General features: G+C 42.5%; 3 protein-coding genes across 7 annotated transcripts; 2 read left to right on the plus strand and 1 right to left on the minus strand.

Moving 5' to 3' along the window:
* The first annotated feature begins 47,390 nt into the window (after positions 1-47,390).
* ZNF507 (zinc finger protein 507) lies at positions 47,391-86,703 on the plus strand. 4 transcript variants are annotated; one of them, XM_002761977.6, is made up of 7 exons: positions 47,391-47,555; positions 48,993-49,086; positions 54,485-56,616; positions 58,047-58,164; positions 62,250-62,364; positions 83,241-83,375; positions 83,490-86,703. In XM_002761977.6, the coding sequence occupies exons 3-7, from the start codon at positions 54,487-54,489 to the stop codon at positions 83,854-83,856; spliced, it is 2,865 nt and encodes a 954-aa protein (XP_002762023.1). In that variant the 5' UTR covers positions 47,391-47,555; positions 48,993-49,086; positions 54,485-54,486; the 3' UTR covers positions 83,857-86,703. The 4 variants fall into 4 exon arrangements, with proteins under 4 accessions (XP_002762023.1, XP_002762022.1, XP_008985920.1 ...); XM_002761976.6 differs by lacking the exon at positions 48,993-49,086; XM_008987672.5 differs by lacking the exons at positions 83,241-83,375; positions 83,490-86,703 and adding an exon at positions 77,044-78,232.
* LOC144580765 (uncharacterized) lies at positions 85,916-102,640 on the minus strand. The gene is made up of 7 exons (XM_078359602.1): positions 102,583-102,640; positions 101,635-101,754; positions 99,434-100,045; positions 96,201-96,284; positions 93,109-93,252; positions 92,424-92,509; positions 85,916-86,847 (listed from the first exon to the last, which is right to left on the minus strand). Exons 1-5 carry the CDS (start codon positions 102,638-102,640, stop codon positions 93,110-93,112), a joined length of 1,017 nt encoding a protein of 338 aa, XP_078215728.1. The 3' UTR covers positions 85,916-86,847; positions 92,424-92,509; position 93,109.
* Positions 99,832-174,571, plus strand: DPY19L3 (dpy-19 like C-mannosyltransferase 3). Of its 2 annotated transcripts, none has more exons than XM_002761978.8 (19): positions 99,832-100,361; positions 102,618-102,757; positions 105,594-105,727; positions 121,284-121,374; positions 127,941-128,062; positions 128,684-128,829; positions 130,745-130,868; positions 131,412-131,546; positions 142,716-142,847; positions 144,516-144,617; positions 146,148-146,221; positions 146,399-146,557; positions 151,187-151,309; positions 151,680-151,791; positions 152,546-152,602; positions 157,273-157,355; positions 166,020-166,152; positions 168,821-168,979; positions 170,815-174,571. In XM_002761978.8, the coding sequence occupies exons 2-19, from the start codon at positions 102,655-102,657 to the stop codon at positions 170,974-170,976; spliced, it is 2,151 nt and encodes a 716-aa protein (XP_002762024.1). In that variant the 5' UTR covers positions 99,832-100,361; positions 102,618-102,654; the 3' UTR covers positions 170,977-174,571. The 2 variants fall into 2 exon arrangements, with proteins under 2 accessions (XP_002762024.1, XP_008985921.1); XM_008987673.5 differs by having other exon boundaries at positions 99,832-99,978.
* The last annotated feature ends 60,418 nt before the right edge of the window (positions 174,572-234,989 follow it).

The following is a 234,989-nucleotide window of genomic DNA, read 5'->3' on the forward strand; positions in this document are numbered from 1 at the left end:
TCAAGGGACAACAAGATGGATATACATGGAAGGCCAGGCCCCCCAGGACCTCCCAGGACCCCCCAGGACACCCAGGACCCCCAAGGCACCCCCAGGCACCCACAGGCTCCCCCCAGGCCCCCCCAGGTTCCCCCAGGAAGAGAAGAGGCTCCAGTGCAGAAACATCAGGAATGGTGCTTACCCACCTTCCACAGGGTCCCAGACAGGAGTGCCAATAGCTCTCCTAGGAGCTCTGAGAACAGAGGCACTGGCGTGGGCTGGTGGAGCACTGGGGATGGGCCATGAAGGGTGCCAGCCAGGACGTGGAGCAGTGGGGACCATCCTTTTGTGTTAAGAGCCTGGTGGTCCCATTAGACAAGCTCCAAGATAGGCCCTTCAAAGGCCTCTTGCCTGGAGTGCCCAGTGAGGCTCCTGCCCTGCATCCTCATGTGCAGCGACTTTGCAAGAGGTCTCAAAGATTGGCAGCAAACCTTCCAGCAGATGTGATCCTGGGTAAGTAACCTATCGCTGGTTAAATTGACTGAGCCTCTATCACCTCATCTGAAAGCTCATAGAGTGGTTGTGAGACCTAAATGAAATTATGCGTGTTAATATTTAGCTCAGTGCCTGGCCTTAGATAGGCCCTGACACAGCATTCACTATTGCTCTCTAACCTGCTAGCTCCACCTCAGCAAGAATTCTGTTTTGAGCCGGGTGCGGTGGCTCATGCCAGTAATCCCAGCAGTTTGGGAGGCCAAGGTGGGTGCATCACGAGATTAGGAGTTTGAGACCAGCCTAGCCAACATGGTGAAATCCCGTCTCTATTAAAAATGCAAAAATTATCCGGGCGTGGTGGTGGGCGCCTATAATCCCAGCTACTCAAGAGGCTGAGGCAGGAGAATTGCTTGAACCTGGGAGGTGGAGGTGGGCGTGAGCTGAGACCGCACCATTGCACTCCAGCCTGGGCGACAGAGCAAGAGTCTGTCTCAAAAAAAAAGAGAATTCTGTTTTGCTCACCACTATATCCCTGGGAACTAGCATAGTGCCCGACACTTAGTAGGTACATACTAACTATCAGCAAATTTTCTAATCTTCACATTTTAAGCCACAGAAAAAAAAAGGGAGGCATAGGCGAATTTACAAAACAACGTGTGTTATCTCTCAGCAAAAACTCACCCTGCTATGCATACCTCTAGCACTGGGCCTGGATGCCTGCAAACTGTGTTTTCCATATTCTTTTGCTAGCTGGTTGACTTTGGGCCAGGTCTCCCTAATGCAAAGCACTGGGGATAAAAATGAAAAGCATAAGAAAAGGTTCAACTACCTTCTAGAGGCTTCTGTGGCAGAAGTAGCAGTAGCAGCAGTGGAGGAGGGTCCGCAGGGAAGGAGACAGTGGTCAAGGTAGGAACAGTTGTGACAGCAGCAGTGGGCCCGAAAATGCAGGCTCCAGTTCCTGCTCAGGCAGCTTATCCTTAGCAGCTGGTGGTAGCAGCTTCCACAGCTGTTACTCATTGAGTAAATTCACTGCACCCGCTTCTCCTCCGCTCACTTTTCTAACCCCTTTGTAACCAACTCCTTAGATGAAAGGCCCTGTTTTGAAAGACCTGGGGGTGTTTGGCTGATGGGACTTCAACTGATACAGTTAATTTATTCTTAGAGCAAGTGTCTAGGGAAGTCAGGGCAGCCCTTCTCCCAGGGTCATTCTAGTGATGGTGCCACCGCTTCATCTCTGCACAGCCGAAGCTGTTATGAAGAAGCCCCAGCCGGGCACAGTGGCTCACTCCTGGAATCCCAGCACTTTGGGAAACCAAGGTGGGTGGATCATCTGAGGTCAGGAATTCGATACCAGCCTGGCCAACATGGTGAAACCCCATCTCTACTAAAAATATAAAAATTAGCCAGACATGTTGGCACACACCTGTAATCCCACCTGCTCGGGAGGTTGAGGCATGAGAATTGCTTGAACCTGGGAGGCGGAGGTTGCAGTGAGCTGAGATCGTGCCGTTGCACTCCAGCCTGGGCGGCAGAGCAAGTTTCCGTCTCAAAAAAAAAAAAAGAAGAAAAAGAAGCCCCACGGTCTTCCAGGCCCCACCTAAGACACAGGCCACTTCACATGGTTGTGCTGGTTGTTCATTGCACAAAAATGCCCTGCTAAGGGTACACACACAGCTGAGACCTGCTCTCCAAGCCCTGTGCCCAGACTATGGCACTCACCTTGAAGGTGGGGAAGGCCTTTCCCTAAGATATACATAGGCAGATGACAACCCCACTGAGACAGGTGGGGCCAGCACTTTTCCAAAAAGCTCAAATCCCCTAGCACCCTCCCATGTACCTCCAGGACCATTTTTCTGGGCTGACTTGGACATTTCAGAGGAAAAGCATTTTGGTCAGGACTGATGAACAGTTCTACTTAGGTAGAGGCCAGGCCAAACCTAGGCAGATTCCAGACCCAGCAAAGCTTTTGGCACAGCCCCAAACCTGGCTCTCCACTGCTCAAAACATCTCCAGGCCTCCCTCCTATTGTGTGTGAGTTTCCACTGGGAAACTGACCTATTCCTGCCCTCATGGAGCTCCTCGGCAGTTGGACCTGCAGCAGCCAGAAATCTTTCTCCAGGTTTCCTCTCACTAAATGAAGAACCCAGAAGACTGTATCAAGCCCTCCCCAGATCACCAGCTCCCCAGGCTGGGCCTTGGTGGCACCCGCTGTTTTCCAGGCATCTGTGTCCACACTAAATTTTCGAAGGATTTCAGATGCCTCTGACAAAATGCAATCAAATGAAACACGCCACCCATCTTTGAGCTCCCTAACCCTTGCAGAACTCAACATTTCTTTTCCTGTTGATGGGGAGAAGCAACACCACCCACTGAGTTCATTGAAACTGAGGCTTCAATATTCCCGCAGGAGAGTGCACGTATGCTTAAAACCCTCGCCATATGTGTCGATTTAAATGGAAACCAAATGGGGAAGAATTCTGACGACAGTCTGTCACTGACTGGAGCGCTACTTCCTCCAGTTAATTTATGTCTTCCGTAATCACATTGAGGCTTTTTAAAAGGCTCTACCTGTGACGGCATTTTTTTTTTTCCCTCATGCACTCACATTCAAAGGTCCCTGGCCCATGCGCTAATAGTCATTTTAAGACACGATACGCTCCTAGCACTTGATCTTCCCAGCTCTTTACCTGTATTCATTAATTAGTGCTATAAATAGAACCAGCACATGACTATTCTGGAGCTAATCAGTCACTGACATGGCTCAGAACCTGGAGGAAAATTAGGAAAATTGAATCTTTCCAAAGTTGGGTCTATGCAAGGTAACTTAGTCAATCGTGTCCTGAGGGTCAGTGGGGACCAACTGATTTACGCTCCACCTGGGTAGAAAAGCAATTTCCCAAACAGCAAGCCAGCAACCCTGGTTAAAGTGATTCTGACCAACTGTAAGTAAAGCATGAATTCTGTTTTCCTGCTGGTTGGGTATAGGAGCACTTACTGAGGGCCTGGTGCTGCACAGCCCTCATCTGGGCTATATAAGGAATCTCAGAAGACAGGGTCAGGCCTTTCCCACTAAACTGTTATGGCGGCATTAAAGAGAGCCAGCATACATTCCAGGGTCTGAAACATCAATCCCAAAAATTGAGCAAGGGAAATCAGGGGACTTGGGGTTGATGTAAAATATTATACATTCACTGAGTCATTCAAAAAAAATATTGAACATCTGCAATTTGTTGCATGCCAAAGACACTAAGATATTGGATATCTAGTCTTTCTTTTATTTATTTATTTGAGACAGGGTCTCACCCTGTAGCCCAGGCTAGAGTGCAGTGATGCAACCGGCTCACTGTAGCCTCGACCTCTTGGGCTCAGGTGATCCTCCCACATCAGCCTCCTGGGTAACTGGAACTACAGGTGCAGGCCACCATGCCTGGCTAATTTTAGTATTTTTTAGTAGAGATGGGGTTTTGCCATGTCTCCCAGGCTGGCCTCAAACTCCTGGGCTCAAGGGATCCTCCTACCTTGGCCTCCCAAAGTGCTTGGGATTACCAGCCTGAGCCATGTCACCTGGCCTTGATACATATATAGACACAGATATATGTAGATTTAGATTTAGAGAATCAGCCTTGTCTGTAATGTTTTTTTTTTTTTTTTTGAGACAGAGTTTCGCTCTTGTTTCCCAGGCTGGAGTGCAATGGCACGATCTCGGCTCACCGCAACCTCCGCCTCCTGGGTTCAGGCAATTCTCCTGCCTCAGCCTCCCGAGTAGCTGGGATTACAGGTACGCGCCACCGTGCCCAGCTAATTTTTTGTATCTTTAGTAGAGACGGGGTTTCACCATGTTGACCAGGATGGTCTCGATCTCCTGACCTCGCGATCCACCCGCCTCGGCCTCCCAAAGTGCTGGGATTACAGGCTTGAGCCACGTCTGTAATGTTTTTAAATTGTCTCTGTTTTTATTATTTGCCTGATCTGTTAAGTATTCTGAGAGGAGAAAGCCACATTATTGTCATGTAGCTTACGGTATTGTTGCTATTGTTGTTGTTTTGAGAAGGAGTCTTACTCTGTCTCCCAGGCTGGAGTGCATGGCACAATCTTGCCTCACTGCAACCTCCACCTCCCAGGTTCAAGCGATTCTCCTGCCTCAGCCTCCTGAGTGGCTGGCACTATAGGCAGACACCACCATACCTGGCTAATTTTTGTATTTTTAGGAGACACGGGCTTTCACCATGTTGGCTGGGATGGTCTCAATCTCTTGACCTCGTGATCCACCTGCCTCAGCCTCCCGAAGTGCTGGGATTACAGGCCCGAGCCACCATACCTGGCCTTCTTCAGTATTTCTTATAAGGCAGGTCTAGCAGTGATGAACTCCTTCAGCATTTGTGTGACTGGGAAAGTCTTTTTTTTTTTTTTGAGACGGAGTTTCACTCTTGTTACCCAGGCTGGAGTGCAATGGCACAATCTCAACTCACCGCAACCTCCATCTCCTGGGTTCAGGCAATTCTCCTGCCTCAGCCTCCCAAGTAGCTGGGATTACAGGCATGCACCACCATGCCCAGCTAATTTTTTGTATTTTTAGTAGAGACAGGGTTTCACCATCTTGACCAGGATTGTCTCAATCTCTTGACCTCGTGATCCACCTGCCTCGGCCTCCCAAAGTGCTGGGATTACAGGCTTGAGCCACCGCGCACAGCCCCAACTGGGAAAGTCTTTATCTCTCCTTCATTTCTGAAGGATAGATAGCTTTTCCAAGTAAAGTATCCTTAGTTGGTAGTTTTTTCTTTTAGCACATTGAGTACAATATATTTCATTATGTCCTACTCTCTCCTGGTCTGCAAAGTTTTTGCTGAGAAATCCACGAATAACCTTATGGGGGTTTCCTTGTATGTGACCTATCTATTTTCTCTTGCCTCTTTCTAAATTCTCTTTGTCTTTGATTTTTGACAATTTGATTATAATGTTCCCCACTGAAGTATTCTTTAGATTAAACCTATTTGGGGACTTTTGATCACCATGTATGTGGCTGTCCATAACTCTCCCACTATTTAAAAAGTTCTTAGTCATTATTTCTCTAAATAAGCTTTTGCCCCTTTCTCTCTCTCTCTTTTCCTTCTAAGATTTCCATAGTGTGAAAATTTTATTTCTCTTGGTGATGTCTCATTAATTCTGTATGTTTTCTTCATTCTTTTTCATTCTTTTTTCTCCTCTCACTGGATAATTTCAAATGACCTGCCTTCAAATTCACATATTCCTTCTTCTGCTTGATCAAGCCTGATGCTGAAGCTCTCTATTGCATTTTTTCATTACATTCATTGTTTTCTTCATCTGCATAATTTCTATTTGGTACTTTTTGTGATTTCTTTCTCTTTGTTGAACTTCTTGTTCTATTGATGTATTATTCTTCTGATTTTGTTGGGTTGTCTATCTGTATTCTCTTATAGCTAGGTAAGCTTTTGTAAAACAATCATTTTGAATTATTTGTCAGGCAGTTTTTATAGATCTTCATTTCTTTGGGGTCAGTTACTAGAAAATTACTATGTTCCTTTGATGGTGGTGTATTTCCCTAGTTTTACAGGTTCCTTTAAGTCTTACACTGATGTCTCTCCACTTGAAGAAGCAGTCACCCCTCTGACTTGCTTTGAGAGATAAATGCCTTCACCAGTAAGAAATCTGAAGCCCTGTCAGACATTTTTAATGAAAGCATCCATTCTACCCTTTTTGTTTCCTCTTAGGATGGAATTCTTAAGATTGTATGCCTTTACAAAGCCATGCTGGGTGTTGAGAACCTCCCTCTGAAATGCTCAAATTTGTGTGCCTTCTCCCAATTCTCCAGAGTCAAGCTGGCTGACTATACATGCTTGCTAGCCATCTGCAAAGGTTAGCACTCACTTTCCAGGGGTACACACATGGAGCCAGCGATGGGTGGAGAGATAGGTGAGGTGTTTGCAGCATTCGGGTGTCCATGGGTCAATCAGGAGTCTGCAGGTAAGGCATCCAAACAGCTTGTGGGCAGGCTTCCTGATGGATTCTGCAAAACAGTTAGTAGGATTGTGGCTCCTTGTTGAGTCCCATTCCCTAGCTACTGTGAGTCTCCACCTCTTTTTCCTACTCCCAACTTCTCCCAGCTACTCAGCATACTTATCTCCTCAGTATTCTAGACAGGGTGAGGAAAAGGCGAGTCTCTGGGACAGCATTCCACACAGCTATGGAACCTGGGCACTCACTCATTGCTCTCATTTTTTCCCGTGGGAGGAATTGCAGGCTGAGGGAGTTTCTTCTGTCATTTAGCTGTGACCCCATGGTGGAGGGAAGATGCTGGTAAAGTGAAAGTAATCTTACCCTCTTGAAAGCATCTATTCTCAGATTTTATGATTCAGCTGTGTGCTGGAACTTCTCCCACTGGATTCTCAGATTCCCACAGAGGTACTCATCTTCGGGTGACTGTCAAAATCGGTGCACTATAGGTAAATGATGATACAAAATTCCTATTCCACCACCTTGCCAATAACATCATTTTCTTTCATTCCTTTTCTATACTAAAGTCTCCTATGCTATCTAGGGCCACTTCTCAAGGTCACCTACCCACCTCATTGGTGCCTTCTCTCAGTTGCCCATGGTTTCTGCGAGATCACCCATGAAACTGCATTGTAGTCCAGCTTTTATGGTCTCAGAACAAGAAACCTAGAAGAATAATAAAAATAACAGATTTAAGCCCAGAATCCAGTTCAGCAGCATTCAGATCTTCCAAATGAAGAAAGCTAATTATCTGCACCCACTCTTCCCTAAAACAGCAACATTCAAAAATAAGTGAGCAGCTCCTCTCCAAAGATGTGTAAGCAGAGGCACAGGAACTATCTGTTCTCAGCCAAAGATATTCTAGCCCTGTGCTACTACCAATGGAGCCCGTGGACCAGCTGCATCAGCATCACCTGGGACACATCAGAAATGCAGAATCTTATTAGAAATGCTCCTCCACTCCACATCTACTGAATTAGAGTCTGTACTTTATCAAGATCCTTGGATGATGCATGTGCACATTAAGGTTGAGATGTGTTGGTGTCCAGCCACAGCTGCACCTTAGAATCACCTGGGCAAGGCTGGGCGCAGTGGCTCACGCCTATAATCCCAGCACTTTGAGAGGCCAAGGTGGGTGGATCACGAGGTAAAGAGATCAAGACCATCCTGGTCAACAAGGTGAAACCCCATCTCTACTAAAAATACAAAAATTAGCTGGGCATGGTGGTGTGCACCTGTAGTCCCAGCTACTCAGGAGGCTGGGGCAGGAGAATTCCCTGAACCCAGGAGGCAGAGGTTGCAGTGAGCCGAGATCGCCATTGCACTCCAGTCTGGGTAACAAGAGCGAAACTCCGTCTCAAAAAAAAAAAAAAGAATCACCTGGGCAATTATAGTTTTTAAATATCAACACCCAGGCCCCATCCAGAACCAAGTAAATCAGACTCTGTGAGTGGGGCTCAGACATCTGTATTTTAAAATGTTCCCAGTGGGTTTCTAATGTGGACTGAGTTAGAACTTCCCATGAAGATTCCTATGCTTCATAGCCAGCTAGACTTGAGAAATTGTCCTTCTCTTCCTTGTTCCTTTTACATAGGTAATATGTGCACATAACTTTTAAAATCAAAGAATATAGGTCAGGCATGGCAGCTCATGCCCATAATTCCAGCACTTTGTGAAGTCAAGGAGGGCAAATTACCTGAGGTCAGGAGTTTGAGACCAGCCTGACTAAAATGGTGAAACGCTGTGTCTACTAAAAATACAAAAAAAAAAAATAGCCTGGTGTGTGGTGGCACATGCCTATAATCCCAGCTATCTGGGAGGCTGAAGTGGGAGAATCACTTGATCCTGGGAGGCAGAGGTTGCAGTGAGCCAAGATCTCACCACTGCACCCCAGCCTAGGTGACAGAGCAATTTGTCTCAAACTAAATAAACGAACAAACAAAAGCAATGAGCCAAGACCTCACCACTACACTCCAGCCTGAGTGACAGAGCAAGAGTCTGTCTCAAAATAAGTAAGCAAACAAATAAATAAGTAAATAAATGAAAGCAAAGAATGTAAACTAGCATACAGTAAAAAGCAAGTCTCTCTCCATCTCTAACCTTCAGTGCCCCAATTTCCTCTCCAAAAGCAACCACTGTTACCAGTTTTTTGTGCCCTTCTAGTGCTTTTCTTTTTCTTTCTTTCTTTTTTTTTTTTTTTTTTTTTTTGACAGAGTCTTGCTCTGTCTCCCAGGCTGGAGTGCAGTGACGCAATCTCGGCCCACTGCAACCTTCACCTCCCAGGTTCAAGCAAGTCTTCTGCCTCAGCCTTCCAAATAGCTGGGACTACAGGTGCAAGCACCATGCCAGGCTAATTTTTGTTGTTGTTGTATGTTTAGTAGAGACAGATTTTCACCATATTGGCCAGACTAGTCTCGAACTCCTGATCCTGTGATCCACCAGCCTTGGCCTCCCAAAGTGCTGGGATTACAGGCATAAGCCACTGCACCCGGCCCTTCCAGAGCTTTGCTATGCATGATCAAACACATCTGAGTGCAGACACCCTTCTTCTTTATATAGGTAGTAGTATCACACTATACACGTTGTTCTGTATCCTGCTATTTTCACTTCACACTATATCTTAGACACTGTCCCACAGCAGCAATTATGTCTCAGTTCTTTTTGACAGCTACATACTATTCTATTTTATCAATGTAACAATTTATTCATCAATCTCCAGTTGATATATATTCAGGATATTTCCAATTTTTTGTTACTACAACCTGCAATGAATAATACATAAAATGCCACAACTTCAGTTACTCTTTCCCTTTTTTCCGGCTTTTCTTCAAAGTGCTCATCAACACCACCTCAGGGTAACTATATCATTTATCATACAGACTGGGACACCTTTTTTTTTGTTTTGTTTTGAGATGGAGCCTTGCTCTGCCTCCCAGGCTGGAGTGCAGTGGCGCGACCTCAGCTCACCACAACCTCCACCTCCCAGGTTCAGGTAATTCTCCTGCCTCAGCCTCCCGAGTAGCTGGGACTGGAGGTGCCCACAATAATGCTGGGCTAATTTTTACATTTTTAGTAGAGATGGAGTTTCACCATTTAGCCAGGCTGGCCTCAAACTCCTGACCTCAAGTGATCGGCCCTCCTCAGCCTCCCAGAGTACTGGGATTACAGGTGTGAGCCACTGTGCCCGGCCCAGACTGGACACTTCTGAGAGCAGAAGTGGGCACTAACAGTTGTACTAGAACATATCTATGACTATCCCAGGCAACTGGGATACACGGCCATCCTACATGATCTATCATGCATTCCTTATTTATTTGTTTATTGTCTGCTTCTCCCACTAGAATATAAGCTTCTGGAGGGTAAAGACTAGTCTGTCTTCTTCATGACTGTTTCTCCAGGCCCTGAACAGTGCCTGGAATGCAGCAGTACCTCATTAAATGTTTGATGAATGACTAAATGGATTAAAATTAAATATCTCTGAATAGCGTCATTAACACATGTGTAAGAATATATTTAAGATAAATTCCTAAAAATCGAATGATTGCATCAAAAGATACATGCATTTTTTTTTTTTTTTGAGATGAAATCTCGCTATGTTGCCAAAGCTGGATTGGATCCAAACTCCTGGGCTTAAGCGATCCTCCTGCGTCAGCCTCCCAAGTAGCTGGTAGTATATGCATCTTATAATTTAGTAGACATGCCTGTATTGTACTCCATGGAGTATGTACTAATTAGCACTCCCACCTTCAATGAGAGTGGGATCTGCCTGCCTCAATCCACATGGCCTGCATGTGTGCATGTGTGTGCAAATGTGCATGTGCACACACATCACACTCAATGTGCTCCACACACAGGTATACACAGAGACCTGCTGTCACAGCGCTGCCAGGACAAGCACTGAATCTTCTGACTTCCCAGGGACACATGTTCTGGTGCTGGGACAGGAGGAGGCCCCTCACACACTCCATCAAGGGTGTTTGTTCATCCTCTCTTCTCCCCATACCACTCCCAGACAGAATCAACATTTGCAAATTACCTTCCAGGTCCCCCACTATGAGACACAGCATGGCAGCACCGACTGCAGGCCTGGCTCAATAAATGTTTAATTAATTAATCAATCAGGCCAAATCAAAGATTAGGTTGATTATCCAGATATTTTTATCTATATGGTACTAGGCAACTGGTTAATTGCTTTTTCTCTTTTTTTAAATTTTGTACTGAAATGATAATAATATGTTTGGAAATTATGCAGATATAGCCTCAAAAGTCAAAAGCCTGATAAGTATGAAATATTCTCAGGGTGTCCTCAGGGGCGGACTGCTGCAAAAGCAATCGTCGTTATCCTAGGAGTCAATGCCTGGGTGTTGCCATGATGAGGAGGTAGAAACTACTCTGGCTTATGATGGGAAACCTAAAATCCACAAATATGGTCTGTTACAGGACGGGGTCCTGATCCAGACCTCAAGAAATTGTTCTTGGATCTCACACAAGAAGGAATTCAGGGAAAGTCCACAGTGCAAAGCGAAAGCAAGTTTATTAAGAAAGTAAAAGAATCAGCTGGGCGCGGTGGCTCAAGCCTGTAATCCCAGCATTTTGGGAGGCTGAGGCGGGTGGATCACGAGGTCAAGAGATCAAGACCATCCTGGTCAACATGGTGAAACCCCATCTCTACTAAAAATACAAAAAATTAGCTGGGCATGGTGGTGTGTGCCTGTAATCCCAGCTACTCAGGAGGCTGAGGCAGGAGAATTGCCTGAACCCAGGAGACGGAGGTTATGGTGAGTTGAGATTGCGCCATTGTACTCCAGCCTGGGTAACAAGAGCAAAACTCCATCTCAAAAAAAAAAGAAAGAAAGTAAAGGAATCAAGAATGTCTACTCCATAGACAGAGCAGCCCCGAGGGCTGCTGGGTGCCCATTGTTATGGTTATTTCTTGATGATATGCTAAACAAGGGGTGGATTATTCATGCCTCCGCTTTTTAGACCATATAGGGTAACTTCCAGATGTTGCCATGGCATTTGTAAACTGTCATGGCCCTGGTGGGAGTGCAGCAGTGAGGAGGACCAGAGGTCATTCTCAGCATCTTGGTTTTGGTGGGTTTTAGCCAGCTTCTTGCCTGCAACCTGTTTTTATCAGGAAGGTCTTTATGACCTGTATCTTTTTTTTTTTTTTGAGACGGAGTTTCCCTCTTGTTACCCAGGCTGGAGTGCAATGGCACGATCTCGGTTCACTGCAACCTCCGCCTCCTGGGTTCAGGCAATTCTGCCTCAGCCTCCTGAGTAGCTGGGATTACAGGCATGCGCCACCATGTCCAGCTATTTTTTTTTTTTGTATTTTTAGTAGAGACGGGGTTTCACCATGTTGACCAGGATGGTCTCGATCTCTTGACCTCGTGATCCACCTGCCTCAGCCTCCCAAAGTGCTGGGATTACAGGTGTGAGCCACCGCACCCGGCCCTATGACCTGTATCTTGTGCTGACCTTCTAACTTATCCTGTGACTTAGAATGGCTTAACCATCTGGGAACGCAGCCCAGTAGGTTTCAGCCTCATTTTACCCAGCCCCTACTCAAGATGGGGTCGCTCTGTTTCACATGCCTCTGACAGTTCTGCAAAAATAAAAGACCGAACTCAGAGAACCTACATCAGCGTGAATTTCCCCATTGTGGCTGTCCATACATATGTTGATTTTGAGGACAAAGGAATGAGTTATTGCATAAGATTCTTAACCATGCCTCTCCCTGTGGGATTCCAGCAGAATCTGGGCATGCCACAGCTCTCTGGGAAAAGATTAGGTTGAGGCCAGGTGCAGTGGTTCACACCTGTAACCCCAGCGCTTTGGGAGGCAGAGGCAGGTGGATCACTTGAGGCCAGGAGTTTAACACCAGCCTGGCCAACAGGGCGACATCCCATCTCTACTAAAAATACAAAAATTAGCCAGGTGTAGTGGCGTGTGTCTGTAGTTACAGATACTCAGGAGGCTGAGACAGGGGAATCGTTTGAACCCAGGAGGCAGAGGTTGCAGTAAGTCGAAATTGTGCCACTGCACTCTAGCCTGGTGACAGAGCAAGGACTCCATCTCAAAAAAAAGAGAAAATATTATGTTGGGTAAAATATAGGAAAGTAAAAATCTGGCCATCAAATAACCAAAATGAGGAGAGATGCCATGTGATTCCTGTGCTTCATAAATTTTCCATGGAGAGTGACGATTTCCAGGAAACCCCATCCAAGAGCCCTGGGGGGATCCCGTGTTCTGTCCCCTAAGTTCCTCATGTCATCACTTAAGAGTCATGAATTATCTGTCTTACTTTCGTTTCCAGATCAGAAGATGCTGAGATTTTTTTGTGCTGTGTGTTTAGCTATAGCTATTAGACTAGGGCTTTCTGGGTATTAATCTGGTTGAAATTGTGCTCTTGGTGGATTTGGGATGGAATAAAGTAACAGCATCCCAAGAGCCTTCTCTGCATAATCCACAACCAGGCGCCCAGGGCGGGTGCATCCAGAACCTGCCACTCCCCTGTCCCTGGCGGCAGCTCAGTGTAAACCAGCCCGGGACCTCCAGACGGTGCAATCTACAGATCAGGAAGCCCTAGCAGGTCAATGCAACTGGAGATTTTTGGGGTAACTTCCAGAAGCTGGAAAAAAATAATTCACAAAAGCATGTTCCCCTTACTTTCTAAAGATTTGCCTTTGATTTTTAAAATGCTCTTTCGGGTTGAGTTGGAGCACTCACTCACACATTCGTCTGGGTGACGGTGATCTGGCAGCCGCCCATGCCTCAGAGGCTGCCAGGAGGACTCCAGCGGCTTGTTGAGGCCTCCGATTCCTTGCAGTCTGAGCCGGAGCACAGAAATGCGTGCTCCCGACCATAAGTGCTGCCTTCACAGGCTGTCGGGGAGTGTGAACTGGGGACAGCAGAGCTGGCTGGCAGCCCCACAGTAGCCACTTCCTCCTCCACCCGCACGATGCAAACACTCAGAAAGATCAATAGCTGTTGCTTCAGAATCTCCCTCTGCTCAACGTTGTCAACACATGTTCAGCCACACTCAGTGTATGTATAAGTCCACAAATACCCAAGCCAACAAACACATTCATCACACATCGATCTTCACGGTCGACTCAACACCTTTCAATGGTGCAACACATCACAGCGGAGGGCAAACTTGGGCCCGGCTAAAGATAGATGCCCACAGGCTCTCAAGGGGTCCAAGTCTAATCAAGATTTACTAAGGCTTTGGGGACGCTAATCTGGGGACCTTGCAACCAGGCAGGGACATTTGTGCCATCTTCAGGCCCGGATCGCATGTGAGGGAACGTGCCTCCAGGGTCTTGATAACAGATCATGTCTCAGAAAGCACAGGCACTGTGGCTCACACCTAATCCCAGCAATTTGGGAGGTCGAGACGGGTGGATCACTTGAGGCCAGGAGTTCGAGACCAGCCTGGGCAACATGGTGAAACCCCATTTCTACTAAAAATACAAAAATTAGCCAGGTGTGGTGGCAGGTGCCTGTAATCCCAGCTACCTGGGAGGCTAAGGCAGGAGACTGGCTTGAACCCAGGAGATGGAGGTTACAGTGTGCCAAGATCACATATACTCTGGCCTTGGCAACAGAGTGAGGCTCTGTCTCAAAAAGAAAAGAAAGGAAGCACAGAAGTAGTGTCTGGAGAGGCAGTGCCTGGAGGCATGGGCTTTAGAAGGGGCACACCCCTTCTGGAGGACTCATGTTTTCAGCCACAACGCATCTTCCATCAAGTGCCACAGGATGACCTTTTTACAGGTGGCAGCTCTGGAACAACTCACTTCCAAATTGCCTATGTCTGTTTTAAAAAGAAGAGTCAGCGCTATCTTTCCCAGGGACTCTAACCAACAGCCTCACTAGCACCATGGAAGGAATCCAACTTTGGCAACACATAGGCTTGGGGTCCAGCTCTGGCTGTGCCATAGATAGCTGGGTGGCCTTGATCAGGTCAGAACCTTTCAAACCTTCGATTTCTTAATCTCTAAAACGGGAACGATAGCATCCACTTCTCAAGTTTGTTGTGGGGATAAAAGTCGATGCGTGTAAAACATTTAGGACCCAACAGGAGAGTTGCACATAGAGGGACAGAAAAGGGCAACAGTCAGCCCACTGAGCAGGGCAACTCAGCCTTCCGTGGTCTTTCCTCCTGCAGGGCAACCTTCCCCACGGCCCTCTGGAAAGCAGAGGTCAGACCAACGTGCTTCTGTAAAGGATCATAGACCGTGAACATGAGAGTGCAACATGGATACCTGCAGTGAGCTTGGGGATAAGGTACTGCCTGGGCAGCAGGCAGAGGAGGCTTGAGTAGGGAGGAGTAAGAGGCAAACCTTGTGCTAAGTGCACCTGTCCCACACTTACAGCTCAAAGACAGAGGAACTGATGGGTGACCTTCTCAAGGATGCTATCGTGGTGATACGAATCTCACTGGAGGGTCCTCACCAGCAGACACTCCTGCCCCTGAAATCCACGCCTACATTATGGACCTTCCACAGCAGATCCCACATGCACACCAGGCATCAGCAGGGTGAGGACTGGCCCCTGTGCAGGTTACCAGCCAGCTCCCCTTATCCCTGCAGTGTCTTCTTTTTTTTTTTTTTTTTTTTGAGACAGAGTCTTGCTCTGTCACTTAGGCTGAAGTGCAACACCACGCCCAACTAATTTTTGTGTTTTTAGAAGAGACAGGGTTTCACCATGTTGGCCAAGCTGGGCTCGAACTCCTGACCACAGGTGATCCTCCCGCCTTGGCCTAGAGGACAGTTGGGAATGACCAAGAGTGGCCATTGGTAGCCAGGAATTTTCACTGAGGATGCTACAAAGTCTTTGAGCTGTGACCCTAAAGACAAAACTTAACTCACAACATTTCTGACACAAAATGTGTGCATTTCCACATCAAGTCATTTTCCAGTTTTCTACAGACACACTGGAGATCCAGTGATTCGTTTCAATTCTGACCTTAGCTACCCAGAGACAGCATCAGACCCCACAAGCCTGCCTCCCATCTCACACACCAATTGCAAGTAGGGGCCTCCAGGTTGCCCACACTTCTTTCCGTCTGACTTGGCTACATATCAGGGGTTCCCAGAGCCCACTTGTCAAGTTCAATAATTTGCTATAACAGCTCACAGAACTCAGGGAAACACGTCACTTACTGTAACCAGTTAATTATAAAGCATATAAATAAACAGGCAGATGACTAAGTATGTAGGGAAAGGTGTGGAAGGGCAGGAGGTCCATAGGTGCTTCTGTCCCCATGGAGCTAGCTGGGGTCTGCCACCCTCCTGGCACATGGATGTGTTCACCAACTCGGAGGCTTGTCAGCTCCCATTGTTCAAGGGTTTTCAGAGCTTATCTCCAGTCCCCTTCCCAGAGGTCAGTGTGTGGGACTGAAAGTTCCAATCCTCAAATCACTTGGTCCTACTGGTGACCAAAAGGCTGATCTTTCTGTGACCCAACCTAAGGCTGTCTAGGAGCCCCAGACTAAGCCACGTCATTAGCTAAAATTCAAGGGGTCAAAGAGACTGATTATGATTAACAAAAGACTCTCCTATCACTCAGGAAATTCCAAGCATTTTAGGATCTCTGTGCCAAGAACTGGGAACAAAGACCAACTATATTTGTTTTCTTTTCTTTTTTTTTGAGATGGAGTTTTGCTCTTGTTGCCGAGGCTGGAGTACAATGGTGCAATCTCAGCTCACTGCAAACTCCACCTCACAGGTTCAAGCCATTCTCCTGCCTCAGCCTCCTGAGTAGCTGGGGTTACAGGCGCCCTGCCACCACACCTAGCTAATTTTTTGTATTTTTAGTAGTGATAGGATTTCACCATGTTGGCCAGGATGGTCTTGAACTCCTGACCTCAGGTGATCCACCCACCTCAGCCTCCCAACATGCTGGGATTACAAGCTTGAGCCACCGCACCCGGCAAAACCAACTATATTTCTTATACTATAGCCTTCTCTGCCATCCAGGGATCATTCACACTTTTGTGGGTAAGGATTTTTGGAGCACATGGGAACAATGTCTAGGTTGACATGTGAGCAAAACATATACCACATGCCTTGACACAGTAATCGGGGGATGAAGGCAGAGCTGCTGTATATGCTGTAGTGGAAGCCAGAGGCTGGGGTACAGACCCAGCTCTGCAGGTAATGATTTCCCTAAGCAGCCAAGATAACACCACTGCACTCCAGCCTGGGCAGCAGAGTGAGAATCCATCTCAAATAAATAAATAATAAAAATAAAGGGCTGGGTATGGTGGCTTGTGCCTGTAATCCCAGCACTTTGGGAGGCCAAGGCAGGTGAATCACGAGGTCAAGAGAGCCAGACCACCCTGGCCAACATGGTGAAACTCTGTCTCTACTAAAGACAGAAAAAATTAGCTGGTGGTACATGCCTGTAGTCCCAGCTACTTGGGATGCTGAGGCAGGAGGGTTGATTGAACTCGGGAGGCAGAGGTTGCAGTGAGCCAAGATCACGCCACTGCACTCCAGCCTGGCGACAGACAGAGACTTTGTCTCAAAAACCAAAAATTCAATTAAAAAATCAGTGAAAATAAAGATGTCCTTCAATTTTCCATCAAAAAATCAATGTGCCTTCTAAAGGGAATCCTGTTAACTGGAGCAGAGGGGTGCTTTGTTTCATTGGATTTGGGTTTGTGCATTTGAGGCTAGGACTGTGGGAACAGCTGAACAGTTGGGCATAGAGAGGAGAAAGGTTTTGTACCCTGGCGTGATGAAGAGCCAGGTGATCGGGCACTGTCTAGAGGACAGTTGGGAATGAACGAGAGGCTCTGGAAAAGCCCCTTCCCCTCTCTGCATTTTATTTACTCAACCCTAAAATGGGCTCACGCGTGTCCAACGGTAACATTCTAGGACTCTGACTTTAGTTCAGCACTCTCCACAGTGCAAGGTGGGGTGATGGCATTTATTAACAGAGCATTTGTGTATTTACATAGAATGTTCTTGCTGCATCCCCATATGATGGATTTTCCCACAAGTTACCTATGCTAAGAACTGCTCAGATTAAACTGTAAGATCACATCAGATGCACTATTGATTTTCATTATTTTTGTTTTCTCCATCCCTGAGTTTTCTGCAGTTACCCCCTAGTTTGAGTTTACCCAGCAGAACAATCTGCCTCCTCTTTCTAGTGATCCATTCATAAAAATTCAGAACTTGGGAGTCTGAGGAACTAGGCTAGTTTGGATACAGTGTCTGTCCTTCTGCAGGGATGCTGCTTGTGGACCTCCTGGAGCCAGTAGGCATTCCTCTGGCTAGAGCAGTAGACGTCTTTCAATGGCAACGTGAATCAACAGCCGTGCCTCCATACACACTCTTCTTATGAAATAAGGAAGGCTGAGCACTGTGGCTCATGCCCATAGTGACAGCACTTTGGGAGGCCGAGGGTGGAGGATGGTTTGAGTGCAGAAGTCTGAGACCGGCCCAGTCAACATGGTGAAACCCCACCTCTACAAAAAAATACAAAAATTCACCAGGCATGGTGGCATGCACCGGCAGTCCCAGCTACCTGGGGGACTGAGGTGGGAGGATTACTTCAGCCTCGGAGGTCAAGGCTGCAGTGGACCAAGATCGCGCCTTTGTACTCCAACCTGGTCAGCAGAGCAAGAACAGGACTCAAAAAATAATAATAAAAGAAAAGAAAGAAATCAAATTCTGTCATGAAAAAACACCCTGCGAATGCACAGATGCTTTATCCCCTATTATAGCTGTCCGATGGGGAACACTAGCAGCCCTTCTCCACAGACGCTCTCTACGGGTGCCCACTTTCCCACCCATTTTGCCCTTTTCACCCTGTTTCACACTTGCAGTGACTGGGCTGTACAGTTTCCAGGCAGCCCCAGTTCCCCTGAAAGGGCAAGCAAGGTAATCTTCCAGCAACGGAGGCCCCTCCTGACTTTGCAAGGGCCATGTAGGAAGCTGAGATCCCTCGGGTGTCCTTTTCAGAATCTCTCCTCTGATTCATTGTCATCCCAGAAGAGATTAGCTCCGCATACGAACAGCAACTTATTAAAATTGGACACCGCTCTGCCTCTGATATTGGGAGACAGTTGCAGATAGCTTTGTACAGAACGACTTCTATGACACAGCAACAAGATGTACAACTCCAAGGCTATTAAAACAAGGCAAGATGAAAAGCAAAACCAGAAGGGCTGCTCACCCAAAAACTTTCAGGGGAACAGCAGATAAGTCAAGGGATTCTTCATGAGAAAAAGACCACAAATAGAGAAACACTCAGTGGCTTAAAGCTTGAGCCTTGGGGACTCGCAATTGAGGGACTATGTTAACTTCTCTTCCCAGGTCCACAAGGGGCGTGGTTTTAAAGGCAAGAACTTCCCAGCGCCATGCCTCCATCGGCCTCCCCATCCGGGACCCTAAAGTCTTTTGTCTAACTTTCCCCTGCACACGGTAGGTAAAATTCCAGGTGGGCTTCCTTTGTTCAGAAAGCTCGCCAAAAGCCTTAGAAGGAGGGACTCTGCTGTGGGCCCAAGCAACCAATCCGGAATCAAAGTCAAAGATCAATTACTCCAGAGGAAGTTTGACAGAACTGTCATTGGACGAGAACATGAATGGGGCGAGAATAACTTCAAAGTTAAAACCCCACTGCCCCTTACCTGTGCGGACTCCTTCTCCGATCCCCTCCCATGGCAACGTGGGAGCTGCCTCTCCCTCTCTACCTGTGTGGATGTCCCTCTCTGAGATCCCCTCCCAAGACAGCGTGGGAGCTCTCGCTACTCCCCTCTCTTTCTCTTTCTGCCTAATAAATTGCTCTCTGCTAAACTCTTTGGGTCCCACATTTACTTAACCGGTAAACTCACCGCGCCGCCAGGGCCTCTGGCCGATTCCTGGGGCGAGGGAGCCCAAGAACCTCGGGCACATCAAATCGAGGGGGTGGGAGAGGGCGGAGATGAGCCCCGTCTGTCCCGCTACCCGGTTACACAATGATCTCTTTCATCATTCATTTACCTGTACAAAGGGCCGAGCGCTGTCCTAAGTGCTGGATCCCCCACAACTGAACATAACCAACAAGATCCTAACTCTTCTGACATGTAAATACCTGTAGGGGGCCAGGCTCACGCATATAATCCCAGCACTTTCCTGAGTCCGGGAGCTCAAGACTAGCTTGGGAAACCCTGTCTCTACCAAAAATACAAAAACAAACAAATAAACAAATTGTTGGACGTAATGGCATGCACCTGTAGTCCCAGCTATTCCGGAGGCTGAGGTAGGAGAATTACTTGAGCCCAGGAGGCAGAGGTTGCTGTGAAGCCAGATGAAGCCACTGCACTCCCTCCAGCCTGAGTGATAGAGTGAGACCCTGTCTCAAAAAAAAGAAAAACAGTAAGGGGAGACCAACAATTACGTTGTAGACATCGTAGACGAGATGACTTCAGGTTGATCGTGGTGGACACACCTATAATCCCAACATTTTGGGAGATCAAGGCAGGCGGGTCACTTGAGGCCAGGAGTTTGAGACTAGCGAGACTCTGTCTCTACACAAAAATAATTTTTTTAAAATTAGGTTTTTAAAAAAAAGACAACTTCAGAAAGTTGTAAATTCTATGACGAGAACACAATAGAATAGAGTGATTGACAGACATGGTCACAGAGGCCACTCCTATACCCTGGATGGTCGGGAAAAGCCTCTCAGGATGTGACATTTAAGTGGGGTGCAGAGAAGCAAAGAAAAAACTCAGGGTAATTCCTGGAGGCTTTTGGCTTGAGCAACTCTGGTGAAAATGAATTATCAGTGTGTCAGAATGAATGATAAACCCTTTCCATCATTCTTGGGAGGGACACAAGGTATTCTTTTGTTTTTGTTTTGTCCGGAGTTTAGGAGCCAACTCATTAGAAATACAAGCAGTGGCAACATTCCACTCTGCGACCTGAGAAATACTTGAGCTCTTCTTTGCATATGATGATTTTTAACCTATTTCTTCAGAAAAACAAATGCCAAGCAGAGGTTAGAAACAAATGCTGGCATAAGTGTAAACATCCGCTTTGTGAAGACTCAAAGGTAGCCCCTTTCTCTGCCAGAAATGTTTCTCATCTGCAAAGGGCAGGAGAGGCCTTCACCCCACTGTTTGGCTGAGGATGCAGACTTCGGACTTAACCCAGTGGGTCTGGAGCCAGCTTAATAGAGAATGCAGTGTCTTTGTTGGAAACTCTAGTGCGTTTTGTGGAGGGGAGCGGGCAAAAGCCAGCTGAATATGCAAGGGAGGGATGAGATTTTTAGAAGAGGCAAAATATCAAGGAAGAGAAACTGCAAACAGATTCGTGAGACTCAATTGGCTGCATAGCAGCAAATATCATTTCTGTGATTCCTGTAAAGGAATCACACGACGACTTCCAAGTGCATCTGCTTGCTGTGTGGATGGCCTCTAATGAGACGCGGTTTCTAGCCAATTGGGTTTCACACCACTCAGTGCCAGCTTGGCGATTTGTTTTGCATTAAACACTGCAGCCTGTTAACCTGGCGAGTAACTGTTCTGGATGGGCAGCCAGAATCCCTCATTGCACTGCCCTTTTTTCCTAAGAAAGAGAAAAACATAGTGGTGATGATGGTGGTGGTAGTGGTGATGATGACGATGATGAAAATGCAATCAATCAAGTTACCATCTTGAAAACGTGAACTCTTTGAGCTAAAATGACCCAGATAATGGGCCTTTTAAAAATATGCTCTGGGCTGGCATGACGGCTCATACCTGTAATCCCAGCACTTTGGGAGGCTGAGGCAGGTGGATCACTTGAGTTCTGAGACCAGCCTGGCTAACATGGTGAAACCTGTCTCTACTAAAAATACAAAAATTAGCCAGGTGTGGTGGCACGTGCCTGTAGTCCCAGCTACTTGGGAGGCTGAGTTAGGAGAACGGCTTGAACCGAGAGGCAGAGGTTGCAGTAAGCCAAAATTGTGCCACTGCACTCCAGCCTGGGCAACAGAGCAAGACTCCATCTCAAAAAAGAAAAAAATTCTGGAACATTCCAGGGAAGCGCTCAATCTATTTTTCAGCCTTTCTGTGCCCTCTGCTCCTGCTGGAAGAACTAGACCTCTCTGTCTTAAGATAATTCAGAGTTCTGGAGTGCACAAGACACTTGGGAATTCGATCTGGAGGTGACGGAGCTGGCGGCCGGGGGCAGTGGAGAGGAGCAGTTTAGGAACAAAAACATCAGACTTCATTAATCTCCATTGTAAATGTAAAAGTCTTCCTGTGTCTGCCACCAGCAGGATTGCAGGATTTTTCTTCTTTAGGGGACAAAAATGAACCATTCCTAGCAGAAGCAGTCTGTCCATGGTCTCTTTCTCATGAGTCCAAATAAACTTAAAACCTTAGGCTGGGCCAAGAGTCTGGGTGTCCCTAAGCACACCCACTGAGGCTCCATTAGAGCCCCCCCCATTTTCCCTGAAAATACTGTGGTCACCCTCCCCACATTCCTCCTAACTCTTTCCATGACAGAAGGGAGAGGGATGTGCCAGCTGTGATACCACAAAGCCACCAATGTGTGGTGTCACCGTTCCTTCCACAATGGGATGCTTGCTGGGTAAAGTAGCTCATTCTCAAACCTTTTTCTCTCAAGGCCAGGGCAGAGCAATGGTGGGGACCAGTCTTTGCAGAAGAAGAATCTTGATTTTCTGGATTTCAGCTGCAACTTCTGCTTCAACAAGAACTGCGAAGAACAAACCGGAACCATTAGGCTGCTGAAAGGAGGTGATGAAAGCTATGCCCCATCCACGTATGAAACTTACAGGGTGATAATAGAAGGTTTCCGTGGCAATGACTACACATGCTTCGTTTGTTTGATGTTCGTTTTTCGAGGCACTTCCACCAGGGGATACAAGGAATGTTCTTGACTTACAATGGAAAAAAAATGCTTCTTAGCTTGCAGAAGTCAGGAAAGACCGTGTGCACATGCACATGTGTTTGTAGGTGTTGTTTGCATAGTGGAGGTGAGTGTGAGGTGTGTGTGTGTGTGTGTGTATGTGTCACTTTCAAAGTACCGGAAACCAAACTGTCTGTTGATTTTCTGACACGCTACATGGTCCTTTTCAACTACCACAAATAGAACAATGACCATAAGCAGATGAATATTGTCAGGAAGCGCACACCAGACAGGCCTGAGCATTTGATTCAGCTGACACTGGTAATTGCTCACAGTGCGTTCCTGCTCCCATCATGGTCAAGACAACCCTCCAAGCACTGTGGCACCTTAGGACAAGCCCAGAGCTGGTGGGGCTCAGTGGTTTGACACCAACATGTGCTGATTAAAACGCTGCACCATGGAGAGCCATGAATTGTTTTAAGCATTTTGTGAGCTAGCAACTTTTTTTTCTTTTTTTTTTTTTGAGACGGAGTTTCGCTCTTGTTACCCAGGCTGGAGTGCAATGGCGCAATCTCGGCTCACTGCAACCTCCGCCTCCCGGGTTCAGGCAATTCTCCTGCCTCAGCCGCCTGAGTAGCTGGGATTACAGGCATGCACCACCATGCCCAGCTAATTTTTTGTATTTTTAGTAGAGATGGGGTTTCACCATGTTGACCAGGATGGTCTCGATCACTTGACCTCGTGATCCACCCGCCTCAGCCTCCCAAAGTGCTGGGATTACAGGCGTGAGCCACCGCGCCCGGCCCTAATATCTTTTTTTCTTTTTGAGACAGGGTGTCACTCTGTTGCCCAGGCTGGAGTGCAGTGTCTTGATCGATGGCTTACTGCAGCCTCGGTTCCCTGAGTTCAAGCATTCCTCCTACTTCATCCTCCCGAGTAGCTGGGAATACAGGCATGCACCACCATGCCCAGTCAGGTTTTCAGTTTGGGGTGGATTTTCTTTTTGTTTTTGTTTTTGTAGAGACAGGGTCTTGCTATGTTGCTGAGGCTAGTCTTAAACTCCTGGGCTCAAGCAGTCCTCCCTCCTCCACCTCTCAAAGTGCAGGGATTACAGGCATCAGTCACCACACCCCGCCTGTGATCTAACATCTTAAGATTTCAGGCAAATACGATTACTTTCCAAAAGAGAATATTTCCCCAGTGCCTCTCTCAGAGAACCCAGGACAAGCAAGCCATCTGAGACTTGTTTGGTGAAGTGTTTGTGAGATGGTTCCATAACATATAAAAGAAACTTAATCAAGGAAATATGAGGCTTTGTGAAAATTAACAGACGAATAACAGGGGCTCAAGAGTGCAAAGCAGAGGACTGGGCTGTGGCCAGACTACCGACTGCAAGAGGGTGATACAAATCGGGACACAGAGAAGCGGCCGGCAGGCAGGTCACGTCTGAAATACATAAGCCTGTGCTGTCGGGAGTGCGATTCAAAGAACTCGTCTTGCTAGACCGTTTTACATAAATATTTCCCAACATATTCAATCAGCCCCCTCTAATTGACACTGTCACCAAAATCAAATCAATACTTCTTGGGAGGGATGGAATAAGCATCTTATCTAATAATCAACTTATTTGAGATCTGCAATCCTGACTGCTGTTACCAAAAGACATTTCTCAATTATTTACGTTTAACTATACATTACTTTGATTTTTGTCTCAACTGCATTCAGATAAAATGTGAGCTTCTAATTTAATTTTCATGTGGATTTCCTGTGACATGTCTATTTATGCCAATTTCCCAGGAGGAAATGGACATCAGTAATAAAGATAGTTACAGAAAACACTTACAAAGCACTTTTAGCACGCCAGACTCTGGGCTCAAGCCACCATCAAGGTTGTCTACTTCAGTCTTCAGGCAAGTCTATGAGGAGGCAATGGATTGAGATCCCTCTTTTATGGATGATGTACTGGAGCTGCGAATAAGTGTCTGACCCCTGAGATTTGACCCCCGCAGTCTGACTCTAGAGCCCTGCCCCTGGCGGACGTGGTGACTTGCACCTGAAATCTCAGAGCTCTGGGAGGCCAAGGGAGACAGATCGTTGGAGCCCAGGTGTTCAAGACCAGCCTGAGCAACAATGCAAGACCCTGTCTCTAAAAAGGAATTTAAAAATTATCCAGGTGTATTGGTGCGTGCCCATCATTCCAGCTACTTGAGAGGCGAAGGATGAAGGATGACTCGAGCCCGGGAGTTAAAAGCTGCAGTAAGCTTTCTGTCTTTTCTTTTTTTTTGAGACAGGGTCTAACTCTACCACCCAGGCTGGAGTGCAGTGGCACAATTTCAGCTCACTGCAACCTCTGTCTCCCAGGTTCAAGTGATCCTAGTGCCTCAGTGTCCCAAGTAGCTGGGATTACAGGCGTGTACCACCATGCCCGGCTATTTTTTGTATTTTTAGTAGAGATGGATATTCACCATGTTGGCCAGGTTGGTCTTGAACTCTGAGCTTCAAGTGATCCACCATCTCAGCCTCCCGAAGTGTTGGTATTACAGGCATGAGCCACCGCACCCAGCCCTGCAGGGAGCTTTGGTCATACCACTGGGCAACAGAGTGAGACCCTGTCACAAAAATAAATAAAATAAAATAAAAATAGAGCCCTGCTTCTAACCACTGCACGGCCCCACTTCCCAGTAGCAGCATGGGAATTCCAAGCAGAGATTTCCATAAGATTTTCTGCTCTGAGTCAACGGATAATCAGAGGGTCATAACGTTAGCACCAGAATGGACCTAAAAGATGACCCCATCCCTGAAGAAGGTCAAAGCCACTTCTGGTTGCTGTTCTGCTCTGCCGTTTGATTTCCTTCTAAGACGTATGCCCTTCTCTGGGAGTTTTGTGCAAGACTTGGAGCCTCTGTCTATTGCATTCTTTAGACAAAGGAGACTTTGTGAATAGGACTAAAAGCAAAGGAGAGGAACATATGGATGCGGTGTGACATGTCAATGAAGGCTGCCTGCATCAAAGCTCCAGTTCATCATCTATTAATGCTGTGTCCCTGTGGAAGGGTGAAGTCTTCATACCTCAGCGTCTTCATCTGTCAGGAATTCTAAACCAGCATGGTCAACATGGTAAAACCCTGTCTCTACTAAAAATCCAAAATAGCTGGGTGTGGTGGTGCACGTCTGTAGTCCCAGCTATTTGGAAGGCTGAAGCAGGAGAATCGCTTGAACCAGGAGGCGGAGGTAGCAGTGAGCCAAGATCACGCCACTGTACTCTAGCCTAGGCAACAGAATGACACTCTGTCTCAAAAAGAAGAAAAGAAAGAAAGAAGAAAGGAAAGAAGGAGGGAAGGAAGGAATGGAGGGAGGGAGGGAGGGAGGAAGGAAGGAAGGAAGGAAGGAAGGAAGGAAGGAAGGAAGGAAGGAACATGTAAAGAGCTCACCATGCTCCTGGCACAGAGTAACTGCTCTGTTCTTGGTTATGAGTCGCAGTCACCCCCGGGAACTCTCCCCACACCACACCCAGCATGACACCTGCTTTGGGTTGTTGTTATACACCCTCTTTCTCCACTGTGCTGTGAGTCGCTCACTGGCCTGGGTTGTGCCTCATTCAGGAACCCCAGCCGCAACCTCCTGGGCTCAAGTGATCCTCTCATCTCAGCCTTCCAAGTAGCTGGGACCACAGGCATGGAATTTTATTTTTTATAGAGATAGGGTCACCCTATGTCGCCCAGGCTGGTCTCACACTCCTGGGCTCAAAGAGATCATCCCACTGAGGCCTCTCAAAATTCTGGGTTTACAGGCCTGAGCCACTGCACCTGGATTGCAATTTTCTTTAAAATGTTTTTTTGGGGTTTTTTTGTTTATTTTGAGACAGTCTCGCTCTGTCACTCAGGCTGGAGTGTGGTAGCTGGATCTCAGCTCACTGCAGCCTCTGCCTCCTGGGTTCAAGCGATTCACCTGCCTCAGCCTCCCTAGTAGCTGGGATTACAGGTGCCCGCCACCATACCTGGCTAATTTTTGTATTTTTAGTAGAGACGGGGTTTCACCATGTTAGCCAGGCTGATCTCGAACTTCTGACCTCAGGTGATCCACCTGCCTTGGCCCCCCAAAGTGCTGGGATTACAGGCATGAGCCACCACACCTGGCCTAAAATGATTTTATCACAGACCAAGATCAAAGGGAAAACCAGAACATAATTAATATCAAACTAGGGACACATTTACAATCTATTTTTTCTAATTTCCATAATTTACATGTCAGCAATCCATCACAAAATGGAAAAAAAAATTTGCAAAAATATAGGCCTAAACATTTTTGGCGTCTTGCATCTTAAATAATTCCACAGTAATACTATGAAAATCTAATAGCAATTGACAAGATAAAAATGCATAGTAATCATGTATTGTACCTAATATAAGCAATATTACATCACCTACTATCCTGCCTTTTACGTGCCTATTTCATTCCTTGGAAGCTCCCTGGTAATGAAGATGCTATTAAGCAGGGCTTTTTAATTTGCATGTTTCCCTTATAGTGATTCATCAATAAATTTTTCTGATTTCCTTCATAAATAAGTTTCATTATTTCTCATTATTTAAAAAAACAACCGCATTCTCCTGTCCTGAAAGGATGTCATATATTAGATGACCTTCCTATATAAAATCACAAATGAGAGAAGACCAGACAACCTGTAAGAAAATAAGTAATCAGACAAGCAGGCATTAAATACAGCTGGAAAGACAGTAAGCATTATGGTATAGTCTGTAAAAAAGGCCAGGCACAATGGTTCACACCTGTAATCCCAGCAGTCTGGGAGGCGGAGGTGGGTGGATCACTTGAGGTCAGGAGTTCAAGACCAGCCTCGTCAACATGGTGAAACACTGTCTCTACTAAAAATACAAAAATTAGCCAGGCGTGGTGGCAGGTGCATGTAGTCCCAGCTACTTGGGAGGCTGAGGTATGAGAATTGCTTGACCTGGGGAGGTAGAGGTTGCAGTGAGCCAAGATCCCGCCACTGCACTCCAGCCTGGGCAAAAGAGTGAGACACCGTCTCAAAAAATAAAAAATAGAAGTCTACAAAAAAAAATTTCTTTACGAAGTAAAAACCAAAAGAGCATTTAGTTTTACTACAATGAGTTAAGTCTCAGCTTTTGCACAATTTGTCCATGATTTCTTCATTTTGTTGTTTTAAGCATGCTTTTAAGACATACTGATAACTAGTAAAAATTGTATACAATTTCAAATGACATTTCAGATAAGTTTTATTGACTTAATGCTCTGATAATAAAATTATAACAATCAGTATTATTCTGATTTATTGCCATCTTTACTTTCACTTTGTAATAGACTTGGTACATCCCAGAATTGAATGTAATGTTGCTGCCATCTCAAGGTCACTCACTGAAAATGAGATGGCTCACTCCAGCCTCGTGCTCTAAAGCACGTAAGTAACCGAGGGCTTTATGGATGAAAATACCACTTTGTGATCACGTCGCAGTAAATCTGAACTTTTATTTGCAATGAAACAATGGGTTTTACACACAATTTTCAATGAAAACATACTCCAGTAATGCTACAATGGCGACGTGAGTACTGGATCTGTGAGAGGAAAGGCTTTTATATCACAGTCCAGGGGAAGAAATGTCAGTGCGTCAAACTGAAGAACCATCTGTGCCACTGGCATATTGACACGGCGTCATCCAGAGACAGTGGTTTCTTTAGAAAGAGACATCGTCCTTGAGTTTATTTTTCTCTCGTAAAGCACACTTGGCCATTTTCCCTCCCTCTTCAATCTTTCCCAGTCGGTGACCTGCATGACCCTGACGCTCTTCCGTCTGGATTTATCAAGACTACCCTTAACCTGAACAAACAGTTCACGGGAAAGGAAATGCCAACAAGCCGATTCAAGGAGATACATGTTTTGCCTAACAGATTGTCAAAGATCAACTTTCGATCACACTGGTTTGGCAAGGTAGTACTGTAAATTAGAAAACAGGGAAATGTGGTGATAGTTTCCAAATTTTAACACGCGTATACCTTCTGACCAGCAATCCCATTTCTAAAAATTTATCTGTCAGATCTATACATACGTGTGCACACAGAGACGTATGCACAAAGAAACTTATCACAGCAACAGACTGGAAACAAACTAAATGTCCATCAACAGAAGAAGTGTTGATTATGGTAAATCCGTAAAATGGAATACTGTACAGCCTTTGAAATCAACAAGGCAGCTCTATATGTACCAATATGGCACCATTTCCAAGATCATATGGTTAAGTGGGGGGGAAAAAAAAGCAATGTGCTAAATGGTGTGTATAGTGTGCTTAGGGTGTATGTATTTGCATAGAATCTCTGTGGAAAAACACAATCAACCACTAACAATGGTTCATTGGTAGGAAGAACTAAGTAACAGGGTGGGAGAGACTTAAAATTCACTATCTACCCATTTCTGTCTTGAATTATATACCGTACATATGTATTAACTACTTGAAATGTATAAATAAAAATAAAACATTTCAAAAACTGCTTTGGATTGTAATTCAAATAAAAAGTCAACACTGAAAAAAATCAACAAAGAAAACACTAACCAGGCTTAGTGGCTTACATTTATAATCCTAACATGTTGGCAGCCTGAGGCAGGAGGATCACTTGAGCCCAAGAGTTCGCTATCAGCCTGGACAACAAAGTGTGGCCCCGTCTCTACAAAAAATATAAAAATTAGCTGAGCTGGTGGTGTGCACCAGTAGTCCTAGCTACTGAGGAGGCTGAGGCAGGAGGATCGCTTCAGCACAGGAGGTTGAGGCTGCAGGGAGCTATGATCGTGCCACTGCACTCCAGCCTGGGCAACAGAGCAAGATTCTGTCTCAGAAAAAATAATAATAAAGAAAGAAGGAAGGGAGGGAGGGAGGGAGACAAGGAAGCGCGGAGGAGAGGACAGAAGTAGAAGAGAGGGGTCTGCCACTGGGGACCAGGGTTTGTCTCCCTTCACCATCCTTCTTACATGCCCCCTTGGCAGTTTCTCTGTTCTAATCCAGCCTGAATTTGTGTGTCTTTTGTTTGTTTGTTTTGTTTTGTTTCTTGGGGTTTTTCCTTCTTTTCTCTCTCTCTGTCTCTCTTTTTTTTTTTGAGATGGAGTCTCACTCTGTCACCCAGGCTGGAGTGCAGTGGCACAATTTCTGCTCACTGCAACCTCTGCCTCCCAGGTTCAAGCAATTGTCCTGCCTCAGCCTCCTGAGTAGCTGCAATTACAGGCACGTGTCACCACACCCAGCTGATTTTTGTATTTTGAGTAGAGATGTGGTTTCACCATGTTGGCCAGGCTGGTCTCAAACTCCTGACCTCAGGTGATCTGTCTACCTCGGCCTCCCAAAGTGCTGGGATTGATTACAGGCATGAGCCAACCTGCCCGGCCTGAATTTGCATTTCTTCCCCGATCTCCTTTCTTCCATTCTCCTCTCACTTCCCATTCACTCTCCTCTGCGTTTCCATTCACTATCCTAGTGGTCAATTCTCATTTCAGTTTCTCTGGTTTCTCGCGTTCTGCCTGTCTCTGAGGACTCTCCCCAGCCTCCTCCATGGGGAGGACCAGAGCCAGCCCTCCTCTGTAAGTGCCAGTATACGACCAGGCTTGCCAGGTACACGCTGTGTGCACCCGGGACAACCAAATAGTGTGCACAAGCCGTGTTGCAGTTAACAGCCCCATCTGTCATCTGCCCTCTTCTGGAACTCAAAGTGTTCAGCAGAGAATTGCGTATATAGCTTCTTCTCTAAGTTTAGATATCACAGTGATTAACAACATATCTGCCCCTTGGACAGCACTGGCCAATATGTAGAAGAAATGCATCCAGAATGGGGTCTAGAAATATGGAGATATTTCACGTGTTTGGGGTGGGGAGTCCACCCACAGTCTCTCAGATAGGGACCCAGGAACACCCAGTACTAGCTGAATGTCTGTGCTGAATATGTCAGCAGAGGGGTTAAGAGAACTCCAGGCACAGAGGAGAAAACGGAGTTGAAAGAAGGAGGTGAGTACCTCTGCATCATGCATTTACTGCATTTAACTTGCCTTTCCCTTTTCCTCCTTTATTAAAGCAAATCTCCTGCTATTTTTATAACTCCTTTTAACGATACGTCATTAACGGTGTAGTTGAAATTCTATTTAACATTGCTCAATAATTCAAATTCCATCAAACATCCATCAAAATACTTTTATAAGCCACTGATATGAAAGATTTCAAAAAGGTGCACATTTCATCTCTCCAAATCCACACAGAAACTGCCTGGTTTTCTTTTGATATTAATTTGAAGTGCTAGAGTTCAAAAGATTAGTATTCCTGCACCAACTCAGTTAGTTTTCCAACTTGATCCACCTTGAAAACAGACACACTGTTTTTGTTATATTTGAAGGTTATTGAAAAAGTTAGAAGCAAACCAATAAACAGTTTATTTCGTCTGTTTAAAGAGATGCCCTGGTAGATTTCTGGTATATGGAAGTCCTTCTCCATTCTTCTCACAGAGACCCTCCAAGGGAAGGTGAACATGCTAAGTCATGCCACACCATGTTATAGAGATTCTCCAGATAGGAAAATAGTGCAGAAACTGGGCCCTTGGTAGGATAGTTGAATCCAGGCCTCCCCTCCTTGGGCCCCCAGCTGCCTCACCTCTCTGCTTTTCCCATCCCCGAGATCCATCCAGCTCTAAAATTCTACAACATTAACTCTGAAATAAACAACACAAGAAGAGCAGGACAGCAAAAATGGAAAGCAATGAAAAGTATGGCCAGGCACGTGGCTCACACCTGCAATCCCAGCACTTTGGGAGGTGGAGGCAGGAGGATCACTTGAGCCCAGGAGTTCAAGACCAGCCTGGTCAACATAGTGAGCTCCTGTCTCTACAAAAATTTTTTTAAATAGGCAGGCGCGGTGGTATGTGCCAATCGTCCAGCCACCTGGGAGGCTGAGGCAGGAAGATCACTTGAGCCCAGGAGCTTGAGACCAGCCTGGGCAACATAGTGAGATCCATATCTCTACAAAAAAAATTAAAAATTGGCCAGACATGGTGGCACATGCATGTAATCCCAGCTACTCAGGATGCTGAGGCAGGAGGATCACTTGAGCCCAGTAGCTGGAAGCTGCAGTGAGCTACGATCATACCACTGCACTCCAACCTGGACGACAAAGCAAGACCCCAACTCTAAAAAAAGAAAACAAGAGTATAGAATGCATGTGGGGCTTAAACCTAGATGGCAGTTGATAGGTACAGCAAGCTACCATGGCATATGTATACCTATGTAACAAACCAGCACATTCTGTGTATGTATTCTGGAACTTAAAGTAAAAGGAATAAAAATTTTAAAAAGGAACTCGCTAGAATAAAAGGGACTTGAGGGACTGAAAAACTAGAAAAAAAATTAAAAAGCTTAAATCGCCAGGCGTGGTGGCTCACGCCTATAATCCCAGCGCTTTGGGAGGCCGAGGCAGGTGGATCACAAGGTCAAGAGATCGAGACCATCCTGGTCAACATGGTGAAACCCCATCTCTACTAAAAATACAAAAATCAGCTGGGCATGGTGGTGCGTGCCTGTAATCCCAGCTACTATGGAGGCTGAGGCAGGAGAATTGCCTGAATGCAGGAGGTGGAGGTGGAGGTGAGCCGAGATTGCACCATTGCACTCCAGCCTGGGTAACAAGAGCAAAACTCCGTCTCAAAAAAAAAGCTTAAATCAAGCCTGGGTTCCAATCAGAGACAGGAAATGGGTTTCCACTGTCTTCCATTTCTTTTAGGGATTTTGCACAGATAAGAATTAGAAGAGACTATTTTTACTTTGCCTCCAGGTCCCCTCTTCCCCCTTCTGTGTGATCATCTGCAATCATCTCAAGCATATAAATAGACACTTTTAAAAGCACCCCCACCTCCTCAGGAGGTGTCCAAACTGGGTTTTGAGATGGCACTCTAGAAATCCCAGATCTCCTGAGGGCACAAGGGATGTCAGGAAACAAGGATGCAATAGGCAGATGTGATCTCTGAGCAACAGCTGGGGCTTCAGAGAGCTGACCCCTGAACCGAACGAGCAAGCATGGTGGCTGCAGAACTATGCTCCATGAAAGCGCAAAAGGGTTGGATTAGGAGACAGATGGACTCCTGGTTGGGGGCAGTGGTTCACGCCTATAATCCCAACACTTTAGGAGGCTGCAGTGGGAGGATCCCTTGAGCTCAGGAGTCCAAGACCAGCCTGGACAATACAGTGAGAGACCCCCATCTCCACAAAAAATAAAAATAAAAATCCTCAGGGCACAGTGACACATTCCTATAGCCCCAGCTACTCCGGAGGCTGAGGCAAGAGAATCACTTGAGCCCAGGAATTTAAGGCTGCAGTGAGCCATAATTGCCCCACTGCACTGCACTCCAGCCTGGACAACAGAGCAAGAACCTGCTCCAAACTGGGTTTTGAGATGGCACTCCAGAAATCCAAGAAATTTTTTTGGTGGGGAGAGATAGATGGACTCCTAAAGACAGTACTTGGGAGCTGAGAAGGAATTATCTGGAAGGGAAGAATTTAAGAGAACGAATCCATGGTAAGGTACTGACCTCATCGACCAAGGGTCTGAGATGAGGCCTGCCGTGAATGACATGGTGACGACCAATCTGATGCGGGGTCTCCCTGTTGACTCTATCCCAGCTTGTACAGAAGTGGATTGCACAGAATTACGGCAACCACCAGCGTTACAGGGTTTCGAAGACTTTTATTCTGCATTTAAGAGATTTATAGGAAATCTCCAGGCAGTTAAGCTGAGGGGCTGAGCATGCCTCTCAGCTGGCTGGAAGCCAGCCATTCAGAGGGTCGTTCTAATTCCTGGGATATGCAGTCATACAGTCAGGAAGCAGCCCTGACCCTGCTAAGGTCAGTGTCGTGGCCAACTACCCTGAGCTCAATTTAGAGACATAACTATGGCAACGACTGTGCCCAATCAGTTATTAGAGGAGATTTATTGACTGATATGCTTGAATAGCAGAGCCATTAATTGCAATTACCAGACAAGACACCTTGTTCATCCCGGGGAACTGAATGCCAAAATGCCCTAACAACTTTAAAATCCGATTTGCTCTTGGGCGCTCTGCTGGTGTCACTACACCTGCCCAGCTTCCCAATCCTGAGAAGGAGAGAATAAGGGGCTGAGCCTGACATGACACTAGCTGGAGAAATCCACAATCCTGGGTCCTAAAGTACCAGGCAGAGGAAACTTCAAGGCCCTTCACAGAGGTGAGGGAAGCATGAGCCATCCCGCTCCACCCAATGCCACTTTTCAAGGTCTGTTCTCACACTGCTATAAAGGCATACCTGAGACTGGGTAATTTACAAAGAAAATAGGTTTCATTCATTGGCTTATGGCTCTGCAGGCTGTTCAGGATTCTGCTTCTTGGGAAGCCTCAGGAAACTTACAATCGTGGTGGAAGATGAAAGGGAAGCAGCCATGTCTTACATAGCAGGAGCAGAAGGAAGAGAGCGGGCCAGGTGCAATGGCTCACGACTATAATCCCAGCACTTTGAGAGGTTGAGGCGGGCAGATCACTTGAGGCTAGGAGCTCAAGACCAGCCTGGCAAAAATGGCGAAACCCCGTCTCTACTAAAGAAGAAGAAAGAAGATGAAGAAAAGGAAGAAGAAGAAGAAAGTGAATGGGAAAGTGCCACACACTTTTTTTTTTTTTTTTTTTTTTTTTTTTTTGAGATGGAGTATTGCTCTGTTGCCCAGGCTGGAGTGTGTAATGGTGCGATCTTGGCTCACTGCAACCTTCACCTCCCAGGTTAAAGCGATTCTCCTGCCTAGCCTCTTGAGTAGCTGAGATTAGAGGCATGCACCACCGCACCTGGCTAAATTTTTTGTATTTTTAGTAGAGATGGGGTTTCACCATGTTGGCTGACCTCAGGTTATCTTCCCACCTCACCCTCCCAAAGTGCTGGGATTATAGGCGTGAGTCACTGCACCCAGCACAAAGTGCCACACACTTTTAAACAAGGAGACAGCACTGGGGGATGGTGCTAAACCATTAGGTACCACCCCCATGATCCAATCACCTCCCACCAGGCCCTGCTTCCGACACTGAGGATTACAATTGAACATGAGATGTGGGTGAGCACACAGAGCCAAACCATATCAGGTCTCACCAACAGCACTGAAATACCTTCTGCCTTTGCTCTGCCAATCCACACCTGTCATTTCCTTTGAGATGCTCTGGGTCCCTGTGTGGCTTTTTGCTGTGTTTGGTGATGTTCGCCCCAGGCTTCAATCACTCTGTGGTCTCCTGAGCCTGGAACGGTCAATCCCTGGACACCAGCCTTCTGGTCTTCCTCAGGGCACCCTCCTCTGAACACCCCATTTCTCTAAAACAGGAACTTCTACCTCCCTCATGTATCTTCTATTGCTTCACTCTGCTCTAATTTCTTCCAACACTGAAATTCCACTTTACATTGGTCTGCCTGTTTATTTCTGTCTCTTTCACTAGATTCTATGGTCTAGGAGAGCAGAAATTTGATCTGTTCCTTCCATCACTGTATCCTTGGCGCCAAGTACAGCATCTGGCACACTGCTGCTACTCAAAAAATATTTGTTTGGTTTCATTTTTCTCTGTTGTGTTCTTGTTTTTGAGACAGGATCTCATTCTATCACCCAGGCTAGAATGCAGTAACATGATCATAACTCACTGCAGCCTTGAACTCCTGGACTCACGCAATCCTCCCACCTCTACCTCCAAAAGTCTGGGATTAGAGGCACAAGCCATGGCACCTCAAGAGAAATATTTGTTGCATGAATGAATGGACTTGGTACACTGTGAAGTTGTGCTTACCTTCTCTATCCAACTAGATCATGGCTTCTGTGAAAGCAGGGATTCTCTCCCTGCTCATCCCTTCTTCCTCAGCACCGTGCACACCTTACATGCTTTAAAACTTAAGCAAGTAGGGCCAAATGTGGTGGCTCACGCCTGGAATATCAGCACTTTGGGAGGCCAAGGCAGGCGGATCACCTGAAATCAAAAGTTTGAGATCAGCCTCGCCAACATGGTGAAACACTGTCTCTACTAAAAATACAAAAAAACTGGCCAGGTGTGGTGATGCACACCTATAATCCCAGCTACTCAGGGGGCTGAGGCAGGAGAATCGCTTGAACCTGTGAGGCGGAGGTTGCAGTGAGCAGAGATGGTGCCACTGCACTCCAGCCTGGGCAAGAGAGTGAGACTCCATCTCAAAAAAAGAAAAAAACAAACAAACAACAAACAAAAATGTAAGCAAGTGAATGACATTGTGAACCACAAACCCTATCCACACATCAGAATAAGAAAAAGCACACATTCCACCTCTATTCTAAGGAATAATAAGAGCTAACACTTAAAGAATGCTTTCTCTAGGGAGAGTTGTAAGTACTCTGAGGTACTCATTCTTAAAATTCACAGGACAATGCTGAAAGGCAGGGAACAGAATTCTCTGCTGGTGAAAGGTGAGGACTTGGGGTTACACAGTTAGCAAGTGACAGTGATGGACATAGGTGCAGGCACTCCAGACAGAATCTGTACCCTTAACCCTGTGCTAGGCTTTCTCTTTCTCCTGACTTTGAAAACTAGGATAAATTCAAAAACAATTAGAAAAACATCCCAAGAGAGGGCTTTGGGTGCTAACCCTATGCTCCCTTGAGTTTACTTTTTATTATTTCTTTCTAAGTAGATTGCAAGTTACAAATCCCTGCTCCAAATTAAAATGTCCATAATAATCTCTCCCTTACAGGTAAAACTTCAAGATTATGCTTAACCTGCAGTTAGTGAGGTTCGTGAGGGTCTTTCCAAGAGAGACTTGAATGCAGCTCTTCCCAGAGCTGTAAGAACACAATTCCAGATTAAATTGGCAGAGCAAAGGCGGGAGCAGGCAGTGACAGCTTGGACTCTCTGCCAAGGGTGTAGAGTACAAGAATTTTCAGTTAACATAGATGAACTTCACTGATGCAAAACTGGCCCCACCAGGTGTTCCTGTGATTTACATCATTTCAGTGTTAACCTGCAGGGGGGCCTTTGCTAAATGAGACCCCCTAAGTAACTGGAATTTTCTATACTTAACACTGATGCCCACTAATGTTAATTAAGTATTCATTGAAATCAAAATTTCTGGTTGGGCGTGGTGGCTCATGCTTGTAATACCAGCATTTGGGGAGGCTGAGGCAGGCAGATCACTTGAGCCCAGGAGTTCAAGACCAGCCTGGGCAACATGACAAAACCCCACTGTACTAAAAATACAAAAATTTAATCAGGCGTGATGATGCACACTTATGATCCCAGCTACTTGGGAGGCTGAGGTGGGAGGATTGCTTGAGCCTGGGAGGTAGAGGTCACAGTGAGCCGAGATCGCACCACTGAACTCCAGCCTGGGCAACAGAGTGAGACCCTATCTCAAAAAAAAAGAAATCAAGATTTCCTCAGTGGATCCTACAACCCACATAAACATAACCCTTGATAATCCATGGTGTCTGCCATCCAGTTCTCTATTTTACACAGTTAAATGGAGCAATGTGCTATTGGGTAGATGGACTAGAAGCACTACAAGAATCTCAGTCCTTTGAGACAAACTCCATTATATTCCTCATTCATTCATTTATTCCTGTTTGATCTTTATTGTCATTTACTAATACCATGCAAGATGCTGATGCGACATTGTGGATGACCCCACAGGATCCAGTCTATAGAAGGAGGCTGCCATTCATCCCCTCACTACACAGATAAACTGCAACTATAGCAAGGGGCACTTGGTGTTAAGAGAGGGTAAAGAGATTTTAATCTGGTCACAGAGGTCAATGAAAGTGTCCTTGAGAAAACAGCTCTTTTGTTAAGAGCTGAAGGAAGAGTAAGAGAATGAATGGGGAGGTGGGGCGTGGTGGCTCACACCTGTAATCCCAGCACTTTGGGAGGCTGAGGTGGGGGGATCATGAGCTCAGGAGTTCAAGATCAGCCTAGCCAACATGGTGAAACTCTGTCTCTACTAAAGATACAAAAAATTAGCCAGGTGTGGTGGTGGGTGCCTGTAATTCCAGCTACTTGGGAGGCTGAGGCAGGAGAATCCCTTGAACCCAGGAGGCAGAGTTTGCAGTGAGCCAAGATCCCACCATTACACTCCAGCCTGGGTGACAGGGCAAGCCTTCTCTCCAAAAGAGAGAGAGAGAGAGAGAGAGAGAGAGAGAAGAAACGGGGAGTAGGGACAGATGGGGAGGACATGGAGCTTGGTGCAGCTGGAAAACCAAAGAGTACATTGGTGAGGATGGGCAGGTGTGATGGGGCTAAGGCTGAGACAGTGCCCAGGGACATCAGGCTGGACCTCAAAGACCAGCTAAAGGCCTGGATCTTTAGGAGCAGTCACTAGGGACATTTAGGCTCCTTCAGAAAGGGAAAGATTTGAGGACTATGTAGAAGGTGAAACTGACAACCTGCTATGCATCCGTTCTGCACACTCTACTTGCTGAGGTAGAAGACTGGACAAACACACTAAAGCCAGAAAAAGAAAAGTCAACAGCAAGGGCTGAAATGAAAGGGACTTCCTAGCCATCTTAAGGTCAACAGAAAAGTAAACACTGAGGGCACACATCTCCAGAATGGTACGGTCAGTCCAAGTTTCGCTACTCTCAGCTAACTGAAAATGTACACTTCTGCAAATGGCCCAGAAATGAACCTCAGAGCTTATAACAATGAGAGTCAGCGCATCTGCAACCATGGAGATGGGTTCTATTTTGCACTGCTCTCACTAAAACAAAACAGAAATCTAGGCAGGGCATGGTGGTGGTTCACGTCTGTAAACCTAGCACTTTGGGAGGCCAACGTGAGCAGATCACTTAAGGTCAGGAGTTCAAGGCCAGCCTGGCAAACATGGTGAAACCCCATCTGTACTAAAACACACACACACACACACAAAATGAGCCAGGCATGGCACATGCCTGTAATCCCAGCTACTCCAGAGGCTGAGGCAGGAGAATTGATTGAACCCGGGAGGCGAAGGTTGCAGTGAGCTGAGGTCGTGACACTGCCCTCCAGCCTGGATGACAGAGTGAGACTCAGTCTCAAAACACAAAACAAAACAAAACAAAAAATCTATAATGTAGCTATTATTCTTGTGGTGACATCAACATTATTATGCAACCGTAGAGCAGGATACTGGTTTTAATCTGCACAAAAATCACAGAATGTCCATGCTGGGAGGAACCTTAAACATCACCTGAATACGTGTGCACTTTTCCAGTATGCTCACAGATGTTTTTACTTCGAGTTTATCTTCTGGTAACGTATAATTTGGTGTCCTCTGATTAAACTGTGTGTTTTTCATGTGGGCTAACCCATGTACACTGCCTTTCAAGTTACCCTTATTCCCATCTAAGCACCAGCGGGACCCACACACACACACACACAACTGTACTCAGAGGAACTTAATCAACACTGTTAGTGGATTGACTTACTGACAACACACCAAAGGCTGCCTCTGAGACTGATGCTCAAAGCCATAAAGCCAAGAGATTTATTTAGTCTCCATTTAAAAGAATCTGATTCAGCTGAGCTTGGTGGCTCACGCCTATAATCACGACACTTTGGAAGGTGGAAGTGGGCGAATCACCTGAGGTTAGGAGTTCAAGACCAGCCTGGCCAACATGGCAAAACCCTGACTCCACTAAAAATACAAAAATTAGCCGGCATGGTAGCAGGCACCTGTAATAACAGCTACTCAGGAGGCTGAGGCAGAAGAATCGCTTGAACCCAGGAGGCAGAGGTTGCAGTGAACTGAGATCACACCACTGCATTCCAGCCTGGGCAACAGGGTGGATTCTGTCTCAAAAAAATAAAAATAAAAATGAAAGAATCTGATAAAAAAAAATATAAGGGAACCAGGCACAGTGGCTCACGCCTGTAATCCCAGAACTCTAGGAGGCCGAGGCAGAAGGATTGCTTGAAATCAGGAGTTTGAGACCAGCATGGGCAACATAGGGAGACCCCCATCTCAATTAAAAAAAAAAAAGCCAAGTGCAGCGGGGTGCACCTGTAGTCCTGGCTACTATGGAGGCTGAGGTGGGAGGGTCACTTGAGCCCAGGAGTTGGAGGCTGCAGTAGCTAGGATCATGCCATTGCATTTCAGCCTGGGCCACAGAGAGAGAGAGACCTTGTGTCAAAAAAAAAAAAAAAACTAACAGCAATAGGGGATAGACGAAATGAACGGCCAAAGACTTGCTCCACCGGCTCTTCAAAGGATGGGGAAAACCAAAAGGAGTTAGAGTCTGAGGCCCCAGCCCCTCTCCGTGCAGGATAGTTGGTTCTGTCATTCGTGGGAAGAGTGGACCTAGATTAAACAGGAAAGCTGAGAAGAATGGCACATCCCTGGTTAAAAGGTCAGGGGGAAAATGAGTATATCAAGCAAACTGAGAGGTGTTGCAATTTCAGAAGGAAAGTAATTTTCTTAGATGACAGCAGAAGCCACTTTCAGCTTTTTCTTTTCTTTGATCCATCAGCGTTGCCCTGGCCACCAACCAAGTTCACACAGTCCAAGCAGCCATTCTGGATTGCATCAACATGTTAGCACTCTTCGTTTTCAAAATGTAGACCATATATAGCTAAGATTAAACCTGTAGCAAGCAGCCCCTAGATGTCATTGTTGCTGCTGAAATATCAACTCTTGAGTCTTGGAATTTTTACATCTGAAGAGATAGCAGTGTTCATCTGAATAAGCCCCTTAAATAATGCAAATTCAATTCACTTTCGGTTTTTCAAAGCCAAGTCCAAAGTCTTCTGGACTTCTTAACCAAAATGCAACTAAATCTTAGGGTGTTAGCACGCATTCAGTTGCCAACAGAATCCGCATTCAGGAAAAATAGGCTGAAAAACCCACGTAGTCGTATGTGACATTCCTAACGTGCTCACATCAAATTCCACGACATAAGCTGATTATAGAGTCGCTGGGCGATTCTGCCCTTCTTCTTTTCGTGTGTTGTCTGACTTCTGTGCCTGCCTCTGTCAACGGTGTCTGGAGCTCAAAGCCGTCTGTGCCTTACAAACAGCAGCTTCCAATCAAGGGCGAATGGAAGAGCAGAAGAACCCGCCCTGCTTCCAACAAGCCATCGAATGCGACATATTCTTTGTTCACAGTGTCCTTCAACTCCATGTCTTCCTTCCATTTCTTATCATTCCAGTCCCAGTCTTTGCAATAACAACATTTTTTATGGGTTTATGGATTGCTTTCTATGAGTCAGGCATACATTCGGTTCTTTAAACTTTTCAACAGTCCTGTAAGGAAGGCAGGAAGTAACCCAGACACAGAGAAGTACAGTAACTTGCCCAGGACACACAGCTAGTGAGTGCTAACAGGTTTTGAAGCACAGGTTAAATGAAAACCAGTCCACAGAATGGATTCTTAGGACCTCTCTGTGACCAACTCCCTCGTCTCTAACTGGATGCCACGTTTATTCTCTTTCCAAGCCTCTGGCCCATGATCTCACGCCCTATCTTCCCAAAAGATGCTTTCAAGTAGCTCGTCCAATAAACTTTATGCCTGAGGGCGTGTCTGCTAAATGAAATCACTTTTTTCTTTGATCATTCAGTGTTTACTGAATGTAGCTACATTTTAGGCCTTGTTCTAGGTCAGGAAGGCAGGAAAGATATTAATGAACAAAACTGACAAGTTCCCCTGGGCTCCTGAAGCTCATTTCCCACCAGGGTAGACAGACGTTGAGGCGGTGATTACACACATAATTCATGGCAAGAGAGTAAAGTCCGCAAAGACGCGGGAAATCACACAAGCAGAGCCCCTAACATGGGCCCTTCATTAGAAGGCCCTCAACAGAGGCCTGCTGCCTGTCTCTGCCCGGCCCAGCCAGGTCCCAGCCCGGTCGCATCCCCAACCTGCCTCTCTAGCCAGAGCCCTTCCTCCTCTCCACACTGAGTCCTCCAAGCCAGGTAGAGGGGTCTCCACAATCCAGATAGATCCCCTGTGTCCGTGTCCACTTCATTCCTTCATTCAGGTTGCTCCATTTTCTTCCATGTACCAAGGTGACCATTCTGGAACTTAGCTAGCTTAGGTTTTGATTTCCATTACCTGGTCCTAGGGATGTCTCTGCAAGTGGTCTAGAGGTATGAGCTGAAAGAGGAGGCCTGATGCCAAGAGCGATGGATGGCATGGGAGCCTGGCCACCTCCTCGTGAAGCCTCACGCACCCCACAGCTCCACACATGCCTAATTCTGGATGCGTCACTTACAGCTGGTGACAGATTTCAGTTGGGCCCTCCTGCCTGTGGCTTCGTGCAGCTGACGATGAGGCCAGAAGGGGCATGCAATTTGCTATTGGCAGTGTGGATGCTATGGTTTGGCTCGGTGTCCCCACCCAAACCTCATCGCAAATTGCAATCCCCACGTGTCAGAGAGGGTCCTGGTGGGGGTGACTGAATCATGAGGGCAGACTTCCCCCTTGCTGTTCTCATGATAGTGAGTGAGTTCTCACAAGATCTGGTTGTTTTCGAGTGTGTGGCACTTCCCCTCCCCTCACTCCCTCTCTCTCTCCTGCTCCAACCATGGTAAGATGTGCTTGTTGTCCCCGTCACCTTCTGCCATGATTGTAAGTCTCCAGAGGCCTTTCAGTCATGCTTCCTGTTAAGCCTGCAGAACTGTGAGTCAATTAAACCTCCTTTTTTCATAAATTACCTAGTCTCAGGTAGCTCTTTAGAGCAACAAGAGAACGGACTAATATATGAACTTTCTCTGAGTACGATATGTATTTTTTCCTTTCCTTTCTCACTCATGTCTCTCTCAGTAAAAGAAACATCCCAGGCTTGCCACGGTGGCTCATGCCTGTAATCCCAGCACTTTGGGAGGCCAAGATGGGTTGATCACTTGAGGTCAGGAGTTCAAGACAAGCCTGGGCAATGTGGTAAAACCCTGTCTTTACTAAAAACACAAAAATTAGCCAGGCGTGGTAGCACATGCCTGTAATCCCAGCTACCTGGGAGGCTGAGGCAGGAGAATCATTGGAACCCGTGAGGCAGAGCTTGCAGTGAGCCGAGATTGGACCACTGCACTCCAGCCTGGGCGACATAGCAAGAGTCAGTGTCAATCAATAAATAAATAAGAAACCTCCCAGAAGGTCAAACACTATACCATGTTCCCTCTGCTTGGTCTTCCCCAGTATAGGAGGAGCTCAAGCTGCGAACCTTAGAAGATAGACTCCTTGCCATCTACAGTTATCCATTTACCGACGTCTTAAAGAAGCAAGAAGTGGAACTCGCAGCCAGTCAGTGATGATGCCAGCAGCTCCTCCTAGTCTATCACCTCAAGAGGAACTGTCAAAATAACAAATGACATATTTTTAAGTTGCAGGATTACCCCTTAGCTGGGCTCTCTTGGTTTGATTAGCAGTTACTTTTTCCTTTCAGTGTCTTTCTTCATCTTCTCCTCCTTCTTCTTTTCATTTTCTTCCTCTGCTCCCCTCATCCATAAAGGCCACTGCTTTCAGGAAACGGCTTCTCTAGGAAGAATTCAGCGGTATCCTATTACAGTCACATTGTCTTCTTGACAGGTATTACCTGTCAACAGGGGTTTGGGACAGAGCAGGTAGCTCCTACCCAGCTCGGCGGAGCCACTCCCTGGCTCCTGGGTAGAGAAAAATGGCCAAAGGAGAGAGCTCTTTGGAGGCCTCAAAATCTCATTTTCATTCCCCTTGCAGAGAAGAGACTGACTTTATTGACAAAGACGACTGAAAATTGCTTGAGCGTTCCAATAACCAGTCTGCGTTGAGGCAGAAAGACAGTCTGGCGGAGGCAAGCTCCCTGCTCCACCGCTAGCTCCGCCGAGCCACACTTTCCTGCAGCACCAGTCTGTGGCATATGCAGACTAGACAGAGAGGAGCCTCCTGTCGGCCTCAAAAGCAGCCCCCCTCCACCTCCACTCCCAGCCTGCTGGTGCGTTTCCTGGATCCCAATCACAAATCAACATGAATGCGGGGAATCTCTGCCAGACACCAAACTCTCAGGCTGATTCAGGAGCTCGGGGTCAGGCCTATGTCGGCTTGGACCAGGCACAGGTCCCACTTTCCACTGCAGTGTCCTGTGGCTTGGCTGCACGTTGCACGTGGGCCACTAGATGTCACCATTATTGATTCTTGTCCTTATACCAAGGTCCTGAGTCTAAGACAGGGTCCCAGGGCTAGGGGAACTCTGGAGAGAATTCCATCACAGCATTGACTGCAGGGCTGCTATGTCCACTGAGTTCCTCGGTGGGCCTTTTCTAAATCAATTAGCATCTCAGACCCAAAACAACTGAGCTGCAAATTAAGCAAAGACCAGTGTTAGTTAACCAGAGCCAACCCTGGCTTTCACAATCATGTCCCCCGCCCTTTCTCCTCCTCTTCGTTGTCATGGTTGGTCATTATGTACCCTTATCCTTCTGGTTTACTTGGGCCCCAATAAGAAATACATTAATATGTATGCCTCATAGCACCAGGGATTTTACATGTCAATGTGCTGTTGGAAAAACGTAGGTCTGTGGCTTTTAGCAGAGAATGAATGACAGGTGGATAATTTATGATGGTCCTCGAGACCTGAACTATAATTACGAAGTATTTCTAGGTGTATATTCAGGATGCAAAGTGTAAGGAACCCAGAGCTAATGTTAATTTATTACTGACAGCTGTATATAATAATATATCACGTCTTTTCATCTTACATTCCTTCTGACTTACATCAAGCAATCTTTTCATTCATTAATAAAATCAAGTCTTGCCATTATTCTTAATGACGAAGTCCCATCCTGAACCCAGAGGACTCCTATCATTAAACTCCGTGCTTCCATATACCAGTCATCTGAAGCTCAATAAAAGGATAAATTGAACTTCTTGTTTTACAAGCAAAGTGAAAACATCGGAAAGATGGAACCCACTTTCTCACAGTCCCACGAGCACTAAGTAGCAAAGTCAGGGGCAATTTTGGGGTTTATTTTTCTCAGCTCGCACTACCACATCCTTTTTTTCCTTTTAGTTCTCTTGCCTCCTCTCACCCTTCCACAATCTTTCCTTTTTTGAGGCAGTATGTTTTTTAAAGGTCATGATAAAAATTACAGCTTGAAGAAATACGGGCCACACGTCTCGTCCAATTTTCTGTGCGGTGCCAAAGACTTACATGATTAATCCCTTCAAAAGAAATCTAATCTAATCTTATCACATCAAAGACGAGGCGTCCTTCGTAAGTATTGTGGCTGGAAAGAAGTAGGTCTTCCTCCAGTTTCAACTGGTTCGATGTCTCATTCGGTTTGCAACCAGTCATCACCTTGGCAACTTACTCGAGGCACTGTCTGTAGCGTTCCCAAAATGTAAGCAGTGCTCCAGTTCAACTTATAAAGCACTATGCATCATCAGGCTCCCTGGTCACTTTAGGAGATACAGAGACTCATGATACTTGTAGAAGAAGCAAAACCTTTAACCTCATCGACTAATTAATGGCCCCAAAGTAAAATAACAAGGTGTGTGGAGGGATTCAGTTACTGGGTCATCTCTCATCTGGAGGCGGAATCAGATTCCACTGAATAGGCACTAGATAACTGAGTAAGCGGTTTTCCTATCTACAACACTACATCTTACTAGGATTGTTTAATTAAATCATGATAAATAACACTGTGGCAGGTGAGAGGTGCTGAGAAGAGTTTAGGTGAGATGTCCACAAGTTCAATGGAACTACATCTGAATGCCTTTGCATTCTTCTGACTTAAAAAGTTGACTGTAATTTCCTGGAGAGTTCTTTTCTAAGAAACAGAAATACTGAGGTTCTGTGTTCCAGGCTTTTTAAAGTTTCCTTGGTTTTCCTATCAGATTCTGCATTGTATACCTTCTCAGTCTTCAGGAATGAAGGTCTCGATTTTTTCATCATCATTTGTTTCTGCCTATAATGATTTCTTCCTAATGGCTCTGGCTGTTCCAGGTATATCAGAGTAGGGAGGGGGTATCAGTGGCTGTGTCATCCTGCAGTAACAAACAGATTTCTCAGAGAACTAAAATTAGAACTACCATTCCACCCAACAATCCCACTCCTGGGTGTATACCCAAAGGAAGATAAATCATTCTAGCAAAAAGACACCTGCACTCATATTTACTGAAGCACTATTGACAATTGCAAAGACATGTAATCAACCAAAGTGCCTAACAACCGTAAAATGGATAAAGAAAATGCACTACATAGCCAGGTGCAGTGGCTCACACCTGTAATCCCAGCACTTTGGGAGGCCAAGGCAGGTGAATCACTTGAGGTCAGGAGTTCGAGACCAGCCTAACCAACATTAGAAACCTAACCAACATAGAGAAAAGAATTAGCTGGGCATGGTGGTAAATGCCTGTAATCCCAAGTACTCAAGAGGCTGAGGCAGGAGAATTGCTTGAATCTGGGAGGTGGAGGTTGCAGTGAGCCGAGATCGATCATGCCATTGCACTCCAGCCTGGGCAACAAGACTGAAATTCTGGCTCAAAAAAAAAAAAGAAAGAAAGAAAAGGGAAGGGGAAGGGAGGAAGGGAGAAGGGGAGAGGAGGGGAGGGGAGGGGAAGCTAGGATTGTTTGTGCCAATAGCCCATATTTCTTGTTTGTTCTCCCTTTGAACACTTTGTATTTCTGATTTTCCTTGATTGTTTTTCCTTCCATCCTTCTAAGTTAGCCTCCTGCTCAATCTCTCACCTTTCATTGAAACAAAATTACTCAACATTTTATTTTTACTTCTTCATAGCTATTTGGTATAATTGGAATAGCAGAATTATAACTTTGCTGCTGGGCATGGTGGCTAACGCCTGTAATCCCAGCACTCTGGGAGGCCAAGGTGGGCAGATCACTTGAGGTCAGGAGTTCGAGACCAGTCTGGCCAATGTGGTGAAACCCTGTCTCTACTACAAATACAAAAATTAGCCGGACATGGTGGCGTATCCCTGTAATCCCAGCTCCTGGGGAGGCTGAGGCAGGAGAATAGCTTGAACCCAAAAGGTGGAGATTGCAATGAGCCAAGATGGTCCCTCTGCACCCCAGCCTGGGTGACAGAGTGAGGCTCCAACTCAAAAAAAAATCTAATTTTGCTGGTTTCCTAAATTCAGATGAATTCGTACCCTAATATACAGTAACAGGAATTATCAGCCTGTCTGATTCTAAATTTTGTTGGATCTTCCTCCCAGGACAGTGGACAGCCCAGCCAGCTGTAGAAGCCTCTCAAAGATCTGGAGTAGAGGTGTCTCACCACATTCCATTACAATGACCAGAACCTTCAGTTTTACTCCCTTGCTCATCTCTGCAGCCCACCCGCTGAGTCCAGACCAGAGCACCATGCTGCATAGCTCCTAATATAGCAAAACTATTCAGCATTTTTGGTGAACTTGGCTGTAATGGTTCACCTAGTCCCTTTTTCACTGTTAGCCGGCAAAACACCCTGGAATCTTTCTTTCATAAAACAGATCCCAATGACAAACACTGTCGTGCCCTCGGAGGTTTGAGGTTGTGTAACTGGGTCTGATCCTACTAACCTGCAAATTCTGAATCTCTCAAGCAACAAGATTTCCCAGAGTCAACTCTGGCCCTTAACAGGAACCACTTAAAGCCAAGCCGTGAGCCTGGCTAGGACCGCTACATTTTAGCCAAGAACACCTCAAAATGTACAGCCCTACCAAAAGAACTAATACAAATTCAGAAGCCAGGCTAAAGAAAGAAAGGAAAAAAAAAGTCAATGTCCTTTGTTAAAAGCCAATTGCGGAGTGGGGTGATGAAGCTAGCCCACAGCGGATTTAGGTGACGTGGGAGATGCCAAAGTGAATACACGGTGACTTCTAAACCTAGACGTCTGAAAGGGGCCGTGAGGGCCAGGCAACTGGGCCCAAACCCCGCCGGGAGCCGGGGTTTGCAAGAGGATAAACCCGCTAGAGAGCCCCACTCCCGCAGGTCCGGCCCAGCCGGCCCGGAATGCCCGTGGGCGGAGCCTGAGCCTCGCCCCGCCCCTGCTGCCCGCCATTCGGGTCACCTGACCCACTCGCGGCTCACGTGATCTGTCCCCAGCGCCGCCATTTTGGAGCTCCGGATGAGGAGGGGGAAAGCGGGGGAAAAGAGGGAAAAGAGCCGGGAGAGAGGTGGGCAAGAACAAGGGCGAGGGCACGGCCGGGTCCTGGCTGGCCAAAGGAGGCTCGCGGAAGCAGCAGCCACCGCCTGACCGCAGGTACCGCGTCCCGGGGCCGCCCCTCCGCCCGCTGTTAGCGCCGCCGCCAGCCATGTGCATCCTCCCCTCAGGCCTCTGCCGGCGCTCGCTTCCTCCTCTGCTGGCCGACCCCCGCCCGGTGCTAGCCACATGCCCCAAGTTCCGTGTCCCAATTCTGTCGTCTGTGCAGCAAGGCCTGCGGAGACCCCGGGCTTGCCCTGCAGCTGGGGGTGGGGGAACCTGCTGCTCCGCGCATACTGTCACCAGCCCCGTGCGCCCGCAGGCCCGCCCGCAGGCGTTGCTTCCTTCTTCCGACTTGAGATCGCTTAGACCGGCGGGGCTGGAGTCAGCCACGCTGTTCTCACAGTATCTTTTGATTTATTTTCCAAGCCCCCTCATTCCCCATCATCTTAGTCCTTTAGCCAATGCGTGGTATAGAAAAAGCTAATAGAGAAACGCAGTGCTGGTCTTCTGCATTTACTACCATCCTCTTCAATAGAATCTCCAGAGATCAAGGAGACCACTGGGGAAAGTTCCCACCTCTTAAGACCTGGGGGCACCGAATGAATGGTTTGTTAGAAGGCTGGGGTGATTAATAAGGTGGAGGCTACTTTCCCAGCCCCAAGGCGGTCTTTTTAAGTTTTTGCAGTGGGCTGTAATTTGCTGTCAGTCTGCATCGCTCTTATCAGGCAGTTATTGGATTTATCACCTCTTTTGAGTTTGCACTTTCTCCAGTACTCCGCTGTCACTCAGTGTATGGGTTGCGTTATCGATTAAAAGAAAGCCTGGCCCTTCATTCCTTTACCTCACTAACTCGTTAAAATTAACTTCAGGGGAGGCCTAAAGATGTTTTTTCTGCCCTGACGGTGAACTATTTTATTTAACCGTGATCGATAAGATAGTTGCATTCTAGGTGAAACGAATAAGCATTTTTTATCTTTTAGATTTATTCTAGGCAGTGTAAGAAACAGTGGCAAAGAAATGTAGGACCAGAGTAGGAAACTGCATTAGAAGATATATAGGTCACACCACCGGGTCATGTCTTTTTATGCTGCTCTTCTGCCTACTGTGCTTGCAAAATTTGCAGAATCACTCGTTAGATTTTATATTTAGTTTAGATTAAAATAGCTATGTACAATTATTGTTGCATTCTCATTAGAAAATGATGTCAGTAAAACCAATAGTGTTGGGTCCAGTACGTAAATTCTGAGGTAAAACAAAATATACAATTATTGGGAGAAGTTTCCAGAGCTAATTTTTCCTAACTTCTGCAAAATCCTCAAGTCTGCTTGTTAAATTATTTAAATTTGCATTATGTAATGAGATTGCATGAACATTCCTCTGAATTTCTTTTTATATGGAATACTGAGAAATTTTTCGCTGCCAAAGAAATTCATTACTTTGTTTCACCAAGAAAGAGAAATGTTTGATACTATATACTTTCGTTCTTGGTCACAGCTGGATTTTGAAGATTGATCCAAGGGACTGTATTAATTTCAGGAATTGATTTGAAAGACACTGGCTCTGCCACTTAACAGCCATGTAACCTTGGGTAAGTCACTTAAACCACACCGAGTGTTTCCTTATTTATGAGACTGTATAACACCCACGTAGCCTGTCCCAAAGAGTTATGAGGATCAGATACCACTAACATGTTTGATACAGCCTAGCTGTAAGGAGCTGTTATTCTTTTCAGTATTGATACTTTATACCTTTTTGTTCTCATTGAGAATGCAAAGGAGAATTGGTACTTTAGAGAAAGCATGGTTTTAGAATCAGATTGGCCTGGATTCCTGTTCTTAAACCAGTTACCACTTTATGAGTCTCAGGTTCCTCATCTGCAAAAAAAACAAACCAAAAAAAACCACACCATCATTTGAATATTACACAAACTCTACATAGGCATTACTCCCTAGACTTGCACCTCATGGGCGAGGATTTCCTCAGTCATTTTTGTAGTCTCCAGCACCCTGGTTGGCACATTATAGGTGCTCAATAAATGATAGTAAATCTGAATATTGGTTAATGTTAGTTAGACCTTATGTCTTCATTGCAGCTGCCAAATTAGAATGTTCTTTCAGGCTATGTGCCAATTAAGAAACTCCAGACTATGAAACTCATATACTTGTGATATTTATACTCATTTTTTTCTTAGTGGTAATTAATAATTACCTTGAACTCAGAAGATTTTAAATCAAATTAACTATAGCCAATATAGTGAGGTAAATCTTTAAATAATGTGCAAGCAGCTTCCATGTAACTTTATAGACAGTTTATAATTCAGGGACCTGAAAGTTCATCTAGCTTCACTGGCTTGTTTTACATCTAAGCAATCTAAAATTCAGAGACAGTGACTTGCCTAAGGTCACACAGCTAATTGAGGGCACTTTAGGGGAGGGACCCTTGAGCTTTTATCACCTGCCTTTTGGCTGGAGCAAAATAAATGTGTCATATTTTAGAATTACGATAATCTGGAAGAATGGGGAATTTAGTGGCCATTACTTCTATAGCACATTTTTTTTTTCCAGTTTTGGTATAGCACAAAATTTTGGAAAAAAACAAATTCTTATTCTGAAAGAGAAGGTTCTTTTGTATCATATGGTACTGTCTTTATATATACACAGAAAATTATAGCCTTTTCTCCAGGCCCACATGAATTGTTCAACTTGATTTTCCTCATGATAACCATACTGCTGTAACTGTAAGGAACTAATTAGATACCCAGATAAACCAAATAGCAAATTATAAGGAAATAAAGACAACTGAAATAATTTGGCTCTTAACTTTTGGTGACAAAGATATTAATTAGAAGCGTTTGTCTGTGGAACACTGTTGTCAAGGAAAGATTTGAGAGACTTGGTAGAAAGGGTTATGGAACTTTTCTGGTTTGGGATACAACTTTTGTTTATTATTTGTAACAGTTTAATATATTTACCGTAACATTGTTATGTCTAAGAATTCCAAACAGGAAATCTCCTGTTTTGCTAATGCCTGTAGTCTTCTTTCCTCCTAGCGAACTTTCCTATTCAGCCATATTGATCTTTTCACTCACCCCTAGATAGCATGCTTATTCTCACTTCTAAAAATATAGTAATGTCATGGCTGCTTTTCTTGTCACTGCTACCCTTGTGGCAACTTCTATCAGCAGTATTCCAAGGAAGCAAATGGCATGCTGAAATGAGGATAATTCAAGGAAAGTGTATTTACAAATATCTTAATAATAAAGGTGTTGGACTTAAATAAGCAAACCACAGCAGAATGCAGCTATCTGGAGCTAGCCGCATCAGGAGAGGGAGAGGTATCAGAATCAGAAGAAGGCTCTTGTAGAGCAACCTGCCTGGAGAGAAATAACCTTCTGTTGAGAAACACGGCCAATCCACGGTGACCTAGAGATTGTGAACCAGGACAATGAATATTCTGATCTCACTCTGCTATCTCCCTCTGATCTGTCTTCATTGGCTGACCTCAACCAGAAACCAGAGGGCAGGGGAGCCTAGTGATGTAATCCCTCCTGAGACAAAGCAGAATGGAGAGGAGGATACAGTGAGCCTAGAGGGCAAACAGATGATGTCTGGCCTGCTGCCCATCCTTTGGGAACCAGTAGACATCTTACCTCTCCATGAAGCTTTTGCTTACCTTGCTAGCCCAAAGGAGCTCTTCAGTCTCAGGATTTGGTCATTGACTGTTGCCTTTTCTTTTACCTTGTGTACCATTGCATTGTTAAAAGCTTTTACTTTTTAACCTCTGAATGTTTGCCTTATCCATTCAACTCAGTTTTAAACTACAAGTATTAAGAATTTAAAATTTTTCTGTTTGTCTTGACACTTTGCCTTGTGCCTCGTACGTAACGATTTTTACACACACACACATATTTGTATTTCTGCATTAGTAGTCTAAGTAAAATTTCTGTGCATGTACATAAGTAGAAAGAACAATGAGTTCCTAGGTACTTATCATTCAACTTCAGTCACATAATTAGTCATTCTTACTTGATTCTCATTCTGTCCACCCCACCCCTGCACTATCACCATGGTAGTTGTTTTAAAGCTGTGTTTATGTTGATCTCTTGGAGGCCAGGGAGGGTATGCAAATTGTCACAGTTTATGTTGTCATTCATTATTGAGCCACTGACATTGTAGGTATACTCCTTATTTCGTCTCTTGTTCAGATTTATTTCACTTGCCATGCAGTCCCATATATATGTATTTCGGCATTAGTAGTCTAAGTAAAATTTTTGTGAAAATTTCAAGAGCTGGCCTTACAGTAACTTCCCCTCTGTGTATACTTTATTATCAGCTGTTTATCTAGCTTTTTTTTAAACAGATACTCGTTTTTATTAGATTAACCTGTGCATTGATTTTGCATGTGGACCCAAACTGGTTTTTCAGGTGTTTCTTGATGTATTTTATGTTGTCATATCTGTTTTATAGCTTCCATTACTGTATTTATCCCCAAATGTATGCAGCCTTTAAAATGAGATACTTACATAAATGTTCAGGGAAAATTGGAGCATCTGCTGCAAATTTCCATTAGCTCTTAATGCCTGAGCAGACACAGCTTTAAAAATCTGAATGTTTTGTCAGATTCTTTTGTATTAGTCTTTTTCTTGAGTTAAGATGAACTCCTCCTTCTCTTCACTTCACTTTCTTTTTAAGGTACACACTGAAATATCCACAGGGAGCAATTTGCACTGGTCTCTGTCACTTCTCTTATATCATTAAGTAGAAGAGAGATAACGTGAGTCACCTTTGTAACCCTGTGGGTGTGCAGGGTCTCTTGAACAAACAGTCGCTTGTTAACCTCCAGATGATTAGTCAGCCTACATGGGTGTTACATTTCATGGGGAAAGAGACCTTAGATCTACAGTAGAGAGCCATATTGTGTCCAGAAAATTGAATGTTTGAGGATTCCTATTATTAAACTTACTGTTTAACCAATTTGCATTTAACCATTGAACTGAAAGAAATAAAGCCTTAAGTTAATCACCTTAAAGGGAAATCAGTAGTCACATGAAGAGCCACAGCTCCCCTTGGCCTAAAAATGCAGAATTCTAAGACAATAAAGTGACTTAAGTCACAAAAGGGTTTTTCTAAGGAAAGAAATTGTTCCCCCATTGGTCTCTTCTTTAATGACTCACAGCTGTGTATAGAGATCTAAAAAACTTTCGTTCCTTCTACCTGAGAAAGATAGAACTAGTCTTTTGAGAGATTGTTTAAGGGAGAGTGGCTGAAGGACCACGGGCCTTTGGGAGCCAGGGTAGGTGTCACTGTTGAAATGGTCACGGAATGCCTATTCTGCTGTGAGGGCAGCTAGAGACAGTTAGTGGCAAAGAGAGAAATGCTGATCCCATAGGGCAGAGTAGTACTAGGAAGAAGGGAAGAAGTAGTACTGAAGAAGCCAAGAGGAAAGTGTTTGCATTTTTGCCTGATGTGGACCTAGATCTAGAAAGCTGGCTTGCCAGAAGGAGTAGAAAATGCGGAAGAAAGCTGCTGCCCAGAGTTGTGGGCGACCTGGCGCTGAAGCTGGCCAGAGCACTGTGTGGGGGAGAGGGGAGGGCGGGGCCTGGCAGGACATTAGGTGTCATCTTGGCAGGGGCTGAATTGATTCAGCCATGCAGGGAAGAACAGCCATGATTCACCACCTAAAATAAGAATTCAGAGCCTGGGACTGAAGTTTAAGAATAGTGTGGTCTTTGGTCTATAGCTGGTGCCACTAAAAATTTTGTTGGCATTTATTGAATGTTGTGAGTAAGATTCCAGAATGCACCTAAAATGTGGAAAAACAAAACTTGTTGCTGGAAAAAAGCCTAAACTTAAAAATGTGATCCAAGTCAACAAATTAATCTCACTTTAAGCCAAAGGAAATGTTTGAAATGAAAGTACTGCCAGGAAATATAAAGAGTATTCTAGACTTAGGCAGAAAGATTTATGGGTATTTTATGTTTAGTGACTTCCTCTGCCATAATGCATTATTAGAGCAAACAGATAACCCTTTCTAAGGACTCTGTCATAATCTGGACCTAAAACAACTGGGATATCAGATTTTTCCTTCTCTGATGTCCCTTACCCTTTCAGGAAAAAAAAAAAAATGTATATATATGTGGATATGAGTAATAGTTGACCACTAATATGATCTCCAGAAAAAAACCACAGCATAATTTGTGGTTTATCTTCAGGAAGATAAAGGAAGTAAAAGTAGGAACTAGATAATTGCTTTTATTTAGTTTCGTATGTATAGTACTTTCCCAAATTTACTATGCCCTGTACAGACTACATGACTATAGTTTCACAATTCTAGAGATTTGGGGAGAAAAAAATAAATTTGTGATTTTAGTAATAAAACTGCAGCTGTATTTGGTATAAGAAATAGTCTCTCAAGAATTCTATCAGTCACTGGCTTTACACAGTGATGTTTCACAGTAGCTGGAGGGGGTTTCACATGCCTTGAGAATGGCCCTGCTCCTTTAATCAAGAAATAGGAGCCTCTCTTTCTATCTATCTTTCCTTCCTTCCTTCCTTCCTTCCCTCCCTCCTTCCTTCCTTCCTTCCTTCCTTCTTTCCTTCTTTCTTTCCTTTCTTTTCTTTTCTTTCTTTCCTTTTCTTTTCTTTTCTTTATTTTCTTCTTGGCATTGTGCAAAAGGGAGGGAATACTTCTGGTCTTGCCAGATGCTGAGGGCAAAGAAAGTGCAGAAAAATGGAGAAAAAGATCATCATTTCCAAAGAAAAAAGTGATGGAGGGGAGTATCTTCATCATTAGTCTGGATAGAAGATTGCATTCTAAAGAGAAATTCTAGCCAATTTAAATCTATACTAGGGATAGCCAGGTGTACAGATGTGGAGCTTCCAGTTTAGAAAATACTTAGACACTAAAATTTGCTTATATTTCCTAAATTACATGCCTATAATTATCCTGTAACCTGGTATTTTTTTGTTTTACATTATCCTTTTTAGATATGGAAGAAAGTAGCAGTGTTGCCATGTTGGTGCCAGATATTGGGGAACAGGAAGCTATATTGACTGCTGAAAGTATCATCAGTCCTTCACTGGAAATTGATGAACAAAGAAAAACTAAACCAGATCCATTAATCCATGTTATCCAGAAGTTAAGCAAGATAGTGGAACATGAAAAGTCACAAAAATGTCTTTTAATTGGAAAGAAACGCCCACGTTCAAGTGCTACAGCACACTCTCTTGAAACCCAAGAGCTTTGTGAGATTCCAGCTAAAGTAACCCAGTCACCTGCTGCTGATACTAGAAGAGCTGAGATGTCACAAACAAATTTTACCCCTGACACTCTTGCCCAGAATGAAGGGAAGGCTATGTCTTATCAGTGTAGCCTCTGTAAGTTTTTATCATCATCTTTTTCTGTGTTAAAAGATCATATTAAGCAGCATGGTCAGCAGAACGAAGTGATCCTAATGTGCTCGGAGTGCCATATTACATCTAGAAGCCAGGAAGAACTTGAAGCTCACGTGGTGAATGACCATGAAAATGATGCCAATAGCCACACCCAATCCAAAGACCAACAGTGCATAAGCCCCTCCAACTCTTCATGTCAGAAAACCACAGAAAGAGATAATGAAACCATTCCAGACATCCCAGTAAGTGTGGACAATCTGCAGACTCAGACTGTCCAAACTGCATCTGTGGCAGAAATGGGTAGGAGGAAATGGTATGCATACGAACAGTACGGCATGTATCGATGCTTGTTTTGTAGTTATACTTGTGGCCAGCAGAGAATGTTGAAAACACATGCTTGGAAACACGCTGGGGAGGTTGATTGCTCCTATCCAATCTTTGAAAATGAAAATGAGCCCCTAGGCCTGCTGGATTCTTCAGCAGCCTCTGCGCCTGGTGGGGTCGATGCAGTGGTCATTGCTATTGGAGACAGTGAACTGAGTATCCACAATGGGCCATCAGTGCAGGTGCAGATTTGCAGCTCAGAACAGTTATCATCTTCATCTCCTTTAGAACAGAGTGCAGAAAGGGGAGTACACCTAAGTCAGTCAATTACCCTGGACCCCAGTGAGGAAGAAATGCTGGAAGTGATTTCTGATGCAGAGGAGAATTTGCTTGCTGATAGCCTCCTTTCATCGGCACAAAAAATCATCAGCAGCAGCCCTAATAAAAAAGGTCATGTTAACGTGATAGTGGAGCGATTGCCAAGTGCTGAAGAAACCCTTTCACAGAAGCGCTTCCTCATGAACACTGAAATGGAAGAGGGGAAGGACCTAAGCCCAGCAGAAGCCCAGATTGGGCATGAAGGAACAGATGATGTTTATCATGCTGATAAATGTACTGTTGATATTGGGGGTTTGATCATAGGCTGGAGCAGTTCAGAGAAGAAAGATGAGTTAATGAATAAAGGCCTGGCTACTGATGAGAATGCCCCACCAGGCCGGAGAAGGACAAATTCTGAGTCTCTCCGACTGCATTCATTAGCTGCAGAAGCCCTCGTCACAATGCCTATAAGAGCTGCAGAGTTGACAAGAGCCAACCTGGGGCACTATGGGGATATAAACCTTTTAGATCCAGATCCTAGTCAAAGGCAAGTAGATAGTACATTGGCAGCATATTCAAAAATGATGTCGCCACTTAAAAACTCTTCCGATGGACTAACTAGTCTTAACCAAAGTAGCTCCACCTTGGTAGCACTCCCAGAGGGTAGGCAGGAATTGTCAGATGGGCAGGTTAAGACAGGCATCAGCATGTCCTTACTCACTGTCATTGAAAAATTGAGAGAAAGGACAGACCAAAACGCTTCAGATGACGACATTTTGAAAGAGTTGCAGGACAACGCCCAGTGCCAACCCAACAGCGATACGAGTTTGTCCGGAAACAACGTGGTGGAATACATCCCGAATGCCGAACGACCCTACCGTTGCCGCCTGTGTCACTACGCAAGTGGCAACAAGGGCTACATCAAGCAGCACTTACGAGTCCATCGACAGAGACAGCCTTATCAGTGTCCTATCTGCGAGCACATAGCTGACAACAGCAAAGATTTGGAAAGCCACATGATCCATCACTGTAAGACAAGAATATACCAGTGCAAGCAGTGTGAAGAATCCTTCCATTATAAGGTAAGCATTGGTTCAGGAAGTCTTTAGAGGACCTTAGCATCTTAGAGTGAGAAGGGAACTTTGTAGATCTAGTCCAACCACCTCGTTTTATTGATAAGGAAACTGGGTCCCAGAAAAGTTTGATAATTTGTCCAACGGGGTCCCAACTTAATCTGTATTAAAGTTGGGACTGAAATCTAGGTCTTCTGAATTTCTGCTGTAGAATCCTTTTCCCTGCCTGCTGCCTTCTTAACAGCCTGCATGTTTTAGTGCGTATAGTTTATTGAAAGTGTTGATTTTCTGTTGCATGAGAACTACCAGGGAGTGTACAGTAGAGTCACATCATATACATATTTGACTTACATGAATTTAACTGTACATCATCATGGCAAAAAAATAAATAATCGTATTTTTCATCTTACACGGCCCCAAAATGCCAGGCATTTATTTACTTTGGCTTCTACATAGTCAATAGTGATTTGTATCATTGCAGACGGAAAATTGGGCTACCCTGGACCTATGGCTGTGTTATGGAAATAGAGCCATGTGTGTCATGTTTTATGGGCAGGGTAAAGGACTTTCAAGAGTTCTTTTGATTGTCTGATTTTCATCTTAAGTGCTGACCTTACTGAAACCAATATCCTATATGACATGCTATTTTTTTATAAAGGAAACTTGGATTCATCGAATTATTGGTTAAGAACTTTTCTTCTTCAATGGGCCAGGTGAATCTGAAAATGTTTTACAAATGTTATCCCAAGAGCTAACTAGGATGTGGACTTTTTTTCCCTTAGATTAATGAGAGTTGGGGTCTAGCTGTGGTGAAAGTTAATCAGGAATAAGAAAGTTCTGGAGTCTGAGGTTCACTGCTTCTCAGATTACACTCATGAAATTCCAAATAGCACATCCACATAGGCTTCAAAGGCTAGAAGTCTCCAGGAGCTTCTTTTGCTGCTGAGCTCTTGATTTATGGCAATGGAAGTAGAAGAGACAGGACATCCTTGGAGGAGCACTTCTAATTAGGTCTTTCATACATTTTTATATTTAAGTGAAAAATTAGGAGTCCGGTGATTACTGATTGGATTTACTTTTGTGAAGTTGCATTATTCTGAACACTGCTCGTTCCTCTCCTGGGCATGCCAGTGGTTCAGTAAACATGGACACACCATGCATAATCACCTAGAAAGCAGTGACTTCCTTTCGGAGAATATAAGAGAGGAACTGCCCTTTGCATGAGATTATGATTTGCTAATGTACTTCTTTCTATAAATTGTCAAATCTGTCAAATGATCTTTTAACAGACTTAATTTTAAAATATGGTCATGCGTATTTAAAATACAGTAGTGTTGTAGGTACTAGGCCATGAAAGCAATGAACCCATTCTTCTACAGCCTCCTAAGATTTGGACATGTATATTTACTGAAAATTACATATTTCTTTTCATTTTTCAGAGTCAATTGAGGAATCACGAGAGAGAACAGCACAGTCTTCCAGATACCTTGTCAATAGCAACTTCTAATGAGCCAAGAATTTCCAGTGATATAGCAGATGGAAAATGTGTCCAGGAAGGTATCTATGTATTTTGTTATGCAGGCTGCAGTGACTCACACATGAAGTAAAAGTGCCCTTAGTTGTCACGATTAGTTATTTTCAGGGCATGAGCCTATATTCTCCTGTGTTTGTACCATGGCCTCAAGTGAATCTGATCTCTGATTGTAAGGAAATGCCACATACTGAATGAAGCAGATGATGACTAGGTCCTAGGTGAGAAGCCATAGATAGCAAGGATTCCTCTTCAGCTGTGTAGGTAGATATTGCAGTTGAAACTTAAGAGCCTCTTCGAAGGTGATGTACCAGCAAGCCAGAAAAGCTGCAACATGGAAGCAGGCCTCCCCACCCTCTCTCAGCACCAGTTGACCTACTGAGAACAGAGCTTTTGCAGATGGTGGGCCCCTACCCCAACCTTTAACTGGGCTTCCTGCTGTGAATCTTATTCTTACCCGAGTATGACTGCCAGATTTCATCTGCATTATTTTAAAAACACACACACACAGACACACAAGATCTTTTTATGTACTAGTTAGGTAGCAGTCGACCGAGTTTCTGGTAATAGGAATATTAGAATTAAAAGATTTAATTAGAGTTCCATGAAAAGGCGGATGCCACATCCAGAGAATTAAGGATAAAGCGTACTAAGCTGTGCCGCTTTGCTTCAGCTCACTTAAATTGATAAACTTTAAATGTTTCCAGTGTGGCACATAATGTTTATGGGAGATAAAACATATTGGGGTGACTTTCCTTTTTAGATTTGCTAAGAATTAAAGTTAGAAATGGCTACAGAGTGAAATGTTTTACCATAATGTTTCATTGAATTATACCCCAGAAAGCATAACTGATTCTCGAATGTTTCTGAAAGAACTGATTTTGACACCACTGTGGCACCAAAATTCTCATGTCAAACAGATGTCATCCCCGTAAAACTCTCCAAAACAAAAGGAGTTTATGACATAGCATCTGTTTCTGCAGTAGATGGCTGAGCTAAAACAGTTTTGTTTCCTTTTTACAGAATATCCCTAAATGCCTCCTTTTATTTTAATTCATTATGTTTCCGTATCCCCTTTAAAGGAGGCATTAAAACGTTTGATATGATTGGACCATAAATCCCTAATGAAGGGATGAAGGAAATACTACTCAGTAGCACCACCTGCAGTTAGGATCAGTGATGGAGATGTCTGTTTTAGCACTGTCCTAAAAAGCAAGCATTTCAAACTGTCCAAATGACTTAACAGATTAAAATTCATAATTTTAATAAAAAGATTAAAGTGTCAGCTCAAAATTAAAATAACCACTTCAGATTTTGCAGTATGAGTGTATGTTTACTAATTTTGTGTTGCAGCATCTTTGTGGCTCATGCCTTTTTCTTAGGGTGAAATGTATGGATTTTTGAATTGCCTGCCCTGCCTCTTTTCTCCCACCTGGCTGGCTCTGTTTGCTTTTTTTCTCTCAGTACTATAGCAGTGCAGATGGCTGCATACTTAACCTGGATAGGTACTTTATTAATTCAGTATTAGATATTTTGAAATTTGGTTGTCAGGCCAAAGAATAAATTTTTAGCTCACAGAGAAAGTAATAATAATTCATGCTTTGTTAGAACTTCTTTAACCATTTAGTAAACTTTTTTTTTTTGTTTTGAGACGGAGTTTCGCTCTTGTTACCCAGGCTGGAGTGCAGTGGTGTGATCTCGGCTCACCGTAACCTCCACCTCCTGGGTTCAGGCAATTCTCCTGCCTCAGCCTCCTGAGTAGCTGGGATTACAGGCATGCGCCACCGTGCCCAGCTAATTTTTTGTGTTTTGAGTAGAGATGGGGTTCACCATGTTGACCAGGATGGTCTCAATCTCTTGACCTCATGATCCACCTGCCTCGGCCTCCCAAAGTGCTGGGATTACTAAATGAGCCACCGCGCCCAGCCTCATTTAGTAAATTTATTAAACAAGAAGAGAGATATGTGCCTCTGTGATCCCCAGTCTCTGCCATTATGATAGCACAGATACCTTAGGGCATGTTTCAGCTTGGCATTTCCTTCACCAAAAGGCATGGCCTGCCTGTCTTGAGCTAGATACTGTGTTAGGTGCTGGGAGTACGGTAAAATGTATCAATGCCCTTTAGGAACCCACCTCAGTAAAGAAGATAGAATGAGGCTGATGGGTATGTCAGCCAATACCACAGGAGCTCAAATAAAGCCGCAAGCAAAGCCATTTCGTATGGAGTTACTCCATGAAACCTAATTAAATTGTTTTTTTTATTGGAAACCTATAATTTGCCAAGCCCTGGGATTCAGTCTAAACAAAACAGGCAGATTCTTATCCTCGGGGAGTAGACAGCTTTCGTGACAGGGCAGAGATTTTACCCAGACATGCAGGTAAAGTACAGACTTTGCTAAAGGAAAAATACAGGACTTACTAAACTATGCTGTGAGGTTCTAGCATTTCCAGTTTGTAGATGAGAAAACTGAGACTTCAAGAGGCAAAATAATTTACCCATGATCATACTGGTAGAAAGTGGCAGAGCGAGGACTAAGCCCAAATGTTTGAACTTTAAATCCAACATTCTTTCCATTGGAAACAGTTGCTTGAAGTAGCACAGGCTCTCATTCTGTGCTATATTAAGTTTTTCCATCTGTCAGTTTTATTAGTTGTCATTGATCTGTAATATTTCTCACACAAAACCATTATCCAATATTTCACACTTCATTTTTTAGGGTTTTTTTAAAAAACTGTATTTGAAACAGTGCCATTTATAATCAAGTCCAAGATTTTAACCTACCAATTAAGAGCAGTACTTAGATTATAATTATGATTAGTGTGTATATTAATGCTATAGATTTATACCACGAAATTAGGACATTTTGTTCTGCCTGGCAGTAGTTATTAGCAAAAGAAAATTTTAATTTTAAGAAGTGTAAATTTAACTTAAGGATTTTCTTTGTTGGAATTTCAATGTGGGTTTTCCTTTTGTATAATACCACAAATTTTACTTTTATGCAGCGTATACAGGTGTTCTGCCTAAGCTTTCTTCCTGCCAAGAGACACAGAGTTCCTCCTGCTCTGCCTTTTTCTTGAGCTTCCATGCTTGCTCTGTTTCTGAATATAAAGCAGTCAGAGTGTGAATAGCCTGTGGACTGTATGCTGACAGACAGACAAGTACATGGAGCATTGACTGTCTTCAGGAAATCGTTTTATATGAACAAGCCACTCAACTCGTGTTGACATAAGCTTACCCCAACTTGAATTACTCAGCCCTGTTGTTGCAGAGTGAGTTTAGTAACATGGCTTCTTTTCATTGGATGGGATCCATGTTTCCTGTGTTCCAGAGAGCTGCATATTCATGTCAGTCATAACCTTTGTCCCTGTCACCTGTCAGTTAACTAGATAGAATTATACATTGCATAGCACTTAATAATTTGCGGCTGCTTTTCCTTTCATGTTGCACTGGTAGCCGACATTTAGTGGTAAACAAAGAAAATGCACTGGGTGAAAAGGCCTTAGGCTTTTTTGGGGGTGGAATGAGGTGGGGAGGGATTTCATGCTCTGTTGCCCAGTCTGGTCTCCAGCTCCTGGCCTCAAGTGATCCTCCCACCTCGGCCTCCCAGAGTGCTAGCATGAGCCACCACACCCAGCCAGGCTTTTTATCTTGAGTTTGTTATATATGCTTCATAGCTATACTTCATTATATTGGATTATAGTATTATGGCTTGTTGGTAAATCAGTGTTTCTTTAAGATGGTGTATCCAATATTGATTAGAGTAACACCTATTTAGTAATACAGATGAACAGGGTATCTCTGATTAATTTAGCTCCTACACATTCAGCCTGAAGCAAGTTCGTTAGGATTTCTTTACTGTACACGGTTATGCAGAAATCATCCCAACCTATCTGTGTTTATAGGTCATAAGATATTCAGTTTATATCTGCTGATAGTGTATATGCAGGAAAACCTATAAAACCACTTCAGACTTGTTAAAACAGCGAGAAAGCTGTGATTGAAATATTAATACAACTGTGTGGTATAAATTTTCATTTACAATGGAATATAAATGCTGTCATTTGAATCTTGTCAAAGTCTGCCACTAAAACTCTGAAATACCTTGTCTAGGAAATAAGTCTTCAGTCCAGAAACAATATAGATGTGATGTGTGTGATTATACAAGTACAACTTACGTTGGTGTCAGAAACCACAGGCGAATCCATAACTCTGATAAGCCATACAGGTAAGTGTTATGATTCTAGAATTTTAATGCTTGTATTAAAATGTTTTATAGTAAAGAAATAAAATGAAATAATTTAAAATTTATACTGCTTATTGAAACTCAGGTTAAGAATGAAGAAATTTTCACTAACTGGTTTTATTTTTCTGTTTTTTTATATATTTATTTATTTTTTGAGCTGGGGTCTTGCTGTATTGCCCAGGCTGGAGTGCACTGGTGTGATCATAGCCCATTGCAGCCTTGAACTCCTGGCCTCAAAGGATCCTCCACACTGGCCTCCCAAAGTGCTGGGATTGCAGGTGTGAGCCACTGCACCTTGCTAGTTTTATAAGTCTTGTTTGGTTTGTTAAGGAGTGCGAACTTTAAGCTTGAATCTTAGGACAGTAGGCATTTTGTCTAGTTGATACATAGGAAGTTGTCTTTATCTGTCAGTTTTATGTTTTTATTTCATATGGGTATAAATTTCATAGCAATTTTCAGTGCCTTATAGTTCATTTGAGTAATTTGGCAGTAACGTACTCAGTATTCCAGCAAAAGATCCTTAAAACTTAAAAGCAGTAAAATTTCCTATGAAAGAGTCCATTTTTCAAAATTAAGCTCGTATGTATAGAATAAGTCATTTAATTTTGTTACTTGATTTTTCCCAAAAGCAAATTCAAATATGTATTTCAGAAAATACAGGCATTCTCAGTCAATTCAGATGAGCAGATAAATAAAAATCATTCTTTCTTAGATAAACTTTGCCTCTTGAGAGTAAACTGCTTGTTGTTTATGTAGAGCCAAGGTGCAGATGTTTTGCAGAGTTTGTCCAGCTGTCACTGAACAGTTTGTTCTGTTTGCAGCCACAATGGAACATCAGGTTCCAACATCAGAGCTAACCTTGTTACTGTGACTTGATAGTGCTAGCCATCGGCATGAACTCTTTCACCCCTTGTCAAAACTTTTCAGGTTTTAACTCTCTCCCCAGATTTATAGATATGATACAAGTTAGTATCAAAGGTTATTCTGTTAATCTTATTGAATACCTGACAGACTCTCATAAAAGGTCATTGTTTAATCCCATAGTGTGGTGATCTGTGTATGATTTTCATAGCAATTTCATAGTTAATATGTGCTTAATTTTCTAACCAGCAGACTTACGTAGAATCACTCTTTAGACAGTACATCTGTTTGTAGAGTTTTTTTTTTCTTGAGATAGATTTTCATTCTTGTTCCCCATGCTGGAGTGCGATGGCACAATCTCGTCTCACTGCAAACTCTACCATCTGGTTTCAAGTGATTCTTCTGACTCAGCCTTCTGAGTAGCTGGGATTACAGGCACCCGCCATCATACCTGGCTAATTTTTGTATTTTTAGTAGAGACAGGGTTTCATCCTGTTGGCCAGGCTGGTCTCTGACTCCTGACCTCATGATCTGCCTGTAAGGCCGGTTGCCTCGCCGGGAGGTTGGACACGTCCACCTCTGCACCCAGCACCAGGCTCTGCACTTTGCACCTAGCTCTGACACATGGCTCCCCTGGAAGGCTCTCCCACTGGAAAACCCGCCCAACAACCCACTAACCAATAGCAGCCTGCCCGGTCTCAATCCCACTCCCCTGGAGTTAATCAGAGCACCCAGCTGTTGCTCGTTCCTTCTAGCCATAAAAACCCCACACCCCAGGAAGTTGGCGCGACTTCCCTGGCCCCTTTCCCTGGGACCATGGAACCCTGCCCGGGAGCTGAATAAATTGGATTTTCATTTTCTTATACTGGCCTCAGTTTCCTCATTTTAAACTCGGCAATAAACCTTACACTGCCCACCTTGGCCTCCCAGAGTGCTGGGATTACAGGCATGAACCACTGCGCCTGGCCTGTAGAGTCTGAGTCTTAAAACTCTGTGGAAGGCATCTGACCCCTCAGTACTCAGTGTCTCTATTTATTTTTTTATTTTCATTTATTATTATTTTTTTTGAGACAGAGTCTCGCTCTTTCGCCCAGGCTGGAGTGTAGTGGTATGATCTCACTTCACAGCAACCTCCACCTCCCAGGTTCAAGTGATTCTCATGCCTCAGCCTACCAAGTAGCTGGGACCACAGGCATGTGCCATGACTAGCTAACTAGAGTCAGGGTTTCACCAGGTGTTGAACTCCTGGCTTCAAGTGTCTGCCCGCCTCAGCCTCCCAAAGTGCTGAGATTACAGATATGAGCCATCATGTCCAACCAATCTGTTTTTATTTCAAATATTTTCAAAACTAGAATCCCTAAGAAATTTTTTTCACAGAGCATAATGAAGGCCATTATTAGCCATAACTCAGTGCCATAAATTGCTACATAAGGAATAATAAGTAGAACTGAGTATATATCCATTCGTGATTTACACTGGGAAATGTTTAGGAGAATGTGATGGAAACAGGGAACACTAGTTTACCTAAGAGGAGGAGGAAGCTTTGCTTTTATATTTTTGGTGTCCTTGAATTTAGGCATGCTGTGCCAGTTTCATGTGATATAGGTAACAAGAAAATAGCATTGCTCTGGGTCCAGAATTAGATTGTTCTTTCATTCATGGATAAATATTTATTGAGCAAATATTATGCTTCAGGGGCCATGCTAGGTTCTTGGACTATAGTCACAACAAAACAGACTTGGAACTTGTAGACAAGCAGTAAGCAAGTAAACCCTCAAATACTTAGAATAAATGTATTAAAAAGGTTAGTGATTCTGGTTTTGTAGAGGAACGTTTTACATCTGCTTTATTAGATCTGTCTTGCAGCTTAAAGATTCATTTTGATAGCTGTCAGTGTCTCAGGGATGTTTTCTCACGTTCTTAAAATATTCAGACTCATAGGATTTGTTGCAGTTGTCCTAGGGTCTTCCTACCAATGGGCAGCATCCTATGAGAATCCTCTTTGTGTAACATCAAAGAAGTCTCAGTCTGTTATTTTCCAAATTTATTCACACTTCACTTTGTCACTGGGTTTGGTGTGTTTACGCCTTAGAAAAAAATATCGTCATACATCCCTCTTTGTACTTATTATCAGTTTTTCTTCATATGTCTTATTTTCTAATCTCGTGGCTCTCCTTTTAACCTTCTTTAAATACTCACCATCCTTTGTCTTCATGGGATTTGTGGTCATGGAGCATTATGGATTAACGTGTTCTATGCCAGGATGTTTCAAGGACGTTCTCCTCATTGTCCTGTACCGTGTGCCTGAAGCTGAGCCAGTGAGCATAGGCTTCATAATGTCTGACTTAATCCAAGGATCACAGGAGTCTTTCTGGCTCATTTCATGTCTGCTTCACTTAGTTTCGTTACCTAGTGCACTTACGGTCAGAGTTTGGACTTGGTTTCTCAGAGTTCCTGCCATACCCTATGCATTTCTGATTCCCTACATTTCCTTATGAAACATGCTTACAAGCAGTGAATTGAATTCTTACAGAGCTAGAAGGCCTTTTTGCACAACTTCTAAACTTTGTACAAGGGCACAAAAGGTTTATTTTACTGTGGCTGTTACATCATAGGTTTTCTGTAGTGGTGAAACCTGTTTCTTTCTCATGCCTTTGCTTTTTATGCTGTCAGTCCAGTCCTTCAGTAACCCCATCTCTGTGGTCTGAGCAGTACAGCTTCATGGATCCCTGGTTCTGGGGGAAGATAGTCCTGGGGTTGAATCTGAGCTCTCTCACTTGTGGGATTTGTGACCTTGGGCAAAGTGTTTCACCTCTCTGTGCTTGGTTTTGTCATCAACAGAATGAGGATATTAAGGTTGTGAGGATGAAATGAAATACCATAGAAGGTACCAGCACAGAATAAACAGCCAGTAAGTGGTGGCTGTCTGGTAGTTACTGGACCCAGCTTTTACCTTCTCAATAATTCATTATCTAACCAAAGAAAAGTGCTAAAAGGCTATGACCTCTAAACACTAGGGAAACAAAGAATTAATTCTGTCCTAGGGTAGGCAGGCAGAGCTCGTTTTACAGGAAAGATGCAGGGCCCAGGCAGAATGCTGTCACTGCTGAGGTCCCTGTGCTATGTCTGGCTGCTTTGGAGTCAGTCTAGTGCCTTGGGAGCATCCCAGGCCTGGACCACACATCTCTTGTGCCCCACTGGTGACCTTGGGAATGTTATGCCACACTAAGTCTCTTTTCCCATATGAAACTAGGTGAATACTTCCCCACACATAAGGCTTTGTGAAGATTAAGTGAGATTATATTTATGAAGCACCCAGCATGTTACTAGGTGCATGGAAGGGGCTTGTTCCCTTTTTCTGCTCATGAAGTTGTCAGGTCATCTCAGAAACCCTGTTCTTACCCCGAAGGAAAAGAGCCATTTTCCATTCCTATGGAAGGACAAGGAAGGATTAAAATGACATCATTTCCGTCCCAGTCCCTACCACTGCAGCTATTAATAACTTTGTTTTGATTCTCTGTAAACCATACACCAATTATAGTTATACCTGACATTTCTTTTTTTTTTTTTTTCTTTTTTAAATTTTGTTTTTCCATAAGTTATTGAGGTATACAGGTGGTGGTGTTTGGTTACATGGGTAAGTTCTTAAGTGGTGATTTGTGAGAACCTGGTGCACCCATGACCTGACCAGTATATATTGCACCTTATTTGTTGTATTTTATCCCTTGTCCACCTCCCACTCTTCCCCCAAGTCCCCAAAGTCCATTGTATCATTCTTATGCCTTTGCATCCTCATAACTTAGCTCCCATGTATCAGTGAGAACATACAATGTTTGGTTTTCCATTCCTGAGTTCCTTCTCTTAGGTTAATAGTCTCTAATCTCATCCAGGTTGCTGTGAATGCTGTTAATTCATTCCTTTTTATGGCTGAGTAGTATAACGGGGGTGTGTGTGTGTGTGTGTGTGTGTGTGTGTGTATACACACACACACACACACACCCGAGTTTCTGTATCCTCTCATTGATTGATGAGCATTTGAGTGGATCCCACGATTTTGCTGTTGTGAATTGTGCTGCTGTAAACATGCATGTACAAGTATCTTTTTCAAATAATTACTTCTTTTCCTCCGGGTATATCCCCAGGAGTGGGATTGCTGGATCAAACGGTAGTTCTACTTTTAGTTCTTTAAGTACTCTCCACACTGTTTTCCACAGTGGCTGTGGTAGTTTACATTCCCCAGCAGTGTGGAGGTGTTGCCTGATCACCGCATCCACACCAACATCTACTGTTGTTTGATTCTTTGATTATGACCATTCTTACAGGAGTAAGGTATCACACTGTGATTTTGATTTGCATTTCCCTGATTATTAGTGATGTGGCATTTGATTTGCATTTCCCTCATCATTTAGTGATTTTTTTCATATGTTTGTTGGCCATTTGTATATCTCCTTTTGAGAATTGTCAGTTCATGTCCTTAGCCCACTTTTTGATGGGATTGTTTTTTTTCCTGCTGGTTTGTTTGAGTTTGTTGTAGATTCTGGATATTAGTCATTTGTCAGATGTACAAATTGTGAAGATTTTCTCCCATTATGTGGGTTGTCTGTTTACTCTGACTGTTCTTTTGCCATGCAAAAGCTCTTTAGTTTAATTAGGTACCAGCTATTTATCTTTGGTTTTATTGCAATTGCTTTTGGGTTTTTGGTCATGAAATCCTTGCCTAACCCATGTCTAGAAGGTTTTTCCAATCTTATCTTCTAGAATTTTTTTGAAATGGAGTCTCACTCTGTCGCCCAGGCTGGAGTGCAGTGGTGCGATCTCAGCTCATTGCAACTTCCACCTCGCAGGTTCAAGTAATTCCCCTGCCTCAGCCCCCTGAGTAGCTGGGATTACAGGTGCACACAACCACGCCTGGCTAATTTCTGTATTTTTAGTAGAGATGGAGTTTCACCATTTTGGTCATGCTGGTCTCAAACTTCTGATCTTGTGATCCACCCACCTCGGCCTTCCAAAGTGCCGAGATTACAGACATGAGCCACCATGCCAGGCCGTCTTGTAGAATTTTCATAGTTTCAGGTCTTAAGTTTAAGTCCTTAATCCATCTTGTGTTGATTTTTGTATAAGGTGAGAGATTATACCTGACATTTATAACATTGACCTCAAAGTTTTACTGAAAATTTTTCGTATTATTAGATGGTCCTTGGTTTAGTTGAATGTTGCAGTGCTGGACCGGCCCTGACTCACATCTCCCACTACCACTTTTGTAGAGAACAAGATGGGAGAATAAAGCATTGTCCTGAGGGAATCAGTTTCTTTCTAACCATGTGGCATGGAACCCATTTTCCCTTTTAGAAGTACAACTGTACTGTGCTTAGGTTCTGAAACTACACCGTGGCAGGGGTCAGCATGATGTCAAGGGAAGTAAATGGGATTTGGGGTAAAGTACTCCACACGCTGCCTGGCACATAGTAGGTGCTTAGTAAATGTCGACTGATAGTTGGCCACATCCCTCAGTTTTTCCCGTCTATAAAATGGATCTGATTCTATAAGTTTTTTATGTAAGTTTTATTCTTGAAAATAAATGTGTAGTGGTATTACTATGCTTTTTCTTCCTTAAATAGAATAGGTGCCCAAACAATGTTAAGTTGAAATTTTTTAATGCCCAGTCCGAAAACACCCATTTTCCCCTAATTGTTGCAAAATATACTTTTAGAGGTAGCTTTTTCATATCAAGAACCAAACAAGGTCCAGCCACTCTATTAAGAGAGTCTCTTAAGTCTCTCTCGCTCCCTCCCTCCCCCTAAATTTTTCAAATAGATTTTATAATTGATGTTAGCCAGCTCCTGAAAATTGCGTAAATCACAAAGGTACAGCTGATGAATAATCACGAATTAAACTTCTGCTTGTACCACAAACCATTATCAGCCCTTCAGCAGCACCCCTTCTTGGGTCTTCCTATCGTTAACCACCCCCCTCCCCTTTCTGATAACCACTGTATTGACTTCTAACATGATCAATCAATTTTTCCTGGTTTTGAACTTAATAAAAATGGAATTAACAGGACATATTCTACTTTATGTTTAGATTTTTTCACTCTGTGTGTGTGTGTGTGTGTGTGTGTGTGTGTGTAATTCAACACAGCACAAATGCATTTCATTGCTGTATAGCATTCTACTCTAAGACTACCACAATCTATTTATTCTGCTGTGGATAGACAGTAGGGTTATTGCAAGGTTTTCCTCCCTGATGTGAATTGATACCATTTTGAACATACTTTTACATGTTTTTAGACGCATATATGAAATGAGTCCATTTCCATTGGGTTTATACCTAGGAGTGGAATTTCTTGGTAATTGGACCTAAAATATGTTCAGCTTTGGTGGACGGTGTCAACAGTTTTCCCAAGTGGTTGTACCCATTCATATCCTCACCAGGACTTTGTGTTGTCAGTCTTTAATCTCTATCAGTTTGGAAGATGTATAGTAGTGTATTATTGTGGTTTTGTTTGTGATTTCCTTGCTAATTTATGAGGTTGAGCATCTTTGCATTTGTTTATGGGCTATTGCCTACTTTTTGGATTGTCTGATTTATTAGTTTAGCATTATTATAAGGGAATACTTGAGGCTGGGTAATTTATAAAGAAGAGGTTTATTTGCTCATGGTTCTGCAAGCTGTCCTCTGCTTCTGGTGAGGGCCTCAAGAGGCTTCCAGTCATGACAGAGGTGAAGTGGGAACAGATGTGTCACATTGTGAGACACGGAGCAAGAGAGAGGGAAGGAGGTACCAGGCTCTTGTTAACAGTCATATCTTGCCAGGCACGGTGGCTCACACCTGTAATCCCAGCACTTTGGGAGGCCGAGGTGGGTGGATCACTAGGTCAAGAGATCGAGACCATCCTCGTCAACATTGTAAAACCCCGTCTCTACTAAAAACACAAAAAAGTTAGCTGGGCACGGTGGCGCGTGCCTGTAATCCCGGCTACTCAAGAGGCTGAGGCAGGAGAATTGCCTGAACCCAGGAGGTGGAGGTTGCAGTGAGCCGAGATCGCACCATTGCACTCCAGCTTGGGTAACGAGTGAAACTCCGTCTCAAAAAAAAAAAAAACGAAAAACAGTCATATCTTGCAGTAACAGAGAAAGATCTCATTATTCATGAATGGCTACACCAAGCCATTCATAAGGGATCTGTCCCTATTACCCAGTCACCTCTCCCCAGGCTTTACCTCCAACATTGGGGATCAAATGAGGACATGAGATTTGGAAGGACAACTATCATCTGCTGTTTTCTGACTGAATTATGTATTCTTAGTAAAGGCTTTTGTGAGCATATTGCCAATGTCATCTAAACTATGGCTTGCTTTTCTATTTTCTTAATGATGTCTTTTAATGAACAGACATTTCTAGTTTAATATAGTCAAATGTATTAATCTTTTTCTTTGTGTTTAGGACTTTTGTGTCTTTATATTCTGAAACTGGTTTTAATTTTTTGAAATAGTCTGTTGAGTAAGGTAGACGAAGATACAGAAATAAGAACGTGTGCTGGGATGGCACATCAACTATGTGTGCTTAGGTATTACTGAGCCTGGTTTACTAATAGGGCACTAAAGCTAAAAAACATCTAACAGAAAGCATTCCAGAAAGGCTTTTGGCAATAGGAATGACAGTTCACAATGGAAATGGTCAGGTTGCCTCTCAGTGTGGTCAGTCATTGTATGGGATTTGTATAAATGTAAGTATATTAGAAATGATGATAATAGCTGATATTTTTGAGAAGATTGTTTGTGAGCCAGGTGGTGTGCTAAGCGTTCAATATGTGTCAGCTCAGTCCTCACAGCAGCCCTGTACTTAGGAGTCTTACTACCCCAGTTTTGTAGATGTGGAAACAGAGGCTGGGCTAGCTCAAATAAGTTTTCCCATGTCTCACAAGTGGCAGAGCTGGGGCTTGAACACTTGCTCCTAAAACTGTGCCATGCTGCCTGCCTGTGCTATGCCAGGAAGATCTCTTTATGAAGTGTACTGCTGCTGCATCCCAGCCCACCTCACATCAGCAGCAATTTCATTATGCTCAGAGATTCTGTGCGTCAGTCAGGAATTTGGAAAGGACATAGTAGAGATGGCTTGTCTCTGTCGATACAGTCTGGGGTCTCATCAGGGAAGGCTTGAAGGCTGGGGGTGACCCAGACAGCTGGGGGCTGCAGTCTCTGAAGGCTACCTCATCATAGGCTGGTGGTTGTGCTAGCTGTTGGTTGGGCCTCAGCTGGAACATATACATGATTTCCCCTCGTGGACTTTGCAGGTCTGCTAGTTCCTGAAATGAGCGTGTTAGGTAAGAAGTAGGCAAAAGCTGTGTTGCCTTTTATGTCCTAATCTTGGAAGCCCATCACTTCCACAAGAGTTACAGACTTCAGTCTTCTTTCATCTGTAGGCATCTTGAGTCTTTAACCAGTGTGTTGCCTTGAGGAAAAACTTAAGTCTTTAAAAAGCTTGAATTTGTTTAAGGAAAATAGTGAAGGAGATAGTTTCATCAGGGGAAAAAAATATATATTTTGTTTTGAAGAGATGAACTGAAAGAATTTTTCCCAATGGCATAAAGATCTATCAGGTTCATCACAAAATTTGAAGTAGCTGTTTGGTGGGGGTGGCCTTAGTTATTTCTTTAAAAGCATAGAAAATGAATGCCGTAAGAAAAGCTCTATTGTAAAATTTCTGTTCAAGTCATTGTGTATGTGTTCAAACCAGACTCAGGTCACACCGAATCTTGTAGACATCTGGCTGCTTTCTTTCATCTAAGCCCTCAAAGCAGTTGACCTAGAAACTAACCAAGTGAAGTCCCAGGCCAGGGAAGTGGGTGTTTATAAACCAGCATCCTTATCTCTGTGGGTTCTGAGACTGAGGTAACTGACTTACTAGCAGTAGGAGAAAGTCTGTAGAAAAATTCAGTCTCAGGCTTTTTAGCTGAGTTGTAAGAAGCCTTAGGTTTCTACCTTGGCTTTCTTTGGGTTGCCAAAGTAGCTTCCTTGCATTGGGAAGAAATCATTTTTTATACAAATATGGGTAAGGTTTTATTGGTTAACACAGAAATTGTGCTTCTTTGGGCATTCCAAAGCCTGGGTCCAGCATTGGCCATATTTATAGGCCACTCTAGGAGTCCAGCGGTCGCACTGTTAGGGTGTTCACTTCTTTCCCCATGTCATGTGTATGACTTGGCCTTGATAGACTTGAATAACTGAGTCCCAAATGGCTGTGTCATCAGGAGCAGCCAGCAGTTCCACCAAGGAAGCAAAGCAGAATCGTGACAGGTGTTGTGATAAATGCACTCATGCTGTGGTAGTTCTTTTGTCAGTGTGGTTTCGTTTTGGTGTAGACTTTTTTTGCCCAGTGGATAGGACAGGATGGGAAGGAGCAGTTTATCCTAAGTGGAATATTGCCGTTGCTGGTCTGTTGTTGAGGTGGTTAGAAATGATTTGTTAGACATAGTCTCTGTTTCAAAACATTTTTTTTTACATTTTTGTTTTGTTTTTTAATAAATTCTATTGTTTGTATTGGAGGTTAATAATATGATGTAATAGGATACAGATAGTAAAATGGTTACTATAGTGAAGCAAATTAGCATATCTATCATATATACTTTTTTTGTGGCAAAAGCAGCTAAAATCTACTTACTTAACAAAAATTCCTAATGCAGCGCAATTTGATTATAGTCCTCGTGCTGTGCGTTAGATTTCTAGACAAGTTCATCCTAAATACCTGCTGCTTTGTATTCTAGAATCTTTCTCTCCTTCCCCAGCCCCTCGTAACCATTCTTTCATATTCTCTCTCTCTCTCTCTCTCTCTCTCTCTGTATTTGACTTTTAAGTAAGATTGAGCAATACTTGTCTTTCTGTGTCTGGCTTATTTCACTTAGTATGAGGCCTCCAGGCCCATACATGTTGTGGCAAAAGGCAGGATCTCCTTTTTTAAGGTGGAGTGAGTGTGAGTGTGTGTGTGTGTGTGTGTGTGTGTGTGTGAGAGTGTGAGTGTGTGAGTGTGTATGCACGCATGCACGCCACATTTTCTTTACCCATTTATCCATCAGTGGACACTTAGGTTGTTTCCATACCTTGGTTTTTGTGAGGAATGCTGCACTGAGCATGGGAATACAGATACCTTCGTGAGCTGGCGATTTCATCTCCTATGCAGAAGAGGGACTTCTGCGTCATGTAGTAGTTGCATTTTTAGTTTCTTTAGGAAGCTCCATACTATTTTTCATGGCCGTACCAACCAACACCATAGTGTGATTTCCTTTTCCCTACACCCTTGCCAACATTTATTCTCTCTTTTGTCTTTGATAATAGTCATCCTAACAGGTTATCATTTCATAGTGGTTTTAATTTGTATTTCCCTGATGATTAGTGATGTTGAGTACGTTTTCATATCGCTGTTACGGTTTTTATGTCTTTGAAGAAATAATCTGTTCAGGTCCTTTGCCAGTTTTTTAAATGGGGTGATTTGTCCTTCTGCTATTGAGTTTTAAGTGTTCTTTATAAATTTTGGATATTAACCCCTCATCAGATATGTGATTTGCAAATATTTTTTCACAGTCCTTAGGTTGCCCTTTCATTTTGTTGATTGTCTCGTTTGCTGTGTCGTTTTTTACTTTGATGTTGTACGTTTATTGTGCTTGTGTAGCCTGAGCTTTTGGTGTCAGATCCAAAAAAATCATTGCCACAGCAGCGAGGTTTTTCCCTGTATCCTCTTCTAGGAATTGGGTGGTTTCTGGTATTCCATTCAGGTGTTTTATCCATTTTGAGTTGATTTTTGTGGATGGTCCAATTTAATTCTTTTGCATGTGGATATCCAGTATTTCCAGCACCATTTATGGAAGAGACTGTTCTCTCTCCATTATGTCCTCTTGGTGCCCTTGTCAAATATTGATTGACTATGTATGTTTAGATTTATTTCTGGGCCCTTTATCCTGTTCTGTGGATCTGCGTTTCTGTTTTTATGCCCTTACCATACTGTCAAAACATACTTTCTATCATTTCTCCTTTTTCTTCATGCTACATATACAGATCACAGCCTTAAAAATGGCTGTGCCCCACAGCCCAGGAACGTTCTTACCTCTGGAAAGGAAGAGAAGGCAGTCAAGGTCAGGCACACAGGGAGTCTTAAAAGGTGTATCGGTCATGTTCTGTGTCCCAGCTAGGAGTGTTCATTCTTAATTATTCTTAAGGAGTCTTAGGGGAAAATGAACTCTATCCTGAAGAATAATCTGCAGTGCATTTACATTAATGTACAATTTGTTATAGTATTGTTTATGATGTCAAAAAGATAAAAAACATTCTGGCTCTATACTACTTACTAGAGTGGTTAAATTATGATATTTTCATAGGATGGAACATTATACCCCATTGAAAATGCATAATTTTTAACTTGAGAAAATACTCATGGAACATTGTCAAAAGTAGGATTAAAAATCTATAGTATGATTCTACTTTTGCTTCAGATCTACATATGTACATTAAAAAAGACCAGGAAGCTATGCAAGTAATTTTTTAGAATTTGTCTTTATACTTGCCTATATTCCATTTTTGTTCAAGGAATATAGATTACATAATCAGAAAAGGGTTTAAATAAAGAGATAGCATTTGCTGACCAGTTAAATGGACAGGAATTGGCTCAGTAATTCAGACTAACAATCCACAAGCAAGGGGTTCTGATAGCATAGCAAACCAGATAACCCACAAGACTCCAAATGAAGAAAAGGCGTTTATTCAGCTGTCAGTTCTGCAGACCAGAAAGTTTGAGGGCCTAGCCCTGGCTTCTGGTGAGAGTTTTTATGCTGCGTCACATGGCAGAGAAGGTCAAAAAAGGGGGGAGACTAATGCGAAGAAGGGAAGAACTGAGGGGTGATCCTGGCTTCATAACACCGCACTCTCAGGAGAACTAATTCATTCTGAGGACCAGTCCAGTCTTGGAAGAGCAGGAACTAACTCACTCACCACCAAGACAACAGCACCAACATCCCATTCATGAAGGATCTCCACCCCCAAACAGAAACCTACCACAAGGCCTCATCTTCCAGTACAGCCACATTGGGGATCAAATTTCAACATTAGTTTTGATGATGACAGACCACATTCAAACTGTGGTACTGTGTCTTAGTCCATTCAGGCTGCTATAACAAAATGCCTTAGACTGGGTAATTTATGAATAACAGAAATGTGTTGCTCATGATTCTGGAGACTTCCTTCAGGAACTACATACCTCCTCATTAAATTCACTTTCACTAAGATCCTCTGGCTGCATATCCCAAATTTTCTTCAGTGGCAGCAGTATCAACATTCCTGTGGCCAACTATTTATTTGTTCTAGAATTGATTCACATTTGTGTCTAATTTTGCTTCCAGCATTAGCACTTTTTGGGTTTTTGCTGCACTTTGATTTTATTGGCCAGTTCAGCTCCTGTGACTATCGATTTTTGTAACATGTCCTGCAGGTTTAACGTTGGGAGATAAGGAGGCAGCGTAGCTACGTGTTTTGCTGTCTGGGAGTGAACTGCATAGCACAGTGACCAGTCACCAGCTTTGAAAGGCTTGCTTAGTCACTGGGCATGGTGCATCTGTGTTTACGTAGTAGACTGAAGAGCTGCCAGTGAAGTTTGTTCTCCTCAGTTACTCACAGTTCGTATTCTCATAGTAGTTAATAACTGAAATTTGAACCACACTGTCGGGGGACTGATAATGTTTAAGCCATAGTAACTGAAATTCATACAGCTCAGAACCATGCAAAGCAAGGACTACATGCATGCATGTGGGTGCGTGCATGCGCAGACACACACACGCATTCATCCATAGGCTTGTTTTTTAATATTTTTTCCATTGCTATTATAAATTGTGTTTTTTCCTTCTTGCTAGCATTTATCTAGCATTTTAATATTATTTCCATATAGGAACATTGTTGATCTGTATGGAATGTTAGTTTTGTGGCTTTATTGAGTTATTATTTGTAACAGTTTTAAATTTTAATAACAATTAGATTGTTAAAGCATATCATTAAATTATCTGCAAATCATTTTCTCATATTTCCTTTCTATTTATACCTCTTCTTTCTTCTTTTTTTTTTTTTTTGAGATAGAGTCTTGTGCTGTCACCCAGGCTGGAGTGCAGTGTGGTACAGTGGTGTGATCTCAGCCTACTGCAACCTCTGCCTCCTGGGTTCAAGAGATTCTCGGGCCTCAGCCTCCTAGGTAGCTGGGATAATAGGTGCCTGCTACCACGCATAGCTAATTATTGTATTTTTAGTAGAGACAGTGTTTCACCACGTTGGCCAGGCTGGTCTCGAACTCATGACCTCAAGTGATCTGCCCACCTCAGCCTCCCAAAGTGCTGGGATTACAGGCATGAGCCACCAACCTGGCCTATACCTCTTCTTTCTTTCTCTTGTCTGATTATCCTAGCTGGTACCTCTGAAATACTGCATAATAGTGGGGATAAGTAAATGCCCTTGTTCTGTTCTTGAGCTTAATGGAAATGCTTCTGGTGTTTCCTAATTAAGCTTGATACTAGTTTTGGAGTTGAGAACGTTGTATTTTTATGATATTGAAGAATTATCCATCTACCCTATTTTGTAGAGAAGTTTTATTAAGAATGTATATTGGGTTAGGTGTTGTTGGTTTGATTTAAGTTCCTCCTGAGTATGGCAATAGGAAATACCCAGCAATACCCATGGTATATACTTGAAAAAAAAAAAATGAAATCTGACCTTGAATCTAATGAAACCTGTAGATCATTGGTTCCGAACTAAGGGTGCTTTTGCCCCCTCAGAGGACATTTGGCCATTTGACAACGTCTGGAGACATTACTGTGTTTGTCACAACTGAGTCGGAGAGAGTGCTACTGGCATTTAGTGAGTAGAGGCCAGGGATGCTGTTGGACAACCTGCAGTGCCTCAGACAAGCCCCCACAGTGAAGAATTGCCCCAAATGTCAAGAGTGCAGAGGCCAAGAAACTCTTTTCTAGATCTCCCACTTCACAAGAAACATGAAGGACATAGGGACATGATAAACTACATCACCAGAAAGTCCTCTGTGTAGTCCATGCTGTGAGAGATTCTGCAAGGCAGATGGCCTGGTATCTTCAACAGATAAATGCATGATGGGCGACGGGAAAGAAAGAAGAAATATTGTAGATTAAAAGAGACTTAAGAGACTTAGCGACCAAATATGAAATGTACATCTCATTTGGATTCTAATTTGAGTAAGACATGTCTGCAAAACTCAAGCAAGTTTAAGTTAGGAGAATACATGAAACAAGACTGGCAAGATGCCAACAATCAGTTATTGAAACTGGATGGTACAGATTCATCACATTTTTATTTATAATTTTGTCTTTGTTTAACGACTTCCATAATCAGAAATTTTAAAATGAATATTGATTTTTTTTTAGATGTAGTCGCAGCAACACCAATAAAAATATGCCTTTTTTCTTTCGATCCTTTGAAATGGTGACTCATAATAATGACTCTCCTAATACTGAACTGTCTGTATTCCTAGAATAAGCCTCTCTTAAAAGAATGAGCACATGCTGGTGCCCAATTTAGGTTTATAGAGTGTGTGCTCAAAAGCTTTAAGTGCCTAAAATGTTTATACAAAGATGATTATCAATAGTCAGAATTATATTTTCGGTATAAACAATAGAGAATTCAGTGGAATTCCACTAATTCCAACCAATGTGAAATGCTAGGCAGTCTTTAAATATTTTATTATAGTCATTTAATAGAAAGGTTAAATTATATCAACAGTAGACTTCCATGATTCCAATTTTATAAAAATAATATCTGTATTTTTAAATACTGGAAAACAAACATCAAAATAATAATAATGGTTATACCTAGTGATAAGGCTGTGATTGATTTTTTGTTTTGTTTTTTTCCCTGTATATTTCTAATTTTCTGTAGTAAATTTTTGAAATCAGGAAAAAAGTTATTTACAAAATTAAAGCATTTCACCTATCACCCAAGTCTTGGTTTCTGATACCTTTCTCTAATTAAAATAACTAGAGAAATTATCACTCTAGTCTAGGACTGGGGTGGGGAATATGCAGGGTGATCCTGGAGGGACTCATAGGGCTGGCAAGTAAAGAAGTGCTCAAGAAATGAAACTTGGGGTGTGGCAGCAGGACATGGGAGCCCACCACAGAGGCCCGGGGGGAAGGCCAGGAGAGTTTGAGCAACAAAATAAATAGTGCAGTGCAGAATTATATCCCAAAGTATAAAATACCCATGTGTCCACACTGATATACATAAACCGTTGAATAAACAGGTGGGTGGGAATAGACACAGCCTGGGCAGAAGAATTCCCTGTAATTGACGTAGATGCCCCTCCGTCGAGGAGGCAGGTGGTCATTCCAGCTCTTAAGTGTGAGCTGCATGCAGTGACTCCCTTCCCAGTTGTACACTATGGAAACAGGGTTGAGAAAGAGGAGCTTGACCATGGAGAAACCTGACTGCAGCCAGGTGAGGAGGGTCAGGGCGAATCCTCCTGAGACTGGGATGTGGGGAGGACAGTGCTTTTCCTCTGTGGCCTTTCTCCCAAGAACCCATCAGCTCAGTCTAACTGCAGACAGCCCCAACTTGAGGGGTATTTTACAAAATATCTGACCCATATTCCTCAGATTTGTCAAGCGCATTAAAAACAAGGCAAGTTGTCTGGACTTGGTGGCTCAACGCCTGTAATCCCAGCAGTTTGGGAGGCCGAGGTGAGCAGATCACCTGAGGTCAGGAGTTCCATACCAGCCTGGCCAACATGGTGAAACCCCGTATCTATTGAAAACACAAAAATTAGCCAGGCATGGTGGCGCACACCTATAATCCCAGCTACTCAGGAGGCTGAGGCAGGAGAATCGCTTGAACCTGGGCGGTGGAAGTTGCAGTGAGACTTTACCAGTGCACTCCAACTGAGCACCAGAGTGAAACTGTTTCAAAAAAACAAGCCAAGTAGGAGAAACAGTTGCAGTCTAGAGGATCCTAAGGAGAAGTGAGGACTAAAAGACATGGGGTGTCCTGGATGGGTTTGTGGAACAGAAACAGGACGTTAAGTACCAACCAGGGAAATCCAGATAAAGTGTGGACTTCAGTTCATAATGAGGGAAGGAACATTGGCTCCTGAGCTGTGGCAGATGTACCCCAGGAATGTAAAGGGAGATAACTTTTCTGTCTTATCTGTAACTACATCTGTAACTATGCTTAAACTAGAATTTTTTTTTTAAGGAAAACAGTAAACAACAGTTCATCACTCTTATTTTTAAAAGGTTGGAATAATATTAGAGATGTTCTATAGGATAAATTTGTAATTTCTGGTGTTTACTTTCTGACCCAGTTTTCTCTGAAGTATGAAATTCTTGTTGCATAAGCCTGACTTGTCACTGGGGGATCATTCCGGATAAAGAATTTTCTGGTGAGGACTCAGGACCACAGTCTGATTATAAGTGAGGAGGCGAGTGTCTAAAAAGCTAGCATTTCGTGTCTGTTTCCCCTTTGCATAACAAAAATTAACATATGAAAGCCCGACATATGTAAAGGCACCTTGGTGGAGGCACTAGGTGGAAGGGAGTGGACATCTCTTGCGTGGCATCAAGCTGGGTGCCCAGCCACCATAGTGGAGGGCAGTTGCCCTTTTCGAGCAACTGTTCCAGAAACATTTGAGTAGAGGACTGTAACTATACCACACTACACACCACCATCATGTGACCAGTACAGTCACAGATGCAGACACTTGAGTTTAACTGCTTGGGGGTGGAGAAGTTGCCAGCTGCCCACCCTCTGATAAAGGTGTTAGTGAAAATACTATAGATTTATTGAGGTTTCTCAGAAAATTGCTGCATCTAAGATACAAATGGGCAAAATAAAATGAATTAAGGTTAGTTGTTTTGTAGTTAATCAAGAATGAAACGTAGTGATTGTTTTATCATGCCAGCTGTAATAAAGTCTTAAGGAGAATACAGGCTATAAAAGCTTAAAGAAAATAGGGAAGCAAATTTTTAAATATTTAAATAATGAAACATCAAATATTTTACCACATTTTGAAGAAATAAAACATTGTAAATATAGCTAAAGTCTCACCTTCTTACTTCACCCCGTCTTCCTGAGAGGCAACCCATTGTCTTGATAGCGATGTGTATCACTTCAGGCATTCGTGAATAACTTTTCTATGTACATAACATATATGTGTGCATATATACATATATATGGATGTGTTAAGCAATACATACTGTCGGTTTTGGTGTTTTAACAATTTATTTAAATTATGTACCTAACAGATCTTTTTATTTTTCTTTTCACTGATCGTTATTGACATTTGTTCCTGGTGCTAAGTGTAGATCTCGTGGGGTTTTTTTTGTGTGATTTTTGTTGTTGTTGTTGTTGTTGTTGTTGTTTCCACTTTATAACATTCTGCTATATGAACATAAACCAATTTGTTTCCATATCCTTGTGGAAAAATAGTGGCTGTGGTTTGTATCCTTTTTTGCGGTTCATGGCTTGGATGATTCTTGTATGTGTGTCCTTGTGGACACCAGATTTGTGGGGCTACAGGCTTGTGCCACTTCAGCCTTAATAGATACTGCCAGATTGCTCTTCAGAGTGCCATACATACAATTTGTACATTTCCATTTTTCCACATCTGTGAAAAATCTTACCAGATTTATCAGATTCCACATCTTTTCAGATTTACTTATCTCTGCCACTCTGACGGGTGTGATACATTTCCCTGATTGTTAGTGAGATTGAACAGCTTTTCATATAGTTGAATTTATTAGAAATTCTATCAAGAATTGCCTATTTAGGCTGGGTATGGTAGCTCATGACTGTAATTGTAGCACTGTGGGAGTATGAGCTCCAGGAAGTCAAGGCTGCAGTGAGCTATGATCACACCGCTGCAGTGAGCTATGATCGCACCACTGCACTCCAGCCTGAGCAACAGAGCAAGGCCCTGTCTAAAAAAAAAAAAAAACTGCCTATGTATTGCCTGTAAGTGGGCTGCTGTTTCTTGAGATCAGAGATCCTTGGCCTTGGACCTGATTCCTCAGGGTGTGTAATAAAAAAATACTCCTGCATGCTATCAAAAAGTTAAATTGGAGGTGGGCAGAATAACAGTTTAGTCTCTGCCCGTATTTAATTGCTTTGTTTACTCCTATGCCGTTTGATTTTCTTTGTGCCTCGTTATTGCTGACTGTGTCTCTTACTGGTGTAGGAAGGAGTTCATTTAAGTTACCTGATTTGTTAGGTTTGTAATTAAGTATTTATCAAAAATGTCTTTGGAAAAGTGCATTTGCAATTTCCTAAAAAGATGACAGTTTTACAATACAGCCCAGCAATTATGCTGCTAGGTATTTGCCCAAACGATGACAGCTTTTATCCTTACAAAAACCTGTGCTTGCTGGGAAGCTGAGGCAGGAGGATTGCTCGAGTCCAGGAGTTTGAGACTGCAGTGAGCTATGGTCATGCCACTGCACTCCAGCCTGGGCGACAGAGTGTAAGACCCAGTCTCAAAAACAAAGCAAAACAACTTTCCACATCAGTGTTCATATCAGCAATTATTCGTAATTGCACAAAACTGGAAGCAACCAAGATACTGTTCAGCAGGTGAGTGAACAAACAATGATATGTCCACACAATGGAATATTGCTCAGTGATAAGACTGATCAAGCCCTGAAAGACATGGAAAAACTGTACATGCATATTGCTATTATTCCAATTATGTGATGTTCTGGGAAAGGCAAAACTATAGTCAATAGAAACATCAATGGTTGCCAGGGATTCAGGGCAGGAAGGAAGGATAAAAAGCTGAAGGACAGGGCATTTTCAGGGCAGTGAAACTATTCATGTGACACTGGAATGGCGGACCTTTGTCAAAACACAGAATTGGCTGGGCATGGTGGTGTGTGCCTGTAATCCCAGCACTCTGGGAGCCGGGTGGATCACTTGAGACCAGGAGTTTGAGACCAGCCTAGTCAACATGGTGAAACCCCATCTCTACCAAAAATACAAACATTAGTCCGGCGTGGTAGTGCATGCCTTTAATCCCAGCTACTTAGAGGGCTGAGGCACAAGAATAACTTGAACCCAGGAGGCAGAGGTTGCAGTGAAACAAGAACACGGCAAAGCAAGACTGCACTCCAGCCTGGGCAACAGAGCAAGACCCTGTCTCAAAAAACAGAATCGTACAACACAATAATGAACCCTAATGTAAACTATGGACTTTCATTAATAAAAAAGTATCAGTATAGCTTCATCATTTATAACAAGTAGAGTACACCAGTGTTAATAATGGGAGGAACTGGGTACAGGGGAAGAGGAGGCATATGAGGACTCAGTACTATCTGACCAGTTTTTTCTGTAAACCTAAAGCCATCTAAAAACTAAAGGCTATTAATTTTTCTAAAAATCCTTCTTTGTTAAATTCAGATTTTACCAAGTGTACCCAGCTATATGGAACAATTATGTTTTTTAATAGAAACATTTTAAGACTATTGTTTTATTTATGAAATCTAAATTGTTGAAGGTTTTTCAAGACAACTGCTTCCGTTTTTTGGGAGTCTATAAAGAGTGCAGAGTTCATGTTGAAAGTCATTTCATTTCTTTTTGCTTTCTCGGTTAAGCAGTAGAGTGGTATAAGGTATTAATTTTGTAATTTTTATGTGATTAAATAATTTAGAGCAAAGATTTTGCATATTACTGTATCAGAAATCTTTCCAAATATTGCAATACTTAAAATAATCTGGAATGCCTGTCTTGATTCTTACTAATTCTTTATAACATAAAACACCTTCTTTCATTGATTCTAGGACATCCATTCTGAAATCAGTGTACCTCTTAGAATCAGTAACATCTTAGATTCAGTGCAATATGATACATATAATAAGGGTTCAGAAGAAGGGATATAATAATTGTTACAGAATCATGAGAATTTTTCAGCGATGTTATGGGACCGTTCTGATTTTCCCTGTGCCTGCCTGTCTTTCAGATGCTCTCTGTGTGGGTATGTGTGTAGCCATCCTCCTTCTTTGAAGTCTCATATGTGGAAACATGCGAGTGACCAAAATTATAACTACGAACAAGTAAATAAGGCTATTAACGACGCTATTTCACAAAGTGGCAGGTAATTCATCTACCACCTCCCTTTATTGCTATGTGTAAATTAAAGCCAGGATTAAATCTGCTAGTCCTACATTATAGCCTCCTCATTGTGTGGTGTGTTTGTTTTGTTTTTAAGAGTTCTAGGGAAATCCCCTGGAAAGACTCAATTAAAGAACAGTGAAGAGAGCACAGATCCCATCACTGGAAGTTCAGAAAATGCATTGTCATCTTCAGAACTGATTTCCCAGACTCCCAGTGAAGTTCTGGGTTCCAACGAGAATGAGAAACTGAGCCCTACAAGTAATACCTCATATAGTTTAGAAAAAATCTCCAGTCTGGCCCCTCCTGGTATGGAGTACTGTGTTTTACTATTCTGCTGTTGTATTTGTGGTTTTGAATCAACCAGCAAAGAAAACCTCTTGGATCATATGAAAGAGCATGAGGGTGAAATTGTGAACATCATCCTGAATAAGGACCACAACGCAGCTCTAAATACAAATTAGATGGAATAATGACTCGAACAGGAAAGCAGAAGAGGATTCCTTCACCAGTTTCATCTTTGCGCTTCAAACAACCTAGCCACAGAAGAAATCGTTGATGTGATTTTTGAGGAAGTGACAGCTGTGACTTTGGAACCAAACCTGTAATAAAAGGAATTCCAAATGGACGAGCAGTAATGATATTTAAGTATTTTGAGTGAGGGGGAGTGGGTCGAAGAGGAAGCAGAGGTATAATACAATATTAACCCTTTTTACCCCTTCTTAGTGTTGAGTGTATTTATTAATAAAAGCTTATATAGTATAGAAATGCAAGCAAAAGAGTTAAGCAAGAGCTTTTCAGGAACTATTCTAAAAGTCATAAAGTGTCACAGTCTTAAGCAGAACTTAGTTTTCTTCTCACTTCTGACATGCAGACTCCAGTGAGAAATGGGAGACAGTTCTGGGAGGGGTTTTTTTCAGTGTCACCAACAAAGTCAACAATGAAACATAATTAGAGGGCTTTGAAATGATCTACTGAAATCCCTAAATTGGTAGAAATTTACTTAATCTAGGATATGTTCCTTTACTCCTTACTAAAGAAAGAAAAGCAGACAGACCTCTAAATTCAAAACTAGATTGTAAATAGGCATTTAAGAAGTAAAGTATTGTCTTAAACTTACTGTGACTTTTTGCGGGCAAATGAGGAAACAGGTGAATTCCCACCAGACTCAAACCAGATCTCAATTTATAGTAATGCTAAATTGTCTTGAGTGTTCTCAGAGGCTCTTTTCAGTGTCTGTCAGAACTTTGCATACTTTCTCAGTAGTACATAGACCTTCTAATACTCTCTGGTAAATGAGACCATGCTTGTTATCTGAAAGTGTGTGAAACAATGTATGAAAATTTACATTTAATCATTGGATATTGGAAATAGTTTGAACTATTTCCAAAAATCCCTTAAGGGATGAGGGGTGAAATTTAGAAGCTTCTGAAAATAAGTACTGCTGTGTTGAGCTTTTCCTTCCTGGGATATATTAATTTACTTATATTTAGCAGAAGTGGAATATATCCAAATGTGACTAAAATATAGCAAAAATTCAGGTTTGTAAAAATTTTAATAACAGCATTTGGCAAGTCTATAGGATTCCTCCTATCTGGAAAATTCTTATTTTGTTAGAGTGTGATCGGACATACGGAAAACCAATGCAAAGTGCTTTAGCATTAAAACTCACCATCAAATAGATGTAGTCTTACTAATTACACATTTTATATTTTAATTATTTCCAAGAGTGAAGAAAACAGGGTGTTTTTGTTTTTGTAGTTCTGATTACTTATTTATGCATTGTTTTGAAAGTAAATTCTGCTTACAGGTGAAAAGGCCGGTGCACTCTTCTGTGCACCATCCTCACGGTGCTATTTCCGAATATCTGAATATTGATTTCTAACACCTGAGACGAGGCTGTGACCGATCAGCTTTGAACACTGAAAACAGGTTTTCGAATGGGATACTCTGTAGGCATGTTTTAGGGAAGAATTCTGTTCCTAAAGTCCAGGTATGATTGGATTAATATGTAAGTGGGGCCAGGCATCTTGAAACATTGTCTGATTTGTTGGGTTTTTTTTTTTTTTTCTCATCTCATTTTGGTGATATTTAAACAAACATAAATGATTGTAGCTTTGCAGCTTTTTTATTTAGATAGCTTTAATTTATTTATGAAAGTTAATCCATTTCTGGTATGTGGTTTTTAAAAATATGAAATGGATTTATATATACTAAATTATATTCCCCAAATCCACTGTATGTGGACTTATATTCATTTTCTCCTTTTTCAGAATTGAAACATTTTAATTTTAAATTCAAATAAAACATTTAAAATAGTTCCATTATTATTACTGTTGCCACTCATTGTAAGTCAGTTTTATCATTGCTGGTACAATGACTCAGTATTTTGTTATAAAAATCTGTTATTCTGAAATTAACAACCTTAGAAGAATTTTGTTTTATAAAATTTCCTTGGCTTTAGTTTTGTATAATATTTGGAAAATATTAATACTGAAAAGAATCCCCAAAATTTCAATGACGTAAATTTTTAAATTACTTTATTTCTTTAAACTAATTGCATTGATTGTTACTTAGATTTTCCACTTGGAATCATGGATTTAAAATTTCCCCACCTCATGGGGAAAAATAACCCAGAAGTTCAGAGCCTTTCAAGTTTCATCTGATTCTGGCCTTAGAATCGTCCTTTAAAGCACTGTCCTGGCCAATAAGAGAAAGCGTGTATCAAGGTTCTGTACATTCCCATTAACATTCTGTGGCAAGCCTTAAGTTAACAATGTGTCTACTAAGAATAATTGAGTTTTCTAAAAGTAATAATGAAGATTATGCAATTATAACTGTAAAAGAGATAGCTATTAAAATAATCAGTAGTAGCCTGGGCATCACACCTGTAAATCACAACACTTTAGAAGGCCAAGGCTGGAGCACTGCTTGAGTCCAGAAGTTTTAAGACCAGCCTGGGCAGGCCATGCATGGTGGCTCACGTCTGTAATCCCAGTACTTTGGGAGGCCAAGGTGGGTGGATTCCGGTCAGGAGTTCAGGACCAGCCTGGCCAACGTGGTGAAACCTCGTTTCTACTAAAAAATACAAAAATTAGCTGGGCGTGTTCGCAGGCACCTGTAATCCCACCTACTCAGGAGGCTGAGACAGGAGAATTGCTTGAACCTGGGAGGTGGAGGTTGCAGTGAGCCGAGATCACACCATTGCACTACAGCCTGGGCCACAAGAGCGAAACTCTGTCTCAAACAAACAAGAAAAAAGACCAGCCTAGGCAACATGGGGAGACCCCATCTCTACAAGAAATCAAAAATTAGCCAGGCATTGGTGACACGTGCCTGTAGTCCCAGCTACTTGGGAGGTTAAGGTGGGAGGATCACTTGAGCCTGGGAGGTGGAAGCTTGCAGTGAGCCGTAATAGCACCATTGCACTCAAATCAGGGTGACAGAATGAGGTCCTGTTTCCAAAAAAAAAAAAAATTCAATAAGAATTACTTCATAGGAATAACATTTATTGGTATTAGACACCTTATTAGACAAAGCTGATAGTATTTGTTTTCTGCTCTGAACACTTAGATGTGACAGTGAAAATAGCTTTGAAAAGAAACTGTATATGACAAAGGTGGGGAGGGGGAAGATGATGCATTCTGATCATTATAAAGAATACTTTTCAGGGCTCTATCATTTTCTCCCTTTCTCTAATCATCCAGAATACGGTAGGTGTCCCAGTGTTCCAACAGTATCACGCTAATATTCTATGTGATTGGTAGTCCAAGTTCGTTGGCCAGATAGTGCAATGTCGTGACACCGACCCAAGCCTTTGCTCTGGATCTTTCTTCCTGTTGAAGGTGGCTGCTGGTGGCTTCGTAATTATTTTCTGATTTTTTTCTCACAAAGCAAATGGTGGGCATCCATGTTTACATTGCACCTTTCCGTGCTGTAATTGGCTTGACAAAGGCAAGCAGGCTTTTCTGTTGAGACTTACTGTATTTTTAGTTTTCATAGACACTTATTTAATCTTTTTAAATTGTACAGCAAGGTGCTCTAAGTAATATTCGATAAAATATATTTAATAGAAATGTGTGTTTGATATTCACGGACATGAATACATGTATTTTTTTAAGAAATAAGTATTGTGTAACACTATGGCATTGCTTCTATAGCCAAAGTATAAAAATTTCTGGAATACTGACATGTAAAGACTACAGTTAATTCTGACACTGTATCTTATTAAAATAGGATGATTTGCATTTTGTAAAATTATCCTGCACATTGAGCTGCATGCCTTAAAGCTGAAACTCTAGGATTGTGTTCATGGTAGAACAGTTCATCTGTTCAGAACAGTGAGGCAAGGTCTGTAGTGCTTCTTTAACTACCTTTGGAAATACTGTACAATGTTAGAATAATTTATTTTGCTTTACAGGAGTTTGTCATGTATTGACTTTAATATTGTATTTTGGTAATAAATTTTTTGTTAAAAAAATTGCCTCTAACTTTTATTAACCACAAGTTGTGTCCATTCTTTTCCTGGAAATGATGACTTTATTGCTTAGAAAGTCGCATTTAAATAATTAAAAGCTTCCCAAGGATTAAACGAAGGCTGTCTTGATATCTGTTGCTGACTAGCATTAGATTAGACGAAGATAAATTGAAAAGGCATTTAGCTTTTTAAGTCATTTTAAAAATTCAGCATAATTTCAAAGGTTTTTTCCTTGCTAACCAGTTCAGTTTCTCTTCCAAATGTGACACGCTTATATGCTTTCAATTCTTGATGTAGTCAGAGTGCTAAAGACTAGTTCTGCTATTGACAATTAGCATTCTTTAGTGAAGGCCAAAAACTACAGTGATGTGTTCACACCTTGATAATTTTGTAGTCTATACAGATAGCTGTTGATGTCACATCTGTTGCACTGACAATTGAGGCTAACATCATCTGACTGTATTGTGGGTCTGGTTATCAATTTGTGCCCTAGGATCCTGGGGCACTTCAGTTGAAAGTGACCAAGGCCAAAATATTTCATCCCATGCTTCCCAGGGACACATTAATCATATCCCCTGTCTTTCAAGAACCCAATCTGAAATGTGTCACTAACCTCCAAATTAGAGAAATCCTAGCATGGAAGCTCTAGAACATACGGTCTAGTGTGGTAGCCACTATAATATGCTCTAAGTGTAAAATACATAGCAGTTACAAAGACTTAATACAAAAAGGAATTGTATTAATAGTTTTTTTTATATCGATTACATGTTGAAATTAGTTTTACTTGTTTTTTTAATGTATCTACCAGACCATTTTAATTGACATGTGGCTTACATTGTTGTTGTTGTTGTTTTTTTTTGAGATGGAGTTTTACTCTTGTTGACCAGGCTGGAGTGCAATGGCATGATCTTAGCTCACTGCAGCCTCCAACTCCCAGTTTCAAGAGATTCTGCTGCCTCAACCTCCCGAGTAGCTGAGATTACAGGCATGTGCCACCATGCCAGGCTAATTTTATATTTTTAGTAGAGACAGGGTTTCTCCATGTTAGTCAGGCTAGTCTCGAACGCCCAACCTCAGGTAATCCGCTGGCCTCGTCCTCCCAAAGTACTCAGATTACAGGCGTGAGCCACCGAGCCCACCCTACAATGTATTTCTACTGGACAGCACTGGCACAGAAGAGAGATTAGCAAACTAAGGCCCTCTCTTCAAAGCCAGCCTGCCACCCGTTTTGGCAAATAAACTTTATTAGCACACAGCCAAGCCCGTGTGTATACATTTCATGTATGGCTGTTTTCAAGGGACAACAGCAGTGCTGAGTAATTGCGACAGAGATTGTATGGCCCACAAAGCCTGATTTACCACCTATTTGATAGAAAACATTTGCTGACTAGACCTCTGAACTAGAACCACGATATAATTTGTGATCTAGAGCTACCAGAAAGCAAACGGCTTTTTACAAAGAAAGCTTTTTATAGTAGTGCTTTATAACTAAAGTAGTTTGTTTCTTCCTTTGTAATTTTTATAGTCTACCTGTCTACAGATCTTAGCCATATTTTATGACTTTAACCTATTTCATCTCTGATATTTAAAACCAAACACAATTTGTTTAAAATAGCAATGCATAATTAAATAATAAGTCAAAATGCAGCTATAAAGTCTCATTTGTCTCCTGACAACTTTACGATGTCAATGTTGGCCCCACGGCTTCACCCTTTCAGTACTGTGGGACTATAGCACACGGCCTGCAAGTGTAACCGTGGTGCAAGGTAACCCCAGTGACTAATCCACTCGGCTGGGGTGACAATTGACTTGAATAATCCCGGATATAAAGAAAAGAGTCTTCAATGCGCCTCTTTATCATGAATAGCATGTGCGACTCCAAAGCGAACTTCAAAGGTAGGGAGGAGGTGGTAGTTGGCTTTGGTTTAGAGCTGTTGATTAAACTGGCAGAGCTAAGAAAAAATTCATACTCCTCTACATAGATTTCTTCCAAGTCAATCAGCGAAGATGGGAAATGAGAACGTTTTTGGCCCTGTAAATTCATAGAGAAGTTTCTGATTGGTGCCATACGATAGACTGACTTAGGTAGTGTGTTTTGGTCTATATCTCAGAATCCAAATCAGCAGAGCATAAGATGCTGAAACCGTTTTCAAAGGCCTACGTATCTGTGCAGCACAATCCAGTTTGCATGCTGTGTTAGAAAACTATAGACCTCGTTTTTCTAGTGGCACATTAATAACTATACTGTTCTTAGTTTTATTTGAACTAAGAAGTGTTTATAAGATTATGACAGCTTTAGTTTCTTTAATCTCCTGATTTTTTTTCCAATAATGGGTAATTAGTTTAAATTGTTTGCCTTACCAAAGTAGATTATGTAGGTAAGAAGGTTTTCCTTTGAATTAAAAAGTTTAATATCGGGCATCTAATATAAATTATTACTGCCATATAACAGAATCATGTCACATGTTGGTGGCTTTTTGCTCCTTAACCAGATTTACACCAGTTGTGTTACTTAATCCAGATAGAAAAGGTGCCATTTTGTAATAATTTGTAAAAATGCATATAAAACAGACACTTCTAGGTAAATGGGGTGTTTGTTTTAAAATGATTCTACCTCTTAGGTAGATGTAAAAAAACAACTTAAAAAATTTTTTTTCCACCGGACACAGTGGCTCACACCTGTAATCCCAGCTGTAATCCCAATTTTGGGAGGCTGAGGCAGGCAGATGGCTTAGGTCAAGAGTTCGAGACCAGCCTGGCCAACATGGTGAAACCACATCTCTTAAAGTACAAAAATTAGCCAGCTGTAGTGGCACACACTTGTAATCCCAGCTACACGGGAGGCTGAGCCTGGAGGATCACTTGAACCTGGGAGGCAGAGGTTGCAGTGAGCCAAGATCACGCTACTGCACTCCAACCTGGGTGACAGAGTGAAACTGTCTCAATAATAATAAATAATTACACAAATCAGAAAATCATGAATCCTCAGCCATGAGCTCAGACCCGGCTATTTCACCTTGCGGATTTCTCAGCTTGGTACTTTGTTAAAAGGAAAAACAAAAAGAATATTTATAATTACCCATGTTATTGCCATGGATTGATCCGTAATAAGTATCGTTTTAAAATGAGAAAGTATATTATCTTAAATGTATACACAGTGGAAAGCTGGACCTGAACAGACCCTCAATAAAATAAAACATTCATTTTTCAGGACTTGTATTAGCACCTACTAGTGCTATTTAAAGGCTTATTGTCACTACTATGCACATCTCCAATTTTTTTTCTACTTGTCATCTTATTAATTTTAGTATCCATATTTTAGAAATAGTGTGGCTGTGTTTTACTGAAATAGGCACGTCAATCCACATCTTGTTCTTTTTGTTTATATCTGCAGTCCCATTTAAATTCAGTATTTCCAACCACAAACGGTGTTAGAAAATTCTATTTCAGGCTCATGAGAAAAAGTACGGCAGGATATAGTTCAAAGCTTGAGCTGTATTTATTTCTGTTCCTCTAGAGCTAGCATTCCACAAAAAATAGTTATGCTGAAATAAACAGTGGTAGGAAACCAGCAGTTTCACGGCTATCTGCATTTCTAAAGCCCTTCGCCACATGAAGCCTGAGAACACAGTTGGTGCAGCAGTTCCTCCCTGGAATGATGATACTGGAGTCCATCACAGTTCCACCACAAAGGTGAAAAACTCTAACATGAGGCTCTTCAGCATTTGGGACCACCTGGAGCAACCCTGGCTCAGCCTGCAAATGCAGACAAAGGCTCCAGTATACTGTCTGAGTGGGTTTTTTTTAAAATTTTTAAGTTCCAGGGTACATGTGCAAGTTTGTTGCATAGGTAAACATGTGCCATGGTGGTTTGCTGTACCTATCAACCCATCACCTAGGTATTGAGCCCAGCATGCATTAGCTATTTATCCTGGTGCTCCCTCTCCCCTCACTCCGCCCCAAGACAGGCCCCAGTGTGTGTTGTTCCCCTCCCGGTGTCTGTGTTCTCATTGTTCAGCTCCCACTTATAAGTGAGAACATGTGTTTGGTTTTCTGTGCCTGCATTAGTTTCCTGAGGATAATGGCTTCCAGCTCCATCCATGTCCCTGCAAAAGACATGATCTCATTCCTTTTTATTTCTGCATAGTATTCCATGGTGTGTCTGTACCACATTTTCTTTACCAGTCTATCACTGATGGACATTTGGGTTGATTCCATGTCTCTGCTATTGTGAATAGTGCTGCAGCGAATATAGGCATGCATGTATCTTCTTAACAGAATGACTGATCTACCACTGGGTATATACCCAATAATGGAACTGCTGCATCAAATGGTATTTCTGGTTGTAGATCTTTGAGGAATTGCCAGGCGTGGTGGCACTTGTAATGCCAGCTACTCAGAAGGCTGAGCCAAGAGAATCACTTGAACCCAGGAGGTGGAGGTTGCAGTGAGATACCAAGTGCAATGGTGAGATACCAAGACCTCGAGCACTCCAGCCTGAGCAACAAGAGCTAAACTCCCCCATCTCAAAAAATAAAAATGAAAAAGGTATACCTGCAAACCAGTCCAGATGCTAGCCTCTTCACGTCAGATGCCATCCTGCAGGCCCAGGGAATAGCTTTCTACTTCAGTCCAGTGGCCTTGTGATCAGGTAGAAAAACAGCAAAAGTGGCAAAAAATAAAACCAAATCAGCACTCATCTTTAACCATAATCCGTGGATGAAATTTACTGTTGAAAGATGAAGTGGAACAAGGCACGGTGTGGTGGCTCATGCCTGTAATTCCAGCACTTTGGGAGGACAAGGCAGGTGGATCATTTGAGGTCAGGAGTTTGAGACCAGTCTGGCTGGCGTGAAACCCCATCCCTACTAAAAATATAAAAATTAGCCAGGCATGGTGGTGGGCGCCTGTAATCCCAGCTACTTGGGAGACAGAGGCAGGAGAATTGCTTAAACTCAGGGGGCGTAGGTTGCAGTCAGCCAAGATTGTACCACTGCACTCCAGCCTGGGCGAGAGAGAGGGAATCTCACTGGAGTGAGATTCTGTCTCAACAAAAAAGATAAAGTGGAACAAGAGCTTCATAGCCATATTCCTAACTAGGTTATACCTTATAAAACTAAAAAGAATACGTAGGAACGTGAGATACAAAGGGCATAATCGCTAATTAAAACCCTAAAACAGTAACACCTGTCTACTGTAAACAGGCACACCAGCTGCACCTATACATTGTATTACGTACCTTAAGTGTTTCTGAAATTCAAGAAGACATCAGGCTGAGTATGGTGGCTCCCTGTAATCCCAGCACTTTGGGAGGCCAAGGCAGGAGGATTGCTTGAGGCCAAGAGTTTGATACCAGCCTGGGCAATATGGTGAAACCCCACCTCTACAAAAATAAAAATTAAAAAAAAAAAAATAGCCAGGTGTAGTCACAGCTTTGGGAGGCTGAGGTGGGAAGATCACTTGAGACTGTAATGAGCTGTGATTGCACCACTGCACTCCAGCCTGGGCAACAGAGTGAGATACTACCTCTAAAATAAATAAAAAATACATTTTTTTTTAAAAAGAGACTAAATGAATCTAGGATCACAGAGTTCAAAGCTGGTTGAGAAAATATACCAGTTGTCCTTGAAACATTCACTGTATTTGATGGCTATATTTTCTCTAAGCATATTGTAATACAAATATAAAATTGTTTTGTTTCAGAAAACAATAGAATACATCAGCAAGTTACCCCAAAAGAAATGAAAAAAACTTCTGGGTGTGCCCTTAAAATTAAGGGGAGTTCCACCTCCCCTTCTTTCTCTGTTCTGCCACCTGTTATGTCAATGTTATGATCACTCACTATGAGAACAAGCACAAGACAGAGCTTCTAAAACTCAACAACAAAACCCAATTCAAACATGGGCAAAGGACTTGAATCGACATTTCTCTAAAGCAGATATACAAATGGCCAACAAGTACATGGAAAGATGCTCAACATCACTAGTCATTAGGAAAATGGAAATCAAAACTGCAATGAGATACCACCTCACACCCATTAGGATGGCTACTATCAAAAAATAAAAGCGGAAAATACTGAAGTGTTGGTAAAGACGTGGAGAAATTGGTACCCTTGTGCACCCATTGGTGAGAGTGTAAAAATGGTGCAATCACTGTGGAAACAGTATGGTGGTTTAATGGGCACAGAGTTTCAATCTTATAAGATGAAGAGTTTTGGAAGTATATGGTGGTGATGGTAGCACAATATTATGAATGTAATACCACTGAACTGTACATTTAGGAATAGTTCAGATCGGTCAGGCGCAGTGGCAATCCCAGCATTTTGGGAGGCCGAAGGGGGTAGACCACTCAGGAGTTTGAGACCAGCCTGGCCAACATGGTGAAAGCCCATCTCTACTAAAAATACAAAAGTTAGCCAGGCATGGTGGTGGGTGCTGTAGTCCTAGCTACTCAGGAGGTGAGGCATGGAAACTGCTGAGGCACGAAATCACTTGAAAATTTATCCAGGACGTGGAGGCTGCAGTGAGCTGAGATCACGCCACTGTACTCCAGCCTGGGCAACAGATCAAGACCCTGTCTCAAAAAAAAAAAAAAAATTAAGATAAATTTTATGTATTTTACCACAAAAGAAAAACACACACACACACACGTGACATTTTTGTTGGCAGGACCCTGGGTCCCTGGCATTATGGAACTGGACTACTTATGTGACAGAAATAAATGTCATTTCAGCCACTGTCTTTTGGGTCAATACTGAACCCTCAGCTCTTATTTTCAGTCTGCCCCCACCGTTTACATATAGAGAAATACATTAAAGAGAAAAGTAAACCACCCGGATTCTGCAAGGATCCAACCACCCAAACCTAGTCTACATCGGTGTTTCCACCTTTATTTCATTACCACCCTCCTATGAAGCCCTTTGAGAGGGTTGTTCCAATTAATTTTCCCCATCCATGACACAAAAGTACTGTACAGTTTATCTGTCTAGATACTGTAAGTATATCTACAGGCCTTTTTGTTTTTGTTGCAACTAGAGTCTCGCTCTGTCACTCAAGCTGTAGTGCAGTGGCGTGATCTTGGCTCACTGCGACCTCTGCCTCCAGGCTTAAGTGACCCTTCTGCTTCAGCCTCCTGAGTAGTTGAGTCTACAGGTGTGTGCCACCACACCTGGATAATTTTTGTATTTTTAGTAGAGACGGGCTTTTGCCATGTTGGCCAGGCTGGTCTCTTAACTCCTGACCTCAGGTGATCTGCCCGCCTTGGCCTCCGAAAGTGCTGGGATTACAGGTGTGAGCCACCATGCCAAGTCTGTGTATCTGTGCTTTATACATAAAAAGAGTAATTTTTTTTTTTTTTTTAGACGGGAGTTTTGCTCTAGTTACCCAGGCTGGAGTGCAATGGCATGATCTCGGCTCACCGCCACCTCCGCCTCCTGGGTTCAGGCAATTCTCCTGCCTCAGCCTCCTGAGTAGCTGGGATTACAGGCATGCGCCACCATGTCCAGCTAATTTTTTGTATTTTTAGTAGAGACGGGGTTTCACCATGTTGACCAGGATGGTCTTGATCTCTTGACCTCGTGATTCACCCGCCTCGGCTTCCCAAAGTGCTGAGATTACAGGCTTGAGCCACCGCGCCCAGCCAAAAGAGTAATTTTTTGAATCCCAGAGATCAGTTTTTCCCCGCTGGCTGGGGGCAGGGGGCGGGGGTCGGGGGGGGGGGTCATATTGCCATAAGGAATTCATCCTTGCATATAAATGAATTGGTTGAATAAAGATGGTTATAGGGAGAGAAAGCTATTTCAAACCTTATTTTCTGGTATCTTGACTGAACATCCAAAAGGTCATCAGGGCTGTGAGGAAAAATCTGTAAGAGGAGGCTGGATTTGTTACCTCCATCACGTGGAGAACCACTAAAGTACTTGAGTAAAGAATCGACTCAATACAGCTAGACTCCATCTAGCTGTTGGGATAGTTTCAGTCTCAGAGCTTTGGGACCTGCACAGTTACAATCAAACCTACAGACTTTATGCATAAGAAATCCTTTGGTTTATCTCATCTTTGTCCATGGGTTGATTCAGTAAGTAAGGTTTGTGGGGTGCACTTGATAAGTGTTAGTGAAAATCCAGCCCTGCACTAGATTAGCCCTAATTTAAGGCATGATAAAATGTCTGAATTCAAGAGTATTAGAAACACATCCTTTTCTGGCTGAAAGTCCTGCTTACAACAGGAAAAAACAAAACAAAACAAAAAATGTCTCAAGCCTGACAACATGCCTTGGCATCTATTGGTAGGAAAAACCTGGCTGCTCGGATTTGTGGACACATGTACATACCTGTTTTGCAGGAAATGATATTACAGGAGTCCAAGGAAACAAACCAGAAGGACCAGCCAAGGACACTGATTCTCGGACTAACATCTAAAGAAACATCACAGGTGGCAAAAGCTTATGTAATAAAACATCATCATCTGCTTTAATTGAATACCTTACCTATTCATGTCCTCATTCAAAAATACACAACAGTTATTCTAACCATGGAAATGGAAAAAAAGTGTAGGTGGTAACCATGGGAATGAAAAAAGTACAGACAAGTAGAGGTAAGCAGAGAAGCAGGTGTTAAAGAAGAAAACGAGGCCAGGCACAGTGACTCACCCCTGTGATCCCAGCACTGTGGGATGCCACGGTGGGAGGCTCACGTGAGGCCAGGAGTTTCAGTCCAACCTGGGCAACATAGCGAAACCCCACCCCTATTAAAAATCGACCAGGCAAGGTGACTCATAACTGTAATCCCAGCACTTTGGAGGCCAAGGTGGGTGTATCACTCGTGGTCAGGAGTTTGAGAGCAGTCTGGCCCACGTGGTGAAACCCTCTATTAAAAATACAAAAAAAAATTAGCCAGGTATGGTGGTCCATGCCTGTAATCCCAGCTACTTGGGAGGCCAAGGTAGGAGAATCGCTTGAACCCAGGAGGTAGAGGTTGCAGTGAGCCAAGATCATACCATTGCACTCCAGCCTGGGTGACAAGATTGAAACTCTGTCTCAAAATAATAATAACAATAATAATAAATTTTTCAAAGAAAATGAAACAAAAATTCAGTAAATACTTTGCTAACTTTAACTACATTTTAGAGAATCCTTGGATTTGTGCACCTAGGTTAGTCTGCCTAATAATTTCACTATTTTAAAGGACTACAAATCTAGTTAATATAAAGTTAAACAGAGAAAAAATACAGACAACATTTCATAATGCTTTTTTCTGAATGTTCTTGGACCAAACCGAAGGTCAGGCTTCTTATTTTCACAGCCCAATAATGAGATGCAGATTAACTGGGAAAGGAAGGAGTTTATTTCTATAGCTGGTTACAGGGAGAAGGCCTAGAAATTACCCCCAGACCAACTCAAAATCATAAAGTTTGCCAGGGCTTATATACCTTCTATGCAATGTCTGTAAGTGTCCATTCATCTAAAGATATAAGTAATTGACTTCTCATTATAACTAATATCTGAGTCCTGAAGACCTTCCTCTGGAGCCTCAGTAAATTTACTTACTCTAAATGGGTCCAGGTGCTGGGGTGATTATCCTTGTTTCCTGCTAAGTCATGGAGGTTTGGGGAGTTCCTTCAGACCCCAATAAACTTGTTTGTGGAGGCTTGGGGGTTTCTTCAGACCCCCAATAAAACGTGTCTAATCCCAAACGGGTCCTGTTGAGAATTCCTCGTCATCTTGTCATGCTTCAAGGCCCAGGAAAGGGCCGGGCAAAACTCCTGGTGCACTTTTGTTTCATTCCAGCCTTTGTATAGGGCACTGGCTCTATCACCTTTTAATATTTAACTTAACCACTCAGTCAGTACTGAAATGGTTGTTATGGAGGCCTGTTAGTGAGACCTGGCCTGCCACATTTAGACTCACAGAGAAGCAGCCATCTATTGACAAACATTTTAAAGGAGACAAAGAGGAGTCCAGTGTGATGTCAGTGGCTGTGGGACACTGGAATGATGCAACCGTCAAGGAAGCTCATCCCTGGCGCTTGGCCTGGGTTCCCTAAGAACCACGCGTGCCATGCCAATCTCAGAGGACTGCCATATACAACACGCCCACCTCTGAGGTCTCTGACCTGAGTCAGAGAGAGTGCGTAAAACAATCCAATGGGATGCATGCAGAAAACACTAGGATTTCCTGTGTAGTCACTTTGTTTAAAAATGTTTATATGGGCTGGGTGTGGTAGCTCATGCCTGTAATCCCAACACATCAGGAGGCCAAGGCTGGAGGATCACTTGAGCCCAAAAGTTGAAGACCAGCCTGGGAAACATGGTGAGACCTTGCCTCATTTTTTAAAAAAATATGTTTATATGTATACAGAAAGAGAAGACACAAAATCTTTTTCTGATTAATGTTTAGAGGCTGGGCGCAATGGCTCATGCCTGTAATCCCAGCAGTTTGGGGAGACCAAGGCAGGCAGATCACTTGAGGCTTAGAGCTTGAGACCAGCCTGGCCAACATGGTGAAGCCTCATCTCACCTTGAAGTACAAAAATTAGCCAGGCATGGTGGCACACGCCTTAATCCCTGCTACTCAGGAGACTGAGGCATCAGAATCACTTGAACCCAGGAGGCCAAGGCTACAGTGAGCTGAGATGGCGCCACTGCACTCCAGCCTGGGCAACAGAGTGAAACACTGTCTAAAAAAAAAGAAGTTTGGAGACCATTGCTTTGACTTCTACCAAGACACCTGAAAAGTCAACCAAATTGGATGAAAGCACCGTTGGAAAAAAATTTATGTAGTGTACCAAACTGTCCCTCCCATACATGGTTCTGTAAGGAAATACTCAGTATTGTCACACCTCATTTCTCCGAAACATTTCTAAACATTTTATATAGTTCTAGTAAAAATGTCCATGGATTCTCTTTTGGAACTTGGTAAATGGTTATAAAGTTTATCTGAGCAAATAAATATGCAGAAATTGCTAAAATACGTGGTTAAAAGAAGTGTAATGAAGGGTGAGTTGCCCTCTCAATATCAAAGCATTCTACAAAATAATAATTAAAAACACGTAGAACTGTTTTAAGACTAATTCCTTTTAAAAATCCTTTAAACGTTAAGTGTGATCTTATAATACAAAAATGAGGTTGAGGCTGCAGCACTCCAGCCTGGGCGACAGAGAGCCTCATCTCTAAAAATTAATTTTTAAAAAGGTTCTATCTAGTGTTTTTCGTAGTGTGACTAAGCAAGGTATCTAGAGACAAAGTACAGTCAGTAGCTGCTCTCAAAAGACGGCTGCCAATCTAGTTTGGAGACAGAAAATATACCCGACTGAGAACACAGAGGGGCCTATTTTCGGGAGAAGGGCGTCTTTGGGGACGCAAAACCCTCTCTGTGGGACGCTGGCGGGCAGTCGCTAAAGGACTTCAAGCCCCAGTCAGTGGCCATCGGGCGCTGGGGCTTTGTCAAGACCCGGAGGTGGAGCGCCAGGCCAGGCAACGCCGGAAGCGGGACAGGCCCAAGTGGCCCGACTGCTTCCGTCCCTCAGATCGTCCCTGCCGATCCCTGCGCATCCGATCCCTGCGTACCTATCTCAAACCCCGGGGGACATCGCCGAGCCACTGCTCTGAAACTTGCGGCTCGAGGCGATCCCTCCTCGGAGCCGCCAAACTCTCCTCTCCCGAGCCGCATCTCCAGCTCTGGCTTGGGGGTGACCGGCGCCTGCGTGCATAAAGACAGGATGTGCACCCCGCTCCCTACCACCGCTGCTCTAACGACCAGCTCTCCGGAACAGATGGGACACAAGTCGGGCCAGGCAAGCGGAAGTGCGCCGCTTCCTTCCGGCCAGGGCCGCACGAGACGAGGTGGAGCGCCGCGAAAGGAGGCGGGGCCTGGCGCTGACGAACAGCCCCCGGAGCCTATGGGCGCGGCCACAGCGGCCCGGCCTCCCTGGCGCGCCCCCTCCCCGGGACTGTCGACGCCCCCCAGTCCCTCATTTCCACAAAGCTCAGTGGCTGCCCTGCCCTCCAGTCCCCGCGGCACCCTGCGGCCCGTGGCGCGGTCCCTCCCCAGCCTTGCCCGGCCGGCCTCCTTCCCCGCCCGGAGCAGCGCGTGAGGACGGCTGAGGCCGCAGGTCTGTGGCGGCGCGCGGGGACGCGCGGGCGAGGGTCCCCCGGGAGGGCGGGCGGGCGCCGGCGGAACTCACCGCGACGGCCCCGAGCCCCTCCAGCCGCCGCGTGGCGCAGTCGGGGGGCGCGGCCGCGGCGTCGGGGCGTCGGGAGGGGCGGAGCGCGCTAGTGTCCGCCGGGACGCGGGCCGGGCTGGGCTCACGAGGGAGCAAGTTTGCAGAGCGGCTTTTGCCCGTCGGCCGCGCGGCGAGGCAGGGCCTGGGCTGCGACCCTCACGGCCGCTCGCGGTCCTGGGAGAGCTGGGGTGCGTGCCCGAACATCCCGGCTGCCCCTGACCTGGGAGACCTATCTGATGGGGACGCCAGGTGTGCAGGGGCGTGGCGCGCAGGTAAGGGAACCCGTTGCCTGCCTCGCCCAGGGGATGCGCACTAAAGCGGTAGACTCATTTTTTAGAGCCGGGGTCTATCTCTCGCCAGGCTGGAGTGCAATGGCGCGATCACGGCTCACTGCAGCCTCGAACTCCTGGGCTGAAGCGATTCTCCCGGAGTAGCTGGGACCACAGGCATGCACCACCAGACCCAGCTAATTTATTTATTTATTTATTTATTTTCCAGAGATAGGGTCTCACTCTGTTGCTCAGACCGGTCTCAAACTCTCGGCCTGAAGCGGTCCTCCTCCCTCAACCTCCCAAAATGCTGGGATTACAGGCATGAGCTGTCTTTCCCCGCCAGCACTAGTCTTCCTTATTAATGAAGAATCCCGTCTGGTCCTTTTTTTTAATTTAATTTTCTCGATCTGTCTCCCAATCTGGAGTGCAGTGGTGCGGTCTTGGCTCACTGTAACCTCTGCCTTCTGGGCTCAAACAGTTCTCTGCCTCAGCCTCCCCAGTAACTGGGATTACAGGCGCCTACCACCAGCCTGGATAATTTTTGTATTTTTTAATAGAGATGGGGTTTCACTATCTTGGCCAGGCTTGTCTTGAACTCCTGACTTCGTGATCCACCAGCCTTGGCCTCCCAAAGTGCTGGGATTACAGGCGTGGGCCACCACACCCGGCCACCCTTTTCAGTCATTTGCGATGGCACTCCTTTTATTTATTTATTTATTTTTCAGACAGAGTCTTGCTTTGTCGGCGATGGCACTCCTTTTGCTCTGATGAAGGAACTTTTGTTTCATAGTTCATGGGACTGTTGCAGTGCCTGGCACTTAAATATATATTGCTTTTCTGCTTTAACATGCTGGAATATATGAATTGTTTCACAAAGTCCTCTCCCACTCAGGGAGGGCAGGACTCTAGGATGAGGTCACTTGGGGGATAAGCCCATCTGTGGCTATAGGACTTTGCTAAACACTGCTCTTCTCCCTCTCTGTTCCAGACTCTCTACTTCCAGTGCTTGAAAGCACAGTACTTAAATCTGGCTTCCTGCTTTTTTTTTTGTATGAATGAATACATGAATTGTATAATGTTAGTTGGTTTGTTCTGTAGAGCAAGTTTCTTACCCTTAGGAATTAATAAACTGTGGAAACAATCATGTCAGGCTACTAGTCATATTTGAGAAATAATTAGTAAGAGAGGCTGTTCATTATTCAGAGGAGTGAAGCAAGATGTTCTGGAGGACTGGAACCCGCTTACTCACTGCCACCACTCCCCCGCCTCCCACCTGCTGCTGCCAAACCAGGCTCCTGCTCCCCGCGGTTACTCCCACCAAAGCTCCCTGGGATAGCAGCTGCCCTGATTGGCACACCCCCGCAGTCATCACCACTGAGGCATATTCCTGAAGCTGCCAGTGTGAATTGTTTTATAGAACACTGGTGTTAAAATTCAGGTACCTGAGACGAAACAATATTTTAGTTCTTCAAAATCCGGTTGTCAACACATTTACTATGGAGTATCTCCCACGTGGCCAGTTCTGTGGGAGATACAGAAGACCTACTACCGTCTATGGAAGTAGAAAATAATATACAACTATGTAATTACGTGACGCATTGCATGGTAATTGCTGTGGCTCAGGGAGAAGATCAGCAGGAACTGGAATGTCTCAGGATGTTCTGGAAGGAGAGCAGTGGCTCATGTGTGTTGTTCACCTGTATTCCTGATTCCTGGCAGGGCCTGCTGTAAAGCACACACTTCATGAATAAATGTGATTGAGTTAAATAAATATTTGAATTGTGTCTTGAGTGTAGCTTTGAAGACCAGCAAAGATTTGGATGGCAAGATTGAGGGCAGGCTGGGCACAATGGCTCATGCATGTAATCCTAGCACTTTGGGAGGCCAAGGTGGGAGGATCGTATGAGGCCAGGAGTTTGAGACCAGCCTGATCAAGATAGGGAGACCCCATCTTTACAGAAAAATCATTAGGTAATTATTGGCACATGCCTATAGTCCAGATACTCAGGAGGCTGAGGTGGGAGGATCACCTGAGCCTGGGGAAGTAGAAGCTACAGTGAGCCATGATGGTGCCACTGTACTCCAGCATGGGTGACAGTAAGACCCTGTCTTAGGGGGAAGAAAAAAAAAAAAAGATGGGAGGACATGGTAGTCAAGGAAAATGGCACAAGTAAAGGCATTTCAGCATAGATGAGCACATGGTCTGTTGGGGAGAAGGCACTGACATTGACAGCGTGTTTATTTCGATGTTTGTAGGAGTGATTGGGAAAACAATGCATGTAAGTCTGACATCATGATGTCCGTCCGGCAAAGAAGAGAAATAAAAGCCACAGAAGTTTCTGAGGACTTTCCAGCCCAAGAAGAAAATGTGAAGTTGGAAAATAAATTGCCATCTGGTAGGTGATTTAAACTGAAGTAGCATTTTGGGTTGCTTTTATTTCTGCATATTAAAATGTCATTCACCAATAGGGTAAAAATTTGGTGGGACCTAACAACTGAAACTGGTTCTAGTACCCTGATGTTCTAATTGTAATTTGATTTGATGAAAGATGAAAACTTTGATTAGAAGCCTTCATCAGCTGTCTGTTCATTAACTTATGGTTCTGCCAGTCTCATCCTTTGACTCTCTAGAGTAGTGGTCCCCCACCCATACCCCAGATTTTAGTATATCTTGAATTTTTCTGATCGTGTATACTATTAACACAACAGGCAGCCTTACCTTGGATGAGTTTCTCATTTCATTAAAGTAGTAAAAGGGGGATCAATATTTTTTTAATTCTTTATAATTTAGTCAAATTCCTGAAGTTCTCTCTTTTGCTTTTTTTTTTTTTTTTTTGTGGGAAAAGTAATCAGAACTTGTATAATGGTAAAGATTTGCTAAGTGATGCATCAAATAGCATTAATTACCGACTTCTTGCTTTCTGAATAGCTTTTGTAACTAAGGGATGGTCAGGATTTCAAAAGTTAACATGAAAATCTTCATACCCATCAACCATTTTGGATATCTGACAGAATTTATGTTATTTACAAGCCATGTTAATTCTTACCAGGCAGGCTAGTAAAGCAATTCAGGGAAACAGTTTAACAAAAGTAATCTGTAATGGGAGGCCATGCCACCTGGCTCAGTCATTAGAGAGTAATTAATGCATTTTTGGATAACAGTACTTTCTGAACACCTTATACAATGCACAGAAAGAAAAATACACTCCCATCCTGAAATTCCCACCAGTGACACTGTCTTGCTGTCTAAACGTCATATTCTGCAGATATATACTCAGAAGCATTTGTATACAGTTTTGCAAAATTGGGATCTGTGTGCTGTTTTGTAACTTGCTATTTTTCTCTTATTATGTTATGAAGGTGTCATAAGCCAGTTGATGTATTTTTGAAATATCATCAATGTAAAGTATTTTTATAGCTGCCACTGTAGAAGTAAAAGGTTTTCTTACCATTTACTAATACAGACCAGAGTCGTGATAAATTTCCTTGTGACCATATGTTTGTTTAAAACTTTATTTCCTGGGGCATGTCTTAGTCTATTTGTGTTGCTATAAAGGAATACTTGAGGCTGGATGGTTTATAAAGAAAAGAGGTTTATTTGCCACAGGGTTCTGCAGACTGTACAAGAAGCATGGTGCCAGTATCTGTCTCTGGTGAGACCTCAGGAAGCTTCCAATCATGGCGGAAGGGTTAAGGGAGCCAGTGTTTAGAGATCACATGACCAGAATAGAAGAAATTTCCAGGGAACATGGGGTGTCAGGCTCTTTTCTACCAACCAGCTCTCCTGAGAACTCAGAATGAGTTCTAACAGAATGAGAACTCAGTACTGGTAGAACCTTCTCAAGCCATTTATAAGGGATCTGATTCCATCACCACACCACCTCCCATTAGGCTCCACCTCCAACATTGGGGATCACATTTCATCATGAGATTTGGAGGGGGCAAATAGCCAAACCATCTCAGAGTACACGCCTGGATTAGGAATTACTGGCCAAATGGAATGCTCCTTTTGGTGGCTTTTACTCACTGCTGCCATGTTGCGTTCCAGAGAGGTACCAATTTATTCTTCCAGCAGCGGTGTTTGAAGATGTCTATTTTTTACCAAAACAGAGTATTAGCATTTTGAAAGCTGTCAAATTGGCTAAGATTTTTAAAAGTATAACTCACAGTTTTGATTTGCATTTCTTTAACATTAATGAATTTGAACATCGTCAGTCTGTAATTGTTATTAGCCACTTTTTTCTATTGTACATTGCCTGTTCATGTCCTTAATGTTTTTCCTACTGCAATACTCATCTTTTTAAATTGTCTTGAAAGTATTCATCTTATATTAAGGGTATTTAAGCTTTTTATATGTGCTGTCTATATTTTTTCTAGTTTATATGTCCTTTAACTTGAGTTATGATGGATTATTTATTCTGTGGGTTTTTTTTCCCCCCCAGAGCATTCCTGCAAAACCCGTGGGTTTAAAAAAGTTTTAGGTAATCGGCCAGGCACAGTGGCTCATGCCTATAATCCTACTTTGGTAGGCTGAGGCAGGTGGATCACTTGAGGTCAGGAGTTCAAGACCAGCCTAGCCAACATGGTGAAACACTATATCTACTAAAAATACAAAAATTAGCCAGGCATGGTGGCACACATCACCATGCTGGAGTAGCTGGAGTAGTCCCAGCTACTCAGGAGGTTGAGGTGGGAGAATCACTGGAACCCAGGAGGCAGAGGTTGCAGTGAGCCGAGATTGCACCACTGCATTCCGTCTTGGGCAACAGAGCAAGATCCTGTCTCAAAAAAGAATTTTTTTTTTAGGTAATAAAGTTTTTAAAATAGCTTTTAAAGAATAAACCACCAATTGTACCTAGATCACCTAAAAGACTAATTACAGTCTAGACACAACACATTTAGTTGCCCATTTAACAAACTTCATAAATTATGGTTGTTAAACCGTGCCAGACACAGGCCCCCAGTATTAAAGATGAATAAGAAAATGTACTTGCCTTCAAGAAGCTCCCATTGTAGTTGGCAGAACAGACACCTGAATAATTAGATATGGGGTAAAACTTTTAATAGAATGAAAACAGATCTGTGGAATCAGGAAGGAGCCTCCGCTGGTGATAGGAAAACTTTCCTAGTGACAGGCAGCTAGGCTTAGCTGACTTGATAATTTGAAGTAGAACTATTACATTCTAATTTTTTTACCGACTTTGTTTTTTATCCGTTCCATTTTTCCAAAAGGTTGTACCAGTAGAAGATTATGGAAGATTCTGTCATTGACGATTGGTGGAACCATTGCCCTTTGCATTGGACTTCTTACATCTGTCTACCTTGCCACATTACATGAAAATGATTTATGGTTTTCTAATATTAAGGTATGGAGTTTCCATGGCCATTGTGTGATTCACTCTTTGGGGTCTCCAGTAGTAAGCCATGTGGATGAATGACCAAGGCAACACATTTTGGCATAAAGAATCCAATCTCTTGAAAGGTTTGACTATTTGTGTTTATTATTTTTAAATAACATATCAGACCTTTTTTTTTTTTGAGATGGAGTCTTACTCTGTCACCCAGGCTGGAGTGCAGTGGTGCGATCTCAGCTTATTGCAACCTCTGCCTCCTGGGTTTAGGCGATTCTTCTGCCTCAGCCTCCCAAGTAGCTAGGACTACAGATGCGTGCCACCATGCCTGGCTAATTTTTGTATTTTTAGTAGAGATGGAGTTTTACCATGTTGGCCAGGCCGGTTTTACACTCCTGACCTTGTGATCCACCCACCTTGGCCTCCCAGAGTGTTGGGATTACAGGTGTGAGCGAGCCACTGCGCCCAGCCAGAATCTTTAATGTTAATTTTTTGGGAGAGGGTCTTGCTCTGTCACTCAAGCAAGTATCCTGCCTAAGCCTCCTATGCCGCTGGGACCACAGGCATGCACCACCATGCCCAGCCAATTAAAAAAAATTTTGTTTTTGTAGTGATAGGGTCTCACTTTGTTGCCTAGGCTGGTCTCAGACTCCTGGGCTCAAGCGATCGTACTTCCACAGAGTCCCAAAATATGAGTATTACAGGTGTGAGCCACATCACTCAGCCCAGAACTTTTATAATCACGTGAGTTTTTTCTTTTTCATTAATGTATTTCATTTATTTAGCAGTTACTCTAAAATTAGTATTTTTCAAGTTATAGATTGTGAAGTTAGTGCAGTAGGTCATGAGTGACATTTTTCTTAAAACGAAGATAATATTACATCAAGTAGGGTTGAAGATTGTTTTGTGAAACTTTTAATTATATGTATGTATTTACAAACTGGGTCACAGTTTATAAGGTACTTCCTTTTCTTTTTTTTTCCTGATGGCTAAAACATGAAACAAAAATGAAAGGAAATAAAAAAGCCAGTGCTTTAAATCATGGGATCTGAATGTGGCTCCACAGAGGGTCCTCAGCTTGTTCATGTCTGTCTCCTACTCTAGTGCAAGTGGTTTTGGGGGGCATAGGGCAATGAGGAAGCCATGTTGTTTCTAGGGAAAGGATCTGTAATTTTAATCAGATTTTCGAGGGTCACCCCAGTGTGGTGGCTCACGCCTGTAATCCCAGTACTTTGGGAGGCTGAGGCAGGCAGGTTAATTGAAGTCAGGAGTGTGAAACCAGCCTGGCCAACATGGTGAAACCCCATCGCTACTAAAAATACAAAAATTAGCCAGGCATGTTGACATGCACCTGTGATCCTGGCTACTCAGGAGGCTGAGGCACAAGAATCATTTGAATTCGGGAGGCAGAGGTTGCAGTGAGCTGAGATCACACCACTGCACTCCAGCCTGGGCAACAGAGCAAGACTTCTCCGAAAAAAAAGCAGGGGTGGGGAATCTGTGACTCTTCAAATACGTTTCCTTGTTGTCTTTGTTGTTCTCTCTTTCAACATTTCTAGAACTCCTCTTGGCATTGTTTTCAGAACTCATATATGACTTACACATGGAAATCTGCTTATCCAAATGTACCTTATTTTCATCTAATATGTTACGATCTTTAACCTAAACTGTGGTGTCTAATGACTACTTGCTTGTAAAGGTAAACAAACACCTTCAAAGCCAAAGACATATCATCTGTAAGAATGTTCAAAAGAATTGATTGGTGTAGGATCCAAAGACATTTTCCAAAGAAAGTTTTCCAAAACCTTTTGAGCTTTGGTCCTCTTATTTGAATGAGTCTCCAAAGGAGATTACTTTGATGACAAATCTAATTTATAAGAATAACTTCTAGTGTGTTTATTTTTAAAACTTACTGTGTTACTTTATGGGTACAGCATATATCTATATTTGTATCTATGTATCTTTATAGAAATTATCATAGTACCAAAGAAGAATAATTCTTATCCTTTAGTGACATTAGTTAAGTTTTTATTATCAGAAAAGGTTTACTCATTTATATATCTTTTTTGGGAGGTGAGAAGTGGGGGCGGACAGGGTCCTTCACAGGTCGGTCACGGGGTCAATCACAGCTCACTGCAGGCCAGACCTCCTGGGCTGAAGCACTCCTTCACTTTAGCCTCCCAAGTAGCTGGGACCACAGGTTCATGTCACTGTGCCCAGCTAGTTTTTTAATTTTTTTGTAGAGATAGAGTCTCACTATGTTGCCCAGGCTGTTCTCAAACTCCTGGACTCCAGCAGTCCTGTGTTGGCCTTCTGAAGTTTTGGGATTGCAGGTATGAGCCACTATGCACTGCCTAGCTCTTGAAAATGGGGTGCTGGCCAGGCATGGTGGATCACTTGAGGTCAGGAGTTTGAGATTAGTCTGACCAAAATAGTGGAACCGCATCTCTACTAAAAATACAAAAAAAATTAGCTGAGTATGGTGGCACTTGCCTGTATTCCCAGCTACTGAGGAGGCCGAGGTAGGAGAATTGCTTGAATCCAGAAGGCAGAGGTTACAGTGAGCCAAGATCAAGCCACTACACTCCAGCCTGGGTGAAAGAGCGAGACTCCGTCTCAAAAAAAAAAAGAGTGCTTATAAAGTGATTCCCTAGAATTAAACCATGTAGTGTTTATATATTAACATAGGTGTTTTGAAAAAAGGCTGAACTATCCCTGTGTTAGCAGATAGCCCAAATTGAATGCTAGCCACAGCATAGCAAGGAGACATGTTGAAAGAGAAATATAACTTAATTACAAACTATTAAGTATAGCTCTTTAATTTAAAACTTGTCACTAACCTTGCTAGTTTCCTTAAATAAATATGCCCCATCATCAAGAAACTTGAACATCTTGGTTTTTCTCTCTTTACTTTCTGGGTTAAGGAAGTTCTAGTTTTACCTACTATTTACTGAGCACCTGTTCTGTGGGTAACATTGAGTTAAACACCGTGGAGAACATGGAAGAAATAACAAAGATTTCTGAATTTGCCAGCAGATTTTCCAGTATAGTAAATGAATTAGGTAAATACATATTAAGCATCTATAGTATACCAGCAGGCACTGTGCTTAGTGGTAGCAATGTCACTGAATAAGATAAGGCCCTGCCTGCCCCCAAGGAACTTACACTCTTGAAAAGGATACAGGTGAGTATCCAGACAATTACAGGACATCCAAAGTCAGTGCTAGGTTGGGATGAGATAGAGAGCGCTGTGGGAGCGCATAGGCGGGGGAGCCTAACCCTATATTATAAGATCAGGGAAGCTTTTCTAGAGGAAGTGATGATTAAGTAGACCTGAAGAATGAGTAAGAGTTAATCAGGCAAGCTGGGGAGGAAAGATGAACGTCATAGAAGACAGACAAGTACAGGAAACTCAAGAGGCAATAGAGCCCGGTGTGTGAAGCGTTGGCAGTAGTTCAGTCTGGCTAGAGAGTAGAAGGGGAGAAGGGATGTACTGGGAATGGTAAACAGAGGCCAGATAATAAAGGGTCTGTCTTCTCTGTCTCAAGGACAGAACTCTTTCTGAATGTGTTATAGTAGTGAGCCCTATTTTTAGTGAGGCAGTGATGTAATCATATTGGTGTTTCAGAAAATTGCCTCAGGCTACGATGTGGAAAATGGATTTGGGGAGAGCAAAACTAAAGTCAGGAAGCTGCTGAATAATCCAGTTCAGTGGATTCAGTAATATTTAAATATCACATCCAGATATTCAGTAAGTGAGTACCTTCTGTGTGCCAGACACTGTTCTAGGCCCTGGGAGTAAAACATTGAATATGACATGGAACTTAATTCTGATGAAAAAGGGGAAAAATCAAAAAGAAAATGAAAATGAATCCTGTGGTGAACGTCACACAGGATGATGAGATTGTCACTAGAAGGCAACTTGGAATTGGGAAGTAAAGCAGACCACTTTGAGGACATGTAAACTGAAACCTACATGATATAATAGAAGGAACCAGCCAAGCAAAGATTTGCAACATTTTAGGCAGAGGAAACAGCAAGCAAAAAGGCTCTGTGGTAGAATGAACTTGGCAAATCCAGGATCAGAGAGAAGGTTCATGTGGCCAGAATTTTATGAGCAATGAGGAGAAGATACAAGAGAGGAGAAGATCAGATCATGTAGGGCTTTGAGGCTGCGTAACAGCTACAGAGACATGAACAAGTCACAGATTTTTAGGAAGTGGACTTGGAAGGATGTCTTGATTCATTGTGTTCCCTGTTGAGAGGGAACAGTTGCTGCTTGGTCCCCTCTTTAGCAGCTGGGTGGATGAATGAACATGCCATTTACTGTGACAGCTAGCACTGGGAGGAGAAGAGCTGGAGGGTCAGTGAGTTCTGACACCACCTACCCACCATTAGGCCAGACCTCACAGGGTGGAGCCACAGTCCTCTACAAAACTGCCTTTGTTTCACATACCGGTGGCAAGTTTGGGCCCCCCCATAGACAACCCTCCCTTCTGATCAGCTAGCTACAGCCAAAGGGAGTGACACAGGCAGCCAAGTATTCGAGGGTCCCATTGGAAGCTTTCCTTAGCTTTTTCCCACAGAGTCAGGCCCATTACCCTGTTGGCAAATCAGTGTGTTATACTATGTGGAGCCAACCAAGGAAACTCCCCTGAGCTCTGGTGTCCAGTTTTTATTGGGGTTTCATTATGTATGATTAATTGAATAATTGCCCACAAGGCTGGACTCAATCTCCACCCCTTTTCTGCTCCCTGGAGGTTGGGCTGCTAGCATGTGGCTCAAAGCCCTGACTCTCAGGCCACATGGTTGAGTGTTCTGGCATGGCCAGCCCCAATCCTGAGTCATCTCCTTAGCACAAATTAGGAACTCACTGTCACCTGCTAGCACAGGCTTTCAGATGAGGTCTGAAGAACCTACCATGAATAGTAAAGACACTCTCATCACTCAGAAGTTCCAAGGATTTAGAGGCTGTCTCCTAGGAACTGGGGACAAAGAACAGCCAGATTCTTTATTCCTAGAGCTTAGCAGTTTGATATGGTTTGGCTGTGTCCCCACCTAAATCTCATCTTGAATTGCAGTTCCCATAATTCTCACATGTCATGGGAGGGACCCAGAGGGAGGTAATTTAATCATGGGGGTGGGCCTTTCCCCATTCTGTGCTCATGATACTGAATAAGTTTCACTAGATCTGATGGTTGTTTAGAGGGGAGTTACCCTACACACACTGTCTTTGCCTGCCATCATGTAAGATGTGACTTTGCTCCTCATTAACCTTCTGCCCTGATTGTGAGACCTCTCCAGCCATGTGAAACTGTGAGTCCATTAAACCTCTTTCCTTGATAAATTACCCCGTCTTAGGCATGTCTTTATTAGCAGCGTGAGGGACGGACTAATACTAGGTTACCTCCCTGGAACCAGGGACAGAGGCCAACCAATTTCTTTCTTGCACAGGAGGCAAGGCAGGGAACAACAAGCTCAGGTTTGACTGTCTTGCGAGGCACTTTTAAAGCAGTCCACATAGAAATGTGGAGTAAAGAAAGCTAGACTTACGGGGCTGAAGGCAGGAGTTCCGTCTGTGTTGCAAATGGGCATTTCCATATTACCATCTTGTAGATGTGTGGGTGAGATTGTTTCAGGAGTGTGTAGATGAGAAAGGAAAGGGAACCTGGGCCAGTTTCTGTCTGTGCCTCAGATACCAGCTGGGAAGCTATAAAACAGGCACTTATCTCCACCCACCACCCTAATCCTCTGAAACTTAGAAATGAGCTCAGAATCTTATTCCGTTTCTTCCCTCTTTGTTGAAGCAGTAGCCCATAGCACACATTTTTATTTGTTTCCTGTGTCATAAGAAGAATCTTCCAATGTTAGAACCATTTCTCAAACCTGATAATACCTCTGCATAAGCATTTGGTTTAGTGTTTTGCTTAGATTCTCTAGATCAGCATTGTCCAATAGCACTATAATGAAGGAAATATTCCATATATGCACTGTCTAGTACAGTGGCCACTAGCCACATGTGGCTACTAAACAGTTGAAATAGAGTAGTACAACTCAGGAACTAAATTTTTTTTATTAATCTGATTTAATTTTTAAATATGTATATATTTTCTGTCAATAAACAGTTTGAAATTATAATATTACTGAATAAATACCTTATTTAGCCAAAAGAAATGCTCATTTTCAGAGTGTAGTATTCTTTATAAATCTACTGCTATATATAATACCATTTCTATATTGGGGAATTATTTGAGAAGGTTAAGTTTGTTTTCCTTTTGTGTTTTGGGGTTATAACCTTTTCTCATCAAAATTGGTAGGTTAGTTTTTAATGAAAATACTTTGGTTTTATTTTTGCATACTTTGAAGTGCTTGTAATTATTCAGAGAGCAAAAGTATTATATAATAGACTTTTATAATAGACAAGGCATACATTGAATGTATGCATTTGAAATGATTTCTTAAATATTTGTTGTATTGTTTGTACATGAAAGTAGGAACACTGAAATAGCAACTGGAATGTTGAAGGAAAAGATACTGGTTTTATATGGTCTTAGAAAATATATATCTAGAATCCTTTCTCAGCATATTTTAAAATTTTTAAGTTTTTTTTTTTTCTATTGCCTAAATTGTATTATATTCCCCTTGCTGGGAAATTGAAAGTATTCAAGATTTTTTAAAATATCCTTTATTGAATGTCTGTTATATGCTTGGAACTATTTGGGGGCATTTTAATACACATTCTATTTATTTTCACTTATTTTCTGAGACAGGGTCTCACTCTGTCACCCAGGCTGGAATGCAGTGGTGCATTCAAGGTCACTGCAACCTTGAACTCCTGGGCTCAAGCCATCCACCCACCTAAGCCTCCCAAGTGGTGCCAGCTAATTTTTTCATTTTTTGTAGTGACAGAGTCTCACTTTGTTGCCCGCTCTGTTCTCGAACTCTTGGCCTCAATCACGCCTTCCACCTGGGCCTTCCAAAGTGCTGGGATTACAGGCATGAGCCACCATGCCCAACCTACATATTCTGTTTAATCTGCCTTTCTTCAGAGCCCAAACACTAACTCTAAATTGTCCTTTCAATGCAACCTGCTGTTTTGCTGCCCTTTATTGTAAACAAAAAGTAAATGCCCATTTTCCCAGCGTGCTGCCTTTATGGTGCTAAGTAGCTTCCAGTCTTCTGCAGTAGATTTAGCTGCTGGGGCTGAGGGGTATGGGGTAGGCAAAGGAAAAGAAAGGGGAGGCACTAGCTGCTGTGAAGGATCTGGATGGGAGCTAGAGCCAAAGAATGTGACTTCTGGAGCTTGCCTTCAGGGATGTGATATGGTTAGTCCTGGCAGGTGCAGGAACCAGTGGATGCATTTTAAGTGATTTTTGTTTAGTAGGGTGGTGGTGGTGGTGGTGGTGGTGGTGTTGTTGTTGTTGTTGTTGTTGTTTGAGATGGAGTCTTACTTTGAGGCCCAGGCTGGAGTGCAGTGGTGCAATCTTGGTTCACTGCAATCTTTGCCTCCCGTGTTCAAGCAATTCTCCTGCCTCAGCTTCCTGACTAGAGTAGCTGGGAGTACAGGTGCACACCACTACGCCTGGCTAATTTTTGTGTTTTTAGTAGAGACAAGGTTTTGCCATGTTGGTCAGACTGGTCTCGAACTCTTGACCTCAGATTTTCCTCCTGTCTCAGACTCCCAAAGTGCTAGGATTACAAGTGTGAGCCACTGCACCTGGCCTTTTGTTTCGTAGATTCCATGGTAGACATCTGTATGGTCTTCATTTTTATTTTTCACATGTGTATTGCTTTTTAATTATTGAAACTATGTTGTAACAATATCGAAAAATTTTAAATGAAAAATGTTACTCGGTATTCATTACCCTTAAAGAAAAGCAGTTTTCATTTTTCCCTTCTACTCTTCATCCTAAGTGCATAAATATTTTACTTACTTCTGACCCAAGTATAGATAGTTTTTATCATCTACTTTATCTGCTGTTACATCCCATGCTTTTTCCATATATAGTTATACATTTTCACAAAACTGTTATTATGTAAGGAGTTTTAGTTTTCTAATCTGATCTTTTTGAGGTTTTTATAATCTTGATTATTCCACTATTTCCATGCTCCCAACTTTGGATACTTCAATTATTTATAATAGTATTAATTCCGAACTTTGCTTGCTTAGTTTTACTTTAAAGTGGCAATGTAGTGATATCAGTTCCTTCTTTCTTGGAATTCTCCCAGAGCAATTAAGGAACGTGATAAATAGATAGTCAAGCCCAGCTTTGATCAAGGAGGCTGCCAAATCCAGTGGCACTCAGAAAGATGCTGAGAGAAGAGTCTGTGACTGGGTGCAGTGGCTCTCGCCTGTGATCCCAGCACGTTGGGAGGCTGAGGCAGGTGGATCACTTGAGCCCAGGAGTTCAAGACCAGCCTGGCCAACATGGTGAAGCCCTGTCTCTACAAAAAATACACAAATTAGCCAAGCATGGTGGCACATGCCTGCAATCCCAGCTGAGGCAGGAGAATCGCTTGAACCCAGGAGCTGGAGGCTGCAGTGAGCCGAGATTGCACCATTGCATTCCAGCCTGGAGACTTCATCTCAAAAAAAAAGAGAGACAGAAAGAGGAGTCTGCAAGCTGCAGGGGTCAGATAAAGTGGGTAAAGCATCATTCTCCAAAGTTAGTGGCATCTCCTAAGGGGTAAAACCAACAGCACCCTGAGTAGGACCATGGGATGGGTGTGTGGGCAGTAGTGGCAGCAGCTCTCCTGGATCCATTCTACTATGAAGTACAGCATACTAGGCAGGCCGGAAGGAACAATCACAAAGACAAGCCAAATTTGTAAGAGATGGGATTTAAAAGGACAGGAATAGAGGGAGGCAACCTGCCTTTTGAAGAACCCCAAAGCTATGAAGCTTTGTTGACTAAAATGAGGAAAAGACTGAAGAACTCACCCTTGTAAACCATTCTATATAAGGAAAATTCCTGCTGGCCTGAGCTGTGTGCCTGGCCTCTCCCTGACATGAACTTCCTGCAAGTACCTTATGTAGTAAGAGCTTGCCACATTCAGAAATAACTGCTAATCAAGGAAGGAACTGGGACAAGAGTCCAGAGATACTGCAAGAAAAAAGGGAAGAGAACAAGACACATCATTGATGAAGAACAGTCACCAGAAGAATTTTACAGCGGAGATGTGAAGGTTGTGACCACATATGTCACATTAAAAGATAATCATTTGCCACTGTGGAAGATGAATGCAAAGCAGGAATGTAAGAAGGTGTGTACCTTCTTCAAAGGCAGCAGGAAGAGAACAAAAGGAAACATGAGCTGGCAGACTTTAGACAAGAAATAGAATTACAAGGTAGAACCATTATAGAAATGATGACCATCTTGGATGTACTGTACAGGAGACTAGAATCTGCAGAATGTACAGAAGGAGCAATGTTGGACAGCAAAATGAAAGGAGATTGAGTAAAGTGACAGTATGAGAAAGGAAGTGACAATTGAGGAGGACAAAGAGCAGCAAGCATGCATCATTTGTGTCCCAAAAGAAGAGAACCAGAAGGAATAAATAAGAAGGAAAAACCCACATGTTTAAAGGTGTAATTCAAGGAAATTTGCCAAAAATGAAAGGAAATTTGAATCTTCTAATTGAAGGAACAGAGCAAGTCCCAGGATAAATTGGCCTAGAAAAATCATTGGCAAGATAGAGTTCTATGAAGTTGCTGGGCTTAAATATGTAAAGAAACCTTTGGACATTCCAGACACAACGATCAAGTTACCAATAAGGAGAAACAAAGGTCCACCTGGCGTCCAGCTTCTTTACAGTAAAGTCTGATGGTCAAAGACCATGAATGATGCCTGTAAAATGCTCAAGTAAAAGAAAGTGATTTACGCATTTTAACCCAGTCATTCATTCCATTGCATATAAAGATGGCATACAAACTTTTTTTGTTCCTAGATATATGTATTTTTAGGAATACCTGAAGAAGGCCGGGCACAGTGGCTCACCCCTGTAATCTCAGCATGTTGGGAGGCTGAGGTGGGTGGAGCACAAGGTCAGTGATTCTCCCACTGCAGCCCCTCAGGTAGCTGTAACTACAGGTTCATACCACCACGCTCAGCTATTTTTTTTATTTTTATTTTTAGTACAAACTGGGTTTTGCCATGTTGCCTAGGCTGGTCTTAAAGTCCTGGGCCCAAGTAATCTACCTGCTTCGGCCTCCCTGAGTGCTGGGGTTACAAGCGTGAGCCACCATACCTGGCCACGTTCTTCTTTCTCATTGGAACATAAACTTCTTTTAGTCAAGTACTAAATTCTTGCATCTTTTTGTTTCCCCAGCAAATAAACGTTCAGTGATAAGGAAGGCTATAAGCATCAAGGTCACTCTTTCTTTTTAGTCTTTTTTCCTTGTGCTAACATTTCCACTGTTACTTGTATTTACTTGATATTACAGAATTTGCATGTCTTCCCATTGAATAAATCTACAGAGCCAGGAGACTTTATATTCTAATAGGGTTAATCCACACAATGCTAGTACAGTACTGCTAAGACTGCTGATTGCCTGAGTGTGGGCCCAGTGGAAGAACTCGCTTCAGCAACAGACTGCCCTCCTCAGAAGCCCTGCTTGGCATCTCTCACATGTCACGGCTTTAATCAACTCTAGGGCAAGACTCATTCCTCTCCAACAGATGGACATGAATTTAACCAGACCATAAACCATGTATGTGCCATAAATATGTTTGCTGAGGGCATGATTCCCAGTACAGAACTTTAAGAACAGCTGTCTTATGGGATACTATTTCTTGGTGAGATGATTTGTTAACCTAATTCTGAAACAGATTACATTTATAAAGTTAATTTTTCAGTGGCTTCCCCACGAGTAGCAGTCTCATTATTTTGGGGGATAATTTTTTCAAACAACACTTTATTATTTATTATTATTATTTTTTGAGACAGTCTCTCTCCAATACCCAGGCTGGAGTGCAGTGCCAGGATCTCAGCTGACTGCAACTTTTACCTCCCAGGTTCAAGCGATTCTTATGCCTCATCCTCCCAAATAGCTGGAATTACAGACATGCGCCACAATGCTCTGCTATTTTTGTATTTTTAGTAAACATGGGGTTTCACCATGTTGGCCAGGCTGGTCTCAAACTCCTGACCTCAAGTGATCTGCCCACCTTGACCTCCCAAAGTGTTGGGATTACAGGTGTGAGCCACTGTGCCCGGCCTGTAAACAAAGTTTTTTGTTTGTTTGTTTGTTTTTAATTTAAGCAAGGTAAGGAAGACTTTATTCAGGACCATCGTGATACATATAGGGACCACTGCAACGAGGTCTTGCAGTGGTAGAGAGAGATTTATACTCAACTCCTAGCACAGCGTGGGCGAGTAGAAATGGGCATTCGAGGATGGAGGTGGGGTCAGTGGCTGGGAAATGAGTAAGAGGAACCTTTGGGGTGCAAGGGGTTCTGGCTTAACCAGGCTTAGAGGATTCTTGCTAAAGGCAGGCCAGGGTGACCAGACATTACCTGGGGGATCTATTTATGTGAGATTTTTTAAAAGCCAATTTGATGTTTCCTTTCCAAATCCGGTGTCATTTGTCTAGGACACTGCCAGCAAGTTATCTGAGTGCTTGCAGGGAATGTGATCATTCATTGTGAGCAGTCATTTTTTTTTCTTGATGCCTTTTTCTTTTTGTACTTCTATTAGATTACTATATACACTGTTATTTCAATGGTTTTAGCTGTACGGTTCTTTATAAATAGAAGTCTTTTGTCTTTCCACTTTTCCGTCATTATCTTCGAAGATGTTTTCATTCTGTCAATGTTGCATTCCCCATGGAACCAGTGCAAATTAAAATATGAAGTATCTGTTCATTTTGCGTTCTTTAGAGGATGACTACTATTGGTGTGTATTTTCACGGGCATGATCTACCAAGCGAAGTATAAATTGCTGTAAAACTGGAAAAGTGTTTGAATGAGTGAAGCAGATGTTCTCTTAGCATGAAGCAGATGTAAAACTTGCAAGTGTCTGTCTAATAAAGTATAGCATTTGGTTCTATACAGCTGGTGCCAGATTACCAATTAATCATGTTTGAATGCATTTTTACTAATTAGGTCCCCCTCTGTTCTTTATGCATTCTGGCTGTATTAGAGGGAGGGATAAGACACAAAAGCTTTCTACCTTTAGTACTTTGAGCAGCGTTTTTTCTTTTCTTTTCTTTTTTTTTTTTTTTTGAGACGGAGTTTCGCTCTTGTTACCCAGGCTGGAGTGCAATGGCGTGATCTCGGCCCACCGCAACCTCTGCCTCCTGGGTTCAGGCAATTTTCCTGCCTCAGCCTCCTGAGTAGCTGGGACTACAGGCACACGCCACCATGCCCAGCTAATTTTTTGTATTTTTAGTAGAGACGGGGTTTTACCATGTTGACCAGGATGGTCTCGATCTCTTGACCTCGTGAGCCACCGTGCCCGGCCCTACCAGCGTTTTTTCTTATTTCCTGGTCTTTTGTTCTTAGAATCATACAATTCAGTCTTTCATTCTTTATTGATTCTCCAGTTTGATTTGGGGACGTAGGTGTGATATGAGGATTTTCACACTCCTCAAATGCCTTTGAACACTTTAAGGAAGCTAGAGAAAAAGCAAATGAATGAATGCTGTTGTTTTTCTTATTTGCATGGACAGAAGCTAGTATTTGCTCAGTTAACATCAATTCATAGCTTCTTCGGTTATTTGACTGATTAGGAGTTTGAGCATTCTAGAAATGAGTGGTACCAGGTTGGTTTTATGTTCACAAAAGCAGTAGAGCAGTTTTTCTCAAAGATAAAAAATGAGTGGTTTAACGTAACTACCCAGAAGAGTTGCGTTTACTGCTGTGAAAGATACAACACAAATCGCTAGCTACTGTGAAAATCAACAAAACTGTGTTATTATGTATTTGCCTTTTTATAAAGCAAGTATGTTACTGAAATGAAGTTTCAGGGCCAGGCACTGTGGCTCCCGCCTGTAATCTCACCACTTTGAAAAGCCACAGCAGCAGGATCACTTAAGCTCAGGAGTTCAAGACCAACCTGGGCAACATGGCGAAACCCCACCTCTACAAAAAATATGAAAATTAAGCTGACATAATGACACGTGCCTGTAGTCACAGCCACTTGGGAAGCTGAGGTGAGAGGATCACTTGAACCTGGGAGGTGGAGGCTACAGTGAGCCATGATTATGCCACTGTACTCCAGCCTAGATGACAGAGTGAGACCCTGTCTCCAAAAGAAAAGAAAAGAAATTAAATTTCAGAACCTGATGGGCGTTTTTTTAAATGCTTGGTTTCTCCAGGATAAATTTGTTTTTTGTGAAAGGAAGTTCAATATATAAGGTTTGCTACCCCACCTCCCATATTTCTAAAAAGAGTTAACTAACAATGATAAAGATATTTAGAGGGTAGCAGAAATATATTCAATAAATAATTTCTAAGTCTGAAGATAACATGAGTGTGTGTGTGTGTGTGTGTGTGTGTATGTGTGTCTTGCTGTATCTTCCAGGGTAGAGTGGATTGATCATGGCTCACGGCAGCCTCAACCTCCTAGTAGGCTGAGTCTTAATGGGTCCTCCTTCCTCAGCCTCCGTAGGAGCTGGGAGTTCAGGTGCATGCCATTATGCCTATTTTTTTTTTTTATTTATTTTTTTTTTTTGGTAGAGATGGGCTTTCACCATGTTGCCCAGGCTGGTCTTGAACTCCTGGGCTCAAGCGATCCATCTGCTTCAGCCTCCCAAAGTGCAAGGCTATAGGTGTGAGCCAGCACACCCAACCTGAGTGGTTCTTTCAACAAAATGTTTGTTACCATTTGAAAATTAGCGGAGTTAAGAGAAAGCAAAGATGAATTAAAGGAGTTCATCAGCTAGAAAATGAGATGTTCAAGAAAACCAAACACCACGTATTCTCACTCATAAGTGGGAGTTGAACAAAGAGAACACATGGATACAGGGAGGGGAACATCACACAAGGGGGCCTGTTGGGGAGTGAGGGGGTAGGGAAGGGATAGCATTAGGAGTAAAACCTAATGTATATGACCAGTTGATGAGTGCAACAAACCACAATGGCATGTGTATACCTATGTAACAAACCTGCACATTCTGCACATGTCTCCCAGAACTTATATTTAGAAAATTAACTCAATTAAATTTTAAAAAAAGAAAATGAGATGTTCAGTATTTATCACTTTTCCCCAGTTGGGTTTGTGGAATGTGGATCTGCTATAATATGAAAAAACATAGATCAAATTACATTTTAGACAACGTGTTACAGATTCTAGGACATGGTTTGTTTTGCTTTTTTTATTAACACTGGTATAAAAGAATCTCTAATGATATAAATTGTAACTTTTTGTTTATTTATACTTCTACAGGTACAGGTTAAGTATCCCTCATCTGAAAAGCTTGGGACCAGAGTGTTTTGGATTTCAGATTTTGGATTATTTCCATATATGTAATGAGAAATCTTGGGGATAGAATTCAGGTGTAAACATGAGATTCATTTATGTTTCCTATGCACCTTATACACATAGCCCAAAGGTGGTTTTATATGATACATAAGTTTGTGCATGAAACCAAGTTTGTAGACACTGAACCATTAGAAAACAAAGGTGTCACTATCTCAGCCGTCCTAGTGGACAGTCTGTGGTTATTTGGCATCACCATCGTTCCTAACCCTGAATTCATATGCTCCCTTTATAAGTAATCGTTTTCCTATACTTATTCACACCCAAATACTTAACAATAAAAAATACGACATACCATCAATAGAGTGGAAAAATAACACGTTCAGGGTAACTTTTGGCATCATGTCGGCTCTCAGAAGTATCAGATTTGACAGATTAGGGCTGCTCAAACCTATATATAAAGTATATTATCTAAGAGTATTAATAGGATTATTCCAGAAAGTCTTCTGCATCCTTACTACCCATTGCTTCCATGTTTCATAGTAATAATTTAAATTTAATAAAAGTATCTTGTAACCAGATTGGCTAATAGCTGTTACTTTAAGTTTTAAGTTCTTCTAAGATTGAATACTTATCTAAAACCAGTTTAAATATTTCGTATATCCATTTACCTCCATGAACATCTTCCTACCAGGGTTACACTTGTCAGAGTAAAATTCATGTGTCTGCCTCATTTGACTATGGGTGCCTTTTATTCTTAGAATAAAAAGAAAATGATTGATCTTATGTAATATTGGGAGCTTTTAGGTAGGTGTCTAATGCAATTATATTTCTTTTCACTTGAGAAACTTTTTGGTGCCATCCCTGTTTTGTGTCTCACTGATATTGCATGGGAATGGTGATATAGTCTTTAAAAAATTTTTTTAAGTTTAAACATTCACTAAAGTAGAGAATAATGGGACCAACTCCCATGTATCCCTCACTCAGCTTTAACAATGATCAGCCTTCCATTCTTGTTTGCCAAGGTTGAGACGGTATTTTCATACTTTTTTTGTCTTTGAAGTTGCAGTTCTCTGTGCTTTCTACAGTGACAATATGTATTTAAACAAAACTAGGTCACATAAACCCATAGGATCTAACTCTGTTTCAGGAAGTGGAGCGAGAAATCTCATTCAGAACTGAGTGTGGCCTGTATTACTCCTACTACAAGCAGATGTTGCAGGCTCCAACCCTCGTGCAAGGTAATTGCAACTTAGTTTCATTTGGGGTCTCCTGCGTTCTTTTCAATATTTTAGTCAGAAGTACTGTTCTCTGAAAAGCATTTAAATGCTCTCTAGAAGTGTAGTTTTTCCTTGTTAATATCTAATGATTCCATGAAAATTTTTTTGCTCTGGAAGAAGTTATATAATGCTTTATATAACCCTCCTATCCTTACCTTCCAGCTCTCCTCCATCCCAAAAGTAGTATCTTTGCAGTTTCATGGTTGTGTTGCTGAATTTTCGCATGATCATTTTGGAAGAGGTCTTTGCAGGTGAAAGGAGTGTTGTCTGAGAACAGGAGGCATTTTGGTAACACAAATGAAAATTACAGTTGTCCCTCTTGTCCCCAGTGCCCCCATTCATTCCTTTATTTCACAGTTGCCTTTTTCCTGAATTTTTACTTCCCTTAAGTGGATTAGAGCCTACACTCAACATTTACTCCATCTAATGAAAGCCCCAGCATCTATCTGCTGTATCTCTTCTACCTAATACGTACTTGATAGGCTTAGCATGAGTGCATGTGACAGAAAACTGCCCTCTTCTAGGCTTTACTTGGAGTCAGCTTTGACATTTTTGGTGGCAGTTATTAATAAACAATATTTTTGCTGTTGTTTTTGAGAAAGGGTCTCACTCTGTCATCTAGGCTGGAATGCAATGGTGTGATCATAGCTCACTGCAGTCTTGATCTCCCAGGCTCAAGCAGCCCTCCTGCCTCAAGCCTTCCAAGTAGCTGGGACCACAGCTGTGCACCACCATGCTCATTTTTTGTTTTGTTTTTCTGTAGAGACGAAGTCTCACTATGTTGCCCAGGCTAGTCTTGAACTCCTGAGCTCAAGTGATCCTCTCACCTCAGCCTCCCAAAGTGCTAGAATTATATGCGTGAGGCACTGCGCCCAGCCCATAAGTGATGTTTTGTACTTTTAGTTTTATCACCTAGGAGACATGACAGTTTGGTTATCTTTGGTTTTGTGCCATAAAAATTAATGAGGTGGTTCCTGTGTTAATAGCCAGATTCATCCATAATAAGGGTAATTACTCACCAGCCTTTCACTTTGTGGTTTTAGCAGCCATTGATGATTATATCTATAGTTCTTATTTCAGAAGGGATACAAATTAGTGACCTTCTAATTCTGTCATTCCTCCTGTGTTTATTAGTTGGGACACTGTTATATAGAAAACTTTTTTCTCATTGATTGTTTGGCTCTTCTGGTACAGTTTATACAAGAAAGGCAAGCTTAGTTGTCATTTTTTCCCCACGTGATCAAACCTTATTATTCATGGATCCCATAGTTGCAAAATCAGTTACTTCCTAAAATGTATTTGTAACCCTAAAATCAGTATTTATGGTGCTTTCACAGTCCTTTATGGACATGTCCAGTGCAACAAAGTATTTTAGCCTCTGGCACACATGTTCCCCACAAAGACTGAAAGAGGCGACCCTCTGCCTCCTTGTCTCAGCTCTCACACTGCAGCGTCCTTTTCAGAAAGTCTGTTTCGTGCCATGGCTTTTGCATTGTTTTGCTCTTTGCTGGTGATTGTACAGTTTAAAATGATCCCCCAAAACAGTGCTAAAGTGGTGTCTCGTGTTCCTGAGAGCAAGAATGCTGTGATGTGCCTTATAGAGAAAATATGTGTTAGATAAGCTTCCTTTAGGCATGGGTTCTGTTGCTGTAGGCCATGAGTTAAGTGTTTATGAATTAACAATATAGATTAAAGCAAGTGTCTTTAAACAGAAACACACAAAACTAGGTTATATGTCAATCAGTCGACAAAAATACGTAACCGTAGGCTTGCAGGAACGCAGTTGTTATTTCTTACTCGTTCAGTATTCACCAGTTCAGCTTTTACTGCAGCTTTATTGGACATTACCACTGTGCATAATGAGAATTGGCTGCAATTACCAGTTCTCAACATTATGAGCTACCTCTCTAGCATCCTCGAAAGCAGTGGTTCTTACTGGGGGCAACTGTGCCCCAGGCACATCTGGACCATCTAGAGACATTTTCTGTTGTCACAAGAGGGGCAGGGTGCTGCTAGAATCCAGTGGGTAGAGGCCAAGGATGCCACAGCTAAACATCCTACCACTCACATGACGATCCCCACGGCAAATAATTATGTGGCCAAAATGTCCAAAGTTCTGAGGTTGAGAAACTGCTCTAAAGGTGTGTGATGAGTATTTTCTTTTCTTTTTTTTTTTTGAGACGGAGTTTCACTCTTGTTACCCAGGCTGGAGTGCAATGACGCGATCTTGGCTCACCGCAACCTCCGCCTCCTGGGTTCAAGCAATTCTCCTGCCTCAGCCTCCCAAGTAGCTGGGACTACAGGCACGCGCCACCATGCCCAGCTAATTTTTGTATTTTTAGTAGAGACGGGTTTTCACCATGTTGACCAGGATGGTCTCAATCTCTTGACCTCGTGATCCACCCGCCTCGGCCTCCCAAAGTGCTGGGATTACAGGCTTGAGCCACCACGCCTGGCCCGTGTATTTTCTTTGTAAGTATCACTGTGAAATCAGTGGCTGATTCATTTTAATTCATTTATGTCATTCATTAAGATTATTCTTTTGGAAGATTTCAAACAGGTAGGGCGCAGTGGCTCACACCCTGTAATCCCAGCACTTTGGGAGGCTGAAATGGCAGGATCACTTATGCCCAGTAGTTCAAGGCCAGGATGAGCAATATAGTGAGACCTCATCTCTACAAAAAAAAATTAAAAATTAGCCAGGCATAGTGGTGTATGCTGATATTTCCAGTATTCAGGAGACTGAGGTAGGAGGATCACTTGAGCCCAGGAGGTTGAGGCTATAGTGAACCGTGATCATGCCTCTGCACTGAGCAATGATGATTCCACTGCACTCCAGCCTGGGTTACAGAGCAAGACCCTGTCTCAAGCAAAAGAGAAAACGAAAACAATTTTCAAGCATATAAAAAGATAGAATCCTCTAATTGGTTTCTGTGTGTCTCTATTCAACTAAAGCAGTAGCCAACTCATGGCCAGTCTTGTTTCCTCTATCCCTGCCCCCAACCTTGATTACTTTGGAGTAAATTCAAGACATCACATTGCTTTATGTGCAAATATATCGGTCGGTTTCAGAGTCAGTGTTCTCATTTCCAGGTTGTCTTACAGATTTTTAATACAGTTTTTGAAATCCAAATAAAGCCTATACATTACAAACATTTGGTAATTTCTTTAACTGTTTCTTTAAATCTGTCATTATCTTTCTTTTTTCTTGAAATTTCTTTTGAAAACACTTGTCTGATCGAGGATTTCACTGTCATGGTGTCGTTTAATGTTTCACTGTTCGCTGGATTTTTAGTTGATAGTTTGATCTAAGGTTTGCTTGGATTCAGGCACTTCCTTTGGTGAGAATACTTCCTAAATGGTGTGGCATGCTTCCACATTAGAGCAAGTTCCTAATAGCCTTTCCGCTAATGGCTTAGCACCAAGGTTGATCATTACCTAAATCCAACAATTTCGTAAGGACTGTAACATGGGGATGTTCTAACGCTGTCATTCCTTATATAATTGTTAGGTAAAATTTATCTCTAAAGAAAAACATTTTCTCTCAGCTATTTGGTAAGCCAGTTTCGTTCATAAAGGAAAGGGAGGATTAATATTTGGCCTTGCCCATTATTGTTTTTAGAACGAGTTACATTTCCAGTACTGTCATAAGATTGTGCTTTTTAAGAATCATCGTAAACGTGTGGATTTTTAGCATAATTGATGTGTTTCAGTCCTTTGTATTATTCTTATTAAAGTTGCCCCATCGTTGTCCAGTAGGATGCCCTTCAGATTAATGGCTGTCTTTCCAAACCACCCCAGTGGTCTTCGAAAACTCCCGAGCTTTTTGGTGTGGCAATAGGCCCTTTGTGTCTGTTTCCTGCCCCTACCATTCTTCCAACTAGTGGTAGTTCTTTTTTTTTTTTTTGAAACAGAGTCTTGCTGGAGTGTGGTAGTGCCATCTTGGCTCACAGCAGCCTCCATCTCCCAGGTTCAAGCAATTCTCCTGCCTCAGCCTCCCGAGTAGCTGGGATTACAGATGCACACCATCATGCCTGGCTAATTTTTGTATTTTTAGTAGAGATGGTGTTTCGCCATGTCGGCAAGGCTGGTCTTGAACTCTTGACCTGAGGTGATCCATCTGCCTCCGCCTCCCAACGTGCTCACGGGCGTTAACCACTGCACTGGTCTCTAGTTCTTATTAGTGGCTATTTAGGGACCATAACTTGGGTATGAGGGATGCTTATTGCTGCTAGATTGCTTATTGTTTTCAGGTGTTTTTAGTGAGGAACGCTAGAAAATGTGAACTTTTTTCCTAAGAGAAAATATGAATATATCTCATTTCAGCTCGGAGTTAGAATGACAAGGATTTTTACTGTTTTTGATTTTATGGTTGTATGTCCTTTCTCCAGTTGAAAACTTGGGTTCCTATGACATTAACCTTATCACTTAGTTGTCTTGTTCTACTATATATATATAAAGTACTTTTAAAGTCACAACATAATAATATTGGTAACAATATGATTACCTGAAAACAGTTCAGGCTGTCTTTGCTATTCTTCTCATTAGGATATAACTCACTGAGGGATGTACCGGCACATTCTTCTGTCTTCAGGTCATTTAAGGTTTCCTATACGTGACCAAGCCACCAACTAACTAGGTGTGTCGTATCTTGCTTTTCATTTTCAGGGTTTGTATTAGAAAAATTTTTAGTTAGTTTTTTTGTACTTATAAAAAAAAACCTGCATGGTTCCAAAGTCAAAACTACAAAACAGGGAGCATTCAGAGACATCTGCTTCCATCACTGACTCTTCACCCTGTTTCCCTCCTTACTCTTTAGGTAACCATTCTTATTAATTTTTGCTTTATTCTTCCACTCTTAATATATAGTTTTTAATTTTTGTGGGTTCATAGTAGGTATATATTTTTATGGTGTACATGAGATATTTTGATATAGGCATGCAATGTGTAATTGTCACATCTGGGTCAGCGGGGTACCTAATCCCATCATAAGGGCCCATAACTAACTCTCCCACATAGGAGTTGGAGAGTTATCCATCCCTAACACAGGAGTGTATGGTAGACTTTAGGTCTACCATAACATAATACCACAGACTGCGTGGCTTAAACAACAGAAATTCTCCCTTCTGGAGGCTAGAAGTCCAAGATCCCCATGCTGTTAGGATTGGTTTCTGTAGAGGCCTCTCCTCCTGCTTCTTGCTGTGTCCTCACACAGCCTTTCCTCTGTGCTAGTGCAGCCAGAGAGAGAGAGAGAGCACAAGAGCAAGCTCGTGTCTGTTCCTCGTCTTATAAGGACACCAGTCCTATCGGAATAAGACCCCACCATGTGACCTCTCTTACCCTTTATTGCCTCCTGTAGGCCCTGTCTCCAAGAGCAGTCATATAATGGGTTAGGGCTTCAACATATGACTTTGAGGGGGACACATTTCAGTCCATAGCACCTCCTATTGAGGGACATCTGGGTTGTTTTGGATCACTCTTTTGCTGGTACAAATGGTGCTGCAGGAATGACCTTGTGCCGATGTTATTTTGTATTTTTGCCAGCCTGTGTTTGAGATCGATTCCTAGACAACGGGCTTTCTGGATCAAAGGGTAAATTAATGTGATTTTGCTGGATATTGCAAAATTCCTCTCCATCAAGATGATACCAATTTGTATTCCCAACTGTAGTATAAAGGAGTCTACTTCCTTATAATCTCGCAGAGTGTGCTGTAAAACTTCTTGATTTTTGCCAAGGCAATAGGTGAGAAATAGCATCCCTCAGTGTAGTTTTAATTTGCACTTCGTTTAATAGGAGTGAGGTTGAGCATCTTCTGTGTAGAAGAACTGCGTGCATGTTTTCTTCTGTGAACTATCCATTCATGCTTTGGCTTAATTAGCTTGATTACAGTGACAGAGGACCTCTGTGGCCATGGATCTCTGTAACAGCAGGTCGAGTTCTCCTCATGATGTGTCTGCTGTGAAGCAGCTGCAGCTCTGCTCTGCCCTGCCCCGACACCCACACATTTCAGCCTATTCCCTATGTGGAACGTGCCAGTGTCATGCAGGGCAAGAGCAAGAGCTGGTAGAAACATGCTTTGTCTCCTAAAGCCTCTGCTCAGCTGGAGCTTACTTCCATTCACATGCCACTGGTCAGAGCACATGGCCAAAGCCATTCTGGGGGTTGGAGAAGGCCATGTATACTCTCCCAAAGGAGACACTACAGGTCACGTGGCAGGAGGGCAGGATGGAGAAATGTGAAATCCTCTTGCCCAAATTACAAGAGAAGGACTTTGTGGTGGTGGTGATATTTTCATTGCAGTTACAAAAGTTTCAATTTACCTATGTTTGTGTACATGTTTAAATGATGTCCATCTAATATGTGGTAAGCTCTCTGAGGGCAGGAGTATGGATTTTTTGCTTACTATCATATCCCCGGTGCCTACCGCAGTCTCTAGCACATACTAAACAATCTGTGGATAGTTTTGAATGATGAATCATTAGGAATGTAACTATTTTCTTCCTGACTTTTCACATGTCAATCTTAGGTTTTCATGGTCTAATATATGATAATAAAACTGAATCTATGAAGACAATTAACCTCCTTCAGCGAATGAATATTTACCAAGAGGTTTTTCTCAGTATTTTATATAGAGTTCTACCCATACAGGTATGTTACGTTTTGTGCATTGAATTGTTAATATCAGATGAAAGTCAAAGTCTGCCATTTTGAGCAGAAAGTTGTCACATATATCCTTCTGATCTTCAACTGGTTTAGTAGAAAATCAGCAGTACTATAATTTTCCCGTGTATATTGTGAACTTGGTATTTTATAAGATACTGCTTTTTATTTAAGTGAGATATAAGGTTTTTGTACATAGATACTTCCTAGCTAATAACGTATGTATGCAGTCTAGAAGCTGATAAATATTTTCATTTGGATATGTGTAATCACTCCTGATGGCTCTTGGAGATAAAAAAGTTTGTAAAGTCAGCAAATCACAATGACCCGTTCTCATTTGAATGAAGTACCATCAGGCAGTTAGGTATAAACTTTCTAGAGTAAAGAGTGAAGCCAGACCCCCTCACCGACTTCCTTCTCCTGTCTCTTCTTGGTGGTGGGAAGAACGACTGCCTGCACGCTCCTCTAATAGATGAAAGGGAGTGTGGACTTGCTGCTGGGAATTAGGGGCAAGCTCCTGTGTATTCTGTTCGTACTGTCATGTTTTAAGTGGCACTGAGGAGGGTTAGGGGTCACCTGACAAGCATGTTTTATTGTTCCTTTTTACAGAAATATTTAGAGCCGGTTTATTTTTATATTTACACCTTATTTGGGCTCCAGGCGATCTATGTCACAGCTCTCTACGTAACCAGCTGGCTCCTTAGTGGTACATGGCTGTCAGGACTGTTGGCAGCTTTCTGGTATGTCACAAATAGGTGAGTTGGAGTCAATGTGCTTCTCTTCTTTCCAAAATATGAGTAAAAATGAAGTCACTTCATTTCCAGCTCAGAGAAACTTCTGCCACATTTGTTTGGTTGGGAGCATTTTCTCTTTGGTTTACCTGGTGGTTTACTCAATTTTTCTTATTTAGTTAGGGATAAAGCACTACTTACATATAATGCCAGCTGAGGAACAGATCATTGAATTGCAAATAAAGAAAACCATCCATAATAATCCCAAACCTATTACCTGTTTGCTGTGTGATCAAGATTTCTCCAGCCAGATGTCACATCTCTTAAAGAGTTTTTTAAATTGACAAATAGTAATTGTACATATTCATGGAATACATAGTGATATTTCAATACATACAGAGTGTATACTGATCAGATCAAGGTAGTTAGCATATCAGTCATTATAAAGTTTTTGGGTTTTTTTTGCTCTTTTTTAAAGTCAATGAAGATTTTTTGAAATTTTATTTAGGGGTTGTTTTTTGTAGAGACAGGATCTCTCTATGTTGCCCAGGCTGGTCTTGAACTCCTGGTGTCAGGCAGTCCTCCCGGCTTCAGGCAGTCCTCCCAGCTTGACCTTCCAAGGTGCTAGGATTACAGGCATAAGCCACTATGCCTTACCTAAAAAGTTTTAATTAGATCCTCACTATCAACCTTAAAAGGGTTGTGTATGGCTCTCAATTAGTAGAGCATAAAGATACATAAACGCAAGGACATTTTTGCTTTAATTAATATCTATTATTAATTTATAAGCAGTAGAGCCTTATGAAGTTACATAAGAAAAAACATATTCAGGCTGGGCGCAGTCGCTCATTCCTGTAATCCCAGCACTTTGGGAGGCTGAGGCGGGTAGATCACCTGAGGTCAGGACTTTGAGACCAGCCTGGCCAACATGGTAAAACGCCATCTTTTTAAAAAAAGAAATATATATATGTATATAGTTATTCAAGATCATTGAATTATTGCCTGACCTACAGTGGCAACACCAGTATTCAATAGGAGTCAAAACTTCAGCATGAGTTCTCATGCAGGTTTTATTTTGTAATTCTAAGCAAATTACTTTTATAACAATCCTAGGGGGTGTTTACTGTGTGCGAAGCACTTTACAAGATGCTTTATATATATTCTTCTAAGAACCCTATAGATACTACTATTATCCCCATTTTAGAAATGATAAAATTGAGGTTTGAAAGGTTATGTTTTATATAGAGATATAGATATACAGGTATCTCTATATATCTTTCTTTTATGCAGAGATATATGTAGATATAAATACACTGTTTGATATATATAGAGATATCTATATCTCTTATATAGAAATAGATATAGATATAGACACATTGTTTGATATAGAGATACACACACGTGTCTGTATGTGTTGTATATGTGTATCATTTACTGAATGGCTAGTATGTTTGGGGATGGTTCTTGGTGCTGGGTGTTTGAAGATGAAAAATCTTATCTATGCTTGCCATCTTGGGGTTTATGTTCTAGAAAGGCAGGAAGTTTTTTTTAAAAATACTGCCAATGTCATATTTAAGACTTAAGTGTAAGAAACACCAAAGAAATACAGAGAGAGGGAAAATTGCTGCTTGACACTAACGAAGTTAGAGATAGATAAAAGTCAGGGTTTGGCGTGATACATTTGTGAGTTTAGGAGTCAAGCCAACCTGGGCTTGAACCCTGCGTGCTAAGGGCATACCCATGGACAGAGCATTTAAACACTCTCTATGCCAATTTTATGTTACACGAATGATGATGATGATCTGGACAATTATTGAGAACCAGTGGCCAGAATCTTAAGTATACTTGTCCTTAATGTAATATACTTTCACTGAGAAAGCCTTCAAGGAAGTTATTTTAAAAACTATCACTCTGGCCATTTGCGTTTTCTTTTGTGCAGAATAGATACCACAAGAGTTGAGTTCACCATCCCACTGAGGGAGAACTGGGCGCTGCCATTCTTTGCAATTCAGATAGCAGCAATTACGTATTTCCTGAGACCAAACTTACAGCCTCTTTCTAAAGTAAGTGTTTATAAAATTTCATATATTTCTAATCCCCCAATTTTATATGAGAAGCTTCAAAAAACTGTGAGGTGCTTAGTATCCCAATGCATGTGAATAGTTCTTATTCCACGACCAATTTTTAAACTTGAGTTAAATTAAGTTTTCTTTTCCTGAGCTTTTTCCTACTTTGCAAAGAAAATGTTTTCATTTTTGATGTTAAAAATGTACTCTACATAATCTACCCTTAAATAGTTGCAGCAAACCCACACACAATTTCTGCAAAACTGTCAGAATTTTTAAGCCCTTGCTCTTGAGATGTGATTTGGTGCATTATCGCCTCCATAATAGTGTGGAATACACACACCGTATGTGAATATTTATATGCAAAGTGTCACTTTATGATAGTTAGAGCTTAAATAACAAATGCAAGGGTTTTCAGAGCAACAGTTTATGGTTTTTCTGTTTGGTCTATAGTGATATTGGCTGCTCTTGAGAAAACTTGTCTGCAAGGTTTTTTATTACTAGAGACATGTAAATTATACAAAGGTTTTCTTTTTACAGAGGCTGACACTTCTTGCCATTTTCATATCAACTTTTCTCTTTAGTCTGACATGGCAATTTAATCAATTTATGATGCTGATGCAAGCATTAGTGCTGTTCACACTGGACTCCCTGGACATGCTGCCAGCAGTGAAGGTGAGCTTTGCTTGCTTTTCTCACTTAAGATTTTCACCATTTAGTGTTTTTATATCATAGAATGAGATGAAAATATGCAAGTACTTATGGATAAAATTGAAGCTGTTTCTTAGATCTGCTATAAATTTGCTGCGGTCAATTGAAACTGAGTCATTTATGAAGCCCAGTTTGACCATCTTAACTTTTATTCTGCTTATTTTAAGTTAAAAAAATGGAATGGATTTATTTTGGGGCATAAATGCCTAGGTCAATTGTTATTTATAGAGATGACTTAAATTTCAAGATATAGATAGCTCTTTTAAAATTTCTGTATATTGCCATTTTTTAAAAAGAACTCAATAGGTATATAACAGCTTTTCTGTAGTACTTTATAAAATTTTCATAGTAACATTTAACTAATATGGGATGTGAATCCCTTTTGACTGGCTAAAAGTCACATGTGAAATAAAGAAACCCATCTCTGTCTCCCACTGTCTGCTACTGTCATTCAATCACATTTTTTCATGTGTAAAAATACGATTTTATGTATTGTGTACAGTTTTAAAATGGCTTACAGTTACATTCTAAAGTAGCAGTAACTTAAATATTTTCCAAGAATAATAAAATACTTTCTCCAGATCTAAGGTAAGGCAGCAAAGTAGCCCAAAGATTTGTTTTATTTATTCCATATCAAAGGAGATGCAATAAGCTTCTATAACTGACTGAGTCTGAATTAAGAAACATGAAAGCCAGCCAACAAATACGCATTGCCTGTTGCTGAGACACTGTAGTAGGATGGGCACTACAGAAAATGCCAACATGAGTCATTCATTGTCGTAGCCACAGGTTCCCATTTAGCTTAGGAAACAAAGATACAACAAGAACAGGGAGACAAATGGTAGCTGCTAATTAGCCATACTGATATATCTAAAAGAAGAAAAGTTATTTTTAGGCAGAAAAGTGTTTACAGAAGTGAGAAGCTAGAACTGGACCACCTGGATCACCAATGAGGGTAGAATGTGGGTGGTATGTTGGGAGTGGAAGCAGAATAGGAAGGTATAATACGGCAAGAAGAGCAAGGAGATAGGGCAGAGTTTATATATGTATATAAAATGTTTAGTGTTTCTGCAGATGTGCCAGTGGCCACGCACACACTTCTGGTAACCCGAACACTCCTATAATCCTTCTTTAGTATCATTTCACAGTAAGTATCAAAAGCCTAAAAATGTGTTTGCCTTTTCACCAACATTTTTGCCCTTATAAATTTGTCCTAAGTAAATAATTTACCGTCTTCATTTTAGTTGTATCATAATAAGAAAAAGCTGGGAGGAAGAGATAAAAAGAAATAAAAGAAAAAACTGGAAATGACTTGTCAACAGCAATAGGATATGCTTAAATAAATTATGGCATATCTATATAATCAAATAGTATATAACCATTAGTTCCTCCCATATTTTTTGAAAAAGCAAAACATAGAGAAAACGAGTAAAAGTTTTCGAAAAATACACAGTAAAGTATTAACAGTCAGCTACATGGTGGATGTTCTATATATTCTTTTTGTTCTTTAGATCTTTTGATTTTTTCTGATAATGAACAAGCATCTCTCTGGTTTTTTTGTTTTGTTTTGTTTTTTGAGATGGAGTCTCACTGTCTCCCAGGCTGGAGTGCAGTGGCACAATCTTGGCTCACTGCAACCTCCACCTCCTGAGCTTAAGCGATTCTTCTGTCTCAGCCTCCCAAGTAGCTGGGAATACAGGTACGCACCACCACACCCAGCTAATATTTTCATTTTTATTAGAGATGGGATTTTGCCATGATGCTCAGGCTGGTCTTGAACTCCTAACCTCAAGTGATCCACCTGCTTTGGCCTCCCAAAGTGCTGGGATTATAGGCGTGAGCCACTGTGCCCATCTGAACATGTATGTCTTTTAAAATTAAAGGTACTGTTTTGGCTCACATATACAACATGTTAAAATATTAGAGCTAATTTATTTTATATTTAGTTCTAAACTTTGTTCAACTTTTACTTTTGAAACTATGTTGATATGAAAAGTAGTTTTAAGTACCCGACTTTAAGGAGGATTATTATTACAATGAAAGAATCTTTAGTTATAAAACTTAATTGCTATCAGCTCTGAGAATAACTGGCTTTTTCTTCTTAGGCAAGTGATTTAACTTTGTTTCTTCATAAATTAGAATCACTTCTCTCTAACCATGTTCAGTTGCAAAGAGTTGGAATAATTGATATAGAAAAAGGTAATACAAATTCAGAGCTCAGTGTGGTGATAAGAAGCAGTATCTTCTTCAGTACGTGTTGTCATCTTTTCATGAATGATGAAACTCTTACCAGCAAAAGCTCAAATTTGCAGTCAGAAATGTAAACAGAGTAAAACAGAACAGCAAACATATTATGAAGTGTATACTTTTGCTTAATTAAAGGTTAAAATATGGAGGTTAATAAAGTTTTCTTAATCTGTTGTGGAAACAAAAAGACACATTCATGATAAATACCTAAGAGATTATTTTAAGTTAAGATTATTTTAACCCTATATGGTTCCAGACAAGAGGGAGTAGATACATTTCTCTCTATTCCTCCCCAAAGTACATTTAAAAACCCTAGACCATGTGTGTGTGTGTGTGTGTGTGTGTGTGTGTGTGTGTGTGTTAGTATCACAAACTTAAGAGGAGTTTGAGAGGTAGAAAGAAAAAATCAGACTACCCAGAGACCTTGAGACCAGAGGGAAAATAGGGCAGCAAGTTTCTTGGGTTTTCTTTTTGCCCCACATATCCTTGATTGGGTGCTGTAGAAGGCAGAAACCTGGAAATACCAATGGACTCAATCAAACAAAAAGCCTCCTCCCTCCAGCAAAAGGACCAGAAGAGAGGAAGCCTAACAAAACAGAAAACCTTCAGATATTAAGTGCCTTGTTTTGGCCAAATGCTACAGCAAAAACCATAGCCCCACTCCCACCTCCATCAGTAAAGTTCAGTGGGGAGCCTAGACTCCTGCCCTCACCTAGCTGTCACTAGGCATGCCTCGCTTCCTGCCAGAGCTATGTCAGAGAAGTCTAGTAGGGAACCAGAACTTTCATCATCTCCCAGAGACATCCACGAAGACCACATGGGAAATGTGGACTTCAACCCTCATTCAGTGGTAATGAGACATCCTGTCCCCTCTCTGTCAGGATGGTGTCAAAGGAAGCAAACAGGGAAGTTGAGACTCTAACCACCACCCAAATGTAATAAACCTTTCTCTACCTACTGCTCTACCTTATGCTGTCAGTGGAAGCCATGTAAGGAGCAGTGGTGATACACTTCTATCTCTCCCAGCCAGGATGTATTAGCAGGGACCTATACAGAGCCTGAACTTTCACCTTCACCCAGCAGTAAGGAAGTATACCTTCCCCTGACCCCCAGATGTCAATGGAGGTGAAGTGGGCACCTTGGACGTCCATTTCCATCTGGAAGTAATGAAGCAGCACACTTCTTTCCCCATTAGCATAGTGTTGGCATAGTTTGAATGTTTTTGTGGTCCCCTGCCAAATTTATATATTGAAACCCAAACCCCCAAGGTGATTGTATTAGGAGATAGGGCCTTTTAGGAGGTGATTAGTGCCATTCTAAAATAGGGACAAGGGAGTTGTTTCATTCCTTTCACCATGTAAGAAGAACCTAGCAAGAAAGTGCCGTCAGTGAACCAGGAAACAAGCCCTCACCAGACACTGAATCTGCCAGCTCCTTGATCTTGGACTTTAAAATCTAGAACTATGAGAAACAACTTTTTTGTTGTTTATAAGCTATCCAGATTACAATATTTTGTTAGATAGCAACCTAAATGGACCAAGACATATGGTGTCACAGAAGCCCTGCTAACATGGCAGATTTAAGTAAGATCCAGGGTCCCATAATGTTATAGAATATAGTTAAAAATCACTTCTTAAGCCAAGCGCAGTGGCTCATGCCTGTAATTCCAGCACTTTGGGAGGCAGAGACAGATCATTTGAGGTCAGTTCGAGATCAGCCTGGGCAACATGGTGAAACGCCATCTCTACTAAAAATACAAAAATTAACTGGGTGTGGCAGCATGTGCCTGTAATTCTAGCTACTCTGGAGGCTGAGGCAGGAGAATAGCTTGAGCCTAGGAGGTAGAGGTTGTAGTGAGCTGAGATCGGGCCACTGCATTCCAGCGTGGGCGACAGAGCAAGACACCATCTCAAAAAAAAAAAAAATCACTTTTTATTTTAAGAATCAGGAAAATCTCTCTTGAGTGAAAAGAGACAATCAATAGATGCTAACACCGAGATAGACAGAGATTGGAATTATCTGACAAAGAATTTAAGGTATCCATCATAAAAAGGCTTCATTGAGTAATTACAAATGCACTTGAAACAAATGAAAATAAGCAAAGAAGTAGAAGATATAAAGAAGAATCTAATAATCGTTTCTAGAAAATCCACGCAGCCACAGCAGAATACTCATTCTTTTCAAGCATTCACAGAATACTTACCAACATAGACTATATCCCAGGCCACAAAACAATAAATATAAAATTATGGAGAACATAATCTCTGTCTATAATGGATTCAAATAAGAAATCAATACAGAAAAGTAACAGGAAATGTTTCAATACTTGGGAATTAAACTCACTATAACATCTATAGTATTAATAGCCAGAATAAACACTTTAAAAATTTATAAAAATATACACTGAAAAACAAAGAGTCAAAGAGGAACCCTTTGAGAACATTGAACTCAATGAAAATGAAAATGAAGCATATCCAAATTTGTGGGATGCATCCAAAGCAGTGCTAAGAGGAAAATATGTAGCACTAAAATGCTTACATTAGAAAAGACAAAAAGTCTGAAGTCAGTCATCCAAGGTCTCACCTTAAAATGCAAAAGTGGAACAAAATAAATTCAAGCCAGGAGAAGAAAATAATAAAGAACAGAAATCAATGATATTGAAAACATGAATAGTAGAATCAATTAAAAAGAGCTAGCTCAGTCAGGCATGGTAGCTCACACCTGTAATCCCAGCACTTTGGAAGGCCGAGGCAGGTGAATCACCTGAGGTCAGGAGTTGAAAACCAGCCTGACCAACATGTTGAAACCCCATCTCTACTAAAAATATAAAAATTAGCCGAGCATGGTAGTGGTAGGTACGTATATCCCAGCAACTTGGGAGGCTGAGAAGAAGAATCGCTTGAACTCAGTAGGTGAAGGTTGCGGTGAGCAGAGACCATGTCATTGCACTCTAGCCTGAGCAATGACAGTGAAACTCCATCTCAAAAATAAATAAATAAATAAATAGAGCTAGCTCTTTGAAAGATTAGTAAAATTGCAAACCTCCTCTATAATTGGCTTAGAACATTAAAAACTTTTCAATCTTAACAGACTGATTAAAAAGTTCTGAGTCTCAGCAAGAGTGTGTGTGTGGGGGGTGGGTGTTGATAAATTACTTAATGGATACAATTCACATTACTTGAGTGATAGATACATGAAAAGCCCAGACTTCACCACTATATGTTGTATACATGTAACAAAACTGTACTTGTACCCCTTAAATTTATAAAAGTAAAACAAAGTCTGAGTCTCTGTGGCACTATTTAGGTGGTAGCATAGTGGTTAAGAACATAGACTCTACAATTAGGCTGCCTAGGTTTGAATGAGTCATATATGGGTCATGTGGAACAATGCTTGGTATTTTATTAATGTTAAACAGATTTTTTTTTTTTTTTGAGACAGAGTTTCGCTCTTGTTACCCAGGCTGGAGTGCAGTGGCACAATCTCGGCTCACCGCAACCTCTGCCTCCTGGGTTCAGGCAATTCTCCTGCCTCAGCCTCTTGAGTAGCTGGGATTACAGGCACACGCCACCATGCCCAGCTAATTTTTTTTTTCTTTTTTGTATTTTTAGTAGAGACAGGGTTTCACCATGTTGACCGGAATGGTCTCGATCTCTTGACCTCGTGATCCACCTGCCTTGGCCTCCCAAAGTGCTGGGATTACAGGCGTGAGCCACCGCCGCCGGCCAACAGATTTTTTTTTTTTTTTTTTTTTTTTTTTTGAGACAAAGTCTCACTCTGTCATCCAGGCTGGAGTGCAGTGGCACAATCCTGACTCACTGCAACCTCCGCCTCCCAGGTTCAGGCAATTCTCCTGCCTCAGTCTCCTGAGTAGTTGGGATTACAGGTGTGCACCACCACGCCCAGCTAACTTTTGTATTTTTAGTAGAGATGGGGTTTCACCATGTTGGTCAGGCTCGTCTCAAACTCCTGACCTCGTGATCCGCCCACCTCGGCCTCCCAAAGTGCTGGGATTACAGTTGTAAGCCACTGCGCCCAGCCGTTAAACAGATATTAACTGTGGTTATTATGAATGGTAATGAGGAGAATGAACATGATCCATTGAAGACAACTGCAGTTATTCTACACAGAAAGGATGTACAGTTGACCCTAGAACAAAACAGGGTCTACGGGTACTGACCCTCCTCCCAGCAGTTGAAAATCTGGGCACAATTTTTACTTCCCAAAAACTTAACCACTAGAAGCCTTACCAATAACATAGTTGATTAACACACATTTTGTATGTGATATGTTATATACTATATTCTTACAATAAAGTAAGCTAGAGAAAAAGGAAATGTTAAGAAACCAAAAGGAAGAGAAAATATATTTACTGTTTAATAAGTGGAAGTGGATCATCACAAAGGTCTTCATATTTATTGTCTTCCCGTTGCTTAGGCCACGGAGGAGGCACAGGAGGGTTGGTCTTGCTGTCTCGTGAGTGGCAGAGGCAGAAGAAAATCTATGTATGATTGGACTTGCGTTTTTCAGGGGTCAACTATATTCTTGCGGCCTTGTTTCTATACTGTACTGTACTAATAGAAGTGGGAAAGAATATCCAGTATGCCACTAATAATCATAATCCAGGACTTCCTAATGTACAGTACTGCTGAATTTTACATTTTTGGCTGTCATCAGCAATGTTTCTTTTGAATATATAGAAAACTATACAATTTTGTTGTTATACAAACTGCCCCTTTTTCTAGAAATATGCTCACTTGATATAAAAAGAACTGTAAATATAAAAACACCCACAAATAAAGGAAAACAGAAAGATCTTTTTTTAAAAAAAAGCATTTGTAAATGAGTTAATATCCTTAAAGAGTTCCTGCAGATCCATAAGAAAACCATTTATAAACCAATGAGAAAAGGGAACAGACGAACACTTCCTAGAAAGATGAGCATCAAAAAGAGTCAAATGCATAGGTGTAAATTTAACATGAAGTGCCAACTTGTGCTTTACGAAACACCAGAAAGCATTGTTGAAAGTTTTAAATGACTAGATTGCAAAGATAATGCATGGTCTTGGATTGGAAGACTTACTATGGTTAAGATGGCAGTGCTCCCCAAATTGATCTACAGATTTAACACATTCCCTCTTAGAATCCCAGGAGAAGTTTTTGCAGAAATTGACAAGCTGATCCTGAAATTCATATGGAAACTCAGGGGACCCAGAATAGCTGAAACAATCTTGAAAACGGAGAGTAAAATTGGAAGACTCACACTTTCCAATTTCAAAACGTACTACAACACTGTAGTAATCAGGACAGTGTGATACTGGCAGAAGGATTAACATAAACCCATGGAACAGAATTGAGAGAGAGGAATAAACCCTCACAAGAAATGGTAATTGATTTTCAACAAGGATGTGAAGATAATTAAACAGAGAATGAATGGTCTTTTCAACAAATGGTGCAGGAATAACTGATATTGGCATGCAAAAGAATGAAGTTGAGCCCCTTCCCCTCGGTACACACTAATTAACTCAAAGTGAATCACAGACCTAAGTATAAGAGCTAAAACTAAAACTTGCAGAAGAAAACATAGTAATTCTTCATGACCTTGGAGTAGCACAAACCTTCTTAGATACAACACCAAAAATACAAGTGACTTTTTTTAAAAAGTAGATTAATTGGACTTCATCAAAATTAAAACTATTGTTCTCAGAGGTGTACTGCTAAGAAATTAAAAAGACAACCCATGGAACGAGAGAGAATATTTGCAATCATATATCTGATCAGTAACTTCCAGAGTATGTGAAGAACTCATAACTCTTTCAATGATAAAATAGCAAAGGATTTGGGTAGATATTTCTCCAAGTAAGATACATAAATGTCCAATAAACACATGAAAAGTTGCTCAGTATCATTAGCTATTAGAGAAATGCAAATCAAAACCACAAGCAGATACCACTTTACACCCACTTGATGGCTAAAATTAAAAAACAGAGACAAATGTCACGGATGTGGAGAAATTAGAACTCTCTTACATGGCTGATGATGGATTGTAAAATGGTATACACTTTGAAAAAAAACATTTCCTCAGCATTTCCTGATTTTAAATAAAAGGGTTACCTTATGATTTAGCAGTCCCACTCCTAGATACATAACTAAGAAAAATGAAAACATGTATCTATGCAAAAATGTCTGTATATGAATGTTCATAGCTACAAAGTGGAAACCACCCAAATGACCATATACCTTCCATAAACAATGTAGTCTGTCCGTACAGTAAATAGTATTCAACAATAAAAAAGAATGTTGCTACATGCTGCAACATGGATGAAACTTGAGAACACCGTGCTAAGTAAGAAAAGATAGCCAAAAAAGACTGCAGTTTATTCCACTTCTGTGAAATGTCCAGCATATGCGCATCTGTAGAGAACAGTACGGTAGTGGTTGCTGGAGCTGGGGGTAGGGGATGAGAGATTGTGATGGCTAATGCATATGGGTTTCTTCTGAAGTTATGAGAAGAGAATGTCACAAAATGATACTGAGGTGATAGTTGCACAACTCTGAATAAACCAAAAATCATGAAGTGTACATTTTAAATGGGTGAATTGAATGGCATATGAATTATATCAACTAATAAAACTGCTAAGAAGGAAAAACTCTTCCTTCTCTAACCAGTAATTGTACTCAGGAATCTTTCCCTAAGGAAATATATTTATTCCTCCATTACTCCAATACTTATTAAGTGCCACTCATCTAGTGGGTATTGTTTAAGGTGCTGGGGATACAGCAGTGAACAAAATACATAACTAGAAGAGAATTAGATCAGAAATTCTGAGAATCAGATCTGAAAAAAACTTTTTAAAGGGATGTTCACAAGCCAGAAACACCTAAATGGTCCAGTGGCAAACAAATTATGGCATACGGTGATATGTTACATAACCATTTAAAGTGTAATTTCACAGAATAGTCACTGATGTGAGAAAAGGATACGGTAGGATGTGAAGAATGTAAAATCCTGTATATGAAATACTATATACTGCTGTGAAATCAATATTATTTCTTTAGGTAATGGTGCTGGGTTTTGACTCAAGAGCCCACCTATCGATTGCTATTTCTTTTTTGTGTTTTTTTCTGAAGTGTCTAACTCTCATAGAGTAAGATACATTACCTTTATGATCCTAAAGATCATCAGCATCCATTTCCCTGAGTTCCCATTGACACTAAGCAAAAGCACTGAACTGCTGCAGGCCTCACTTTTCAATGCTTCTATCAATAGGTTTGTTTCCCTTGAGGTTAAGAGAACAAAACCGTAGGGAAAATCGGGTTTGCTGCTGAATAAAACTGGTATTTTTCACATGCCAGGATGAATATGGCATTGTCTAATTTGAAAAAGAAGAAAACTAACAGACTAAGTGTCTGCTCTTTATTAGGGACTGCCTTTTGTGTGTGTGTGTGTGTGTGTGTGTGTGTGTGTGTGTGTGTGTGGCGTGTTTTGTATATTCAAGTTAGTTGTGTTTTGCTTCTTTCAGTATCAACCTGCCAACAGTTTTCATTACATCCAGATTTATCTGTAGTGCTTATGATGTGCCAAGCATTTCCTCCCCACCCACCCACCCACCCTTTTTTTTTTTTTGGAGACCAGGTCTTGTTCTGGTGTGCCCAGGCTGGAGTGCAGTGGAACGATCATAGCTTACTGCAGCCTCGACCTCCTGGACACAAATGATTCTCCCGCTTCAGCCTCCTGAGTAGCTGGGACTACAGACTTGCACTACCACACCTGGCTAGTTTTTTATTTTTGTAAAGACAGGATCTTGCTATGTTGCCGAGGCTGGTCTTGAACTCCCAGGCTCAAGTGAACCTCCTATCTCAGCTTCCCAAGGTGTTAGGATTACAGTCATTACCCACTGTGCTTGGCTACTACGCACCATACATTACCACATCTGGTTCAACTCTGTGAGGAAGGTGTCATTATCTCTTGTTCACAGATGAATAATTTAGGTCACATAGCTGGTTTGCACCAGAATCGGAACTGCAGTACAAGTGCTGTTGGTGCCAGAGCTGATGTCATTGCCCACTGTACTGTGCTGCCTGCTATGAAGCTATGAAGTCAGAGATGACAAGGTTGTGTAGCAGGAGGGGTTTGCAGTCTAATCAGGGCATCTGGGTACACACTCATACAAAGCAAGGAATGAATGAGTCCTAAAGTATAGATTGTAGAAAACTAGGAAATAACAGAACACAGTACAGTACTTATTGTTGGCCATAAATAGTAACTGAAATAGTTGAAAAGTGACGATTACAAATGGCCCTTGCCAATTCCCAGAAATAAATACATTTATGCTGTTGTTTATTTCCTCTACTTTATGTTATCCCTGTTTACCTCCCTTTTAAAAGATTCGTTATTAAAGTAAATAAACAGTTGGTATGATATGATTTAGGTTCCTTTTTTAGATCATGTTTTTTGTTTTTTTGAGATACACTCTGTCACCCAGGCTGGAGTGCAAGTGGTACAATCTCAGCTCACTGCAACCTTCACCTCCTGGGTTCAAGCAGTTCTCCTGTCTCGGCCTCTTGAGTAGCCAAGATCACAGGCGCACCACTACACCCGCTAATTTTTTTTTTTTTTTTTTTTTGTATTTTTAGTATAGATAGGGCTTCACCACGTTGGCCAGGCTGGTCTCGAACTCTTGACCTCAGATTATCTGCCAGCCTCGGCCTCCCAGATTGCTGGGATTACAGGCATGAGCCACCGCACCGGCCTAGATGTGTTTTTTGAAGCTAGTGTTTCTGCATTATTTGTAAGCTGAGGTGTATCCAACTCATGACCAACATCTTGAAATGTGGTAGTCTCTTGGTAAAATCTTTCTACTGATCTAGTCTTTGGTTCTTTCAGGCAACGTGGCTGTATGGAATACAGATAACAAGTTTACTCCTGGTCTGCATTCTTCAGTTTTTTAATTCCATGATTCTTGGATCACTGCTCATCAGTTTTAACCTTTCAGTATTAATTGCAAGAAAACTTCAGGTAGGACTTCTTTTTTGTCCTTTGTCAAAGTAAACTTTTAAAAAAAAATTTCGTGGCTCATTGAACCTTATTTCATAGAGCATACGGAGGGAAATGATTTACAACACAATTCCCACTAAAAAGCACAAGTGGTGTTGTGTGCTTTTTCACATACATGTGGTAACATTTCTGTTTCAGGCTTTGTGAGGTCATCCTTCTGTTTTGACAGTTATTTCTTAAAGAATTGGAATGTTACCTTCAATGTGGGGATCAGCCAGTGAAGCTTGGTTGAATTATTTAAAATTTAAGTCAAAGAGAAAAGTTTTTAACTTTCATGTATATGAACTCAGGAATGAGAAAAGTCTCTGCTTCTGGTGGGAGTGTGTTCATCACAGCCCTTCACGTTGGTGGTCACCTTGTTATTCTTTGACATAGTAAAACTGCTCTTTTCCCCATCCTTCCATACTATATTAACTCTGTTTTGAGAATTTTGAGACTCCAAACAAATAACTTCAGAAATAATGGGACATTTCCTAGGGTATTTTAAAATCATGTTTAAAAACAACGACTTGCTTTTTTGGCTTTATTGGTATAATTACATTTCTTAATGTTTACATAAAATATGAGTCATTTATTTTTACTTAAAATTTTAACATCCTATTTTCTTTCACATATGCTGGAAACATTTCTGTGTCAAGAAGCCATTTTGTTTACCACTTTGAGAAGACTAAATCATTCTTCTTATTAGTCTTTTGAGTGAGAATTGTTATAGACAAGGTATAATCTTTTTTTTTTTTTTTTTTTTTTTGAGATGGAGTCTAGCTCTGTCACCCAGCCTGGAGTGCAGTGGCACAATCTCAGCTCACTGCAACCTCCGTCTCCCGGGTTCAAGCAATTGTCCTCCCTCGGCCTCCTGAGTAGCTGGGATTACAGGCACCCGCCACCACGCCCAGCTAATTTTTGTATTTTTAGTAGAAACGGGGTTTCACTGTATTGGCCAGGCTGGTCTCAAACTCCTGACCTCGCGATCCGCCCCCATCAGCCTCCCAAAATACTGGGATTACAAGTGTGAGCCACTACACCTGGCCATAAATATTTTTTTAGAGCCAGGCTTTTAGTCGACTATCAAAAGCAGCAGTTCACAGTCATCCTTTTAACCTTAAATGTAAATAAACATTACTCTTATTTGGACTGTTTAGATATTATGTTTAACAATGTATAAAATTATCTGAAGGTTATAAGAAAACTATTATATGTCAGAGGGCACAATGTACTTCTTTTTATACCCATAGGTCTTTTATGTAATTGACTTGTAACTATATCTGTGAGGTAAGAATTAATGGATAAAAGATATAACAGTTTGTTTAGTCAGCATATCCTGAGTACCTTCCAAATGGCAGACCCCAATCCTCCAGTTGCTAAGGTCTTAAAAATAATTAGGAAAAAAAAGACTAGGACACAATTTTCTCATCTTATGAAGCTTATTATTAAGAGATTCATTTACTACTCGAAAATCACAAATGTTAAGATAGTGTACCATCATGAAACAGGAGGCTGTATTTTCCACATATATTTTCCCTTTATGTTGTATTAGCCAGTGTTTTTAAATCCTTAAGTAAGCTCATCTTCACTGTTTATTAAGTTATATTAAAACTTAAGAATTAAAACATTACCTCTTTTAATTTCTAGAAAAATCTGAAAACTGGAAGCTTCCTTAATAGGCTTGGGAAACTTTTGTTACATTTATTCATGGTTTTATGTTTGACACTTTTTCTCAACAACATAATTAAGGTAAGTTTTGAAAATGACCTATTTAATATATTTTTTAATTAACTTAATGGCATTAGAGATAATTTTTGAAATTTTCTTTTTCTTTTTTAATAAATACTTTTTTTAGAGACAGGGTCTTGCTTTTTCCCAGGCTAGCACTGAATACCTGGTCTCAAATGTCCCTCCCACCTTAGCCTCCCAAGTTGCTGGGACTACAGGTGTGCACCACCATACCTGCCTTCTTTGAAAATATCAATTTTAAATGCCTTCTTGCTTTATAAAGTATTAGCATGTCTAAAGAGTTATTAGTTTTGCTTCAAACAGACTCACCTTTAACTCTGTCTTAGTAACAAGGATTATTTTGATTTTAGTCAAAAATTTCTATGTATTCTTCAACATGTTCCCCCTTGAACTTACTCACCTTTTGTTATGAAACTTTAAAGAGCGTAACTTAAAAAGCATTAAACAAACAAATATTTCTCTAAATTTAAAAATTTTATTTTTAGTACCGTAGTATACACATAGTTTTCTATACTGTGGTAATAAAACAAAACAAAAAAGACATGATTTTTATTGAGTTCAGTTAGTAAGTAAACTGGCCTTACTATCCACTTTCTGCTGGAAAGAAGAGTTGAGTTCATTTTTCCCAACATTTAATTGACTTTAACAGCCCTAACAGAGCAACTCATTTACTATCATGGGCATCCATTGGTTTTATGTCCAGTAGGTGCTTTGCTAAGATTTTTACATTGCCCCAGGGGCTCTGCTTAGTTTAACATGCATTTTAAATGTTTTTATTGGCTTTTTAATTTTTTTTCAGGGTAGGCTTTATTAAAGGTATAGTTCTTGGACCTTGATATTCCATTTGTTTTTATGCTAGAGCGAAACTACATTGATTTCTTCAGATAATTTTGCCTGTCCTAGAAGGTTGGTCACAGGAAGCCTGATAGAATTTCTTTACCATTTATATTATTATATATGGATTTTTTTAAGCCACAAATTTAAAATAGAATTATATGAATTAAAATTGTAATCACTAATGATGAACACTCATATTTGTCTGTCCACCCCTTAAGGGTTACAACTGTCTTGAATTGTCTTTGAGTGAATAGTCTTGGATCGACTGTAATCACAGATCAAAACCTCAAAGCCAGACAGGCCTTGTGGGTGGTGTATCTATTTGAGGTTTCAGATCATCGTCTTGTCAGTTTTCTGGTCTGAAAACTTGTGCTCACTATGCCTAAGCCTTCTCCCTCTCCCTGAAACCAAAAAATCTCATCTTTTACCTATTTTGCATATTTAACTTATGTATAAGATTTTTTTTTGAATAAAGGATTATGCTAAAAAGGGGGTGGGGATTGGAAGGAGTTTGGAAGTCCCTACTTTGGAATTCCTCAGTTCTAAGAACTACTGTGAACATATTTACTGATTTTATACACCCACATGCTCCTATGAAATTGGACACTGAATATATAAAAATTCAGTGGGAAATTATCAGGAAACCATGCCTAAAGGACTAATAGCAACTTTTGTTTTCTCTTTCCCCAATAGAAAATTCTTAACCTGAAGTCAGATGAACACATATTTAAATTTCTGAAGGCAAAATTTGGGCTTGGAGCAACAAGGTATAACTGAATTGGAAATCTGTGTTTGTTATTTTCTATTGAATCAGCAGGGACTTTAAAATTTAAGTTGTCTTTGTGCCTTCAACTATTAATTGCAGACTTCTTTTGAGGAAAGATGTACTGTTGTTTCCTTGTCTTGTATTGAATTTAATACTTTACTTTCCATTTGTTCCCAAGGGATTTTGATGCAAATCTCTATCTGTGTGAAGAAGCTTTTGGCCTCCTGCCTTTTAATACATTTGGAAGGCTTTCAGATACTCTGCTTTTTTATGCTTACATATTCGTTCTGTTTATCACAGTGATAGTAGCATTCGTTGTTGCCTTTCATAATCTCAGGTAAGGTGTATTTCAGGTATCGTATATTTCAGAAATCTAATGTTCTCCTTTAATGCACTTGTTTCATGTTGGAGAAAAATTGCAGAGTTGAAAATCAGAATAGCAGACACAGAACAGAGTAACAGTATTCATCTTAAAGGGGGAACATACCTCATTTAGAATGGACTCTACTCCCAGTAGCTAAGAGACAACAGAGTCATGATCAGATTGCACCCAGTTTGGGCTTCAGTCTTGGCCTGCACACTTGGGAACAAAGTGATCCTTGAGCCAGTTACACAACCTTTCCATATATCCATTTCCTTATCTATAGAATGGGAAGACTAAAAGTACTTACTCTACAGGGTTTTGTGAGAAATAAGTGAGAACTTAAAAGAGTGTCTGGTGCCTAGACTTTGGCAGGTATAAGCTGTCGTGAACTGGTTTCATTATCACTGTTGACTTATAAGCCTCTGTTGTGTTTCCATCATCAGCATCCTATGTTTTTCTGCCTTTCTCCTCTAGCTGCCTTTTTTATTATTCTTGAAACATGAGAGTTAATTATTGTTATTTGTTTTCTTCCATCTTTCTTCAGGGTTCGTAATGTTGGAGTGGACCATAATTATTAGTATCTACTGAAAGTTTTCAGTAATAACTACCAGTTTTAAAAAGTTTTTTAAACTTAGCATGTCTATTAATCTACTGGAAGAAAAAAATCAGGAGTGTAAAGCCTTTTTAAAAACTTGTAAGAATATCTACCCATCAAGCTGCTGGGGGATTTCGTATTGACTATTCTTGTTAAACTGAAAGAAAATTAAGTGTAAGAAGCTGAAGCTACTGTCATTTGTGAAAAGTTAATGAAGCTCACAAGGAAGCCCTTTTTCTGTATAGTTACCTTGCCAATTAAGGTGCTGGTGAACTGTGTTTCACAGCCATGAGAGGGCTGTCATTAAAATGAGTCCAGAGCAGTTGAGAGGTTTTTATGATTATTAAGAATGAAGCAACATTGAACCATGAAAATATTTCATTGACCATAAACTATTTTACTATCTTTCAGAAGTGTTCTTTTTTATACCTAACCCAAGATAAATTTAGCCCTGTGAAAATAGATGGAAATTATTCTGGACAGTATGATTTAATATTATTTGAGACACACCAAGCATCGACAGGACTCTAGACTGCATATAAAGCAGGAAGTTCAGTGGGCCTGCAGTATCTTTATGAAAATGTCTGCCATGCTCTGTGTGAATCTGTGAGCCATCTCTGGAGGCTGATTTGGTATATGATCATAGATAAAAGATTTTAGAGCATCTTCATCTACCAGATAGGGATGTTAGGACTTTATTAGAGGAAAAGCACTACATAAAAGTAATTAAAGAATCATAGTACAGTCATGTGTCACTTAACATGGGGGATATCTTCTGAGAAATGCATATTAAGCAATTTTATCATTGTGCGAATATCATAGAGTATACTTAGACAAACATAGATAGTATGGCCTACCACACACCTAGGCTATGTGGTAAAACTTATTGCTAGCCTCCAAACCTGGACACCAAGTTACTATGTTGAGCACTATAGGCAATTGTAACACAATGGTAAGTATTTGTGTATCTAAATATATCTAAACATAGAATAGGTATAGTAAAAATTTAAAGGCCAGGTGTGGAGGCTCACACCCGTAATCCCAGTGCTTTGGGAGGCTAAGGAGGAGGATTGCTTGAGGCCAGGAGTTTCAGACCAGCCCAGGCAATATAGCAAGACCCCATCTCTACAAAAAAAAAAAATTTTTTTTTAATTAGCCAGGCATGATGGTACAAACCTGTAGTGCTAACAGCTCGGGAGGCTGAGGCAGGAGGATCACTTGAGCCCAGGAGTTTGAGGTTTCAGTGAACTGTAATTACACCGTTGCACTCTAGCCTGGGAAATAGAGTGAGACCCTGTCTCTACTTTTTAAAAATATCGTAAAGATTAAAAACTGTATATCTCTTTAGGGCAGTTATCATAAATGGAGCTTGCAGGACTGGAAGTTGCTCTGTGAGAGCCTGTGAGTGAATGTGAAGGCCTACGACGTTACCATACACTATTGTAGACTTTATAAATACTATGCACTTAGGCTACAAGGAATCTATTTAAAAACAAAGTAATTGTGCTATGATGTTATTTTATGATGGCTGTGATGTCACTAGGCAGTAGCAGTTTTCAGCTCTGTTGTCATCTTGCGTATCCATTGTGGTATGTGCCATCTGTTGTGGACCGAAATGTTGTTAAATGGCACGTGACTGTGTCTTAATATGAATTAACTCTTAAATAAGGGTCTTTTGTCAGTGCCAAGTATTTAAAGTATTTCTGCCTTTTTAGTACTGGGAAGGATGATACTCTGACTTGTTTTGTTTTGTTTTGTTTTGTTTTGTTTGTTTTGTTTTAGAGATGAGTCTCACTCTTGCCCGGGCTGGAGGGCAGTTGTGTAATCTCAGGTCACTGCAACCTCCGACTTCTGGGTTCAGGCGATTCTCTTGCTTCAGCCTCCTGAGTAGCTGGGAGTACAGGCATGCACAATCACCCCTGGCTAACTTTTGTATTTTTAATAGAGATGGGGTTTCACCATGTTGGCCAGCCTAGTGTCAAACTCCTGACCTCAAGTGATCCACCCGCCTCAGCCTCCCGAAGTGTCAGGATGACAGGCGTGAGCCATTGCACCTTGCCAGTTACTATGACTTTTATGTATATGTCTGCACTAATGTGAGGAGTACATCTGAAAGGGGCCCAGTGTTCTGTGTTCATGGAATTAATCAGAGCCTTCCAGCTTGACTGAGTTATGGACAAGGCGCTGCAGACTTCTCTTAGGTATCTAGAGAGGATAAGAGCAGATATTCTCCTTTTCTGTTTTATTTTTATTTATTTTTCACATGTTGCCCTGTTTATGGATATTCTCCTTGTTTGGAGTAACCTTTTTGTACCAATATAGAAACCAGTGTTTAAATTGTAGTATTTAAGTAAAGATTCCAGTGGTGAATTATCAATGGCAAGAACTGCCTTAGAGTATCCTTTTAATTTTCCTATGTATCTCTGGTAGGAAAAAGAGGATTTCTAGGAAATAAAAGGTCTCTAGTTACATAGAAAAGCATCATATGTGCCCAGTTCTGTTGGGTATGTCTGAGAGGTCAATAGACTTTCATGAAAGTTTTCATCTTAAACTAGTAGCCTTTACTGTTGTTTTCTTTTCTCTTCGACAACAAATTGTGCAACATCTGAAGTCACTGATCAGTCTTAACCTCACTGAAGTGGAGACAGCCAGGTAGTGTGTGCTTCCCAGTGTGATGTGACATGGCATAGAGCCGTCCCCCTTTCTGTGAGGATATGTTTCAAGTCTGCCTTTGAATGCCTGAAACCTCAGCTGGTTCCAGACCCTCTCTGTACTATGCTTTTTCCCATACATCCCCGTGATAAAGTTTAGTTTGTAAATTAATCACAGTAAGAAATTAACAGCAATAACTAATCATAAAATACAACAATTATAGAAACATGCCAGCATCACTTCTCTTGCACTTTGGGGCTTTATTAAGTAAAATAATGGCTGCTTAAACACAAACAATACTGGGACATTTAAATGTATCTTACTGTATTAGTAGTTTTGTCTGTCTCTACTGGGTGGGTAGCATATACAGTGTGGAAACACAGGACCAAGGGTTGATGAGTGATCTGTGTCTCAGGTGGGACAGACAGGAATGGAGAGATTTCATCATGCAACACAGAATAGCATGTAATTCAAAACTATGGTTTATTTCTGGAATTTTCCATTAAATGTTTTTGGACAACAGTTTCCTCAGTAACAAACCACAGAACGTGAATCCACAGATAAGAGGGACTACAATGCATCATAATCCTATGAAGTATTCTTGCCAAAAAAAATGAACTTGTGTCTAATAAACCTCTAGATCTAATTACAAGTTTACAAGAAGCATAGCATGGAGAAATGTCTAAGCAACACTGTGAGCCACACCCGGGAGACAGGAACAGATTCAGGACAAATGTTCCATATTCTTCCACAAACAAATGGCCTGCTTTTTAAAAAAAAAAGGAGATACTTTTATAGATCAAAAGACATTTAAAGAGATATATTAGTGAAATGCAGCATGCAGTTCTTAGATCTTGATTCAGAGAAACCTGAAAAAAGCAATTGATGCAAACTGAAAATAGAACATGAACTTGGTATTAGATGATGTTAACGAATTAATGTTACTTTTATTGGGTGTAAGAATTTTCATGTAGCTGTATTTGATAAAAATCATCTTTGGATATACGAGATATTGCTAGGTTAAAAATGTGATTTTTGGGAGGGTCATCTGAATTCCAAGTTAATGGATGTGTTTTTTGCTTTTACTTATTTGTAAAATTAAAGAATTGAAGCACTTTAAATTTTTACTTCAGAGCTGCTGTGAAATTTTAATTTTTCTCATTAATAATGCATTTATATTGTGACATTTTTAGCCTCATAAATTCAAAATTGATCAATGCAAATTCATTTCATCTTAGGGAAATAATCAGTTTCTGAATATATAAAGGCATACATTTCTTATAATTTCTACTTTTAAAAGATTTAACTAAAGTTACATTTCCAGCTTAAATTTTGTATGTTGCTATTTTACTCAGTGATTCTACAAATCAACAATCCATGGGTAAAATGGAAAAAGTCACAGTTGACCTGAAACCAGAAACTGCCTACAACTTAATACATACCATTCTGTTTGGATTCTTGGCATTGAGTACAATGAGGTATTTTTGTCTTACCTGTTTATTTTTTAATTTGACTACTTTTGATGTTATCTACCAATATAATTAGGAAAGTGACAGTCATCTTTTTTAATGATCATGGTTCCCATAAAATCATCCTTATGTACTGTCTTCTCTCAGTATAAAATATTCCTCACCAGTTTTTACAGTTAATTACAAACATGCCTCTGTGTTTTACTCAAAACGTAGTTCTCAAAAGGCAGTGGAGTTAAACCCTTCGGCAAATGGCATCTGCATAATTTTAAGTAAGATTTAGCTGTCATAGACTGTAAAGCTGCCTTTATAGGTATCTCAGAACCAGGTTTATACACAACTAGTGCTTCCTAACTTGCGCCTGTGTCTGTCCTTGCAGAATGAAATACCTCTGGACGTCACACATGTGTGTGTTCGCATCATTTGGCCTATGTAGCCCCGAAATATGGGAGTTACTTCTGAAGTCAGTCCATCTTTATAACCCAAAGAGGGTCAGTGTCATCCCTTTTTCTGTCTCCTTTTTATGATTCATAATATTTCTTTCATACCACTTCTTTTTTTTAATACTTGCCTGAAAAAAATCTCCATCAATGAGATAAAATGGATACTGAAATTGAAGCTAAAAATACATAATTGACATACTAAGATTTTATAAGGAATTATTTTCAAATAATTTTATTTTCAAAATTACTTTTTTCTCAGACTATAAGTTAGATATATTCATTGTACAGAATTTGGAAATACAGAGCACAAAAGGGGAATTAAAATTACCAATAATTCCCTTATCCAGAATTATAACTGTTTTATAATGTATTTTTGTAAAGATAATTATTGATACATGTATGATAATTTTTCATAGCCTATAAATGCAGTTTGGAATTGTTTGTTCTCTATAAATTCACTAGGTGGCAATATGGTAGAAGCTGCAGATATCTAACAAATGATTAGAATCCTAATATTGACTCAGTTATTCTGCATATTGGAGACTTGTGCTCCATTAAATTATATTTCTGGTATTTTTTTTAAAGGCATATATTTACAGAGCAAAACTGTAAGGCAGAAGTGTTCAAAAAAGCTGGGTACAGTGGCTCACTCTTGTAATCGTAGCTGCTCAGGAGGCCAAGATGGGAAGATCACTTGAGCCCAAGAATTCGAGGCCAGCCAGGGCAACATAGCAGGACCCTGTCTCTCAAAAAAAAAAACGTTCAAAATACTTGTAATCTAAATAGTGTCTTTCTTATATAGATATGTATAATGCGATATTCAGTACCGATATTAATTCTGCTGTATCTGTGCTATAAGGTAAGACTGATTTTCCTCATTCTTGTCATTTATGTATTTAGCAAAATAACTGCTTTGATTCAATATATTTTGTGTATTATTTGGTAAATAGAGTGGTTTGTGGAGATTATAAATACTCCCTGAGCTTCTTACTGAAGTTGACATTGATAGAAAAATGGATCTTTTTCCCAAATAGTTTTAACAAGTAAAAAATGATAGTGAAAAGTACTATAGCATTAATAATTCTAATTAATTTTGGTTTAGACTCTTACTATTCAGCTGATGCAAATTCTGAAAATAAGATGTTTTCAGGCCTATTTTGAAATGAACGTAGAAAAATTATTTTCCCCCATTACCTGATTTATATAGAGTAAGAGATTTTTAAATTATCTTACTTTAAACTCCATATTTTATTAGATACTTATCTTGATGAGAGAATTAGACACATAAATAGAGTCTAAGTAGGCTTTTTTAAATCTGTTCTTCAGTATCAATAGGAAGTAAGTGAATTTTTCATATTCTCATTTGTCTAGTTTCTCAAACAGCATGAACTGCCCTTTAATTCAGAGAATTTCTTGTCAGAGACAGTGATCAGTGGTCAGGTTGACTGTGTGTGGCTCTTTCTGTCACATCTTAGACATTGACAGTCTTGAATCATCACCAGGGCAGATAGCACAGACTCTTTTATCCAATTGAGCTTCTGCCCTCTCTTTTTAAAAAAACGTAACAGATTCTTTTAGATTTTTTTCCTTTAAATTTTATTTTAAGTTAGAACGATGGACTTCAAACTACTGTGTAGAACCCCTGATTCAGGAGAGAGGCTAAAAGCTGGGGTGATGGGACCTCCCACAGAGAGGATCAGCTAGAGCAGTTCAGCTTTGGGGTTTATTTGCTTATATTTTCATGTAGAATTTTGTGAACCAAAGGTTTCAAGCTAAAGAAAATAGTGCTAAATGCTATATTGTAAATATTTCAAAAAAAATATGTTCTATCATGAACCCGTCTTATCAAAACATTTACCATTAGCAAAAACTCTGGTAACTTCTAGATATTAAAAAAACACACAAATAGATTTATGCCTTTCCACCTCTGGAAATGTTATTGCTCCAATGTAAATAACTGAAACTTATTAAAAACATCTAGACACCAACAATTAAGAATTAAACAGTATATGTTACTGAGGAATCCAGTCAGTTTACATTTACACAATGATTCTGAAGATTAAAGCACCCTCCTCACAGAAAAGATAAAGCTCATGAATGTTTTTCTCACCACTGAAGATGTACCAAACAGTAACCATCTTTCACACTGCCTGTGTGCATGTAGGTTCAGTTCTTTTATGTCTCAGCTATTGAAATTTTACTGATTTTTTTAAGCTATTTGACAACTGAGGTCTATTGATCATGATAAAATTAAGGAAGGACATTGTATAAGAAGTAAACTGTCCTAGGAAGCATTGGCTCTTGAAGTGTTATCCTCAGATAAACAGCATCAGCGTCTTGGGATCCTGTAAACATGCATGTTTGGGTCCCACTCCAGACCTACCAAATCAGAAGCCTTGGAGTCCAGTCCAGAAATTTGCATTTAACCAGTCCCCCAGGTGACGCTGATACACCGTCAAGTTTAAGAACCCCCTGCTGGAGAATTGCTTGAACTCAGGAGGCAGAGGTTGCAGTGAGGCAGAGGTTGCAGTGAGCCAAGATCATGCCACTGCACTCCAGCCTAGGCAACAGAGGGAGACCCCATCTCAAAAAAACAACCCCCCCAAAATAAAAAAAAAAAAAAAAAAAACAGGCCGAGCACGGTGGCTCACACCTGTAATCCCAGCACTTTGGGAGGCAGAGTCAGGTGGATCACGAGGTCAAGAGATTGAGACCATCCTGGCCAACATAGTGAAACGCCGTCTCTACTAATATATAAAAATTAGCTGGGCATGGTGGCACGCATCTGTAGTCCAAGCTACTCAGGAGGCTGAGGCAGGAGAATTGCTTGAACCCAGGAGGCAGAGGTTGCAGTGAGCCACATCTCTCCACTGCACTCCAGCCTGACACCTGGCAACAAAGTGAGACTCTGTCTCAAAAAAAAAAAAAAAATCCTGCTATAGCATTCACAGGGTTTCTCAGCAGTGGCACATTGACACTCGAGCCAGAGAAATCTTTGCCACCAGGGGCAGGGAGGGTCCTGTGTGTTGTAGGCTGCTCTGCAGCATCTTCACCTCTGCCCACTCGTGGAAGCACCTTTCCTCTGGCCATGACAACTAAAAATGTCACCAGACATTGCCAGATGCCCTGGGGCTGGGCTGAAGGCACAATCTCTCCCCTCACTCCTCTTGAAAACCACTGCTATAGAAGAACCAGAATGGCTAAAGAAGCCATCATCTGGGCCCAGTGTGATGGCTCACGCCTGTAATCCCAGCACTTTGGGAGGCTGAGGCAGGTGGATCACAAGGTCAAGAGATCAAGACCATCCTGGCCAACATGGTGAAACCTCATCTCTACTAAAAATACAAAAATTAGCCGGGTGTGTTGGCCGACGCCTGTAGTCCCAGCTACTTGGGAGGCTGAGGCAGGAGAATCGCTTGAACCCGGGAGGCAGAGGTTGCAGTGAGCAGAGATCACACCACTGCACTCCAGCCTGCCAACAGAACAAGACTACATCTCAAAAAACAAAAAAAAGCCATCATCTGCAGGAAATCCTTACAGTTTTCCCTAAGTAAGGGAGTTAGTAGCCTAAGGAATCCTCCAAAAGACTGTTAGCCTAGTCTCTCTTGATATAGGACTTCAGGAAAAATCCTAGTGCATTCAGCTTTCACCGTATAAAATAGTTCAGATATTTCATCTCCGCAAAACATATAAAATCAGAGAGAAAATAAAGACATTATGGGTATGAAACTGAATCTGTTTTGCAACTATTCCAACTCTTAGAGACTTACCTGTAAGTAATGTGATTCCATATATTTCAAAGCCATTGCAATTGTAACGAGGGTTTCAAAATTTCTTGTTCATACTACAATTTTGCTATGTCTCTCTTTAGGATAAGCCTATTAAAAGAGAAATAAGCATGTACTAGCCTCCACTCTGAAGTCAAGACTTTAATAAAATTAGTGCTTTGGTCTTGGTAACTTACCTGGATTGCTGAAATCCCTACTGCAGTAGGGACCAAAGTACTAAAAAATGACAGTTAATTCAGCACGTTCTTATTGTTAAAGGAGTTTGCCACAAAATTCTTACTAGATTTTAACATTTTCAGAATTAATAACAACTTTCAAACTAGAAAAATATCTAATATTCATTGAGTCACAGTTTTCAAATGTTTATACTGTAAGAATTAGAGCATTTCATTAAAAAGTTGGTATTGGTTATCAAATTAACAAGGAAAACTAGATAATTGAACTATGATTAAGACACCATTTAATCAGTAATTTTTACTACATCTCTTCCAAAAACTAGAACCAGAAGTGCTGACACCTGATTTTCCATCACCAGCAATTTTCCTGATTCCCCTACCCAGGAGACAAGATTTGAATGAGCAGTAAAAACGGCCAAAGATGAGATGACCAAAAAAAAGTGATAGGTCTCAGACACAGCCAGAAATCAATCCGGCGCTGCTTTGATTCTGCTAGTGGTTCTTAAATATGATATTTTCTACATCAGTGGAGCATATATACATTGTCACTGGTCTTCTGTGCTAATATGCACAATGAATTCTGCCTTTAACCTTAGGATGTATATAGATATGATCAAGTCTTTTTAGTCAACTGTCATTTGATAAAAATAATTAAGGTTTAGTTAATTGTTGAATTAAATGGACTTAAGATATTAGATAAGGGAGTAACTCAGAGAGTAATTTTTACATTTTATTTACAAAACCTTAAGTAACTCAGGTTGACCAGGAGGCGCCAAGTGGTATAAATACAGCCAGATGTACCAGATTTTCCTGGAGAGCCCTACATTCTTCTCTCTTATTGTACCAGCAGTTATATTAATATATGTCAAATCATTTGACCAGATTTCTAGCACAAAAATACAACCGTGCTATTATGAAATGGAAAGGGGGCTGGATTTGGAGCGAGGGGCCGGTTGTAGCTCTGCCACTTGTGGCCTGGTCAAGTCAAATACCCCTCTGAGCCACCGTTTCCACACTTGTAAATGAAAAATAAATGCCAGTGGGTGATGCTGCCTGCTACATCATCCACATCATGGGTTATTGTGAGGATAAAACACTGCCATATTCTAAAGCATTTTTGCAGCTATAAAACAGCACTGTCTTCTGCAGGATACATTCTACTTTTAGGGGTAAATTGCATGGTATTTGTTAATTACCTATTCCTAAAGGACTGTGAGCTTTCTCATGCTTGGCATTCTTGTCATGTCAAAATAATGTTTTGCTAGGTGTTAACATCACATACGGTAGCATTTTTATGAGAGTAAGATAAAAAGCTCATTTTTAAAAGTTGGCGAGACCTCTTGTCCTAATTAGCTTCAGCTGAAGATAATTCCAGAAACTTCCCAGACGCTACTTCCCTTTTATTAGGAGGGTTACTGCAGAGGTGAAATAGTTGTATATTCCAGTTGCCATGTTTATTTAGTTCACACATTATATGCAATTTATCTTTTTTTCATTTAATCTTAGTGACAGTTGTGGGTATAGGGGTGGATTTTGTTTTTGTTTTGTTTTGTTTTTAATTTCAGTTCTGGCCAGGAATGATGGATGAACTCTCCGAGTTGAGAGAATTCTATGATCCAGACACAGTGGAGCTGATGAACTGGATTAAGTAAGAGGATTTTTTTTAACTTTAAAAATTTTAAGTGTCTTTTAAGAGTCACTATAGACCACATTTGGTTTTGGGGGTTTTTTGTTTGTTTGTTTCTGAATCTAATTAGGAAGAAACATTCATCCTTACTAAATTTTTCTTTAAAACTCCATATTTGAAAATAACTTCTTTCTATTCAAGAAATATTCTCTTTATCTCATGAGGAAAGGAAAATACCTCTTTGGAGAGGAAATCAGATTCAATAAATAATTTCAAACCACTGACAGAAATGGCAATAGCTGTTTACTTATAATCTCTTTTGAAACTTAAAACGTTATGTCTCTGCCAATTTTATTTCTGTTATTTTCATTTTAATACCATTGTGATTTTCTACTAATGGCGACACTTGAAAGTATGTTTTCTGGCTGGGCGCGGTGGCTCACGCCTGTAATCGCAGCACTTTGGGAGGCTGAGGTGCGGCTGATCACCCAACGTCAGGAGTTCAAGACCAGCCTGGCCAACATGATGAAACCCTGTTTTTACTAAAAATACAAATATTAGCCAGACATGGTGGCAGGTGCCTATAATCCTAGCTACTCGGGAGGCTGAGGCAGGAGAATCACTTGAACTCAGAAGGTGGAGATTGTAGTGAGCTGAGATCACACTACTGCACCTCAGCCTGGGTGACAGAGCAAGACTCAGTCTTAAAAAAAAAAAAAAAAAAAAAAAAGCAAGCATTCTTTCCTTGTTAATTATTTTTAAATTATACTGTAAACCCCAGTTAAGTAGAGGCTCATGACAGCTCAGTGCAGATTTCATGTTAATTCATCATATTGCCAAAGCCTAGGACCAGAGAAAATTTGAGTCACAAAACCTGGAACTTTCTGTTAGTGCTTTAGTGTCCTGTTGGCTCTTATTTCTGCCAGCACTTTGTTGTTTTGCCTCAGCATTCATCATCAGAATGAAATTTGTGTATTTCAAAGCTTTATTAACAAAACCTGCCTCCCATCAGCAAAAATAAACTTTCCTACCCAGAGCAGCATTCCCATGCCCTATGATACTGTATTTCCCTACTTTATAAACAGAAAACAGCCGTATAATTATTCACATGTAAATGGAGGCTGCGCATCATGTGTGGCGCCTTCTGAAAGCATTGGCTGGATTGTCCGAGTCACTTGGGATTTTAGTGACCATATCAGCATCTGCCTATTGCTTAATGCTTATTCACCAGTACAGGTTAGCCCTGCTTTTCTGCAGAGATGGTGAGTGCTTGATAGCTAAGGTCTCCATAGTGCAATGTACAGATTTTATAGAGATTTGTGTCTAAAACATACACATGGCTTTGGTCCTAATGTCAGGCTGGATTTGACTAGATGTAGTGAGTATAATTTTTCACATATTTCTAGTGCTGAGATCACTAAGCCATGCTTTGTCTTTATTTCTATAATTTTAAATCATACCAGACAATTACAGAGTAAATAATGCCTTCAGTATTTATTATATACAGGAAGAGAGAGTTATTCATGTAAAAGAAAGCTAATTACTTTTGTGTTAACTGTAGTCAGCTGGAAATTTATGACATGCATCTGAAGGTGAGGCTGATCTTTTCTATTTTTAGGACTGTAGTGTTGAAGTTAATACTGGAGGACCCCTGCGTTCTGGTAGCATCCCGAACGTGGTGGGTCTTCCGGATCTCCTTGGATTAACACCATAAACACCCCAGTCTTTCAGGAATTAATTATAGAGTCATTAAAAATGTCTTCTAGCAGAGCCCCAGGTTCTCTGTGGCAGTCTCAGACTAGATACACTTATTTGTAGTGCCTTTATTTTTATGCTTTTCCCCACAGCAAATTAAAGTAACATTTCTGGCTTTGGAAATGGGGGATGAGAGGTGATTGCAGGTGCACAGAAGGAAGTGCAAGTGTCCTGAGTGTCCTGTTTTTCCCCTTTGGGAGGTGATGTTTGCTCCTCAGACCCTCCTTCGGCTGCAGCTCCTCTCCCTGTAGTGCCTTTGTAGTCCGCATACTCTTTTGGCTTTTCTTTTTTAATTATCAGCAAGTGAAGGGTTTGCATTTTTCCAAAAATTTGTTCTATTGTGATCTAATCTCAGCTGTTTTCCCCTAAAATTCTTCAAATCTAAATAATCATTTTTGTAAAACTAGCTGCTTGGCATGTTTGCAAAATAAGTGTTAAGCGATGATGAATGTATGCCAAAATAGGGTCTATGTAGACATCAGATATGTTTGTTTAAATCAACACTCAAATCCACACTGGCCTGTAGGCTTGGATTCCAAACGCAAGTGACTGCCTTCATATTGTTCTAACCTGCCCTGATTTCTTCTGTTTGCGAAACATAAAATACGACCTTCAAGTTTCACCTCACTGCTTTGGTTAGTCACACGGTATCCGTGGTATTAGCAGGTTTGAGCTGTGTTTGAGCTGTGGCCTAAGGACTCTTTCAGATACTTGAGCTGTGTCTGAAAGAGTCCCAAGATGCCTGGTGGAGAAGCAGCACTGTCTCTCAGGGCTGCCTCTGTCCTCCTCAGCTTGTATTCCTGTGTGCAGTGTTCTCAGACAGTCACAGCAGACACACCCAAATGTCTGTCACCACGGCATCTGTCAGACAGGGGCACAGCCTCCATTATCGGAGGGATGGCTGCCCCGGGATGAACCAGAACTAGAGAAATAGTGGCCTCTGGAATCCCTGGGGGCACCTCTAGTGACCCTCCCTTTTGACACAGGGCACCTCTTATTCCGTGTCCTTGCTGTGGGGTAAGCCACACCCCGCAGGAGGCATCACCATTGTGCTCCTGGACACAGGACTTCTGCTCAGAGACTCAGGCTTTCCAAGTAATTTCGGAGGGCTTCTCTGCTTTGAGGGTAAATTGAAAGATGTGGTTGCCTCAATGGAAGTTGGTTCTTTTCTTTTTTATAGGCTAAAGAGATACCCTGGAGGGAAAATAAAGGGCATTACTTGAGGGCGACACTTACTTGAAATGAGAGGGGTCATACCCAAGGGCTTGGGTTCCTGTGCAGACTCTTAAAGCCTTAACTAATTTCTAAAGTTATTTCACATCTGAAGTTGTGCACTTATTAATACAATTCAGCAGATGCTGATGGAGCACCAGCTGTGTACGGGCACGGTGTGAAGTGTGTGGATGCGGGTGGCGCTCTGCTGCAGCTGCCTGTCACTGGAGTAATCGCTGGGCCTTGCCTCCGCATAGTTGCCCTCATTCTTCTCTCCCAGATTCTCACCCTCAACTCCATTTTAAGATCTTCAGAGGCTTAGCAAGTTCAGTGGGAAAGTGTTTTTTTAGAGTTCTAATTTTTAGTAATAGAAACGTTTTATGCTTTCCTATCTTTAGCTCCTAAAAGGAGTAGAGATTTAAGTTTCAGTATGAAACCAAGAGTGTTTGGGGTTTAAGTTGCTCTTTTTTACAAGGATGTTGTGACATTTGACATGTTGTTAAAGTCAGAGAACCATGCTGTGGTAGCCCCAGCTGCCTTCCCTATGAGCTGGGAGGCACCTCCACCCCAGCCTTCCACACCCCAGCCTTTGTGCGCTCACCTGCCTGCTGCTCTCCCTGTTACACCGATGTGCTGCGTGCCTTGTTTTCAAGCAGATTTAAATGCATATATTCATATTTACCCTTCTCTGCTGATAAGGTTTCCTGGATACAAAGATTAAAAACTTGGAATTTTTTTTCCCTTCTGGTATTTCTTTCAGCAAAAGCCAGGTGGTACTTTTATAGGTTTTCTGTGTGATGAGAAAGCACGTTTACTTCAGCAAGGCCGAATGCAACTGCAATCTGTGGTTCCTGCCTTGTTCCTTTGTGTCTTTGAATGTTGGGTTTTGGTTCCCGAACATTTTCTTTTGACATTTTGCAAATAAGATAGATAGATCCATAGATTTGCATATTTTGAGGGATGACATTTTAGCTACTTCGCTTTAGGAAATTTTCACTGGAAATAGTCTCTTTCCAATAATGAAGGCTGTGTATTTTCTCAATGGGCCTGAAAAATGGACCAACTTAATTTTACATTTAATCAAAGCAGAAAGTTAGTGTATATTTAAAATATGATGTAGGCTAAGTTCAGACCTTAAATGCCTATAAGGCTCTTTTTTATTTAATGAATCATTTTGTAGTATTTGCATAATTCTATAAATTTTTGACGTGTAGCTAAAGCAAATGTTCACACATTATATTATAATGCTGTTTCCCCATTAGTTCAACAGCAATTAACTTGTTGAAGCTTAGAGCTTCAAAAATAAATGAGATTATTTGTTCAAAATGCCATCAGGTCTTCCTGGAATGACATTTAAATTATATAATGTAAATCCATTTGACCTGTGAGTCCTTGTCATTATTTAGTGACATTTCTTACAGAACAAATTGTGTGCAGGTTGGGCAGTCTGCTACGGAGCTTGGCAAAGGGCTATAAAAACAAATCATCCTTTCATTTTATACATCATTTGTTCAAACATTTATAAAAATGGCTTTGTTTTTCTATAACAGAGACGTGTCATTCAATGGTTAAAAGCACATTAGCTGTTTTAGATACAGACCACAGACTGTATCAGGCGAGAGTGTTAAAGGAAGAACACCCAGCGTTGTGTCCATCACTGTGCGTGTTTTCAGCTAAGGCAACAGATCTCTTCTCCCTTAGCCCGCTATGGTTACCACAAAACATAAAGGACAGTGGATATAGATATCCTTTTCAGTTTAGAAATGTGTGATTGATTGTTTCTCATCTTGTTCCACTTTGCCTGTAGCTTTTCCTTTAGCATTTGCCTTACGGGTAGAGTGTAGTTTTGGAAGTAGCAGTAATACCTGCCAGGTTTACCACGGAGCTGGTGTATCAGACCAGGCCACATGGCACAGAGGGAAGAAGCGTCATCCTTACTGTCCCTGGAACTCAGTCATTTTCAAAGAAGTGTTATTTTTGTTTTTATTTTATGTATTTTTTTGAGATGGAGTCTCACTCCGTCGCCCTGGCTGGAGTACAGTGGCGTGATCTCGGCTCACTGCAACCTTTACCTCCTGGATTCAAGCGATTCTCCTGCCTCAGTCTCCCAGGTAGCCGGGACTACAAGCAGCCACCACCACACCCGGCTACTTTTTGTATTTTTGGTAAAGGAGGATTCAACGCATTGGCCAAGCTGCTCTTCAACTCCTGACCTGAGGCAATCCACCCGCCCCAGGCAGGCCACCCACCTCAGCCTCCCAAAGTGCTGGGATTACAGGCGCCCGGCCAGAAGTGTTATTTTTAATTGATTTTATAGGCATGAGGATATGTGTATGTTACTGCTTTAAAATAAAGCCAAGTCCTCAGTGAAAGAGTATGTTAACAATCCAGAGGATTGTGGCACTAACACATTAAATAGATTATACTTCTTTTCAACTTTCTGACCTTTTGCTAATAAGGCCAGGCATTAAGACAGTCACAACTGAATGTGCTTTATTCTGTTTTTTCCCTGAGTCCCCTGAGCAGCCATGTGTCACTCACTCTGCTGGGATGGCCCGGCTGCTGCCTTGGGGCTGCACCTGCTAGGGGTCGGGGGTGAGAGCCACCCCAGAGCTCTTAGAACCTGCCCAGGAGAGAGCATTTTGAGTGGCTGTTGCATTTCCAACTTAGTGGAAGGCCTGCAGTAAGCATTAGTAACTGTGCGATAGACTAGACTAACTCCAGCACTGGTTTATTTTGAAGTGTTTGTCTGTAATGGGAGCTGTTAAGTAAGCTTTTTTGTTTTTGTTTTTTTTGAGATGGAGTTTTGCTCTGTTGCCCAGGCTGGAGTGCAGTGGCGTCATCTCAGCTCACTGCAACTCCTGCCTCCCAGGTTCAAGCAACTCTCCCTCCTCAGGCTTCCGAGTAGCTGGCATTACAGGTGCCCACCACCATGCCCAGCTATGTTTTGTATTTTTAGTAAAGACAGGTTACACCACGTTGGCCGGACTGGTCTCAAACTCCTGACCTCAAATGATCTGCCCACCTCAGCCTCTCAAAGTGCTGGGATTATAGCCATGAACCACCATGTCTGGCCTAAGTAAGCTTCTTGAAGACAGGTTGTCATATCATGTTTGCCAGCCCAGCATATAGTAGACCCTCAGCAATGTTTTTTGAATAAAAAATAATTTTATAAGTCCCTGGAGGGCAGTTGAGGACTTTAGGCATTTTAGCCTTTATGAACTCTGTGATTCATCCAAGGGCTATGATTATAATCCAGGAGGCAAGCTGAAACCTTGGTCATTAGCTGTGACTAGATAACAGGGCCTGTCATCTTATCTCTGCTGTAACTATAAAATGCATGCACACACAGCTTTGTGCATCTTCGTGATGCTGAAGCTGCAGAGATTCCTATTATACATTCAAAACGGCAATGGCGAGGCAGTCTTGTGATTGGAATGGATGTTGTAAGCTCAGCTGCCGGGTTTGTCTTTTGTGTAGAAGGCCAGCTTGGCACTGTTCAGGCAGTGAGACTACAAACCAGGATCATTCGCCCCTGATAGCTCTCGCCTCCACCTCCTGCTCTGCCAGGCGTGGAAACCAGACTCATGTTTCTTCTGCATCCTAAATCTGTCTAGTTCAGAGGACCAAAAACAGCCAGTTTTTGGCATGGATGTGTCAAGTTACTGTATCGTTGATTGCTGTGGAATGGCTTATGCCTGTTGAGAGTATTCAAAAGGAAAGAAGCCTGGCTTGGAAAAATGGTGGCACTTTTTAAAATTAGTATTTGTTCGTACTTGTTTCTGTTAGTAATTACACTTAAGTGAGGGTAGCACAGTACACAAGGCCCAGAGGAAGTGTTTAGTGTTAACTGAATTAAGCTGAATTTCAGTAAAACCTTTCACTAAGAACTTCTGTGCACCTTTGCCTTTTCACTGAAAGCGTCCTGTTCCTCTGACCACGTGTGAAGGAGTGTGAGAGATTGCCTGTAAATTGTTGGTACCGGGGACAGAGCTAACATCTATTCGTTCTTGTGTTCCTGGGTCTGTCAGAATGACAAGCTCTCAAGTGCAGCCAAGCTCATGTGAAACTTTTTTTCCTGTTGGAATCTGCATTTTAGACTCTGGCATGGGCAAGGGGATGCAGATTATGTGTCATTATGTATGCTCATTGTCATTCCAGCCACTTTTTTTCCTCACTTAAGAACACTTATTGGAATGCAAGGGAATGAGAGTGTCATTGTTAGAAAGAAAATCTTGAATTTTTCAAAAGTAAACTCTTTGTAAATGTCACAACTTGAATTGTAGGATGTCTTGCTCGTAGACATCCAAGGCCTCTGTTGGATGGCATTCACGCTGGAGTCTTAGCGCTGAGTTGGAATAAATAAAACACCCTGGTGGGATGTATGAATGTGATGAGGCTTCTCTTAGAAACCACAGCACTAGAGCTAGTTGTGTGCCCTGCTCCAAAACCATGGAGAACAGCCTGCCATGGCTTTTTCTGCAGAGGATGTTGAATTTTAATGATTTTAAATAAACTTCTCACAACTATCTTCCTCATTTTAGTTCAGTCCAACAAGCACGGGCTCCTCTCAACACAAGAAGGATAAACGCATCCTGCAGTGTCCTCAGTGGGCCTCTGTGGGAAATTCTGCACTGGGGAGAATTCCTAAAAGAGAGAGCTGTTAGGGCCTCCCGAGAAATTAACTTCTTAACAGCTGGCCAGTGACTCTCAGGTTTCCCCAAAAAAAAAAAATTAATAATAAAATAAAAGGGAAAGGAATTAAATCAACTACTGTGATTCCTTTTTTCCAGGGAGGAAAAAGGAAAAATGCTTTCCTTGTATTCTGAGAGACTTTTCTTGGTCGTTAGTCCCTGCCCCTCACATACCTGGGAGGCAGAGAATCGTAGCATGATGGGAACTGGAAAGCAAGTTTGTGCCTTAATAGTAGGGTGCCCTGTGTTCCTTAAACTGCATGTAGTTAATCATAATCAGGGCTAAAGAAAAGATATGTGTAAAATATTTGTGTTTTCACATTAGAAGTATTGTGTATCCCCCATATTGAATGAAAAGATATTGACTATTTTAGAATCTTATTTCCATGTTTTTTTTGTTGTTAATTCTGTTTTTATTTGTGGTGGTATCTGTGATCTTTTTTTTCCTTACTGCTTTTTTAAGCAAAAACCCTAGGAACTGACTCATGATCACCTGTAGTTTCTGGCTTGATGATTTGGTACATGTTGCTCTAGGTAGCCTTTTTGTTAAGTTGAGTATGCAAAGCAGCTTTTAGGTTCTTTTTGTTAGCTCTGCCCCTCCGGAACAACAGCAGGAGAGGATTGTGGGTCTTGGCCTAGAAGCCTGGACTCTGGAGCTACATTCCCTGCCTTCTAAGACAATTCCTTATCAAAGTAAACCTAGAAAAACAGTAAGAACCTTCCCCACCATTGTTCTGGTGAACAGTCAAAAACAGATACAAAATGTTGCTGTAAAAAATAATGGGCTTGTGCAAAAGTAATTGTGGTTTTTGCTGTTACTTTCAATGGCAAAAACCGCAATTATGTTTGCACTCAATAACTTGAGTGCAAATCAAAACCCAAACAAATTTGTTGTTTTTTTTTTTCTGACTGGTAACACTTTGTAACATAGCTGGATTCTTCTGAAAGAGTGATATTGGCTTCTTGGTTTTCTTTAAGGACCTCTTAGCAGTGGGTTCTTAATTCAGACTCTCAAATCTTTCAGCTCTAACACTCCAAGAAAGGCTGTGTTTGCTGGAAGCATGCAGTTGCTGGCTGGAGTCAAGCTGTGCACAGGAAGGACCCTAACCAACCACCCGCACTACGAAGACAGCAGCCTGAGAGAGCGGACCAGAGCAGTAAGGGTCCCTTGTGCCTCTCCTCACTTCTTGTGGGCCAGGCATAAGCTGTGTGTTCCTATGTATGGTAAAGACGGGGCTGAATGCTGCACCCTCCAGCATTAGGTTAGGGAGTGTATTAGTCTTGTTTTCATACTACTGATAAAGGCATACCTGAACTGGGCAATTTACAGAAGAAAGAGAGGTTGAATGAACTTACAGTTCCACGTGGCTGGGGAATCCTCACAATCATGGCCAAAGGCAAGGAAGAACAAGTCATGTCTTACGTGGATAGCAGCAGGCAAAGAGAGAGCTTGTGCGGGGAAACTCCCCCTTATAAAACCATAAGATCTTGTGAGATTTATTTACTACCATGTGAACAGCACAGGAAAGACCTGCTATGATTTAGTTACCTCCTACCAGGCCCCTCCCACAACATGTGGGAATTCAAGATGAGATTTGGGTGGGGACACAGCCAAACCATATCAGAGGGGAAATCAGAATGTAAGTATGAAAAGCTTGCATCTCCCAGTTTGGGACCTCTGCCTGCCCATATCCACTGAGGACATGTTGTTAGGCCACAGGTCCTCCCAGGGGAAGAACTGAGAAGACACATGCCTTGAAATGTGCAGAAGAGAGCATTTGGGAGCAAAGCTTTTGGAATAGGCAGGGGACGGAAAAGGAGTTGAGGCATGCTGGTCACATTTCTTTTGGACCATTCTGAAGTCTGGGGTTTTTGTTTTTTAATAGATAATAATATAGTCTCATAGTTCAAAATTCAGAACATACAAAAGGGAATATGGTAAAAAGCCTCTCTCCCACTATTGTAGTTCTTAGTTCCCCTCCTAGAGGGCAGATACTGTTAGCAGTTTCTTGTGTCTCCTTCCACAGGTATTTTATGCATATACAAATATCAGGGGGAGGGCGATATTCCTTTCTCCATTTTTACAAAAGAAGTGACATTCTACATTCTGCTTTGGCACAATATATTTTGGAAATCATTCTATATTCAGTATAACAGCTTCCTTGTTATTTTTAAAGCTGCTTAATATTTTATGTGGGTGTGGCATATTTTATTCATCCATTTTTACCGTTTCCCTGACTTTGGCGATTATATGAACAATGCTGCAGATAAACTTGTCTGCATATCACTCTTTCCAGGCACAGTGTCTGCCTCTACAGCAGATTCTTGGATGTGGAAGTGCTGGGTCAGGGTTGTTGGCATCTGTAATATAGATCGAGAGATGTTATCAAGTCCCCTCTGTACGGATCGTGTTCATTTACATTCAGGTCAGCAGTGCAGGAGGGTGCCTATGTCTCTTTCTCCTCACCAATCAAGTTTCAAACTCATAAACGTTTCCTAATGTCACTTTTTCTTTTGGAAGTTGAAAGTTGTTGAAAAAGCCTTGTTTTGGAGTGAGATTTGACTAGCCTAAAAGCAGATGATTTTACTAAATCTCCTGATTTGTATAAGAATCATTTGAACTTAGACTCCTGCTAAAATAGGAATTTTTTGATGGGTTCGAGTGTTCCAGATGGTTTCAAATTAACTAGGGGCTCCCTGGCTTTCCAGACACCAGGTTCATCAGGGGGTGGCCTCTACTGCTTGAACTGGAGACTGCAGAAGACAGGTCAAGTGCACAGAATGTCCTCCTGGGCATCTGCTTTCTTGTGTCAGTACAAGGGTTAGGCCCCAAACACTGATGTCCTGAAAGTCCTACAGCTCTTCAGTAGTGACCCTGGAATCCTTGGAATGCCTTCCGTCTGAGACCTTGTGCTGGACTGTAGGATGACACAGTTGTCACAGTAACAGCATCCTGCCTCCCTACCATTTCACCCATCCATATGGATGCATCAAATTAGGCCCTCAAGCCCAATCCCCAAATCAGAAACCTAGCACTCGAAATCAGGGCGCAACAAAAGAGGCAGTGCCTCTCTTCATCAACCCCCACATAACAACACCTCACACAACCTGTTTCCATTCCAGCCCCAGAATCTAGGACGCTCAGTTTGCATCCATCCGCTGAGGATGTGTGGCACTGATATGAACAGAAAGGGGGCCTCCTGTGTGCCCACGGTGTGCTGCAAGTGTCTCTCGCCCCCAGGATGGAAGAGAGGAAGAGGAGCAGTGGGGTCTCAGCTGAGATGCGGGGTAGCAGCGGTAGAGCAGCCTGTCCTGCTCCAGCCTAGGAGCAGGGACCCTCCAGGGATCCCTCTCCCCACCTGCCAGTATCAGAAGCTGAGGCTCCACCTTACTGGGACATGTGCCCCCCAGACTGTCCCATCATCACCCTTAATGAGCCATGTTAGTCTGGAGGTCCTTTTTTTTAAAGGTAAAGACTGTGTCTTATTTACTCAGCCCTGTCATGTGCCTTGGGACAGCAGTCTTGGAATTGGTGTCTACTGATGAATATATTCCTAACTTGAAGTAATATATTCTGAATCCAGATGTGTTCAGCCTGGCGCACTGTCTCCCCAAGGCTTGAGCACTCACAGTGTTCTGGGAATTCCCACACATACACTGTAGGCCTGCAGATAAGTGAGTGCGGCGTGGCCTGGGCTGGAGAGGAGAGCACCTTGGGTGTTAGGTCTTGGACTCAGCCCCATGGGAGGTTACATCACATTCCTTAGTTAACTCCCTGGCAGTCAAGTGGCATCTGCCACATTGTATTTTTATCTCCTTTTGAAGGTTTATCAGATATATGCCAAGAGGGCACCAGAGGAAGTGCATGCCCTCCTAAGGTCCTTCGGCACTGACTACGTAATCCTGGAAGACAGCATCTGCTACGAGCGGAGGCATCGCCGGGGCTGCCGACTCCGGGACCTGCTGGACATCGCCAATGGCCACGTGAGCATGCTGCCTCTCCCTGTTGAGGGTCTCCTGGAGGGGCGGGACTCTGATTTGAATCCTAAGAATGTGCATTTTTATATCCTTTATGTCTAGGAGAATTACACTACGAATCAAGTGTTCGCTTTTTCTCTTGCTTCCTGCAGAACCTGTCTCTTGGCACTTTAGTAACTGTCACCAAGGCTGGGCAAGGGAGAGGTGAGAGGGGAGCCCCGGATCCCCAGTGTCACACCAAACAGAGCAGCTTGTTCTTCGGCTCGTTTATATGATGGAGCTCTGCATCAAATGTGTCTGTTAAAGATTTTGCTGTTAACAACAAAACCTCAGCCTTTAATCCCACAGCTCCAGCGCTTTGTATTGGCTAGCCGCCGCATGGCGGGGACGGTGGGGCCCTCCTGCCCTCCACCCTTGGTGGTGGATTCCCCCTGCCCCTCTGCTTTCTCCCACTGAGTGTCCTGTGTCCCCTGGTGCGTTTCGACAGGCTGGTTTTCAGAAGCCAAGTTGCAGTCCAGAGCAGAAAAGCAGCAAGCCGCTTCCCCTTCTCCCTTCTCAGGAGACTGTTCCTGGAGCTATGCCAGGGTCTTAGCAGAGCAAACAGATTTTCACCCTTTAGAGGTGTGATGTGTGCTATAATTAATGGTCTGAAAACCGATAGATATTTGTAAACAAGTTGGACAAAGTGACAAACCTAGCCTAAATTTGAAAAAAAAAAAAAAAATCTTTACAGAGTTTGAGATTCAGATTTTTGTCCTAGGAGAATAATAGTTCATAACTCTCTTGAGTTCAGAGGTGGTACAGACCAAAGATGTGCATTTAAATTTTGATTTGACTGTGACTTTTTCAGGTTATTTATTTATTCATTTATTTGTTTATTTCTGGAGACAGGATCTCTGTCACTCAGGCTGGAGTGCAGTGGTGTGATCTTGGCTTACTGCAGCCTTAGCCTCCCAGGCTCAAGTGATCCTCCCACTTCAGCCTCCCAAGTACCTGGGACCACAGGCATACCTCACCATACCCAGCTAATTTTGTTTATTTTTTGTAAAGATGGGACCTGACTATGTTGCCCAAATGGGTCTCAAACTCCTGACCAAAGCAATTCTCCTGCCTGAGCCTGCCAAAGTGCTAGGATTGCAGGCATGAGCCAGCATGCCTGGCCTAAGTGTGACTTTTTCTGATGAGTTAGGAAGATTTCCCTGATACAGTAGTTTTTTGTGTTTCATTTCTGAGAGAGAGATGGTATAGTATGTTCCCAAGAACAAGCAGATCTGAGTTCTAGTTCTGGCTTTCCTGTTAATGGGATTATCGTGTGACACTGCACTCCCCTTCTCAGCCTTGGTCTGCACTTCTGAAGGGGGAAAAGGATGGGCCAGATGATCTCCAAGTGCCCATGGACACTGAAATAATATAATTTTATTTCACTCACAGGTCATTCTTTTTTTTTTTTTTTTTTTTTTTGAGACGGAGTTTCGCTTTTGTTACCCAGGCTGGAGTGCAATGGCGCAATCTCGGCTCACCGCAACCTCCGCTTCCTGGGTTCAGGCAATTCTCCTGCCTCAGCCTCCTGAGTAGCTGGGATTACAGGCACGCGCCACCATGCCCAGCTAATTTTTTGTATCTTTAGTAGAGACGGGGTTTCACCATGTTGACCAGGATGGTCTCGATCTGTTGACCTCGTGATCCACCCGCCTCGGCCTCCCAAAGTGCTGGGATTACAGGCTTGAGCCACCGCGCCCGGCCACAGGTCATTCTTAAACCCAGTACCTATTCCTGCTCCTACTGGCTTTTGTAAGTAGGATTTTCCCCCCAAATTGTATTTGGGTTTGTTTTGGTTTTAGATGATGGATGGCCCAGGAGAGAATGATCCTGATTTGAAACCTGCAGACCACCCTCGCTTCTGTGAAGAGATCAAAAGAAACCTGCCTCCCTACATGGCCCACTTCACCAGAGTGTTCCAGAACAAAACCTTCCACGTTTACAAGCTGTCCAGAAACAAGTAGCACAGATTTCTGCCCAGTGTCTATTTTTGATACAGTGAAACTGCATCATGATGAAACTCGGTAGATGGCATTTCCTATGTAAGTAGGTAGCCCGAGACTTCAGGCCGCGATATGAGTAAGTTCTACAGATGTTTACACAAGCGTTGCCATCTTTGAAAGCATCTTCTACAAGCAGAAGTCTTTTGTCGTGTGTCTCTCATTAATGTTCTTTAGCCTAAATGTTCACAGCTTTCTAAGAGTGACCTAGAATGATGTTGTTGGAAAGAATGATGTGTGTTCCATGGATACCTGAATAGGCACATATCACGTTGGAAGATGAGCACCTGCTCCCGATTTGAAATACTTTTAATTTTTAGATGACTTAGGACAGCTATGATTGAATCAACTAGACAGGATGATTGACTTATTTAATATGATTCCCCTGGTGAAGACCAGCCGGTAACTGTTTAAAAAGCTGTTTAGTGTCCTGTTTTACCTTAAAATGTTATAATATTTTCCAGTTGTCACGCTTTTAACATTAACAAAAAAAAATCATGTTAGGTCTTTGTATCAAACATTTTGTTACACTCTGAAATGTAACGTGGAGTACTTCAGCGGTATGTGTCATGTATTTGTGTGTGTGTGTGTGTGTTAATGCTGGGCACAGAAAAGTGTTACAAGTTCCATATTGTAAGTCCTTAAAGGGGCAGAAATGTATGTAGCCAAGAAGAATTCATTAAGTTTAGTGTTACTATTTTAAAACCTACAGAAACTCTTTAACCTCTCCTGCAAGTAACAGTTTTGCTTTATTTCTTACTCATTTCAATTTATTGGGTTTGCAAAATTTTGTAAACTTCTTGTGTTTTTAGCCTTTGTATTTTTTACAGCCTAGAGCCTTGCAAAGTCTGAATATTTTTTAAATGTTATATCTTAACTGGTTCACTAATACAGTATTTTTAGCAGACAGCATTTCAGACAGCACTTTCATACCAAGTTTGACTTGTGGTCTCCAATCTTACTGGGAGGGCCCTGGTGTAACTCTTTTCCTTACTAAAAGTGCCTCTAAGTCATGCTTATTTGTAAACAACAAAGAAGAGTATATGTACCTGCTCAAAGTTTGTTTGATAATTACTTATATAATTAATTTCTAATGATGAGGACGTGTAAAAGTTGCTAGGAGGAACATATTATGCATTTAATTAAATCAAGATGGCTAATGGAATTAACTTTCCTCCCCTGTTCTTGCCAGGTGGAAATGATTTAAGCATTTCTCCTTGCATTAGTATTGACGTAAATTACCGTAGGCATCAAGATGGCTGCCTCACATTTTCAAATGCTTTTATATTCAATTACTTATTAAGCAGCATTCAAAAAACTTTTTACACTGTCATGTTGGACACAAGCAGACTAAGCTTTTATCAAAACCTGTTTAAATAAAGAATTGACAGTAGCTGGGTTATTAAATTATGCAACTGAAACTCCTGAATTATACCTTTTCTGTATCCCTTAATAAGATCGGAGACCACTGCAGTTTAGGATAATACAGTAACAAAAGGTTTTAATCAGTACTGAAACTTTAATTAAGCCAGTAATGATGCATACCTGTTGTAGCTGACAGCATGGGTCAGTACATCCTTCAGCGAGTGCCTTACTCTAATTGAAACCAAGCACATGTAAGGTACAATATGTTAGACTGTGGTTTTGTTTTTTAAATCCTCTGTTACGGCCATATTTAAATTTATTTTAAATATTTCTGTGTGTATTCATCTAAGCCCTTGGGCATTTGGAGTCTCAATATACAAGAACCATGTACTTAAATTTTTATGCTTCTCACCGCAGTGATGGCATACAGTGATTTTTTTCATAGTTCAGATGTCATTATTGCCAGCACCTTTAGTGCTCAGTCTTTAGTGAAAAATATGAAGTGCCAAAAAAACTTGCAAGACCGAATCCATACTTAACACTCTTTCCAAGACACTGTGACCATGTAAAGCAGAAGTTTTTATTTCCTGATGACCAAATCTCTCAACGAATCATGTTATCAATAAATATTTTTAGCACTCGTCAGTATTCCCTGATGTGACCTTCTCATTGGAGTACACAGAAGGAAAGCAAGGAAAAGCATCTGGCTTCTGGCTCTGGCTTACAGCCTCTCCACCAGACCGAAGCAAGAGACCTGCAGCTGCAGCTCGCTGCCACTCAGACCTGATTGGTGAGAGCCTCAAAGAATGGCTCTGTTTTCTATTGATAGAAAACCCACCTGATTTTGCTTCTGAGTTAGCAGTCAGAAGACCCTCCAAGTACAATAGAAGTGCTCTTAATGGACTCTGCCTACGTGACTCCCAGGCCCTGGAGTCTCCATCTCTCTCGTAAGCCACCCACTCTGGCAAAGCTGGAGGCTGCTCTCTGGTGTTCTCAGTGCTCCGGCTCTCTCCCTTGAGTTGTGTGCCCGTCCCAGACTTCTCCCTGCAAGTTCTACTTCCTCTTGTAAGTACACAACTCAGTTCTAAGTATTTACTTACACACAGAACATACGGCTGTGAAAGAAAGCTCTTTCTGCAAAAATAAAGCTGAATGCTTTGGTAAGAAGTGATAAAAATTGAGTTGCCAATAAAAGTTGCTTTTAAATTAGGTGCGGCCGGGAAAATTATAAGATACTGCGGAAAATATACAAATCAAGAAAATTTCTGAGCTTAGATTGCTTCATAGATTATTATTTAAGTACTCATCCCACCTTTACAGACTCTAAACTGAGAAGAAGGTACCCAGATCATGTTATTGGTGTGATTTATGTGAGAGGTAGAACTATCATCATTGGACCCTTAGGCAAAGGAAAACCATGTCTATCAGAAGATTAGTAAATGAATGTACAGTTATACAGTTTAGGTTATGATTCCCTACTTTAACCTACTTGCTTTATTAAATGACCAACTACTGATACTGATCACAACAGTTATTAGAGATTCTAATGTAGTTGGAAGGTTCTAATCACTTTTATTACTGGCATTTGAAAAATAGGGATTAATTTCAAATATATTAGCCAGGAGCATAATTAGATATTACGCAGGCCATTGTCATCCTGTTGGTGATTTTCCCCACCCTTGTGAGATCAACGTGACAAGAGAGTCTGTGGGTGTGTGTTTGGGTGTGTGCTTTTGGTTGGGTCCTGCCAGGTGGCAAAGGCATATGTAAATACATCATCCAATCTGCGTCTTTATTTCACAGTGAACTAAAAGTAAAAATGTCTAATCTGATTTCGTATTAATTTTGTCTAAGATGTAAAAATTTGAGTTCATCTTTGGCCCAAATCTACCTGAATTAACATACAGATATTTGATTTTTAAAATGCAACTCAAATCTCAAAATCAGTAAAGTATTCTCAGACCCTGTATTTTAGTTAATATGCTCCCAAACGCTTTAAACATGGCAACCTTTGGACTAAGAGAGTGTTTATCGATTGGTGAAAGATGCTTTTGAGATGAGAGAGTGTCTTTCTTGTGGCAAACGATTTTCTGTTTTTAACATCCTTTGGGTACAATCTTACAAAGAGCTTTTATAATTTGTTGTACTGAATTGTATGGAGATTGTATACTAAGTAAAGCTCTTTTAAATTGCATAAGATGAGTGTCTTACATTTCTTTGAAGATCAAAACTCAAGGAACCTGCTTGTGGAAGTGCATTAAATATTTGCTAAACAGAGCAAATCACTAAAGATGGGTGTGTAGGGTCTTTATTGTAACTGTTCTTGTTGAGGGTGTTCATTTTTTCACATAGATTTTGGTTTGACACCTGCTTGTTTCACTTGAATTCCAAGGTTACAGTTTAGATTTATAAAGAGATGACTACTGTCAGCAGAATTTATCCTTGAAGAGATAAATGCTATTTGTTTTGACCTCAAGAACAGTTTCTGCTTGATTAAATTCTGAGCCTTTAGTAATTCAAGAAGATGGGAGGTAGTGCACGTGCTTGGTAAGAGTGTATAGACAACAAATGTATTGGCTGTTATGTTCAAAGCGAATCTTGAAATTTCAAGCAAAAATGGTCAGAAAGACAAATTGAAAAAAGAAAACCGACAGTGAGATCTCAAATATTCTGTACTGACAGGTGGTCCCTAGCAAAGTAAGAATAACAAACAGTATAGTGAGAGATGTGGGATCTGAATGAACTGAACATGGAATGGGCTGACATGGACACCAGGCACTTGACAGATGAAATCTTTTTTTTTCTCTACCCTTCCTTTCAGATAAGGTGTCTGAAACTCATTTCACAAACCCTTCTGTTAATATTTAGAAGTTGGCTGTATAAGATTGTTTTTCAAAATGCAGATAATAGAACTACAGTGTAATGTGAAGTCAATTTCATGGGTTACATACAACCAACATTTAAAAGGAAAGGAGGGAGGGCGGAAAGGAGGAGGACAGCCCAATGGTAAATATAAGCGCTGTTTTGTGGAAGATTTGTTTCAGCTACACATATAGGTATTTGTGTTTGGGAGGTACAATATAAAATATATTTCTTCTCTGAGATAGGCCGAAAGCCTGGCTTTTATTAGCTGGGGGATTCTGGGAGGATGACAGCTTGAACTTGTCTGTGTCTTTGCCCTCTGTGCTAGTAGAACTGTCTGAATGAATATTGATGATATTAAAGAACTATTGTAATGATACAGAATGGCTGGGCTTCTTGCTAAACCCCACCCTTAAGCCTGGAACCCTGGCCCTAAGTGAAAACAGCTGACCCTGTTTTTCCTGCCCAAATGTTGCCTTTTTGGCCTGATAACGCCTCTGTCCTGTGCCCATAAAAAGACTTCAGCTGGCAGAGCAACACAAGCAGCTGAACAACAAGGATACAAGCTGCTAAGCAGCAGAAACTACAGACAGACCCAGCTACCTTCAGATGTGTGGCTTCAGGGAAAGATCACCTTCTTCCCACACCATCCCCTTTCCAACTTCTATCCCACTGAGAGCCACTTCCATCACCCAATAAAATCCTCCAATACACTACCCTTCAGTCCATTCATGTGGCCTGATTGATTCTTCCTGGACACCGGACAAGAACCCGAGTGTCAGGAGGGCAGGGGCTTGGATGCTGCTGCAGGGCCCGCACAGAGCCTGCCTCCTGCCAGAGAGGAGCGACTGGCCAGTTCCAGCCTTCATTCCCTCCAATTCCCACGCTCGCTCGCATACTCCCTCTTGCGAGAAGTGGCCAGCAGCAGGCTGAGTGATACGAACCACTCTAGTTCCCGCCCACAAAGGGGGTTCCCTTGGTCAAGGGAAATCTCATCTCAATAATTCTTATATGTGGTATGGACATTTTCTTTTTTTCTTTTCTTTCCTTTTCTTTTTTTTTGAGACAGAGTTTCGTCCCTGTGATCTAGGCTGGAGTGCAATGGCGCAATCTTGGCTCACCGCAACCTCCGCCTCCTGGGTTCAGGCAATTCTCCTGCCTCAGCCTCCTGAGTAGCTGGGATTACAGGCACACGCCACCGTGCCCAGCTAATTTTTTGTATTTTTAGTAGAGACGGGGTTTCACCATGTTGACCAGGATGGTCTCGATCTGTTGACCTCGTGATCCACCTGCCTCGGCCTCCCAAAGTGCTGGGATTACAGGCGTGAGCCACCATGCCCGGCCAGACATTTTCTTAAGTTTTTTAAAAGTCCTTTTAAAATATATACTGAAATATTTACAGATAGAAGTATATGTCTAGGATTTGTGTCAAAATAATTTTGTGGGGCATCTAGATGAAACAAATTAACAATGAAAAGATATGGTTAAAGCTAGTTTGGAATTTTTTTTTTTTAAGACGGGGTTTCACCATGTTGGTCAGGCTGGTCTTGAACTCCCGACCTCAGGTGATCCGCCCGCCTTGGCCTCCAAAGTGCTTGGATTACAGGCGTGAGCCACCACGCCCGGCCTTGGAATTTTTTTATAGTGAAAAGAGAGAAATGAGAGCCAGAAGCAGACCAGGAAACTAGGAAGATAACATTTAGGAGGTGGCTGAAATCAATCAATGCAACAAATAGTAGAAAGGATGAATAAATCCCAAATTCAGTTCTTTTAAAATGAAGTAGATAAACACCGGGTCAACCTGATAAAACAGCAAAAACAGGCCAGGCGCGGTGCCTCACGCCTGTAATCCCAATGCTTTGGGAGGCCGAGGCAGGTGGATCATTAGGTCAAGAGATCGAGACCATCCTGGTCAACATGGTGAAACCCCGTCTCTACTAAAAATACAAAAAATTAGCTGGGCACGGTGGTGCATGCCTGTAATCCCAGCTACTCAGGAGGCTGAGGCAGGAGAATTGCCTGAACCCAGGAGGCGGAGGTTGCAGTGAGCCAAGATCGTGCCATTGCGCTCCAGCCTGGGTAACAAGAGCGAAACTCATCTCAAAAAAGGAAAAAAAAACCAGCAAAAATATACAAAAGTAGGAATGTGAAAAATATAATTCCAAAATCAGGAATAATGATTATATGAAGATATGTGTGGGATTCTGTAACAAAAATAAAAACCTATAGGAAATGAATGATTTTCTAACGAAATAGAAAATGTCAATGTGGCCCCCACAAGAAGTTGAAAACTTGATAGACAAGACCCATGAAAGTTCTGGCATGGGGTTCAAAGGTCGCAAAGGACATTTGGACAAGAAGGGTACACACCAGATTCTTTCTCACTTTTAAGGAGGGGATGACTGCCGCCAAGTTCACTTAGTCTCAGCACAGAATAGAGAGCCCCACGTTTTAGGAAAGCTAGTCCAGCTCTAACACCAGAACTACACAGAGAATGTATCCGTTTTCTATTACCACATAACAAATTCAAACTGCAGCCTGAACCAACACACATCTGTTATCTCAAGGTTTTGTGGGACAGGAGTCAAAGCACGGGTTAGCTGGGTCTTCTCCTGTCTCACAAAGCTGCAATTAAGGTTACCAGCCGGGCTGCTTTTCTCATCTGGAGTTAGGGGACCTTTTCAAGTTCACACAAGCTGGTGGCAAAATTAAATTCCTTATGCTTGTGGGGCTAAGGCCATTAGCTCCTAGAGGCCACCCCTCTCTCGTCGGTTCACAGCATGGCTGTTAGCCTCTTCAAGGCCATCAGAAAGCATCTCTCTCTTTCTCTTTCCAGTTCCTCTTTTAAGAGTTTTTCACCTGGATTAAGTCAGACCCACTCAGTATAATCTCCATTTTTGTTAACTCAAAATCAGCTTATTTGTGACCTGAATTACATCTGCAGAATCCTTTCGCCTTTGCTGTATAGCCTCACCTGATCACCTAAACGGAAGTGGCATTTATATTCATAGGCTCATCCACACTCAAGGGGAGAGGCTCTGCAGGTCATGTTCTTCAGTCAGTGGGAATCTTCGGGGCCATCTTAGAATTCTTCCTACCACAAACAGTTAAAAAGGACAAGATCTGGGCCAGGCATGGTGGCTCACGTCTGTAATCCCAGTGATTTGGGAGGGCAAGGCAGAAGCATTGCTTGAGGTCAGGCGTTCAAGATTAGCCTGGGCAACCTAACAAGACCCTGCCTCTGCAAAATATATATTTTTTAATTTAGCCACAAGTGATGGCACACTAGTGATAGCTACTCAGGAGGCTAAGGTGGGAGGATCCCTTGAGCCTAGGCGTTTGAGGTGGCAGTGAGCTGTGATTGTACCACTGCACTTCAGCCTGGGCAACAGAGCAAGCCTGTCTCTTAAAAAAAAAAAATTAAAAGAATCGGGCCTGGTGATAACTGAGTGGCAATGGTTAACATAGGGCTTTTGTAAACTTTGACAGAAAGGAGATACACAAGGTAAATCCCAGGGTCACCCAGGCTTTCTCCCTTAGAGTGTTTTCCAAACTGTGGCACAGGAAAATAGAGCCCAAGCACAGTATGGCAGGCTTCCTGGTGGAGGCAGATTTGAGTTGGCTGCTAATTTAGTGGCTGCTAAGATGGCTAGGATTTGGCAGGGGGTTGGAGGGGCAGAGCACCAGAGAGGAGGGAGTTGCAACAAAGAAAACCTAAGAATTTCCCATTGGGTTCTTAGTCAGTTCCTAGCCCACAGAGGCTTAGCAGCAAACATCTGGTCAGCAGCAGAGCTGATCAGAAGTTTCAGAGGTTACACAATCCCAAGGAGACATTGGAATTTGAGTCCAGCTGGGGCTGAGAGACCATGGTGAATCTCCCAGGCATTCAGCTGAGACTCTAGAGAGGCTATATCTTATCCTGGAAGTAGAGGATGTTATCCAGATTGCCTACCAGAAGCAACTGTAAATCTGCTATGAAGGATGATAACCTTATTCATGGCTTCAGATTATCTTTACACTTTTTATATACATGGTGTAGGGCTCAATAAAAAATAATTAGGAATAATTTTTTAAAACTGAGGCCAAGTGTGGTGGCTCACACCTGTCATCCCAGCACTTTGGGAGGTCAAGACGGGATGATCACTTGAGCCCAGGAATTTGACACTAGCCTGGGCAACAAAGTGAAACTCTGTGTCCACAAAAAATACAAAAACGTATGTGTGGTGGTATATGCCTGTAATCCCAGCTACTCAGGAGGCTGACATGTGAGAATCACCTGAACCTGGGATATCGAGGCTGCATTGAGCCATGATCATGCCACTGTACTCCAGCCTGGGTGACAGAGTGAGAGCTTGCCTCACAACAACAAAAACAAAAAATATGACTGAAACAGAATTGAAGTAAAAACAGCCACAGGCAAATCAAATATTGTAGCCTGAAGCATAGACTTTAAAAATATGCTTACATTTTTAAGACTTTAAATGCCAAGATGGAGAATTTAGATGAAGAACTGAAAGCAAAATGGAAATACTAGAAAAATGCAGTGAATTAAGTGTTCACTGTTCGGTTAGACACAGCTGAAGAGAGAATTGGTTAACTGGACAATAGGTTAGAAGAAAATATCCAGACTAAAACATTGTAGGTTGGGGAGAAGGTGAAAAACAAAGGAAAGACTGGGTGTAGTGACTCACACGTATAATCCCAGCACTTTGGGAGGCCAAGGCGGGAGGATCAGTTGGGCCCCAGGAGTTTGAGACCAGCCTGGCAACATAGTGAGACCCCATTTTTATTTAAAAAGGAAAAGGGAAGAGCATAGAATATATTTTGGAACATTTTATTGCCATCCTACAGGTGTAACTAGAGTCCCACAAGGAGAGGAAAGAGAATGGGCTTGTATGACTTTGGGCATGCTACTCATTCTTAGCTTCATGTCTTTTGTAAATGGAGGTGTAATTGTACTCTACCTATTGTGTTGTGGGGTGGGTTAAGATAACATTTCAGGCACTAGGCTCCATATCTAGCACATGGTAAGTACATAAGATGAAAGCTGCAGGATTATTATTACTGTTATCTTCAAAATTAGAATGTGAAAGAGAAAAGCATGAAGAACAAAGTTACAAGTGAGTCTGACAGATAGCAAAGAGCCCTTAGTAATTTTATGTTAACTATTCTTGCTGTAGAAAATGTATTTAAAAGAAAAAAACACACACACATACAACAACAAAACAAAACTTTAGGGGCTGAGGAGGAGATTCAGAGAACAGTTTTATAGAGAAATCAATTTCTTAGTAATTCCTGAGGTGTATATTTGCAACACAAGGAAATTTGTGTTTGTGTCTGTGTATGGGTGGGGAAGAGACAGGAAAATAGAGCCATGGACAAAGACCAAGAGAGACTGATTGATTGAATGTTCTTAGAGGAGACATTATCATTGTTGAAGTTAAATGCCAAAGCCCTGCCAAGATGCACATATTCATAAAGAAGTAGAAGGGGCTGATTGTGCATGAATCTGATTAAAGAAAAAGGAGTGAAGGAACATGATTTAAGGACTAACCCGGTAATTAGAACCACAGTGTGCTAATTAAGGCTCATAAATTTAATGAAACTATTAGCATTTTCTCTTGCAAAAAAAGGTGTATGTTTTTTTCTCAGGAAATGACACCTGTGAACAATTATCTCTCATTTCTATTAAGATTATTTACATAAGTTTTGCTCATTTAGCACTCACTACTGTTAATTTTTTTTTTTTTAACAACACCTCATCTCACACTAGATTCACTCTGTAGCTAGGAAAGTGCTTTGGGGGTTACTGATGATTAATAGTTTAGCACAAATAAACAAGACCATTGTTAGGGGACATGCAGTACTGTTACTGTGCTCTTTGTGGGCAGTCTTTTTGTTTAATAGAAAATGTTTCTGAATCTTTGAATATCTGTAAGAGCCTGGTAGATTATGAAAATTACAAACACGATCTTTCCTAGGCCATCATGTGGCTCAGTGGTTTCTTCAGTGAGAACTTACCGAGTACCTGCTCTATGCCAGAGAAAGAGGTGAGGATAGAACATGGGGATAGGCTTATGATATAAACATGAATTCAAAAGATCCCATTATTGCATTGAATTGGTTATGATGACCTCTAAGGGAAAACCAAGGGTGTATCATTTAGGAAGTTTACAGTTGCAAATGTAAACCAATAGTATCTGAGACAAGTCTTAATTTAGAAAGTTTTTTTTGCCAAGGTTAAGGATGCATCACACAGCCTCAGGAGGTCCTGATGACATGTACTGAAGGTGGTCGGGGTACAGCTTAGTTTTATACACTTTATGGAGACATGAGACATCAATACATGTAAGATGTACATTGGTTGAGTCCAGAAAGGCAGGACAACTCAAGGTGGGGGGCTCCCAGGTCATAGGTAGATCTAAAGATTGTTCTGTTGGCAGTTGGCTGAAAGAGTTGTTATCAATAGAAAGGAATGTCTGGGTTATGATAAGGAAGTGTATGTGGAGTCCCAAGTTTTATCATGCAGATGAAGCCTCTAGGTAGCAGGCTTCAGAGAGAGTAGATTGTAAATGTTTCTAATCAGACTTAAAGAGTCTGTTCTATCCATAATTCCCAAAGTAAGGAGGGTATAATGAAGCAGATTCATCTCCCACTTCCCATCATGGTCTGAACTAGTTTTTCAGGTTAACTTTGGAATGCCCATGGCCAAAAGGAGAGGTCCATTCAGGTGGTTGGGGGGCCTTAGAATTTTATACAAGTTATAGAAAACCTAACCCAAGTTGTCTTACATAAAGGAAATGTTTTAGCACATTTAACTTTTTTAAGGCCTTTAGGTGAGGCTTAATCTGATATCCCAGTAATTTGATTTATTCAATTAATATTTGTTGAGACCTCAAAGGCCTTGGGAATACATTAGTGTCTAAGACATTCCATATTCTCATTGAGCTTACATTTAGTGGAGGATACAGACAACAGATAAGAAAAATATCAGAAAATTCCAAATGTTTTAAGAGAAATGACATAAAGTGCTGTGATATGATGAGTGGGTAGCTCCTTGGATTTAGGTGCTCAGAAATCCTTCTTGGAGGAGATATTTAGGCTAAGATTTCAATGACTACAACCAGGGTAATCACACTATACTAAGGTTGTAGGGAAGAAGGGTCCAGGCTGCTGAGTATCACAAAGCCCTGGGCAGAAAGGAGCTTGCTGCACCTGTCAGATGTGGCATATAGGAGAGGAGAAAGTAGGAGGAGAAGGATGCAGAAGGCAGACCACATATGCCACTGAAAAGAAGTTGAATTTGTTTCCAGATGTGACTGAAAAATAGTGGAGGATTTTGAGCAGCCAGCCCTTCAGCTTGGTAACACCTTCGTTGCCCACATCCTCTTTTTAGAGAGCTGGCTGAGACCACATTCATGACCCTTGCCCACAGCCAACTGGCCACGGCTGTCTTACCCAGGGTGAACCATCAGATTCTTCTCTATGAATTTGGAAATGTGATTCAGATATTCTAATTGGTCTCCAGTGGCAACCTGAATGGTGAGGTCATGACGCTAGAGCAGCTGTGTGCACACCAAGAAGACAAAAGCAGCCTGCAGCGTGTCAGGAAGCAAACATGAACAGTAGCCACAAGAGCCAGGTGGTCCCAGGGAGGCAGGCAGAGGAAACCTGGGTTCTGGACTCCCAGGGCCCACATGTAAGTCCCAAGGCTCAGCCTCACTCCTTGTTCCTGGGTTTCCTGAAGCTCCTGGTTACCTTTCAGGTGAATGACTTTTTTGACGGGCTAGTGCAAGAACACCTTCCTTACAACTAAGTCATCCGTGATGAAGACCCTAAAGCGTTCTCATGAGTCTGCTTTCCTTGAGGCATACACCTTTTTTTGTAATGCTCTTTCATAACATCGTTTCCAGTTAAAAATGGTACTTCTCACCCTGAATTCTGGTTAATTACATATGCTTCTACCTTCGCACTGTGCTTTGAAATTCTTGAAGGCAGAAACTTTCTTTTTTCATCTTTAAATCCCCAGTGGGTTCTTGGAATGAGTGTGTATTTGTGGTTCTGGATTCTGCAGGTGAGATTAGGGTCAGATGACCGTGATATTCAGTGAGCTATAATTAGAGTCTTCTTTCCAAGGAGAGAAGCAGAATGAGAGCATGGACCGTGGCCTGGCGAGATGACTTCCCTCCCTCCTGACTTTCAAAGAAACTGGCCTACCTATACCTCCCCAAAAGAATGTATGAATATGAAAACTCCACTAAAAATATCCAGGCATTCAAATCAACAGCCAAAAACAGAAAAATGTGGGGAATAGTAACAGAATACAATGATAGAATATGTACCCATTTACAAAAGGATATCTATCATGTCACTGTTGGGTGCAGTGGTCTAAAATGTATTGTTAGACCAAATCTAATTTTGCTGTTCAGATCTTCAGTATGCATAGAATTATTCCTGTGTTTCTTCTGTCAGTGGTTGAGAGGCGTTAGACTCTCCCACTGTGATTATGGATTTGTCTCTTTCTCAGTTATTTTATTTTGAGATGGAGTCCCACTCTGTCACGCAGGCTGGAGTGCAGTGGCACGATCTCAGCTCACTGCAACCTCTGCTTCCCAGGTTCAAGTGATTCTCTTGCCTCAGCCTCCTGAGTAGCTGGGATTACAGGCATACAACACCATGCCTGGCTAAATTTTTTGTATATTTAGTAAAGATCAGTTTTCGCCATGTCAGCCAGGCTGGTTTCAAACTCCTGACCTCAGGTGATTCCCCCGCCTTGGCCTCCCAAAGTTCTGGGATTAGGCATGAGACACCATGCCCAACCTCAGTTTAGTCCTGTTAATTTGCTTTAGATGTTTTGAAACTGTGCAGTTGGCTGCATTAATTTTTTTTTTTTTTTTGAGATGGAGTTTCGCTCTTGTTATCCAGGCTGGAGTGCAACGGTGCAATCTCGGCTCACCGCAACCTCCGCCTCCTGGGTTCAGGCAATTCTCCTGCCTCAGCCTCCCGAGTAGCTGGGATTACAGGCACGCACCACCATGCCCAGCTTTTTTTTTTGTATTTTTAGTAGAGATGGGGTTTCACCATGTTGACCAGGATGGTCTCAATCTCTTGACCTCATGATCCACCCACCTCGGCCTCCCAAAGTGCTGGGATTACAGGCTTGAGCAACCGCGCCTGGCTGGGTGCATTAATATTTAGGATTGCTAACATTTACAGGTGAACTGGTCTCTTTAACATCTATGAAATGCCCACTTCATTTCTAAGCAGTGCTTCTTGCCTGAGCTAATTTTGTTCAATACCAGTGTAGTCTCCCAGTTGATATATGTATTTGTGACCTTCTGCCTTGAACCTTTCTGTATTCCTATATTTATGATATGCTTTAATACAGTTAGGGGTTTTTTTGCCTCCATTTTTATTCTTTTTTGTGGAGATGGAGTCTCACTCTGTCACCCAGGCTGGAGTGCAGTGGAGTGATCTCAGCTCACTGCAACCTCTGCCTCCCAGGTTCAAGCAATTCTCCTGCCTCCACCTCCCAAGTAGCTGAGATTACAGGCGTGCATTACTATGCCTGACAAATTTTTGTATTTTTAGTAGAGACGAGGTTTCACCATGTTGGTCAGGCTGGTCTTGAACTCCTGACCTCAGGCGATCTGCCCACCTCAGCCTCCCAAAGTGCTGGGATTACAGATGTGAGCCACTGTGCCTGCCCCATTTTTTCTTTTTAATAAGAGTCTTTAGACCAGGCACAGTGGCCTATGCCTATAATCCTAGCACTTTAGGAGGCCAAGGCCAGAGGATAACTTGAGGCCAGGAGTTTGAGACCCTCCCTAAGCAATGTAATGACATTCCATCTCTACAAAAAAAAAAAAAAAAATTTAAAAATTAGCCAGGCATGGTGGCACATGCCCGTGGTCCCAGCTACTACAATGTGCTGTGATCCCACCACTGCACGCCAGCCTGAGTGACAGAGGGAGACCCTGTCTTTAACAACAATAAATTTATTTATTTATTGAGATAGAGTCTTCCTCTTGTCACACAGGCTGGAGTGCAGTGGCACCATCTCAGCTTACTGCAACCTCTGCCTCCCTGGTTCAAGAATTTCTCCTGCCTCAGACTTTCAAGGAGCTGGCATTACAGGCACCCACCACCATGCCTGGCTAATTTTTGTATTTTTCGTAAAGATGAGGTTTCACCGTGTTGGCCAGGCTGGTCTCAAACTCCTGACCTCAGATGATCCACCCGCCTCAGGCTCCCAAAGTTCTGGGATTACAGGTGTGAGCCACCATACCCAGCCTGTCGGTCATAATAGCTGTACCAATTTACAATCCCACCAACAGTGTATAAAGGTTTTCTCTCTGTGTGCCCGCTCCCCAGAGAAATGAGTGCGACTGGGAAAATTATTTTTAAAAATCAACTATTTAAAGTTTCTGGAAATTGTCCTAAGAGCCTATGACAAATGAAGAAATATTTGTTCACGAAAATCCATTAAAACTTTGTGGAAACGTAAGTCTGTGGCATTGGAACCACAACTTCTTCCTACCCTCAACACTCCCAGCTCAGCATGACACAAACTCCGCTCCAGGCATGTGCAGCCAAGAGTGCAGGGCTCCTTCTTCAGCCAGCAGTCGATGGCTATAGAACCTTTCAAGGAGTGGCAGGCCACAGCATTTCTCGTCCCCCAAACCCAGCTGCATGTCGCAGAGGCTAAATTCCAGGCCAGTGTGGTCAAGAGGCTTAAGGCTCAATTCTTCCACCCAGATCCCCACAGTGGAGTGGAGGCTATACTTAAGGCATGAAACACTGAGAATACTATGCCCTGATCACTGTCACTCCAGCCAGTTCACAGTTTCAATGTCAAGAGAAGCAAGCTGGGAAGACAGAGGCTACCAATCTCATCCACTATCCTGCTCCTAAAGCAGAGGTGTCCCTCAGAAGTGGGCTGCTATCTCTGCCCCCAGGCTGATATTTTGCTAGGGTAAGAGGAAAATCATGAGAACAGAGATCTCTGAAGCCCTCCCCAAAGGAACTGACTTTATTTTAAATGAACTATAGGGAAGTCCATCCCTAAGTCAAAAATAATGGAGGTTTTGGTGGTAAGCAATTAAGGATATTGGTAGCTTCATGTGAACCACAAGCTAAACTACAGGTCAGCTAGTTTATCAGAGACAACGAAAGAAAGAGGACATTAAAAAGAGCCTTCCTGCTCACGCCTGTAATCCTAGCCCTTTGGGAGGCTGAGATGGGCAGACTGCCTGAGCTCAGGAGTCTGAGACCAGCCTAGGCAACATGGTGAAACCCTGTTTCTACTAAAATACAAAAGAAGTTAGCCAGGCATGGCAGTGTGTGCCTGTAGTCCCAGCTGCTCAGGAGGCTAAGGCGGGAGAATTGCTTGAACGTGAGAGGCAAAGGTTACAGTGAGCCAAGATTGCACCACTTCACCACTCCAGCCTGGACAACGGAGCAAGACTCCATCTCTACAAAAATTTTTTTTTAAAAAGACTTTATGAGATTTAAAAAAAACTAACCTTAAACACTAGACTCATAAACTACTTTTACAAAAGGGCTCCAGTGTAACAGGATGGGACTATAAAGCAATTTCTATCTCAGAGTATTGTGGAAAACATTGACCAGTCAGCTAGCAATTAGTGGAGATTAGAGATGGGTGTGATCAGGGAAAGAGACTAAGAAAGCCCTGCCGGAACCACTGTCATGACAGAGTGACTATACACGTGTCCAAGGTTGCACTTACCAAGCAGCAACAACTCCACTAAAATAGTCCATCTGATCACTAAATGAATAAGCCCAGGTGAAGGGAGTCAGTGTCTCTATTATCTATTGATTCCCAAAAATGTCCAGTTTTTTAAAAAAAATTACAATACAGGAAAATGTGACTCATAGGCAGGAAAAAAAGAGCATAGGCAACAAAAACCATCTGTGAGATAGCTCAGATGTCAGACTGAACAAAGGATTCCAAGACAGCCATGTTAAATACATTCAGAGAAGTGAAGGAAATCATGCTGATGAAGTATGGTGAACATATCTCATTATATAAAAAATATCAGTGGAGAGATAAAAATTATTTTAAAAAAACAAATATTTCCATCTGGAGCTGAAATGTACAAAAACGGAAATAAAAAATTAAATGGGCTTAAACAGTAGACTTGGACTGGCAGAAGAAAAAGTAACAAATGTGAAAGTAGATCAACAGAAATTAAACAACCAGCAGAACAGAAAGAAACGAAGAAAAGTGAATAGAACCGTGGAGACCTGTGGGATGCAATCAAGCACACAAACATATGCATACTGTAGAATCAGGAGGAGACAGACAGAGAGAGGAGACTACATTGTAAGAAATAATGGCTGAAATCATCCCAAATTCGATGAAAAGCATTAAGCTGCACAGTCAAGGAGCTTAAAAATAACAAGATCAACACAAAGAGATACCCACAAAGATACATCACAGTAAACATGCTGAAGATAAAGAAAAAAAATCTTAAAAACAACAAGAAAAAAACAATTTGACGTGAATAAGGGAGCCACAGATTAACCATTGACTTCTTGTGAGAACCAGTGGCCACCAAAGCTGGAAAGTGCTGAAAGAAAGATTGTTAACTAAGAATTTTCTTTTTTTCTTTTTAACAACCATTGACATTCCTCACAGAACTCTTTTACTTTCTTTCTTCCTTTTTTTTTTTTTTTTTTTTTTGAAGCTGGGTCTTACTTTACTGCCCCAACTGGAGTACAGTAGCATGATCATAGCTCACTGTGGTCTTTTTATTTTTATTTTTTTGAGACAGAGTTTCACTCTTGTTACCCAGGCTGGAGTACAATGGCGCGATCTCAGCTCACCGCAACCTCTGCCTCCTGGGTTCAGGCAGTTCTCCTGCCTCAGCCTCCTGAGCAGCTGGGATTACAGGCACACACCACCACGCCCAGCTAATTTTTTGTAATTTTTTAGTAGAGACGGGGTTTAACCATGTTAACCAGGATGGTCTTGATCTCTTGACCTGGTGATCCACCCGCCTCGGCGTGAGCCACCACACCCGGCCATCACTGTAGTCTTAAACTCCTGAGCTTAAGGGATCCTCCTCCCACTTCCCAAGTAGCTGAGGATATCAGTCTACCATCATGCCAGGCCTTTTTTTTTTTTTTTTCTCCCGAGACAGGGTCTTTTTGTGATGCCCAGGCTCCCCTCAAACTCCTGGACTCAAGCAGTCCTCCTTTCTTGGCCTCCCAAAGTGCTGGAATTAGAGGTGTGAGCCACCAAGCCTGGCCAAGTCAACTAAGAATTCTATATCCAGCAAAACTACCCTTCAAAACATGAAAAATAAATTAAGACTTTTCCAGGCAAAAAGTGAGAGAATTCATTGCTAGCAGATCTGCCATACAAGAATTACTAAAGAGAGTCCTTCAGGCTTAAAGAAATGGACACTAGATAGTAACTCAAATCCACCTAAAGAAATAAATGCCACTGGAAAATATAATCACACGGATATGTATACAGTACAAATATATTCTTTACTGCTCATTTTTCTCCTATCTGACTTAAAAGACATCTGCATAAAACAATAATTTAAAACCTACATTTCTTATTCCTTTTGATACTATTATAAATGAACTTTTTCTTAATTTTATTTTCAGAGTGTTCATTGCTAGTATATAGACATGCAAGTGATTTTTTAACATTGATCTTGTCTCCTGCAACCTTAATGAACGCTTGAATTCGTTCTGATAGCCTTTTTGTTGATTCCTTAAGGTTTGTACATAGAAGATTCCGCCATTTGTAAACGTAGTGTTACTTCTTCCTTTCCAATCTGGATGTCCTGTGATTATTTTTCTTCCCTAATTTCTCTTGCCAGAACCTCCAGTACAGTGTTAAATAGAAGTGGCAAAAGCAGACATCTTTCTCTTTTTCCTGATCTTGGGAGGGAAAACGTTCATTCATTCACTGTTAAGTCCAATGTTAGCTGTGGGTTTTTCTTTTTCTTTTTCTTTGAGACAGAGTCTTGCTCTGTCGCTAAGTGCCAGGCTAGAGTGCAGTGGCGTGATCGTGGCTCACTGCAACCTCTGCCTCCCAGGTTCAAGCAATTCTCCTGCCTCAGCCTCCCAAGTAGCCGGGACTACAAGGAACCTACCACAATGCCCAGCTAATTGTTGTATTTCAGTAGAGACAGGGTTTCACTATGTTGGCCAGGATGGTCTCGATCTCTTGACCTTGTGATCCGCCCGCCTCGGCCTCCCAAAGTGCTGGGATTACAGGCATGAGCCACCGTGCCCGGCTCAGCTGTGGGTTTTTCATAAATGTCGTGTATCAGGTTGAAGAAGTTTTCTTCTAAGATCGTTGGACATTTTTTATCATGAATGATAACTGCCTGAGACCAAACTGAAGAATACACTAAATGAAGGATACTGTTAACTAGATCAGATTGGTGAATGATATCTCTTGTTGAACTGGTGAGGTAGCTGGAATGCTTTCTGTCATAGAGGCAAGCTGACCTGTGCTGGTGCATTTGTATGTTAATATCATGGAGAGAGGCCATAGTACATGTGTTTGTCTCCACTGAAATTTGGCCTCATCTCCTTAAACCACACCCTGCCCCATTGAATCTAGGAAATCACAGAATATACAAATAAATGAGAAGTTCCTAACAAAGAACTAGTGTCAGACACTTTTACTTTGATCCTTGGACTCAAGTGGATGATCATAAACTTCAGAAATAGTTAATTATATGTCATTCATTGCAATTTAAAACAACAATTGCAGACATTCCGAATTAAAGCAACAAAGAGATATTACTACATACCTATTAAGCAAAAATTCAGAACACTGATGACATTACATCTGTCAAGGATGTGGCAGAGCAGAAACTCTCATTCCTGACTGGTGGCAATGCACAATGTTACAGCTATTGTATACACTGCGTACTGTGCTGCACAAGGGTTCAAAGACCTAAGAGGGAACAGTGGGAGAATGAAGAAAAACAGAAGACAGACATAGAAGAAAGCGGGGCCAGGTGGTCCAAAAAGCTGGTGATGTCAATCTCTTTGGCCCTAACTTGCCTCAGAGTACTTTATTTTATATGTTTACAAAGTATATAGCAGAGGGAGGGTGCAGTTACTTAGAACAGCCTGTGATTATAATTCTCACACTTTAGTTAACATATTTCAGCTAACAACTATCTTGCAGCAAGGTTAGTGAGAGCTGATTATCTTTTTCTGGACCTCTCTGCTCTTCTCCAAGGCATACACGTTCCCCTATTATGGTTTCGCTTCTCTGGAGCTCACCCAAAGTTCATAGCAGGCTTGCTGCTGATTTCCCCAGAGGGGGTGGGCTACTCTGGCTCTCTACATACAGCCACTTTGGAAGACAATTTGGCAGTTTCTTATAAAGTATACTCTTACCACATTGTCCAGCAATCAAGTGTCTTGGGATTTGCACAAAGGAGTTGAAAACTTAGGTCCACACTAAGACCTGAACACAATGTTTGTAGCAGCTTTTTTTATAAGTGCTAAACTTTGGAAGCAACCAAGATGCCCTTCAGTAGGTCGATGGACAAATAAACAGTGGTACATCCAGACAAGGGAATATTGTTTAGCCCTAAAAAGAAATGCGCTATTGGGCCATGACAAGGCATGGAAGAATCTTTTTTTTTTTTTTTTTTTTTTTGAGGCGGAGTTTTGCTCTTGTTACCCAGGCTGGAGTGCAATGACATGATCTCGGCTCACCAAAGAAACCAGTCTGAAAGGGCTTACTGTATGCTTTCAACCCTAGGACATTCTAGAAAAGGCAAAACTATGGAGACAGTAAAAAGATCAGGGGTTGCCCAACAGAATGGGAAAAAAAACTTTACAATCTACCCATCTGACAAAGGGCTGATATCCAGAATCTACAAAGAACTAAAGCAGATTTATAAGAAGAAAAACAGCTGGGCACAGTGGGTCATGCCTATAATCCCAGCACTTTGGGAGGCCGAGGCGGGTGGATGATGAGGTCAAGAGATCGAGACCATCCTGGTCAACAAGGTGAAACACCGTCTCTACCAAAAATACAAAAATTAGCTGGGCATGGTGGTGCGCACCTGTGGTCTCAGCTACTCGGGAGGCTGAGAATTGCTTGAACCCAGAAGGCAGAGGTTGCGGTAAGCCGAGATCGTGCCATTGTACTCCAGTCTGGGTAACAACAGCGAAACTCTGTCTCAAAAAAAAAAAAGAAAGAAAAAGAAAAAAAACCAAACCCATTAAAAGTGGGCAAAAATATTAATAGATGCTTTTCAAAGGAAGACATTTATGAGGCCAACAAATATATGAAAAATGCTCATCATCATTGATCATTAGAGAAATGCAAATCAAAACTACATTGAGATACCATCTCACGCCAGTCAGAATGGCGATCATTAAAAAATCTGGAGACAACAGATGCTGGAGAGGATGTGGAGAAATAGTGACACTTTTACACTGTTCGTGGGAGTGTAAATTAGTTCAACCATTGTGGAAGACAGTGTGACAATTCCTCAACGATCTAGAAATAGAAATTCCATTTGACCCAGCAATCCCATTACTGGATATATACCCAAAGGATTATAAATTGTTCTCCTATAAAGACACATACACATGTATGTTCATTGCAGCACTGTTTACAAAAGCAAAGACCTGGAACCAACCCAAATGCCCATCAACGATAGACTAGACAAAGAAAATGTGGCACATCCATGCCATGGAATACTATACAGCCATAAAAAATGACGAGATTATGTTCTTTGTAGAGACATGGATGAATCTAGAAACCATCATTCTCAGCAAACTGACACAAGAACAGAAAACCAAACACCACATGTTTTCACTCATAGGTGGGTGATGAACGATGAGAATACTTGGGCACAGGGAAGGGAACAGCATTCACAGGGCTAGGTTGTGGGGTGGAGGGGAGGGGAAGGGAGGGACAGCGAGGAGGGAGGGGAGGATGGGGAGGTATAACACCTGGAGAAATGCCTCATGTAGGCAACAGGGTGTGGGGGGATGGAGGCAGCAAACCACCATGGCAGGTATGTACCTATGCAACAATCCTGCAGGATGCAGGATGTGCACAGGTACCCCAGAGCCCAAAGTATAATAAAAAAAAAGATCAGGGGTTACCAAAGGTTAGGGAGGAGGGAGGGATGAATAAGAAGAGAACAGAGGGTTTTTAAGGCAGTGAAACTTTTCTATAGGATGCTATAATGATGGATCCCTGTCAGAATACGTTTGTCTAAACCTATAGAACATGCCGCCGAGAGTGAACCCTAATGCAAACTGTAAAATCTGGTGGATTATGATGTGTATGTTCATCAGTTGTATTAATTTTACACTCCAGTGGGGGTGTGAACAATAGGGGAGGCCATGCAAGTGTGGGGGTAGCACGGGGTTCGTGGGAAATCTCTGTGCCTTCCTCTTTTTTTTTTGAAATGGAGTTTGGCTCTTGTTGCCCAGGCTGGAGTGCAATGGCGCGGTCTCAGCTCACTGCAACCTCTGCCTCCCAGGTTCAAGTGATTCTCCTACCTCAGCTTCCCAAGTAGCTGGGATTACAGGCTCCCATCACCATGCCTGGCTGATTTTTGCATTTGTAGCAGAGACCAGGTTTCATCATGTTGGGCAGGCTGGTTTCAAACTCCTGACCTCAGGTGATCCGCCCGCCTCAGCCTCCCAAAATGCTGGGTTTATAGGCGTGAGCCACTGCCCCGGCCTCAATGCCTTCCTCTTAATTTTGCTATGTGTGAACCTAAAACTGCTGTGAAAAATAGAGTCTATTTTTTTTTTCAAGTTAATTGAATGAAAGATCAGTCAGTAACAGAATGACCTCAAAACCAACACAGAAATGGCGGTGCAGAGTACTTGAGTCTGACGTCTAACAGAAACACTATAAAAAAGAAAGAATTAACTGCTGTGCATGATCATGTTTGGGTTCTCCAAAATGACAATATTTTAAAGGACCTAGTTCAGCATAAATCATTAGCTTATTAATATTTCTATGCTATTTTAGGTTAATATGCAAACTCAGTGTGTAACATTTTAAGAATTCGAATGCAAAACAATTAGTGAGCCATCTCTAAATCTAAGCTGCTTCTATGAGCTTAGATTTACATTATTTTTGGTGACTACCAAAAATCGACTCTGGTACTTTTTGCAGTAAGATATTTGAAATTAATTTTCCCTTCACATATATAACCTACTCCGTTAAACCTAAGCTGTAAGGCACATTATGTTCTAATAACCTTCCGAGAGATTCGGAGGAAGGTACCAGGGTGGTGAAGGGCTCTGCCTTGGCACCCATTTGCCAGCAGCGTCACCTTGGGCACCCTTTCTGTGTCTCAGTTTCCTGAACTATAAATAGATTAAATCAACAGTCTCATCCCATAGGGTTTCGAAAAGGGATTAAATTAATAATTCAAAGCTCTTAGAACAGTGTTGGGTACAGAATAAGCACCTATTAATATTTATTGATATTAACACGATTTTGACACTTCTTAAAAGCGAGTTTGGCTTGTGTAACCATTCGTTCTACCCTCTGGTATAAAATGTTTACCCTGATGTGGGTGGCCCCTGTGTGAATAGATACCTCAGCTTCTCTTTGTCTCCTCTCTGCCGCCATCAACAATAAAGGAAGTTACTTCACAGAGCATCAGCTGCTACTTGAGCATTCCAGGCGTGGCCCCAGCCGAAAGCACTGGCTCATGTGGTCCTCCAGCCCGTCATTCTTTTCCTTTCCTTTTTTTGAGACGGAGTCTCGCTCTGTCACCCAGGCTGGAGTGCAGTGGCGCAATCTCAGCTCACTGCAACCTCCACCTCCTGGGTTCAAGCGATTCTCCTGCCTCAGCCTCCCGAGTGGCTGGGATTGCAGGCGCCCCCCCGCCCCAACCAGGCCTGGCTAAGGTTTGCATTTTTAAGAGAGCCAGGGTTTTGCCACATTGGCCAGGCTGTTCTCGAACTCCTGACCTCACATGATCCACCCGCCTCGGCCTCCCAAAGTACTGGGATTACAGGAATGAGCCACTGTGCCCGGCCTCTTTCCTATCCTTTCCACATGACTCCCTCCCTCCCTCCACTCAATTCTGCTCAAATATTGCCTTCTAAGAACAGCCTGTTCTAGTCCCCCAATTCTCTTTTACACTATCGATCAGCACCTATGATTATATTTTTGCTTGTTCTAGTTTATTCACTAGAATGTAAGTTCACTCTCTCTCCTCTGTTTCCAGCACCTGCTGTAAGTAGACTTCCTTGGACTTTCTACAGAAATGAGCACCCCCTGCTTTTTTTTTTTTTTAGACAGAGTCTCGCTCTGTTGCCTAGGCTGGAGTGCAGTGGCGTGATCTTGGCTCACTGCAACCTTCGTGATCTTGGCTTCACTGCTTGAACCCCGGGGTTCAAGTGAGTCTCCTACCTCAGCCTCCTGAGTAGCTGGGACTATAGGCACGTACCACCAGGCCCGGCTAATTTTTGTATTTTTAGTAGAGACGGGGTTTAACTGTGTTAGCCAGAATGGTCTCAATCATCTCCTGACCTCATGATCCGCCCGCCTCGACCTCCCAAAGTGCTGGGATTATAGGCATGAGCCACCGTGCCCGGCCAAGAGCACCCCTTTCTCAGTCTCCCTTATTTTGCTTTGATTTTCTTTAGAGTATGCATTTTTGTATTGTTTAATTAGTTGTTTTTCATGTCCCTAAAACATAAGCCTCATGTCTCCAGGGCCTAAAAAACCTGGCATCAATTAGATACTCAATAAATATTTTAATGTTGTCTATTTTTATTTTTTTATTTATTTTTATGGGTACATAGTAGGTGTATATACTTATCGGGGTATATGAGATATTTTGATACAGGCATGCAGTGTACAATAATCACATCAAAGTAGAATCCATCACCTCAAGCATTTATCACTTCTTTTTATTAATAAATATTTTAATGAATAAAGAGTAGCTGGTAGAAATAGGCCCTCAGCAAACATCCCAAATGAATACATTTCCCAGGAGATGTAATGGAAGGACTAAAGGAAGGCTGTATTTCCCATGGTCAATCAAAATATAATAAAATTTTCATTAAAAAATAATAATTCTATTATATCTTACATATGGCAAATTCATTCTATTATAAAGCCATGATTGCTAAACTCATACAGGCCCTCAACAGCCCAGAAATTGCATTTTGTTGCCAGTTGATTTTCTCGTTGTCCATGACAACTATTCCAAATCTTCTCTCCTCTTCATCCAGCCCCTCCTCTTCCTACACTTCCAGTGGATAAATCCACATATCAGTATCTATTACTATGTAACAAAGTACTCCAAAACTTAGTGGTTTAAAACCTTAAAAGCAATTATTATCTCACAGTTTCTGTTGCTCGAGAATCCAGGCATAAATTAGCCGAATGCCTTTGGCTCAAGATCTCTCATTAGGTTTCAGTCAAGCTGTCAGTGGGGTCTGTGGTCTCATCTGAAGGCTCAACTGGGGTAGGGTTCTCTTCCAAACTTACTCACGTGGTTGTTGGTAGTGAGTAGGTGGTCAGTTAGAGGCTTCCCTTAGTTTCTTGCCTTGTGAGCCTTTCTGTAGGACTGCACATGACGTGAAAGCTGGCTTTCCTCCAGGTGTACATGCACACAAGGAAGTCCAAGCCAGAGGTCACTGTCCTTAGGTTCTCTAATAACAGAAGTGGCATCTCATCACTCCTCCATGTTGTATTTGTTAGAAGCCAGTCACTAAGGCCAGAACACTCTCAAAGGAGAGGATTCCACAGGGTAATGAATACCAGGAGACTGGGAGCCTTGTGGGATCTTAGAGGCTGCCTACTGCACCCATTTCCAATTTTACAGAGAAGATCGAGGCCATGACATTAGAACATTCTCATCTTCTACTCATTCGTCAGCACCATACTGTTGTCCTTCCCTGCTGTAGCAGTGGAGATGTGGTACTCCCACCTGTGCTTTGGTTCCCATCTTGATCCTTTTCCTCCAATTACTGAGAGCCAATCTGAGGAGGGTAAATTGATTGTCACCCGTTCGTTGCACAGTCAACTTCTCAGCTCATCTGCGTCACTCCCAACAGCTTTTCAGTGGACTCAAGACTCTTCCCACAGAAACAAACCAACAAAAACAAACTTCCACTTGCCTCCTCTTTCCAATAGATATCATTCTGTTTCTCTCCTTTATTTAATGTTCCAAATACCCTCCCTCCTCCAAAGAATAAAAAGCTGTCTGTTGTCACTCGTCAATCCACTTCAAGATAGCTTTCGGCAAAGTTACTTGAGTGTTGCTGCTGTTACCAGTTACTTCATAAAACTCAATGAACATTTTTCAGTCCCTGTGTTCTCTTAATTTTGAATGCTAGTGACTGCTCTGTCCTTTCTGAAACCCCCTTTTCCCTTGCTCTCTAAGACAATGCTCTCCTGGTTCAATTCCTATTTCCATAGCTTTCCCCTTCTCTAGTGCTTGCGAGGGCTTACCTTCTCCGATTCATCCCTTTGATGTTGGAGCTCCTCAGGGCTTGGTCCTGAGATTTCCCTTCTCACTCTGATTTTCTCTTTTTTTGGTGACCTTACCCATGTCCTTGTTTCAACTACCATCTCAATGCATATGACTCACCAACTGACTTCTCAACCCAGACTTGTGTACCTGTTGACCCATTTGATATTTTTTCTTGATGTCTCTAAGGCAATTCAAACTCAACATGTTTAAAACTGAACTCATTATTTTCACCCCAAACCTGTTTTTTTTTTTTTCCTGTATTCTCTAGTGTATTTGTTTCCCAGGGCTTACTGTAACAAATTACCATAAACTCGCAGCTTAAAACAACAAAAATATATTCTTTCACAGTTCTAGAGACAAGAAATCTGAAACCAAGTTTCAAGAGTTGGCCTCCTTCCAAAGGCCAGATCTGAGGGAAGATCCTTTTGTGGTTCTTCCCACACTCATTCTTGTCTGGCAGCCACGTAACTTCCATCTCTTTCTCCATTTTCATGTGGCTTTCTCTTCTCATGTGTTTCAAATCTCCCTCTGCATTTCTCTTAGAAGGACTCAAAATAACTCAGGATGCTCTCATCTCAAGATCCTTAATTACAATTACATCTGCAAAGGACCCCCTTTTTTTAAAATAAGGTCATACAGGTTCTGGGTGGAAACATATCTCTTAGGAGACCACCATTCAATGCAGCTCCATGAATGGCATCTTTATCCTGTTGTTTGGGCCACAGGAACTTCATAATGGTGTTTGTGCTACCTTTTCACTTGTTTCCAGTAATCAAAGCATCCACGAGTTATTTTAACTCCTCAGCATCTCAAGTATTTGTCCACTTCTCCCTCTTTACCACGACCTAATTCAAGCTGCCATCACCTCTTACCTGGAGTCTATAACAGCCTCCTGTCTCTCCACAGCCACTCCTGCATCCTACCATCTGTTCTGCACACTGTAGACTTGCTTCAAAATACAAATCTGATGTTGCTGCCTCACTACACCTTACCTCCGCATATTCACTGTTCTTAGGAAATAGACAAGTATAACACAGTCTACATTAAAGCCAAAATGAAATGAGAATAAACTTGAAACGGTGAAGTTTTAGGGATGATAATATGTAGCAGGCAGGGACACATTTGATAAAATAACTTCAGAAGAATGACTACAAGAATGGATGACTTTGAACCTGACCTGCAACAATTTAATATAGTGACCTTTCCAGGTCCCTTCTCTACTCTATAAGAAAACAAAGCCACTGGGAATTGATGCTAAAAAGCATCTGTCTCCCTTCAACACTCATCATGCAGTGAATTTTGAGATGGCCGGGACCCCCTCAGAGTATTTCCGGCAGCAGCATTTAAACTTATCAAGCCTGCTTTCCCCATCCTCATCTTTTCTTGTAAGTTTCCTGCGGTGGTACCTGAATGTGAGCTGTGCACTTGGTTTCGAAATGAACTGCCTCCAAGTTACCTACTTTCGTATTACTGTCAATGCAAAGCAGTCCCCTCCAATTTATGTTCTAAAAATAGCTAAGTGGAGACCTGATAGGCCTGGCGAAAGCAAATCTCTAGCATAAAAAATAAGATGTTCACCCATCAGTCATGAACCACCCTCTGCACACCTATGATGTATTTGGCACAGGCCAATTGCACTTGCCTTGAGCAAGCATCTTGGCCCCAAAACAGTGAGATGGAGCACAAGGTGATTTTATAAGTAAAATATTCTCTTCACAATTTTAGTTCTTAGGATAGGCTTGATTCTGTTGCCATAACAGCCCTAAAATTTTGGTAGCTTAAAACAATGAAGGGTTATTTCCATTCTTGCTGCTTATCCAGCAGGTTGGCCAGGACTTTCCATCATGTTGTCATCCCTCCTAGACCAGCTGATGAAGCGGCCACTGTTGGGACAGGCCTGGTCACGATGGCAGAGGGAGAAATGGCTCTTGAAACCCTTGCACCAGTAATTAAATGCTCTGGCCAGGAAGTGAGATGTGTCTCTTCCGCTCTCAGCTCGTTGGCTGGAATATGGCTCCACTTAACCATAAGTGGCCCAGAAAATGCATTCTCTAACCTTCCCAGACAGGGGAGCATTGGAAATATTTGCAAACAGCACTAAAGTTCACCACAGTCTGCCCTCTAGTCACTAAATCTTTCGAGTACCCTTCTTCCCAGCAAGCAAAATATACTCGCCACCCTCCCCAAGAGAAATAATCCAAAAGTTCCACCCAATGAGAAAATTAGACTTGAAGTCCCAGAGTGCTGGGCGCTCCATGGGCATCTCTCCATCCAGAGGCCTAAGAATTAAAAGCCAAGTTATCTGCCCCACCTTCCGAGCTATTGGCCACTCCCAATATACAAAAATGGAACAGTTGTCAGCTCACCGCCATCTACACACCTTCAGGGAGGAGAAGGATAGAAGGCACTCCGAGGCTCACTCTATTTTCCCTTCTCCATTGTATTTGTAGCATTGAACATTCACATAGTGTCATTTATCTGCCAAGAATGCCCTTAAGCACGGTACATATATTAATTGACTTAACCCTCGCTCTACAGTGCTATGGGAAATGTACTATCGTAAACCCCATTTTCAGATGAGAAAACTCCAACAATTCATTTGTGCAAAGCCCACCAGCTAGTCCACGCTAGAGCTGCGCTTCTGCCTGAAGCAGCTGAGCTCCAGAGTCTGCTGCTAACCATTATACCACCCTACCTCTGCAGAATGTCTTCGTCTTTCGAGATTCATCTACAAGTAAAATTCCAAATTAGACTTGCAGCTTAAAAGCGGAAGAAATGTTTATCATGAGATGTACATTTGAATCATGAAGGGAACAGATTGGTTCCTGGAGTTGCCAGCACCCACCTCTCAGCGTGTGCTTGCAAACTCCCCAGTGCGATTGCCATGTGCACCCAGGAGGAGCCTGAGGGACAGGCACACCTCTCAGAGTTGGGGTCCTACTCAAAGGTGGGACACTACCAGCTGGCTGTTGTCAGAGAGCCTCCAAGTAGAAGGACTGTAGCTTTGCTCTACTGCCAGCCAAGGAAACCACCTGTGAATATGTACACACTCATGGGAGTGGGAAAGGAAATGGACTTTCTGAATCCAGCGCAGGCTGTGTGTTGAAGACTGCCTCCTAAGTCATTTAGGACTTTATGGCCGTGATTTCCCACCATTCAGACCTGATAGTTTTGTTTATTTGGACCCAGGGATCACCACAAACCCCATTCCTTAAATTCATACGTTCTTTATTTGTATTCTTCTTTGGATACGTATTCCATCAACTAAAGCACTCATTTTAAGAAGCACCTGTGAGCTCCCAACTCTAAGATTTTTTCCTACAATAATCTGGAAATATTATCTTTAACATCTTTCGTTTTGTTTTATTTATTTGTTTATTTTTGAGGCAGGGTCTCGCTCTGTCATCCCCACTGGAGTGCAGTCGCTGAATCACAGCTCACTGCAGCCTCCACCTCCCAGGACCAAGCAATCCTCCCATCTCAGCCTCCTAAGTAGCCGGGATGACAGATGTATGCCACCACACCTGGCTAATTTTTTTTTTTTTTTTCGTAGAGAAGGGCATCTCACTGTGTAGTCCAGGGGGGTCTCAGATTCCTGGGCTCAAGCGATCTACCCACCTCAGCCTCCCAAAGTGTTAGGATAACAGGCATGAGCCACCGTGCCCTGCCATCACCTTTAGTTTTCAAGTAAAGAAATAGACAACCTGAAATTTCCCGTCGTAAGCTGACCTTATCCTGCCCTGATGCTTATAGAATTTGTCTTGGCCCTGATGGCTTTATTCTGATTTGTTTTGTTATAGTAAGAAAATCCTTTTAGTGTACAATTTCCAGTCATCCTTCTATTTTATCTATAAATTTGGTTTTGTTACATTTGTTTCCTTTTTCTCAGCGTGTTGTATCATTACTGTCAGTTTCCATCTCCATCATCTGATCATGGCTGCCCCCACCTCTGCCCCTTGTACTTGATATATTTCCCCCAGACCTGATCTCCATGGCAGCAGATTTCATTCCAAGGTGCTTCTCAGGCGGTTTCCATTTTACAAAGATTTTTCCCTCAACTACTTTCCCCTCTTTCTGTTGTTTAATGCTCTTGTTGGGTCTCTTGTTTGAACTTTTGTTTCATAAAGACGTCCTCTTTAATTTCTTTGAGGGATTATAGAATTCATAACTAAAGGTTTCTTCAATTATATGATTTAATTCTTGTTCAGGTGTATGTTCCTTTTTGCTAGTTATCTTTAAAAAAAATGTTTTTTGTTTGTTTTGTTTTGTTTTTTTGAGACTGAGTCTCACTCTGTTGCCCAGGCTGGAGTGCAGTGGCACAATCTGGGCTCACTGCAACCTCCACCTCCCAGTTTCAAGTGATTCTCCTGCCTCAGTCTCTCGAGTAGCTGGGATTACAGGTGTCTGCCACCACATCCAGCTAATTTTTGTATGTTTAGTAGAGACAGGGTTTCACCATGTTAGCCAGGCTGATCTCAAACTCCTGACCTCAAGTGATGCGCCCACCTCAGCTTCTCAAAGTGCTGGGATTACAGGCATGAACCACCGTGCCTAGCCTTATAAAAATGTTTTGATTGTGCCAATACTGTTCACTGGAGCACCTCTTTTTTCTGTTTTGTTTTTGATTTTGTTTTTGTCTTTTTGAGACAGGATCTCGCTGTGTCACCCAGGCTGGAGTGCAGTGGTGTGATCATAGCTCACTGCAGCCTCGACCTCCTGTGCTGAAGCGATCCTCTCTCTTCAGCCTCCCAAGCAGCTGAGACTACAGGCATGTACCACCACACTTGGCTAATTTTTAATTATCTGACGTTGTTTTAATAACATTTCTTCCCATATTATTCTTTACATCCTCTTAACAGTGTCTTGCAAAGAGCAGTTTTTAATTTTAGTAAAGTCCAACGTATTCTTTTTTTTTTTGAGACAGAGTCTCGCTCTGTTGCCTGTTGGAATTCATGGGGTGAATTCCAAAATATTGGCAAAATATTACAGAAAATATATAGGGGAAGTTATAGATTATAGTCTCAAACCTTTTGGAAGGCTGAAAGGTTTTATTGGGGGAGGCCAAAGGTGGCCAGCCAGTCCATTAAGTTAGGGAGAATATAAGGGCGATGAGAGGCTTTTCCCAGTTTAAGTCTGTGTACCCCACATCCCTTTGTCTCCACTCTGTTTACTCATGTTCACTTTGTGCTGGATGGCCCTCTCCGGGGGAGGTCAAAGGGGAATCACCTATCAATAGGGTTTACTCTGGGCCCGGAACCTAAAGCTTTTGTCATTCGTAAAACCATTCTCTTCACCACGTTAATTATCCACAGGTGCTAACTTAGAACCTCTGTTGTAACATCTTGAGGGAATAAATGTAATGGACAGATCCAATCTTTAGAAAGATCAAAAAGTTTGTGTGTTTAAAGCAAGATGAGTTCTTTCTTTTTCAATATTGTTTATTTCAATAAGCTTTTGGGATACAAGCATTTTTTGGTTACATGGATGAATTCTATAGTTGAATGTGAGAGTTTAGTGCACGCATGTGAATTGTGAGAGTTTAGTGCACGCATCCCCCAGTACTGTATGTTGTAGCCAGTATGTAGCTTTTTAGTCTCCCAGCCCCTCCTATCTTCCACATTCTTAGTCTCCAAAGTCCATTTTACCCCTCTGTATCATAATCATAGCTTAGCTCCTGTTTTTTTTGTGTTTTTTTGTGTTTTTTTTTTTTTTTTTTTTTGAGACAGAGTCTTGCTCTGTCACCAGGCTGGAGTGCAGTGGCGCAATCTCGGCTCACTGCAATCTCCGCCTCCTGGGTTCAAGCGATTCTTCCACCTCAGCCTCCCTAGTAGCTGGGACTACAGGTGCGTGCCACGATGCCTGGCTATTTATTTTCTATTTTTAGTAGAGTCGGGGTTTCAACATGTTGGCCAGGATGGTCTCAATCTCTTGACCTCTTGATCTGCCCACCTCGGCCTCCCAAAGTACTGGGATTACAGGCGTGAGCTACCATGCCAGGCCTTAACTCCCACTTATAAGTGTGAATATATGATATTCGGTTTTCTGTTCCTGAGTTACTACACATAGGATAATGGCCTCCAGCTCCATCCAAGTTGCTACAAGAGACATTATTTCATTTCTTTTTATGTCTGAATAGTACGTCATAGTGTATGTACACCACTTTTTCTTTATCCACTTATTGGTTGATGGGCACTTAGGTTGGTTCCATTTCTTTGCAATGGTGAATTGGGTCAAGCAAGGTGATTTCTGTTAATAGAGCCGAATGCTCTCATGGGGAGCAGTTAGAAAACAGATCGGGTGGCTGAGTGCAGTGGCCCATGCCTATAATCCCAGAGATTTGGGCAGGAGGATCTCTTGAGCCCAGGAGTTTGAGACTAGCCAGGGCAACATAGTGAGACCCCAGTTGCTGCAAAAAAAAAAATTAAAAATTAGCAAGGTATGGTGGCACATGCCTGTGGTCCCAGCTACTTGAGAGGCTGAGGTAGAAGGGTCACTTGAGCCCAGAAGTTTGAGGCTACAATAAGCTATGATCATGCCACTGCACTCCAGGCTGGGTGACAGAGTGAGACTCTGTCTCAGAAAAAGAAGAAGAAGGAGAGGAGGAGGAGTGGGGGAAGGGGGGTAGGAGAGGAGGAAGAAGAAAGAATAAGAAGACAATGACATTGGTCTTTAAGGTTTTGATGGAAAATTATTCTTCACCTTGGAATACTAGTCCCTGTCTGATTATCTGTCAAAATTAAGGGCAGGATGATGAATGCAGTATATTTAAGGAGTCGGCAAATATATTAGTGAAGAAAGACACCAATGCATGCATTGGTACGTTGGTCTCAATAAACAGATTACATCCCCATTGGCCTTAGCTGGAACATGGGAGAAAGGAAGAGCTGCTAAGGGCCTCACCTTGCAGGAGGGGGGAATGTGGAAACTGATGAACTCTAAGTCTCGATGGAATTTCATCATTCTGGTGGATCATCAGTCCAACTCAACTGAATCATCCAGCCTGAGGAAACCCAGATCACCATTTACCTGGGTCACTCTCCTCCCTGCAGTGAGAGATTGTCTGCACCATCTGGAAGGGTAAGATGTAAATGCGAGGTGGTCTGTTGAAGACACTTCAACAGTTGTGCTTTCCAGACCACTGAAAACCCAAAGTATTATGGTGGTCCCAGTGCAGCAGTTTCCTCTTATCCCCAGTTTCACTCTCTTGAGGTTCCAGTTACTGACAGTCAACTGCAGTTTGAAAATACTACATGGAAAATTCTAGAAATAAAGACTTCCTAAGTTTTTTTTTTTTCTTTTTTTCTTTTTTTTTTTTTTTTTGAGACGGAGTTTCGCTCTCGTTACCCAAGCTGGAGTGCAATGGTGCGATCTCGGCTCACTGCAACCTCCACCTCCTGGGTTCAGGCAATTCTCCTGCCTCAGCCTCCCAAGTAGCTGGAACTATAGGCACGCACCACCATGCCCAAATAATTTTTGTATTTTTAGTAGAGACGGGGTTTCACCATGTTGACCAGGATGGTCTCTATCTCTTGACCTCGTGATCCACCCGCTTCGGCCTCCCAAAGTGCTGGGATTAAAGGCGTGAGCCACCGCGCCCGGCCAAGACTTCCTAAGTTTTAAAACATGCATTCTCCCCAGTGGCATGATAAAATCTCACATTGTCCTGCTCCATCTTGCCTGGAGACAAAGCAGCCCTTATTTCAGTGAAAACACACTGCCTACCCTACCTGCCAGTAAGTCACTTAGGAGCTGCCTGGCTTCTCAAACCAACTGTCTCGATATTGCAGTGTTTGTGTTCAGGTAGCCTTTGTTTTACTGAATAATGGCCCTAAAGTGCAAGGGGGTGATGCTGGAATATTGTTGTAATTGTTTTATTTTATTATGTGTTACTGCTACTAATGTGTTCCTGCAACTAATTTAGAAATTAAACTTTGTCATAGGCATGTATAGGAAAAAGCATACTATATATAGGGTTCAATAATATCCACAATTTCAAGCATCTGTTGGGGGCCCTGGAGCACCTCCCTTGCAGATAAGAGGAGACTACTGTACCTGGAACAAAACCTTCTTTTGAAAATTAAACCAAAGGCATCCTGTATTAGTCTGTTCTCATGCTGCTAATAAAGACATACTTGAGACTGGGTAATTTATAAAGGAAAGAGGTTTAATTGACTCACAGTTCTGCAGTGCTGAGGAGGCCTCAGGAAACTTACAATCATGGCAGAAGGGAAAGCAAACATGTCCTTCTTTACATGGTGGCAGCAGGGAGAAGTATAGAGCAAAGCGGGGAGAAGCTCCTTATAAAACCATCAGATCTCATGAGAATTCACTATCATGAGAATAGGAGCATGGGGGTAACTATCCCTATGATTCAATCACCTCTCACCGGGTCCTTCCCACAACATGTAGGGGTTACGGGAACTATGATTCAAGATGAGATTTGCATGGAGACACAGCCAAACCACATCACACACACATCCCTGTACTTAGGTTAGTACTGTTGCATCCAAAGCTATTCAAGGTGATTATTATTAGTCCCATGCCTTCTGTGTTTTCTGGGCCAGGTCACACTAGAAACCTGTTACTGAGCATAGAGCCAACTCCAGCATTTTCCTGCCTCAGCCACCTCCAATATTGCATATAGAAATACCCATGCACCCTGAAGAGCTTTTCACAAGGCTCTCTCCTGATAGTTAATGACACAGGGCCATTTTCTCCTTATCAAATCATGATTTTAAAACATGCAACAAAAATTTTAAAAGCAAAACAGGCTGGGCTCATGCCTTTAATCCCAGCACTTTGGGACACCGAGCCAGGTGGATCACTTGAGGTCAGAAGTTCGAGACCAGCCTGGCCAACATGGTGAAACCCCGTCTCTACTAAAAATACAAAAAATTAGTTGGGCATGGTGGTGGGCACCAGACTGAGGCAGGAGAATCCCTTGAACTGGGAGGCAGAGGTTGCAGTGAGCCAAGATGCTACCTGAGACCACTCTTCAGTCTGGGTGACAGAGCCAGACTTTACAAAAAAAAAAAAAAGGCAAAACATATGACAATAATACCTGATAATTTGCTAAACGTAGAATTACTGGATCTGATATATTACAAAACCTTACTGCGACCATAAGCAGTACAGAGCAAGGTACCATGATGGTTAATTTTATGTGTCAACTTTGAATTCCTGGTTTATAAAATGATTTATAGCTTCATATTAATCAAATAGGCAAAACAGCACTTTTAAGATGACAAACTGGGCTGGATATGGTGGCTCACAGCTCTAATGCCCAACACTTTGAGAGACAGGAGGATCATTTGAGGCCAGGAGTTTGAGACCAGCCTGCGCAACATAGTGAGACCCTGTTTCTACAAAAATTAAAAAATTAGCCAGGTGTGGTGGCATGCACCTGTAATCCCAGCTACTCCGGAAGCTAAGATGGGAGGATCGCTTGAGCCTGGGAGATCAAGGTCGCAGTGAGCTGTGATTATGCCACTGTCCTTCAGCCTGGGCCACAGAGTGAGACCCTGTCTTAAATAAAATTTTTAAATTTTTTAAATTAGCTGGGTGCATGCCTGGAGTCTTAGCTACTTGGGAGGCTGAGGTGAGAGGATCACTTGAACTCAGTAGTTCAAGGGTAAAGTGAGTCATGATTGCACCATTGCATTCCAGGCTGGGCCACAGAGGTGAGACCCCACTTCAAAAAAAAAAAAAAAGACAAATTGGTTTGGTAAGACTTCTTAAAATTAAGACCTTTCTTTTTGGCCAGCATTCCAACATCGTACATAAATGGAAATAAAAGACCTTGGTTGTAAGTTTTGGGGGGGGTATAAAATCCTATGAAATTTCTAGTCTTTTTTTTAAATGAATATAAATTGGCTCTATACAGTTTTCACTGAATAATTAGCTAAGGACTCCAGCTTCTCATTTGTAATAAGATTGAAAAGGATAAATAAATCAGGCCTGTGACCATGTTACCCCAAAACACATTTTCTTCGTTATAAAGAACAAAACAAGAAAGAAGTTGAAGAACTTCCTTACTAAAAGCACTGAACTGCCACAAGTCTAATAGACTATTAGAGCCTAGATGAAGATGGAAAATTACCTAATAAAAATTGCAATTTGCATAGATTTGCCCCATAATTACAAAACTTATTAAGTTCCATTTTCCCAGATACTATAATGGGGTTCACCTTTCATTTAATGCAATTCACGATCACTGACTACTTCAGGCAGCAAATGTTGGTAGAATCAAATCCATAATTACATTTTTGGTTCATACATGAAAGACTGAAATATTCATTAGCTGATCTATATACTATTTGTTAAAATTAAGTAGAATGAAAAATTCTGAAGAGTTTTACTCAAACCTTCAACTACCTTGTTCTGGCCTTTTGCTCCATTGGCTCTGCCCAAAAGTTATGAAGGTTACAAAACAGGAAAAGAAAACACTCGCTTTGGGTCTGTATTCATTCTGTCTAGTTCAATACGGTAAATGTTTATTCAAATCTCCCCATATATATGGTCCTGTCTGAACTAAGCAGGTAGGATAGCTGCCAGATGTCTGTTTTATCCTGAACCTTGTAAGCAGCAAGTGCCTTTTGGTTCTGTGGCAGTCTTAGACTGACCAGTAAGGCAGTGACTGGTGCCTCCCTGGGTCCACTCTCTTTTCAATGTAATTTTGTAGCCCCTCTCATCACACAGTGGGGCCTGTTTCCCCACCACCTGAATCTAGGCTGGGCTTGTGACTTGCTTTGGCTGATGAAATGGAGCAGATGTTCATCTGGGCCATGAGAGGGCCTATAGCTTCCGCTTTCCCATCTTGCAATGTTCCTGCTGTCAGGGAAGAAAGGATGGGCTAGACTCAATTTCAGAAGAGGCCCAGCAGATAGCAGGCAGGTGAGTGAGGAGGCCATTATGGACTCTTGCATTGCCAGATAACCACAGTCACATGAGTAACCCCAGATCAGACCAACAGAAAACCCACCCAGCTGAGCCCAGCCAACCCATGGAAATAATATCACATAAATAAATTAATTAAAACATAATTGTTGTTTTTAAGCACCAAGTTTGGGGATGGCTTGTTAAGCAACCCTGGATAACTGACATCATCTCCAAATCCCCAGTTTCCCAGAAGAGAGTCTGCAGTTCTGGAAACCAGAACAGTGGGTGTGACAATGGGAACAGTACCTGAAAACACAAATATGTCTTCTTTTCTTTTCACTAGTAGTTGCTACTAGTTCAAATGCACTATTCCTGTTCTCTCCGTCAGTCAAAATAACATTTAACATTATAGGAGATTTCTAGGTAGGAATAACCTACACATGGAGATACATGCAAAACAAATTTCAGTTCGTTCCTTACTCCAGTGAAGTGTTGCAGAGTGGTCTGAAAGGGCCCCCTAATCTACACACTCCCAACTTGTCCGTAATTGTGTAGCAGACTCTCAAATGCACAAGTTGATTGATAGTTTGATTAGTTAACTTGTTCTGAAGTAACATCCACTGATACTTGTTTGAAAGTCTCCTTGGCCTGCAGAGAGGGAAGGTCCTGTAGAAGGTCATGCAATGTGGGGCTGGCCCCCAATCCAACCAATGAGGACTCCATCTTCCATGCCTCAATACTTTTTTTTTTAGAGACAAGGTCTTGCTCTGTCACCCAGGCTAGAGCACAGTGATATGATTCTAGCTCACTGCAGCCTTAACCTCCTAGGCTCAAGTAATCCTCCTGCCTCAGCCTCCCAAGTAGCTGGGACTACAGGCATGTGCCACCATGCCAAGTTAATTTTTTTTATTTCTTTTGTGTAGAGATGGGGTCTCTTCATGTTATCCAGGCTGGTCTCAAACTCCTGAGCTCAAACGATCCTCCCACCTCAGCCTCTCAAAGCGTTGGGATTACAGGCATGAGCCACCGGACCCGTGCAGCCTCCCTCCACTTAACTGCTTCCTGCCTTCCCTACCCTCCAGACTTGGTTTAGTCTCTCTAGGCTCTGAGTTCCAAAACCCATCTCAGACTGAGTTGAAGGGGAAATTCACTCTGTTAGAAAAGTTACCAAAAACTTGAGAACTGATCAAAGAGTTTGCCGGGGATTCTTTTAGGGCAATCCTGGTTTTGCCTCTTTGATTGACTTTCTGTTGCCTGGGCTGTTTAACATCTCCACAGGGGCAGAGGAGAATTTCAAGATTCTTTTGGTAGGATGCAAATAACCACTGACCAGTAGAAAAGGTAACCCCAGCTACAGGTTTGTGGCATGCAGGAGATGAGCCAGTTTGCTATCCAAGCCAACGACCTCGCCCTAATGTCGCTTTACCAAGTTCTCTAAAATACCCGGTCCCTCAAATGCACTAAACCAGTTTTAGCATCTTCCTGATCCCCACATTAATTAATGAGTCCAAGAATAGCTCTGGCACTTTTTTATTGCTGAGTCATCTTATTTAATCTTTTGTGAATTATACCTTAACATAAGGCCAAAAAACGGTTTCGGAGAAGCCAAAGACTAGAAGGACTCAGCCTTCTGAAGCAGCCACCACCTCCCAGCGGGCCCAAAGTCTCTCTCTCTCTCTTTCTGTCTCTCTCTGTCTCTCTGTCTCTTTGTTTCTCTGTCCCGCTGTTTCTCTTTGCCTTTGTCTTTGTCTTTGTTTCTGTCTCTCTGTCTCTGTCTCTCTCTTTGTCTCTGTGTCTCTGTCTCTCTTTGTCTTTTTCTGTCTCTGTTTCTTTGTCTGTCTCTGTCTCCCTCTTTCTGTCTCTGTCTCTTTGTCTCTTTCTGTCTGTCTCTGTCTGTTTCTCTCTGTCCCTGCCTCTCTCTCTGTCTCTGTCTCTGTCTCTGTCTCTGTCTCTGTCTCTGTCTCTCTCTCTCCATTGATCCCACGCCTGCCCCTTTCTCACTCTCTCCTGGACAACCTGACCCTCTCCCCACACCCTCAGGGAAAATGGTCACCCACAGCTCTCCATTTGGTATATTCTTGATTTGGAGAAATGGTCCAGATGGACCAGAGTCACAGAACCTTAAATCCCTTTCCAAGAAAGAGACTGAGGTCGTTCCAGTTTGCTTCCAGCCTCTGCTTCTTAACCACTGGAAGATAAGAACAAGGATGTGAAGTTTCTGCATTTGTGTCACCAAAAACATCACTGGAGTTCCTAGGGACCTGTGGTGGCCACGCCGAGAGTTCCCTGCCCCTGGCGCCTGGTGGAGAGCTGAGCCCTAGAGAGGATGGAGGCTGGGAAGGGAACGTGGTTTTGTAATGGGATCAATCTCCCTCTTACCTCCAGGGCCACACATCCTTTGCCATTCACCATGGTTTTCTCTGTCCTGTTCTTAATTAGCATTGCCAAAATTTAAGTCATGTTACATTTTTTCAAGAAAGCCATTCTTTATATTAAAAATTCTACTCCAGGCTGGGTGCAGTGGCTCAGGCCTGTAATTCCAGTGCTTCGGGAGGTCAAGGCACATGGGTCACCTGATGTCAGGAGTGTGAGACCAGCCTGGCCAACATGGTGAAACCCTTACTAAAAATACAAAAATTAGCCGGGTATGGTGTTGCGCGCCTGTAATCCCAGCTATGTGGGAGGCTGAGGCATAAGAATCACTTGAAGCTGGGAGGTGGAGGTTGCAATGAGCTAAGATTGTGCCACTGCACTTCAGCCTGGGCAACGGAGCAAGGCTCTTATCTCAAAAAATATAAAATAAATTCTACTCTAGTTCTTCTAATTTGTTGTTCTCTGATTTTGTCTTCATTTTTCTTCTTCTTAGCTTTATTGTATTGGTTTTCTAGCTTTTATGGGATGCTAAGTTCATTTCTTTTCATCCTCTTACCTAATAATGGAAACACTTCATTCCCTTCCTCTGAGCAAAGGTTCAGCTGTGTCTCTCATCAGTTTTTGAGCTCCCTGTTCTCCAAGTTGCTAACTCCTAAGGATCCTGGAACTGCTATTATATTTGTGTCTCTTCCTGGAAAGAAGGGGCACCTAAAAGGCTTGTTTAACTTCCAGGGTTTGAGTTGGTAAAATCGACCTTTTCTGGTTGATTTCTAGTTTCATTAATTGTGGTCAGAAAATGTGTCCTGTGGTCCATCCTGTTGCGTGGTGCTGAGACAGAGTGTTGAATGGAACCACAAGGCCCCTGTCTTCACACGGCATAACATCTAAACGTGTCTGATAATATTCGATAGGTGATTTATCAGTTTTAAAAAGACAGGCTTGATCAACATGAAGGAAAGAGGTAACAACAGATTGAGAGATGAAACAGCCTCTCTGTTGTTGGCAATGTATGGCCCTTCCCTGGAAACTGACAGTAACAGACAAACCGAAAAAGCATTTGAGTCATCTGAGAACTTACTGATGACACATTTCATACTAACAAATTTCAAAGCGAAGGGGATTGATGGGATAGTGGTTCTGTGAATTTCTTTCTTTCTTTTTGTTTTTTTGAGTCGGAGTTTCACTCTTGTTACCCAGGCTGGAGTGCAATGGTGCGATCTCGGCTCACCGCAACCTCCGCCTCCTGGGTTCAGGCAATTCTCCTGCCTCAGCCTCCTGAGTAGCTGGGATTACAGGCACACGCCACCATGCCCAGCTAATTTTTTGTATTTTTAGTAGAGACGGGGTTTCACCATGTTGACTAGGATGGTCTCGATCTCTTGACCTCTTGATTCACCCGCCTCGGCCTCCCAAAGTGCTGAGATTACAGGCATGAGCCACCATGCCCAGCCCTGTGAATTTCTTTTTTTAAGAGTCATGGTCTTGGCTGGGCGCGGTAGCTCACGCCTGTAATCCCAGCACTTTGGGAGACCAAGGCGGGCAGATTGCCTGAGATCAGGAGTTTGAGACTATCCTGGCCAACATGGCGAAACCCCATCTCTATTAAAAATACAAAATTTAGCCAGGTGTGGTGGTGTGTGTGCCTGTGATCCCAGCTGCTAGGGAGGCTGAGGCACAAGAATTGCTTGAGCCTGGGAGGTGGAGGTTGCAGTGAGCTAAGATTGTGCCACTGCACTCCAGCCTGGGTAGCACAATGAGACCAGGCCACACACACACAAAATAAAGTGATCTTGCTCTATCACCCAGGCTAGAGTGCAGTGGCGTGATCACAGCTCACTGCAGCCTCAAACTCTTGGACTCAAGTGATCCTCCCTCCTCAGCCTCCTGAGCAACTGGGACTACAGGCATGTGCTACCGCACTGGCTAATTTTTAAATTTTTCGTAGCGATAAGGGTCTCACTATGTTGCCCAGGCTGGTGTCAAACTCCTAGCATCATGTGATCCTCCCCTCTTGGCCTCCCAAAGTGTTGTGATCATAGGCGTGAGCTACCATGCCTGGCCCAATTTTTTTTTAACTAGTCCTTATTTTTTAGAAATACATACTGAAATATTTACAGATGAGATGGTACGATGTCTGGGATTACTTCCAAGCCATCCAGTGGGAGGAGGGTAAGGATGAAACCAAACTGGCTGGAAGCTGATAATGTGGGGTTCATCATTCTATTTTCTCAACTTGTGTCTATGTGTGAAATTTCCTATATTAAAGACAGACACCGTATAGGAATGTATACACGAAATGGCAACAGTATACATTTTGACATCTTGGTTTTTTTTTTTTTTTTTTAATTAAATACACGCTGTTCAGTTTTTAAGTAAAGCCCTAATTTAGGCAGAACCTCCCCTTCTAAGGGATTTGAACACGAATTTCTGAAGCATAGGGTCGGAGTGTGAGTGTTACTGGCAATACTCTGGCTCCTTTGTGTTTTTGGACAGAGAGAAAACAACAGTGCAAAAAAGAGTGACCGTCACCAGACACTGAATCTGCCAGCACCTTGATCTTGGACTTCCTAACCTCCAGAACTGTGGCAAATCAATTCACTGTGTTCCCCAAAGCTCCAAGGACCTCCTGAAATAGTCCTGAGTCCCTCCCAGCCTGGGGTAGCACCCAATTCACTTGTCTGGCTGGTTTGTGGTACCAGGCCAAGATACCACTTTGGGTGGGGAGGAGAAAGAGAATGAAGTAGGAGGGGAGGGTATGAGCCACGATTTGGGAGAGAGAATCAGATGATCAGGCAGAACTGTGCATACAGTAGGCACTTAATAAATGTTTGCCTGGATAGACAGGAACCGAATCACAGGCGCTAAAGAAAGGCAGTAAGTTTTTCCATGGGTGTGAGGTCCACAGCAAAAGGTCGTAATAAAAATCAACGTGATAATTGCTGTGGTCTGAAAGTACGTGTCTGCCTCCATATTTGCATGTTGAAATCCTTGGGAGGTGATTTGATCTGGAGGGTGGAGGCTGCTGGGAAACGGGCTCTGACTGATAAAGCCTTCAGCATTGGGATCAGAAGTGACCACAGCCTGTAATCCCAGCACTTTGGGAGGCTGAGACGGGCGGCTCACTTGAGGTCGGCAAATAGCCTGAGGTCAGGCATTGAAACCAGCCTGGCCAACATGGTGAAACCCTGCCTCTACTAAAAATACAAAAATTAGCCAGACCAGCCTAGCCAACACAGTGAAACCCCATCTCTACCAAAAAATAAAGAATTAGCTGGGCATGGTGGCACATGCCTGTAGTCCCAGCTACTCGGGAGGCTGAAGCAGGAGAATCACTTGAACCTGGGAGGCAGAGGTTGCAGTGAGCAGAGACCATGCCACTAGACTCCAGCCTGGGTGACAGAGCAAGACTCCGCCTCAAAAGAAAAAAAAAAAAGAGGCATCACAGGAATCCAGCTAGCCTGTTTCATAATGTGAGGGCACAGCAGGAAGGCACCATCCATGAGGAGGCCATCACCAGACACTGACTCTGCCAGCACCTTGACCTTGGACTTCCCAGCTCCAGAACCATGAGAAATGAATTTCCATTGTTTATGGTACCCAGTTTATGGTATTTTTTTAGCAGTCTGAACAGACTAAGACAGTTTCCAACAAAAAGCCAAGGATTTCCTAACGGGAATGAATGCCAAGATACCAAATATTTCTGTGTTCCTCTGAGGATCATTCTTGCTAAAAGAACCTGAAGAGTTTCTGTGACTCTTGTTTAAACTTATTTCTAATGCCCAATTGTTTACCTTTTTGGATTTCTATATTATTTTTCTTCTGCATTTGTTTGTTGATTTGACAGTGTGACCACAGCAGCCGAGATGCACATCCAAAAGGCGGCCACAATCATAAGCCAAAGAATTTAAGAAACAGCTGAGCACCATGACTCACACCTGTAATCCCAGCACTTTCGGAGTCTGAGGCGGGCAGATCACCTGAGGTCGGTGAATCGCCTGAGGTCAGGCATTGAAACCAACCTGGCCAACATGGTGAAACGCTGTCTCTACTAAAAATACAAACATTAGCCAGGCGTGGTGGCGGGCACCAGTAATCCCAGCTACTCAGGAGGCCGAGGCAGGAGAATCGCTTGAACCCAGGAGGTGGAGGTTGCAGTGAGACAAGATCATGGCACTGCTCTCCAGCCTAAGAGACAGAGAGACTCCATCTCAAAACAAACAAAAAAAAGTGAGGTCAGGTGCAATGGCTCATGCCTGTAATCCCAGTACTTTGGGAGGCCAAGGCAGGCAGGTCGCTCACAAGTACGAGACCACCTGGGCAACATGATGAAACCCCGTCTCTACAAAAATACAAAAATTAGCCAGGCATGGTGGTACATCTGCTACTCGGGAGATGGAGGTGGGAGGATTGCTTAAGCTCAGGAGGTGGAGATTGTGCCACTGTTCTTTAGCCTGGGTGATGGAGCCAGACCTTGTTTCAAAAAAAAAAAAAAAAAAAAGGAAGAAAATACGACTTGGTGGCTCACACCTGTAATCCCAGCACTTTGGGAGGCCGAGGCGTGTGGATCACAAGGTCAAGAGATCGAAGACCATCCTGGTCCACGTGGTGGAACCCCGTCTCTACTAAAAATACAAAAAATTAGCTGGGCATGGTGGCGCGTGCCTGTAATCCCAGCTACTCAGGAGGCTGAGGCAGGAGAATTGCCTGAACCCAGGAGGTGGAGGTTGCAGTGAGCCGAGATCACGCCACTGCACTCCAGCCTGGGTAACAAGAGCAAAACTCAGTCTCAAAAAAAAAAAAAAAAAGAAAGGAAATATGAATTTTTGTTTGTTTGAGACAGTCTCGCTTTGTTGCCCAGGCTGGAGTGCAGTTCAAGGAATTCTCGTGTCTCAGCCACCTGAGTAGCTGGAATTACAGGCATGCGCAACTACATCTGGCTAATTTTTGTATTTTTAGTAGAGAGGGGGTTTCTCCATGCTGGCCAGGCTGGTCTCGAACTCCTGACCTCGTGATCCACCTGCCTTGGCCTCCCAAAGTGCTGGGATTACAGGCGTGAGCCACTGCGCCTGGCCAATGTAATTTACAAGTAATCGGAATAGGCATTGTCGACATGGCAAGATTCTGTATAAATTGCTTTAGCTGAAATTAGACACTCAATTAGGCACTTAATTACCCTGAAGCCTTATTGATGCCCTATTAGAAGTGGCCCCACCCACTAGAATCAAGTGGAGATGACAGGTCAGCTCCCTGGAGCCTGGAAGCAAGCCTGATACAGCAACCAAGGGCAGCATTCAATCCAGAGCTCCTAGGCCCCCTGGCCTCCTGTTATCCTGGTCACACCACTCATTGCATGAACATTTTCCATCTGAGATCCTCTGACATCTGAATTTTAAATGTGGGTTTCCTTTCAGGACTGCAAGCAGACAGCTACTCTGCATAGCCCCACTGTGAGTATGTCAACCTTTAGCGACAGCTCGGACCTTCAAGGGGTCATCAGCCGAGCTGCACTGATCTGCTTGGAGTCCGGCTCTGACTGATGAAGTCAGTTAATGGTCCAAACTCACCCTCTCATTAATAACTCACCTCCACAGGCAGCCGGCTCTAGGTCCCTGGCCCTGGTATCACATTATATGATAATTATATTCAGATTAGTTTTTCATACCCTTTGGACAGAGACATGCTAATTTGGATACTTAGACATTAAAATCTTATAAAGTTCTCGAGTGATTTTAAGTCCAAGTTTTTAAATGGGATGCCTTATTGGAGAGAAAAAATGTGGCTATCAGCTTCGTATCAAGACTGATTCCTGGCCGGTGCAGTGGCTCACTCCTGTAATCCCAACACTTTGGGAAATGGAGGTGGGCGGATCATGAGGTCAGCAATTCAAGACCAGCCTGGGCAACATAATGAAACCCTGTCTCTGCTAAAAATACAAAAATTAGCCAGATGTGGTGGCATGTACCTGTGGTCCCAGCTACTCGGGAGGCTGAGGTGGGAGAATTGCTTGAACCCCAGAGGCAGAGGTTTCAGTGAGCTGAGACTGTGCCATTGCACTCCAGCCTGGGTGACAGAGTGAGACTCCATCTCAAAAAAATAAAAATAAAAATAACTGACTCCTGGACAGGTGTGGTGGCTCACACCTGTCATCGCAACACTTTGTGAGGCTGAGGTGGGAGAATCTTTGGAGGCCAGGAGTTCAAGACCAACCTAGGCAACACAGTGAGAACTGTCTCTACCCAAAAAAGAAAAAACTTAATTAAAAAAAAAAAATAGCCAGGTATGGTGGTGCCTGCCTGTAGTTCCAGCTCCTCGGAAGAATGGGGTGGGAGGATTGCTTGAGCCTAGGCGTTCAAGACTGCAGTGAGCTATGATTGTGCCACTGCACTCCAGCCTGGGTGACAGAGTGAGACTCTGTCCCTTAAAAAATGCTGATTCCTGGGTAGACAGGCAACTGACTTTAATCAGAAGCTCCCCTGTGGGTAGGGAAGCTATCTCACAACAGATTCAGCATCTTATTTTTATTTTATTTATTTATTTATTTTGAGACAGAGTTTCACTCTCATTACTCCAGTGCAGTGGCACAACCTCGGCTCACTGCAACCTCCACCTCCCAGGTTCGAGCAATTCTCCTGCCTCAGTCTCCTGAGTAGCTGGAATTACAGACATAAGACACCACACCTGGCTAATTTTTCTTTTTCTTTTTTCTTTTGTATTTTTAGTAGAGACAGGGTTACACCATGTTGGCCAGGCTGGTTTCGAACCCCTGATCTCAAGTGACCCACCTGCCTCAGCCTCCCCCAGTGCTGGGATTATAGGCGTGAGCCACCGCACCCGGCCCAACACCTTATTTTAAATTGTCCATCAGAGGAAGACAAATACCGTATGATCTCACCTACATGTGGAATCTAAAAACGTCCAGCTCATAGAAACAGAGAGTAAAATAGTGGCTTTTAGGGGCCTGGGGTGGAAGATATGGGGAGATGCCAAAGGGTGCAAACCTTCAGTTATAAGATGAATCCATCTGGATACCGACTAGACAGCATGGTAAGGATAGTTCATAATAACATATCACATCTCTGAGATTTGCTAAGAGAATAGATCTAGATGTTCTCACCACACACAAGAAAATGATAACGGATAAGGTGGCAGATGTGTTAACTTACTTATCTGTGGTCAGCATTTTGCAATTCAGCGGACTCGAACAGCACAGGTTTGAACGGCATGGGCCCACTTACACAAAGATTTTTTTTTCTTTCTTTCTTTCTTTTTCTTTTCTTTTCTTTTCTTTCTTTCTTTCTTTCTTGAGATGGTGTTTCGCTCTTGTTACCCAGGCTGGAGTGCAATGGCGCGATCTCGGCTCACCGCAACCTCCGCCTCCTGGGTTCAGGCAATTCTCCTGCCTCAGTCTCCTGAGTAGCTGGGATTACAGGCGTGCGCCACCATGCCCAGTTAATTTTTTGCATTTTTAGTAGAGATGGGGTTCACCATGTTGACCAAGATGGTCTCGATCTCTTGACCTTGTGATCTACCCACCTCAGCCTCCCAAAGTGCTGGGATTACAGGCGTGAGCCACCGCGCCCGGCCCTTTCTTTTTTTTTGACAAGAGTCTCCCTATTCTGCTTAGACTGGAGTGCCATGGCGCAATCTCAGCTCACTGCAACCTCCACCTCCCAGGTTCAAGTGACTCTCCTGCCTCAGCCTACTGAGTAGCTGGGACTACACACCCGGCTACTTTTTGTATTTTTGGTAGAGACGGGGGCGGATGGGGGTTTCACCATGTTAGCCAGGGTGGTCTCGAACTCCTGACCTCACGTGATCCGCCTGCCTTGGCCTCCCAAAGTGTTGGGATTACAGGTGTAAGCCATCACGCCTGGCCTACAGGAAGATTTTCTTCTGCCTCTGCTACCTGAGCTAGTAAGACCAACCCCTCCTCTTCCTCCTCCTCCTCCTCCTCAGCCTACTCAACATGAAGACGACAAGGTTGAAGACCTTTGTGATGTATCACTTCCACTTCATGAATAGTAAATGTATTTTCCTTATGATTTTTCTTATTAATATGTTCTCTTCTCTAGCTCACATTATTGTAAGAATATGATATATAATACACACACAAAATACATATGAATCAACCATTTGTGTGATTAGTAAGGCTTCTGGTCAACAGTAGGCTGTTAGTTGTTATATGGGTTTTGGTTTGGGTTTTGTTTTTTGAGACAGAGTCTCACCCCATCACCCAGGCTAAAGTGCAGTGGCTCAATCTCAGCTCACTGCAGCCTCCACCTCTGGGGTTCAAGCAATTCTCCTGCCTCAGCCTGCTGAGTATCTGGGATCACAGGCGTGTGCCACCATGCCCAGATATTTTGTATTTTTAGTAGAGATAGGGTTTCACCACGCGGGCCAGGCTAGTCTCCAACTCCTGACCTCAGGTGATCTGCCTGCCTCAGCTTCCTAAAGTGCTGGGATTAATTTCTGCCTGTTGAGTATTCTTGTCAATTCTCGTTGTGTTTCCCTCACTTAATGGAGACCTCATTTGTGTCTGTCTCTGTTTCAGTCTCATTCTCTCTTTCTCTCGACAAATTCCCATAAACTGGGTTTATTCCACCACTGAAGTCTTAACTCCAGTGTCCACTCTCCGAGCACTGCCTCCTGACCCCCGGCTCCTACTCCCACTCGTGCTCCTGACATCAGCTACGTGCACCTCCATCTTCCCTGCTCTTCCCTAGGAGGACTTCTACCTCCTGGCCCTGCTCCCTTCCCTGCAAGACATGCACAGCCGCTAGAAGTCCATGGCCTTCAGCATAAACACCCCTTCCGCTGCCATCCCATATGCCAGAGGAGCAGACGGTGGCTCTTAAGATCTATGGTTAGTCAAAGCCCTTTCAGGGCCGGGTGCAGTGGCTCACACCTATAATCCCAGCACTCTGGGAGGCTGAGGTGGGTGGATCACCTGAGGTCAGGAGTTCGAGACAAGCCTGGCCAACATGGAGAAACCCCGTCTCTACTAAAACTACAAAAATTAGCTGGGCAAAGTGGTGTACACCTATAGTCCCTGCTACTCCAGAGGCTGAGGCAGGAGAATTGCCTGAACCCAGGAGGTGGAGGGGGCAGTGAGCCAAGATTGCACCACTGCACTCCAGCCTGGGTGAAAGAACGAGACTCCATCTCAAAAAAAAAAAAACTTTCTCAGGATAAAGTTTCTCAAGAAAAACATTTGTAGGTATGTAACCTTGAAAGTCAAGTGACAGCAGGCAGATAGCAGTTTATGAGCCACAAGACATCTCAGCCTCATCAATAATTAAAGTTTGTACTTCAGACACCAAAATAGATACAGAGACCAATGTCATTGGGAGCTGGAATCTGCATGTGGTTTGTGATAAATTTGGTGAACAAAATTTTCCTTTAAAGTCATAAAGTCCCATGAAGTCCCAGTCTCAAGGTTGGGAATCTTGGGATTTTCATTTTCTGTAGCGAGCCATGGGGGACACGATATTCTGTTCTTACACATGTTGTTCTGCCAGTAAAATCCCAGCCTTAGCAAACAGTCTCGTAACACAAAATGTTTCTTTTTCTTTCTTTTTTTTTTTTTTTTTTGAGACAGTCTTGCTGTGTCTCTGATATTATGATGTCTTTACTTAAAATAATAAAACATTCTCCACCGGGCGCGGTGGCTCACACCTGTAATCCCAGCACTTTGGGAGGCCGAGGCAGGTGGATCACGAGGTCAAGAGATCGAGACCATCCTGGTCAACATGGTGAAACCCCGTCTCTACTAAAAATACAAAAATTAGCTGGGCACGGTGGTGCGAGCCTGTAGTCCCAGCTACTCAGGAGGCTGAGGCAGAATTGCCTGAACCCAGGAGGCGGAGGTTGCAGTGAGCCGAGATCGTGCCATTGCACTCCAGCCTGGGTAAGAAGAGCGAAACTCCGTCTCAAAAAAAAAAAATTCTCATGCTATAGATTTGACTTTTGTGCAGAGTGTCACATCTCTATTACCTTACTTAAAAGAAATAGAAGTTGGGGGAAAATAACTAGAAAAGAAAAAGGTGAATGCGGCCAGGTGCAGTGGTTCACACCTGTAATCCCAGCACTTTGGGAGGCTGAGGCAGGGGGATCATGAGGTCAGGAGTTCCGGACCAGCCTGGCCAACGTGGCAAAACCCTGTCTCTACTAAAAATACAAAAATTAGCCGGGTGTGGTGGTGCTCACATGTAATCCCAGCTACTTGGGAGGCTGAGGCACGAGAATCACTTGAACCCAGGTGGCTGAGGTTGCAGTGAGCAGAGATTGCCACTGCACTCCAGCCTGGGCAACAGAGTGAGACCCCATCTCAAAAAAAGAAAAAAGCAAGAAACAGGTGAACGGAAACTACCACAATCTAGTTCTTGTGAGACTGTTAATGACCTGAACTCTTCAGGAATGAAGGCTCGGGTCACACCATAAGGCCAGAAGTTACCACCAGAGATTCTTGCTGAGGACCCAGGGAGTGGAAGGAGCAGTGGAAGAAGCTACCTAAGCACGAGCTAGAGCCAGATGGCTAGTGGATTAAAAAAAAAAAAAAGACAGAAGAATTTAAGGCCTATAGTTAGTAGAGTATGTTTTTCTTGCCTTGAAGTGAATGCATTTGTATGTATATACATACGGTATTTCCCTTATCTCATTCCCCTTCTTTTTTTTTTGGTTGGGGGACAAAGTCTCACTCTGTCGCCCAGGCTGAGGTGCAGTGGTTCGATCTCAGCTCATTGCAACCTCCATCTCCCAGGTTTAAGCAATTCTTGTGCCTCAGCCTCCTGATTAGCTGGGACTACAGGCACGCCCCACCATGCCTGGCTTTTTTCTCTTTCTTTCCTTTCTTTTCTTTCTCTTTCTTTCTTTCTTTTTTTCTTTCTTTCTTTCTTTCTTTCTTTCTTTCTTTCTTTCTTTCTTTCTTTCTCTTTCTTTCTTTCTTTCTTTCTTTCTTTCTTTCTCTTTCTTTCTTTCTCTTTCTTTTTTTCTTTTTTTTTTTGTATTTTTAGGTAGAGACCAGGTTTCACCATGTTGACGAGGCTGGTCCCAAACTCTTGAGCTCAGGGGATCCACCTGCCTTGGCCTCCCAAAGTGTTGGGATTACAGGCGTGAGCCACCGTGGTTCCCTTCTTATCTAACGTAAGATATGCTGACAGGAGTTAACCCTATATCTCAGTGTTTAAATTGAAGGATATCAAAGGTGGATTGTGACTCGGCCAGAAGAGGAGTGCCCTAAAGCTGGTAGGGACACCCGGGATTGTGCATCCTCTTTGGAGGAAAAGGCAGTGCATGTTTGGGTGCCATGAGGGCTAGTTGCATCCCCTTAGCTGAAAGCATGATTCTGCCACCATTTTCATTTGGAACTTAAGTGTGGAGAAAGGAGGTGACTATGCGTGCCGAAGTGACCAAGGCGAGGAGTCTGCCAGATTGCAACTCTTCACCTTGGCACCAGCACTCCAGTCTAAGGCTGGGAAATCCATTGCCTGCATGGTCTGGGGGGTTAGAGTCGGCCAAGAGCCGAACTCGCATGAGATTTGAAAGGGTGAAAGTGAAACAGAAGCCCTTACTCTTGGAAGATCCTTTTGGTGAGATTCTTCCTGACTTTAGGCCCCACCAACCAGCAGCAGGCTCAGCCCAGTGCAGAAAGCAGGGCTGTGGTTCCCACAAGGCATGGCTTACACAGACCTCCTCTTCATGTACCCAGCTTCCAGGGTGTTCCCACAAGCTCTGCCCTCCCAGCTGCACCTGTGTTTCTGGCTGTCATGGTTACAGGCTTTCTATACCCCCATTCCAGACCTTCAATTTCCTACCTTGGTGTAAGCCCTAATCTTCTAGTAAGTCCCTTGCTCCCATAAAACATAATGTTTGTGTTTTCTTTTGAGATGGAGTTTTGCTCTTGTTGCCCAGGCTGGAGTGCAGAGCTGTGATCTCGGCTCGCTGCAACCTCTGCTTCCCAGGTTCAAGCAATTCTCCTACCTCAGCCTCCCAAGTAGCTGGAATTACAGGCATGCACCACCACGCCTGGCTAATTTTTGTATTTTTAGTAGAGACGGGGTGTCGCCATGTTGGTCAGGCTGGTCTCGAACTCCTGACCTCAGGTGACCCACCCACTTCAGCCTCCCAAAGTGCTGGGATTATAGATGTGAACCACCTTGCCTGGCCCATAAAACATAATAGTAGCCAGGCGGGGTGGTTCACGCCTGTAATCCCACCACTTTGGGAGGCAAAGGTGGGCAGATAACGAGGTCAGGAGTTCAAGACCAGCCTGGCCAATATGGTGAAACCCCATCTCCACTAAAAATACAAAATTCAGCCAGGCGTGGTGGCGTACCCCTGTAGTCCAAGCTACTCAGGAGGCTGAGACAGAAGAATCGCTTGAACCCAGGAGGTGGCGGAGGTTGCTGTGAGCCAAGATCGCGCCACTGCACTCCAGCCTGGGCAACAGAACAAGACTTGGTCTCAAAAAGAAAAAAAAACATAATAGTAAAAAATAAAGAGACAAGGCCGGGTGCGGTGGCTCACGCCTATAATCCCAGGACTTTGGGAGGCCGAGACGGGTGGATCACGAGGTCAAGAGATCAAGACCATCGTGGTCAACAAGGTGAAACCCTGTCTCTACTAAAAATTCAAAAAATTAGCTGGGTATGGTGGTGCGGGCCTGTAATCCCAGCTACTCAGGAGGCTGAGGCAGGAGAATTGCCTGAACCCAGGGGGCAGAGGTTGCGGTGAGCCGAGATCGCGCCATTGCACTCCAGCCTGGGTAACAAGAGCGAAACTCCATCTCAAAAAAAAGAGAGACAAAAGAGAAGAACAAACAGTTCACAAAAAATAAGGAACTACAGATGGTTCTTAGACAAATGAAACGACATTCAACCTCATTTATTACCACAAGGCAGATAAAAATTTCCTCAAGATACATTTTTTATCTGTCAAACTGGCAAAAATCCATAGGTTTGCTGGCATCCTCTGTGGACAAGCCTGTGGGGAGGGTATCTGTGTGAGTGAAAACGTCCGTGATAGGGTCCTACAGAGGGTGCAGTTAGCAACAGCCGTCACGTTTACACACTCAGATGAGTGACTTCAGCAATGCCACTTTGCTTTTTTACCTACAGACATGCCTACCAGCACATGTGTGAAAAAGGTATCTATCTCTTCAAGGATTTTTTTGTTTGTTTTGAGACAGAGTCTTGCTCTGTCACCCAGCCTGGAGTGCAGTGGTGCGATCTCAGCTCACTGCAACCTCTGCCTCCCAGGTTCAAGTGATTCTCTTGCCTCAGCCTCCTGAGTAACTGGGATTACAGGTTCAAGCCACCACGCCTAGCTAATTTTTTGTATTTTTAATAGAGACTGGGTTTCACCATGTTGGTTAGGGTGGTCTTGAACTCCTGACCTTGTGATCCACCCACCTTGGCCTCCCAAAGTGCTGGAATTACAGGCGTGAGCCACTGTGCCTGGCCTCAAGGATGTTTGCTGTAGTATTGTTTGCAGTAGCAAAAACCAAGAAACAATCTAACAATTGTCAAAAGGTAAATTAATTAGGTTGGGCGTGGTGGCACACAATTGTAGTTCCAGTTACCTGGGAGGCAAAGGTGGGAGGATGTGCTTGAGCCCAGGAGTTCAAGGCCAGCGTGTGCAACACAGCAGGACCCTATCTCTATTTTAAAAAGTTTAAAATTATCTGGGCATGGTGACACATCCTTGTAGTCCCAGTTACTCAGGAGGCTGAAGCAGGAGGATCCCTTGAGCCCAGGAGTTTGAGCCTGCAGTGAGCTATGATTGTGTCACTGTACTCCAGCCTGCGCCACAGAGTGAGACCCTGTCTCTAAAACATTAAAAAATCCTTTAAAAAGATAAAGAAAAATGTAATTGCTCACAAATTCATTATTTTTACTTAAAACTCATCTAATATATTTATATGGAGATGTGGAGTCACGATGATTGAACTAGCTTCTTCCCCTCAACCTTTAAGTATTTTTAAACCTTAAAAAAAGTTGAAATAATGGTATGATAAACAGTCCTATGCTCTTCTCCTACATTCACCACTTACTAATATTTTGCCACATTTCCTTTATTGTTGTCTACCTATTTAAACACACTTGCACACAAGCATACACGCACTTCTCTGGGTGAAAGTGTCTGACATTGGTTGTAGACAGCATGACACTTTAACCATAACTACGGCAGCTTGTAGCTCTGAAGAGCAGACACATTCCTTACACAGTCACAGGTTACTGCAATCAAGAAGTTTAACTTTACTATTAACTAATAAGAAGCCTGTGTTTAAATTTCCCCAGTTATGCCCTTTATACTTTTTTCCTTTTTTTTTTTTTTTTTTGTTGTTGTTGTTTTGTTTTGAGATGAAGTCTCGCTCCGTCACCCAGGCTGGAGTGCAGCGACACAATCTCAGCTCACTGCAACCTCTGCCTGCCCGGTTCAAACAATGCTCCTGCCTCAACCTCCCAAGTAGCTGGGATTTCAGGCATGCACCGCCACGCTGGCTAATTTTTGTATTTTTAGTAAAGATGGGATTTCACCGTGTTGGTCAGGCTGGTCTCGAACTCCTGACCTCAATGATCTGCCCGCCTCGGCCTCCCAAACTGCTGGGATTACAGGCGTGGGCCTCCGTGCCCAGCCTAGACTTGGTTTTTCTCCGATTGACAATCAAGTCAATGATCACACATTGCCTTTAGTTGTGCCTCTTTAGACTCTTTTAATCCACAGCAGTTGGTCATTCTTGATATTGACATTTTTAAGAATCTAGGCCCGTTGTTTTGCAGAACGTCCCTAAATTCGGATTTTCCAAGTTGATTTACTATGACTAGTCTTAGGCTAAACATTTTTGGCAAAGGTGCTTATAGGTAATGTGCCTTCCACCAGGATGCCAAACGGTCCCATTGTTGGTGGAGAAGCTTATTTGGTTAAGGTTGGTATCTACCAGATTTCTCCATTGTAAACCCTCTTTCCCCTTTGTAATTAACAAGTCTTTTGGGGGGATACTTTGAGACCACATGGGTATCCTGTTCCAACAATGTATCACTCAATGCAATGGTTCACCATCTGCTGATAAATTTTGCCTAAATCAATTACAACAAAACTTCTTGCAAAAAGTCATTTTCTAGTTTTATCATTTCTTCTACATGTATGAATTGCCATTTTCTTTGTGTGTGTGAGGGGTAAGGGGCACTATGACTATAATTCAATATACATAAAAATATATATTTTATATGTAAATATGTATAAAGAGTATAATAATCAGCCAGGCATGGTGGCTCACGCTTGTAATCCCAGCACTTTGGGAGGCCAAGGCGGGCCAATTACGAGGTCAGGAGATCAAGACCATCCTGGCCATTGTGAAACTCTGTCTCTACTAAAATACAAAAAATTAGCCAGGCGTTGTGGTGCGTGCCTGTAGTCCCAGCTACTCAGGAGGCCGAGGCAGAGGAATTGCTTGAACCCAGGAGACGGAGGTTGCAGTGAGCCCAGATCATGCTACTGCACTCCAACCTGGCGACAGAGCAAGACTCCCTCTCAAAAAAAAAAAAAAAAAAAAGAGTATGGTAATCGCTTATTTTGAGTTATAAATATATAACTCAAAATATATAAATGTAAATACACACACACACACACACACACACACACACACACATATAGAGAGAGAGCGCGCGCCTTGCTCTGTCACATAGGCTGGAATGCGGTGGCACAATCACAGCTCACTGCAACGTCCGGCTCCTGGGCTCAAGCAATTCTCACACTGAGGAAATGTGTTCTCTTTCCGGGTCCACAAGGGGGCGTAGTTTTAAGGGCAAGAACTTCCTAGCGCCATGCCCTTCCTCCCATCTCTTTCCATCTGGGAGATTTAACAGTTTATGTTTATATTTCGAGGGTGCGGGAAGAAACTAAGAGTCAATCGCTCCTGCGGAAGTTCTAACGAACTCCTTTCATTGGCCGGGGTCTTAGAAAAGGTGGAGCTTCCTCCCAGGTTAAAAGTCACCTTGTTCCACACCACTTCGGACTCCATGTTTGGGTCCCCTTCCACTAACGCTGCCTTCCTTGAAGGTGTTTTTCTCTCTCCTGGATTTCCCGTCTGGAGTCCCCTTCCACACTCTCTCGTGGAAGCCTGCCTTCCCCTCCTACACTCCATCTCTCTCCGTTCCCTTCCACACAGTGTGGAAGCTGCTTTCCTCTGTGGATTCCATCTTTCTAAATGCTCTTACTCACTGTGAGAGTTAGCTGTTTCTGTCTCCTCCCGTTTCTCATTCTCTCTCTCTCTAAATAAATAATAAATAAATCACTTTCTACAAACACTTTTGAGTCCAGCATTTACTGTGCACTGTGCCATGGCCCCCTATCTCATTCTTGAGAGGGCAGGAGACCAAGAACCTGGAGAAGCGTCCTCTCAGGGGAGCTAAGGGCACCCTGAACCCCAATATTAATTGCATTTTGGCGATCCAGCCAGAAGAGGGGTACAGCCAGGAAAGAAGTCTTCGAAACCATGAGTAAAACCGGCCCCATTCTGTCCTGTCTCTTTAAGAACACCTGAAGCAGCGGTAGCCCGTCCGGCCCTGGGGACGGCTGGCCAGAATTAAAAGCACAGTTTTTCCTTGGGAAGCCTGCGGGGCGGAGGGGGCGAGCACTCCTTGCTGGCCCACAGGTGGGCCCGGGTGCCGGCAGCAAGCCATAGCCGCCAGCACTGCGGGTGGAGAGAAAAGCTGCAGGGCGAGGCGAGGTGTGTCCCGCCCAGGTGCAGAGGCTGAGCAGAGTGGCAGCATTTGAGAAAGCAAAGCGGTGAAGTGGGGGCAGCATGAAACTGCAACCTGGATGTTAAAAAGCACAGTCAGGGACCGCACAAGGGAACTTCCCCCTCGGGTGTTCTCCCGCAGGCCACGGGCCCCTGTGTGGGCAGACGCTAGGGAGTGGCCCACTTGCGCACGTGGTTCTGGCAGGGTCAATATGGCGACCAAAAGCAGGAACTCATGCCTGCCCAGCAGTGGCTGCGAATGAGGCTTTTCAACAGACGTGGCAAGTGGCTTTTCTCCTCTGTGACTGAGGGAAAGGAAGCAGCTGATGGCCGTCCTCTCTGCCCGGCTTTTAAGCAGACCACAATGTCTCAGGGTGCAGCATTCTCATTCGAAATACAGCTTAAGAAAGCTTTCTGCCTTCCCTTACGGCAAGTGGCCTGTTTGCACAGTTGGTTAGGCTGTAGGGTGTACAACTGCAAGGTCGCTGGTTCGAGTTCCCAGTGGAGCCAATCTTGAATTGGTAAAACCTTCTGGGGAAATTCAAAAGCTAAAGGCTGTGGGACTTTGGATTTGGTGTATAATTTGTCTAGCTTAGGATTGGCTCTCCCTATGGTAGAACTTTTCCATCTAAAAGATCATAGTTAAACCAGCCCAGGGCCCAGATAGTCAATGGCAGGTCGCACAACCTTCAGAGCATTTTCCTACAATGGAAAATGGGTTAGGGGAGAGGAGGTCCCGGTCCTGAGGGTGGTGGTCCAGCCTCAGCCACGCCTCCTTTGAACTGTGTGCTCTGATGGTCCCTCCCTAGAAGTTTACCCCCGAGGCAGTTTTATAAATTGGACTTTCGCTGGGAAATATTGGTATGCATCTCCTGAGCCTCACTGGCTTCGTCAGGGCTCGTTGGTATGTGACTACCCAACCCAATAGCTCCTCTCATTCCCTGCCTCTATGGTAGTCACTGGAGGTCCTGCAGGCAGTGGGAGTGGTCCTATGATGCTGGTAGGTCGTGATTGAAATCCAGTACCCAGGAGGCCCTCTGATAAGATGGATCATGCATCTTGGGCACAGGAAATTTCAGGGTACTGACTGAGAAACGTTTCATTTCAGTACTCATTTTACCTGGGGGATGCCTCAGGTCGAAGCAGCTGTAATTTCTTTAACCAGGGGTGCAGGCATCCCTTGTGTTCGAGTTCAAATGGGTGCTTCTATTCCCAAGCTCAAGTCCTCATTAAAGTGTATACTGGAAAATTGGGACCAATTTGACACACAGTCTTGAAGGAAGAAGCGGCTCATTTTTTTCTGCCAAATAGCGTGGTCAAATTACCCTCTGCTGAGTGGAAAATCTAGCCCCCAAAAGGAAGGGAAGAAAACCCAACAGCTTTCCTTGAGCGATTGTGGGAAGCTTTAAGGAAGTACACCCCCCTGTCACCAGACTCCATTGAGAATCAGTTGATACTGAAGGACAAATCCATTAGTCAGCAGCGGATATCAGGAGGAAGCTTCAGAAGCTGGCTTTGGGACCAGAACAGAGTCTAGAATCCTTACCGAACCAGGCAACCTCGGTGTTTTATAATAGAGACCAGAGGGAACAGGCTGAGAGGAACAGGAGAGATCAGAAAAAGGCTGCTGCCTCAGTCATGGCTTTTGGGCAAAAAGACCCCAGGGGCTCAAATGAGGGAAAGGCTTCGGTTAGCCACCAGTCTCGCAGAACTTGTTACCAGTGTGGTCTGAAGGGACACTTTGTAAGAAATTGTCCCCAGAGAATGGACCACCATCTCATCCATGCCCACTGTGCCAAGGGAATCCCTGGAAAGCTCACTGTCCCAGGGAATGAGGGTTCCCAGGGCCTGCAGCATGTAACCACATGACCCAAGCAGGACCGAGGATGCCTGGAGCAAGTGCCAGCATGAACCGTCACCCTCATAGAGCCCTGGGCAAAGCTGACCATAGAGCCAGGAAGTCAGTCTTCTGCACACTGTATGGCCTTCTCAGTATTTCTCTCCTGCCCTGGACACTTGGTCCTTGTTAATTGTCTCCCCTCAGACTCCCCCTCTCTAGCTCCATCCTGGGAAGGACCATTTTCCATCATTCTGTCTACCCCAATGGCAGTTAAGGTAGTAGAAATTAACTCATGAATTCATCACACTCAGCTAAAGCCTTGGATACCTCCTAAGGAAAGTCAGAGACCCTTCACTCTGCAGGAGCCATTAGAGAATCTACATCTGCTTTTCCAACAAAATCCTCAGAAAAGTCACCACTCAGAAGTCTAATTTATATCCTGGCATTAATAGGACTATAACCCTCAACTTTTATATCTCTCAAACTCTGACTATCCTTTTCATAGCGAAAAGGAAACCTGTCTTTTCCAGGGAATATGCTGCTGTTCTGTAAACCAGTTAAGTGTTGTTTTGAACATAGAAATCAAACATAGGGCTAAAAACCTTCAAAACCCTGGTTCTGTTCTCTCCTAGGCTGGGTTATAACCATTCTGTATTTGTTGGCCTCTGGGCTTTTCACCTTTAACCACTTTGTCACATTTGTTTCTTATAAAATCATGAGGTCACAAATAATCCAGCCACTGGAACCCTGGCTGTCCTTGGCTCGTGGGCTCTATCGTGGACCTCTAGATCAACTTGCACCCCTGAAAGTCTCCCCTCTGGGGGAAACCTCAACTGTGGGGCCCTGTCTACACCCCATTTCAGCAGAAAGTAGTTAAAGAGGATCGACGTCCGTAATTCCAACAGAAGTTGGGCTTTCCTGTTCAGAGCGGGGGAATGAGGGAATGTGTTCTCTTTCCGGGTCCACAAGGGAGTGTCATTTGAAGGGCAAGAACTTCTTAGCACCATGCCCCTCCTCCCATCTCTCTCCAACCAGGAGATTTAACTGTCTCGAGGGTGCTGGAAGAAACTAAAAGTCAGTCACTCCAGCGGAAGTTCTAAGGAACTCCTTTCATTGGCCAGGGGTCTTAGAAAAGGTGGGGATTTCTCCCAGGTTAAAAGTCCCCTTCTTCCACACCCCTTCGGACTCCATGTTTGGGTCCCCTTCCATGAACACTCCCTTCCTGGAAGCTGTTTTTCTCTATCCTGAATTTTTCCCTCTGGAGTCCCCTTCCACACTCTTGTGGAAGCCTGTCTTCCCCTCCTAAACTCCATCTCTCTGTTCCCTTCCACACTGTGTGGAAGCTGCTTTCCTCTCCTGGATTCCATCTTCCTAAATTCTCTTATTCAGTGGAAGAGTTAGCTGTTTCTTTCTCCTTCTCCTGTTTCTCTCTCTCTAAATAAATCACTTTCTACAAACACTGTTGAGTCCGGCATTTACTATGCACTGTGCTGTGGTCCCCTCTCTCATTCTTGTGAGGGCAGGAGTCCAAAAACCTGGATAAATGTCCTCTCAGGGGAGCTGAGAACACCCTGAACCCCTAAACCCCAATATTACAATACCTCAGTCTCCCAAAGTGCTGGGATTACAGGTGCACGCCACCACACCCAGCATCAAACTATATTTTATTTAATGTGTTATAATTCATTACTGTCGTAATTTCTCATGCTCGAAGTATCCCAGTGGGAATGCCTCCGAGCTAGCTTCCTGTGTCCCTTAGACATATTCCCATCAATCGTGGGTCATGTTCTTGCCTAGAGAAATAGGATGATGAGGGCTCAATGTGTACATTTCTTGCTCCAGACCTGGAATCCACCATTCTCCATGAAGCCTTGGTTCATTCTAGTAGGGAGTGGTACTTAGAGACCACAGTCTGGGCACCAGGGGGTTTTATGGTTTCCAGGCCCTTTTTACTTATTCATTCTGATAAAGAACTGGTCTTTGTTCATCAAACATCACTCAACCATTTCTCTACCCCACCTTCATTTTCCTTTCCTCCTCCTTTGGGCATCAGATTTTTGACCAAACGTTAGAAGCTCTGAGACTAGAAACCGTGAACCTTAATGGTACAACATTTGAAGTGAGACAACTTCTTTATGTATTTCCCAGCGCTCCCCACCTCCAAGTTGAAGTGGGTTGCAACCAAGCTATTTTAAGGACTACTTAGGAGTCACAGGCAAGGCAGTAGCTTCCCATTCAGATCTTTTTCTGGGAAGGGAGGGGAGAAGAGGAGGAATTCATCTAATACAAATATCATTTGCATTTTAAAAGTCTATGTCTAATTGCTACTTACAGCTATAGTAAAAATTGATTTAATACACTGTAATTGTATGGTTTGAATGTGTAATCAGAAATGCAAAGCTTGATGTCTTTGATTTTAATTTTCATAACTAAAACCTCTCTGTTCACATATTTCAGTAGTTTCTGGGCTGAAACACCTTTTAAATTAATGATCAAGATGTGCACAATAGTTCAAGACCTTTTCAGGGTTTGAGCCACCCTGGATAATGCATTTTATTCCACATCATAATTATGCTTGTCCCTTTATTGAACTAGTCATTACCTTGACCTGGGGAGATATCCCACAGGGAGGCAGTTCGTGAATTATTAAGTGGCCTAAGAGTTGTATCATCCTGACAGGTAAATGGGCCACATTTACTTGACTGTCAAACAGTTTTAGAAGATTGAAAAACAATTACAGTTTGCAACAACTGAAGCTGTACTCCTGTGTTGTAATTAAAAGTTCTTTCCTCCACTTTTACACTGTTGGTGGGAGTGTAAATTAATTCAACCATTGTGGAAGACAGTGTGGCGATTTCTCAAGGACCAAGAAATAGAAATTCCATTTGACCCAGCAATCCCATTACTGGGTATCTTTTATAAAGACACATGCACACATATGTTCATTGCAGCACTGTTTACAATAGCAAAGACCTGGAACCATCCCAAATGCCCATCGATGATAAACTGGACAAGGAAAATGTGGCACATCTACATACACCATGGAATACTATTCAGCCATAAAAAACGATGAGTTCGTGTCCTCTATAGGGACATGGATGAGTCTGGAAACCATCATTCTCAGCAAACTGACACAAGAACAGAAAATCAAACACCACGTGTTCTCACTCATAGGCGGGTGTTGAAAAATGAGAACACATTGACACAGGGAGGGGAGCATCACACACTGGGGTCTGTTGTGGGGGAATAGGGGAAGGAATGCCACAGCCCACAGACTAGCCCATGGCTGTCTCCATGCACCCAGAGAGCCTACCTAGAACCACTCAGGAAAATGCACAGTCAGGGCACAGAGACAAGTCTTAGGGTTGTCTAAGACTCAGCGAGCAGCCACAGGGCTTTGGAATACATGGGAACTGTCTCATGGCTCTGGCGTGGTTTGCTCACTCATTCCCATGGGAGGCTTCTAGATGGTTAGTGTGTGTATCCCCAGCCCACACGCCCTCCCAGACAAGGTCATTTGCTCACATTTATCACTTTTGCTGTAGCCACATACCATCCTATTCTACCCAGAGGATTTTTACCTTCACTGTGTGCCGGACCCAATGCCTATTGGATTGCAAGAGTCCATTGTTAAATTTTCAGAAAATGTGCAAGCTGTTTTTTCTTTTGTTTAACATTTGAGACAAGTTTTCACTATATTACCCAGGCTGGAGTGCAGTGGCACAACCTCAGCTCACTGCAGCCTCTACCTTCTGAGCTCAAGTGATCCTCCTGCCTCAGCCTCCTGAGTAGCTGGGAGTACAGCTGCATGCCACCATGCCCAGCTAATTTTTTGTATTTTGGTAGATACAAGGTTTTGTTATGTTGCCCAGGCTGGTCTTGAGCTCTGCTTCAAGACATCCACCTGCCTCAGCCTCCCAAAGTGCTGGGATTACAGCCATGAACCATAGCACCTAGCCTATAAGCTGGTTTTTAAACATGGTCATTATTTTTTAAAAATTACATGAGCTTAAAATTAAATATTGTATTGAAATACAAAGGTACTAAATACATAAAGTATCATTTTTTATTCTTTTATTGTATTCTACTCTCGCATTTGCTCTGATGTAATTTACATCTGTTCTGCCTCTCTGGTGGAAATACAATATAATGACATGCTACTGTGCCCAACTCAGCTCCCCGTTCAGTGACCTCACATGGGCAACCTGAAATTGACCATGGTGGAAGTGCAAATATGGAAAGCAGCAAATGTAACAAATCAGGGTTTATTTTGTTTGTTCCAAGAGACTTTGTTAAGACATTTCCCAACGCACTGTCAAATATTGGCCTATCCCCTGTGGGACTGGACTGGGATAAGTAGCAGTTAGACTGGTGAATGGCAGAGTGGATGGTCTGCACACTTGGAGGTAGTGAAGGGCATTAGCCAGGGCCAGCCTGAGGCCTTTAGAGGACCTGGGTACTGCCCAGATGTCAAAGAAAATGAAGATCGAGGGCAGGTGCCATAGTCCACGCCTATAATCCTAACACCTTGGGAGGTCGAGGTGGGAGGATCACTTGAGGCCAGGAGTTTGAGACCAGCCTGGGCAACAAAGCAAGACCCTCCCCCCATCTCTACAAAAGTTAGAATAGGTCACAGTGGCTCACAACTGTAATCCAAGCACTTTAAGAAGCTGATGTGGAAGGATCACTTGAGGCCAAGAGTTCAAGACAAGCCTGGGCAGCACAGCAAGACCCCATCTCTAAAAAGTAAAAATATCTCTTAAATGAATGAGTGAGTGAGTAATGTTACTAGATGGAACAAAGAATCTCCTTCTCAGGGCATTTTTAAGGATAGATGAGAGTCCTCCTGATTTTATTTGAGGAGAGGTGAAGGTCTTCTTCATCTCCTTTGAGGTTGGTTCTCTTTGGATGAGGCAGGCATACAGGACCCCTGTATGCATCAAGTTCCCCAGAATCAAGACCCAGAATTGAGAGTTCTGCACAGGCCCATGGGAACATAAACAGCCAGGAATGAAAAAAAAAAAAGTATTGGTGCCAAACGATAGAGAAAAAAATGCAAAGTCAAGATGAATACACTTGATGAAACTCAAATCCAAGCCCCTGTGTTGTCATTTATTATTTACATGTGCATTATAATGAATGTGCAATGGGGTGCATTTCTGTATATTTAACATTTTATATAATGGGTGCCCCAAAACTAAAGGAGCTCAGGAGGCTCTTAGAATAACCTGTTTCCTGTTAGCAAACTTTCATTTCTTTTCTGTCTTCCTTTTTTTTTTTTTTTTTTTTTGAGATGGAGCTTTACTCTTGTTGCCCAGACTGGAGTGCAATGGCACCATCTCGGCTCACTGCAACCTCCACCTCCCGGGTTCAAGCAATTCTCTTGCCTCAGCCTCCCAAGTAGCTGGAATTACAGGTGTGCACCACCACGCCTGGCTAATTTTGCATTTTTAATAGAGATGGGGTTTCTCCATGTTGGTCAGGCTGGTCTCAAATTCCCAGCCTCAGGTGATCCACCCATCTCAGCCTCCCAAAGTACTAGGATTACAGGTATGAGCCACTGCACCTGGCCCTCCTCCTCTTTTTTTTTTTTTTTTTTTTTGGCAGAATCTAGCTCTGTCGCCCAGGCTGGAGTGCAGTGGCACAATCTCAGCTCATTGCAACCTCTGCCTCCCGAGTTCAAGCAATTGTCCCACCTCAGCCTTCCCAGTAGCTGGGATTATAAGCGCCTGCCACCATGCCCAACTAATTTTGGTATTTGTAGTAGAGACGGGTTTCACCGTGTTGGCCAGGTTGCTCTCGAACTCATGACCTCGTGATCCACCCACCTCGGCCTCCCAAAGTGCTGGGATTACAAGGGTGAGCCACCACACCCAGCCCGAGCCACTGCGCCGGGCCCTTTTTTTTTTTTTTTTTTTTTTTTTTTTTAAGAGACAGGATCGCTGTGTCTCCCAGACTAAAGTGCAGTGGCACAATGATAGTTCACTGCAGCCTTGAACTCCTGGAAACACCACAAGGCCCGGCTAATTTTTTAATTTTTTGCAGACACAGGGTCTCATTATTGCCCAGGCTGGTCTGTAACTCCTGGCTTCAAGCAATCCTGCTGCTCCAGCCTCCCGAGTAGCTGAGACTACAGGTGCAAGCCACTGCCCAGCTTATTTGTTTCTGTATTATTTTGACACCCAGGCTGGAGAGCAGAGGTGTGATCATAGTCACTGTAGCCTTGACCTCGGGGGCTCAGGGGATCCTCCCACCTCAGCCTCCTTGGATGGCCGGGTCTACAGGCATACACCACCACACCCAGCTAATTTTTAAAATTTTCTGTGCAGACAAGTATCTCTCTATGTTGCCCAGGCTGGTCTTGAACTCCTGGCCTCAAGCAATCCTGCTTTGGCCTCCAAAGTGCTGGGATTACAGGCATGAGCCACTA

Source organism: Callithrix jacchus, chromosome 22 (genome assembly GCF_049354715.1).
Source record: "Callithrix jacchus isolate 240 chromosome 22, calJac240_pri, whole genome shotgun sequence".
NCBI lineage: Eukaryota > Metazoa > Chordata > Mammalia > Primates > Cebidae > Callithrix > Callithrix jacchus.

Bases quoted from the DNA above. Each gene is read 5' to 3' on its own strand.
- ZNF507 (XM_002761977.6), top strand. From the start codon at position 54,487: ATGGAAGAAAGTAGCAGTGTTGCCATGTTGGTGCCAGATATTGGGGAA. The intron at 62,365-83,240 runs GTAAGTGTTATG...CCTGTCTTTCAG, and splicing joins AACTCTGATAAGCCATACAG to ATGCTCTCTGTGTGGGTATG. The intron at 83,376-83,489 runs GTAATTCATCTA...TTTGTTTTTAAG, and splicing joins GCTATTTCACAAAGTGGCAG to AGTTCTAGGGAAATCCCCTG.
- LOC144580765 (XM_078359602.1), bottom strand. From the start codon at position 102,640: ATGCATTGTTTTCCCAATCACTCCTACAAACATCGAAATAAACACGCT. The intron at 96,285-99,433 runs GTACGCAGGGAT...ATGTTTCTTTAG, and splicing joins TCCCCCGGGGTTTGAGATAG to ATGTTAGTCCGAGAATCAGT. The intron at 93,253-96,200 runs GTATGTACATGT...TTATTTTTGTAG, and splicing joins TATCATTTCCTGCAAAACAG to AGGTGGGGTTTCACCATATT.
- DPY19L3 (XM_002761978.8), top strand. From the start codon at position 102,655: ATGATGTCCGTCCGGCAAAGAAGAGAAATAAAAGCCACAGAAGTTTCT. The intron at 142,848-144,515 runs GTAGGACTTCTT...TTTAATTTCTAG, and splicing joins TAATTGCAAGAAAACTTCAG to AAAAATCTGAAAACTGGAAG. The intron at 157,356-166,019 runs GTAAGAGGATTT...CAAATCTTTCAG, and splicing joins GAGCTGATGAACTGGATTAA to CTCTAACACTCCAAGAAAGG.